This window comes from Crotalus tigris, unplaced genomic scaffold, assembly GCF_016545835.1.
Source record: "Crotalus tigris isolate CLP2741 ecotype Arizona unplaced genomic scaffold, ASM1654583v1 scf7180000024433.2000942, whole genome shotgun sequence".
In the NCBI taxonomy this organism is placed as follows: Eukaryota; Metazoa; Chordata; class Lepidosauria; order Squamata; family Viperidae; genus Crotalus; species Crotalus tigris.
Window position 1 is genome coordinate 17,693 of NW_024100601.1, and position 258,704 is coordinate 276,396.

The window sequence follows — 258,704 nt, forward strand, 5'->3', positions numbered from 1 at the left end:
AGCTGGAACATTAGGATCTGCCCTTGATTTAGCCAAGGCATCGGTCTATCCATTCTCCATAGGAATCAGTCACTCATTCTGTAATTCTTGAACTTTATTTTCATGCACAGGGTTTGTAGCCAGCCCCTCTGAGTGGCTGTGAGCAGGCGGTGCCTTCTGTGGGCTCTTCTGGGGAAAGAGGTTGAGACTCTATAGGGAGCTGAGCAGATACAGGTCCTCCCTAGTACAAAACAAGCCCCATTCGAAAGATCCCCTTTAAACAGTCCTAATCCTTGCTGTGAACCACAGGAGACGGGAGTTTCAAGCAGGGCCATTTCCTCTCCTTGGAGGGCACTGAAAATACTGGGGTCCACTTCTCTTTATTCGCTTGGCAGCCAGGGAAAGCCATCTTTGCTCTCAGAGCACACTCTGCCCGTCAGCGCAAGCCCTCTGGTCCTGGGTTAGGGAGTTCAAGTGGGCAGCCTAATTAATCAATCTTTGCCACAATCCCAGCTGAGCCTTCCTGGCTGCCACGGCCTCTGTGCTTTCTAGATGAGAGGGCTGTGACCCATAGAGGTGGGGAAAGCCATACCCCCCCCCCGTTTCTGGCCTGCAAGAGGCATAGCTGGTCCTTTTAAGGCCGAGTTGGAGTGGACACCCAGCTGCTCCCTGCAGGTCAAGAGTACTTTAGATTCCCCCAGCAAATCCTGTCCCTCATCCAGGCCTTGCTGGGGCTAGCGACTTTAAGGCGGGCAAAGGCCGAGCTGCCTGGCATACTTCAGCAGAGGGTTCGTTTTCACATTTAGCAGAAAGTGTGTACATCCATTTACTAAAGGTATTTTATAAATCAGAACCTTGCTTTTGATCCGTGGTCAATAACTCAGAAACACAACAAACAAGTACAGTCTAAAACAGCCTATTGATTTTTGAAAATTGTTCTTTTCATTATTCATACCAATTTTAATATGTCATTTTACATGCACACAGAGACAGACACACAGACATAGATGCTAAATGACCTCATCAGCAGCCTTGGTGTGCAGCAAACAAGTGCCACAAGGCTCTTTGCTGGTGGTTTCTGTTGGATTCTGCAGGTGTGAGAGCTGGATCTGTGCTGTCTATCTAGAAGTAGAAGAAAGTTGTTCCCTTTCTGGAGCTTCTGACAAAGCAAAGTTCAGTCCTTTCTTTTTCTCTATAAACAACTCCAAGGTCTGTCTTAGCTTTGAGTGGGCACGTTCAGGCAGACACAGGATGCCCCCAAATGTTGCAGGGGGGAGAAGCTGGTTCTGTAACCAAGCAAATCTTAGTGTGAGAATTAGCACCAGCTTCATGGAAAACAGAATACTTTTCCAACAAAGAATGGTTGAGGCAATTGCAATTTGAAGACATTCCCACCAGAGAAGATCCCTGGTTGTGAAATCAATGCCACTTTTGCTTTGCCTTGCATATCAAGAAGTTTTTCCTTATGTCCAACTAGTGCCTAATCTTTTTAATTAATTTAAAAGCATGACAAAGAGGAAACTTGGTAACCAAATAAAATGTGAGCAAAAGGCAGACCTTATCCTAAGCCAACAGATATCTCCTAGTTAGCAATGCTCAAAAAGCAATTGACAGGGTGAATAAAAGGCAGTGGACAGAACTCAGTGCAATGAATGTTACCATTGCACTGAGTTCTGTCCACTGCCTTTTATTCACCCTGTCAATTGCTTTTTGAGCATTGCTAACTAGGAGATATCTGTTGGCTTAGGATTTATTTGGTTACCAAGTTTCCTCTTTGTCATACTTTTCTTGTAACTGAAGTTCTTTACTGTCATGGATGACTCCAGGATCTCCCCTTCGTCTGTTAAGAATTGCTAAGAGCCACCAGAACCTGTGTAAATTACAGCCACGCAGACAGTATGTTGAAAAATCAATAAGTAATGAAATAGCACTGCAGCGGAGCAACCAAGAGAGCAATGGGTGGAAAAATCCTGAGGACTCGGTTCCATTTTGTCAAAGAGAAAAGAGGAAGTTGTAGTGCATGCTACAAAATTATCCCCATTGGTTGGGGAAGAGATTGAAAGGCAGGCAGGTCCCAGGGGAGATGGTGTTGGTTCTCCCTTCCCTTAAGATTCTCCTGCCCCCACTTAATGGGGCAGTGGCTGCTCATTTGCTTGGCCCATGAAGGAGGTAAGGAAACGGATTTCTGCCTCCAGGCCTTCAGGGATGGGTATCCCCTTCCTTCGTCCATCATTTTCCCAAAGGCTGGGAAGGAGGGCGAGAGTCCTGGCTTAGACGTCCGGGAGGTGGGCTGTCTCTTCAGGCCCCTCAGCCAGGCGCAGAGAGCTGAGCCCTCTTGAGGGTGGGCAGCGTGTGGAGGGAAACAGGCTTTGTCTGCCACTGAGAACATGGCTCTGGCCAGGGCAGGATTGATTTGCTTGCATAATAGGAAGGGTCTCCTCCATGTTCAAAGAGGACACCCAAAACATGGGTTCCACATCCGGCATTTGAAGTCACATAACCCAGGAGAAGTGCTACCCATCCACTGAGCTCGAAGTAGGTGTGTGACCGGGTTGTCTTCCTGAATCCACTTCTCTCTGCCTTTGCCTCTGGGGCCAAACCGGGTGGGTCTTGGGGAAAATTCCTGGCCTGGCCTGGTATGTGTAGAGGCCTCCAAGTCTTGGTTGAGCCTTTGAAGCAAAGCCAGACTGACCTGCTCCCCAGGAGGACAAAGGAAGCTTTGTCTGCTTGCTTTTTGCTTACCTTGAAACAAACTGCAGAAAATCCAGTTAAAGAACTTGGGTGTGCCAATTTTTCCTTTGGAACTGCCCAGTTTTGAAGAATTGCCTTCAGAGATTTTCTGAATGAGTAAATGAGTTTTTTTCCCTTTTGTTTGGCTTGCTGCCCTCCTGGGGCTCATTGGAGTAGCAGGATAACAATTAATTAGAGGCTGTTTAAAGGGGGCTTTGGAGATTGCCTCAGGCTGCTCTTATGTGGTTGTTAGAAGCATGGAGGCTTCCTCTCTCTGGGAAGAGCCCTGCCAAGCTGCAGCTGGGTTCAGCCCAGTCTCCTCGCACAGAGAGTCCTTGCTGCCATGTTGGTGGGTCCTCCCGCTCACGGCCCCAGAAATGCATCTTCTTTCATTTGGGGTGCCTCAGAACATGGCTGCCTATGTTGCTTAGAGAACGCTTATTAAATAGTTCCAAAAATAATCGTCCGTTTCCCTTTTTCTGCATTCATAAATGCTGTTTAGAGGCTTGAAAAAGGGTGGCATAGAATGGAATTGCCTTTAGAGACCCCTTCCTTCTGGAGGAAGGGGAATGGCCCATATCTGTCACTCCAAAGTATTATAGCCCTAAGAAATCTCAGATCATTCGTCTGCATGTAAAGGCTCTTTGCTGTTTGGACGGCAGAGCGCTTTGAAGAGTCGGATGATTTCAGCTCCATCCATCTGAGAACTTCAGATTGACCTGCCTAATCCAGGTCCCGTCCCACCCCTGGACCCTCTTTCCTCCTCTGAGCACCCTGGTTGCTTATTCTCTGGATCAAAAGCTCGTTTGGGGAAGGGTAAGGACTCGGGCTGCAGTTGTCCCTGTTTTCTGCTCCCAACAGCTTAAGTAAAAAATATTTCCATGCCGTGATTTCCAGGGGTCAGTTTTAAAACTGGCAGAGCTCTGGTGGGAATTGGGCAGTCGAGTGTCCAGGAATAAGAAAAACATTTGGCTCTTTTGAAGGACCAGCTTTTCTCAGTATTGCTCAGGGGCTTCCCTTGGTTGATTTTTAGGCAGGCCTGGGAGCCTCCTCCTCCCCCCTCTCCCTCCCCCTCCTCTTTCCATAATTTGTTAACATTGTGGTATGGGAGGCAGCTTGACTTAGAAATTGCAACCTTAATGAAGAATAGCTTAAATCCAATGACAGATATTTCCAAAAACAGCAAAGTGCATTCTTTGAATTCAAAGATGCTTACGTTAAATCTAACAAAGGTTAGGCTAGAGGACAACAGGAAAAAGTGACAGTCACTGTCAGTCCAGACAATAAATGTAATACTCACCCAACCTTTGAAGCTAGTACTAGGCCCCTTCCTTATTTTTTGTTTTTACTGGAGAATGTACAGCAGTATCATTAACTCCTTGTATGTCACAGACCTCAGAAAAAAGGAAAATATGCTCGTTTTGGTAGAATCCAATGGGAAGACATGTTTTGGGAATGGAGGATGATTTCCCAAAGATTGTGGGAGAGGAGGCAGAAAGGGAAACTGCAAAGAAACCCGGCTACGCAGTTGTGAGGAGATGGGAAATTGGCCACTTGGGGGGGGGGGCTGACAAGAACACCTGCCCTCTTCTCCATGAAAAGTTACCAGGCAGTCGGAATGGCAATCCTGCTTAATGTCTGGTATCGCCTACAAAGAAACCTGGCACAGATTTCTAAAGGAAAAACTATTAAATCTAACTTTAATTTGCTACAGATATTTTTTTAAGCAAGCCTCCATATCCTGGGAAAAAGCACTGCATTACATTGCAGGTGCATTATTCCATTTATTTTTTCATATTTAACTTACAAATATGAATAATTCTACAAAACCCATCCTGAATACAAGTTAGGCGTTTACAACATCTGGAATGTATTTTTTTTTTTATGATTTTGCTGTTTTGTATCTTGAAACACTGCAGGCGTCTCAGATCTCCTGTGGCTCTTTCCTATGACAGCAGCAGCATCTGCTATCTTGCGTGGCCAAACATAGAATGCAGTGACCTGCTGAGTCACTTTTGCCAGTCACACTCTGGTGTGGTCCACCTCATCAGCCAGCTCCCAATGGGCAGGCGTCCAGCGCCTGGAAGCTGGCTATTTGTGGGGCAAGAAACATGCTTCTTTGTCGGCCGGCACAGTTTCCAAAGCAGCCGGTCGGCTGCAGGGCGAACAAGGCACTGCCTGGGGGGGGGCTCTGAGGCAGGAGCGGGTGGGCTTGCAGGAAGGAAATAGGCACTGGCTGCTCGGAGCTGAGAGGGGGCCGCCGGGAGGGATGGAGGGTCTTTCTGGGGCCTGTCTGAAAACATCCCCTTAAAACTCCGGTGAGGAGAACTGGACATGGGGGGAGGGGTGTCATATTTCAATTTTTTTTTTCAAGAGGGGAGGTGGGCAGTTCCTAAACATGATAAATGAAAATATCGATCCATTTCTGTCCCCCCCACCTCCTTCCACTTGGAAGCCCAGCAGAGCCCAGGAGAGACGCTCAGACTCCCATCCAGTCCCTAAGGCTTCCTGTCTGTCGGCCCCCCTCTTATTCCAGATAGGAGCCAGCTTTGGCCAGGAGAAAAGCCCTTTTGCTCCAGAGCCAACGGTCCGAGATGCCCTCAGAGCAGGCTGGGCACAGAGGCTCCTCTGCAAAAGCAAAGGTGAAGCAGGTGGGCCCCTCTGGCCCCCTTTTCCTCCTTGGGCAGCTGTGCCAAGGCAGCGCTGAGCAGAGACCGGCTCCCCCTCCCTTGGGAAAGGCACTTTGCCGTCTGGGTCCTGCTCCCTCCTCCTCCTCCCCCCTTTCTGACTGCTGGTTTCTTCAGGCCGAGATCCTGCCTTTGGTACGGCAGGGCAGGGCAGCCCACGTAGCACCTCCCTCCCTGCTTTTCGGTGCACAGCCCCCTAGCAAGTGGCCTTCAAGACAGACTGGAGCTGCCTCTGGCAAGAGGTAGTGGGGACACCAGCTCATCCCGGTTCTCCCTCTAAGGGGGGCTTCCATGCCATCTGCTTCCTACATCTGGTCTGGCTCCCACTCGTTCTTCATGGTGGACTCTTTCCTGCTGGTGGAGAGGAGAGATGCCACAGCTTGAGAGAATTCACTAATTGCTGACAATTCTTTGCAAGAACTTGAACTGAAATCTCCTGCAGAATCTTCCAAAGAGGAGCTAACCCAAAGGCCAATGTGGTAAAAGAATCGGGCTGGATGCTGCCAGCTGTGGCTTGCCCAGGAAATGTTGCTCTGCCAAAGCACAAAAGGCCTTCAGTGTGAGGAGGTAATGAGGCATGTCTGATTAGCAAGACCTCTGTGACAGGGCCCACTTGCTCAGCCCAGTCAGAATCCAAGCCCGCCATCTGGAGAAGCACAAGGGGAACCAATTTCTGTCTCGGCTGCAAAAGAGCCAAGATTCTTGCTTGGTTCCTGTTATGTCCTGAGCCTGTGCAAGCAGGCTCGGGGCATTGCGGACAGTCCCGGGCAGGTGCAAGCTGCCTGGGACCAGACAGGCTGTCGCCAGTACATGTGCACATGCGCGGGTGCTGGCGCACCAAAAGTAACAGATTGACCCGGGAAAGGCCTATAAAAGGAGGCCGAGAGTTTTGGGCATTGCCGCCATATTCCAATGTAAGCTAAACTGAAGAATAAAGGTTTCCTGAGAACTACAACTGCTTCTCGTGTCTTACCATTTCGCGACGGACTCAACACTGGCGACGAAGGTGGGATGCCTTACATCGAAGAAGAGAAGGTGTAAGCTTACCCGAGTGAGTCCGGAGCAGCAGGAACGGCATTGACTCGGCAGCTACCCGCCAATCCAGCGTGCATTCGGGGGTAGGCTAGCTGATAGACCCTTCCTGATACGAAATGGCGAAGATTGGAAGGCTTTCGGAATTCGACGTCTCACATCCAGAGAGGTGGGAATCCTACGCAGCCAGGGTGGAAAACTACCTCAAGGTGAACCAGGTGAGGGAAGAGAGCTTGAAGGCTGCCACCCTGCTGTGCGTTTGTGGTCAAGACGCATTCGTAATCGCCGAGAACCTCGCAGCACCTGTTCCTTTAGAGTCTGTCAGCTACGCAGATCTAAAGAAGTTACTGAAGGAGCACTTCCAACCCAAGATGTCCGTCATCGCGTGGCGCCACACCTTCGAGCAGAGGGATCAACGACCCGGAGAATCGGCCAAGGAGTACATCGCCGCACTGAGGAAAGCCGCCAAACATTGCGAGTTCAAGGACCTCGAAGAACGACTGAGGGACCGATTTGTGTGCGGGCTAAGGCATCGAGAGTTGCAACAGAGACTTTTCGCCAAGGAGGACTTGTCTTTCCAAGATGCCTTGAGAGAGGTCACCGCAGAAGAAGCAGCGGGCGGCGCCATCAAGAACATGCGGCCGATCAGAAACAGTCCAGATGCTGCATCCGTGCACCAGGAAGAAGTCCAAAGGAACTCCGAGGAGGATCCGGACGAGGAAGTGGACCGTCTCCACCCCACAAAGGAAGGAAAACCAAGAGGAAGCTCTTCAGCTCTCCCCAAGTGCATCGGTTGTGGAGGTCGCCACAAGAGAGCCGACTGCAAGTTCCGCTCCGCTATCTGCCAGGCGTGCGGAAAACAAGGACACATTGCAGCTGTGTGCCTGGGCTGTCAGAAGGTACAACCTCAGGAAGAATTGCGCCTGAAAGGTACCAGGGTCCCCAGCCAGAATAGGGTGGGGTTTTGCGCTTCGCGAAGAAGCATCTACAGGACAGGCACACACAAGCCCATTAAGAAAAAGCTGTCACTTAAAGTGAAGCTACAAGGGGTTCCATTAACTATGGAACTGGACACGGGGTCTGCACTTTCGATCATTTCTATGCACACTTTTAGGAAGATCTGTTCCGGTAGTGGAACTCAGGCGAAGCCGAGGCCTTCTGATATTGTGTTAACAGACTTTCAAAACTCCAGAGTGTGTGTTAAGGGGGAGGCCACCCTTAACGTACAGCATAAGGATTTTGAAGGTCCACTAGACATATTAGTAGTAGGGGGTGAACGAACGAGTCTCATAGGACTCGATTGGTTTGAGGCCTTGGGAATACACGTCACAGGGCTCAACAGCCTACAAACACTCGACCTACAGGAAGTCTGCAAAGAATTTGCAGATGTTTTCAGCCCCCAGCTGGGCACGTTCAAAGGACCTCCTGTGTCCTTAAAGCTAGACCCCACCGTCACTCCCATTAGAATTAAAGCAAGAAGGGTCCCTTTTGCTTTAAAGAGTAAACTTGACACTGAATTGGATAAACTGATCCAACAGGGAATTCTAGAACCAGTTGACTCCAGTCCATGGGAGACCCCCATTTTCACGCCTCTTAAGGCAAATGGGGACATTCGCATCTGTGCTGATTACAAATGCACTCTAAATAAGGCATTGCAGCAACATGCCTATCCTGTTCCTGTGGTCAGTCACATCCTGGCCTCCTTCAAGGGGGGGCGCGTTTTTGCAAAGCTTGACCTAGCTCAAGCATATCAACAGCTGCCTGTTGACGGTGACGCTGCTATAGCTCAGACTATTGTGACCCACAGAGGAGCTTTCAAGGTAAAGAGACTTCAATTTGGAGTAAATGTCGCTCCTGGGATTTTCCAAAGCGTAATGGAAAACACACTACGGGGTATACCAGGGGTTTGCCCCTATTTTGATGATGTTTTAATTGCAGGAGACTCCACACACATTCTAGCTGAAAGGCTAAGGGCTGTCCTATTAAGGTTCAGGGAAACGGGACTCAAACTCAAGAAGGACAAATGTAAAATTGGGGTGCCTTCTACTGAGTTTCTGGGGTTCAAAATTGATGCTGCTGGGATTCATCCTGCTGAATCCAAACTAAAAGCCATTATGCAAGCCCCTAGGCCAAAGTCTAAGGCCGAACTACAGGCTTTTCTGGGCCTTCTGAATTTCTACAATTCCTTTCTTCCACACAAGGCTAGTGTAGCTGAGCCTCTTCACAGGCTATTAGATAAACAGGCAGTATGGCAGTGGTCACAAACTCATGAGGCCAGTTTCAATGAGGTCAAGGCCTTGCTCACTTCTAACAGTGTACTTGCTCACTTCAATGAGTCCCTTCCTGTGTGCATCGCTTGTGATACTTCCCCTTACGGGGTGGGTGCTGTACTGAGCCACCTCAGGGCTGATGGAACTCAGGTTCCTGTTGCATATTACTCCAGAACATTGTCTTCAGCTGAGTGCAATTATGCTCAAATAGACAGGGAAGCTTTAGCTGTTGTTGCTGGAATTAAAAAATTCCATGATTTTTTATATGGTAGGCATTTCACGGTCTTCACTGACCATAAGCCTTTGTTGGGACTGTTTACCACACGTAAACAAACCCCCCAAATCATCTCCCCCAGGATGCTCAGGTGGTCTATCTTCTTGTCTGCATATGATTTTTCCCTACTTCACAAGCCTGGGAAGGAAATGGGCCATGCTGATGGCCTCAGTAGATTACCCCTGCCGGTAATAGAGGCTGACCCCGCGCCAGCCATCAATACTCTCTCCATTCAAGCCTTGCCCGAGTCCCCCCTGAGTGCCAGGGATGTAGCCGCTGAATCAGGCACAGATCACACACTTTCACGTGTCCTTTCTTGGGTTTTGTCTGGATGGCCTGAGCACTGTCCTAGTCCTGAGTTTCAGAGTTTCTGGTCTAAAAGGAACGAGTTGTCCACCTCTCAGGGTTGTCTGCTTTGGGGAAGCAGAGTTGTCATTCCCACCTCAATGAGGACTAGGGTCCTAGATTCCCTCCACGAGGGTCATCCTGGCATTGTACGCATGAAGGCTCTTGCACGCAGCCACTTGTGGTGGCCAGGTGTAGACAAAGACATAGAAGCTAAGGTGCATGCTTGCCACCTTTGTCAACGCTCACGCCCTGAAATGCCCCAAGCTCCTGTGCATAGATGGGAGGAAACACAGTCTCCATGGTCTAGGGTGCACATTGACTACGCTGGGCCCTTTCAGGGTCAATTCTTCTTGGTCCTCATTGACAGCCATTCAAAATGGCTTGAGGTTGTACCTGTCTCTTCCACCACCACTGCAAAGACTATTCAAGTACTGAGGGAGATTTTTGCTGCACACGGGCTCCCAGACGTCATTGTGTCTGACAACGGCCCTCAATTCACCTCCTCCGAATTCCAAGCTTTCTTGCAGGCTAACATGATTCGTCATGCCACCTCTGCACCATTCCACCCATCCACCAATGGTATGGCTGAACGCATGGTGCGCATCACCAAGGACGCCTTCAAGAAACTCACCTACGGAGACTGGCATCACAGGTTGGCTGACTTCCTCCTTTCTTATCGCACCACACCATCCACTTCTACAGGGAGAAGCCCAGCTGAACTTCGTTGGGGACGCAAACTGACTACCAAGCTTGACCGGTTGCATCCGGACAGACTGCCTCCTTCTGTCTCACACCCCAGGGCACCTAGGCAACTTCTTGTGGGTGCCCCGGTTTGGACTCGTAATTACGGGCCCGGTCATACATGGGTCCCTGCATCTATATCGAGGGTCACAGGTCCTCTATCCTACGAGGTATCCCTGGACAACGGTCATGTCCTGCGTCGGCACATTGACCAACTTCGCCCTAGACGGGACCTTCCCGCTGAGACTCCTGAGTCTTTTCCAGGGGGGGAGGGGGAGCCCTTTGGGCAAAGGGAGGGGCATGGAATAATGCCCATTACCGATGAGGGAGCCACAAACGGCCCATCCCAAAATTCCGCAATTGCTCCCAACAGGAAGTCAGGGAGCCCAACTAGAACCCAGGCATCAATGCCTACTCCAGCCAGAGAGAATACCCGGGAGCATCCCAACAATCCATTCCCTGCAAGAGAGCTGGCACACACTCCTCCTAGTTGGCCTGACTTCAACCCTATCCCTAGAAGGGGGCAAACACATAGGGAGGTGGTCGAGGAACCAAATCCCGACTACATCACCTCTGACTACACTCAGGGGACAACTGAGTTTTGGGACAGTACTGAAACCCACACAAGCCCGGACACAGAACGGGATTCGGGATAGACAGCCTCCTGACAGGTCTTGGACGGACCTAGGAGGTTCTACAGAAATGCCCAACAGTGACAGTCACTTAGAAGGGCCAGAGAGCCTACAGCTAGGCGGGACAACCAGGTCACACACTGGAAGAAGCCCTGGCCTGACGAGCCCGGTGGGCAAGCAAGCAGGCCAGGCATTGGAGCACAGCCCTTGGGAGTCACCAAGGCATAACAAGGGGGACAGGCACACATCATCCCTCAGTCAAGGGGTACTTGGCAAGCACCCAGAGCTTAGGAGGTCACAGAGAGCGAGGAAATCTCCTAAGTACTTAGAAGATTACATAACACTATTAGCAAAAAAGAGCCAGTAACAATAGAGGCACAGAGACCGATGGTATTGGGAGCATGGCACTACACTGCAGAAATGAGTTATGTGTTATTATAATATAAGAAATAGTTTTAGCCTGGGGGGAAGGGGTGTTATGTCCTGAGCCTGTGCAAGCAGGCTCGGGGCATTGCGGACGGTCCCGGGCAGGTGCAAGCTGCCCGGGACCAGACAGGCTGTCGCCAGTACATGTGCGCATGCGCGGGTGCTGGCGCGCCAAAAGTAACAGATTGACCCGGGAAAGGCCTATAAAAGGAGGCCGAGAGTTTTGGGCATTGCCGCCATATTCCAATGTAAGCTGAACTGAAGAATAAAGGTTTCCTGAGAACTACAACTGCTTCTCGTGTCTTACCATTTCGCGACGGACTCAACAGTTCCCTTCCTCCTTCTCCTCCCAGCTGCCACAAAACAGCCCCTTGGTGAAAGCCTCCCAGCTGGGCCAGTGCTTGACATCCTCCTTGGCATCATCCAGCTACGGAGCTGGAGGAGAAGGGAAGGTTTTCAGGGAAGCCCCCTGACCAGCGACCCTGCTCTGAATCCCGCTCCCCTCCTAGACAGTCCTCCTTCCTTGCTTCTCGCTGTGCTTGGCAGCTGTCCTGCTCTCGGCCCACTGATGGCCCTGCTCCTTGGTCCCAGCCGCTTACTTCCAATGGCTTTCCCTTGGGAAAGTGGCTGTACAGCACCCCCAAGATGCAGAGCAGCCCCTGGAGAAGCCCCGTCCCACACAGGTGCAGGGCCAGTCCAGCAGAGTATCCGTGAGAGCCAAGCAAATTGACCAGGCAAACACTGAGGAGGACTCTGGCTATTTTGAGGAGCATGGCCTGGGAAAGAGACCGAATGGCGAAGGATATGGGAAGAAGGCTGGCTGCCCGGGCTGAGTCGGGGAGGGCCCTGGCCAAGTGCTGCCTGGGGGAAAGAAGCCCAAGGGAGAGTGCCACCGCCTCTGCATAAGCCCTTTTGCACTCCTCCAGTTGTTCTGCCAGGGAGGGCTTGTGACACCACAATCACAGTTCCTGGGCCCTCTGTCCCTGTCTGGGAAGGCAGCACCAGGAGGTTGACCAGCAGGCGATGAGGCCGCCCCTTCTGGTGCAGCAACATGGGCCTCCAAAGCCATTGTCTGGGCAAGGCATCTGGCTCCCTGCTTTTGGCACAGAGGCCAGAAGAAAGGGCTGCGTGCACAGGAGGCGGGGGAGGGCTTCCAGGGTGCCTTTCCAAGACAGCCCAGTCTTTGGGGGATGTAGGCTGCAATACCAGCCAAGATGGCCCCTGCAGGATCAGGAGGAGAGCCAATCAGCGCCTCCTTGGTTGTCTGGGCATAGATTTCCTTGCCTGCCTCTGCTGCACTTCTCAGGGCTGGTGGGCTGCAGGATTTCACCTGATCTTTGTAAATCTTCAGAGACGTCGCAGGTTCTTCCAAGGGTCCTTTGAATGGTGAAAAAAGAACAGGCAGCCCCCAGCCCCACAGAAGCTGAGGCTCAGAATCCTAGGGTAGACATCTAGTTCAGCCCCCTGCCCGATGAAGGAAGCCTTTTAACATCCTGGACAAATAGCTGTCAGATCTTAGAAACCTTCCAGTGATCATGCACCCACAGCTTCAGGAGTCAAGCTGTTCCATGGCTTACTAAGCCTCGGAAGCCTTTTCCCTGCCTGGGGCTGCTCCATGCTGCACGCTCACCCAGGTATGTCTGGGTGTGATAAAGCGGGGTGAATTGTCATGAGAACAAGTTGTAACTCGCTGGGCTAAGTGAGCACCTACTTCCTTCTCTTCTGCCAGCCACAGCTGGAAGGTGGAGACCAGGGGTTTCACTTCTGTTTCAGATTAACTGCCTCTTGGCCATATGTCCAAATCCAGGCAAACTGGTCAATCTTTGCAGTAGTTTCCTGAAACAAGTAAACTTCCATATTTTGTTTTGAAATGATTAGTTTCAGTAAAACATAGTTGACATTATCTCAATGAAGTGAGGGCTTCCACCTTGTATACCAAGCCAAAGGAGGAGGAACAGGAGGTGCCTGTGACCCTGCGGCTTCCTGCCTCTCATTCCTCTGGGGAAGATCCCAAACTGCTCTTCCTCCTGAATGCAACTCGTAAATCATAGAGCTGCTGGCTCTCGTACCTCGAACAACCAATCCTGCTGCTGGGATACAAGGTCCCAGATCAGGAGGCTTACACTGATGTGGTTCTGCTGAAACCCATGACCTGGAGAGCAGTTCACAGATGTGATGGGGACTCCGATGCATGTCGGCCTGATGGCTCCAAAGGCAGCAGAACCACCCCATTTCCTTCATTATAGATTTCCCATAAATATTCAGCCAAGCAGTTTCTCCTGACATGGTACATGCATTCACTTCTTCCATTCCCCTCACTAAGGATGTGAGTTGTTAGTCTATGCCAATTTTGCTGTAATCAAGTTTGACATAAGCACATGCATTAAATCTCTGGTTTGGGGCATAAATAGGCCCTCTCTTTTTTTCTCATCAGAGCCATGTGAAGACAACCAGGTAATGGATGGATTTCTGAGTTTCTTCTTCTTACTTAGTTTGTTGATGAAAGGGAAACGGCTCACCCCTTAATCTGGGAACTGCCAGGTTCCACCACCCTTTGCTCTGCTGTGATGGAGCCGGAGAAGAAACCAGCAGCCTCCATGGTTTAGCTGGGAAGCAGCCACCTCTTTTCTTGAGGCCGGGCAGTGGAGCAGGGGGCCTGAGCAAAGACAGGCTCCTTTGTGCTGGTCACTGGAAGGCAAGTCCAGGCGTGGGCTGCAGAGAGAGGGGGGGTCCCAGGTGCAGCCAGAGGGTCCTGGGTGGCAGAGGGTCTTGTCCAAAAGGCAAGGCGAGTAGAGGGTGCTTGGCTCTCTCTGCCAGGGAGATGATGAGAAAGGCCAGCACTTCAGGGAAAGTCATGGCAGAAGAGGAGGGCTCTATCGAAAGAAAGCCGGGTGTCTTCTCTCCACAAGTTGAGAGGGCTTCTGATCTCCATGGATCTTGCTCTACCTCAGAAGGGCTTAGAAGAAGCATCTGAGCATTTGCTTGGGGCAGAGTGCTCAGCTGTTGGCCACCTCTGCTTTCAATATGGTATTTCTAGATGTCTCCTTAAAAATGTTGGCCGCTCCTCTTTAGGGAATCACTGATCCCCTGAATTTCATGTACATCCTTTTCTGATGCGTGTCTCTGTTTCCCGTCATCCAGGTATCCAGAAATGAAAGACAGAAAGGGAGAGCAGGCAAGAGAAAAGCAGCTCAGGAAGACTCTGCCTTCATGAGCTCATTGCAGCGGAAACTGGGAAAGTCCTATTGTGCTTCTCAAGATTCTGTATTTACCCAAAAGAACCCCCTGAAACCTGGGCTGCCCTTGCTTCCTTGGCCTTGCCCAGTAGTGTTGAGGCCAGACATCGAGCTGGCTCAAGGGCTACAGGGCAGCCCAGACATGCTGTCCTTGGTCAAGGTTGTCCTTGCATGGCTCTGGTGCAGATCTTGTCTGAGATGTGATGGGTGCTGGCTGAAGTGATTCTGATGAAAGTAAGGGGGGGAGGAGAGACTTTTTGACCAGCAGTTTGGGGGCAGAGCTACTCAGATGTCCTAACCTTGTTTCTGGAAAAGCCTCTTTCTCTCCACCCAGATGCTGAAGACACACATGGCTCCCTGGAGGCTTTTGGAGGCCCGGCCTGACCTTCCACACCTGCTGCATTGCTTCTCCAGCCCCTCGGGCTGGGCTGAGGGGCTGGAGAAGTGGCCTTGGCAGATGACAGGTCCCTGGCTGGGAAACTGTCTCTATGCTGAGGAGGGTAGAGGCAAAACAAGGGGTGGGTGTGGGAGAGGCCCCTCTGGCTTCTAGGACCCTGAGTGGTAGGATGATAGACCCCCAGTTTGCTTTCCATGGGTTTCTGTGGGGCGGCAGCTTTTGCTTAGGAACGGGTTTTTGGTGATGGGAGCAGTTTCAGATTACTTGGGAATTTCTTTGCTTGGGGTTTCCCCACTGGAATGTCTTTGAGAAGCCCCAAGCAGAGGCTTGAAAGCTCTGCTCTCCGATGATGTTAAGGGTCTGTATGATGCAGAGATATTTCTTTTTCTTTTAAATTTTATTTATAAAACAATTAAAAAAAACATTGGATATAACATGACATTCCAGTATATACCTTCTTATCAAATTATTCCACATTTTACAATTGGTTCTTCATCTCTGAATATATATCTAAATTTTATATACAATACTTATTCTAAAATTACATATATTTCTATCTTAACATTAACCTATAATCCCAACCGTCCTCCTCGAATCTTTCCAGCAGTAAAATTTATCCCAGGTTTCAAAATAAACTGATCTACATTTGTCTTTCAATACCATTGTGACCCTGTCCATTTCCACACATTGTAATATTTTATATAGTGTCTCTTCCTCTGTGGGAATTTCTCTGCTCTTCCATTTTTGCGTGAATGCTAGCCTAGCTGCAGTCAAGACATGTAACAGCAAATAGATTGTTCTTTTATTGTATTTCTCCATGGTTATTCCCAACGGGAAAAGTTCAGGTTTTAACTCTAAGTCCAACATTAATATATCTTTCAGCCATCTTCGTATCCTATTCCAATACTCACAAGCCTTTGGGCATTCCCACCACATATGGTAATATGATCCTATTGCTGTTTTACATTTCCAGCATAAAGGTGAGATATTTGGACCCATTTTGGCTAGCCTTACGGGTGGGAAGTGCCATCTATAAAACATCTTGTAGAGATTTTCCTTGTACGAGGTAGCTAGAGTGAGTTTCCTATTTCTTTCCCACAATTCTTGCCAAATATGCAGATCGATACTGAAACCAAAATCCCTATTCCAAATTAGCATAGTCTCCTTGACCTGTTCTTCATACATTGCCTGATCTAAAAGAAAGTGATATATTTTTTTAATCATTTTATCCTCGGACCCTAATAATATTTTGTCTAGTTCTGTTGGTTCTATTTTTATACCCCACTCTTTTTTGTCTTTCCTATATCTTGCTTGTAGTTGGAGGTATGCCCACCATTCTAATTCTGTCCCTGCATTTTGAAGATTTTTCCTCGATTTTAATTCTCCTCTCTCGTCTAATATGTTTTTATAAGTTATCACATTCCCTAACTGGATAAACCTTGGGTGTATATACATTTCTAATGTTGAAATCCAATTGGGAACTTGTCTATAATTCTGTTGCCAGATTTTGGTCCATACATCTATTAACGCCCTTCTGATGTAGTGCCTCCGGAAGTACTGGTGAACTTTATGTTTTTTGTCCCATAACATAGCATGCCATCCATTCTGCATGTCATGACCTTCCAATTTTAATAATCTCCGGTTATCCAATCAAATCCAATCTTGCACCCATAGTAAGATTATAGATTGATAGTATTTTTCCAGGTCAGGGAGGCCGAGACCCTCCCTTTCCTTAGCATCCTGTAATAATTTTAATGTAATCCTTGCTTTTTTTTCCCTTGCCAAATGAATTTAAGTATGGATTGGTTGAAATTTCGAAAGAATTCCTTTTCTAATTTAATTGGTATACATTGAAATAGAAATAATATTTTGATTACAGCAATTCTACCCATAAAAGAGAGCTGAAGGTTTGTCCAGGTATCTAAGTCCGTTTTAATCTGTTCCATTAATTTATCATAATTGTCTCTTTTGATTGTCACACACCTAACTGTTAATTGTATCCCTAAGTATCTTATTTTCTTTGTGATCTGGATGCCTAATCTGTCAGCTAGTTCATTTTTCTGTGTTCTAATCATATTAGAACAGAAGCAAACATGTGTCCCAGCAGGAGTCAGAAAGCTCGGAAGACTGAACCTCTGGTCCCAGCGACTGACCCAGATTAGCGGGGGCACCTGGGATCTGCCAAGAGCAGGCAGGAGGCTGTCTCTGTCTGTGTGTCTATGTTTTTTTAACTTTTCCAACTGAGAGCAAGACACCCCAAACTTTGGACGAGACCGGGGTCATGGGGAATGGCCAGAATAGCGTCCTGTGCGCAATGGGGTCCCCCGCTGACAGGGCAATGACAGAGGGGCCGGCAGAAGAGGGAGCACAAGGCCACCTATAATGAAGTGGTCAGCATTGGATTTCTGTCATTCCCACTGAGCTGAGGGAAGAGGAGGGGCAGCAGCACAGAAGCAGGGGATCCCTGGGGCCTGGCTCCCCAATTGATGGGAACTGTACAGCATGTCCAGCTAGTCCCCACTAAGGCCTTCCCTGCCATGGTTCAAAGCTTGTGCTTGATTTTAAAATGTAACCTGCTAAAACTGACCACTAACCAGAGAGTGTTGTCTTTTTTCCTTTGTGAAAAGTTGACTTCCTTGGCCTGGAGATGGACATCAGCCGGGGCAGGCACTGGGGTCACCAGCCGTTCATCGGAGAGGAAGAAAGGTGAAGCGAGATTTCCCAGTGTTCGGAGCAAGGGGAGCCCACTGTTGAGACGGGACGAAAGGAAACGGGGTCCTCACTGAAGACTTCTGCAGGCAGATTCAGTAAGGAACTTGGTTTCCGGTTCGATCTCTGATATTTTGTGGCATGGCTTGACTTTTAAGGTGAATGGCATGAAATTAAGTACTGTATGTGCAGCTCTCTGAGAGCCCATTAAGCAAATGCAAGGATGGCCCACAAAGGATTCCTCGTTAGAAGCTCCCCTTCTCAGCTCCATCCATGAACTCCACATTGGGCCCTGCTGTCTGACGTAGTCACCGGTATGCCCACCCATGTTTCACCTGCTTACAGGCACCGAATAGATGCCACTGCCTGGAGCTGCATAACATCTGGAGTCCTGAGCGGGCCCCAGGGCCATTTTAGAGAACCCATTGGGTGAACCCAGACAGTGCTGCAGCCGACCAGGTTATGGACTCAGTTTCAATTTGTTGAAGTCTCTACATCTCTTACCTAGATCTTCTCTCAAGCCAGCTTCCCTGTTTGTGGTTGATGTGACGATTTCGCTTTTATTTTTTAAATTTGTATAGACACACCTATCTCTCACTTTCATGTTCACTTTCTGGGCAGTGAACAAAATTCAAAAAATAAAAGCAATTAAAATAATACCCAAATTATTGATTCTTAATTAAAAATAGCAGCCAAGTATAACCTGCCATCATGACTAAGTTAACCCCCAAAGGGGCCTCTGCTCAGGGCGCCTTGCCCTGGATGGCAGCGTCTGGCAGCTCCTTCTCAAGTACAGCAAAGGCTTTCAAGGGCCCCTTTTCTGACCAGCACATTTTATTCCAAGGTGTTCCTTCTCACAATATTCTTTAAAACTTTAACAAACTTCTTTTGTATATCCAATAAATGAAAGTTATCCAGGTCACTCTTTTAGTTTATTTGTATATTCCTTTTAATTATTAAAACCTCAGATGGTTTCATTTGTATACCCAGTATAGCATCTTTTTCCATATTTATTTATTTATGAGACTTATATACCGCTTTAAGTGCAAGCACTCTCTAAGCGGTGTACACCAGTAAGCAATGTATATATATATATATATATATTTACATTGCCCCCAACAATCTGGGTCATTTTACCTACCCCGGAAGGATGGAAGGCTGAGTCAACCTTGAGCCGGTGAGATTTGAACCGCTTACCTGCTGAATACAGTCAGCTAAAGTGGCCTGCAGTACTGCACTCTAACTGCTGCGCCACCTCGGCTCATATCATTCTTGTAGCCTGTCATTTTTAAATCTGGTTTCAAATCAGTCTCACTCTCATCAGTTAAAACTTGTTCCTCTTCACGAGATATTTTAAAGAATCTATCTATAATGGTAGACTTAAAATTATCTTCTGAGTCTGTTGTTCACTTAAATCAGATTGAAGTGTTCTTTTCCATTAATTGTAATTTTTAATTTCTTCTGGTTTCTTCTAATGTGCAAGCTTCAAGATCCCACCCTATCATGTTTTTTTAAGTAATCAAAACAATAGCATTTTCCCACAGGAAAGAGTCTTAATATCAAAATCTTATTTTAAATCACCCTGGAATCTTAATCTATTTGTAACTTTCTAAAGTCAATATATTTTTTTAAGGCTTTAAACTTTAAAACTGTAAAACTCATTGATCCAAAGGTTCCTAATAGCCAAAAAGTAGTTAACAACCATTTTCTGAAAGTGGTTAAAAAAAGAACTTTGTGAACCCGGTGTGCTTTTTTGAAGACATGGAGCTTGGTTTGAGCAAAGAATGGCCGCTCCCTCATCTCCTGGGGATTGCGGCCTTGCAGCTCCTCATGAGGAGCAGCTCTCTGGAGCCCTTGTGGGCCATCTCCAGTCCTTTCCATGTCCAAAGAGGGATTGTCAAAGAGCTGCTCTGCTCGCCATCTCTTCATTTCAGGCAGGTCACTGGCCGCCCTCCCAGCGGAGGAGCCCTCTTTAGGTTGCCGTTTCTGCCCCGGAGGTGCCATGTGGCATTCCCTTGAGAATGAATGTCCCAAGGGAAGGTGGGAGCCTCATAGATGGGGCCCTTCCACATTTGCATGTCCTGCTGTTCTTGGATTGTTAGTCTACTTAAGCATTTTTCTTTCAATATTATACAAGAATTGGGTTTCATTTGCTTAGTCTGCATTTTTTTTAGTTTCAAGGGTAACAGAAAAAATATCAGTGGCAGGCTGGAGAGTCACGAATTGACAGACAATGAGAGAAAAAATAAATAAAGAGGATTTCTGAAAAAAAGCCTAGAGAGCAGAGCCCAAAAGTCATTTTAAGAAGAGTAGCTTCTGAAAATACACACAGCAGAGGCAACCCTGTTGTTTTTAGGCCCCGAGGAAGGGCAGCCACAGCCCTCCATGGTCGGACTCTGAGGAGACCCGGGCATGCCTCAAGCCTTGGCCGGAGTTACCTTCCAGCCCCACCTGAGTGGGGAGAGGCCATTATGAGAACAGCCCTTGGTGGCATTGTGATTTCTATGACACCACATGCTTTGCAAAGTTCAGCCATGCTTTGTACGTCTGCCGTTTTGTGTGTGTTGCAGGCAGCTTAGAAAGTTGATCAAGCCCTGCATTCCACTTTCATCTTGGCTGACCAAATCTTTAGCCAATGTCATTTCCTTCCCTTCTTGCCTCTCCTTTGAGAAGGTCAAGTGGCTGCCCCAGGTAGGCTGACCAGCCAGGCTAACAATGTCGCTTGGGATAGTGCCAGAATTGGTTTTAAGCTTGGTTCAAGAGAGGAAATGTTTTCAACTCTACAATAATTTATTCTGCACTTTGTAACAATAAAAAGTAGCTGAAATGATGCCAGCAGGGCTGGATGGCCTTTTCTGCGAGGACTGAAATGATGGAGAAGCTGCAGTCTTGTGAAAGGACTCTTACAAATTCCAGAGGGTTTTAGCAGAGAGATTTATTGCGCAGGTTCAGAAGCAATAGCAATTAGCGACTCTGAACCCCGAGGGCGTGTTCAGACTTCAGTTTTATACTTCCCTTTTCTCAGGAACAAAGGAATACACATTGAAATACACATTGTAATACATTAAGTTCGTTTCTCACGGGTATACAATGGAGAGAGTTTGCTACATACATTGTATCCAAGTGCAATGCGCATTAGGTTAGTCACATACTACTTACACAGCATTATTCCAGTAATTATACAGACACATCATTATTCTAGTGATTGTTTATTATTCCACATTATTCCCCCCTTTGGAAGTTTTCTTACTTAAACTTCCATCATTCTATCTCCAATTCAGGATCTTTAGGGGGCAACATTTTATATTCCCATATTAAATAATTAACAGATATTATGAGCTGTAGAATCCTCATGTCTTCCACCGTGTGTAGAGAGACAGCTTCTGGAGTGTCTCAGCAAGGTCTGATGTTCACACCGTGTGTTGAGAACCCGTTGCCGGTAGGGTTCGACAGGGTGTATTTCTTGTAAATTTTAACACTAAAGGTTTGTCAGTTTTATCCACCTTGTAAGTTACTGGATCAGCAGGTGCAGCTGCTTTCAATCTACTCCAGTGGACCCAGGACTTTCCCTCCAAGGTTTTCACTGCCAAGGAGAACACATGACAGCAATATATGGTCCTTTCCATCTTGGGCTCAAGGGATCTGATTTCCAGTGTTTTACCATACTCTATCTCCTGGTCTGAACCCATGTGTTGCCGTGACCACTGGAGGGGGTTGTTGTTCCATCATATAATGGCGCAAATTTGAAACAACTAAATTATGAAGCTGTAACTGATGTAACAATTTCTGTTGGTCTATTCCCCCCTTATGAGCCAAGTCCAGCCAGCCCTGACTGTCAGGTTTAAATAGACAAGGGGGACAGCCAAACATGAGCTCATAAGGGCTAAGTTGGAATTTAGTGCGGGAGACCAGTCTGATTGCATACAAAACCATAGGCAAAACATCTGGCCAATGGAGATGAGTTTCCAAACAAAATTTGGTAATAAGGGTTTTATTCGTGCAATGAGCACGTTCCACCCTAACAGCCGATTGGGGGTGAAAAGCACAATGAAATCTCCACTTAATTCCTAATGCCTGGGCTAAAGCCTTATTAATTTGGTGTACAAACTCAGGGCCATTATCTGATGAAATCATAGAAGGGCAACCAAATCTAGGAATAATTTCTTTAAGAAAGATTCTGGCAACCTGTATAGCTTTCTTATTTACAGTTGGAAAGGCCTCAATCCACCCTGAATAGGTATCGATTATAACTAACAGGGCTACATATTTCTTAGTCCTAGGCATATCAGTAAAATCAACAATGACATAGTCCATTGGAAAATAAGTGATTGGTTGTTGACCAGGCGGTACTACCAGTCCTTGGCATGCATTGGTTTGGGCACAAATGGAACATTGAGAACATACTTGGGCCGTTAGCGAAGAAGCAAAGGGAAGATAGAAAAATTGTTCAAGCTGCTGTAATAATGCAGTTTTTCCCAAATGATGTTGCTTATGGGCCTGAAAAATAAGGGGGCGGGCAAGTGCAAGAGGAACAGTAATGCGTCCATCGGGAAGGGTGTATCAGCATTTAACCAGTTCGGCTTGTACATCCTGCTTCAACTTTTCGCTTTCCTCTTTCGTATATGTAGGATCAAGTTGTTCTAAGTAAGTGTCTAAATACATGAACCTGGTGATTGGAGGGGGGGGGGCTTCTAAAGCAGCTCTTTTGGCTTCTTTGTCTGCCTTCCTATTGCCCTGGGTAATAAGGCTTGAGTCTTTTTGATGTCCAGGACAAAAAGTTGATTGCAACTTTAGACAGTAATTGAGCTGCCTTAATATGTCTTTTAATCAAAGTTGCATATTGGATGATCTTGCCTGTGGAGTCCAAATATCCTCTTTCATGCATGTGCATGAATTGTCAAAAATGCATACTTACTGTCCATATATACATTTAAAATCATTTCTGCAGCTATTTCTAATGCTCGGGTTAGGGCATATAATTCTGCAAATTGTGCACTTGCTTGGCTAGGTAATTGTGCTGATTCTACAGTTGCAGTTTGAGAAACAATTGCGTAACCAGAGTATCTAATTCCTTGATCCATAAAGCTGGATCCATCGGTAAACCACTGAAAGTCTGGATTATGCAATGGTTGGTCTGTAAGGTCAGGTCTGCAAGAATATTGTAGTTCTATTGTTTGCATGCAGTTATGCATAGGCATAGTTGAATCTGGTATTGGCATAAGAGTGGCCGGATTGAGAGTAGAGCACTGTTGCAGTGTAACTTGTGGATTTTCTAATAAAAGGGCCTGTATCTTATGCATCCTTTGATTGCTAATCCATAAATGTCCCTTATTGTCAATAATTGTCTGCAGGGCATGACTAGTACAAACAGCCACCGGGGCAGAAAAGGTTAACTTATTTGCCTCCTGTAGTAACAGCATAACTACTGCTAGAATTTTTAAACATTGCGGCCATCCTTGCGCCACCATATCTAATTGTTTTGACAGATGAGCGACTGGACGATCCCAATTTCCCTGCTTTTGGGTAAGGACTCCTAAAGCCACATCGACATAAAGTGAAAACGACCTAGATATATCAGGTAGTCCTAGAGCCAGTGCTGTAGTAAGGGCTTGTTGAAGGTGTTTCATTGCTTGGGTCTGTTCTTGTTGCCACAAAAGAGGTTCCTTTTCTGGTCCTCTTAAAACTTGGTACAATGGTTTAGCTGTGAGAGCGAAGTTAGGAATCCAAATTCTATAGAAGCCTGTAATTCCCCAAAAGGCTCTAACTTCCTGTTTTGTTTGGGGGATGGGAATCTGTAACACAGTTTGCTTTCTCTGGGGGCCCAGAGTTCTTTGTCCTTAAGATAGTTCATAGCCTAAATACATTACAGTCATTTGAACTAATTGTGCTTTCCTTTTGGATACTCTGCAGCCACAGTCTTGTAACATTCAGAGCAGTCTGGATGTGTTTTCAAAGCAATCCTCCCTGTTTTGTCCAGTTATCAGAACATCATCCACATATTGAAGGCAACAGTCCTCTTGTCTGACTAACTTCAAATATGCAAGATCTTGGGCTAAAGCTTGACCAAAACACATAGGTGAATTCTTAAAGCCTTGTGATAGTCTAGTCCAGGTATATTGAGTCTTAACGTGTGTCTTTGGATTAGCCCATTCAAATGCAAAGATCGGCTGACAATTCTCAGCTAAAGTTATGGTGAAAAATGCATCCTTTAAGTCCACAACTGAAAACCATTTAGCGGATGTAGGTATTGTACTTAAAAGAATATATGGATTAGGAACAGTCGCGTTTAGGGTTAAGGTCAATTTATTAATGGGGCGGAGATCCTGCACTGGTATCCACTGTCCGTTGGGCTTACGAACAGGTAGAATTGCAGTATTTCAGGGTGACTGAATTTTTCTAATGATTTTTGCTATCAAGTATTTTTGGATTAATTCTTGAATGGCCATAGCAGCCTCTGAAGTACAATATCATTGAGGCACTCTAACAGGATATGCTTGTGGTTTTAGTTCTACCATAACGGGTGTGGCATATTTCGCAAATCCAGGGGGGTTATCCTTTGCCCACAGGAGTGGGACATTAAATTGTTGCCACTTAGTACCTTCTACTTCTTCTTCTGACACTATCATCCAGCACCATATTTCTTCCACTGGGTGGCGCACTTGAATTAATTGCTTCCCATTGTCAAAGGAAATAGTTGCTTTTAACTTATTTAGCATGTCTCTTCCCAATAATGAGACTGGACAGTCTGGGACATATAAAAATTGATGTTTAATGATTCCTTGTCCCACTTGGCATGTTAGGGGCTCCGGGAGTGGTCGAAATTGAGTTTCTCCGGATACTCCCTGAATTTGGATGGTCTGGTTTGATGGCTTGCCAATAGATTTATTTAGGACTGATCTGGTGGCTCCCGTGTCAACTAACATTGGGACAATCTGTCCTCCCACCCGTATTTTAACAATGGGCTCCAGGGGTGGGACCATAGAACCCGGACCTCTTCAGTTTCCCCATTCCATGTTGGCTAAGCTGATCATGTTTTCTTCTCTTTCTTCCATCTGACTGGGATAGGCTGGACGCCCTCTTCCCCTGAAGCTTCCCTTACAACGTCCTTGGAAAGTCCCTCTAAATTCTCTTCCTCATCCTCTTCCATACTGGCGAGATTGTCCCTTAGGTTGGCCATTCCTCTGGGGGCACTCCCTTTGCCAATGTCCTTCCTGTTTACAGATGGCACATTGGTTGGGTCCAATATACATTCCCCCCAAGGCCACTGCTAACATTTCAACCTTCCCTTTTTCTTTCTGATCTGACTTACGTTCTTCTTCCTTTTCATGGTTACAGAACACTTTCTGAGCTATTTCCATGATCTCTGCTATATTCTTCCCTAATGTGCGTTGTAACTTTTTCTTTATGTCTGGGGCACTTTGGGTGATAAATCTTTCAATTAGGAGTGGGCAATTTTGTGCCACCTCTATATCAAGACCTGTGTTTACTTTATAAGCTTCTATCAGTCAGCTGAGAAAAGCGGTTGGTGACTCATTTTTATCTTGCCAAATACTAGTTACTGCAGCATAATTAACTGGATGAATTGTGGCTTCTCTCAGGGCTTCTAAACACAAAAGCCAATAACTCTGCAACAAAGTTTGGTGTTGTCCATCGTTAGCACTCCAGTCTGGTCTTTCTTCTACTGCTTCGGTATCTCTGTTTGCCTGGTAATTCACTCCCCCATTGGGGTGTCGGCGGGCAAGTACTTTTAATTTTCCTAACTTATATTTCTCTCTCCCCTCCATATCCAAAGTAGAAATAAGTTGTTGCATATCATCCCACATGGGATTATGCATCTGAATAATGCTGGAGAATAGGTCTATTACTTCTTGAGGTTTTTCTGAAAATGGTCCATATTGCCAATGCCAATTGAGTAGATCAGTGGTTGTAAAGGAAACATACTGGAGCATTGGAATATTGGTGTTGTTTGGTCCAGGGACCAAAACGTCTCTTAGAGGGGCTATTCTTTCTTCTGTTTTTACCCTCGTTTTACTTCTAGTTCGACTAGAAACTGATGTTTTGCTGTCATCGCTATCCAAGTCCTGATCTTTCTTCTGAACGGTTCTATCTTTTTTTATCTTTCTTTTCACACCGGCTTCTGGTTGAAGGTGGACTTCATTTCTTTCAACCGGAGGGGGTGGAATTTGCTGATATATCCCCCCTTCTTCTCTTCTAGGAACATAGGGCGGGGGCCTGGCAACTTCCTCCCTTTCTTCCTGGCTCAAAATCATAGCTTTTATCTGACGTTTGGCTTTTTGGTTTGCCAAATATATTTTAGCACATTCTATCTGACACTTTGCTAACCATCGAGGCTTTTCTTCAATTGATCTGCCATTGGTCTACATAGGGATATTGATCCCAATGACCACTTCCACAATTTGATGAACCTGTGCCACGAGTTTGGGATTCACCGATCCCTCTTTGGACCACCCTACGCCAAAGGTGGTCCATTCAGATTCACAGAATCTTTTTAACATGGCTGGATTTGGTCATGAATCCCCATAATCCCTAGAAAAACCCTTTTTGAAATTTCCTAACACACACTGAAGCAGTGTCTGACCAACGCCCTTCTTAGTCTGGTTTCCTGCCATTTCTCCCTAACACACTACCACCGACCTGGAGTGCCGGACGTTCCAACAGTCACTCTTCAGGAAATGCGATGGTTTAACCACCCACACAGTCCTACCTATTGAAGACTTAAGGATGCCACCTTGTCTTCTAGGGGGTGATCAATCCCCTCTTCCGATCCAAACGGGATCAGATATCCCCTTTTACAATACTTGCCTGCAGGTGTTCCAGACCCTTCTGTGGATTAAAGACTCGTCTGCTACCCTCGGTGGATCCTTGACTGGAGTGCTTCGCTGGTGGGTGAGTTCCCCTCCTGTCCCATCAAAGTCTCCCTGTAGACAAAGGCCATGGAGCCGGCTTGGAGGAGTCATCATTAGGAGAGGGGCTACCCACCAGGGCAGTCCGTCTGGAAGGTCGACGGCCTCTTCCTAAGAGTCCCGGCGGAGTTGCCAGAAATCTTGTGGAAAATGAAAGGACTCTTACAAATTCCAGAGGGTTTTAGCAGAGAGATTTATTGCGCAGGTTCAGAAGCAATAGCAACTAGCAATTCTGAACCCCGAGGACGGGTTCAGACTTCAGTTTTATACTTCCCTTTTCTCAGGAACAAAGGAATACACATTGAAATACACATTGTAATACATTAAGTTCGTTTCTCACGGGTATACAATGGAGAGAATTTGCTACATACATTGTATCCAAGTGCAATGCGTATTAGGTTAGTCACATACTACTAACACAGCATTATTCCAGTAATTATGCAGACACATCATTATTCTAGTGATTGTTTATTATTCCACATTAGCAAGAATAAATCCGGGGGGCTGGGAATGAGGCGTCACATCTTTTTTCTACAAAGGATGCAGCCAGATAGAATGGGCATCCCTGGTTTTTAGATAAAAGTTTGTTTTCCATTTTTCCATCCCCTTTTTCAGCCCTGCCTCCTCCAGCTGTCACTTTCTCTGCTGCTGCTGTTGCTGCTCCTCTGTAGAAAAGCCACCTGCCTGAAGTGCCTCTGACTTTCCCAGCCCAGGGAATCAGGGCAAGGGTGAACCTTGCAAAGGCAGCAATTGTCCAAAAAGAAGAGTAGGGGCTCTTGGTGCCCCCCCCCCATGTCCCTGCAGGCTGGTTCAACCCTTTCACCCTGGCAGCCCTGAATCTTTCTGGGATGCACAGTGCATGCTGGATAGCTCACTTCTGAAACACAGGGAAAGCTCTGCCCCCCCTCATGCCTCCCCCCAAATCTGGTTAGCAGCTGTTCATGTAGATGAACTTTTGATGGGCTTCCATTTGAGTCCTCCAGCAAAAGGTGTTTCCTCTTCTCCACTTGTCAGGACCTCTCCATTCCTACTGGCAGCTTTCAGCTCAGATCAATACTAAGCCCTGCATAACAGCTCAGGTATGGCTACGTTGCTTGGCATCACTCAGATCTGTTTCCAACAGGTGGTAGGAGGCAGCCATTCCCCCGTAGATTTTCTGGGCAAGGGCAGGAGCCTGCAGGATGGTGGAGGCTGTAACAGAATTGCCCAGGTTGTGTGTGTTTATTGCTGTAAGTGGCTGGATGCTGTTCCCAAAAGGAGCTAATCAGGGTGTAATAAGATCTCCAGAGAGCAAGATCAGCTTTAACTCTCTTGCTGCTGAAGTGAAGAATAGTGGTTGCTTTGGGGCCCAACATGGAGGGGAGTTTCAGGGGAACTCCCTCTCTCACGTTTTCTGGCACTGAGTCTGATCACAGAGCCTCTAACCCGCATCTGCCTTCGGGGTGGAACTGGTCCAATGGGTGGGTTGTCACGATCCATTGAGCCTTGGAGCACATCAGAAGAAAAACCTTACTGAGCAATGGGGACCTGGGTATATCTCTGCTACCCAAATCCAGGTGACTACAAGAGGGCAGCAAAGAGATTTAAAAAGTGCGGTTGTTACCTGATTTCTTTGGCAGTTGTTGTGTAATCCCCCCCCCCTTTCCCAGAATTGAGTAGGTTGGCTCATTTTTTTCACCCGTCACACTATGTCCTTTTAGGGCAAGCAACATCCTTCAGAGTGCAGAAAAATAGGAAGACAAATTAAAAGCATCGGATAAGAGAGAAGGCTAAATACCGTTGTCTGTCTCTCTCCATATCTTTCCATCTGTTTCCATAAATTCCATACACGGAACATATAACTAATGCTGATACTCAGTCCAGGCAGCACCTGTGGGTCAGAATTGTGATGGGTGCAAAAAGATTTGGCTTCCCATCTGACCTCTCTAGGACTATAAGTAGGACAATCTGGAGCAGTTGCTCCCAGGAACTTTAGAGGGCAAAATGAGCTTCTCTCCTTAAGATGCCAGGATTTCTGTGTCTCAGTCTGAGAAAGAAGACAAACCGCTCAGCCACTCAGTTTTAGTTGGCTCTTCCCTGAGAACCTAATGCAAACCTCCTCATGAGCAGAGTCTCCTTTGCTACCATTCCAGAATGCAGGACACAGGAAAATGGTGTTGTGGGAAGCTCGATTCCATTTGGCTGGAAAAGCAGAGCGGCTGGTTCCCTAGAGTTGCCTGGAAGCAGTGAGGTGACCCGTGGCCAGGGAGGCTGCAGGTCAGAGGGTGGGGCTTGTGATAAATGGCTCTTCCAGCTCTGCAATTCTGTGAAGGAGTTCATTTTTTCTCTTCCTCTAAAAAGGGGCGAATGACCTGCCTCTCTTCTTGATCAGCCATAGCAATGCATTTCATGCTTAAAAACAAGAGAGGAATTTTAAAACAAAGCCCTTTGCTAGAGCAGAACCAGTTGAAGGCAAGGCCCTCATTCCTCTAGCTTCTGTTGACCTGAGAGTATAGAAGGGACAAGAAGCCAACACTGAAAAAGCTTGCATTACAAACAGTTGTCAGGCAGACAAGTATTTTTTCTTTGCTATGACACTTCATTCTTCATCCTTTCTATAAAGTGGCTAATTGATATCCATGGAGACTGTTCTCATAGAAATATGCCTCTGCATTTATTGTGCTTGAGAAAGCTATCCCTGCAGTTGTTTGCATGATATACCAAACACAGCTGACCACTTATTAGTGAACCATCTTGGAGAAATCCAGCCAGTATGATAAATTTACTGTTTGTGTAATGTGAAAATTCAGCTACTGAACAAACTATGGATTGGTGTGTGATATCAATTTCCTTTTTCTCTCTGTCTTGCCTTGGGAGAGCTACCAGATTTGAGCTGCAAAACTTTAGATTCCCTACTAGATGGCAGTAAAATATGCTGTTTTTAATCTCTTATCTGCCATCTAGTGGTCTTGTCACTTTTTCTAGCCCTTACTTTAGATCAGGGGTCTTTAAACTTGGCCTTTCTGTGACTTGTGGACTTCAACTCCCAGAATTTCTCAGCCAGCATGCCTGGCTGAGGAATTCTGGGAGTTGAAAGTCATAAAAGGGCCAAGTCTGAAGACCCCTGCTTTAGTTTGACAACTGCCAGTTTCTCCAAGCTAGCCTGTTTTGCGAGACTTGCATAGAATCTATTCTGATGTAAGCACCCTGAGCACTTTTTAGTGGGGAAGATTTTCTAAGTTGCCAGGTCTTTATGAATTAGAGCAATGTATAGGCTGAGATACAGATGGGCAAATGTACAAATAAATGGTATATATACATACAAATGTACATACCTAGTACCATTTGCAATGATGAGGCACATTCCAAAATTATACAATGTATGGAAATATGAACACAAGTTTTTATAATATTTATAAGTGTACATTTATTTATAAAGACTTATATTCTAATGACAATTTGAATATAAATACAATATATTTCATCCCAATTGTCACCCCTCTAGATAGATCAGATGAGAAAATAACCCCACAAAGGCTAGTACACTTTATTGGGAGAGTTGTGCTATCCCTTCCTCCCTTACCTTCTTATACTCCAATTAATCAATTAGAATAGAGCTGGAAGGAATCTTGGAGGTCTTCTAGTCCAACCTCCTGCTCAAGCAGGAGACCCTATACCATTTCAGACAAGTGACTGTCCAATCTTTTCTTAAAGGCTCCAGTGATGAAGCACCCACAACTTCTGACGGCAAGTTGTTCCACTGTTAATTGTCCACACAATAATCAACAATTAGATGTTGATTATTTATTTACCAATCAAATTTGTGTGCTGCACAACTCCTGATTACTTCAGGTAGCTCACAGCCACTAAAACAGGAGGAATGCAGTGAATAATAGTGAAACAAGTGCTGAGAGTGACAAAGCCAAGGGGCTTCCCTGTCCTGACCAAAGGCCTGGGCCAATAGCCAGCTCTGCACGGGGTATGGGGTCCTGGGAGCCATCACAAAGCACTGGAAGGGGATCAGAGGAGGAGCCTAGCTGAGCAACTGGAATGCTGAACAATGCCTTAGATTAGGATACTCTCACTGAAAGATCTGCTCCGATTCCCAGCTGTTCTCCAAACTCATTTACCAGGTGTTGGTTTTAAGCCTCCAAATGCTCCAAGCCTGTTAGGCAACCTTCCTGCATTTGGCGTTGATCTTGGCAATAGAGTCCAGAGGTACTGACGAAGGTGCTCAGCTAGCCAGAAGTGTGGAAAGGCCCCTTGTACATTGCTCCCAGGTGGGGGGTGGGTTGGCCTCTGCCACACCCTCCACTTAGAGGAAAGGAGTTAATAGCTGCCTTTCACAATCATATGTGCTCTGTCTCGAATATTCTGTTGGGAGAAAGGCATGATACAACTCAAGATAACAAATATACACAAATAAACAAATGCATGCAGCTAGAATGCCAATGGCTTGCACCTATGGTGTTGCCTTGTTTGACTGGAATGCCTCCCTTCCTTGAGGGTGAAGAAGCATTTGGGTGCCCTTACATAAGGAAAGTCTTCCTGAGCTGCCTGCCTGCATGTGGCATGGAGAGGAAGCTGAGTTTTCCCTTTTCCTTTTAGGATGAGACGCTTCCAAGAGAACACCTACATGGAGTGGAACATGAGCAGACAATAGTTGCCGGACAGTCACATGCAGAAACAGTTTCAAACTTTTACAAGAACCAAAATTTGCTTTGAAACAATCCAAGGATTTATCTGACAAAGCCCTTCAGAAATACACCAAAGAACCAATCTACAGAAAGCAAATATTCATCTCTCTCAATGCCTCTGGATCTGCTGTTCCCTTCTCTGGATCGCAAACGGGCACTAAGAGGAGGAGGAGGAGGAACTGGGTGTGGAAGTGCAGGTCTTGGGGAGCAGGAGCAGGTAGGGGTCCTCCTGGGGGCCATTTGCATGGTTTCTTGCTAAGTTGATTTTGGACTATATCCCATGTATTATGGGGGATATATTGTGATAGGGGAGCAGTTGCAATACAGGTAGTTGTTGACTTACAACCATTTGTTTAGTGACCTTTTGAAGTTACAACAGCATTGAAAAAGTGACATGACCTCTTTTCACACTTACGACCGTTGCAGCATCTCCACAGACACGTGATCAAAATTCAACTGGCTCGTATTTATGACAGTCACCGAGTCCCGGGGTCAAGTGACCCCCTTTTGTGACCTGACAAGCAAAGTCAATGGGGAAGTCTTAACAACTTAACAACTTAAGTGTTACTAACTTAATAACTGCAGCGATTCACTTAATAACTGGCAAGAAAGTTCATAAAAATGGGGCAAAATTCACTTAACAATTCTCGTGCTTAGCAACATAAATTTTGGGCTCAATGATGGCTGTATGTGGAGGACTACCTCTGCCAGCCTAAGCTTGTATCCACAGCCTGAGCTGCTGCGTGGCTGCCTAATCCTTGGCCATGTTGCAACTGGGAGACCTGTGAAAATGCCAGGATCCAGGGTCAGTCAGAGCGCCCTCCATACCCCATGGACACCCCTTTCAATGCAGCTGTTCTAGAGAAAGGAAGCCCCCCTCCCTCTGGTCAGCAGCGGCATCAGGCATCCGAAGTGAGGAGCTATCCAGAGAAGCAGCAGGAGGGGACCTCCTGCAAGGAAGAAAAGCTGGGGAGGGAGATGACCTGGCAGATCAGCCCCATTCATCTGGGGAGACAGTCTGGTCATATGAGAGCGACACTTCTCTCACATTCGCCCATAAGGTCCTTCCTCGCTCCGGCACCCCAGTCAGACAGTACCTGCATTCGGACTTGGGCGCTCCAGGGTTGCTGAGATTTTCACTTAACTCTCCTGCCAATCACTGTGCTGCACAATCCAGCTGCTTCCATCTGAATGGGACTCTGGAAGATGCTGCCCTTTTTCTGTCCCCAGCTGGTGGATTCTCTTGGGGAGGAACTGCCCACATGTGCCCTTGAGAAGCCCTCCCTGGAGCCACTCAAGGGTGGCCAAAGGCATCTGAGCCGAGCAGCGGACATCATTTCAGGCTGTCAGTGGGATACAGGGTAGCTCCCTTTTGGACTTCCATGGCCTGTCCCCCCCCCCCAGGCCAGCCAATCTCTCTTTAGTCCAACATGAGGGACTCTCCGGTGTTCTCACCAAGGCCACTGTTTCCCAAGTGCAGGTGGGCACAAGCATGAAGGGTCTCAGGATCCCCTCCCCTTTCAAAGAACAGCCCTCTCCTCAGCAGGGGAGATCAATGGGGATTCCTTCACTTCCCTTTTCCAAATGAAAAAGAAACAACTTGGAGCATCTCCCTTAAGTTGCATATTTAGATTATGGCCCGGGGAAGATCCCAAGGGCCTTGTGCCCCCTTCTTTCCCTGGGGTGGGATGGGTGGCAAAGTCCCGCAGCTTTTCTCCAAGCTTTCAGGGTGAGCTCAAGGATGGGGGAGGCGGAGGCTCCCTCTCCTTGAAAGGGCCTTGCAGTGAGGATGCAGAATTTGAGGCTTTCTTCCAGGGGGTCTCTCCTGAGCTTTTGGGCAGGCCTCTTTTCCAAGACAGGGGCTTTCCTCATTGTCAATGGAGAGGCTGCTAGTTGTGGGTAGGCAGGTTTTAAAAATGGTTTGATTACCCTACCGTTGAATGCTAATGTAGTGTAGGCACAAAGGGAGAGGCACATGGTTAGCGTTCCTTTGCAACTTGTGAAGCTGTGAGCCTCAGTCTGCAGAAGTGCTTAGGGAAGAATTCCATCTTTCCCCAAATCATTGGCATCTGAATCCCAGGACATTCCTCCTTTAAGACCCAAGCAGGGTATGATTTTTGGAAGCCCTGCGGGTTTTCCTGGGAAAGAGTTATTCTGAGGTGCTCCTTCCATGCCCACCTGCTCTGGGAGGAGGTGGAAATACAGGTTTAAGCTTCGGAAGACAGATTTCTGTTTGCACGCTAGCAAAAACTTTCCCCAAAGAGCCCTCATTTGGCGGTGGAATGACTGACCTGGATACGTGCTAGGCTTTCCACACCTACTCAGAATTAAGCCCAGTGGAATTTATTTCTAGGTCATCAGGGGTATAGGTGTCACCACCTCTACCAGTAGCTGTGGGGACATTAGTTGTCCAGCAGGTGAAGGGAAGCTTGCAGATCCTGGCAACCCAGCACAAGCACAAAGTTCAAAAGCTCCCTTGGCCTCTTTTTGGACGGTAAAGAAAAGCAGACCAGCCCGCCCCCACCCTTGTTTTGGCCCCTCCGGAGCATTTTGGTGCAGCTGTGGGAAAGGGGAAAGGATTCCTAATTGGATGGGTCCTTTGGCAGCTGAAGGCTACGTTATGGCTGCTTCCGCAGGGATCCCACAAGGTGCATATGGATCTGCTGCTTGGAAGGGCCTCCCCTCGGTTCTGCATCAAAATGACCAGCATGATCCTCTTGCTCTGATGTGTCACAGGCATGCACAAGAAAGATGCTGTGCCTGCCCGAGAGGATTGTCTGGCCTGGGAATGAGCCCAGCACCAGCAGGATTAGATTCCACCTTGCAGACCAGCTTCCTGGTGGGAAAGCCATCAAGTCCTGGATGCTGGCACTCACTTGCTGGGCAGGCTCTGCCAGGAGTAACATCTTGTGCTGAGACCATGAGTCCAGCAATGGATTCCCCTGGCCAAGGAGGGCCGGGAGGTTTCTAGGGACATCCGGTACCTGCAGCTGCTTTGTCTGCAAGAGAAGCCAACCTCCTTCCCTTCCTATCTCACCTGAGAGGAAAGGACCGCTTGTCTCTAGGGCACGTCCCGGCCAGCCCGAGTGGCCCAAACAGCTGGAGCACCAAAGTGCCATTTGCTGCCCAACAACCTGCACTTCTTCCCCATTGAAGGTAGGTACCTGCCCTGGCCCTGCCAGGTGGCTGTCTGGGCAGGGCCACTGTAGCATTCGCAGCAGACCCAGAGGGCCCCTTCTGTTGAATTGCCCAGAAAGGCCAAAAGAGCCCAGCATGAAGCTGGTTTCTGCTTGGGCCAGGAATCCAGAGCTGAGACCTTTCTAGGACAGTGGAAATACTGTAGTCAGGAGAGCAGGAGGGGGATAGGAGGGACAGAAGAAGCCAGCCTTCCCAGGTGCTCTCAAAGCAGCTCTTTAGAGTTTGCCATACTGTCCTTGAAGGCAAAGCAAGACTACACAGAAAGACAAGCCACGCTGGACAATATCTTTTCACATTGGGAACAAAAAGAGCAATCATATGGATGGCTGCAGTTCTCTTCGTACTAGGATGAAAAAACAGCTGTGTGGAGAATATGAACTCTTTCATACTTGCAAAGACAGGACTGCGTGTGGTTTACGTAGATCGTGGAGCCTCCCCCCCCTCTCAAAGACAACCACCATCTTTCTACTGACAATACTCTTTATTTTGTGAATAAAGCACACAAAGCCATGTTGGACTTGAAATGCTCCCCATATGATTTGGGACTGAAAATTCTGGATGCGGATTGGGATAATGAAGCAATGTTCAAGAACAAGTGTTTTGAACCAGGCACCAACTAAACCATGGTAAAAAACAAATACAGTAATTTGTATACATTTTGGCAAACTCCGGCTGGCTGTGGAGATGATCTACAAAATATAGAATATAGAGGATTTCCATTTTCAACTTTTACGGCAGTAGAGAAAACTAGACATTAAATTTGCAAACTGGGTGAACTTGCAATTCCCATGAGCAGTGAAAAAGTTTATGTTTTGTGACGGTTGTGATTAGTACTATAAGAATGTACAATGTAAGGATGCCATAGATATGTTAAATAACACCATTTCTTAGCATAATTCAAAGTGTCAGTGTTAAGCAAAACATACAGTACTATGAAATCAGAGCTTTCTTTCTTTCTTTCTTTTTCTTTCTTTCTTTCTTTTTCTTCCAGTGATGGATGAATGCCAAACCTGGCTGGAGGTCTAATTGTTTAGGTGAGGGTTTTCACACTCCAGTTTGTGTCCCGCTTACAGATGTATAAATGCGTTTGCAGCCTGATGCTTTTCTGTATTTCCTTCTTGATTTCTGGGAAGCCTTTTGGTGGTGCCCCCTCTCTCTCAGGGGCTGTAATAGGAACGCCAGTCCATTCTCGGTGGGCTGCAACCTCCCTGTGGTTCATTCTCTGCTCACCATGATTTCGGTGGTTGCGAAGCCCACTGAATTGTCTGCTTTCAAGCTGCCTGGATGGGCTGTTGCTCCATGAGAAATCGGCAGGAACAGCATACGGATTTTGCACAACAAAGCTTGGGCACTGCATTCTTTTCCATGGAAGAAGCCTGAAAAGTCCCTGTACTGAAAGGAACAAACAGCTGCTCAGTGCTCCCAAGGAAGGAGCAGTTCCAAACCTGAAAGTACTGGTGGCGTAGCTGGGGAGCATGCTAGGTGCCCCTGGCGGTGATGTTCTGGCTCAGGCCCTGGCATGATGAAAGCCTTCCAGGCAATACGGCAGATTCCTTCCCTTAAGGCAGGGGAAGGACTTGCTGAAAGTGCCAACAGCCAATCTGAGATCCATCCATCCATCCTTCCTTCCTTCCTTCCCTCCCTCCCTCCCATGCCAGAGCAAAGAGCTGGTTAAGGCAGGCAGGCAGGCAGAGCCTTTCAGCCAGGTCTTCCTTGCAGCTGTGGCTGAGGGGACCTCCATTCCTCCCTCCCTCCCTATCATTCTTTCCAAAGCCCTTCAAGGTAACCAGAGGCCAAGGTACACTGGAGGAAGCCACTCTCCCCAAGGCTTCTGCAGAATTATTTCCTTTGGCACCCAGAGGGCCCATTCTTTGATGGAATTGTTGGGATTTTGGAGGCCTCCTTAGCAGCCCCAATGCTTCTCCCAAGAGGCTTGCAAGCAGGGGATGAAGAGATTGCTCAAAGCCTCCCCTCCCTGCCCGTGACATTCCTCCATCGTCCTCATCTGTTCATTTGCTCTGGAGTAGATTAAACCACACACAGACACCCAGCCTTCAAGGGGCTTGTGCCAAAAGCCGGCATCAAGAGCCTGTAACTCCCTTTGGTTTCTTCCAGGAGCATCCACAGCAGTACGGGTGATGGGCGTTTAGAGCAGATCTGCTGCCCCTTCCTTTGCATAAAATGTGAGGATGAGGTGCAATTTAGCAGAACTAAAATGCACTTTATTAACTAGTAATTCGATAGTTCTAAAAAAGAAGGACTGCTTCAGCCTGTATTTCAGTTTTAGATATAGGGCTGAACTTGTGGCTTGTGGTGTTGATTTAAAAATTAACCAAAACGTTTTTGGGATCAATGACTGTATTTATTAGAATAAAATGAAGTTGACACCAATACACTGATCTAAGGCGTTTGTTCAGAATCAGCAGGAGCTGAAGCCAGAGTACCATTAAGCATTGTTGCTGAGAAATAAGTTGCAAGTCATTTATACTTGTAAATTATTAAAATTACAACAAAAATGTTAATTAAACAGTCTAATAACCACAATACTACCACAAGTGGTTTGATTGAAACTTGGAAAAGAAAGTTAAAATGCACTGGCCGACCCCCCCCCCCCCGCCGAATGACCTCCAGGCGAGCCGCGCGGATGGTTTCTCCCTCGGGCATGAAGGTCGCCTCCCTCCAGCCCTTCCAGAAGGCGGCATCTTCAGCCTTGCCTCCTCTGTGCCGTGGAGCCAGCTGGCTTTCAGAAGAACGAATTTTACCTCAAAATAAAGCTACATTTGGTGCTCACTTAGCAGCAGAGCGTCGGGCAAAGGCCCCCGCTGCTCGTGCTATTTCTTTCAGCCCTTCCGGGGCCCGAAAAGGAGCAACTGGAGGATACCGGCCTCCTCCGCCGAGATCGCGGCCCCTCTGCAACGGTCCCGGAGGCCCATTGGAAGCGCCGCGGGCCAAGCGGCGCGCCCTCCCGCCGAGCCCCTTCCCCTCGGAACCCACCCGGCAAAGGAAGCCACGTACCCGGAGGCGCTTCTCCCAGGAAGAGCCCAGCTTCTCACGGGGAAACGTCGCTCAGGCAGCCGTTCCAAGGACGCGGAGACCCGGGAGCTCTTCAGCGCCGGTCGAGACCGCAGCTCCGCCTCCAGGCAGCCGGCAGCTCGGCCAGGGACCGCGGGCTTACTACGATCCGCCAGCCCTGTCCCCTCCCGGTCGCTCCGCGACCCTTCCCGCTTTCCGCGGGCGGCGGCAGCTTGGGTCTTCGGGGCTGCCGGCCGGCCAGGCCCCAGGCTCGCGGAGGGGAATCTGGGCACTTTTCTTCGGCCGGCGGGCGGGCGGGCGCGGGCCCTTCTGCAGGACCGCCCCGCCGAGGCCCCCTCCCTCTCCTCTCGGTCCCCGGCCGACCTCCGGACGGCCCATCGCCGGGCCTTCCCGCCGTTCCTCGGCCAAATCCGAGCCAGCGCCGCGCCGGAGAGGACCCGCGGCCAACTTTCCCGGCAACTTCCCCAGCCAGCTCCAGCCGCGGCGGCGGGGAGGCGGCCAGAAAGCGGCTGGAATATGCGATGGGAGGCGAGAGTGCGCCCCTCCCTCGCCCGCTTGCTCGCTCGCCCCTCTCCGCCCGCTCCGCCCGCCCGCGCTCCCTCCCCCGCCGCCTGGGCTGACTCTTATTGATCCAGAAGGTGGCTAATTAGCCCTTCCCGTCGTGCCTGGGTAATGAGGCACATGCGCACTGCACTAATCAGCCATTTTTTGCAGGAAACTAATTAGCAGAATAAAGATCCAAAGAGTTTTTTTCCTCCCCAATCAGCAGATCTGAACCCGGGCGCTTCCTGCTCCGGCCGCCTCGCCGCCCGGCTCCCGCCCGCCCGGGCCCCACCCTCCTCGCACCGGGGCGCCGCCGCTCCCGGCGACGATGCTGCTGCTGCTGCTGCTGCTGGGCAGCGGCGGCGGCGGCGGCGGCGGGGGAAGCAGCGGCCCCGGCGGCGCAAGTGGAAGCGGCTCCCGCTCGGCTCCGGCCGCCGCGTCTGCCCCGCACCTCTCCTCTGCCTCGTCTCGCCGCCGCCGCCAGTCCGAGCTACAGCTCGGAACGCGCCGCGCCCGCAGCCTTCATGGGATCTGTCGTCCCCCCGCCGCCGCCGCCGCCGCCTCCCGGGATTAGCCGTCTCGCCGGAGCTGTCGCCGCAGGAGGGGCCGAGGAGGAAGAAGAGGAGGACGGGCGAAGGAGGAGGGAAGAAGACGCCGCCGCCGCCGCCGCGTAAGTGGCAACTTCTCTGCGCCCCGCCCGGGCTGCTTTGCATGGGGTAGCCCGGCCCCTTCTCGCTGGATCGGGGCCGCTGCTCCCCTCCCCCGGCGGAAACTTTGGGCGCCTCTCGCCGCGGGCAGGTGCTGCTGAGCGGCCCAGGCCGGGCCGGGCGCCGGTGAACCGGCGTGCGCAGAGAGCAGTTCGGAGCGGGAACGCCTCAGGGCCCGCCGATCGCGGCCACATTGATTGGTCTATCTACATAATCGATCTGGCAACCGCGGAAGCGGCCGGGCTGCGGCTGCTCTCCGTAGGCACGGGCCCGGCGCGAGCCGCCTCTCACCGCCCGCGGCTGGCTCCGGCCGAGGCTAATAGGTGCGGGCTAAGCAAGGCTTTCCGGACAGGAAGGTCCGGCCTGTGCTTGAGCGGCGGCCGTGGTTTGCCCCCAACGGCCGCCGTCCCGCATCGCGCCGGAAACCGCCAAGTTGAGCCGAGCCGCTCTTCGCAGCGCCGCGTTGCGAAGCCGCTTCGTGGCGGCGGCTCAAAGTTCGCCCAGAAGGAATCCCGTCCGCCACGGCCGGAGCCAGACCGGTTTCCCTGCCTCGGGGTCGAGCGGGTTCCCGGCGGCCGCCGCGGGCAACTCTGACCAGCCTCGGCGGATCGTTGCTAGCCACGCGTTTTCCGCCGGCCGTAACGTGCCCGAGCTGCGGTCTCAGTTACACCAGAGATTGCGGGGCTTTTCGTCCCTGACTCACTGCCTGGTAGGAGATTGCCAGTCCCCGCAGCCGCCGACAGAGGCCTCGAGCGGCCGGGCGACCAGTCTCGGCGCGGTCCGAGCTGTCCCGGGGGCCGGAGCTTCTGCGGCTCCTTCTGGGCTCCCGCCCGGGGACGCTCGTGCGCGAGGTGGTTGCTGGTCCTTAGGGAGAGCAACGTTTCGCCGCATTAAAAAGCCCCGTTCCCAGGCGTGGGGCGCACCGCCTGGTTTGCCCCGAGAGAGACTCGGAACCGGGATCTTCCCCCGCCGGTCGGGGTCTTCTCCTTCTCCAGAGGCCTCGCCCGCCCGCGGCTCGGCTCTCGTCCAGGCGTGGTCGGGATTGTTTGCGCTGGGGCTGCCGTAGGCCGAGGGATTTCTGTGTCAGCGGGGCTCGAGCAGGCCTTGCGGGCGCCTCCTCCTCCTCCTCCTCCTTCCTCTCTGGCAGCCGCCGCCGAGCGAGCCCTGGTTCGGGCGCCGGACCGACTGAGAGTCCTGCTAAATACCGGGCCCTCTGTTCAGGAAACGTCAATGCCCCTTTCCTATTGTGTCCTTTTATGCCCCGAGTCTGTAATTTTTTTTAGCGTCCCCTCTCTACTTTCTTTTTAAAGTTCTAAGAATAGTTCAATTCAGTTACAAATCCCAGGCCAGCCCTGGGGCCCCTGAGGCGAAGAGAGGGGCGCTGCCCTTCCTCCGCCCCACCATTTTCACTCCCAGTCTCTAACCGAGCCCCTCCCCTGCCCTCCCTGCATCCTTTTCTCCGTTGTGGGTCAGTTGACTTTCCTTGCCAGCAGCCCTCCTGCCTCAGCCGCTGCCCACAGCAGGCCTGGTCAGGAGGGGAAGCAGTCCCTGCTTGGGGTGGGTTTGAGAAGGACCTGGGGTGGTCGAGGCCAAAGAGCAGAGCTGAGCAATGGGAAGAATGGAGAGCCCTGGACTGGTGGGGGAGGGGGAATCAAAGGCACAGACCTTTCCTGGGCTTTGAAAAGCCGCTTTCTCCATGGCTCTCCCCGTCCCATTTCACAGGTGCCATGGGGGGGGGGGCAGGGCTCAATGGAATAAATTCTCTAAGGAATGGGAAACTACTGTACCAAAGCAAGTCCCTGCCCTGCCTTTTTCCCCTGGGAATATCTAAGGCTGGAGCTGGCTGCCTCTTGTCTTGGGTGACTGAAACACCTCACTGTGGGCCAAGACACCAAAAACATTAAGAAGCCTCTGTGCCCTTGGATGTGTGCAGATCAACTTTGATTATCACAGACAGTGTTAATTAACCGACCACCTAGGTGGAAACCTCAAATCCCATCCTTGTATCAGCCCGTGCAGTGGTGGAGGGAGGCCTTCGAGGCTGGCTCCCCTCAATCAGAGCCTGGCGGGGAGGGAGCTGAGCCTTTCCTTGCTCACCTTTGTTTTGGAATTCTTGGGTGGGGGAGGGGATGGACAGGGAAGAGAGACTGAATTCTTGACTGTCTTTTTGACCCATGGAAAAATGCAGCTTCGGCTGTCTAGATGACCTTGTTTTGAAGGCCTGACCTCATGCTTTCTGCTTTTGAAGTGTTCTTTTTTAATTTTATTTCTGCCATTACAGCCTTCATTATCATGCTGCATTTTCTGAAGCGTTTGTGTGTCATGGACTCACGGATGACTGCAGTTGTGGTCCATTTTCAGGGAAGGCTAGGCCCTAAATAGTTTTGGGGTAGACTAGATCCATTTTCAGGAAAGACCAAAAAACAAAGGAGCCAGGTGAAACGGTCCACGGCATTTAGTTGTTTGGCAGTTTTTTTAGAAATAGGTGGATAGGTAACTGCACATTTACTGTGATGGGAGAAGGACATTAGTTGACTGAAGACTCTTGTAATTATGGGTGTGTGGAGAGACCCAGCTGGTGTTGCCAAGAGAGAAGGCCATGCTTCGAAGGGGGGGGGGGTTGCTGAAGGGCCCCCTCCCAGTTAAGGAAGGACAGAGATGGATGGAGCCACAGTGGTGCCTGTTCTGGCCCTGAAGAGAGACCTCAGGGGCACTATTTCCTTTCAAGTGCCCCCCCCCCGCAGATGTCTGTGGATGAAGCGTTATCTCCACAGCAACCATAAGTTAAAAGGAGGAGGGTGATGGAGCTTCTCAGGGAATGTGGCAATATGCAGCCTGTGTATCCCTCGCCCTTGAATTGTTTTTTTCCTTCTTTCTGCTGGACCATTTCAGGGGAAGAGACAAAGGCTGGCATGGCCGGGCCTGGTCTGGTCTGGCAGTCACCGAATGACCTGCCTGCCTCTAATCGCCCTTGGGCACATGAAGGAGTTTGGGAGGTCCAAGGTGGCTCTTCAGCTAGTTTCACAATTTGTTGTTATGATGAAGAATTTCAAGCTGCATTCTCATGATGGTGGCAAAATAAGAAACATATCCTATGCTTGACTAGAAAACCAGTTTGATTAGAATCCGTATCATCTTTAATTAGGTGGGGCTGTGTTCTTGTTTCAGGAGCTTTTTCAGGTTGCTACAGGTATGGAGGGGTTTCGGTGGATGGGGTTGCTGAAGGAGCTATTTTTAACATTTCAAATAGGAGCTTTCCTTCTGAGCATTTTCTAGACCAGGCTGGCCAAGTCCTGGGGAAGTCTTCTTTATCTGATCCCATCCTGCCTGTGGAGGGGGCAATCAGTCCTCCCCTGCCCCCTCCCTCTGATTCTGTGGGCCAGGGATGGTAACTGAGCAGTTATCTCCCTTTTCTTCAGGAAGGGAAGGAAGTAACCTTGCAGGACTCCCTTTATTGTGTCTCTGCAGCAGCCCGAGGAGCAACTGGCCCAAAGCCATCCAGGGGCTCCCGTGACCCAATGCAGAGCTGGATCCAGGCATTTCCTGGCTCTAACCGAAGCCCAGGAGTAGAAGTATATGGCCGATGTGCACTGGCAGGGGCTGCCTTCCAGGAGATGCCTTGTTCCTGGCTGGCAGGTGCATGAAGAGGTCCTGTCCTCACTGCCTGCCCCTGGTTGTATCAGACAGAACTGTAGTGGCTGGCTAAGTGCACTGAAAGCACTTATGTCCAATGGGATTTTCTCACCCATCTCCTTCCCCCCCCCCAACAAATGCTGGTAAACTAGAAGTTCTAAGGAAGACCACATCTGGGGTACTGCAGATCATCCAGGAGAAGCCCCAGCAGCCCCCTCCATCTAAGCGCCCATCCTGTCAGGTTCTCCTCAACTGCAGTGAGCCTGGCTTTTTCTCTTGACTCTGGCCTGGGCTGTGTCACAGGTCTTCCTTAGGACATCCAATGTCTCTAGATGTGTTGGGCTCTTGGGGAGTATCTGGAACAGATTTCTTAGGACAAACTTTTTTTATCATAGTGCTTATGAAGAATGGCTCACATAAAACCATTCTGTCTTTCAATTTTTAATAGTCAGTTGTGGCAAGCACCCCTGTTCAGTAGACAGTATCAGGTGTTCTCTTAGTCCAGCTGCACTCAAAAGCTCGAAGGCATCTCACAGGCAGCAGTGAGGGAAGCAGAACAACCAGGATTAATTAGTAAGGCTGGAGACTTTCCCTGCTGGGCATGAAGAACTTGATGCAGGAGAGCAGCAGTTCTCCCCAAGAGTCAGTCCCTGCTTGGGGCCCAGCAGCTTCACTCCAAGGCCTTTTCCAGCTACCAGTAGCATATTCCTGCCTTGCCTGTAGCTGCCCTGAAGGGTAATGGGACCAATTAATTTGACTTAAGGCCGATTTGGTGATGGACTTGTATGAAGTTCTTGATTTTCTTTGAACTTGGAGACATTTCATTACCCAGCTAAGTAACATCCTCCACACTGATAATGTTCTCTAGTCGGCTAATGAAATGTTTGCAGGCAAGCAACTCAGCTCAGAGAGCAACAAGAACTCCCAGATCAACCCTAAACTACAGAGATTCTTTTCTGTTGGGACCTCCATCTTATTCTTGAGCAAAGTGGGATGCTTTTGCCCTCCTAGCTCCAAAATTTCCTTTGCTGCATTACCTTCAGTTGCTTGGACAACTTGCCTCAGTGGCTTGTTGCCTGCCTGGGACCCAGGTGCCCTGGAAAAGGTCTTCATGGGGTCTCTGCCATGCACAGGTGCTTGCAGTGCTCCAGAGGGAGTGTGTCTGCAGAGGCCTTCCCAGCAGTGATCACTGTGGGCTTTGGGAAGTGACGCGCTCTGAAGCAGGCGCAGCTCAGTGCCAGGGAGCTTGGCAGGACCATTAGGGCACCTGACCAAAGGTGCTCCTTGCTTGGATTGCTTGCTGCAGGGCCTGTGGGGTGGGGGCGGGGGCTGCTTGGTCCTGCTGGCACTCGCATCAGCTGCTACATTTTGAATATTTTTTCTGAAGCTGGGCTTGCCCCTGGCGTACAGCCATGACTTGCATAACCATGATTTATTGAATATAGCACAAGGTCTTGCCTTTGTAGAACGGGCTAACCCATAAACTATGGGTTTACACAATGCTGGATGCTGGAATTAAGCAGTGCACCTTCTGGCTTGGAGAGAGTGCTGCCTGCCTCTCTCTTGAGCTTGAAGCAGACATGAGGGAGAAGACATGGTAGTTTAACCCTTTGTTCCTCCTTGTGCCCCCCCCAACCTTCCAATATTGGGAGGGGAGGTCCCTAGGCAGCAGAAGCTGAGGTGGGGTAGAGAAGAACCATCAGGTCGCAGCAGAGCCTTATCTGGCCATATAGTCCACGGTTCCTAGTGATTAGAAGAGCTATGAAGAGGGAATGCTTCTCTGGAAATGCTTTTCTCCTCATGGGTCTCTGGCCAGTATGAATGAATGCCCGTGATGGGTTCCTTACAGCAGAGACCTTGGAGGTCTTCTACTCCAACCCCCTGCTCAAGCAGGGAGACCTATACCATTTCAGACAAATGGGTTGTCCAATCTCTTCTTAAAAACCTCCAGTGTTGGAGCGCCCACAACTTCTGGAGGCAAGTGGTTCCACTGATTAATTGTTCTCACTGTGAGGCAATTCCTCCTTAATTCCAGGTTGGACCTCTCTTTGTTGCTCTCCATCCCTTTCTTCTTGTCTTGCCCTCTGGTGCTTTGGAGAATGGCCTTACTGGGACAGGTTTGAGGCCAGGAAAGGTTGAGGGTTTTGCCTGTGAACCACAAAAGGTGCTGATCACTTGCCTGTCCAATGAGGGTTTGCCTCTGGCCTTTGATCCTGCAGTAAAACTGCACACCTACAAGTAGTCCTTGACTTATAACTGGCCATTTAACGACAGTTCAAAGTTACAGCACAATCAAAAAAGTTACATATGATCTGTCCTTGAAGTTGCAACTGCTGCATCGCCCCCAAGTGTTGTGATGACATTTTGGTAGCAACTTGCATTTAGAAGCTCGGTTGTAGCACCCTGTGGTCACATGATCACATTTTGTAACTTCTTCGTATTTTCTGGCAAAGAGCACTCCTTGGATAAAGTGGATTCAGACTTACACCTATCATGATTCACTTAATGCTTAGTCTGTTCGCATGATGACTCGACTTACAACTGCAATGACTTACAACTGAAATTCTGGGCTGTATAAGTTGAGGACTACCTGTACACATTTCTATTAGCTGAGGTCACTTGTTGCTCGGACTTTCCTGCTGATAAGAGTATGGTGGAAGTAAGACTGCTGGTGGCTGCTGCCCTGAGTACCGAGGCCTGGACTAAGCAGGGATTCCTGAATTCTAAGGGGTGAAGGTGCACCTCCTTTGCTCACCGTCCCTCATGCCTTCATCACCCCCCCCCCCAGTTGGATTACTGCAGTGCCCTCTAAATGGGCTGCCCTTGAAGACCATCTGGTTGCAAATCACTCCACCTGCATGAGCTGCACCAATTCCCAGTTGCTTTCTGGAGGCAATTGGAGACGCTGTTTTTAATTTTTAAAGCTCTGCATGACATAGGGCAAAGCTTTGTGGGACCTCCTTCCCCTGCCCATTAGGTCAGAAAGGGTGGGCACCCCTCCAAGTTGCCTCCCTTAAATGTTGTCATCTGATGGGACCTGGGTGGTGCCCCTTCTTTGTATCTCCCCACCCTTTTTGAGCATCCTCCCACCTGAGATTTGGAAAAACCTGCCCCCCAGGCTCTTCCCCCAAGCGATGGGTTAGGAGGGAGGTTGGGGCAGGAGGTAATCATGGGGCTGGTCTGGCATCTGGCGGGAAGGGCGATCTTGCTCTCATTCTTGTGTTTATAGGTTGTTGAGAGCTGCCTAGAATCAGTATATGAAATAGGTAACCATATAAAATCTTTAAATAAATAAAATAAATCTGGGTACCAAGGTCCAGAGTGCAGTATCGGGGAAACCAGGCTCTATTGAAATGATGATTAGTTAACATTCTTATTAAAACATGGCTGTGGGTAAAGAGGAGTCGGTTGGGGAGAGCAGAGCCCACATTTGCTTCCCTCTGTCAGTGCTGGCCCTGCTTTGGAGTCTTGCCTTCCATTTTTTCATTCGAATACAGCCTTTAACTGACCTTGAGCATAGTTTGTGTCCAAAGTTTATCACTGTTGCTGAGACTCCGAAAGCCCAAGAGATTTATTGTATTGGAGAAGGAAAGGAATGCTGCAGAAGGTTGCTGATGGTGAATGGATGTGTGATGCTGGATTGGCCACAGCGGGATTGAGGATGGAGAAGGGGATGCAGGCAGAACTTGGCTTTGCAGTCTGGAGGTGGAGTTGGACCCATCCTGGGGCTGAGGATCTGTGACTTCCACTGTTATTTTCAAAATCCAGATCTTAATAATAATAATAATAGTAATAATAATAATAATAGTAATAATAAAAAAAACCTGCAACATAACACCCCAGACTTAACAATTGTCGATAAGAAAGACAAAAAAGTCTGGATAGTGGACGTGGCAGTGCCTGGAGACAGCAGAATAGAAGAGAAAGAACTGGAGAAGATCACAAAATACAAAGACCTACAAATAGAAATAGAAAGACTGTGGCAAAAGCAAGCAAGGGTAGTACCGATAGTAATAGGCGCCTTGGGTGCAATCCCAAAACAACTGGAGCACCACTTGAACACCATTGACATTGACAAATTCGCTATTAGTCAATTGCAAAAGGAACTGCTTCCATCCTGCGACGATGTCTGTAATACCATCAAACATCCACATCTGCCTATCCCAGGTCCTGGGTAAGGACTCGATAGGTAGATAAAATGCCAAATCCAGTCTGAACATCTGGCTGACTGTGCAATGATCCATAATAATAATAATGATGATGATGATGATGTTGGAAGGTACCTTGGAGGTCATCTAGTCCAACCCCTTGCTCAGGCAGGAAACCTAGCCTCTCGCCTATTCCCAGACTGCGCATGCGCGTAGAGGAGTGAGCAGCTCGGCCCAGCAATGGCTCACATGCCACCAGAGACGGCTCCACGTGCCACCTGTGGTACGGCATGCCATAGGTTCACCACCAAGGTGCTATCATGTCACCCCTAGTCCTTCTTTTAATTAAACTAGACATACCCAATTCTAGCAACCGTTCCTTATATGTTTTAGCCTCCAGTTCGCTAATCATCTTTGTTGCTCTTCTCTGTATTTCTAGAGTCTCAACATCTTTTTTACATTGCAGTGACCAAAACTGGATGCAGTATTCCAAATGTGGCCTTGCCAAGGCATTGTAAAGTGGTATTAATACTTCACGTGATCTTGATTCTATCCCTCTGTTAATGCAGCCTAGCACTGTGTTTTGGCAGCTGCAGCATACTGCTGGCTCTTATTTAAGTAATTGTCCATTAGGTCTCCAAGATCCCTCTCACAGTTACTACTATTGATCAAGGTACCACCTATACTATACCTGTACATTTGATCTTTCTTGCCTAAATGTAGAACCTTACTTTTTTCACCGTTGAATTTCATTTTGTTAGATAGCGCCCAGTGTTCAAGTCTATCCAGATATTCCTGTATCTTAAGCCTATCTTCTGGAATGTTGGCTATTCCTCCCAGCTTGGTGTTGCCTGCAAATTTGATAAGTTCCCCATCTATCCCCTTGTCCAAATCTTTGATGAAGATGTTTAAAAGCACTAGGCCTAGAACAGAACCCTGGGGCACCCCACTACACACTTCCCTCCATGTAGATGCAGTTCCATTGAGGACCACATGCTGAGTACGGCTGGTCAGCCAGCTACGAATCCATCTTATCAAGTAATTAGTAGTAGATTGTGATCTACTTTATCAAATGCCTTACTGAAGTCCAAGTAAATTATATCCACAGCATTCCTCTGGTAAATTATATCCACAGCATTCCTCTTTTGTCACTTGGTCAAAGAATGCAATAAGATTTGTCTGGCATGATCTGTTTTTGACAAACCCATGTTGGCTTTTAGTAATGACTTTGTTTGCCTCTAGGTGTTCGCTGATTCATTGTTTGATTATCTTTTCCAGAATCTTCCAGAGGTATTGAGGTCAGGCTGATAGGTCTGTAGTTTCCTGGATCTATTTTTTTCCCTTTTTTGAAGATGGGAACTACATCAGTTCTCTTCCAGTCCTCTGGTAGTTCCCCAGTGCTCCAGGATCTTTGAAAAATATACCGTAAATGCCGGCGTATAAGACGACTTCCGCGAGCACTGAAATCGGCGCCAAAGACGGGGGTCGTCTTATACGCCGAGTCGTCTTATACGCCGGAAATACTGGTAGTTTCCGGCGTATAAGACGACGTTCTAGGAATGCGGCCCGGCTATAAAGACTGGGGTCGTCTTATACGCCGGGTCGCCTTGTACGCCGGCATTTACGGTAATTCAGTGGTTCTGAGATCACATCTGCCAGTTCCTTGAGAACCTTGGGGTGTAATCCATCTGGTCCTGGTGATTTAAACTCGTCTAGGCTGGACAGGTGCTCACTTACCATTTTCTTGCCTATCTTAATTTGTGTTTCTATTCTGTTCTTTATGGTACTGTTTTTGATAGGTTGGACTGTTTTTCCCTTTGTTTAAAGACAGATGCAAAAAAATGAGTTAAATAGTTATGCTTTCTTCCTGTTGCTTGTCACCTTCTTGCCACTTTCCCCCCTAATGGACCAATCATTTCGTTAACGTTTTTCTTGTTTTTTTACATGTTGAAAGAAGCTTTTTTTGTTATTTTTTGACTTTGATCACAAGCCTTAGTTCATTTTGAGCCTTAGCTTTCCTCATTTAATCTTTGCAGGCTCGGGCTATTTGCTGATATTCTGCCTTAGTTATGTGCCCCTCTTTCCACTTTTTATACTTGCCCTTTTTATCTTTCAATTTATCAGAGAGTTCTTTATGCAGCCATGCTGGTTTCTTTTGAGAGCTGTTATTTTTTTTCTTTGTTGGTATTGTGCAAGACTGGGCTTTTGTTATGTCACTTTTCAAAATTTCCCAAGCTTCTTGAGTTGTTTTCCCCTTAAGGATTCTCATCCATGGAATCCTTCCCAAGCTCTCTCTAAGTTTCTTGAAATTAGCTCTCGTAAAGTCCAAGACTCTAGTTTGACTGTGTTCTATTGCTTGTGCTTCCCTAATGTTGAATTCCAATATCGCATGATCACTTCCCCCCAAGGTTCCTGTGGCTTCAACACCTATCATTTCATCTCTGTTAGTGAGGATTAGATCCAATATGGCTAATCCCCTAGTTCCCTTCTCTACTTTTTGGGAGACAAAGTTGTCTGCTAGGTTTGTCAGGAATTTGTTTGATCTTCCACTTGGTACAGAGTTTGTCTTCCAGTTGATGTCAGGGTAATTACTATTGTAATGATGTCCCCCATTACTATTGTGATATGCTTCCTACATACCTTAGTTAACTGACTAGCAAAAGGTTTATCTATTTCCTCTGTTTGGTTGGGCGGCCTATAGTATACACCTATGGCAATATCATTTCCCCCCCCCCTTTTATATTGACCCAAGTGCATTCAAATGCTCATTTGGAGTCTGTGATTTCTGAATATATCTCCATCTCTTTGAAGGGCCTTCTAAAAATGGATCTTCCATTTGATATAAAGTCCTAGGATGATTTATAAATGATCAGAAATGAAAATCTTCCCAAACAAAAGCAGTGAGAGTACAGTGGACGCTAAATGTTCCCATCGTCAAAGCAAACAGGGCCTTATAATAACGATGCACTGTTGGCAGTGATGAAACTTAGAGAAAAATGGAAAGACTTTCTGGGCAATGGACTGGGGGGGAGGGGGGAGGCCGGTAGGCAAGCAGGCCTCTCTCGAACCAGTGGCCAAGAGGCCTCCATTGCAGGTGCTGCTCAGCTTGGGTGGAGTTGGGGCCCTCTTGAGCTTGGCTTCTGGGGAGCGGCACCAGCAGCACCTTGTGGCTGCCCCCTTCCTGCTCTCTTTTTGAGAGTCTGTTTAATTGTTTTTTCTGTTGCTGCTGGATCTTTTTGTTTTGCCTGAGAATTTATTGTTTTTATAATTGATTGATTGATTGGATAGTTGCTATTTATATTTTGTGAACCTGTAAACGGCTGTGATTCTCCAGACTTTTTCGTTTGTTTCCAATAGCCCTTTGCTGGATTCCCTGTCCAGACTTGCTCAGAAAAGTCTCCGGCTAGGCTTGGACCGAATAAGCCCTCCTGGACACCACTCTTTCCTCCGATCTAGTCCGAAACCTGGAAATGAACCGCAATTCAAGGGGAAGCTGAGTGTGGGCAGCCCCTCTCTTAGCAAGATGTTGTTTGCTGTGAGATTCAGACAGGTGCTATGTAGACTTTTCTTAGTTCCTTGTTCTTTTGCCTGTTTTGGGAAAATTTTACCTGCTAACAGAAAATAAAATTTGTCTTTGTGTACAGTCACCCGAACAGCAAGGGGTGTCCTTGGAGGTAGGTGAGATGGGCAATGGGAGGCTTTCGTGCAAGTCCAGGAGCTGCTTATTTCCTGCTGGCTGCTCAAATGCTGTTTGGGAACAATAGGACTTGTCTCTTTCAAGACAGTTGCCATTTCAGGAACTTTGGTACAAAACATGCAAACTTAGCCCAGTTTTTGAAGCAGGTGGAATTATTGCAGGGTAAGTGAGAAAATGCAGCATTTGAGAATGAGGCCTTTGCTCTTGGACCATCCCAAACTGAGAGATTGGCCATTCCAGATGAAGGAACACCACTGAGAAGAGCAGAGAGATTCCGTGTTTTCCCTTGCAGGTACCTTTGGTGTCTTTGAGAACCAAGTCAGACCATGATTGTAGCTTGCAGGATTTTCCAGGGAAAGAGAAACTCTCTGGAGAGTTGGTCTAGACCTTCTGAGGAACTTGTACATTTGCTGAATCCAACAGAAGACCTACCAAGCAGCGAACCAGCATGTTCACTGTCTGTTTCCAAAATGAATAAAAACTGCTATTGCTTAAGGTAAATAAAGGTCTGCAAAGAGTAGCTGCAGTGATGCTGCGTATTAAGAATATATCTTATTTGGTACAGAAACACGCTTGGTAGCATTGGCAAGTATTGTAGTCACTCTGAGCTGTTATCGCTCACCCCGTTTCCTGCATGAATAACATGAGGATGAGCTGGCATGCTTCTGCACACTTTTTCTTACACCCTTGAAGTGGACCCTAAGGCTTTACAGCTGTTGCCCTGATGAACGTCAGGCCTTCAGAACCTGGCTCTACTTGGGCACTCTCTGTTCTGATCAGGGGGCAATGTCTGCGAGCCACGGTGGAGAAACTCCCCTGGGTGTGTGGAATTCGTGCCTGGTCTTGCCTTTCCTGTTTTAGTGGAATAGCCTGGCTAGTTTGCCACTGCGGGTGGGAGGGCGAGAAGAAGGTGCTGGGGCTCAGCCGGCTCTAGTAAGTTTGTGTGGGGCTCCCCATTGCTTGGCCTGCCTGTGACTGCTGTTTGCGCAGGGGCTCTCCTTTGCCTGGGGAAATTGGCAGGTGGCCCCCTTTCTGTGACCCTTCCTGAAGCTGCTGTCCAGGGTGGATTTGCATATGTTAATTGCTTGCCTTGTCCTAGCTTGTTAGCTGTGATATGTGGCTGCATTTGTATGTAAATAGTAGCAACTTGCTGCTGAGTTAATTAGTGCTTTTCACTTTATTTCCTGCAGCTCTGAAGAAAGGCTGGTTTCCCTTTCTTCAGCTGGCTCTGCTCCCCTTCCCCCCCATTTCTGCAGTTGCTGGGAATGGAAGTGGCTAAGGAGTCATCTTATTCAGCTGGGGACGGAAGCCCGAGGGCTCTCCTCCGTGTCTCTGTCAAGTTCAGTTGACCCCTCGGCCATAGCTGTGGGAGAAATAGAAGAGGGGAGGGTAAGAAGGATGACTCCCCCAGCTGCATGATCCCTATTGTGAGGGAGGCCAGCAGGAAGGACCCTGACTTGGGGAGACCTCCTGTCTTCTTGCTCAGGATTTCGTTGCTGTCTTGCCTTCATTTTGTGTCCCGTTCTTTGGAGGGAAAATGCCTTGCTGTATCTTCGGGGAGTCTATGTGCCCCCCTTTCCCTTTGCCCAGGAGTGATGGACCTCCAGCTAGCTTTGGTCATCGGTGGGGGAGGGGGGATTGCAGAAGCTGGGCCTGGGGGGGTGCTTTTGCTTGCTTTGCAAAATCACCAGAGTGGAGGAGCTCTTCCCTCTTGCTGCTGGCGTAGCTGATCCCAGGATCGACGCCCTTCCCAGACAGCCTCGGCCCTGGAGCTGTGTACACACAGCAATGGCCGAATGAAGCCTGGTCTGCTTTATGTTGAGATACATAAATGTTGCAGGCCGGTTGCTGGACAATTGCAGACAAAGAGTTTTCTTTCTGTTTCCTCCAAGTGATTCTGAGTGGGTCCTGTTTGAAAGGTTCACTGATCAAGTCACAATGTTTGTGATGTTCCAAGAAGCACAGCTGTGTGCTTCTTCCAAATAAACATGGGCTTACTATTTCTTTTAATTGGATGCATTTTGTTTGATTTTCTAAAAATTAACCTAAGAATCATTTTATTTCTGAAAATCCGTTTCTTCATTCTTCTGGCTAGTATGCAAGAGGAATTTGCTCTTAGTTGGGTTCAGAAAACAGGGATGTAACTTTTCTTCTGGTTTATTCTTCCTTTTCATACAGAGAATAATAGTTCTAAAATATAGCAGAGTCAATTTTTGTTGCGTGACCAGGAACCTTGGGGGGACTTGGTGAGAGTGGCTGGGCCTGCTCTTCACTAGCAGGGTCAATGCGGGGTGGGGGCATCTGGGGGGGCCTCAGTGGCCCTCTCTGATCCTCATAGTTACTCGGTGGATCTCTTGTGGCTTGCAGATGGGGGGGGGTCAAGTGAAGAGGGACTATTTCTGCCTGAATTCTGGCTCCAGCCTTCTGCTGTGCCCCCATCCCATCGCTTCCACAATCAGGCCCTTTGTTTACGTGCGTTTTTCTGTGAAGCGAAGGCCGGTCTGTGGCTGCATGGCTGCGGCTGGGAGGAGGAGGGGGTTGAGCTGCTGCTCCTCCCCCTTGTGGGCTCATCAGTGATTGGAGGGGCTGCCAGCCTTCCTGCCAGCGGGCTAGAAAAGAGTCCCTGCTTCATAGGCCCTGCCTCTGCTTGGCCCTCTCTTGCTCGGAGTGTGGCCGGCTTGGATGGTAGGCAAGTTGGCCGGCTGGCCGGAGGCTGCTGGGGCTTCCTGGGGAAGTGAGCCCCCCTGCCCCTTTGCCCCCCCCCTTGTCTTTCTTGTCTGGCAGCCAAGGGGACCAGGGAGAGCTGGAAGCACAGAGCTGCCCTGCTGCATTCCTTGGCAGCTGGGCTGGCTGGCTCCATTCCAGGGGGAGGGAAGCTGGCTACCTGGCGGATGGATGGTGGTGGTGCCTGGGGCTCTGTTTCTCTTTTGGGAAGGCCCGTGGGCAGGAGTGGGACTCAGGATGCTTGGGCAGTTGCTCTGGCTTTCTCAGGGCTGCGCAGGGAGGTTCCCGTCCTCCTCCTCCTCCTCCTGAACTTGCTCTCCTGCTGGTGGCAACCACTCAGCCTTGGTCTCTCCTTCAGGGCCTTTTCGGAACGCAGCTGGCTATGTCTTGCTTTGAGGCTACCTTGGCTCTGCTGGCTTGGATGAAGGCGAGGTGACTGTCTCCCAGTCCTGCAGAAGGCTCCCCCCCCCACTCCAGTGGCGGCCCTGCTTCCATTAGGTCTGCAGGCAGGGTTCAGCTTCAGCTCCGCATAGGTCTCTCTCTCTCTCTCCCTCTCCCTCTCCCTCTCCCTCCCTCCCTCCCCACCCCCTAGAGCTGAGGGCCGTCTCACCTGCTGGCTTCCTCAGGCATCCTGAGCTGGTAGGTTTTCTGGTTGCAGACGCTGAACAGTTTACTGGAGCTGCTCTCTTCCACTTTCAAGAAAGGAAGCTGTGGGTGATAAATGGAGCATTGTTTATGGCAGCTGCCTTCCTTCTCCATCTTGGCAGTTCTTTATCTATCGCTCCAGCAGGATGGAGGCTTATTGAATCCCTCCCCCCAAGTGACTCCTGGTCTCCTGACCTTCAGGCTTTGCAAATATGAGGATGGGGGTTCCTGGCAGAATGGGAAGAGGGCCCCGTGGCTCCAGATCCCTGCTGGGACAAGGGGGCTGCAGCTGTGGCCATCCATTGGGTGAAAAGTTCAGATTCGCATTTCAAAGAAGGCAGAAGGCCATGGAGGGCTGGGGTCAAATTTTTGGGGCTGCTGCTGCCCCTTTGGTTCAGGTTTGGGGGCAGCTGGGTAACCCTGTGCATGTTTGGAGGGACTTGCCGAACCAAGACAATGCCAGGTTGGGGGCTGTGGACCTTCTTGGGAAACCTTGAGATGGGGAGAGTTGTGGGAGCCAGATTTCTGGTTTCTTCTCCAGTGGTGAGTTAGCTGCCTCTTGGTCTCCTCTGGCCTGCCAGAGGAATGAATGCAGCCATTACTAGGTCGCCCCTTGGCCTGTGGGTGGGTGGTGGGAAATTCATGCATTCTGGACTTCCATCCCCATGGCCAGGAGGCTGAGGGAAGACCCTTGTGACTCAGCCCTTGGGTTTGTACCCAGAAGACAGCCAGTTTCCCACAGTCTGGAGCCTCTGGTAGCAGCCTTGAAGAGAGCCTTTCTCCTCCCTCTTCTCACTTCTGCTACCAAAATAGCAGCCCCTTCCTACCCAGGGCTCCAAGGCTGCTTGCAGGCATTATGAGGCAGATCCCAGGCTCTCTCTGGGATTTGCATGGCTGCAATGACACTGAGATTCACAAAAGAGATCCCAGAGATATGCCCGGCCCCATTGCTCCCAACTTTGCCCTTAGTAATTTAGAGCCTGGTTCTTCAGGAACCAGAGCAACTCCAGATCCACCTCCCCTCTCTCGTGCCCCTCTTTAGGGGTCTAGAAAGGCAGCAGCCCGCCCCCCCCCCCGTCTGAATCCTGGCAAACGTCAGAGTTTATTTCTTGACCCAGTTGGCATGGCTGGCTATCCTAGCTGCTATCTCAGCAGAAATATTTGGACCAGCACATCTGCCCCCTTTTTGGTGATTCCCCTACCCCTTCCAGGAAGGGCAGAAAAAGCAACTGGCTGGTTTCTCTTGGTTGTGGGCTTTCAGACTCCCTGGTATGGGAAGGAGGGCCAAGAGACCCAGTAGGGTCCTGATCACAAAGAAAAGGGTTGTGCTGCTAAAGGGAGCAGTGGTGCTTGGGAGCTTCTTAGAGTATGGATGGGTTTGGAAGTGTGCATTGATTGTACTGCAGTCGTTTTCTTGGCTTCTGAAATACTGATTTGTCAGTGACTTTTAGAAGAACTTTTTAGAGTTCATTTGGGAACATTAATCTGGTATCTTGTTGGAGCAGGAAGTGGTGGGTTCAGACAGATGACCTCTGCTTAACCACTTGGTCAGTCTGTAGGGTGAGCACTTTACCATGGCTGCCCCGTCCTCCCAGCCACACTTTCTGTGAATGGCACTCACACTACCAGAGTGGGGAGGGGACAGGCAGCAGGTTCAGAGCCTGCTCTGCGGCCCAGCCTAGTGGCAGCATTTGGATGCAGATGCCCATCAGTCGGGGGAAGGAGAGCCAAGTGAGAGAGTTCTTGGCCAAATAGCTTTGGAAAATGCTTGCAATTTCTGTTAGAACTGGGGGGCAGAAGAGTTTTCCTATCACAGAGGTTGGAGAAGATGTTTGATCTTGGTCTCTTCCTCCTGTGACGCTTGTGGTGACTGTTGGAGGGCAGGGTGAGTGGATCCCTCAGCAAAGGCTAACTCTGGCCTTTTGTTAGGGTCTGCCATCTCTCATCAGATTGCAAAGCAGACAGGAAACGGCTTAAGGTTTTACCCCGGAAAGAGAGCTGTAGAGCTGTTTCTCCCTCCCTGGAGCTGTAGAGATGGCTCCTGGGTGCTGCAGGATGACGGCCTTAGAAGCCTTTTCCCCTGACATGGCAGGGGCCTTCTGGGCTCCTGGTACCTGCAGTCTCCCTCATGGAGCTGCCAAAGAGCTTTCTCAGGGGAATTGTGTTTCTTCGTGGGTTGGACCCTTCAGCCCAGGAAGGAGGACTAGCCCTTATCCTGAATTGGTGAAGACATATATTTCACCTTGTAGATCCTTTGTTATCTGAGAATTTGTTGGAATAGGAATGGCTTTTCTGAGCAAGTGTGCCTCAGTGATGGAAGGTCTCAATTGCTGGCTGGTACATTTACCAGCAAACACTTTGGGGTTGGTGTGGGCGGCTCCCTTCCTCCTAGGTTTTTTCTTCAAAGGAGATCTTCTGGCCTCCAGATTTCTGATAAATTGATAAGAGGAATTGTGGGAGTCAATAGAGTTGTAGACACTTTGCCAATATAACCCTAGTGCTATTGATCTGCCAGTAAATTAAAGTCTTACTTAGAAGCTGCCGATATTTCTAATCGCCTGCCTCACCAATTACAACCTCCCAGTTACCTGGGAAAGACAGAAGCCTCGCAGCGCAGGCAGGAAAAACCAGGCCTTCAAGGGGGGCGGCCCTTCCCTTTCTCCTAGGGAACCCTTGGGATCACCTTCATGCTCCTGGGAAGGGTTTTGGCCAGGGTCTCGGGGATCTCAGCAGCTGATTTCTCTTCTTGGCCAGGCGAGCCAGGGAATCCTGGCCTCTGGGTGCAGGTCAATATTGCAGAGGCATGGAAAGGGCACGGGGAATCCTGGGGGATGAGCAAGCACAGAGAGGGGAGAATGCCCCATTGAGTGGCCCCCTGCCCAGGGGTTGCTATTCTCAGCTGCCTGTATTTGCTCCAGTCCTGCCCTGGCAGAGAGGACACCCTCCCCAACCCAGTTTTGGAACTGCTTCTTTTCAGGAGTTTGGGGGGGCTTGGGAGGTATTTACTGTGGCGAAGGTCCCAGTGACAACTTTGCTGGCGGAAGGCTGCTCCCCAAGTACAGCAGTGGCTCCAACTCCAGCCCTGTCAGTGGCAGCAGAAAAAACCCCACCCTGCTCCCCCTAGGCCTCCCTGTAGGTCTTCTTCCAGCAGCCCCTCCCCCATCTGGGGCCCAGAAGAGAGGTCTTGGGGAGGGGAGGAATGTGGAAGCATGGCAAGGGTCTGGATGGCGGGGCAGCTGGAGGGACCTGCTTGTCCTGCTGCCCTTTCATTTTCCCCCACTGAAGCAACAGCCCAAAGGGAATACTGGGTAAGCCTTGTGCTGCCTGAGACCAGCTGCGTTTGAAGGCCTTCTGGTGAGCACAAATTGCGCATAGCCACCCAGGCTCTTCCTGCTCCCATCCCTGATATCTGGGCACAATCAGCTGCTCCACTTAGGCAACTTTGGCTCTCATGAGCCACTGCCCAGACTGAGCCAAAGTGATTTTGGAGCCCCCATTTACGTTCCTCTTCCAGCAGCAGCCTTTCCTGCTGACTGCTACTTGTGGCCAGTCTCTCTGGGTCTGTTGCTTGCTCTACAGAAGCTTTTCTACTTGGCCTGCTAGGTTGGACCATCTCTAGGTCGAGGTGGTTCCTTGCAAGCTCCCCACTTCCAACTTGACACCCCAGCTGCTCCTTTGGGTGAGAAGAATGAGGAATCGGCCATTGGGAGGGACAGACTATTTCTGATGGCATTGTTTCATTGGAAATGGATCAGAGGTTTGGGTGGAGGCAGAGCGATGCAGCACCGCCTGACCCCTCGTAGCTGAGCTTTGGGCCGCAGGGCAGCATCTGGTCCAGGAGAGTAGCCAACGAAGTGTGACGCTCGACCTGCGGATGGAGAACTTCTTTTACCCAACTGTGAAGCCCATCCACTTCTGTGGATTCGCCACCGGGGCTCACCGTCCCTCCTAGTTTTAGCCAAAGGCATCGAGCCCCCCAGAATCACCTGCTTTTTTCCAGGCTCACAAGAGGCCAGTAGGGTCCTTTGGGGAGCAGCGAGACTTCAGTTCAGTGGCCCTCAGGTGTGGTTCTGGGCTGGTTGCTTGGCTCCTGGAAGAGAGGGATCTCCCTGGTTTGGGGCCAAGTTCATGCAGAATTTGTCTTCCGCGGGGAAGCACCGAGGGGCCAAAATTACAGGGGAAGTTGGTATCGATAAGCTGTATTGAGTGTGAGCGAGCCTCAGCAGTGTGGGGAAAAACTCCGCTGGCCCTCCTGCTTATTGAGAAGCCAATAGCAATTTCCTGACTGACACTTGACACAGACTGCTGCCTCCTCAGGACCCAGACCCTGCGTAGCTGCACGGCTGCCTCCCAGCCCCAGTACTTGGCCTCCTGGAAGCCAGTTGGGAACCCCTCTTTTCCTGGGCTGTGGGATGCAGTCTTCCCCCAGGGGCTGCCACGTCCCTAGGACTGGGCAGGTGTTTCTCTGGACAGTCTGAGATGTGGACTAGTGCCACACACACATCACACAGACCTGTTGCAGTTTTCTTCCTTGTTGGAAGACCAGGTATTGACTTATCTTGGAATCTTGGAAATTTCCAGTTCCCAAGACATTATTTTCAATATTTTCTTTCCCTCATGTGGATGGTGAAATCTGGCCTAGAGCAATCAGGATACTTCACGTACTGATCAGCTTTGCACTGACATGGTATAGATATGCGGCAGCTATGGTGATAAATATGCACATCTTAAAGTAGAAGCTGTATTGGGGAAAATGGAAGAAACCCTAACCCTAACTGGGGTGCTACCTGGGGCCAGATTGAACCATCCAACTCTCCCCACATTTTCATTGCCAGGCTTGGCCAGCACTCAATTACATCCACACCAGCTATAAGTACCTCCAAATAACATGCTGCATTCTAGAGATTGGTTCGGACACATCTCTGGGAGATCTTCCCAAGCCCAGGAATGATTCCTGCCATGCAAGGGAAACGCTAATCTGAAGCTGTCTGGAGGCTGCCATAGGGAGGACTCTCTCCTGCCCTCCACACTGAGGAAAATGGCCCTTGCAGAGGTCTGCCCTGTCCAGGCCTGTATCTGCACAAATCTGCCCGGTGCAATTGGTTGTGGAAATAAATGCTAGACTGTTCTATGAATGATCCTTTATTGAGTCTGGTCCTTTAAAAATATGGTTTTATGTTTTTATATCTTAATTGTGCACAACACCCAGAATTGTTCTGTGAGGGATGGGAGACTTGCGGGGGGCAGAAACAGCCCTGAATGGTTCTCAACAGAGGAAGAGACAGGTCTTTCATTAGCTGTCTTCTGCTAGAAAGAGAGATGCCGAGCTTGTAGCCACGAATTAACTGGGCTTGGGGCTTTCTCAGTTGGGATATGAAGTTTTGGCTAGAATAGTATTGCTGTATGCTTTATGTGTAAATCAAGAATCTGATGCACCTGGATAACCAGCACTGTTGAGTGTGTATTTCAATCATCCAGGTCTTGATTGTCCCAAAGGTGCTTTTCAAAAGGCAAGTAGACTTTCTCAGTTGTTTCCCTTAAAGACATTTTGTTTCTCATTCAAGAAGTTTCTTCAGTGGAAGGAAAAAAACTAAGAAAGTCCAGTTGCCTTTTGAAAAGCACCTTTGGGACAGCATTGTTGAGGTTGATGGGTTGCTGCACGTGACATCTAGGGTTGCACACAACTCTAAAACGCTGACCTCTGAGCAATGCTGAATTCGCCTCCCATAGACAGATCTTCCGAAATATTCCAGATGCTGCCCAAAGATGTTGAAATCTTTGGGTACTTGAGAGGCATCACATCTCACGAAGACAACAGGTCTCTTAATTATTGACTTTGTACAGAGGTTGTCTGTAATTGCAAGTGGTCAGCCCAGGTGTTTTTTAATGGTTTGTCTTGTTCACCCCTGTCTCCCTATCTAGATTCTGGGGCCTTGTTGCAGGTGAATGATGGGCGAGCCTGCCTCCAGCCATGAATAAGCCTCAGGGCTACATTGCAATCCTGGCCATCTCTCCCTCCCGCATCAAGGTCACCACCATTTCTGTTCTGTTCCACACATAGTAGGAGAGAATGCCAGGAATTAAAATGAATCCAGTTCAATCAGTATCGTCAAAACGCTGAAAGGTTTAAATGCCTAAAATTTCTGGGACCAAGTGTTTAGAATTCTGGGTGTACGTGGTGGTTCTGCCAGATGTGCAGCTTGTTCTTGAGCCGTTTGCCTGTAGTAGGAAGGGTCCAGAAATGGTGCTTCCATCGTACAATCAGTCTGTCAAATTTTGTATGTGCTGGAAGGAAGTCCAAGCTTAGCCCAGGCTCATTTAGGGGTTGACCTGGATTCACGAAAGTGAAGCTGGCAGGATGTTCCGAACGAACTTTTTTTTTTTTTTTTTGTAAAAATTTTTATTTTCAACTTTACAGTACATAACAATCTTACAAATACTTCAGATAAAAAATAAAACAGATTGATACACGCCACATTCGGTCTTGCCCGCCCATTTCCCCCCAAACCGCATCCCACCTCAAACCAACTTACTTCTTTCCCTCTTTTTCTTCACTCACCCCCTCTCCTCCTTCACCTCAACCTCCCTACATACTTCTCACCTTCTTCTCCCTCTTGATGCGGTCCAGGGGAAATGCCCAAGCAGTTCCTCTCTCAAAATTAAAACATTAATATTATATACAATAAGACTATTTCTACTTTATCTGAACTACTTAAACTTCAACCCATCCACCCCCACCCCCCTCCCCCCACCCCCTCCCCCCCGACTTCCCAGAGCAAAATACAGGATTATGCAAACATATTAAACATAATCTATTTAAGTTTACTAATTATACAATGAACAAAATCATGAAAACCCTTAACTCTCTTCAAACTTTGACATCATAAGTTTATAAACAAAATCATTACTCATAGAATAAGTGAAACTTTGTAGTTCCATATTTCTTCTGAACATATTCTATCTATCTTCTCCATACATTAAAATATCTCTCTTGTGAATGTTCCTTTAAATAAGCAGAAATTTTAGCCATTTCTGCTAAATTAGAAACCTTAAATACCCATTCTTCTAAAGAAGGCATCCTTCTTCCAATATTGACCCACCAGTAATCTTGCTGCTTTTATTAAATTCAACATTAAGATAGTTTCTTTAACATTAAAGTCCACGAAAAATTCCCAAAAGAAACAGTTGGGGAGTAAACTTAATCTTCCTTTTAAAAACCTTTTGAATGTTCCACCAAATCATAATCCAAAAGGCTTTAATAACTTTACAGGTCCACCAAACATGAAAACAGGTTGCATCCAAGCAACCACATCTCCAACATTTAGGTTGCAGGTTCGGGTACATACAAGACAACTTTTTAGGATCCAAATGCCATCTATAAAACATTTTGTAAAAATTTTCCCTCAAATTCCCACTTTCTTATCCAAAGTCCATTTCTGCACAATTTGCAAGTATTGAAACCATGATTGTAAAATGTTTTCTTGCCTTAACACATCAGAAGACTTTAATTGCCAATCAGTACCCGACCAAATAAGTAACTCTTATGAATCAATGAACTCTTGATTCCAGTATCAGAAGGAGCTTCATGAGGTCCTCTGAAGTGCCGCGCTTGTCATCTCCTGTTAGGTTCAGCTGCTCAGTCCTCCTGTGTTGGTTGATGTGAGGTTTGCTATCCCCTCCTTGAAAGTACAACTGCCCTTTCCCAAGCTTCCTGTTGCAGACACCAACAGTCTTCTCTGCTGGAAAGACTGTTCCTCCAGTGTTTCACCGAAGGGCTTCCAGAGCTGGCCTCCCACCCTGACTAAGGGTCTGCCCCAGGGCTGTTTTGGAAGCGCTTCTTCCCACTGGACTCACCAGCCTTCTGCAAGGGATCTGGTGGGCAAATGGCAGCTTTCATCATTGTATATGAGTTGAGTTGAGTTTTGGTGGGAACCTTTTCCATCTTCCTTTGTATGCTCAAGAAGGAAACTGCCAAACTGTTCTCCCATAATCCTAACCACGAGAGCAGTATTGGGCACAGCCTTTAACTGTTTAAGAGGTGAAGAAGGAAAACTTAGAGCCATCAGTTGATGAGCCTAGGTGGCCCCAGACCATCATGGCTGCAGGTTGGAGAAGTCTTCTGCAGAGGAGAGTGGTGTGGACCAGCAAGGGCAGCTGGAGTCCTGACAAGGCATTGTCTTTTCTATTAAGTCTTCCCCACAGAGGGGCTGCTCTTGGAAGGCAGCAGTCCTTGAGGCCACACCAGCCTATTATTAACCCAAACAGGCAGTTTCTCTTTGCTATGGAAAGAAAACAGTCTTTCAAGAAAACATGAAAACTGGAGAAGCTGAAGAGTTTGGGAGGGAGCAGAGGGACCAGGCAGCCATTGGAATAAGGATGAGGGCCCAGGAGCTGCAGAAAACAGTCTAGGTCAGTGGTGGCGAACCTTTTAGAGACCGAGTGCCCAAACTGCAACCCAAAACCCACTTACTAGAGCCGGCTTCAAAAGATTGCTTCTTTTGTAAGTTGTAAGTTGTAAACAGCATTGGTTCCAAAAATCAAATTGCAACCTATGAGTATAAAAAAGTTCCTTCTAGGAATAAATCTTGGCTTCTCACAATTAGTTCTCTGGGAATCAGTCTGTGGCTAACTGCCATGTTTCTTTCAGTAAGAGATTAAACCCTCGTGGTCAAGATGGACTGCTTGTATGGTCAGCTGCAGCTGTATTGGGCCACAAAGTATCTTCAGCAACCCCATTATTCTGTATTTGCCAGCATCCTCATAGTGCAATTGGGCACGATTACCTTTCATTTTTTGGGATGGCTCTCTGTCTTTGGGCTTCCACTCGCTGCTCTGGGTGGCTTTACAAAGGGGGGGGGACTTTGAATGCCTTCAGAGTTTCCATTTTGTCAACCTCCTTTAATTAAGTGATTAGATAGTGCTAGTGTCTTGCAAAAATGTTGCTGAATATATCTTTTTGAATGCCAATAGATGTTGTGTGTGCGAACAGGTCCCCAGTAGACCCTCTAGAGAATGTTTGCTCTCTTGGTCTGGCTTTGTTAGAAGCTGCAATTAACTGCTTTGGTGCTAATTTCTCTGCCTAGCATTAGATCACTTTACATGAAAAGTTTGAAGATTGCCAGCAAAGGTCAGCCCAGGGCCCTGCTTGGCGGCCTCCACTGACAGCTCTTCCTGCTGAAAAGATGTTAGCCAAGCAGAACTAAATGGGTTCTGGGCCTGTGTTACTTTGATTTGTGGACCACACTCCTCAGGGCCACCTCTTTCGGTGTATCCAGCAGTGAGTAAGGGCTGAAGCAAAAGTAGGAGTGACACACACGGTCCTTCTCTTTATCCTGTTCATTTGTTTTCTCTTGCTCTCAATTCACAGGAGTCAGGAATGGGCCCATGACTCTTTTTGAAAGCCTGGACCCATCAGTGGCAGAAGGTTTGGGGCCTAGCCAAGAGCTGAGGTTGCCATTCCCAGAGTAGGAGAGGGACAGTGCAGTTGCGTGCGACAAATCTGGAGAGTTCTTCCAGTGAAAAGCTGGGTATCTCTTCTATTAAGGTGGGTTTGTACAGCTACAGGTAGTTCTTATTTAGCAGCTCCCTCGTTTATTGACCATTTGCAGTTACAACAGTGATAGAAAAAGTAACTTTATGACAATCTTCACATTTACGACCTTTGCAGGTCTGTAAAGTGAAGGAAGTAAGACCATAAACACAGTTTGCTTAACAACCAAGTTGTGGTCAGTAAACAAGGAGTACCTGTACTCCATAAGCATATATTGAGTCAGATCTGTTGCTGTTCATAATGGCATTGTCATAGTATCAGAAGTTGGAACGAGAACACTTAAGCCATGGAGCCCAAGCCCTGCTCAGTACAGAGTCCACATTGATAGTTGAAAGGACAGCCAAATAAAAGTTCCATGTCTGGAGTTAGTTGCACATCAGAGAAAGAACCTTGCACCATCTTCACAGCTTCACTGGGGCTTCGCCTTTATGCAGAGAATAAAGCCAGAGTGGCTCAGGATCACTGGTTCCTTGAGTGAGAATTCAGTGAGCATTCACCAAGCATGGGCCGTGCAAGCCCAATCACCTCCACTAGACTTCACTAGTCTCCCCCCATTTGAAATGGTAGAAGATGGCACAGGAGATGACCAGTAGCTGGAGAGTTGTCCCATGGATCCCAGGAGGGTCTGGTCAGAGGGAAGCTCTTGGTCTGCCTCTGCTCTGCTTGAAGGATGATGCTCAGGGAAGTTGTGGCTGCTGTGCTGAGGCTCCTCCCCCTCCCTAGCCAAGAAGCTGGCTGTTCTTAGGTAGGGCCAGCCAAATGCATCGGAGGGGCTGCTTTTTTCTTAATTACTGTCAAACAGGTTCTTGACCTAGAGGAACGTTGTAGAGCCATGCTGGATAGAAAATGAGGAATGCAGATGACCATCCCATTTCACTCCTGCTGTTTATGTAAGGTGTTAACCCAGAGAGATATGTGAAGGTGTTCAGAGCCCATCCGAGGAGGAAGAGAGTCGGGGGCAGGGCTTCTGTTGTCTTTTTGAACTTGGCTGGGAGAATGAGTGTTCACACAGGGGTTTCTATGACATTTGTTAAAGGTACAGCTGTATTTACAGATATAGCCATGATGTAGGATTCTGGTCTATTTCTGAATGCATAATTTCCCCAGCAGGATGTGATTGCTGAGATCAAGGAGACGGTTTAAGCCACTAGAGATCCCTCACTTAAGCAGGAAAGCAGGGCAGCCCTTCGCAGGGAACCCTTGGGGGCTGCTTTGAAAGACCTTTGAAGCAGGCAAGGTCATCGCAGAATCTGAACTGACTGCTCTGAGAATGAGTGCTTCGACTGAAGCAGGGGTGGGGGCTGCTTCAAAGAGGCCTCATCCAGGGTGGATCTTGCAGCACAAGTCCCCTGACAGGTCCCAGGTCCCTTTTGTCACAGGGTGCGGTGGCAGTGAGAAAGGGGAGAGCCAGCCCAGGGGCTGGTCAGAGGTCCCTTGATCCACAGAATGAGATTTCTTAGGGAGAAACAAGCGTTTCAGGAGCTGGTCTGGCTGTACTGAAGAGGCTGCTGTAATGACTTTTCTCCCCCATGGAGCCATTGTGACATATTGAGTTAACCCTGGGCGGCAGCCAGGATCCTTCCCCAAACCCAGCAGGTGGGCATTTAGCAAGTGGCGCAGCATCCCCTCTGCAGTGGCCACCCTGGGAGACTTTGGCTTCCTCTGGCCCCCTCTTCATCTGAGCCCTCAGATCCACCACCGCCAGCCTGGTGTTTTGGCCTTGTTTTGGGCTTCAGCCAGAAGCCTGGCGGCTGGTGCTAGAGGAGGAGCCAAAGAGGCTGGAAGACGGGAGCCCAGAACAGGCAGAGCTGTCCTACCAATTAAGGGAGAAGGCAGGGCTGGTTGGCAGTCTGGTACCAGTCCCCAGCAATCTGCCAGGAGCTTTAGTTACCCTTCTAATCACCCTTCTACCAGCTCCTGCCAACTCTGTTCCCAGCCCTCCCTCAGAGTGGAGGCCTTCAAGGCCTGTAGAGAAAGGTTGAGTATCTAGAGCCTGATGCCCTGGAGCCGCGGTGGGAGGAGGGCTTCTGGCTACCTCTGCTCTCAGGCCAGGTTGCCTTCTTTCTTAATTTCTTGCAAAGGGTACTCTTTCAGGCGATTTGCAATTATCTGTATAAACAGTTGTATCATCTGCTTGGCAATCAATAATGCAGCTTATGCTACTTTAATATCTTGGTCGTATTGATTGCCTTAACAGCCATGTCACTGTGGTCAGTTTCTGTTAACCCTGAGTTTCCTTCCCTGGCAGCCAAAAGAAGGCTGGAATGGGGGTCACAGCCAGGGCCAGAGGGCAACAGAAAGCCCAAATGAGCCCAAGGGAAGCCAAAAAGGGCCTGAAAGTGGGTGGTGGGTTCCCAACAGTAACCTGAGTAAGGGCAGATTTGAGACTTTGTATCCTCCAGGATCTTAACCCATTTTTGACCTGGATTTGTTGAAGGAAAGGGGCAGACCCTGCAAACTCCTCCAGGGAGGCAAGTCTCCACATCTGTCGGAGCTTGGCTGAGTCATCAAGGCCGGCTTTCTGGTTCTTTTTCTATTACTTTCTCTCCTTTATGGTCCCACCAGTTTTTGCTTGCAGGCAAGTGATATTTCTTGTGAATCTTCTAATGGACCATTGTTGCTACTTTGTCCTGCCATTGTTTGTAGTCAGTCTGGACAATCTTCTTGCAGCAGCTAACCAGGTGGTCCACTGTTTCTTCAGCTTCTTTGCAGAGGTGGCACTTACTCTCTGTTCCTATCTTCTTCTCAGTTTTGGCTTCGTATGCATTTGTCCTTAAGGCTTGCTCTTGTGCAGCCAGACTTATTCCCTCTGTCTCTTTCTTCAACTTTCCTGCTCTTAGCCATTGCCAGGTCTTGTTATTATCTGTTTTTCCTGCATTTTTTAAAATGTACTGGCCATTTAGCGCTTTGTCTTCCCATGCCTCCATTCTGTTCTTCATTTGTTCTTTCTTGTAGACCAGTTTGGTCTCTCCAATAGTGAGTAAGCCTTCCTGGTATACTGATTTCAATACATCCTCTTCACTGTCCTTCAAATATTTTTCCAAAGCCTTTTTTTCTTTTTCAACCATCTGATATATTGCAACATTCCATGCCCCCCTATTTGCCTTGGTAGATACTGTAGAATCTGCCAATGTCACTGTGAGGATGAAAGGCATGATTCATTGTCATTACTTTTCTGGTCTTCCTATCCATTGCTTTTAGTTCTGCTTGCATCCAATCCATTATTCCAGCTGTGTATCTAATGACTGGAATTTCCCAGATGTTGATTGCCTTGATGGCATTTCCTCCATTGAGTTTGGACTTTCAGATCGTCTTCACCCTCTTGAACTATTCACCTCTAATCTTTTTCTTGACTTCAGGATGCTTGATGTTGTCAGCTTGAAGGATACCCAGGTATTTGTAGTCATCATCTTCATTCAGACTCTTAATGTTATTTTCATGGGGCATCTTTTTTTTATTAAAAGTTTTAAAAAATTTATTACAATATAACCCCCCCACCCCTCACCCCTTCCCCCCCTCCCCCACTTCCCAGAGCTGATTACAGGGTAACAAATAAACAAACATAATCTAACTAACATAAACCAACTATACTATCAATCAAAACCATAACACACTTTAACTCCTTCTCAAAACAAATATTAACAAATTAAAACAAAAATAATAATATAATTAAAACTATTAATAATTATCTAAAATCTACTCAAAAGCAAGGTAATACTTTTCAGTTTCATATTTCTTTTGAATATAATCAATCCATCTTCTCCAAACCATAATGTATCTTTCTTGTGAATGGTCCTTCAAATAGGCGGAGATTTTCGCCATTTCTGCTAAATTAGACACCTTAAGTATCCATTCTTCCAAAGTAGGCAGTGAGTTTTTCTTCCAATATTGCCCCACCAATAATCTTGCAGCTGTTACAAGACTCAACATCAAATTGATTTCTTTAACATCAAAATCTACAATAATACCCAACAAAAATAATTGCGGAGTAAAAATCTTTTGAATATTCCACCAAATCTTAATCCAAAAGGCTTTAATATCTCTACAAGTCCACCAGATATGAAAATAAGTTGCATCTAAATTTCCACATCTCCAACATTTGGGCTGTAAATTCGGATACATGCGAGACAACTTTTGGGGATCCAAATGCCATCTATAAAACATTTTATAAAAATTTTCTCTTAAATTTTGCACTTGAGTAAATTTTACATTTCTAACCCAAATTGTCTCCCATGTATCCAATAAAATCGGATCTTGAATATTTTGAGCCCGTTTGACCATACAATCTTTAACTAACTCCGTTTCAGAGTCCAATTCTATTAAGGCACTATAATTTTTTTTATATGAGCTCGACTTTGATCTTTAATCTGTTTTACCAAATTCACATCCTCTAAAGTGATACCAACCTTTTGATCTATACTCCACCTCACTAACAATTGATTATAATAAAACCAAGAATATACAATATTTTCTTGCTTCAACTCGGTTAAGGGCTTTAATTGCCAATGCTGCCCAACCAAACTAAGTAATTCCTTGTAAGAAATCTTATCCAAATTTACTCCTCTAGATACTCCCTCTATCACGTGTCCAGGAATCCCCCAAATTGGGATTTTATAATTTAACCTATAATATTTCTTCCAGACACGCAATAAGGCACTTCTCAAAATATGGGTTTTAAAAATCTGATCAACTTTTTTATCATAAATTAAATACATGTGCCATCCATATAACAAATCCCATCCCTCAAGAGAAAGAATGTTTTTATTTGTTAAGTTGAGCCAATCACTAATCAGCGTTAAAGCCACCGCATCATAATACAATTTTAAATTAGGTGCCTTTAGTCCTCCTCTTTCCCGTGTATCCTGCATAATTTTGAATTTAACTCTCGGCTTTTTCCCTGCCCAAATAAATTTGTTAATCCCCTTCTGCCATTCCTCCAAATTAGCATCTTTTTTCAAAATAGGTATCATCTGAAATAAAAAAAGAAACTTTGGAAATATATTCATTTTAACTGCCAATCTTCTCCCTAACAAAGATAATTGCAATTTTTTCCAATCATTTAAGTCCTTTTGCACTTTTGCCCATAATGTCTCATAATTATTTTTATACAATTTAACATTAGAAGCTGTTATATATACTCCTAAATATTTAACCTTTCTCACTATTTTAAAACCTGTTAATTTAACCATAATATTCTTTTCCTTCATAGACATATTTTTCACTAATATTTTAGTCTTATTATTGTTTACCTTAAAACCAGAAACCTTCCCATACTGAATTAAAATTTCAACCAAATCCCTAACCGAATCTGTCGGCTGAGATAATGTCACAACCAAATCATCAGCAAAGGCTCTCAACCTATAATCATCCTTATTTATTTTTATTCCCTTTATACGAGGTGACTCCCGAATTTTAATAAGTAAAATCTCCATTGTTAAAACAAATAACAATGGGGATAAAGGACATCCCTGTCTTGTACCCTTTTCAATTTTAAATGCTTCTGTTAATCCCCCATTAACTATGATTGTTGTTGATATATAGCCTTAAGGGCAGATAAAAATTTATCCCCAAAATTCATTTCCTCTACTACTCTAAATAAAAATTGCCAATCTAATTGATCAAAAGCTTTTTCAGCATCTAAAAAAATCAAAGCCGCAGGGATTTGATTGTTCTTATCTAAATACTCAAATTAACAATTTGTCTAACATTATATTTAATATATCTTCCAGTTATAAATCCAGATTGATCACTATGAATCAACTGCTTCAAAACTCGCATTAATCTATTAGCCAATATTTTTGAAAAAAATCTTATAATCTGCATTCAGAAGCGATATAGGCCTATAATTTTTGGGCTGAGTTAAATCTTGATCCTCCTTCAGGATCAATGATATAAAAGTCCTTCTCCATGATGAAGGTACCTCTGCTCCCAATAAAATATTATTAAAAAGTTCCTTCAATGGTTCTATCATTTCTTCAGATAACATTTTATAATAAATTGCTGTTAATCCATCTGTACCTGGAGCCTTACCAACTTTTAATTGTTTAATTGCCCAAACAATCTCTTCAGAAGTAATTAAACCATTAATCTCATCTCTTTGTTCAATAGTAAGTTTAGGAAAATGTGATTCCTGTAAGTATTTTTCTATATCTGAAGCTTGTATGCTTTCACTAGCATATAACTTTGAATAAAAATCTAAATAACTTCTTTTAATCAAATTTTGTTGATAAACTTCTTTACCTTTATAATTTATTTTCTCTATAATCCTTGATTTCTGTTTCTTCCGAGTTGGTAAGCCAACCACCTACCAGGTTTGTTTGCATTGCAAAATGTATTATGTTTCATCTACCTCAAATTAGTTGTGATCTGATCAGATATTAACATATTAAATTGCTCTTTAAGCAAGATAATAGAAGCCTTTAAATTATTGTCCAATGGATTTAATGTAAGAGCTTTTTCCTTAGATTTAATCTCTACTTCCAACTCTTTACATTTCTGCATCTGTTTATGTCTATGCGCATTGTTCATATGAATCAAGACCCCTCTCATATATGCTTTACTGGCATCCCATACCATTGGCATCGAAGTACCCTTATGCATATTTAAAAGAAAAAATTCCTTTAAATAATCTCTACATCTCTGTACATTCCCCTCATATCTAAATAAGTTTTCATTCAATCTCCAAGTCCTTCTATTCTCATCTTCAGTAGATAACTCCATCCATACAGGACTATGGTCTGACAATATTCTGGGGAATATCTTAGCATTCTTCACCCTAGAAAAAAAATCATTAGTAATTAAAAAAAAGTCAATTCTGGAATACGACTGATGCCTGTCTGAAAAAAAGGTAAAGTCTCTTTCTTCCATATTCCGTTCACGCCAAATGTCTCTAAGTTCCAAATCATCCTTCAAATCAAAAAAAAAAACTTTGGGTAATTTTGCATGATTAGGAGATTTATAAGAGCCCTTCTTGTCTTTACTTGAATCCAAAACACCATTCCAATCTCCCATCATAATTACTGATTTATAGTCCAACTGGATTATTTTCTGATGTATCAACTTATAAAAATATTTTTGTTGCTGATTAGGAGCAATGACAAGACTTCTCTTGCCATTTAATAATAATTCAATAATAACATATCTTCCTTGTGGATCAGAATCAATCAACTTCGGTAATAAGTCTTTCTTCACATAAATAACTACTCCTGCTTTTTTCTGCGGAGCAGAGGCTGTATAATGTACTCCCAGCCGGGAGTTAATCAAATATTTTTCATCCTTTAAAGCAATATGAGTCTCTTGCAAACATATAACATCATTCTTATGTTGTTTCAAATAGTAAAATACTTTCTTTCTTTTCTATGGAGAATTCAGGCCATTAACATTCCATGTCAGGAACTTTGCCACCTCTAGAAGCTTGAAGCCTTTGGAACACTGCATCTAGATCTGCAGTTGATGATCTCTTCGGTCTTGTTCCTCCCACTGGCTCAGAGGTAGCCGCCTGTATTGTAATTCCAGCATCTACCGTTTGTTGTTCTTTTTCTCTGCGTTTATGGGCTGCACAAGTCACTCTCTGCTCCCTTGGATCTTCTCTTATCTCCAAACACTGTTGCATAGATTCAACCAACAACTCTTCTCCTGTTGGTGACATTGCTCCTGCAGCCAATTGTCCTTCGAACTTACTTTCATTTCTTCTAGATCTTGGAGATGATGATGCACCTGCCTTCAGAACAGAAACATAAAAATCTCTTGCTTTTAAAATTGTATTAAGTCTGTAACATGTTCCAACATAATTCACCACTATGCCAACAGGTACATCCCATCTAAATTGAATCTGTCGTTTCTTAAGCTCCTCAGCCAAAAAAGCAAAATCCTTTCTTCTTCTGAGAATTTTTGGAGGTATTTCTTTTAAAATTATGACATCTTGAGCTGCAATTTGAAATCTTTGCTTATAAAAAGCCTGTATAATTTCATTACGAAGTGATCTCCTGGAAAAATAAACAACCACATCTCTTGGTAGATTTCTCTGCTTCGCAACCCATGAATTAACTCTAAAAATTTTCTCTATATCTCTCAGCATTTCTTCAGGATCACATCCCAAAATAGAGGCTAATTCTGCTGCAATTTCTTCTTTCAAATTTTCTTGTACATTCTCCTTCAACTCTCTTATTCTCAAAGCAAACTCCATATCTCTGTATTGTGACATTATAATTTCATTCTGTACTGCATCCACATTGTTTTCAACTCTTTCAACTCTTCCTTCTAATCTTTCAACATTTCCAACCACCTCATCCACCCTATCATCCAGGCGTTCTATATGGGCCGCAAGCCCCTGAAGAGCCAGCACAATATCTTCCCTCATCTGGTGATTTTTCTGCTCCAAAAGCTCTGCTGTCTCAGCCTTAATCTTTTGCACAGTTTTCTCCATAGCATCCTGTACAACATTCTGTACAACATTCTGTATATCTTTAAGTGAAAGTACTTGAGATGGGGGAGAGGGTGGATGAGACTTAGGCTTAGGTTGCTGTATAGTCTGTGTTACTGGAGAGGAAATTGAAGCTTTAGGAAGAGAAGAAATTCCATGACGTTTAAAAAAAAAAAGAGATGAGAAAAAGGAAAAAATCACTTCTTATAACAAGATAAAATAAAGGGGTAATAAAAACAACTCCTTTCATGGGGCATCTTGATTTCTTCAGTTTTCACTATTTTTCCTTGTTTGATAGCGTGGCACATTTGTCCAATCCAAAACTCCATTGCAATATCTTGTGTTAAGCAGCGATTCTATTTCAGATGGAGTTTTTCCATACAGCTTCAGATCATCCATGTAAAGAAGGTGGGATAGTCCGGCAGATGTTTTTGATGTTTGATAGCCATGCCCTGACTTATTCAGCATTGTTTGACAGAGGAAACAGTGCAATAACAAATAGTTGTGGTGATAGTGAATTATTGTTGTTGTTATTGTTATTATTGTTATTTAAAATTCAATCTTCAATTTGCCCGATGTGGAAAAAGGAGATCCTATCTGTATCCACCACGGCTCTTTGGCTTCCTTTTTACAGTTTGGCCATCGTTAGATTTTGAAAGGGCCTGTGACTCACACACGTGCCTTTTCTGGGGCAATTATTTTGAGCTTATGCCGCCTGTATAAAAATTAAATCATTCACGTTGATATGTGTTTTAATAAGGTATGGACAAGTTTAAACATTGTTATACTTTTACCATTTTTATGTTTTCTTGTGAACTGCACAGAATCATTGGCAGTTGGGCAGTGCACAAATTACATAAAGTAAATAAATCAGTTAGATTGTTTAAATAATTCAACATTAAAGAGATTTATAAAATGAAAAAATGCCTGCCTGTTGAAGAGCCCATTAAGCAAGAGTCCATGGCTTTGTCTCCTGGTTGTGAACTCTGCCAGTTAATGACAGGGTGGGCCTCCTCATGTTGAGGGTACCAGTCTTGGATGGGAGAGAAATGGGTAGGTCAGCTCCCTGCCCATTTTGGGTCGGCCCCTGGGATTTGGCGACTCTTCCTGCCTCCTGATCTCACTGCCTGCCGAGTGGACTTTCTGATGGGATTCCCCGGCTGGGTTGATTCCATCCTGAAGCCTTGCCAGACATTCATTGATCCTTCTTTTGCCGTCATGCCTTTTTCCAGTAAAAAGTGTTTGTTTCGTCCAGCCTTTATGAGAAGGGGAGGAATTGTTTTCTCTTCAACCTGGGCCAAGTGTTGCTCAGCTGGATATTTGCTCCTGCCCTGAGAAGCAGATTTCTTCTCCTGCTTTGATCTGGTTCTTGAGGCATCCTTGCTGCTTCCTTTAGCTCAGTGTTTCTCAACCTTGACAATTTTAAGGCATGTGGACTTCAACTCCCAGAATTCCACAGCGCTTGCTTGCAGCTGGAGAATCTCTTTTGTGCAGCTCCCATCTGCTGGGCCTGGCCAGAGCTGGTTATTTGCATGGATAGTTCATCATCAGTGCAGTGCACTGAGCACCAGTGATGTTACGTAGTTGGGTAATGAAACATCTGCAAGCAAACAAATTCAGAGAGCATCAAGGACTCCTCAGTTCAATCCTGAGTTACTTTTATTCACTTCTGTTGGCGTTGAACTTTTCTTCCCTTTGCTTCCAACTTCCAGTTGACTGAAATTGTTGCTTCTTATTGAAGAAAAAGATAAATGCAACCCAATCATGAGTAGAATCCTAGAATTTGAAGGGGCCTCTTAGTCTTAGAGCATTGAATTCAATTGCCCAGCAGGAATCCAAGTTCAAGCCTTCCTGGGAGAGGGCTGTCCACCTCTCTCTACTTCTGTGGAGCGGAGTTGATTGTTGCCTTATCAAAAGAAAACTGAAGCTCATAAATTTCCTAACACTCAGTGCTAACCTGCCTTCCACTAATTTAAATCCATTGTTTTGTGCCTGGCACGTAGTATGAGAGAGACTTGAGGTCTTGATCCTCTTTCCAGTCTTCCCTCATCAAAGCTAAGCATACCCAGCTTTCTCAGTCTGGCTTTCAAAACTTTTAGTTTTCCAACTATCCTTATTGTCGTTATCTGAGTCTGGCTTTACGTTCAAGTCCAGAGGTGGACCCAGAAGTGGAAGCTGGGTCTGAAGGAATCAGAATATAGTGGAACAATTACTTCCTGTGATTTTGTGTTTTATTTATAACACAGTCTAAAATTGTATCTCCCGCTAGATCATATTTACCTCAGTCGTAAGCCTATTAAATTGATCCCATGTCCTTTTGCTAGTCATCCCAAATTCATGCTGATGGAAAATAGGCCACTGGGTTCTTGATTGGTGTCCCTGGTCACAGGAATTTGCCATAACATGTCTTTTCTTGATTCTCTTTCCCAGTTTTCCAAACAATGCAATTCTGGTTCTTTTCATTCTCCAAGCAGCATGGATCCTTCTGGTTTCTTTCTAAAAGGTGCAAAGAACCAGGGAGAATAACTGCAGCATGCAGATTCCGTAGCTGAGTCCATTGTTCCAGGTATTGACAAACTAGTGATCAGAGTGGGTGTGTTCTGCTGTTTTGAATTGGGGGCAGGGAGACACAAATGAATTAACTGCCCGGGTACCATGGCCACCTGGGTCTCCACAGAGGCTTCCCACTTGTCCACAAATATCTTATAGGTTATCTAGGCAGGTGGCTTCAAGGTCAGGGAGGGATTTACATTTCTCTGGAAGATCTCTTGGCTTATTTGCAATTTTTATTAGTTCAGATGGTAGGTATACCAATTATGAGTTACTTCATGTGTTAATAGACACACCTCCATTCGTACTGCCTCCCAAACAGCTTCCTTCTGGAACAGAACAGAACAGAACAGAACAGAATAGAGCTGGAAGGGACCATTGAGGTCTTCTAGTCCAGCCCTCTGTTCAAGCAGGAGAACCTATACCATTCTAGACAGGTGCCTGTCTAGTCTCTTCTTAAAAATCTCCAGTGATGGTGCACCCACGATTTCTGAAGGCAAGTTGTTCCACTGGTTAATTGTCCTCACTGTTTGTAAGTTTCTCCTTAATTCCAGGTTTCTTCTCTCTTTGATCAGTTTCCAACTATTGTTTCTTGTCCTGCCTTCTGGTGCTTTGGAGAATAATTTGACCTCCTCTTCTTTGTGGCAGCCCCTCAAATACTAGAATACTACTATCATGTCACCCCTATTTCTTCTTTTCTTTAGACTAGCCAAACCCAATTCCTGCAGCCGTTCTTCATATGTTTTAGTCTCCAGGCCTTTGATCATCTAAGTTGCTCTTCTCTGATTTTTTTCCAAAGTCTCAACATCTTTTTTGTAGTATGGTGACCAAAATTGGCTGCAATATTCCAGGTGTGGTCTTACTAGGGTTTTATAAAGCGGTACTAATACTTTGCGTGATCTTGATTCTGTGCCTCTGTTTACACTACCCAGGATTGTATTAGCTTTTTTGGCTGCTGCTGCACACTTCTGGCTCATAGTCAAGCGATCATCCAGTAGGATTCCAAGGTCCCTCTCACAGCTACTGTTTTTGAGCCAAGTCTCGCATAATCTGTACTTATACCTTTGATTTTTTTCCTGCCTAAATGTAAAACTTTGCTTTTCTCCACATTAAAGTTCATTTTGTTGGATAGGGTCCATTATTCAAGTTTGTCAAGTTCTTTTTGGATCCTGAGCTTGTCTTCTGGGTTATTGGCTATTTCTGCTAGTTTAGTGTCATCTGCAAATTTGATGAGTTCCCCTTCTATTCCCTCATCTGTCATTTATGAAGATATTGAAGAGTACTGGGCTTAAGACAGAGCCTTGTGGTACCCCACTGCTTACTTCTCTCCATGTGGATGTAGTACCATTGAGGACTACTTGTTGAGTACAGTTTGTCAGTAAGCTACAAATTCATCTGGTAGTGATGTTGTCTATTTCGCCTCTTTCTAGCTTGCCAAGAAGTAGGTTGTGGTCAACTTTGTCAAATGCCTTACTGAAATCTAAGAATACTATGTCAATGGCATTTTGCTGGTCTACTAGTTTAGTCACTTTATCAAAGAATGAAATAAGATGTTTGCTTCTAGTTGTTTGCAGATCTATTTTTTGATTATCTTTTCCAGGATCTTCTCAGGTATTGATGTTAGAGTGATTGATCTGTAGTTTCCTGGGTCTGTTTTTTCCCTCTTTCTTGAAGATGGGAACCACATCAACCCTTTCCCAGTCCTCAGGTACTTCCCTGGTGCTCCAAGATTTTTGAAAGATATGGTGCAATGGTTCTGAGATAACATCTGCCAGCTCCTTCAAAACTCTGGGATGAAATCTGTCGGGTCCTGGTGATTTATATCCATCAAGGTGGGATAGGTGTTCTCTTACTATTTTCTTGCTTATTTTAATTTTTGTTTCTAATTTGTCTTTTGCAGTAGTTTTTTTGGTATGTTGGACTATGATTTCTTTTTGTGTGAAGACTGATGAAAAGAATGAGTTAAGCAGCTCTGCTTTCTCTCTACTGCCTATTATTTCCTTGCCATCTTCTCTCTTTAGCGGACCTACAGTTTCCTTGACTTTTTTCTTGTTATTAATATGTTGAAAGAAACTTTTTTTATTGTCCTTGATTTCTGTTGCAAGTCTTTCTTCATTTTGAGCCTTTGCTTTCCTGACTTTATCTTTGCATGTTCTAGCTGTCTGCTGATAATCAGCCTTAGTTATTTGTCCCTCTTTCCATTTTTTGTACTTGCTCTTTTTGTCATTCAGTTTGTCAGAGAGATCTTTGTGCAGCCATGCTGGTTTCTTCTTGAATTTCTTGTTTTTCTTTTTCAGTGGTATTGTGCTGGACTGGGCTTTTATGATCACATTTTTCAGAGTTTCCCATGCTTCTTGAGTTGTTTTTCCCTTTAGGATTTTCATCCATGGAATCTTTCCTAGATTCTCTCTGAGTTTATTAACATCAGCTCTTTTGAAGTTTAAGACACTGGTTGGATTAGTTTATATTGCCTATGTTTGTATTATTTTGAATTCCAGTATGACACGGTCACTTTCACCCAAGGTTCCAGCAACTTCAACTCCCTCTATCACGTCTTCTCTATTAGTAAGAATTAGGTCCAGTTTAGCTTTACTTCTACTTCCCACCTCCACCTTTTGGATGACACAGTTGTTGGCTAGGCTGGTTAGGAATCTGTTTGTTCTCCCACTCGCTGCAGAGTTGGTCTCCCAGTTGATATCTGGATAGTTGAAATCTCCCATTACTACTGTGGTATGCTTCCTACACACATTTGTTAACCAGTTGGCAAAGAGTTCATCTATTTCTTCTGATTGGTTGGGTGGCCTGTAATATACACCTATGGCAACGTCACTTTTCCCCCTTTTATATTAACCCATATACATTCTGGAGGGATTTTATCTTTGATCACATGCATTTCTGTAGATATGTAGTGTTCTCTTACATACAACTCCCCCTCCTCTTTTTGTACATCTATTTCTTTTGAACAATTTGTATCCTTCCATGGATTCATTTAGTGTTGGCTTTGAGGATCAATTGTTCACCTTTACTTAACCAAAGAGAGAAGCATGTTGGTTTGGAAACTCTGGGAGTTCTGGGGCAGGGAAAGATAGAGCTCTGCATTCTCTTAAAACCTGGATTTGTTCGGTGCCTCTTTTTTTTTTTTTTTTTTTTTTGATGTCAAGATCAGGAGGTTGCCCACAGATGCCTCCTATAGCTGAGCCTCGGTTGTTCATGACATGATAGCAGCCAACCTGTTTTCTACCTGCCAGAGATGGGCTTTGCTGCTGTTTCAGGCTGGGTTGACTTGGGCTAATTTCTTTCCTTTGGCCTTTCAGCTGGTTCTGGACTGCAGAACCTTCCAAAGTGATTGGCTTCTTCTGTATGAGTTTGGGGCAGCAGTAGGACTCTCTTGAAGGAAGCTCCCTGACTAATTAGCTGTGAGGTGTTCCTGGCTAAAGGACTCAGGACTGTTGGCTGAGCAACCAGGGCCAGCAACTGGAGGTCTATTGGAAGGAAAGTTATTTACCCATTGCAAATATGCAGATGTTAAAAATAAAGACAAAATTGGCCTCAGTCAATTGCAAAAAAACAGCTTTAATTGGAACAACTTACATCCTGCCTCAACAATACCTTTAACACCATCAAACCATTAATCCCAGGTCGTTGGGAAGGATTCGATAGGCAGAGAAGAATGCCAAATCCAGTCTAATAATCTGTGCAATCAATCATATATATCATATGATATATAAAACAATAATTTAATTATTGTAATTACTGGTTTTAATTTTAATGTTGGTTTGGACCAAATTGATTTTTAAAACGTATGTATTAATCATATTTATGTTTTGTTCAGTTTTATACTTCATATTTTTTATTGCAATCTGCCTTGAGTTTTGGAATAAACAGAAAGGCAGGGTTTAAATTCAACAATAAAAGAGTGAATGCTTGGCATTGTTGCTGCCCTTGGTGCTGCGGATTCTCTCTTGGCTCCTGTTCTGGTCCTAGCTGGAAATGGCCCTTCAGTTCTCATCCAGGAGCCACCAGAGAACTGGATAGCCCTGAGCAAAAGGACCTTATTACAGGAGTGCCAGGGCGGGGTGGGGCAGCTTTGGGATAAGAGGGCGCTGCCAATCAGGAGCTGGGCGGAGGGCTGGGGGTTCCCAGTCTCAGTGCTCTCTAACTGAACATCATTGATTTTACGGGAAACATGTTTACAGACAGTGCACTGATCGACCTGCCTTCTTGAATAAGAGCTACCTTTCCTTAACGACTGCAGCGGGGGGGGGAGTAGCGGGGGATGCCCGGAACAATCCATGGGATCTGGAATCCAGGGCTGGGGCTTGGTCGAGATGCCAGATCCCCTTGCTGTAATCCTGGGTGCAGGTCGGGGGCGGGAAGTGTTGCTGGCAGTGAGGCTCTGGCTGGTGACTGGAGGGCTTTGCCTGGCCCTGACAGAGCAGGGAGGGCGGCCAGAGAGCCCCAATTAATTGGAAAGCATTTGCTGGCTTGACTGGCCTGGCCTGGCCTGGCCTGCAGGGAAGATCGGCCTGGCTGTCAATAAACAAGTCCCCAGTGCAGCATCAAAGCCACAGCCCTTTATCAATCCTGGCCTTCTCTTCCCGCTTGTTCCTGTAACTTACCAAGCATTTATGACATTGATTTTGCAATCAGGCGGTTAACCCCCTCCCCTGCCTTCCCCACCCTGCCAGCCAACTTGTCCAGCCTGTCAGTCAGGCCTCCATGGCTTCAGCTGTGCCGGGAAGCAGCCTTGGGCCCTTGGCTTCACATCTCAAATTGGTCAGTTGCACATAGATGAAAAGTGTGTGTGTCTACATGGCTGTGTGTGTACGCAGATATACACACAGAAGCACTATGAAGAAGTAGCAAAAATGTAAGTTAAAAGCCATTGAAGAAAAAAACCCTCAAACCATTAAGTAGCTCTCCAAGTGGGAGGGGTCATTGTTGCTATCCCACCCTCTGCCTTTGCTTCCAGCAGGACATCCATCATCCTGCTGCCCTTGGCCAGGGCTTCCCTGCTCTCTTGGTCCTAGTGGGAAATGCAAGGCAAGATGGGGCAGTGGGTAGCCCTCACTTGTCTCCCCCCTCTATTGCAGGCTTATGGCTGTTGAGCAGAGGGCCGCCTCTGGCCTCTCGCTTCTCCAGCTGGACCAGGCCCATTTGGTCCTAGCTTTGCCCCAGCTGGTCTCCTGTGAACCTAATGGAGCTTGAGAGTGTAGGACGAGGGGCAGGACTGGTCCCGGGAGGCCCTCTCTGCAGAGCTCAAATCAGGGTGTGTACCTCCTCCTTGGATCTCTGCATGGCTGAAGGTGCCTGAGAATGGACTCCACAAGCACTGTGGGCTAGTCAGGGCTGGGGATTTCAGAAGAACCTTTTAGATGCCTCCCTTAGTGTGGGAGGGAGGAAACACTCGCTGGGTAACAGAATCACTGAATGGGCGATGGTCTTTCGACCAACAGCTTAGAGCCGTTCTTGAGCCAGCTCTGGAAAGGCTCTGAAGGAGGGTTGGGGCCTTCTTGCGGTAAATGTACCCTCCCTTTCTGGCTCGGTGAACTCTTGCCAAGAGTTGCTTTTGGGGGCAAAGTGGGCTGGGCGTGTGGAGTGGCCAGGCCTGGCTGACAAGCTTTTTCTTTGTCTTTCCCCCTGCCCACTTTTAGGCCCCAGTCGTGCCAGGTGCGATGAATGCTGACTGCAGAGCTGACGATGGAAGGCTGTGATTTGCCGGTCATCCTGGGCAAGGACCTTAGAGACACTGGACCTCAGCACCAGCAGTGGACTGAGTTTGGCAGTGCTCACCATCTCCCAAGCGCACCTGATGACACGAGGTCCACTGCAGTGGGCCAGCTAGGCAACGAGCGGGCTCCCTTCTGTGAGCATTCGCCAGGAAGTTCGGCAGCCTCTGCTTGCAGCCCTGAGCCCAGCAGCAAGGAAGGCAGCTGTGACGAATGCACGGCCTCATTTGCCAGCTTACAGACCTACATGGAGCCCCCCTGTCCCAGTGCCCATCCTCTGCTCTCCCTGCAAGAGGACTGCAGGAGCGACACTGGCGAGGAGGAGGAGGGGGAAGAGGAAGAGGAGGAGGAGGAGGAGGAATTGGGGGAGGAGAGCGATATTGAGAACCTGGCTGGAGAAATCATCTACCAACCAGATGGCTCAGCATACATTGTGGAAAGCCTCAGTCAGCTGAGTCAAGGAGGTGGGGGGCTCCCGCCCCTCCTGGCGAACTCTGCTCTCCCCAACACAGGAGCCAAGCCAGGGGAGTCTGCTGTGGCTGTGCCTCAGGTCTATCCGCAGATCATCAACACTTTCCACATTGCCTCTTCCTTTGGGAAGTGGTTTGAAGGCCCGGATGAAGCCTTTCCCAGCACCTCCACCCTGGTGGGCGTCAGCCCTGTCCTGCACAGCTTCCGTGTCTTTGATGTGCGCCACAGAAGCAACAGGGATTACCTGAACAGTGACGGTTCTGCCAAAAGTTCCTGCGTATCCAAAGATGTTCCCAACAATGTGGACATGTCCAAATTTGAGAGCTTTGTACTCTACGGGAAGAGGAAGCCGATCCTGATGTGTTTCTTGTGCAAGCTCTCCTTTGGCTTTGTCCGCTCGTTTGTGACCCATGCGGTGCACGATCATCAGATAACTCTGAGCGAGGAGGAGCGGAAAATTCTTAGCAATAAGAACATCTCCGCGATCATCCAAGGGATAGGCAAAGACAAGGAGCCCCTTGTAAGCTTTCTGGAACCAAAAAACAAAAACTTTTCATACCCTTTAGTTTCCGCAACTGACCTCATAAGCCCCGGACACAGTTTCTATGGCAAATTCAGTGGGATTCGTGTGGAAGGGGAGGGGGTCTCCCAGATTGGAGTTGCCAGCACAAGCGAACAACCCCAGGCAGCAGACCTCTTAGCCCCGGGGGGCCTCTTAAACCTGGGGGGGCTGACAACCTCAGCTATGAAGACCCCAATTACCTCAGTTCCCCTGGCTGCCCCCATCTCCAGGCCCTCTGCCTCCTCTGAAAGGAAAGGCCCAGGGAGGGCCAGCAGTGATGCGCAGGACAGCTGCTTGGCGAAGGTGGAATCAGCTGGGGAGGAGGAGGAGGGGGCTGGCGGGGGTAGCAAAGGGCTATTTCCACACAGGCTGGGGGAGGACCCAGAGGAGAAACTTCCTGCCGCCTCTGAGACCAGGTCGGTGGCAAGCAGTGGCAGCAGCCCGAAGGATCTTGCTCTCTCAAACCAAAGCATATCTCCCTTAATGCCTAACGTGCTTCAGGCAGGGTCGAGTGGCTCAGCTTCTGGTTCTCCTTCTGCTTCTTCCTTTGTCTTTGATGGTGCAAATAGGAGGAGTTGTTTGAGCTTTAATAGTGAAGGTAGCCAGAGGCTGGACTTGGGAGAGGAAAATGTCAACAGAGACGATGCCCCGGAACCGAACGACAGCCTCGAGGGGGAAGACGGGCTCTGTGCTGCCCACCACCAGCACGAGGGACCCCTCTGTGAGCTGGGGGGTGGGGTGGAGTGCCCCAAGTGTGACACTGTCCTGGGGTCCTCGCGCTCCCTGGGGGGCCACATGACTATGATGCACTCGCGCAACTCCTGCAAGACCCTCAAGTGCCCCAAGTGCAACTGGCACTACAAGTACCAACAGACGCTGGAGGCCCACATGAAGGAGAAGCACCCAGAGCCGGGAGGGGCATGCGCCTTCTGCCAGTCAGGCCAGCTGCACCCTCGGCTCGCCCGGGGCGAGAGCTACACCTGTGGCTACAAGCCTTTCCGCTGCGAGGTCTGCAACTACTCGACCACAACCAAAGGCAATCTCAGCATCCACATGCAGTCAGACAAGCATCTCAACAACATGCAGAACCTGCAGAACGGCAGTGGGGAGCAAGTCTTCAGCCATGCAGCGGGGACTGTGGCTGTGGCCACGGCAGCCACTGCCAATATTGGTGGTGGCTGTGGGGCCCCCTCTCCCAGCAAACCAAAAAGTAAATCCACCTGGCGATGTGAGGTGTGTGACTACGAGACCAATGTGGCCAGGAACCTCCGCATCCACATGACTAGCGAGAAGCACATGCACAACATGGTGCTGCTCCAGCAGAACATGAGCCAGGTGCAGCCCAGACGCCACCTGGGCCTAGGCAGCCTGCCCGCTGAGGCTGAGCTCTACCAGTGCTACTTGGCTCAGAACCTGAAGATGGACAGCAGCCCAGCCTCCGAGGCCCAGTTCCTGGCAGGCAGCAATTTCCAAGTGGAGCCCACCAACACCATGACCTCCGTGGCCCCATCCCTAGGTGAGATGGCCTGCCTTGTCCCGGTATTTTTTCGTGTAATTGGAGAGGAAGGTGCTGTCTTTCCGTCCAGCCCTCCGGCAGCACCTGCTCTTAGTAGAGAGTTGCCCATGTGGGCATGGGACGGTGACAAAGCCCCTCAGCTCCTGGGTTTCCTTCTGGGCTGGGACAGCGGTTATGCTTGAAGGAGTTTCAGCTGCTGGGGCCAGGGGAGAAGGAGAGACGGGGCTTCCTCTGCATGCAGGCTCTTACCGCAAGCCAAAACCACAAGACCCTTCTAAGTCTGTGCCATTAGAGGTCTTGATGAGAGGGGTGAGGGTCTTCTGGAAATGCAGAAAGGCAGTGGACCCCCTGTGCCTAATTGCCAGCTTCATCTGGTTTCCTTTTACCTGGCTTAGAGTTGCCAGCATCCACTCGGTCACCGTCTTGGCCAGCCAAGCCTTCCCTGCTGCAGTGGTTGTGCTGGTGGCAGTAGGGTGATAGTGGTGGCAGACTTGCTTGGCCTAGACTTTTCCAGGCTGCTGGGCCCTTCAGAGTTGGGGAGAAGGGGAAACTTCTGCTGTGGCCCAAGACGGAGGCAGCAGCAGCAGCAGCAGCAGCAGCAGCTCTTTTGCAGGTTTAAGAGGGTGGGATTCTCCCGTGTATAACAGGGCCAGTTCCTTAGTAGGAACTCATGATTGGCAATTCTGTAATTCAGCGTGACAACTGGTCCAGGGAAGGCTGTTTCCAACTTGAGATGCACTTGCTTCAAGTGCTTTCAGTAGCCTTGAGTGAAAGTGTTCCCCTAATTACAGAGCTGATCAGAGTTGTTTAATTTCATGGCTAGAAAAAGATGCACATAGCGAGGAATTTTGTTGAAACTTTTTGATGAAGAGACTTCACTGCTTCAGAAGAGACCGAGTGTCCATTGAAGGATCCAGTGGTGTCATATTCCTATGCAAATTGTGTTGTGCCACAGATGGTGTTTCCTGTGGATGTGCAGTTCTGAAACCTGGTCTGCAAAGATGAAGCTTTGAAAAGAAGGTGCTTTTTTCACTGTAACTGGATTTTCTTGTTTTTCTTTGAAGAAGTTTCACCTCATCCAAGAAGCTTCTTCATCTCTGACTGGATGATGGGGAATGGAAGGATTTATACTCCTTGCAGACAGCTGGTCATTTGCATTTTTTTAGAGAGTTGTTGAGGCCACCTGGAGATTTATCTGTCAGGATCACCTGAGTAGTGCAAATAGGTGTGGAGCCTTCTTGGAACTGCTGACACAATTAAACCTTCAGGTGACCTCAAAGATTCTCTAAAAGAATGCAAATGACCAACTGTTTGCAAGAAATATAAATCCTTTCATTCCCCACCATCCAGTCAGAATTGAAGAAGCTTCTTGGATGAGAAGTAAAACATTTTCAAAGAAAAACAAGAAAGTCCACTTATCCTTTGGGATAAGCATGACCTGAAGGACTGAGAATCTCCATAGACAAAGATGAAGCTCTTCACACTGCGGGGAAAATCTCCCCACTTCCTTTCCATCCTCCTCTCTGGAGAACAGGCTGGCTGGGGTATGTGTCATCGCATTGGCCCAATTCCAGTTTCAGAAAGCGGGCTTTCATGTGGGGATAGATGACACCCCATGATCCTTCTTCATCTTGCAGCCTGCCAGAGTTGCACCGGGGATAAAGGAACTCACTTCTCCTGGGTAACAGAGCCCCTGCTCTGAAACAGGCAGGGGGCAAAGCATGGATCCTGAGGTCCGCAAGCCTTTCGTTTTCCCTTCCTGAGCTTGAAATCTCAAGATCCCTTCCTTGGAGAAGAGAGGACAGTCAGGAAGCTGCACTGCCCTTCCTTAAATAAGCTCCCTTGTCCTAGCCTCTTGGACAATTCCAGCCAATGGTCGCAACCTTTGCTAAGGTGGAGGCCAGGGCTCTCTGGAGAGGGAGAACAGAAGGATATCCTATATTCCAGAAGGCGCCTCAGGGCTGGCGAGGAGAGGAAGGGACCACCCCCCCCCCGAACTCAGGCGTTCGCTTTCCCGGTTGGAAGGGGGGGACATACATGTGCATGAGACCCCAGGAGGCCCCTGGAACCAAACACAAATGGGCGCTTCTCTTGGGAGGTTTTCTTTCAGGGCCATCCGAGGGCTGTCCAGGGAAGGAGGAGGCTGCCCCATGGAAAGGCGGGGAGGAGCCATCCTCTTCTGGGGACCTTGCCAGGGCACGGGGATTGTTGGGGCTGCTTTCTGTTTTATCCTTCACTTGGCAGCCTGCTCCTGTCTGCCCAGTGCCAAGGAAGCCCAATGCACCTGCATGGAGCCCCTTAGTTGGCACCAATTTTGCTTTGGGCTCCTCCCCTCTGTGGCCCATGGTGGCCTGGATCTGATGCCGCTTCCCCATCTCTGTGCCCCACTTCAGAGAGGCTGCCTTTTCTCCAGAGCCTGCGATAGTCGGTTCGCATCAACGCATAATTTCACTCTTTTGCTGTGGAACTCTCTGGTTCAAAGATCGCCATAGGTTTCACCTGGTGAGGCTGAGAAATGGGAAAGGTTTGGGAGAAAATTGCACGCTGTAGCCTCAGAGGACTTCAGGAGTTGCTTTCCTGCTTGAGAAACCTGATGTCTGTCTCCCATGGAGCCCTCCATCTGGAAGAGGCTGTAGGCTCAGCCCAGCCTGCTCAGCTCAGGAATCCAGATGAAAGCCTCCACAGCAGTGGTCGTTAGTAGAACTATTATTTCCTACAATTGGGGAATTGCATTTCTAATTTATGTAGTATCAAGAGGATGGATGCCTTGATGCCCGTCCAAAAAGCAATGAGGAAGAAAATGGCAAAGTGCTTCATCATGTGTTTAATCAACTATGATCTTTGTTAGATGGGAAAATAGGAATAGAATAAAAACTAAAACAGAAACTGTATAGTAAACAAATGCTATTAATTGAACTTGAAGAGATGTGGGGATGTCAGCATGATCACACAGAACAAAACAACAGGCATCCTGTACTACATGGCGTGTTTGTGTGGGCCACGTCCACAGGAGATGCTGAATAGCCCCACGGGGTGGAATGTTAACAGGCAACCCCGGGGCCAAGAGGAATGCAAGAAGAGATGGTGATACTGGTCTGAAAGTGCTACACAGCACCTTGGTATTTTTGAAATGACTCCAGCTATTCTGGTTTCACATTTATTTGTGCCCTTTGGAAACTCTTACTACACTGTCCCGATTAGTGAAGCCAGCATAGTCTCGGCTCCTGAGCCCAAGCCTTAGCCCAGCCCCCAGCCTTGTGGACTTCAGAGATCCTGCTTCCCAGCAAAGTTCTGAGGGTGGGGGACAGGCGTACGCTTCAGGAGCTCCTGGGTTACATTGTGATGGGAGAGCCGAGCATGTGGGGAGTTACCCATTCATGCTCCAGCTGGGTCAGACTCCTGCACTGGAGCTGAGAGCTGAGAGTCCACTGGAAGTGGGTATGGGAGCCTCTCTGACTTGCCTTTCTTCTCTCTCTGCACAGTGGGAGGAGAGATTCCTCTGGACCCACGGCTCGGGGGAGGGCAGCTAGTGTCCGAGGAGCTCATGAACCTGGGAGAGACCTTTGCCCAGACCAGCGACCCCTCCCTGAAGCTATTCCAGTGCTCTGTGTGCAACAAGTTCACCACCGACACCTTGGACCTTCTGGGGCTGCACCTGAAGGCTGAGCGGGGCCTGCCCGAGGAGGAATGGAAGGGGGTTGTGGGGGAGGCCTACCAATGCAAGCTGTGCCATTACAGCACACAGCTCAAGGCCAACTTCCAGCTGCACTGCAAGACCGAGAAGCACCTGCAGAAGTACCAGCTGCTGGCGCACATCAAGGAGGGTGGCAAGACCAACGAGTGGCATCTCAAGTGCGTGGCAATCGGGAATCCAGTGCACTTAAAGTGCAACGCCTGTGACTATTATACCAACAGCCTGGAGAAGCTGCGCTTTCACACCAGCAATTCCAGGCACGAGGCTAGCCTGAAGCTGTACAAGGTGAGGCGGTAGGGGGGCCACAGGATAGGTGGGCCTGCGGGTGGGCTCCAGCCAGTAGGCACCACTTCTCACCATTGCCTACTGAGGCTCTTGGCCCATGTCCTGGGTGGGCTGCTCTCCAGTCTCTGCAGACTGTTTGACAGAAGTCAGCAGCAAGTGAGTGCCGGTGGGACGGGCAGCGCAGTCCAGATCCATATTGCCATTTGCACATGTAGCACAGCAAGCCAGAGGGTAGCCCCACTTTGTATCCCACGTTGTCTGTCCTGGGCAATGCTGACAGTCTGACCTCATTTCATCCTCTGTCTCCCAGGCTGCCTCACTCAAGGCAGGGCTGCAAGGCCCTCGGGATGGGCCCTGGGGCCGTCTAGGGTACTGCTGTCCCCAAGGCCGATTAGGGCCATTGAAGGGCAACACTCTCCCTTGTCCACTGGGTCTGGCTGCAGCTCCCCCCCCCCCTCTGCCTGCCTGCAGTAAAGAGTCCTTTCCCTGGTGTGGCAGAATTGCTCCAGACGCTTGTATTGATTTTCCCTGGACTCAGAGCTTCACCTTTTTCTCTAATCATCCCGTAATGGCTTTAGTATGAACAATCGGGCACCACCTGCGATAAATCTAAGCGGCAGCCTTGCTCCCCAGACACGTCGTCTTCCGGGCTTTGGCCTCCTGCGCTCCTGGTTTCCAGCCCTTCCTTCCTACTCTCCTCCCTTCCCCTCCAGAGGCTGCCTCTGTCTCTGGAGTTCAGCCCGCCCGCCCCCAGAGGCAGTCTAGGTTTTGAAAGCCAAGCAGGCTTCTCTGAGGATGATGGGCCTGCGTGCATCTTCTGTGAGCCGGAGTGAGGGGGTCCCAGAGCCCCTCCCTTGTGTTGCCAGAGGTTTCACCTGCTGGTTCCTGCTTCTTGATGGGAGCAAGGAGGTGGTTCTGGATGCAACTGCCCCTTTTCTTTCTGTGGGGCAGCCCTGCTGGGTGCTGTCTGCCTGTGGCGTGGTGAGCAGCAGACTGGCCTGGTATGGGACCTGGCCCGGTAGGTTCCTTGGCCCCAGCCCTACTCTCCTTGGCGGAGGCCCTTGGGACATTCCTCTCCTCTGGCTAACCTCATTCCTTTTCCTGGCACTTGCCTAATTAGTTTAGAGTGCAGCTAACTGGGTGTAATCCAGCTCTTGCTTCTCGGAGGGAGAAAATCCTCCCCAGACGCTGGCCGGGTGAGAGAGCACCAGGCTTGCCAGGCCACCGTCATTCTCCTTTCTTCCTGTTGCTCCCTGGCCTCCAGGTACCACACAGATGAAATGCAATGTGTGCCATCCTGCCTTCAGTGGCTGGCAGTGCTCCAGAAATATTCAGTGTGAGGAAAACAGCCCTGGGAGCCCCTTCCCCCTGGCCCATTGTTTCTGGCACCATTCTCCCTGGCAGAAAAAGTGGGGGAGAGGCCTTTTGGGGGGGGGAGTTCCTGGCTGGAGTGGACTCTTGACTCCTTTCCCAAGAAAGCTGGGTCAGTTTGCTTTGCTTTGGCCCTGGGGCTTTTTGTAAATTAGTTTTATTACTCCCCACTAATAAGACAGAATAAAATACAGAAACAAAGTATTGTTGATGTAACTTCAGCATGAATCATCATAATGTTGAATGAAGAAAAGACAGCTATATAATTATTTTGCAGATAGACCAAATAAAAAATCCTGCCCATTTCCCACCCAATAGAAGTTGCTCAGATGCAGCCAGCTCCCCACCTGAAACAATTCTTGGTGTGGTGGAACTGCGGGGCTGGAGAGGGGCTGGAGACCAACTCACTGCTTGAGGTCAGATTTGCCCTGTTAGATTTTAAGCAATGGTGATCAACAGTGGTGATCCTTGCTCATCTCAGTGAGAGGATTCACTTTTTGCTTCCTGACAAAAGGGAGATTTCCTCCATCGAGAGGGTTCGTGTTTTGCAGCTCATGAATCCAACAGGTGTGCGTTGTCCATATCACATTATTTGGACAGCCAGCATGGATCTTGGTCTGGGGAAGAGGCTCCCTTTTCAGGCCCTCCCCTCCCCCCCCCCGTCCTCGGACAGGTGCTGAGACGGAATAAAAGTCCGTTGCCTCCTGTTTCCACAAGAAACAAGCAGATAACACTTCCAGCAGATCATGTCATGTTCTTCTCCTACAGTTGATACAGAGAAGCACCTTTCCTTGATCTCAAAGGCACCATGTTGCTAGCCAAGAACCTGGTCAGTGCCAATTGATAACTGGTGTTCAGATCGTGGCTGCCACAGTTGAAGTCATTTCAAGGAAGAGAAAGGTCCTGCTGCTTAGAACGGGGGGGGGGGCTGATGAAAGGGGCAGAGGGTTCAATTGATGGCTAGGGTCTGCCGGGGGCTGAATTTTTGGTCCACATATCTCAGCAAAGTTTAGGTTCTCATTCTGCCCAGCACCCTTTTCCTGAGAAATGCTGGGTGCTAGGTCTTTTGAGAGCTGGTAGGAAAAAGAGCTGGTAAGGGAGTGGGAATTTTACTCCTTTCAGGCCAGCTCATCCTCACTGATGTTCAGCCAAATGGGTGTTTTTAAATATCGTATGCTTGAGATACAACTATCCTTTATTTTATTTACTTTTTTATGCAATGTCACACTTCCATTCACCATGTATTCTCAAGGCTGTTTGATTACAGAACTACTATATCCTGCCACAGGCTGTTGCTGTAGGAATTTAAGGCAGTTCACGCAATTGTTTGTAATTATAACTGATAATTCTTATTTCAGGCAAAGAATTAAGCTGCATGCAACCAGCTGGTAAACCTGACAAAATAGTTGCTATATGGAGATAAGTCTCCTTGAAGGGGAATTGTCCATCTCTAAAAGAAAAGAATATAAGTAGCTTAGGGTTCAACTCTCTAGAATCCTTGGTGTTCTCTGAGCTTGGTTGTTTGCTTGCAGACATTTTACTACCCAACTAGGTAACAATATCAGTGTTAGATAATTTTAATTTCTCTATTGATGAAAAAATAAATCAGAAGCTCTCACAGTTGACTGCATTTAGCTGATTCAAAATAACTTCTTTATATTCATATAAAAATATTTACAATACCATACATTCTTCTTTACAGCAACATAGCTCAATTGAAGACTTCTTACAGAAAGATACAGAGACAGACCTGAGACTGGAAATCCAGCTCCTAACTCAATACTCTTTTGCACAGACTCAGTAGCACTTTCTTCCCACTGGCTGACTGAGTTACCACATGACTCTTCCTGCTCATGAATATTCCAACAATCAGTGTGAGTGAGTATGGGGTATGTTTACATACAGTAACTTGCCATTGCAGTTTCAGTGGAGATGTGGTTTTCTCCTTGGTGGTTCCTTGATTGGGGAATTGTTTCCTGTGTGATTGTTTATCTGATGTTCATCCCCATTTATTTGGATATTGGCTGTTGGAAAGGATGTGTTCTGATCTTTTTGTTTCTTTCTTAGTTTTTTTTTTATTGTCCCTTTTGAATGGTGTATCACTAGCAGGCAAGCTACTGTATATAAATAGGGACCAAACCCCATATTCATTCACACTGATGATGTTATCTAGTTGGGTAATGAAATGTCTACAAGCAAACAGCCAAGCTCATTGGGTCTCCTGTCGCTTGGGATGATCGATGCGGAGCTTGGCCAGGACCCTCCAGCCTGCCTCGGTTGGGCCTTCCTGCTGTCCCTGGAGAGGGTCTTTACTGCCCTCGGCATTTGCCTACAGGGCAGCCTCGTTAAGGGTTGATCTGCTTAGTTGGCCTGCTGAAGCTGGCTCTTGCCTCCCTGGGGGCTGTAGCCCCTCCTCATTAAGCTGGTTGGGGCTATTGATTGGGCATTTGTGTTTGGAAGAGTCTTACTTACTCCATGCATTATCTTGACAGATTGATCAGACCTGATTGAGAACCTCTTAAAGGAACGAACAGCTATAATGGGAAAGTTGGACTCTGTCATCCGTTAGGGTGATTCTGGAGCGAGAGGAACAAGGCTGACATCTTGGAGCAATTGTATTTACAATTAACATGGCTGAAAACGATTGCCTCTATTGATCCCTCCTTCCTGCAATTACAGCCCCATTGTTTACATTCCAGCACTTCAGTTATAAAAAGGAAATTCAATAATTATTGCATTATTTAAAGTTAAAGTGCCACAGAGTTTGCTGGCTGTGCTTGCTGCTTGATTTAACATTCAGTAAAATCTATGCTGAGCTTTCCATCTTGAGGCTGAGCAATGCAGGCTTTTAATGAGGCTTGGAAGGTGGAGCAAAATCCCACAGCCAGTTATTGGTGGGGAATGGGAGAGGGATTCAAATCCAGGTCTGATGACTGCAAGACTTGGAGCAAAACAGGGGGGGGGGGAAAGTGGCCGGTGCTGATCTGGGAGGGGTCTGGGGGGAGGGCCTCACCCATGAGTGTCTTGGCATGCTACCACCCTCCTGTTTCACTGAGAGTGAGGGAGAAGGGGGGCCTCTGCCTTGCTACTGCACCGGTTGTGTGTGGAAGAAATCTAAACTTCTGTGAAATCGATCACCGCCACCTGTAGCAAATGTGCCAGCCTGCCTGCCTGGCTTCTGTCCTCTGCCTCTCCTTTTAGGTGGCCACTTGTTTGAGAATCAGCTCTTCTGCCTCCTCTGAGCTCCAGCTGAAGCCGCCTGCTTGCAGGGTGCCCAGCCCTCCCTTTCTCTGCTCTCACCTGAGCTACCTAGACTGGCATGAGACCCTCGGATGAGGGGAAGAGCAAAGGTGTCAAAGACTGATCTGTGGCAGAAAATCCCTCTTCTGGGCAGTAAGACTGCAGCCTCTTTCATGATAACCGCTGCCCCTTTCCTCTGCCCCGTGGTAGGGATGACCCTGAGGAGAGTTGGTAGCTTCTTTGCCCCTCCTGGGGTGTCGTTGGGTGATTGCAGGTAATTGCCATTTCTGAGAATATCAGGTGCCGTGAAGAGAGGTTGCTGTCACCCTGCCCCGTGCCACAATCTCTCTTGAATGAGTGGTCTTGAGGGGGACAGGGTGGTTTGCAGAAACATCATTCAGATCAGATGGACTTTGATCTATCTGATCCAGCTCGAAAAGTGAAGGGATCCAGATTTACATTCTGTATATGAAAACCCCCCTCTTGGGAACTTCTGACTGGGAGCTTCTCCGGAGGAAGCAATACGGCCGTCCAGATTGAAGAAGGTGATCATCCTGTCCTGTTGCTTGGAGTTTCCTAATGACCCGCAGAAGGCATAATAGATTCTTGGGGGGGGGGTTCTTTTGTAACAATAAAGCTATTTTAGTGGTTTCCGGATGGAGTTCAGTCCCAAAGAGCACGGATGCTGTCTTCTAGTGGAGAATTGTTGATTTCTTTTTTACTTGCTCATTTCCTCCAAAAGTAGCCTACATAATTTTGTGTTTGGTGTGTGTATATAGACCACACAAAACAAATATTTAGTGACAAGCAACCTGCCTCTCATCCATCTTGTGTCAGTAGATGGGTGAGAGGGATGTTAACTGGAGGATGGGCTAAGGGGCCTGGCCTGGCGACACCAAGTAGAGCTTCTGAGGAGCAGCGCTTTGTGCCATCTGAAGCTGGGTGCTGTGCCAGCCAGGGTAGCAGCAAGGAAATAGGGCTTTCTCCCATCTTCTCCTTCATCGCTGCCCTGTTTCCTTCCACATCTCAAGCGTCTGATCCAGAGACGAAAGGGCTGCTTTCAAAGTGGGTGGATTGGAAACCAACCAGGTTTTTCCTTAGGAACCAGTTGCTTTATTAGATGAACAAAGTAGTTCTGGTCCAGAGACTCCTTTTTCTCAATAAGGTAGCTATTAGATAGAACAGCATTATCCTGCTGAGAACTCTCAAATGACTTCTAGTAAGTGTGAGCATGGATGTGACTTCAGGATGAGTTTGGAAGCAAGTATCTCTTGAAAGTAGAAGACTTACATCTTGCTTGTCGAAGATGGGACTGTTTTTCCCAAGATGCCGTTGCAGTGCTAAGAGGGAAAAAGGGGCACGGGGAATCTGGAAGTTGAGATCCAGATTCCAGAGGGAGCTTAGTGGTTCCTCTGCTTCTCACCTGGGGGTGGGTTTGTTTTATGCTTCTCTCTGTAGCACCTTCAGAACCACGAGAGCGGACTGGAGGGGGACGGCTGTTTCTACCACTGCGTCCTCTGCAACTACTCCACCAAGGCCAAGCTCAATCTTATTCAGCATGTACGTTCCATGAAGCACCAGCGAACCGAAAGTTTTCGAAAGTTGAAGTGCTTGCAGAAAACCCTTCCTGAGGAAGAGGAGGACCTGGGCCAAATCTTCACCATCCAGCAGTGCCCAGCTACTGACACTGGTGAGTGACCTTCCTGACCAGCAGATTGTAGTCATGCTCCCATTGCATGTGGTGGAATTCCAGTGATGTGCGTGTTTCATTTAGGCAAGAAGCTGGTGTATCTCCCTTTAACATTGCACGTGGCTGATACCGATGAGATTTCTGATCTGTCCAGAGCAATCGGATGTTTCCACCAATTCTGGAGTCTGAACCTGTCTGGTGCAGGGAGCCTGATTCTAGCAACCAGTGATTTCCAAAGGTCTCAGCTGCAGTCCGGTCGAAGGTGCTCAACACAGTCGTTTGGGCAGGGGTCCAGCTTGGTTTGTGTTGATAATGCCTTTTGCAGGCATTGTTGGCAATGATGATAAGGATGGCTCGGGCCCTTCTGCAGAAGCCGGAGTGTGTGAGAGAGAGAGGGCCCCTTGCCTCATGGCCTCCTTGGCAGCTTCTAGGAAAGCTGCATGCAGCCCAAAGGCTTCTGATTCTTTCCCCGAGAGAAATCAGATTTCTCTCAGATGAGATGCATCAAGGCGTTTGGTCAGCAAGGAGACAAAAAGAAATGGTGAATGAGAATTTGGGAATACTTTGGGAAATATTTAGTGCCTTGCCATAAAATCAAGGAGAAATGAAGAGATCTTGGTGGGGTGCTTACTTTAAGACTGCCCTCATATGGTCTCTCCTGTGCTCCCTGTCTGAGTAGGACAGGCTGCCTCCCATCAGTGGAGGATTTCAAGGAGAGTTTGGACAGACTTTTGTCCAGAATAGTATGGGGCCGTCTTGGGGACCTGCTCCGCCTGTTGCCCTTTTCCCCTCCTTTGGGTTTCCCTCCCTCCATAATTCTGTGTTTTAGCTTTGAAGTACCTTGATGCAGAGAAAACATTTGACAAATAAATTGGCTTGAATTATGAAATGTTTTGCATGAATATGGATTTGAAAGGTGATTGCTGAATGTGGTAAGAATGGTATATGATAGGAATAAAATATACTGTACATGAGAACAAATGGAATGCTTAGCAAACGGTCTAGGCAAGCGGGCAAGCAGAGGTGATAATTCCCCCTTTTCTCGTATATTAGTATAAAGAATATTTTTGGTGTTACTTTTGAATGTAGATAATGTCATGTTGGTAGTTGAAAATCCAAACATTTTGCAGCATATGTTAGGACGCCTACTATTTTCTGCTTCTTTTCTGTGATCATATAAACATGGCTTATCTCAAAAGATGGTGGGTATGTATATATGTAGTTATTTAACACTGTTCCATATTTTGAAGTGTTTTCTTTCCATTTTGAACTTGCTAAGCAGTATTTACAAAATAACAAAATAACAGAGTTGGGAGCATTCTTGGAGGTCTTCTAGTCCAACCCCCTGCTCAAGCAGGAAGCCCCTTTCATACCATTTCAGACAAATAGTTGTCCAATCTCTTCTTTAAAACCTCCAACGATGGAGCACCTACAACTTCTGGAGGGAAGCCGTTCCACTGATTGGTTGTTCTAATCAGTTGTCAGCAAGTTTCTCCTTAGTTCTAGGTTGCTTCTCTCCTTGATTAGTTTCCATCTGTTGCTTCTTGTCCTGCTTTCAGGGGCCTTGGAGGAGAAGTCGACCCCTCTTCTCTGTGGCAGCCCCTGAGATATTGGAAGACTGAGCGGTGCATTCAGGTCCTGTTGGGACTCGGTACCAGGATCCAGCAGGCCGGGTTTCCGTGCAGGACTCTCCACCCTAGGCCAGTTCTGGCCTTGCCTGCCAGGAGCAGGAGGGCTGGGCTTCCTTCCTGGACCCCCCTTGGCCTTAGCCTTGGCCTCAGCCCGGCTGTCTATGGACATTCCCCCAGGGAAGCCAGGAAAGGCATGGGGGGCTTTCCTGGACTGCAGGCCTGAAACAAGGCTGGGGAAGTGAAGGAACGTGAGTGAGTGAGCTTCCTCAATTTTTTTGACTAGTGGTTTGGATGTGGGTGCATGCACACACACACGCTAGTGTATGCCAAATTACCACCAGTAGCCAGGAGGAAATGTCTCAATCAGAGTTCCTCTCCTGTCTTTTGACTGCCTGATACAGAATTGGGCAGGGGGAGAGAAAACAAGAGGCAAGAGGGGAAGCAGGATTCCAGGCACTTCCTGTTCTCTCCTCTCTGTTTCTTCCTCCTCTGGGCCATCCCTGCTAGGCCGAGAGCCCCAGGTCCAGGTCCAGAAGTCTTGCTTCTCTAAGGCTTCCCTTGGATTGTGTTGATTGAGAGTCAGTCCCTGCGCTGGGCTGGGCAAACGTGTTGCTGGTCGTTCCCCTGGGCAGCCAGGTCACCCCCTCCACTGCAGAAGGAACAGGCTGAGCAGAGGGAGCAAGGCGAGTCTACCATGGGGCAGCCGCAGGGTCCCAGCCCCAAGGAAGGGGCTAGTGGGTCAGGGAGGAGGAGGAGGAGGCAGCAGCGGCCCTAGTTGCTCCTTCCCAGGCTTGTCCTCATCAGCTCCTGTCACCCATGAAGCAGCAAAAGAGGAAGCTGGAGCTGTTGACTTGCCCCAGAGCTGTATCTGCCACCCAGATGGAAAGCCAGCTGCCCAATTTCGGGGCTGGGAAACCTGGCAGTGAGTGGGGGTCCCTCTGCCGGCCACAGCCACACAGTTCATGGGCTGCTCTCCCTGTTGGGCTTGGGCTGAAAGGAACAGAGGAGTTGGGGAAGGACACCCAGCCCTCCTTTCAGCTCTCAGCCCTCCTTTCTGCCAAACAGTGCCCTGGGAATAACAGACATGATAGCTTGGGGATGGGGGGATAACAGTGGAGTGGGCCTCCTCCTCTATGCCACAGGATAAGAATGAAGCAGGCATCTCACCTGTTAAGGTAGGCATGATTACAGTAAGTCGCTGGGTAAATACTGCCTGCCTTTCTCAAAATGGCAGCACTGCCAGCATCTTCTGGGTAGAGCAGCTGACAGATGGACTGCAGATCATCAGAGTTTCTGAAGCAGACAATGAAACAAGGGTGGGTTCCCCAGATGCAGCTGGGGCTGCAAAAAGCTGGAGGGTGCAAGGATTATTAACTTCTCGCGGTGGGCTCCTTGAAGTAAGTCTGGTCCTTCAAAACTGGGCAGAAAAAACCAAAACCCAAAAAGTTGCCTAAAACCATGAAATGGGCGTCATACACACACACACACACATACACAAACAAACAAACAAGACATTTGGGGTGATGTAAGCCTCCTTTAATTTCTACCTACTGGGAGATCTCGGCCTCCACAGTATAGTACGCACTGCACCGAAGAAGGTTCCCTTCCACACTAATTGGGGTGGGTTGGTTGAGGTTGCAGCTGGGGAGTCTGCTTTGAAAGAAGTGGTTGGCTATGGTTTTTTGGCCCTTCCACTTTGTCTGGCTGATGATTCCTCCGCTCTCAGCTGCTGGCTGGGTTGTGGCCTTTGTGGTCAGGCAACAGTCTTAATCCCAGTGTGCTTTTGCGGAAGGCTGTGCACCTGTTTGGGTCCAGGGGTGCAGCTGGGTGGAGCCCATTTGGGTGAGAGGACTACCCCCTTGGCCACGCCTGGTCATGGAGGGAGAAGAGGAGGAGGAGATTGAGGCTTGGCCTCTAGGGTGGCTGAAATGGGGTGAGCCCCAACTGAGGCTCTTTGGAGCAGGCATGAACATCACAGGAGATGGGAAAGGGCAGCCATGCCCAACAGCCATAGCCAGTAGAGATCCTCTGGTTGGGATAGCTGGGTGGCTTGCAGAGTTTGGATAAATTTGGCTGCTCCGGCTCTGAAGGGAGCCAGAAGGGCTACATGATGGGAAAGGAGGACTCCTTCTGAAAGGGCCAGAGGATCTGCTGGGTGTTCTGGTGCACTTGAGTCCTTCTGTGGGGACAGAGGTTTCCCGTGAAAACTTCACTCGATGGTGTTTAGGAATTGCTTCAGGCTTCATTATTGGCTGCTAAAGGGGTGGGAGACCCTCTATGGTTTTCTAGGCAACACTACAGCCAGGAAGGGACTTCAAGAAAGGGATAGGGAGTATTGCTGTAATTCCATCCAAATTTGTTTCCCTAAAATTAATTAGTAAACAGTTTCATTTTTCAAGTTACTTCAGCCCCCGTCTCTTCTGTCCATCTTTGGTTGCCCTAAGAAAACAGGGCAGTCATAGCTGCTGCCTCAACTTCTCTGAGTCTCCATCTCCCCCCCCCCCCCCCGATCTGTGCACATCAAGTACCCCCACCCCCGGGGAGGTCTGTGTAGCACATTTTTGCTTCCTCTCCACATGTTGATTGTAGATGAATCCAGATTGCAAGAAGAGGGTTTGGACCTAAAAAATACCTCATGCTCGGAGGTTTGTTTCTAAATGCCTTTACGATTATAAGCTAAGTGTACCTTAATATTTGTGTTTTCTTCATCATTCCTAGTCAAATTTATTACATTAGATCAAATCAGTTTGGAATATTGAAATATTTTCAGGGAAAATGTCTGATAATTTTTTCTGAAAAATTATAACTTACATATACATTTTATCTTTCAAATGTCAGTGATGTGTTTTAGTAATCATTTCTTTCAAATTAGAGAGATCTCTATGTTCACTTTTATAAATCTAGCTGTATCATTTTTATCAGTTTACATAAAAGTATAGATCCTGATGGTGATTCTTCAGGAAGGGAAGGAAAATGGAATTGCTGTGGATAGTTCAAGAAAACATCAACCTAAGTATGGGCAAGATGACCCTCTTGAAGATTTTTCTGGCTGCAGCCCAGCCAATTGCAGATGGCCTGGTCAGTTTGACCTGAAGGAAGCCAGCTGGTTACCTTTGAGGCTGAGCCTTCTGTCAGTTTCTATTTGGGGAGGACTGCTACCTTAAGGTCAGCCCTCCCGAGAGGCAGGAATCCCCTTGGTTAGTCAGAATAAGGAGGGATTGGGACTGCCCAGGGTTGCATGCCCCTGCACATTCATGGTGACCCCTTTTTTAGCTTATGCAACCCAGCAAATTCTGCTAAGAGTTTCACTTTTAAGGTGTAGTCATGCAGACATAACTTCAGAAAGTTGCAAATCTCTGAGCAATTTTGTGAGCATTAAAAATGTCCTCTTTGCCAGAAAGGTCATTCATAACTTGGCTGCACTGCTGATGTACAGTCAGTGATATTGATTGATTAATGTATAAAAAGCACCAAAAGCATTTGCTTCTATGAAAGAGAATAAAGTGCAGGCGAGTGTCTCTTTATTTTCACCTCATCCTTTTGTTTCAAGGACATCCACACACACCCTCTTTTTTTGTGTTACCGGCTTCGTTTAAGGGGATACAAAAAGCCAGTTTCTGCCAAGTAATGCATTCACAAAAGGAACATTGATTTGCATCAGTGTCGTTTGAGTTACCCTTGCAATGAAGTGCCTCTCGTCTCAACCCTTCTGATCCTCACAGGCAAACCAAGCCACGCAAACCGCCCCAATGTGCTCAGTTTAGAAATGGCTGCGGGTGGGGCATCAATGGGGCTCCTGCCATTCCCTGTGGCAGCTGGGCTTCCCAGCAGGGAAGGAGGGGCCATTCTGTCCCACAGGGGAGATTTGTTGGCCTTGTGGGGACAGGGAGGCCTGGGCTGCTTCCTACCAGGGTGGCCTGGCTTATCTGAGTGAGGAGGCTCTGAAGTATGGCAGCCCCATCTTTTGGCCTGCATGGGCTACACTGAGTGAAGAGGAACTGTCTTGGGCCTCATATAGAATATATAATATAGTAAATGTGTATAAATAACGAACTTTCTTTATTTTTTAATATTTTTTGTGATTTTGTGGAGCCGCATGACAAGATGTCCAGGGCCACATGCAGCCTGTGGGTGGTGGGTTGGAGAAGCCTACTGTAGAGCTCATACAGGCTCATTTGGGGTCAAAAGAAACATATTGGATAATATTTATTTATATCTCAAATTTAGAAAACAGCCCATTTCTCGCACAAAATGACTCTGGACAGTGTACAAATAAAATATAAAACATAAAAACTATATCTAAATATTAGAAGACAAGGTAGATAAACTTCAAGGTTAAAAAGATGGGAGGCTGGGATGGGAGGATGGAAGGTGCTTGCATGCACTCGTGAGCCCCGAGCAAGTCGGCAGAGACAAGTCTTTAGATGTTTCCAAAAGGCCAGGTGAGTGGGAACCCACGTCACCTCTTGTGGGGTGGGAGGGGTGGGGAGTGGCAGCAGAGTGCGTTCCTTGTAGTTGTCCAGCTTGGCTCAAGGAGGCTGTGGCCCCTCCTAAGGAGCAGGAAAGAGCAGGGGTTTCTTTTTCTTCCAAAAACGGACAGGCAGCTCTGCCTTTGCAACAGAGAGTACAAGAGGAGCAAGGGGCTTGAGGGGGGGGGCCTGTCACTGCATGTGTTGGCAGATGGGTTTGCAAGGCCGGCCACTGATCTGGCCAACTATCCCTTCCATGGTCTTAAGGGTAGAAGTTCACTCCTACCAAAACAAGCTCAGAAATGACTTTGTCCAAGGATTGACAAGGGCCCAAGACTGTCCTTTTCCCATATGCTCTACAGCAGGGGTCCCCAATGCCCAGGTCGTAGCCTGGTACCGGGCTGCTTGCCTGTTGCTTGGGCAGAACCATCCCCTTTCCCTGTCCACTGCCCTTCCGCAACACCAGAAAGGTTGGGGACCGCTGCTCTACAATACTGCAGTGAAAGCGGGGGTGGGTGGTGGGGGGGATGTTGACTGCGCAAGGCCTTCCTCCCACTTCATTGCACTGAGCAAGCCGGAATGCTTATTCCTGGCAGAGTTCAAGTTTTGAAAGCAAACAGAACTCTGCCATAGTAAAGTCCCAGCAAATTCTTCTTTGCTGTTTTTTGTGGACTTTATTCTCTTGTTTTGAGATTTGTCATTCAGTTGTCATGAAGCAGTTTCTTGACAACTGAATGTACTTGCTTATTATTCCTGCTACCCCTGGTACTCTATATGTAGCTGTAGGGGCACACTCCCCCCATATCAGAGATGTGCTCCTGCCAAAGTACGCTAAGTGGTTGCATTAATCCAATTAATACTAAATTATGCAATTTTGTGCAATATTTCAGATAGTGTATATTTTGAGAATATATAATTCATGGGTTCCTGTTAGTAAGAGAAAACATTGCACTATGAAAAGGAGTCCATTAGAGAGAGAGAGAGAGAGAGAGAATGCATGAAAGGAATGCATTGCGTAGGCGCCCTTAAATGGTTTGCACTGGAACAAACACAGAATGTCAAGAAAACAGAGATTCTGTGCCCCAAATGCCCTGTTGAGATCAGTGCTCCTGACATACCTATGATGCTGGGCCTTAATTCCAAACTTCTTAAGTGAGGTTGGTTTGTTTTTTAATGAAAGGGGCAGAAGGAGAAGAAAGTTCAGCCAAGTGATGAGAAATGGAAGTGAGTGCGAAGTTACCTGCAGTGTCTGGCAGGGCCAGTGAGAGGGGTGGGACTATTAGGAGATGCAAGCAAAGCTTATTTTTTGAACTCGGGAACGTTCTGGATGCCTTTAATAGGGAAACAGCCATTCCCTGAATGTTAATGGTGGTTGTCAAATTGCAGGAGTGCCAAAGTGCAGAAGATTTGGTTGGTCTTTTAGTAGTGAATTGCCCTCCACTTTGCAGAACATTGGCATTTGTAGTAACCAAGGATCGGGGTCTCAGTCCCTCGCCCATCTGCACAGCTGTGGAGAAGAGAAGAGGCTCCATCTCTCTGTTGCTACCTTTGTGCCAGAGAAGAAATTGCTGGAAGCCATGGACATCAAATGCTTAATTGCTCTGCTGACTTCTGTTCCCTTCCAGGCTTGAACACGTGCAGGGGCTGCTGGCTGCTCACAGCCAAGCCTTTTCTGCTATTTTTAACTGCTGCTGTGCTTTGCAAAAGTCAGGCAGCCTCCCTTCCTGGATGCAGCTAGCAAGGCAGAGGAGGGAAGAGTTGGGAGTTCCTTGGGTCAATTAGGTGGGCCTCTTGGTTTGGCCAGGGATGTGCGATTGCTCGGCTGCTCCTGGCTTCTGCTGGGTCTCTTTTTCTCCACTAGCCCTTACTGTGGCCCACGTGCCTTGTCTCCCTTCCCTAACTTAGATGCGTTTCTTCCTTTCTGAGTTACCAGCATGCATCTGGAATGTGAAATCCAAGAACCAGATCTCAGAAATTTCAGAATAAAATAGAAGTAAACTCTGCTTGAAAACACTTTAGTAGGAAAGCTAGGCTAATTGTAAATCAATGAGTCTTAAAATGCAGCATTGATCTCCAGTTAGAAGTTTGAAAGGGAAAGCGGTAATTACTGTGCTCCAAAGGTAGCTTCTTCAGTCATAGGCTCTGGGCAGACAGAAGGCTCACTAGAGGTGGCATGATGATGGAATTGGGATAATTAACTTAGAAACCGCTTTTAGGATATTACAGGGACTAGAGTCTCCCCTGTTTCATGAATTATCTGCAGTCAGATGTTGCTGCCTGTCTGGGTGTTTCAGGACTCCCGCCCTACTGGAGAACGGAGTGTGAGTTTAGAGCAGGATGACTGCCAGCCTTCCCCGATCCTGTTTGCCTACAAGGCTTCTGGTTCTCTCCTCTCTGCCTGGCCCATCTGACGCCCAGCCCTGGGGTTTTGCAGATAGTGGGCCTACGAAACCAGGAACCAGCAAGGGTGGCGCTCAGGAAGGAAATCTGGCCCCTTAGCCAGACAGGATGCAGTGGGTTGCTTCCTCTCACTCTCATGAAAAAAGACCCCTTGTTTTGCAGAGAGAAAGGAGGTTGACCGAGGGATTTGTGTCAGGCATATCAGAATGAGGCTCCTTTGGAAAAGCATTGCTTAACTCTGGCTTCAACTCCTAACAAGCAGGAGAGCGAATGGCAGCTGGTGGCCAGGAATTGATTATGCTAATTGATATGCCAATAAAAGAACTTGTTACATCTGCCATTGGTTAAGCTACCTAACAAGTCTTGCTAATCAATGAAACTAATAAAGAGTTTGTCCATTAATGGGAAACATGGTAATTAACACTATTCGTAGACCAATTAACTGAACCAATTAGGCGGTGGTCCGTAGCAAAGGTTAGTGTCAGCTGCTTAGGGCTCTTGTTGTACATCCACATCAGTCCTAGAAACAAGGACTGGCAAGTTGCAGAAGACTGGAGTGGAAGGCCTGCTTGGAAGAGACGGCCCCTCTGCCCATCCAGGGAGGGTGGCTACAGCAGAAGGCCTAACAGTGCTGGGCAAAAGTTGATTTGAATTGCTCCTCCTGCCTTTTCAGAGTTAATGGAATCTTTGTCAGGATCAGGTTGGCCAAACACAATAAGAAGCAGAGGGAGCCAATGCCTGGGGGCCCAGGCTTTCCCAGTGTACAGTATACGCAGTCTCCTTAAGCCCTACCCGTTTTCCAGGTTATGCTAACATATCTAATGCCCTTAAGACCATTTGCACTCCACCTTTTGTATCCTCATGTCAAGCTCTTGGCAGCCCCTTAAAATCAAAAAAGAACTGTAGAGTCCTTGATGCTTTCTGAACTTGGCTGTTTTCTTGTAGATGATTCATTGCCCGACTGGATAACATTCCCAGTGCACTGATAATGTTACCTAGTCAGGTATTGAAATGTCTGAAAGCAAACAACCCAGCTCAGAGAGCATCAAGGATTCCACAATTCGACTCTGGACTATAAACATTTTCTTCTGTTGGAACCAAAAATAAGTTTTTCAATCACCTTTAACCAGATTTATTGAAAGGGAAAATATTTTGCCTTTAGAACATTTGGCAAGCGGCCTGTCTTGAGGACCCTGATATACACCGATCATTCTACCAAAGAATCTTAGTGACTCCATACAAGGAAGAGAAAGGCCACTTTATGGCTGTTTCCTCATTTGTGACTTAGAGCCTCTTATTACAGGGGTTCTCAACCTTTTCTTCACCATGGAAACCCCCCTTTAAATACCTTTTGTGGCCACAGACCCACAAGACTTAACTCAAGATTTAAATCACATTTCTTCAAGCCTTTGCGAACCCCTTGTGATGACATTGCGGGTCTCCAGCATCTGAGGACCATAGGTTGAGAACCACTATCTTATATTATTATCCACCTACACTGTGGTGTGGTAATTCTAATTAATTTTATAACAATACAATGATAGTTGTGTAACTTGAGAAGACACTGGGAAACCAGCTTATATTTTATAGGCATACTGATAGAATTTCATTTATAGTGAGTTTCAAAGACTTTATTGAAGCCTTAGTGCTTTACATTGTGTTCCAGTGTAAGGTGTCTGAGCTGCTTAAGCCGTTTATTCGGAAGGGATCATTATCACACACTGATTTATGCATTCCCTTGGACCAAGGAGGGCACTTCCATGAGGGCAGTTCACCGCTTCCCACCACTGGGTTTCCCGACATGGCTGTAGATAAAAAGTAAGTCTATGAATGGGTGGTGGGTGCCACTCTTAAGCTACCAACCTTCCTGCTTAAGGGGAATTTGATATCATAAGCTGATAGTTTCCATGGGGCCAATGGATCAAGATAGATAGAAAACCCTCCAATCTTCAGGTCTAGATATAGCAAATAAAACACCGCTCTGAGAATGGACAGGTGTGAGCAGAGCCATTTGTCTTTGTCAGAAATAAGAGAATGAAGGAGCTTCCGGTGGGAGGCGACGGCGATGGCGGCTAGCTTTTAGCCGTCCAGCTGGGGAAGTGTCAGAGCCGCGGAGCGCAGCGCGCATCAGCTGGCCCGCGGCTCGGAAATCCCTTCCCGGGCAAAGGGAAGGGATAGAGAACGCAAGAGTAGAGGTAGAACCCCTGAACCCCCTCTGGATTTATTTCTAGAGGGGGTGAAAGGAGTGTTCCCTCGGAGCTCTTGCTGATCTCCGCCTCCCAGCTGTTTTTGCTTCCTTGGAAGCAAAAGAAACCGCCGCTTCTATCTCCGTGTTTACAGCATTTTGGTGAGTAATTTTTAAACGGACGGAGCAGTTTAAAGGACTTTTTCTTATATTTTAGGTGTTTATTTTTTTATCTTTTGATTTTTACTATTTTTCCTCCTTTTCTTTGTTATACTAGTGAAAGGACTTAAGATGGCGTTTTGAAAGTGTCGGAGTTTTTTTTTCCTTTCTCTTTTGTTTTACTTTCCCTTTTTAAGGATTGTTTTTTGCTTTTGCTTTTGCTTTTGGCTTAGAATTTTTTTTTTTTGAATTGTTTGCTCTTTTACTACTTATTCTTGGGATTTATTCTGGACTTTTAATGATTATAGTTTGTCTCTTTTTAAAAATTCTTTTTTTCTTTTTTTCCTCCTCCCTTTTTGGCTGGAGGGGAAAGGGAAGTGACAATTGTGCTTTTTAAAATGGCTTCAAAGAGGCAGCAGCCTTCCTCAGTACCCAAGGTTATTTCTTCTCCTATAACTTCCACTGCACAGCTACAACAACAATCTAAACATGCACCACCGGCTCAGCCACCACCCTCCCCTCCTCTACCTGGACTTTCAGTGCAAGAGGTTAGAGGCATAATGGGAGAGATTGTAGTTCAAATGAGAGAGGAAATGACTCAATTTGTTTCACAGATTAAATCAGAAATTAAATCTGATCTCAAAGAAGAGATAACGGGGATAAAGTCTAAATTGCAAGAAAATAATAATGAATTACGACAAGATATACTGGCAGCTGTTTCAGGTTTGGCTACTGTGGTGGTTAAGCTCGATGCAAGGCTTGAGGAAGTGGAAGACAAAGTTGACTCTTTAGATGACAAAATTCAAGACGTGGAAAGGAAGGTGGACTCCTCACAAGAAGATATTTTGATGTTTCAATACAGACAAATGGAGTATGCTCTGAGGATTAGAGGCCTCAAGGAAGATATGAATCAAGATTTGATGGAGGTGGTTCTTAGTGATCTGGCGCTGGCTTTGGATATGGATAAAGGAGAATTACAGAGAGAAGTAGAAAAAATTTATAGACTCAACTCCTGGATTGCTAAGCAGAAGAATTTGCCCAGAGATGTGGTGATTTACTTTACAAAGAAGTCCCTGCGGAATGAGATTATACAAGCTTTTTACAACAAAAGATTTCAGATTGCCGCCCAAGATGTCATCATTCTAAAGGAAATCCCATCTAAAATTTTAAGAAGTAGGAAAGACTTTGCTTTTTTAACCAATGAGCTTAAAGCTAGATCGATGCCATTCAGATGGGAAATTCCGATGGGTATCGTTTTGAGCCATGCTGGGACACGTTACAGATTGAACACAGTTGACAAAGCTAGAGATTTCTATACTTCGGTCCTGAGTGCAGGCTCAACTTCATCTGGTCGGAAATCTTTGAGTGCTAAGGAACCTGAGCAGCAATCTGAGGCACTAGATTTGGTTTCCGCAGGGATGATAGAAGTGGCAAAGCAACGCCAAACGGAGGCTAAAGAGCAGAGGATGACTCGTGCAGCTTATAAGCGTAAAGAGAAAGAGCAACGTAAAAAAGAGCCCAAAGAGAATTCTCCTGGAAGTGCATCACCGCCGGTGGGAGGAGCAAGACCCAAGAGTTATGCAACACACGCAGCTCTGTCAGAGTTTGATGGTGTCTTCTCCAGGCTGCGTGCCAAGGGAGATGGCAAAGTTTTTGATCTTACAGGGTTTAGAGATTCCTCCTTCATGGCGTAGTGCTTTTATATCATTGATTCCAAAGGAGGATCAAGATCTTACTTTACCAAAAAACTATAGGCCTATATCTCTTTTAAACGTGGATTATAAGATATTTGTAAAAATTTTGGTAAATAGGCTTATGAGGGTGGTGCATCATCTTGTGCATAAAGATCAATCAGGGTTTATAACAGGAAGGTATATGAAAAACAATGTTAGACAAATTATTAACTTATTAGAATACTTAGATAAGAACAACCAAGTTCCTGCAGGGCTCATATTTTTAGATGCTGAAAAAGCATTTGACCAACTGAATTGGCATTTTATGCTAAGAGTAATGGAAGAAATGAATTTTGGTGAAAACATATTACAAGCCCTTAAGGTAATATATCAAAAACAAACAGCACAACTTATTGTTAATGGAGGTTTGTCGGAGGTTTTCACAATAGAGAAAGGTACTAGACAGGGGTGTCCTTTATCGCCATTGTTGTTTGTTTTAACATTGGAAATATTATTGATTAAAATTCGAGAGTCTCAGGAAATTAAAGGAATATATGTTAATAAAAAAGAATATAAGTTGAGAGCTTTTGCGGATGACTTGGTTGTTACTTTGTCGCAACCTGATTATTCTGTAGTAAACTTATTACAGTTGATTCACCATTATGGTTTGGTCTCGGGTTTTAAGATTAATGTAAATAAGACTAAAATTTTACCTAAAAATTTGTCGAGTCAGGAGAAGCAGATTTTGGTTAACTCGACGGGTTTTGAGATTGTTAATAAGGTAAAATATTTGGGGGTGATGCTGTCTGTTTCTAATGCAAAACTATTTAAAAATAATTATGAAAGGTTGTGGGTCGGGGTACAGAAAGACTTGAAGAATTGGGAAAAGCTGCAATTATCCCTCATGGGAAGAATTGCAGTGATAAAAATGAATATTCTACCCAAGTTTCTTTTTTTGTTTCAAATGTTACCAATTTTGAAAAATGAGATTAATTTAAATGAGTGGCAGAAGGGTCTCAATAAATTTATTTGGGCAGGGAAAAAACCAAGGGTTAAGTTCAAAATTATGCAAGACTTCCGTGAGAGGGGCGGACTCAAGGTACCAAATTTGAAATTATATTATGATGCGGTGGTTTTAACATTAATTAGTGACTGGGTAAATTTGACAAATTCTGAGATACTTTATCTAGAGGGATGGGATTTACTTTATGGGTGGCATGCCTATTTAATATTAATAAAAAAATAGATTGGGCTTTTAAATCTCATATTTTAAGAATTTCTTTACTTAGGATTTGGGAGAATAATATTATAAAAGTGATTTTAAAGTACCATTATGGGCTATATCCTTGGCATGCGATAGAAGGAATAAAAAGAGGGGTTAAAATGGATATGGTGTAACTTATGCCCTTAAGACCATTTGTCCACCTTTTGTATCCTCATGTCAAGCTCTTGGCAGCCCCAAAAATCAAAAAAGAACTGTAGAGTCCTTGATGCTTTCTGAACTTGGCTGTTTTCTTGTAGATGATTCATTGCCCGACTGGATAACATTCCCAGTGCACTTATAATGTTACCTATCAGGTATTGAAATGTCTGAAAGCAAACAACCCAGCTCAGAGAGCATCAAGGATTCCACAATTCGACTTGGACTATAAACATTTTCTTCTGTTGGAACCAAAAATAAGTTTTTCAATCACCTTTAACCAGATTTATTGAAAGGGAAAATATTTTGCCTTTAGAACATTTGGCAAGCGGCCTGTCTTGAGGACCCTGATATACACCGATCATTCTACCAAAGAATCTTAGTGACTCCATACAAGGAAGAGAAAGGCCACTTTATGGCTGTTTCCTCATTTGTGACTTAGAGCCTCTTATTACAGGGGTTCTCAACCTTTTCTTCACCATGGAAACCCCCCTTTAAATACCTTTTGTGGCCACAGACCCACAAGACTTAACTCAAGATTTAAATCACATTTCTTCAAGCCTTTGCGAACCCCTTGTGATGACATTGCGGGTTCCAGCATCTGAAACCATAGGTTGAGAACCACTATCTTATATTATTATCCACCTACACTGTGGTGTGGTAATTCTAATTAATTTTATAACAATACAATGATAGTTGTGTAACTTGAGAAGACACTGGGAAACCAGCTTATATTTTATAGGCATACTGATAGAATTTCATTTAAGTGAGTTTCAAAGACTTTATTGAAGCCTTAGTGCTTTAATTGTTATTCCAGTTAAGGTGTCTGAGCTGCTTAAGCCGTTTATTCGGAAGGGATCATTATCATACACTGATTATGCATTCCCTTGGATAAGGAGGGCACTTCCATTTTTTTTTTTCACCGCTTTTTACCACTGGGTTTCCCGACATGGCTGTAGATAAAAAAAAAAAAAAAAAAAAAAATAAAAAAAAAAGATAATAGAGAGATGAAGTTGTCGAAGAACAGAAATAAGAGAATGAAGTTGTCGAAGAACAATCCACCGGAGGTGAGGGAGGATGGCTGCTTCTAGGGATCCGTCCAGGAGGAAGTGGAGACCGCAAAAGAGAGCATGTCGGAAACTGTCGAAGGGCCTCCGAGCACCAACTCCGATATTTTACTCTGGTACTTCCTTTTCACTGCTAGGTATTGACCTTGGGAGACCCCTTGTGGGTTCCTAATTGAAAATTAATACTAGATCGATGCTAGGAGTGATTTGCATATTGATTATAAACAATTTTGAAGACACTGTGTGTGTGTTAGATCAATAGGACTCTCTACAGGCTGTGATGGAAATGCCTTCCGTCATCTCAGTCTGCACTCTGAAAAATGTGTACGCCCAGGAGTGGAGAACCACCTTGGCGTGAGGAACAGTGGAGATGGATGGTGTGTGGCTCAAGTTTCGGCACCTTCCAAAGGCCCTCCCTGCACGAGGAAGGCTCTGAGTTGGCTACCATCTGGCTTGAGCCCATTTAAAGAAGATGGAACGCTGATTGCATGCCAGATGGCCCTCTCTCGACACCTGCAATTTGCCCCAGTGTATCCATCAGCAGCCTCACCTTTGTGCCTCTGATTGCTTCCCTTTAGTAGTGGGGCTGCTAGAACAGATCAGCAAGAGAAGCGCAGGTTCTTCTGGAGCCTTATTGCATACACAGCATTCCAGGGAGAGGAGCCCTTGGTGGCCTCAGCACAGCCTGGCGTGCTTTAGAAGAGCTGGGCTAGAGCAAGACTAAACCAGGCTGCTGAGCCTGGGACTTTGGAATGTTTTAGCTGAAAAGCAAAAATAGGTGTGTGGCTTGCTTCGGTGTAGGTGTGAATACATTTCTTTTTCTTAAGAAAATCACCACAGCCATTGCATTAGAAATGTGCTGCAGGAACCTGTCCCCAACCGGAAACAAGGGGAGCACAATCCTTCTGGTTTCAGGGAAGCAGGATTTTCTTTCCCATGGGGTTTCTTGGGAAGCCTAAGAGCCGCTGGTCAGTAGAGAAAGGGGCTAAAGAAAGGAAGTCGCAGAAGCTGTCCAGGCACCTTCTGGTTGCCCCATTCTTTTTATGTTCCACTTCCTGATTGCCCAGGAATGCTGCAGCCCATCAGAGTGAAAATCCTGCCTACAGGATGTGGACAAAGCAAGGGAAGAGCCTGGCTGGCCTCTCTTTCCTATATAAGAGAGAGAGAGAGAAATCTTCCCCAAATGTCCCTTCTCCACCCCCCTTCCCAGGTTTGGGCTCAGTTGTTTTTCATTGGCCCAGAGTTGTTAATGTTTCCCGGCTCTGTCTCCTCTGGACAGGCTGCCATGGAATGAATGGAGGCTGTGAGTGGGTATCTTATAAATCTTTCTCTTTCATTCAGTGGAACTTCTTCTGTGCCACAGCTGTCAAACTGCTGGCCCACAGGCCGGTTGCATCATACGGAGGCTGTGCCCACCTCAGCTCTGGCAATGCAAAAAAAGTCACGATACGTCGCAACACGTCACGTGACATGGCGAGTTTGACACCTGTGTTTTATGCCAACTCAGCTAGTGTGAAAAAGGCAAATGCCAGGTGGAGAATGAGATCATTTTAACAACTGCTAATATCCTAGTGCCTAAATAGTTAATGCACTTGAATCCAGATGAACCCAAAGATGGTCTGTTTTCATGCTCCCTTGGGTATTGCTGGCTTGAAGTTTGGATCTTCCTGGTTTCATGACTCCTGCCTGCACAGCAAGTGGAGGCCTCAGCCAGGCCATTTGTGGTCTTCTGGGCAAGTGAAACCTGCTTGGTGTTATTGATGTACTGGTCACCTTGTGGCTGGACATATGTTTGTGGGACTGAAGAGTTATCTGGAAGCTTCAGTTGATGCGACAGGAGTCAGCCTAGCTTGTTTGGATCCTAGGATCCTGTAGGTTCACTCCTATAACAAATCAAGGTGCCGACTGTCTCCTTTGCAGCCTCCATGGCCCTGGGTCTTTCAGAGCGCCTGCTCCAGGCTGGGTCTGCTTGACCAGTAAGAGCTGGGAGAAAGTTTGCTAATGCCACCTCTAGGGGCCCCGTGGTGGGGCCTTCTTAGTGATATCCTCCCTCTTGGAGAGTAGCTTGTTCTTTGGTATCCAGCTTTGTTGGGCTTTTGAAGCTTTCCAGGAAAGCATTGGGGAGGGGTGTCTGTTAGGGGATGCTTGCTTCAGGTTGAAATGTTTCTGTGGGCTAATTATCAGAAGGGGCTTTGATGGCCTCTTAAAGGGTAGTTAGGCAAGGTGGTGGGTCAGGGCATTGTTCTTCCTCCCCTGATACTAGAGCCTGACATGAAAAACCCAGGAAAGTGAGGGAGAGGAGGAGAAGATGGGCGGAAGAAAACAAAGCCACAGGCTGCTGTAGATGCAGATGCCACAGACAGGAGTCCGGCCAGTTTGGAGAGGAGACGAAAGAAGAGAAGAGAGGTAGAAATAATCCCTTGCCTGAGGCCCCAGGGGAGGCTGGGGCTCGAATGCAAAATATCACATCTCCAAAAGATAAGTGGGGGGTGGGTGGGAGGAGAAGGCTCCTCCTCCTCCACGGTGCACAGTAACCAAGGATTCCTGTGCTTACCAGGGAACTGATGGCCTTTCTTAAGTCCTTGCAGAGAAGCTCCTGGCATCTTGGGAGAAAAGGGGGAAACTTGGTCATGCGGATCTCCCTTTCCTTGTGCACACTCAGGCTCTGTTTTTTTTCTCCACACCTTCTGCAGGTCCATGGGAAAGGGTGGCCATCACGGGGCTTGCCCTGCCCTGCCCTGCCCTTCAAGGTGGCCAAGAGGATTGGTGAAGGTTTGGATCCGAGTCTCCTGAGCTCGGCCAGCCAGTTTCCAGCCACTCTGCGCTGGATCTGCCCCTTCCCCTGGCCGAGGGAGGGATGGAGGGAGGGTTGTTTCTGGTGAGATGGGATGGGAGAAGGCTCTGTGTTTCGAAGAAGCAGTCTGTGCACAATTAAAACTTGTTTCTGGTAAACCTCATTCCAGGAAGATGAGCTTTTAACAAAAGGCTTTTGACAGCTGAGGGGTATTTCAATTTTTTTTAAATGCTGAAAGAAAAATCAATACATTTTTCTGGGTTATACATATTCAGAACAGGCTAGATATTTCCATTATAATGGAAAATGGTGTCTGTACCCATCTCGCCTGTCAGAGTTGCACCATTGCATTTTCCAAGCCACTGCTAAATATTTCAGACCCAGTTTGATTGTGGTTTGTGACAGCTCATGTTTCTCGGCTGTTGAATCTCCTGGAATGGGATGCAGGGGGTGTGGGGAGCCAGCGCAGCCCTCCACTTTCCTCTTCCTACTTTAACCCTCCCCCTCGCCTCCCACAGCCACATCAGCCTGACCATGTTGGTAAGGACTGTCATTTTGTTAAGCAAACATCTATGAGGCATGAATCCCAGAGAGAGACTCTGAGTGGGAGTGAGTGAGAATTGGGTTTGCTACCTAAAATCTGGATGTCTGCCAGGAGGAAGGGCAGGAGATGTAGAGCAAGTTTTCCTGCATAGAAATATGAGTCCACTCTGTGCGCTTAGGTTTACGGCCTGGAGGTGCCCTTTCTTGAGACTGTCTCCAATAATTCACTCACAGTGAAATTCCTCAGGCAGGCAGCCTGAAAGCAAAGAGTGGCTTTACTGATGCTCTGATGCCAATTTCCCCATATTTGTTGAGGCCCTGAGAGCAGCACCCTAGAATACAGTGGGCTGATTGGAATTTAGTAATCCCTAATGGATCTCTAAGCTCTGCTTCTCATTATTATTCTAATTTTGGAGGGGAAATGGATCTTCAGATCCTCAATATGGCCTTTATTTGAGCTCCTGGTGTACTGAGGTTTATGGCCAGTTTAGAAAAAGACTTCTTGGCCCCAGTTGTCTCTTTAAGATGCATTGCTCTGTTCTGCAGTTCACAAAAGCTTATGCCGTCATGAATGTGGGTGTCTAAGGTGCCACATGATTCTGCAGGCACATGGAGAACTCACCAAAGCAGGCCTTTTGCATGGCCGAATTCCTGCTATCTGCAGACTTCCCTTTCTCCTCTCCTGAAGTGCTCAGCTTTGCTGCTGCTTCCGCTGAGACCTGATGGGGCAGCCAGTCCAACAAGGGCATGGAGAAGAGAATGTGCAAAGACTATCCAGTTTATTAACTCCTCCCCTCCCCTTTTTAAATTGGCATCCACATTCATGGTTTTATGGCTTTTAAGCATCCTAATGAGCTGTTTCACTTCATCTTGTTGAGGATAAACCTCAAGACTTTGGGGCAGTTCTCCTTGATTTCCTCTGCCCCAGGCTAGCAGCTCTTTGCTCCCAGGGAAGGGGTGATGTCCATGAGGAGCTGCAGAGCCTCAGCAGCCCCCTCCAGCCGAGTCTCTCAAACCTCAGAGACGGAAAGGCTGGTCTGGGGCTGCTGTTAGTTAAGATGGAGGGGGGGAGTCTGCCAATCTAGCCCCTGCCCCTGTGCTGATGGGGCTATTGGGCAGGGGAGGGAGAGAAGTTGGCTGCTGCACTTCCTGGATTGTACTCCTTGCTGCAGAATCTGCCATGGCGATGAGAGTGGTGACCCATTTCTGATGGGTGACCCATTTCTGCAGAGCAGCAGAATCAGGATGGGGGTTGTTGTTTTCTGGAGTCTTCAGCTGCAGCCTTTCCCATGGGGCTCCTTGTACTTGTTTCTTACCAACTGGGTTGCTTGGACTGAACTGGTTCAAGATGGCTCGCTTCTGCCCTGAACATGGCCGTGGTTGTGCTTCGTTTCCTTGGGGCCTAGGGCTGCTCCCTCCCTTCTCTCCTTGGAAAAGAGGAAGCCTTGTTGGCCGTGCCGGGTTCACATTCTGTCTCACTTCACCTTCTGTTTTGGGGTTCTCACCTCCCTTTCTAACGTCCTGAAGAAAATCCCTTTTAGAGTCTTGGGTCACAGCAAACCTTGTGGCCTTTCACCCCTTCTTTTGCTTTTAATATCCTGGAAAGGCCTGTTGAGTTTCTATAGAGCCTGTGTCTGAGATTATCAGCTTTTCTGACTTCATGGTTTTGTGGCCAAGAAGTAAGTCCTATCTTCCCCCTTCCTCCCCCCACTCCACTAACTCTTGCTGATTGTGTTTCTTTACTTCTGTCTCTTAGTGCAGGGGCTTCTCCCCACTTCCCTTTCAGGAAATGTAGGTTGGTCTGTTAGCTGAAGCTGCGATTCAGGTGCCTCATCAGGGATTTAGGAGAAGGTGCAGAAGGCTGGATTTTAATCCTCAGTGGTTCTCTCTGCCCAAGAGGCCATTTCATTTCTTGAGGTCTGGGGAGCATGGGAAGCTGACTGCTGGGCCCCCAGAAGTTGAGAAAGGCTGAGGCTCCTTGGAGGACCTCCTCTGGCTCTGAGCACGGCTGGAGTGGCAACTGAGCCTGCTGCAGGAGGCCTCAGGGCGGGTCTCCCTCTCTCGTCCCTTCCAGAGGAGCTGATTGGAGATGCGGAAGGACCTGGCGAGTCTCTTGGTGCAAGGCACCCTGATGAGCCACCCAAAGAAATGGAGAGCACGGCTGACCAGGACCAGGTCAAGTGGGCAGGTGAGGAGGGTGGGCAGAGGCTTCTGCTTTGCTGGTCCTGCTGCTCCATATACGTTCGCAAGCACCCACAGGGTGTTCTCTCTCTCTCTCTCCTCTCTCTCGCTCTCTCTCGCTCTCTCCCCCCCCCCCGCCATCTTGTCTCTCATGTTTCCAAGACGAACGCAAATTCCTGTGGGGTGTCAGGTGAATTTGAATGCTGCTTTATCTGTCTATCAAACTGCTAGTATGAAGCTGAAGGGATTCTTCCTGAGGGAGAACGTATCCCTCCCTTGTGTTCTCACACACACACACACACACACACACACACACACACACACGCACGTGTTTTGCCTGCTTGGAGCCAGCAGTGATGTGGCACAAAGACGGGGTATTGTTGCATTGAGCAGGGATGAGGGAAGCACAAAGGAGAAGGCTGCAGATCAGCAGAGAGGCCTTTGCAACGTCTCCCCCTATTCGTTCCACATACGCAATTCTGGGACACAGAGACCATGACTTGGTCTGAATTGGGCTTAGAGGCGGTTTTATAAATATGCAACCCCAGGGCTGTTTGGAGCTAAAGTAAATCCCTCCTGGCCAACTTCCTGCTGCCAGTACAGAGAAAAATTCCTAGAGCAGCCCTGAAAGTCTAGGAATGCCATCTCTTTCTCCCTTTTAATTTTCAGCCCCCTCCCTACCACCAGCATGGCAGAGGCAGCAAAGGATGGGTGGTTGAGAGAAGGGGGCAGGAGGGGGCAGCCTTCCAGTGACCTGGGCACCCAGTGGGTGAGGCTGTGCCGGTTCACTGGATGGGCACAGCCTGGGTCCTTCTGTATGCAGAGGCACCACTTATGGGAGCCCGAATGGGGAAAGGTGCGCTCGGTCTGGCTTTTGGCCATAGGCAGAGGATCCTCAGGCCCAGCTGAGTGGGGAGGCTGGCAGCAGTTTCAATCCCAACTACTACTTATCATGTCACCTTGCAGGTGACAACAGACCTTTGGCTGAGGCTGAAGTGGGAGGAAGTCAGTGAAGGAGGGGTGCTTTGGACTGAGGCCACTCCAGGCTTTCCCCCCTGCCCACTGAGGCCACCAGATCCTGTATTCTTGGAGTGATGTCTTTCTCTCTTTGGCAGATCAAGGTCCAAAAGCTGAGAAGGAGCCAGCAGACCCCCCACTTCCCTCCAAGCACACTTCATTTTCAAGACACCTGGCGTCACCTGTCCCTAAATGGCCCATGCCATCTGACGAGGCGAAGCTTGAGCAGGTGAGATGCCGGGGTGGCGCTGGCACCTAAGAAGCCTCACCTTGCGCTTGCATTAAACTAGGAATGATCTGCCTTTGGGTCTCCAGGCAGCCCATCGCCAGCATGCAGAGCATGAGAGGGAGAGCGTGTCCTGAGAAAAGTTGGCCAGGTGTGACGATGGGCTGGTGGGGCACGCCATACTGCCATCTGGCCACCTTTCGACCCCTGCAAGCATCTGCTTTCTTTTGCCCCCAGATGTACCACTGCCCCTACTGTAAGTACAGCAACACAGATGTCAACCGGCTGCGGGTACATGCCATGACCCAGCACTCCATTCAGCCGATGCTCAGGTGCCCCCTCTGTCAGGACCTGCTCAGCAACAAGCTGCATCTCCAGCTGCATCTCACCCACCTGCACAGTGTGTCTCCTGACTGTGTGGAAAAACTCCTCTTGACGGTAAGTTCCTGGGGGAGGGCTTTTATACCCCTCCACAGCAGGACTGGTTCAAAGCATCCAGCCAAGCATGTTAGTGGGTCAAGAGAAGAAGGGGCTGTGGGAAGAGAGGGAAGGGCAGCCTGGGCAGCCTGAGGGCTCTGGAGGGGCCTGAAGACCCTGCCAGCCTTCTGCAGCCTGTCCCGGTGTGGAACTGGGAGACCTCCTCCAGCTGCCATGGAGGCACAGTATCTGCCATGTAGAGCCATGACCTTCTCTGCAGCCTCCTTTTGGCCTTCTTTTGCCCCCAGATTGTTTGCTCCCTGCTCAAACAATCTGCAAAGCCCTGGGCTTCTCTAACTTGTCACCTCTTGGACGTTGACCCTGATGGGGCTCTTTCCAAGGGGTGCCACTCCTGACTTGGGAGACTCTCTTCCTCACTTTCCTGAGAGGACTCTCATGCTGAGAATGGTGCCCAGGGTAGCCTCCTTGAGGTGAGAGGCATTTTGGCTGCAGCATTTGCCAGCAGTGGAGGACAGAGCTCAAGGAGAGAATGGGTGAGGTAGCCCCTTCCCATGAGAATGTCCTTGCCCCCATGCTGCTGGGGAAGGACACCTCCTCGGCTGCCAGCAATCTCAACTGCTGGATTACAAAGGCAATTTGGCACTGGACGAAGGGCTGGGGCTGACCTTGGAGGCCTGGGCTGCTGCTGCTGCTGCCCAAAAAGAGGAAGGCGCAGCTGGCTGCAGTGGGCCTGTGTCTCCACTCAGCTTGGGCTTTCCCTTCAGGTTGTGGCGGAAGGCCACCCTCCTGGCTGCTGGAAACAAGATTCCACTTAACCCAAGAAACTCTCCGTAAACAGCCTGGTGGGAAGATAGGGGGGAGCATACTGACTGAGGGTATTCAGGTCATGCGGACCAAAGGCTCCAGTGCCCCCGTTTGGCTGCAGGACTGGGGACTGGCCTTGTTTGGGTCAGGCCAGCCCTGCTTTCCTACAGCTGGGTAGCCCCCCTCCTCCACTGTGCAGGGAGCAGATGGAGGCTTGGCCAGAAGATCCTGGGGTGGGGTGCCCTCTCCTTTCTCTCCCTTGCCTCTTCCCTGCTCCCATTGTTTGCAGCTCCCGTCAGCTGTCCTGTGACTTCCCAGCCCCATTCCCCACGGTCGGTGGCTCTCCTTCCCCATTTGGAAGAAGGTAATGAAAATAATCGGCCATCATTAATTTGGAGACATGTTGGCCAATTAGGTGGCCCAAATTAGAAGCGACCTTGATGGTGTGCCTAATAAAGCTTTTTCCCTTTCTGGCCGCTGGCCGGCTGGCCCTGCCTCGGGTCTTTGTGATGGAAATTGCCTTCTTTGGCTGGCTCCCCATAGGAAAAACCCTCCCCCCACCAGGCTGCAGAATTTATTTGGGGCCAATTATATTCCAAGAGGAGGTAGGAAACTGAGAGAGTCCCCTTTTAAAGGAGGTGGTGGGTGCTCCTGGGGGGGCCTGGTTAGTTGTGGGGGTGGGAATGGATGTCTCTCTCTCTCTCTCTGTGTGTGTGTGTGTGTGTGTGTGTGTGTGTGTGTGTGTGTGAGAGAGAGAGAGAGAGAGAGAGAGAGAGAGAGAGAGAGAGAGAAGGAGGATCCCAAGAATCTTGAGTAACCCTAAGTCAGATGAGCCAGATGGGGATCTGAGAGACCTGGAATGAAGATGCCCCTGGGAGGGGGGGCTTTTTTGCCTTTGCCCCCTGCAGAAAAGAGCCAATGGGGATGAGAAGCCCAGCACAGTGCAGTGGTTGGGCTGCCAGTTAATATTTCAGGAGAAATTAATTGATGGAAAGTGGGGGCAGACAAAGAATCTCGCTTATTGCCTTTTAGAATCCTAATCAGGAATTATGGTTAAAGGCACCGCAAGACAAGGGGAGGCCGCATGAATTAGTATTTTCTCTCTTTCTTACTTGGCTTACTTCAGTCTTTCAACTGCAAAGGCCTCTCTTTCCATCGTTATTTGTAGCCACCTGCATTTCCCTAATTAACGTGCATGAAAACAATTACAGATCCACTGTGCTGGGCATCTGTCTGGCAAAAGACCAGACTTGGCTGGAAAAAGGGCTTGGAAAAGAGTTTGAGAGCACTGCTGGTGGGACCCAGCAGCCCCAGAGTTTGGTCCCCTTCCTCAGGTCATCCTTGCCTCTGGGTTCCTGGGAAAGGCCTTCTCCTGGGCTGGGGCTTGGCGGGCCAAAGGCTGCAGAGACACTTGGGCCAGCCAGCTGTCCGGGCTGCTCCTTTCCTTGCACTCTCTCGAGGAGGCGGCCTGAGAAAAGGAAGGCACCCAGGACACCTGGCCTATTTCCTAGGTTTCCAAAACGAAGCCCCAGGTGGTTGTCATTTCCCCTGGCACTGCTGCTCCTTCAGAAGCACTTCTGCCACCCATAGCAGTCAGCACAGTGCTGGAGACATTCAGCAACAGTCTCTTCACCCCATCCCCATTTCCTACTTCTGGTTGTCACGGCAGTTTTGTCCATGCACCTCAAGAGGCCCGGAGCACCCTTGGTCCGTGGCTCCTTCCCTGCCTGCCTGCGAAAGAAGTTGCTGTATATTGGGGCAGTAAGGCCACCAGCAGAATCTTGGTTCTTGAAGATATGGGCCTCTTTTGGAGCTTTTGGCAGCCATTCTAGTGGATGACCTGGAGATTCAGCTTTCCAAGAGCATCACACATCAAGTGAACTTTCTTTTTTCCAGCCTAAGAGATCCTGGGGAGGAAGATCTTCTAATCCTGAGCTTGGAGCAGCTTCTCCCCAGCCACAGTATGGGCTTGTGGCTGTGAGGGAGGAGGCCCCTTGAGTGGGTGTGTGCGCATTCAGAGTGTGCTCCAGGAAATGGGTTAGAACATGGCAATTAACTTAACAAGGTCTTCATTGGGGACGGGGCCTGAGTGGTGGGGAGAAGGGAGAGGGCAAAAGGGGGTTGTCATGGTTCCTTTTGCTTCTGAGTCCAGCCTTCTTTAGCTGGATCCCACTTTGCTCCTTCGGTTGAGCTCCTTTGGGGTTGTCACCCCCAAAACAAGGGCTCAGCCATCTTTGTTCAGGACTATGGTACTTTTTCACATCTCGCTTTAGTTAAGGACTTTTTGCATTCTCAGCCACTCAACCTCACTTCCTCACAGGCTACCCAAGAATTGTGCAAAAACACAGTTACAAATTCAGTTTGAATCATGCAAAGTGGAGAAATAACAACAATGCTTTTCTTTGAGCGGGTGCCATTCGTTACGTCTGAATGTAAATGCTTGATCGACTTGAATTTTGTCTAAAAAACAGCTGAAGAACAAAACCCCGGGGCTTTGTTGGGGCTGAAAAGCCCCCTGCCTTGCAAAAGGCTTTAAGTGTTGTCTCCTGGTTTTCTTTTGGGATTTGACAGGTGACCACGCCAGAGATGCTGCTGCCCAGCAACGTGTTCCTCTCAGCAGCAGCAGCAGCAGCGGATCAAGATGGAAATGAGGAATCCCTCAAGCAACCTGGTCAGTCACCCTTTTTCCTGGGCCTGAAAGAAAACTCTTGTCAAAGTGTCCCTGAGAGGGAGCTGGCAGGGCCCTTGACATGATCTTGGCCCCTATGAACTGTGGAAACTCAGAGTGGCCTTGGGCAATGTGGTTGGCATCCACAGCTCTGGCTTGCTCCTTCCAGAATGGGTTTGAAGGAAAAGTCACAAAGGTGGCAGGTGGTTGGGATTGGGAAGGGAAGGGAAGCACACACACAGAGAGAGAGAGAGCCTTGATAAAATCAGGGTGAGGGAGTGAGAATTGGGTTCAAAGGGGAAGACTTTAGGCTAGGAGAAAGCGAGGACCCAAGTAGGGGAATCCCGTGCCATGCCACTGACAAGTCCTTGCTCTGTTTCCACTTCCACAGAGAGCTCAGAGGAAGGTGGCAAAAGCCTGCAGTTGCTACCAGAGGCCATGGAGTTTGGCAGCAGTGGAGTAAAGCCTGCAGAATCAGAGCAGCCTAGTGTCAAAGAAGAGGCTGGATTCTTTTGCTGGAAGAAGGGCTGTGGCCAGGGCTTCAAAAGTTCCTCTGCCCTCCAGACCCATTTCAGCGAGACGCATGCCAAGCGGCCACAGCTTCCTGTTTCTGATCGCCACGTCTACAAGTACCGCTGCAACCAGTGCAGCCTGGCCTTCAAAACTATTGAAAAGCTTCAGCTGCACTCCCAGTACCATGTCATCCGGGCAGCCACCATGTGCTGCCTTTGCCAACGGAGCTTCCGCACTTTTCAGGCCCTTAAGAAGCACCTGGAGACCAACCACCTGGATCTGAGTGAAGCTGACATCCACCAGCTGTACAGTGGACTTCTGGTCAATGGAGAACTGTTCGCCTTGGATGACCCTTCATTGCCTGAGGACCACACCATGGTGATGGAGGAGGATAAAGAGGAGGAGAGCAGTGACCAGGAAGACAAGCAGAGCCCTGCAGGAAGTGACTGCGGGTCCCTACAGGAAGATTCTGGCTCAGAACCCAAACGAGCTCTTCCCTTCCGGAAGGGCCCAAACTTCACTCTAGAAAAATTCCTGGACCCAGCCCGCCCATATAAGTGCACAGTTTGCAAAGAATCCTTCACACAGAAGAACATCCTTCTAGTCCACTACAATTCTGTTTCTCACCTGCACAAGCTGAAAAGGGCCCTCCAGGAGTCTTCCGCCAGCCAGTCTGAGGCGACCAGTAGCCCTGACCACAAGCCCTTCAAGTGCAGCATCTGCAGCGTGGCCTACAGCCAAAGCTCCACACTGGAAATCCACATGCGCTCTGTGCTACATCAGACCAAGGCACGAGCAGCTAAGCTGGAGGCGGTCAGCAGCAGTGGCCACAGCAGTGCTTCCCTGGGCTCCTCCATGCCCAGCCCCTTGGGTGTCAGTACCATGAGCCTCGCCTCCTCCTCCCCCGCCGCCCAGAGCAACATAAGCACAGGTAGCACTGGCTCTGCTCCTACCCTTCTCAACCAGGCCTCTTGTGATACCACAGGGCAGCCTCCTCTGAACCTCCCCATCAGTACTGGCCACCCATCCACAGCCCCCTTGAGCCCTTCAGAATCTAAAGAAGCCAATTGTAAGAAGCCAGGAGATGCACTTGCATGCCGCCAGCCACTGCCCCCACCATCACATTCTTTGGTGCAGGCCAAGCTGCAGCAAGAGCTCCAGCAGCAGCCACTGGCACTTCTGCAGTCTCAGCTTTTCAGCCCTGCGCTCTTGCCTCACTTCCCCATGGCCCCAGAGGCCCTCCTGCAGCAGCAGCAGCAGCAGCAGCAGCAGCAGCAGCAGCAGCAGCAGCAGCAGCTATTTTTCCCCTTCTATCTCCCCAGCGCTGAGTTGCAGCTGAACACCGAGATGAGCTTGCCAATGGCCAATGGCACCCTGATGCTGGCAGGGAGTGGGCCAGGCCTGCTGGAGGATCTGAAAGCCCAGCTTCCACAGCCAAGCCACCCACAGATGCAGCAGCAGCAGCTTCCGCTGACCCAGCCTCCTTGCGTGCTCCTCCCGCCAAGCCTGCTCCCAGACAAGAAGGCCAAGTCTGTGGGGAAGGAAAAGGAGGCCCAGCGGGAGCAGGAGATGGCAGAGAAGGGCGGCAGAAACCCTGTCTGCCAAGAGCCCCCGCCTGAGGCCAGCAAGGCCCAAAAAAAGGCTGACGTAGCAGGGGCCTTGGAATCAGCTGGAAGCAGCCCTGGGGAGGCACTCTGGCTCCCTCCTCGCATTGCTGCAGATGCTCGTGGGAATGCCACCAAAGCTTTGCTGGAGAACTTTGGGTTTGAATTGGTCATTCAGTATAACGAGAACCAGCAGAAATTGGCCGGGAGAGCTGAGCAGGCTGACATCCTGGAGAGGCTGGAATGCGAGTCCTGCTGCAAGTTCTTCTCCAATGTGCTCATCCTGAAGACCCACCAGGAACACGTCCACCAGCATTATCTCCCCTTCCAGCAGCTGGAAAGGTTTGCCCAACAGTACCGAGAGCACTATGACCAACTCTACCCATTGCGGCCACCGACACCTGAGCCGGCCCCACCGCCCCCTCCTGCCCCCCCTCCTGTGCCTGCTGCCCCTCCTCAGCCACCTTCCACACCCACCCTGCAGGTCTCAGCCCCACCCATGACCTCTCCCTCCATCACACCTGCCCAGCCTTCCTTGCCCCTCACGCAGCTCCCTATGCCCATGGAGCTACCTCTCTTTTCACCACTCATAATGCCAAGCATGCCTTTACAAGCCCTGCCGGCCCAGTTACCACCCCAGCTTGCCCCTGTTGACCCTTTACCAGCAGAACTGGCCCAGCTGTACCAGCATCAACTCAACCCCGGCCTTTTGCAACAGCAGCAGCAGCAGAACAAAAGACCACGGACACGAATCACCGATGACCAGCTCCGGGTCTTAAGGCAGTATTTTGACATCAACAATTCCCCAAGTGAGGAGCAGATCAAGGAGATGGCAGAGAAATCTGGCTTGCCACAGAAGGTGATCAAACATTGGTTTCGTAATACGCTTTTCAAAGAGCGCCAGCGCAACAAGGACTCGCCATACAACTTCAGCAACCCTCCAATCACCAGCCTGGAGGACTTGAAAATGGACTCCCGGCCATCTTCTCCAGAGCCTCAGAAACAGGAGTACTGGGGAAGCAAGAGATCCTCCCGAACTCGCTTCACAGACTACCAGCTTCGGGTGCTGCAGGACTTCTTTGATGCCAACGCTTATCCAAAGGATGATGAATTTGAACAGCTTTCCAACCTGCTGAGTCTCCCAACCCGGGTGATCGTGGTATGGTTTCAGAATGCTCGCCAGAAAGCCAGAAAGAATTATGAGAATCAGGGGGAAGGCAAAGATGGGGAGCGACGGGAGCTGACAAACGACCGGTACATCCGAACGAGCAACCTGAACTACCAGTGCAAGAAGTGCAGCTTGGTCTTCCAGCGCATCTTTGACCTGATCAAACACCAAAAAAAGCTCTGCTACAAGGATGAAGATGAAGACAGGCAGGAGGACAGTCAGAATGAAGACTCCATGGATGCTATGGAGCTCCTGACCCCCAGCAGCTCCTCCTGCAGCACCCCACTGCCTTCCCATGCTTATGGCACGCCCGCCTCTTCTGCCAGTGTGGCCTTTCTGTCACAGAGTACTGCTGAGGCAGATAGTGATTGCCCTGCTGCCTACCAGTCTAAAGCAAACGCCACTGATGAGAAACCAAAGCACCCTGAGCCTTCAAGTATGCAACACAGCCCAATTTCAGAGAAGCAACAGCAACCAAAGCAAGATGGGCAGCCGCCACCGCATCACCAAGGAGAGCCAAAGCTGAGCTCAGTGCACCCAAAGGTCTCCCCACCCCTCCAGCAGCAGCTGGCCCACCCTCTGCAGGGTGGCCTGCCCCAGCCAAGCCCTGCTCCCTCCCAACTGTCCCACCTGCCCCTCAAACCACTGACCACACCGAGTGCCCAGCAACTGGCCAGCTTACCCCCTCAGCTTGTTCCGTATCAGTGTGAGCAGTGCAAGCTGGCCTTCCCTTCGTTTGAGCACTGGCAAGAACATCAGCAGCTGCATTTTTTGAGCAATCAGGGCCAATTTCTCCACCCTCAATTCCTGGACAGGACGCTTGATCTGCCCTTTATGCTCTTTGACCCCAGTAACCCGCTGCTGGCTAGCCAGCTGCTTTCTGGGACCCTCCCCCAACTGCCCCTGAGCTCGGCCGCCTCACCCTCTGCCCCAACCGCCGCCATGGGCGCCCTGAAGAGGAAGGCGGAGGAAAAAGCCAGCATCAGCCCTGCTGGGAATGACAGCAGCAGCACTGGGGGAGAGGAGCCCCAGCGGGATAAGCGCCTCCGGACCACTATCACCCCTGAGCAGCTGGGAGTGCTGTACCAGAAATACCTCCTGGACTCCAACCCCACGCGGAAGATGCTCGACCATATTGCGCATGAGGTGGGCTTGAAGAAGCGTGTGGTGCAGGTGTGGTTTCAGAACACCCGGGCCCGGGAGAGGAAAGGGCAGTTCCGAGCAGTGGGGCCTGCTCAAGCCCACCGGCGATGTCCTTTCTGCCGGGCCCTCTTCAAAGCCAAGACCGCCCTGGAAGCACATATCCGATCTCGGCACTGGCATGAAGCCAAGCGGGCAGGATACAACCTGACCTTGTCAGCTATGCTTCTGGATTGCGAAGGAGGAGGGGGGTTCATGGGGAAGGGAGACCTCTTTGACGGGGCCAGTTTTGCACAGCTGCCTGCCCCTGGCAGTAGCAGTGACAGCCAGGGAATCCCCCTCTCCCCAGGCAGGAAATCTCTAGAGCTGTCTCCTCAGACCCTGCTGAGCCCATCCTCCATCAAAGTGGAAGGCATGGAAGACTCTGAGAGCCCCTCAATGTCCTCTGTCCACCTGAGTTTTGACCAAGCCAAGCTGGACAATGATGACTGCTCTTCCGTCAACACAGCTATCACAGACACAACCACAGGTGATGAGGCCAATGCAGACAATGACAGTGCCACAGGGGTTTCCACAGAAGCCAGAGGGAGCTCGGGGCCAGGTGAGTGTCTGACCAAAGCTGCCATGTTAGCCCTGTCAGAGTATGAAGACAGACTCTCCTCAGGCCTGGTGAGTCCGGCTCCCAGCTTCCACAGCAGGGAGTACGACAATGAAGGCACTGTGGATTACAGCGAGACATCAAGCCTGGCGGACCCTTGCTCTCCCAGCCCAGGCACGAGTGGCTCAGCAGGCAAATCCGGGGATGGGGGAGATCGGCCAGGACAGAAGCGTTTCCGGACACAGATGACCAACCTCCAGCTTAAAGTCCTGAAAACCTGCTTTAGTGATTACAGGACACCCACCATGCTGGAGTGTGAGGTTCTGGGCAATGATATTGGGCTCCCCAAGAGAGTTGTTCAGGTCTGGTTCCAGAATGCCCGAGCCAAAGAGAAGAAATCCAAGCTCAACATGGCCAAACATTTTGGCATTAATCAAACTGGCTATGAGGGGCCAAAAGCAGAGTGCACTTTGTGTGGCATCAAGTACAGTGCCCGCCTGTCTGTTCGTGACCATATCTTCTCTCAGCAGCACATCTCCAAAGTGAAAGAGACAGTTGGGAGCCAGCTGGACAAAGAGAAGGAGTATTTTGACCCAGCCACCGTCCGCCAGCTTATGGCACAGCAAGAGCTGGACCGAATCAAGAAGGCCAATGAAGTGCTTGGCTTGGCCGTTCAGCAGCAAGGCATGTTTGACAGTCCCCCTCTGCAGGCTTTGAACATTCCTGCCAACTACCCAGCAGCCCTTCAAAGCATCCCTCCTGTCCTGTTGCCAGGTTTGAACAGCCCATCCCTGCCTGGCTTCACTCCTTCCAATACAGGTGAGTTGCATCCAAAATGGGAGGAGGGGAGAACGTGGATGAAGCTTGCCCCTGAGGGAGCTATGAGATGGATTACCTGAGGCAGGAGTCTTTGCTAGAGGCACTTCCTTTTCAGATTGGGGGGGTGTCTCATTCACTTGAGAGCTATGGACCTCTTGCAGCCTAAGAGGGGAGGAGAGGAGGAGAGCTTGATGACAGAGGAGAAGGATCAGCTCTCTGCCTCTGGAATGAGGTGGGATGGGGAGGTAGGCCCGCTATCAACTCTTTAGGCCAGGATGACCTCTGCTGGTATGGGAGGCTAAGTTGCCAGTCCCTCAGCCACTTCATACATCAAGGGCTACCTGATCTCACTTGCCTCTGCAGTTGTTTTGGGAGGAGGAAAGATTTTTTGTACACTCGTGCTTTCTTCAGTGTCTTCTGTCTCCCTAGTGTCCCTTCCCCCGTCTACTGGCAGTGACTTCCAGCAGTGTTTGGTATTCTGGTGTAAAAATAAAGGTTTCCCCTGCCCAGTCGTGTCCGACTCTGGGGGATGCTGCAAACTTTATTTCATAGCTGAGGGAGCCAGCATTGTCCAAAGACATTTCTGTGGTCAGGTGGCCAGCATTACTGTATGCCGAGGAGCACGGAATGCTGTTACCTTTTCTCTCCCTCCCTGACCTGTCTCTCTTCTTTCTTACAGCTTTAACGTCTCCTAAACCCGGCCGGATGGGTCTGCCGGGCACAAGTGTTCCCTCGCCTGGCCTTCCCACCTCAGGATCCCCAAATAAGACAGTCTCCCTCAGCTCCCCCCCGCCAGCACAAACATCCGTGGGCTCTGCAACCCCCCTCCCACTGCGGAAGGACAAGGAGAACGAGAAGGGGAAAGAGCGCATCCCCAAGGCCAGGGGGGAGGCCCTGCCGGGGCCCAAGAAGGACAAAGGGGAGGTGCCCAACCCCAGCTTGGCCCTCCCTACCATGGGGCCTGCCCTGGAGTATTCGGTGGAGCCCACCCAGCTGCAGGCCCTGCAGGCAGCTCTCAACATGGACCCCATGGCCTTGCTGACAAGTCCCTTCCTCCCATATTTTGTGCCCGGCTTCTCTCCGTACTACGCCCCTCAACTCCCAGGGATCCTGCAGGGTGGATACCTCCAGCCCATGTACAGCATGGAAGGGGTCTTCCCCTATGGCCCGGCCCTGTCGCAGGCCTTGCTTGGCTTGTCCCCGGGCGCCCTGTTGCAGCACTACCAGCAATATCAGCAGAGCCTCCAGGAGGCACTGCAACGGCAAGCGCAGCTGCCCCTGCCCAAAGGCAGCCAGCCCCCCATCCATGCGGAGGGCACCTCCCCTGAAAAAGGTCCTGCCAAAGAACCCCCCAAGCCAGATGAGCAGAAGAACACGCCCCGCGAGGACTCTCCCCAAGGAGAGCCCATCACCGGAAGCAGTAACACCCCAGACTCCCTCTGTGATCCCTTCATTGTCCCCCCGGTGCAGTACAGACTGGTGTGCCGGAAATGCCAGGCTGGATTTGGGAGCCAGGAGGCGGCCGACGACCACCTGAAGTCCCTCTGCTGCTTCGGCCAGTCCGTGGGGGTCCTGCCCGAGATGGCACTTCAGGTGCTTGCTGGCGGGGGTGGCTCCTACCAGTGTGTGGCGTGCGACAGCACGGTGCGTGGGGAAGAGGCCCTCCAGCAGCATCTTGAGTCTGCCCCCCACAGACATCGGACAGTCCCCCGAGCAGCAGCCAGAAACGCCAAAGAGCACCCCAGTCAATTACCTCACTCTGCCTGCCTCCCTGACCCAAGCACCGCATCTACCTCGCAGCCCCCCACTCGCCCCAAGGATGGCCCCCCATCCGCCGGTCCCCCCCACACCTCCAAAAAGCCCTGGCCTCCTCCGGCGGCCTCCCCTCCAGGGAAGCCCCCGCCTCTCTCCTCATCTTCAACAGTTACCTCAAGCTCGTGCAGCACCTCAGGGGTTCAGCCCTCTCTGATGCCAAGGAAATTCTCTTCGGAGGAATCTGACTCGGGCCGCGGCCGGGAGGCTAGGAGGCTGGTAGAGCCCAACCCGCCCCCGGGATGGCGGCTTCCCCAGCGCGGACCCCTTTCGATTGTAAGCTTTGAAGATGAACCCTTGCAAAATGAATCTAGAAATAACAAACCAGTTTCAGAAATAGACTAACTGCAATTCCAAAGCTTCTAACCAAAAAAAGAAAAACAGAGAGAGAGACGCTTGGGTGGTTTTCCCAGAGGTTGATGCTGGCAGCTCCACTTGCCTCTGGGCAGCCGAAGGGTTTGCTGTGGCTCTCTCAAAGGTGGCTGTCCCTCCCCCAGGAATCGCCCCCCCCCCCATCCGCACAACGCCCTTAAGAGTGCAGTGGAGGCCAGCATAACTGGGAAAGCAGACCACCCGGGACCATTTTAAATTTCTTGCTATCTTAGCATTCAGATACCAATGGCTTGCTTGCTAAAAGGAAAAAAGAAATGTAACGTCTTTTTATTCTCAGGTCAATTGCTCACACTTTGTTCGGTTTTCAGAATCATTGTTTTATATAAATATATATATATAATTTCTTTTTTTGGTTTTGATTTTTTCCAAGAAAAGGATTTTTTGTTGTTAATTTAAAAATGGGCAGAAAGTATTCAAGAGATAAACAATGTGAACTAAGTTAGCTTTATGGGGATTTTAGGGGTATTTTTTCTGCTGAAGCCAATTTCAAGGGGGACCATTCAGCACTCCCTTTTTCAGAAAAGAAAACACACAGAGTGTTAAGGACTTGGAGTTTTAAACAACTGACTTTCTGTATTTATGATAGATATGACCATTTTTGGTGTTGAGTAGATTGTTGCATTGGAAATGAACTGAAGCAGTATGGTAGAAATCCCCCTTTTGTGTACATTTAGCTTTTGTATATGGTCCGGCTGGCAGCTTCTCATTCAATGTTGTCTTGTCCATTCCTATCCTGGCCAGATGGAGTCCAGTCTTAATCGCTGCAACTTCTCTGTCTGTCCCGTTATCAGCTTCCACTTATCAGTCGCTGCCTTCGTTTCTCAGAGGGTGGCTGCAAAGTTATTTTATAAAATTAAAGGAAAAAACTCAAAGGGTTCAGAGGGGTCAATGGGATCCCTTTCAAAATATTTTTGTTGGGAGCTCAAAACTTTCTAAGATGTATACCTGTCAGTTGTGCACTTAACTACCCTCTTCTTTCAGCTTCCCTCCCTCCATGTGTAAAAGCTCCATTTTGGAAATGTCAGCTTTTGTTTCTCTCCCCTTTTTGGGGGGCGCCCATGTTCCTTTTGAAGGACTTTCTGAAGTAGGGTGGGCTGTTTTTCCCTTTGTTTATTTTCTTTCCCCCAGAAGAAGTTCATCCTTTAAATAAAATCCAAAGACAAACCCTTTCAGCCACTGGTGCTGAACAAGCAAAAAAGGCATCTTTTGAGGATTTCTTTCTGTTTTAGCCACAAGACCCCATTTGACAAATAAACACACAAATGAAGGAGCCTCTGCACTTCTGCCAGCATCTGGCCCTGAATGTGGACAGATAAGTGGGGTGTTTTACAGTATGCTGTGCTCAGAAGTGAGAAGAGAGCCTGGAGCTGCCACCCCACCAGAGAAGAATGTTCTTTGATCATTGTCCTGGAAAGGAGAATTGGTACTGCTGCCAGGCTGTTTGCTACCAAGTGTTTGTTTTTCGAGCCCAGTGTCTGCGTGCCACCACCACCACCACCACCACCCCATGCTCTGCCAATAAGGCCTGCCCAGTTTCATCTTCTGGCTCCAATCTCTCCCCACCCCACCCCATGGAAGCGGGCTCTGGGAGAGGCAACCTCCTCACTGCCACCACTCTTAGCTGCTTGTTGCTCGATGGAGGATCCATCCTTCCCTGGTTGCACACCTGCGGAAAACCCTGTCCTGAGTTGACTCTGCTGCAATGGCAGACTGGGGTGCCCCGTATGGTCCACTTTTTAAATCTAAAGTTGTGCGGGAAGGGTTCCTACGTTTTGAGTTTGTGTGTTACTGTTGAATGTTACTTCGTATCCTGAGGCTTTCCATTTTATTTTTGGTTCTTTACATGGTATATATCTTGCTAGTTTAACACTAGTGTTTCCTGGCCAGTTTTGTGGACTGCCTGCTTTGATATCTTAGGTCTCTTTTCTTTGTTCTGCCCTGGTTCCCTCCCTCTGTCACAGCTCTCCTCCATCTGCGTGGGGTGTCCCCAGGTCCTTCCCAGTCTTCTGGGTGCAGAAGAGAGGCCTCCATCCTGGCAGAAGTGGTATCCCCAGCAGGGCAGTGGCAAGCATTGAGCAGCTCCTGCCCTGAGCCAAGCTAAGATCTACCATGATTGCACTGCACCCTCTGGGGCACTGGAGGGGGTTCATAGACCCTCAGGAGGAGCAGGCAGCTACGGCATTCTGGCCTCCAAAGAGGGCTGTGCCAGCACTCAAGGCTGAGCATCTTTCCGCCTCTGAGCCCTTCTTGTATAGCAGTTTCTGTTTGATGGGAGAATCCAAACCAGGGAGACACCAAAAATAGTCTTGCCCAGGAATGCTGACAATGCAGGTGGATATGGCTGGGTCCAAAGTGGTGCCCAGCTGGCCAGCAGAAATGGCTTTCCTGGGCCTGCCCCTTAGTCCAGGTGGCCTTGGGGACACAATGAAATGGAACTCTTGCTGGTTGATTGGTTGTCTAGATGGATGGATGGCTCTGAAAATCCTGCCCACTGTGAAACACATAACTTTTGATTATTTTTTCATTACTTTGATTCGGGGAGGGGGACAAGTCTGGATAAAACAGAAAGTATAAATGAGGTGAAGTCTCTAAGCAGCCTTTGCAATGTACAAAAAACTAGAGCAAGTGAAACCAAAAATGACGTTCTTGGTGTTTTTCTATAATGTTGTCTTGTTAGCTTTTTTGTTACTGTAATAATGCTGATCTCAAATTGTACCAAAATACATAGAGATGGACAAAAGTAGAACCACACAGAACTCTAAAAACAAACAAATTTTGTCACAAAACACTTTGTTGTCATAGTTAAGTTGATTGTAGATGGTAATTGAATATACTCCTTTGAAAATATTTCATCAAGTATGTTTCCTGCTCATTGTGGTACATTAAAAAAATGAGCCAAAGTTCTTGTCTCTGCTGTGCCAGAGTGTGAATGCAGAGGTCTCTCTGCCCAAGGGAAGATTATTCCCCCAGGCTGAACAAGACAGGACAATGGGACAGGGCCCTGAAGGCCAACCACTTGGCAAAGGCATGAGGATGGTGGGCTTTGGGGTGGTGGGCTCTGCAGGCTGTCAAAAAGCAGGCATTGCTTCTCTGTGGTCCCAGGTCAGTTATCTGCCAGGGTTCTCAGATGCTGGTTTTAGAGGAGGAATGGGAGAGAGCACAGCCAGAAACAGCTGCCTATGTGAAGAATGGCGCTTTCCAAAAGGGAGCAAATCTGAGACCAGCATTGAGCCCAAACGCCACTGGACTTCCTTCCTGTAAACCAGACCAGGAGACAAAGGGAAGTGAAAAGGGGGAAGATAGGATGGAGGGTAATAGAGAGCCCTTTCCAATTTCCTGTGGATGCTGCACTCCAACTTCAGTGACAGAAAGTCACTTTGTGAGCTTGGGACGACTCCTCACAGAATAATGACTGGGATCCTGTGTCAAGGAAGCAGGGCTGGTGGGGGAGGGGAACTTGAGGAGGAGTGGCAGGTGTTTAGGAGTTCAGGAGTGTTCCCCAAAGAAACCTTTCCACCTGGCTGCTGGGCCCATTTCAAATTATCCCATTGTAGTCATAGTTTCTCACTGCCTACTACTTGTGTGCATGGGGGGGGGGCATTGTGGGGTGGAATAGAAAAAAATAAAAACAGAAAAATATATTTTTCTTCAAACTGAGGAAAGGGGGGCATTGTGAAAGAGACCCATTTTTGGCTAACTAAATATAAACAAATATTGTAGAAAGCTTCTCAAGTGATGTTTAATACAGAAGCTCTGGAATGGAAAAGACTCGACAGGTGTGGAATCCAGCAGCAAACAGAGATCTGCCTCCTGGGCTCACTGTCATTGTTCTATCTCTCTTGAGATAGAAATGGAGGGATCCCGTGAAAGAGGAGCCATTTATCTGCCATAATTTGTTCCATGCATAAGGACAGGCGGGAGCCTTTTTGGGGGACTCTGTTCCATCCAACAGAACAGCAAAAGCAGTGTTTTGGTATCGGGTGGATTTGTGTTGCCTCTGAAACAAAGCGATTGTTTGTGCCTGTCTTTCTACTATATGCATATTCCTCTTTAAGCAGCACTAGCAAAAGATGCAGAAATCCATGCAAAAAGTGAAAAGGCTCCACACCTGTCAAGAAACATATTGTGCTGACCTATCCAAGGTATGAGTTCCTCTGAAAATGATAGTGTTTCCTCACATCTAATTTAAAAGAAAGGAGCATGGTTGGATAAGAATAGATTTGTGTGTTTGTGTGTGAGGTTTATATATTTAGCAATCATGAGAAGTAACAGCTCATTTGCCTTCTTGACTTTTCACTTTGCCTCCCCCTCCCTAGCATCATAGGGGAACAAGAGAATGGGTGGTGCCATTGAGAAATGCCATAGATTACACTCGAGTCACATGCTAGGATGCAAATCCATAACTGTATTTGCGTGAATATATGTGTATGCTGTAATTGGCTATACACACAGCTGGTTTTGGCTCTCGGCAAATAAGCCAGAAAGTTGGCAGTAGGGTGGCCCTTCTGCATAGCCCCTTTCTCTTTCCATTCAGGGCTCCATTCAGGGCTGCCTTCGAGTAATGGGTTGGGCAGGAATCCTCCCGGTGCAGATGCAGAAGCAGCATTTTTTTCCAGGGTGGGTGTGGATTCACTATTATGGTGCAGATCGCACACAAACTAAAAGATGGAACTGCTACTTCTAAATTGGAATGAATTCAGCTAAGCAACATCCAATTAAGTAGAACTCTTGTATGAACAAACAAACTGGCATGAAAATTTGCAAAGCTGGAAGGTTAAGTGACCTCTGCCAGAAGTATGCTTTGGATTCAGATGGTAGTGATGATTTTGCTCTGCTAAGCAAGGTGAAAGGACTCCAAAAGGATTTTGGGCTTGAAAAGAAGCTGCCCTGGGAGCCAAGCGAAGGCCGTGCTGAGCAGAGGAGCCTCTGGCCATTGCAGGGAACCTTTGGAAGCTGAGCTGAACTGAGCCTGCTAACATCCCAGCAAAAGGAAAGGGAAGTTGGCCACCTGATTTCAAGAAACTGAAGTTATGAGGCTGTTTTTCAGATGAAGCAGAATCAAAAATCAAGAATTATAACCTGAAGAAAGAAAAGACCTTTGGAAAAAGCAATTTTGCTGGACCAAAACTGAGGTAAATGTATAAGAATTAGTACAGAATCCAAAGTTTCTGAGGGGTAGACGAGTGTTGAGATCAGCTATTTCTTGGATGATGGAATGCTTCTGGATTTTCCTTTACCCTACCAAGACACAGGAATGGTAAATTTGGGTCAGTTGGGCTGACATGATGCAAAATCCATTTTTCTTTGTTGAACCTTCTATATACCTTGAACCTTTTTCTGGTTTCTAGGATAAGTGGGCCCTGAAGTTTGGATCTCGTTTGCAGAGGTGCAAAGTGTCCTTAATGTTCCTCAATATGCTGCCCCAAGTGGACCCTAATCTTGCCCATTGTGGCCCTCAAGACAACAGAAACCGTGTCTCTTGTTTTAAGCAAAGGAGAAAGCACATCTTCATCCTTAATGAAACCAGTGGCAGAGTCCCCTGCTAGTCTATTCCTTAACCTTAACCATCCTTAACCAACACCAACCATGGTCAAGACTTGGACTGTGTGGCCCCTATTCTCTTTGCTTAGTTTATGGTTCAGTGCATGATGTGAGCCCAAATAATGAGTTAATTCAACAAAGAATTAATTCCTGTGAGAACATGGCTATTCATTTGGCCCTCCACCCTCCTGTTCTTGGTAGAATTGTGTTTCTGATTATCTTTCAAAAGAGAACATTGAAGCTAACATGCCAGGATAATGACAGCTTCACGTGACTGCAGAGCTAAGGGGGTTTATACAATTTTTTAAAGATGGCTTCGGTTTCTGTCCCACGCAGTTCTGTCACTGGCCTCCCAGACTGGCATAGAAGAGGCGTTAATGCTTCAGGCAGAACATTTCACTCCTATTCAGGGAAGGTACGTTCCTCGGGGCCCCATTGCAGCCTTGTCCCTTTCTAGCCCAGCATAAGAAGTATTCGTGCATTGATTTCCACAGGGAGATCAAGCATCGGCTTTTGTTTGGAGTGGAAGGAGATGGGCTTTCAGAGCAAAGAAATGGAAGAGGCTTTGTCTGGCCATGGATACTCTAAAATCCATGATGCTGCTCATGGGGAAATGGAATAAAAAGCCTTTTCCACTCGCTGGGGCGGAGCTACCTCGCTCCCCGAAGGCCCGGCCGCTCGGCGCGGAGGGTAAACCGGCGGATCCAAGCGGGCAGGATCCGCCAGGGGCGCTTCCGGGAAGAGCAGCACAGCGTGCTCCACGTGGCGGCGGGCCCCGCCTCGACGCGTCCTCCGCTGCCGGGCAACGGCGGGCTCCCTTTTCCGATTGGCTGGTGCTGGCGGCGTCGCGGCCGGGCGCCTCTGCTCTGCCCCGGTCGTTGAGCGCGCATCTCCCCGGGCGGCTCGGATTGGTTGGCTGCGGCGGGGGGTGGGGCCAGAGCCCGGGGCGCCGAAGGCCGAGGGGGAAAGGGGGCGGGGAGGCCGCCCTCGGTGGACGCGGGCGGAAACGCAGGTAGGCCTCCCGAGCTCGGCTGCCCGCTCTCCGCGCGGGCCGGAGCTCCGGCGGGGGAGGCTTTGGGGCTGCCCTTCGGTAGGAGAAGCTGAGCGCTTCCGCTCCGCTCTGTGGGAACGCCGTTCGGCTATGGGGCGGCTTGCGCGTTCCGTGCTCCTTCTCCCCCAACACGCCCAGAGCCAGCCAAGGGGCTTTTGATCTGGCGAAAGGGCGCTCCTCTTGGGCTTGATGCTGCCCGGGGTCCGCTCTCTTGCCAGCCGCACGGGGAGTCGGGCCCGTCACGGCAACAGGCGTCTGTGGACTCGGCCGTCCTGGAGAAAAGCTTCCCCTTCCCCAGCATCCCGGGACCCTTCAGGCCCTGCAGAAGCTCAGCGATGCTGTGCCGAGCCCTGCCTGGGTAAGCGGGTGCTGGGCTTCCTTTTAAACTGGGGTGGCCGAATTTCAGATCCCAGGCGGCAACAGCAGCGATAGGTGCTGGCGGCTCTTTTCAAAACTAGCGTTCCTCCTTGGCCCTCTAGGCATAAAGAAGATAACAGGGGCGGCGCAAATAATTCTTGAGAAATTGCAAATCATGAAAGCTGAAGCATGTTCCCCTCTCTCCTGAAATGAGGTAAATTTGGTCTGTAGATTTTTAGGGGAAATTTTTCTCCCTGCTGGTGGCAATAGCTGTGAGCTCTGCTTGAATGAAAGTGGCTTGGGACATGCGTGGATGAGGGAACATTTTGACTTCCTATCTTTATTATAACTGCTCACAAGGAAATAGACCTGTGTTTCAGTTCTCGTGGTTTGGGAATAAAGGCAGTTTCTTCTCTTGTAATTCGGGGAATTCTATTAAAAATTGCAGTTGTGCCTAATTGCACACACAGTTGGCTTCAGAGTCAAGATGATGCCAATCACCATGGCAGCATTTTTGTGTGGTGGCGATGAGGGGGTGGTCCTCAATATAAGGAACTCCCTTTATACTAGAGGTTGGTCATAGTTGTCTTTCTCTGTGATCCACCAGCAGCTGAAAACGTCAGATGTGCACTTGGCTATCTTACCACTTAACCTCATTCAGTTTTCATTCATATTCAGTGTTCTGGTCTTTGCTTGTTCTAAAGGCTTAATGGTTGTTTGTCTTAGATAAGTAGCTTCCCTCTTGACTGCCCCTTGCAAAGGAAATGCTTAGGGTGAGGGGCAGGCGGAGTCACCTGTGAGAGTGACAGCCCTTCTGAGCGTTCCCTGAGCATCCTGTCTGAAAACTCCTCAGTGCTGGCAGTTGGCTTCCACCACCAGCAGACCTAGAAGGCAAAGGGCTGAAAGGGCTGAGCTCACAGTGTTCTTGATGGCGCTACAGGATGTGAGCATTTTTTACATTAAAGATATAGTACTAATGTTTAGTGCTAAAAATATCGGCAGCTTTTTTCTATCTATAATAGGATCTTTGCTATCTGGTTGGCTGTCTTTTTTCTTCCAGAACCTTTGTCCTTCTACTTTCAAAGATTCTACAAATCTTACTAGATTATTAGAATAATGCTATTTTTCCAAAAAATAAAGGAAATAAGAAACAATGTATTCAGTAATCTGAAATGTGTATTTATAGGAACTGTTATTCAAATTGAGCAGTTTCTAAATATGATAAATAAAATAGATAGGAGTATTGAAGAACAAGGCTTGCAATACACACACATCCAAAATTATCCTAGTTGTTTTGTAAAAAGAACTCTGACTGACAGTTTCGGACACCACCATCCCCAGTCTCAATTCATACAAAGGCTCCTTATCCTGGCACTTAAGGAAGGTTAGGCAGTCATAGAGGAATGTTGCCATTAAAAAATAATCCCAATAACACCTCCATTTCCTTTGCCAGCCTTTTGCCCTAATAATTGGCTTTTTAAAAAACTGCATTATCATTTTATGTAGGCATTTTATTAGGTAGTATGACTGATTTAATGTCAATTATTTTGATATTTTACTGAAGATAATATTCACATTTTGTAAACAAAGATACAAGAAATCTGGGCAATGCTGGCATTGGAGACCTGGATATCTTTTTGCCCAACTCATCATGAATTTTCCAGTCTGATTAAAAGTCGGAATCGGTGGGCAAATCCTTGGGAACAAATGGACTTCTCTCAATTCTAGAAGGGTGGGGAATGGGGGGAGAGTCAATTGCCAGCTATGCTGGCTGCACCTGGAGGTCCAGTAAGAAAGGGAGGAGACCGGGCGAAGTGGGGGGAAAGAGAGGCTGCTCTAGAAATATAGTGGACAGGGTGGGGGGGCTTCTGATCTCACCTTTTTCATGCCAAGCCCAGGCCTGGGCTGAGACAGCTGAGGAGGCAAAGGCCTGGCCAGCTTAACCTTTCCCATCCAGGCTGCAGGCATTGATGACCAGCAGGTGTGATTCTCCCCTTCCTGTGATTATACAGGACGGTTCCCTTCCCTAGTTCCTGTCTTCACTGTCTCCCCTCCCCATTGCCCTGTGCTTTGGAGGTCCTTCCAAGGGTTGACATGATATCAGTAGGACCAGCTTCCCTTTCTGCTTCGGCCACTGCAAAGGGTGCTTTACCATCTGCTTTTTCTTCCTGTCCTGTATTATGGGGGTCACGGAGTGGCATTTGAGGTTTATGCTGTCTGAGGGCACCCTCTTCCCAGGCCTGGCTGGGCCCAGAAACCATGGGGGAGAGCAACCAAGGAGCAGGATGCTTGCACATCTCCCCCCCTCCCATGGGAGGGAGGTTCTGGGTCTCTGGTTGCAGAGTTGTTGCAAGACTGTGTCAGGGGAGGAGCTCTCCTCCATGTTGCAGGTGCCTGGGCCAGGCATGGCCTGCCTCACCTGTGTGGCCTCTTCCTGCTTCTGAATCTGCTAGAGAGGTGGGCTTCAGGCCTGCTTGAAGTTGAGGAACTGCTCCTCCCTCCATCAGTGAAACAGCCGACATGCCATTCGTTGGGCGGTGGATGATCCCTGTGGGTAGACAGCCAAACCTACAATTTGCCTCATTAATTCTTCTGGTAAGGAATTCAGAGTCACCAGTCTACTCAGGCAGCAACTAATATGCGCTTTTATAATCTGTAATTTATAGGAGTATGTTGCCAGGGCAACAGAAGGTAAGCACTAGGACCACCTCTTACTGATCTTAAAAGCAGAATGGATAAGGTCGCTCTGCTTTTCTTTTTCTCCCCTCCTCCCACTGGGGAATGATGGCTCCTTCTTTTCATCCGCTGGCTTGGAATCATTTAGAAAGATTTCTCTTTGTGTTTCTTCTAGGACAGCCACATGGGAAGGACCACTGGTCACTCCAGGAGTCACTTGGCTTTTCCCAGATGCAACCAGGGGATTGCATGGGGTCAGGGAGAAATCAGGAAGTCATAGTATTAATTGGAAGTGATTGGCCGGTGCATATTCTATGACTTGGAAGGGAAGGGAAGGGAAGGGAAGAGGCAAAGGAAGGTTGCAACAGATGCTGCTCTATGGCTGGAAAGGCAAGTTCACCTTTCATGTTACATCCCCAACCTTTGGGCCATTTGATTAGTTGATCTGGGAAGCTGTTGGATTTGAAAACATTAGAAATATGAGCTGCTGAAGTTCAGAGCCTCTGTATGTGTTTGATAGGAAGAGAGCTATTTTGTTCCTTTGGCTGGTTGAACCAGAGCTGTAAAGGAAATTGCTCTGGCTTGCTTTGGAAATGCTGTGCCTCTTTGCTGAAGATTTAAGACAGGTAGAATGAGTGGTTGCCCACCAATTAACAGCAATAGTGCATGTGTTTTTTCTGTAACAAGTAAAATCCAGTGAGTGGAGTTACCTGAGCAGAAAGCTGGGAAACAGAACGGCAGTGAGGCAGAGAAGCTTCTGTGTTGTAGATCTTTTGACTGGACTCCAAGGTCAAAGCAAAGATTTAAACATTGTTGCTTATACATAATTTTGTTTTCATCTAGTACTAAAATTTGATTTTATTGGCATATGAAGGAGAGGAGAGAATCCCTAGGATTGAAGATAGGGATGTTGAAGGAGTGGCTCTTGGCTGCTAGATACCATTTGGTCCACTTATATCAGAGGAAACCTCTGGATAATTAAATTTCATGTTATTTCCCCTTTTCTCCTTCCATATCGTTCTTTATGGACAAAGCTTCTCCCAAACATGGAATGAAATATCTCTGCATGCCCTGGGAGGTCTAAGTGTTCGTGGCTCCCTCGGAGTGCCAAGCAGCTCTGTTCAATCCAGTTTCTGTGCTAGAACAGGTCCCCTGGGAGAGAGTCTGCCTGGCTGGCCCTTGGCAGGCCAAGCTGTGGACTTCAGCAGTTGGACTGTGCTTGCATGAACTCCAGCTCCCTCCCATTGGGGGGTTCAGCCCAATGGAAACCTTAGGGAGGTTGGCTGTGGGTCAGGGCTGACTCCTCTAGTCTAAATCCACCTGAGAATCTGATGACAGCTCTCCCAAAGAAAAACTGTTCCCTTACCTAATAATGGTGGGAGACCTTCAGAGGCCTAACAATTTCACTCCAGATGCCAACATTTTATCTTAAATGTTACGTGGTGTTTGAATTATGGGTGGATTTTCACTTAAAAAAGAAGAGTATGCAGAACTTTTCTCCTCTATGTTGTCCTCCCTTCTTTTCTATTCCTCATCTCCATAGAGCAGGGGTCCCCAACCCCAGGTCCGTGGACCAGTACCAAGCTGTGGCATGCCAGCAAGTGGTCCACACAAACAAGGAAAGCCCCATCCACGGGAGGCAGGCAGCACACAAAACCACATACCTCTGGTCCACGGAAAATCCTCTCTCCACGGAACTGGTCCTTTGTGCCCAAAAGCTTGGGGACCTCTGCCATAGAGCACAATTTTAAATGAAAAATGTTGAAACTGGAAACCATTGAGAAAATGTAATTTGGCAAGGAGCTTTAAAAACCCCTTAATATACAATGAGTGAGTGTCCGATTTGATGTGGCACCAATGGCTGCTCTGACATGTGAGCAGAATGGAGAGGGAGGCTCTGCCACGGTGCTGCTGCCTTTTCTTCTGCTCTTGACTTATAACTGCATACCTGGGAAGGAATAGGAGACAAATATCAGCAAGTTTCCATCTCTTCTGCCTCACTAGATTCCCCCCCCTTTCTTTCAAGAGCTTTTGTATTCCAGTAAAAATGCTAAACCAGAGCTGAAGGCAGATTGTTGGGGTGTAAATTGCTGCTTGTGCTCTGACCTACCAGGGCTTGCATGGAGAGCTGTTTCTCAGTGGACAAAGGGATGGGCAAGAGGGCCCTAGGTCCATTGTCTTCAGGGACACCCCAGAAGCAACTAAGAGGGTGGCTTGGCCTGTCCAGGAATTGGGAGAGGCAAAAATGGGCTATAGGACTTGGGGCTCTTCAGACACTGCTTTCAGCCTGGGTGGCAGTTTCGGGGGCGGGGAGGGGCTGGATTTTTAAACTGAAGAAGAAACAGCTAGGTAAGACTCAACAGTTTAATACAAGTGTAAAAGAACCCATGGAAGGGAAAGTGCTCCAAGAGCCCCATCCAAGCAGGCCCCTCTGCTGGCCCTTGGGCCATGCTGGGTGTCTGGGAGCCTTTCGGCGCCAGGTTGGAGTTGTGGTTAGAGAGAGAGAGATCCAGTCTAGAACTAAGGAGAAATTTCCAGACAGGGACAACAATAAGTGGAATGGCTTGCCTCTATCACTGAAGGTTTCTAAGGGAGATAGGACAGCCATTGTCCAGAATCGTATGGGGGTTGGACTGGAAGACTTCCATGGTCCCTTTCAACTTTGCTATTCTGTTCTTCTGCTTTCTCGTGGGCCCAGAGTGCTCCACCAAGGCTGCTCTTTGATCTTTTAGTGCCTGCATGGAATCAAACTTTGTGGTACTGGGGGGGGGGGAGCAGGCAATACCATTTGATCCCCCCCCCACACACACACTGACACCTGGCCTTCCTCAGGAAAGAGCACTTGCAAAGGCCAGCAAGGAGCCCCCTGGGGGCTTTGGCTTCCACTCTCCAGGTGTCTTATGGATTGCCAGCTCTTCCCTGCCCTTTTGGGGTGAAGAAAGAGACAGGCCCACATTCCTCTCCCCTTTCCTTTCCAAAGCTGTAGTCTTTGTGCCCTGCGAAACCCTCTGGCTTTAGCAGCTGAGGAGGCTTTCAGAAGAGCAACAGCGACCTCTGGGTGGGCCTGAAAGAAGGTCAGGAGCTGCCTTTGCTCAGCTCAGCCCAGCCCTCCCTCTTTGAAGCTCTCCAGCGAGCAGGGGCTTTGTCCCCCCCTCCCCAGTTCTGCTCCTCCGAGGCACCTCTGGGATGGAGGCCCCCATGTTAGGAGCCTTAGCTGGGGCCAGGTCTTGGCCAGAGAGAAGCAAGCAAAAGAAGGGAAATGGTGTTGCGGAGCAGAGCCAAGGTTACAGTTCCTGCATGGACGTCCTTGGCACCTGCTCTGGTGTGGCTTCCCACTCTTCCTCTGGAAGGCGGAAGGTTCCCAAGTGCTGGCACAGCTACTCTTCCTCCAGGCTGGTCCTGGGTCACATCCTGCTGCAACAACAGGGCTCCATCCGGTGCTCACGAGCCGAAGGGGGGGGGGGGAAGAAGCTTGCAGCGTTGGGGGGGGGTCATTGCCTCCCTCGCTGCTGGGCTCTCCCTCCGAGAGTTGCTTGCCTTACTTAATGAGATGTAAATGAGAGGGGTGGAAAAGGCTTCACTGCAGGAGGGATAGAGATGAGCAGCCCTGCCGCACTGCAGAGCAGTGAGAGCAGCCAGGAGCCCCTTGACAGAGCGCAGGAAAGCCAGTGGCTGGTAGAAGCCCTGACAAGTGGACTGGCTGATGCTCCTTCCTCTTGCCCGTCTTTTGTAATCCTCCAGCCACATGGCAGGCAGGACAGCCTGCCCCCCCTCTTTCCAAATAGATTAGCAGACAACACAATTCCTCAGCAATGGGAAAAGCTCATTAGGGGTTCCAAAGATGCCAATGCCATTAATCCTAAGCAGTGCTGCTTGGCAATGCCACAGAGAGCACGCCCATTCTGGCTTTTTCTCTCTTTCATGTTTTCTTCAGATGGAGCAACGTCTAGCTTCTATGTTTGCACATTCCTAATATTCCCCTGGCCTGATGTTAATTTTGGAGCTTTGTCTCCAGGACTGTTCTGGGCTCAGGGCTTGACAGCATGAGCAACCCGGGTGAGCAGATGTTTTCAGAAACTTCAGCACAGAGAGGACTCTGTGGCCGTGCCTCTCCTTTCTGACATGCCCAGTGTGCCATCTAGGCATCATAAAAGGCACCTTCCATTTTGCTCGGCCTTTTTGTTGGTGCAGATTTGAACAGCTTTCTTCCTCTCCATACACAGACACCCTTCCTGGTGGATGTCGCACTGGTCTTCCCAAAGCCCCATTCATCTCCCTGGCAAGAGCGTTGCCTGGAAATAAATCTGCAGCCATGGGGGCTGTTTCAGGGTGGGTGGGGTCTTTTTAAACTCTTCCAGGCATGGATAAAAATGGGTCAAAAGCAGCAAATCCATCTATATAGGTAATTGCCTGCCTGTCTCCTGTGGAAACCCTCTCCCTTTTACAAACACATTTGGTATTAACGTTTGCACAAGAATGAACTCATGCTCCGAAAGCGAGTAGACAGGCGTGCCTGTCTTGTACATACCTCCTCCATGTGTCTTCATGCCCGTGTTCACACTGGTGCTCCTGCCAATCCCCAGCAATGTCCTTCACCCAAAGCCCTTTTTCTCCATAGAGCACAAGGCTGGAGGGCTCTTTCCTTGTGGATATGGTCTTTTTCCTGTTAGACTGTTAGCTGATCGTTGTCATTGGAGAAGCTGGCGTACCTGAGACTTACAGCATTTTCCCATCGGTGTCGGCTGCCTTGGTGCAAATTTGGGTTCTTTGTCTCTTTAGTGCCAGCTTGAAATTGACCTGCTGGGCAAAGAAGCAGTGGTTTGAGGAAGGCAGCTGCTGGCGTTCTGCCTGCTGCAACTGGGTTGGGTGCCCTGGTGCCTCAATGCTGGCTGAAAAAAAAAGGCAAACGAGCAGGGCTGTTCCTCCTCCTTTGCTGTTTCCAAGGTGCCACCCTGGGCTTAGCAGTTGCCTCTTGGCAGAGATGGTAGCCTTTGTCTTCTCTTGTGCTGGCTCCACTGCATGGGATGCTGAAGAAGTGGGGCTGATGCTGGGGGTCCTGTTGGTGCCACGGGTGGGTTCTCAAGAGCCAAGAGAAATCTGAGAGTGTCTTCGGGGGCCTTGTGCCCTGGGCTACCTGCTCTGAGTTCTGGGTAGTCTCCCTGGGCTGCTTCATTTGGGCTGGTGTGAATGCAGAATGCTGGGCTCCTCTGCCCAGCTGCTCTTGCTATCACATGCAAGTGTGGCATTGCCACTGACTGGATGGCACTGTGCCAATGAGTTTGCCATCCTGCCATCTGCCCGCCCTCTGTGCCTCGCTCCCTCCTTCCCTTGCTTCCTCCCTCCCTCTTGATCCCCCCTCCTTCTGCCAGCTTGACTTTAATTAACATGCAGATTAATTGATTTTTAAAGCTGAAAAATTACAGAAGTCTGTCTACCAACCGGTTGGCACTATCCTCCTGATAGAGAAAGACGGAGAGGACGATGCCCACACCTTGGGGCGGAGGAAGGGGACATATCTTGTTAAAAATAACCCTGCAGCCCCTTCTGGAGAGCAAGGGCTTTCGGAGTGGCACGGAGAGGAAGAGTCCTGAGCCCCCTTCTGCTGGGCTTCTTCCAGTCTCTGCAGGGAGCGAGGCGGGGGAGGGGGAAGTTCCTGTCTGGGCTCCCTTGATTGGAAAGCAGAGCTGCTGGAAAGGTCTCCACCAACTGCCGTCAGAGTGGCAGTGCCAGTAAGAGCCAACTTTTTTAGGTTTGGTGATGTTTCCTTTAAAAGGCAAAAATGGGTTTACATTTCATGCTTCCCTTTAATTTCATTTTGTATATTTAAAAAAATGCAAAGCGCCTGTCGCAGCAGTGGATCAAAACTGCCACGTCCATCAGGCAAAGGGTCTCATGAGAGGTGAGCTGCCCACACCCCCCATTTCACTGCTGAGCCGCTCTGCTGTGTGCCAAGGCTGCAGCTCGGAAGGGTCAGTCTGGAGGTTCTCAGCTGGCTGAGCTCTTTACTCTCTAGTGGCTCTTCGAGGGTCCCTCTCACAGGCCAGGAGTTCGCAACTGTCTCCCTCTGGAAATAGCTTTCAAGGGGCCGTCCCAAGTACGGCTCTGCTCCAATGTGCTGTGGGAGGCTTTCTGTCAGAAGCCCTGTCCCCCCCTCCCCCCCCTTTCCTGCTCTGCTTGGCAGATGGAAGGCAAAGCTCCCTGAGCCTTTCTTGAGGCTGGTAGCTCCATGCTACCAAGCAAAGTGAGAAATCCTTAAGAAATCTCTGATTAGGCTGCTAAACAGATTAAATCTGACTCCTTGCTTCTGGTGGAAAGAATTAATTGACTACTCCAGGGAGTGAGTGCAGCCGAGCTTGGCTGCTCTCTGGCCTTTAACAGAACAGAAAAAGGGCAGCTGGTTGGCCCCGAGAAGCCAGAGGCACAACTCCGGGGATGCATCAGCAAGCCGAAAAGGTCTTCCTGGCATTGGTTGCCTTTTGGGGACTTGTCTTGCAGCCCTTTTTCTACAAAGGCCTTTTGAGCACATTCTTTAACTGGCAGGCGACCTGCCAGTCTCTTAGACCTCTGCTATACCCTCTTGTTACCTGGAGTTTCTGGTCAGCTCCAACTGTCAGCTGTGTTCATCTCTCTGTGCGGTGTCTTTGTTTGTCTCATTCTTATCCATGCCTTGGCTCTCTGATCCTTCAGGCCTGCTGTAAAAAGCTCACACTGCTTTAATCAATGAGTATAGCTGTTCATACGTACATATCATGGTGTTCCTTTTTTGGAAAACAGAATTATGCAAAGCACCAAAAGGGAGTTAGAAGTAGCAAATGAAGTGAATTAAATGGATCAGAGAAAATAGATTTTTCTATCAAAGATCATCAATTGGGGTGATTCTGGTTATGATGGATCAGGAGAGAGAGAGGTGTGTGTGTGTGTGTGTGTGTGTGTGTGTGTGTGCGTGCGTGCACACACACACATCAGATGAGCCATTGCAAGAGAAGGGAGATCTGCAGTTTGGGACCACCACATGAACTGCTCTGGCCTTTCTGCCTGGGTCTTGCTGGCCAGTTCCTGGTGTCTGAGCCTCAAGCGGCAGAAGGCAAAAGCCGGGCCTATTTGTCAGAGGCTTTGTCCTCTAGCCTGAGTCTCTGTTCCCTCTGCTCCTTGGCTGAAAGCCCACTGCCTGACCCCAGGCCTTCATTAAAGGGAAATTATTTCAGGTTCTGCTCAGCCATTTGGATGTGTTTCTGCCTTGCAGGTTCTGAAGAATGAAACGTGAAGTCCAGAACTGTAACAGACCATTCCAAATCTCAGTGAAATCTCCTGAAAAGACCTGGAAGAGAAACACCCTCAGGAAACTCCCTTGAAGTCTGTGCAAGCAAGCGAGCGTGAGTGGACTTTGCTCACAGCTGCCCTCTCTCCATAGGAATGGGCTTTGGTTGAAAGGTAGAACAGGTCCTTCCCAGAGCTGGGCTGTCCTTGGAGAAGGGACATCGCCTTGGCTTCTTCCTGAGAGGGTGGTTGAGATGGGTGCCTATCCACATCCTCTTTGGCTAAGAAGCCCTAGAGTTTCTCTCTAGGGCAGGGGAAGAGGGAAGGAGGGAGAGCCTGGACACAGGACCTCCTGTTGGGCACTTGAAGCTCTTTGTTCCTTAGTGCAGCCAAGTCTCCTTTTCTGACTCACTCAGATCTGGGCCTCTTCTGACAGCCTGGCCGAGTCAGGGCTCAGCCAGGTGGCAGGAGCAGTTATTGAAGCAAAGACTGCACCGGACAGACTGAATGCCGTTCGCAGAGCTGCACCTGAACAATTGTTTGTGCTGCCTCTGGGAATTTGTTATCGGCTTGGGTGGGACACAGATCAAACCAGGAAGCCTAAACATACCGTGCAGTTTTTGCACATGATTGTAACCCATAATTCAGCCCCAGATCAGGGTAACAAGCTGCCCTCAGGCAGGCAAGCCCAATTCTGGCTTGTGGTCCTGGCTGTGTGATTCCTCTTTCCCTCCCTTGCGATTCCCTGAGGGTGTGACAATCCAGTTCTATAAGGCTGCTTACTGGCCTCAGAAATCAATCAGAAGAGACCTGGAAGGGACCTTAGAGTTCTTCTAGTCCAACCCCCTGTTCAAGCAGGAGATCCTATACCATTTCAGACAGGTGGCTGTCCAGTCTTTTCTTAAAAACCTCCAGTGACCAAGGCACTCACAAAGTACGAAGACAAGCCATTCCACTGGTTAATTGCTGTCACTGTTAAGAAGTTTCTCCTTAATTCCAGATTGCTTCTCTCTTTGATTGGTTTCCATCCATTGTTCTTGTCTTGCCTTCTGGCTCTTTGGAAAATAAGTTGACCCCCTCCTCTTCTTTGTGGCAACCCCTCAAATACTGGAATACTGCTATCATGTCCCCCCTAGTCTTTCTTTTCTCTAGACTGGCCATTCCTAAATCCTGCAACCATTCTTCATATGTTTTTATCTCCAGGCCCTTAGTTGCTCTTCTTTGCACTTTTTCCATCTTGTTTGTAATGTGGTGATGAAAATGGATGCAGTATTCCAGGTATGGCTTTACTAAGGTTTTATAAAGATATCCAAAGATGGCCAGCCACCTCTGCATGAGAGGCTGGGTCAGGCCACGTGATGCACTTTAAGCTTTCAAGTGGTCCACCCAGTTTTACCTGTGCTGTAAGATGGGTGCCTTTCCTTGGCATTCACCCACCCCAACCCTTCCCCACAGCATATGCACCTTTGGGCTTTCAGTGAGTCAGTAGCATGGTGGAAGGAATAAGGAGGGTGCCAGTTCAGAGGGGAAAGCCATCTGTTTAAGCTACAGTTCAAAGGCTGTACCCCACAGGCCCTGGGCAGCCTACAGCTTTCAAAGCGTAAACAGTAACAGTAAAAAGTAACCTCAAGTTCCCTTTGTTGTGGAATCCGCTTCTGTCAGGAAACACCTCTTGAAGTGAAGAACCTCAAGGGGATGAGATTTTCCAGCCACATACCAGCTTCTCAGTCTCCGTCTCTCCTTCGGACTCTGCTGCAAACACTCTGCTGCTTGGCCTGCTGAGTGGGAAGCCGACTGCTGGCCAAAGCAGAAAACGTGCAAAATGCTGGCCTGCTGAGGCAGCAACAGTGAATGTTGGTTTGGATGCCTCGCTTGGCCCTCAGATGGGGGGGTGGGGTTGTGCTTCCAAAGAGGTTGCCTTGCAGACAAGGGTAGAAAGAATCTGGGGCTTCTAGTATAACTCCTTTTCTGCCTTTCCTCAGACTGAAAAACTGGCACACGGCCAGAAAGATTGCAAGAGGAACCCAGAGATGGAGACAGGAAGTGCTCGTTCAGTGGAGCAGGAGCAAGCCAGACTGCATGGGAATTCAGTGGAAGGACAAACCGTATGGTCAGGGCTCCAAGACACTTGGCTGCAGGTAAGGCAGCTGCTCTGAGAAAGCCAGTCTTTCAAATCCTCCACTCTGTGCTCCGAAAAACATCAGAGGACCCTGTTTGGTTGTCCAATGCAGGGGAAGTTTCTCCCTCTTCCGTGACTGGAAACAGAGTCCATCTTTCCAGCACAAAGGCTACCTTGCAGACCAGGTCAACCAGCCCACCAAGGGCTAGGGCCTGCTGGGTGAAGCTGTCAGACTTCTCTGCCTTGAATAGAGAGGTGTCTTCCCTTCTTTTGTGCAGCACTAAAGGCAATTTGCAAGTAACTTTGGAGGCCAGGCTTGCTGTGAGAAAGTGGAGCCGAGATGGAGGTTGGCAATGATTCCCTGTCCTTATTTTTTGTTCTTACCGGTTCCTTACTAGGAGGACAGCAGTGAGCAAGATCAGGAAAGCGGACATGGAACTGGCTTTTCTAACCAATTTGCCTGGCCGACCACCATGCCAGGAACACCCTTTTCCCAGACACTAATCAAGGCCCATTGAAGTTTCTGGGTTTTGGCCTCCTCTCTGAAAGGAGAGGCTGCTCCCCCAGCTGGTGGGAGGGAGCAGCTGTTTGCGAAATCACATCCTCCAGGATACTCCAGAAGAAGCTTTAGCAGGAGACTCTGTGTAGGTAGGTGCCCGCCTCCAAGAGGGGGGCTTGGGCACAGAAGACAGTTGGAATGGCTGCTGGATATGCCCATCTGCCCCTTTTCAGGGCAGGACACAAGAAGAAGCAGCCTGAACAGATAGGGCCCTTGGTTGAGCAAATCTTGTTTGGATGAGAGAGGAAGACTGCTGGCCTGGGGCCACTGCTTGTGCTCTCCAGAACCTGAAGCTGGGCGTTCCAGGGGAGAGGCCTCCATCATTTTCTCTTTCTTCTGCTACTGTAAATTCCTGGACATACTGAGGTTCGATAATGTGTTTGTTTCGATTTTGGCCCTGCCCAATTCTGACCCTTCTGTTGCTCTTTCTGAGTTCCTGGCCACATTAGTTAGTGAGGTCCCGCATGACAGTGTCTCCCCAGAAGTGAGGTGACTAGAACCCCAACCCTGGAGTACTTCCCAGCTTCCTTGCCTGCGTCCACCTTTGTCACAGCACGGTCTCTGGCATAGCCTGGCTCCTTCCAGAGGGGAGAGCCTACCTGTCCCAGCCACTCTCTTGCTTACCTTGTTTTGAGCTTTTTTCAGGCTGTGGAAGACTTTATAAAGTTGACCTGTGTCATTTACAGACTTGCCATTTCACTGCTGATCTTTGTCATTAGATAAATTCTAGAACCCTCCGTTCCAGCGTAAATCCCTTGGGAGGGAGTTTCTGCAGGGGAAGAACATTTCTCTGCATCTGCTTCTTGCTTTTCAACTGTCTGAGCCAAGGAGAATGTGGCATCTGGATGACCAGCTTTGCTAAAGTTTCCTGAAAGTCAGCGGGCACCCTGACCCAGTGCAAGAGATCAGTTCAGAGGCTGATGGAAAATGTCCTTCTCTTTTGTAGCCTTGGTACTGGCAGGGAGGAAGGGGCAGGAAAGGGATGGGGGGGGGGAATGAAGTAGGAAAAAAGAAATGTCACTGCATAAATTGAAAGCGAGCCTCAAATATTTTTGTCTGAAGTCTCATTCAGGGCTTCACTCACTCCATTTGTCTCTGGCTCCCAATAGAAAGCAACAGCCAGCTGTCCACATCATGGAGGCCCCTCTGTGCTCTTAGCTACTGGCCAGCCCTTGGATTTGGAGTGAACTAATTTAGCCCTCCTGCCCTGCCCTCCCCTTTTCTGGGTTACTCCAATGCTTCAGCAATTGTGTTAGTTAAATAGGTGGTTTTGTACTTGATCCAGAGCTGGCTTTGTGTTGGATACCCATTGGATTTTATTTTCAGTGAGGAAGGAAATGCAATTGGGGATGGAAAGTGTGGTAGTAACCCCAGTCTTGGAAAGGGGAAGAAGGCTGCACCAATGAACTCTCACCCTCCACAAGGAGCTCTCGTATGACCTCTGTCCCATCAGTCCCAAAAGTTGACCAAGGCTGGGGAAAGCTGGCAGCCCCCATAGGCGCCTCCCTCCCTGCAGAGAGGCTGTCCACAAAGGGCTTCTCCCAATGCATAACCCTTTCCCTTCCAAGAGCCTCAAAGAGCAAATAATGATCGCTCTTGACAGAATAAAGGCATTTTAAGGGTTCTGAAAAAGATACTTAATGCATTTTCCTTCTGTCAGGCTGTCACTGTCCCATGAGTTGCTTCTAATGCCTGGTTATCAAGGTGCATTTTCAAAGAGTTGCTATTTGCGGATCCCTCCATGGAGCTTGCTGGGGGAAGGAGGGGGAAGGCACAGACATGGCTCCCCTTGCTGCCCTCCAGCAGAGCTGCAGTGGATGGGCTGCCCCAGCTCCAGTGGAAAAAGGCCCCTGCCAGAGTAAAGGCAGAAAGCGTGTAGAGTAGACAGTGTGAAGAAAATCACAACCCCTTGCTCATCCCTGGGAAGGGTGGGCAGATGGAGCTTAGGAATACTGAGGTGTGTGCTGGACTTCAGATACAAACAACCAAGGCTGTGGCCTTGAAAGAGAGATTTTGCCAGCCAATGTACCGCCTGTGATTGACAGGGACAGATCTTCCTTTGAAAAATTGAGCAAGCTACTTTTTCCCAATGTTCTCCTGCCTGGGGCAAAAGCCGATCAACAAATGGCATTGTGTCTCAGATGGTGCAGATTTGGCCAGGTTTCTGCTCAGAACCAAAGTTTGGAAAGGGCTTATGGAGGCCATGCAGCCAAGTCCCTTCTCAGAAGGCATCACTGGCCGGAGGTCCTTCAGCTGCCTTGCAAAGTGATCTGATAAAAAGTGGCCTCTTGAACATGACATCTCCACAGGCTTCCTCTCCTGCTCTTTCCCACCTGGAAGCAGCCATGTCCTAGGCTGCATCGATGGAGGGATAGTATCAAGCTCACATTATGTGTTAGTACTGCTTTATGCTGCTTTGGTAAGACCACATGTGGAATGCTACTGCATCCAGTTTTGGTTACCACAATACAAAGAAGATGTTGAGATTAGAAAGAGTGCAGGGAAGAGCAACCAAATGATTAGGGACCTGGAGGCTAAACTTAAGATTGAATGCTTGCAGGAACTGAGTATGTCTAGTCTAACGGAGAGAAGGACTAGGGGTGACATGATAGCATCTTCCAATATCTGAGGGGCTGTCACAGAGAAGAGGTGGTCAACCTATTCTCCAAAGCACATGAAGGCAAGACAAGAAACAATGGATGGAAACTTATCAAGGAGAGAACCAACCTAGTACTAAGGAGTAATTTCCTGATAGTGAGAACAATTAACCAGTGGGACAGAAGTTGCCTCCAGAAGTTGTAGGTGTTCCATCACTGGAGGTTTTCAAGAAGAGATTGGACAACCATTTGCCTGGCATGCTATAAGGTCTCCTGCTTCAGCAGGGGGTTGGACCAGAAAACGTCCAAGGTCCCTTCCATCTCAGTTATTCTCTATTCTGTAAGGATGCATTCTGGCACTTTTCTCCAGTCAACTTGCTGCTAGTTTTGCAGGTCACTCCTGCCAGCAGAGTGCGAAGTGAGGACAGTTTGCAAAGGGGGAGGAATTCTGCCCATTCCTTGGGATGGAGGCCCATTTTATCAGTGCCTCTGAGACAGAAACCTTGCAGGCTTTTGACATCCCACAATGTTCCTGTTCTGTCCTAAAATAGGCATTCTGACTAGTGCTCGACAGACAGCCCTAATCTAACCTTCAGGTTTGCTTTCTAATTTTCAGAGTCAAGGTAAAACAAATTGGCCCACATTAATTGTCTGCACAGCCACCCAAAGCTCTGAGCTGTGATTTATGAGCTCACAGCAAGCACCCTGCAACACATTTTTCTTCATTTATTTTTAATGAGTATCTCAATTAATTTTCCAGGAAACATCTTAATGATGTTAGAGATGAATGTTAATAAAGTCTGTGCCTGTCAGGCCCCAAAGAGCCTCAGGGGTGGAGTATTTCGGAGGGATCCCGCCTGTAGTAAAATGGCAAATGGTTCTGTCTGCCAGTGGAGACGGATTTCAGGGCCCAGCACTTTCTTCTTGAGGCTTGTTTTTGAGCAAAGCGCGGGGCTGATGTCAAGCCAGTTTTGTTTGTTTCGGAGTTTCCAGAAACCAAGGACTTATTAGATATTGAGAAAAAGTCTTCTCATCCTTCAGCAGTAGTGAAATCACTGGAAGTCATTGTCCTACGTTTCACCAGCAAGTGCTGTTTCAAGTGCGTAGCCAGGCCAGAAAACCCTCCCTCCAGAGGCTGCCTGGCGATATTTCAATTATTTATTTATTCATTTATTTGCCGCCCACCTCTGACTCTGGCAGCTTATAGCACAAAAATGGCAAGCCTCTACCGCCTGGATTAGTGCCAGGGAAGGGGAAAGCCCCTCTCAGGCCTCCAAGAAAGGGCTTAATGCCAGGAAAGGTGCCACATTCTGAAAGAAAGTGCATGGTAGAGTGACGCAATATGCATTGAAGCCAGTCTCTCTACCCCCCCCCCATTTTTGCCTCTAGCCCTTGGGTGACAGTCGGGGTCCACCACTTCAGTCCTGTTACCTCTGATTTTCAGGGCCATCTGAGCCCCAGGAACAGCACCCAAGCCCCAGCTTCAGAAGCTTGCGATTTCCAACAGGCAGAGAGTTATGCGATGGCAGCAGGTTTTATCTTCCCAGCCCCAGCCAGCGGGGCTTCTTTTCCCAGGAACGGCTGCAGGGCCTGAAGGCAGCCACAGATTGGCCCAGCAACAAGAAGCTGCGGAGGGTGCAGGTTCAGTTCCTTCACCATGGGAAAAAGGTGGTTGTAGCATTGCTGAGTTCATGGTTTCTGACCAGCATTTTTGCCGGAAAAATCCATGTGCTGGGTATTGGGTCTCAGTGCTCAATATCAAGCCTTCAGTTCCGCCAACCCAGAGGATTAATAAAGCTCCCAGGAGCTCTGAATTAAAGATCTCTCCCAGCCAGGAAAGCTGCTAGTTTCTCATCAGGCCACAGATATTTGCTTTTTCATGCATGGAAGGAGAGAGGAGGTGTCTCATTGCGTGCTGGCAAGAGGAAGACTGAAAGGGACCAGCTGACTCTCTCCTCGGGCATTTGAGTTTCTTCCTTGGCCTTCTGTGAGATGCAAGTGGCCTCCTTGCTGATCCAAAAGTGTCATACAGCCCAGCCTCGGTTAGGATGCCTCTCGTGGTTTATGTGCAGGAGGACTGGTGCTTGTTTTCTTGGGCGTCCTGGTTTCTCCTGGGCCAGGTAGGCCCTTATCGTGGAGCAGAGGATCAGCTTCAGCAGAGCAGAGGGCAGTCAGAGCAACTGCCAAATCTCAGCCAGGGGAGCAGCTTTGAAACCTGCTTTTTAGCGAGGTAAAGATGAAAGAGCTGGGTCTATAGGTGTTACTGTTTTTCAGTTTTATCTGTTTGGGTTTGTTCCATACATTTATTCAGGACTCTGTTATTGTTTGGATTGACATTATGCTGGAATTTAGGAGAGACCCCTGGTTTTCCTTGGCAGCTGTACATGCCTTGGGGAAAGGTTCCTCCTCCCTTTCTCCAAATAGCCTCTGCAGCCCTGTATGGTGGGCTTGTACCTCTGAATTAAGGTAATTTTCAGCCAGTTGGGGAGAAGATGATAGAATGGTGGGAGCCTTTCTTGTTGCACAAGGAGGAGGAACTTTGGTGGTCTCTTTCCCTCTCATCCCAGAGGCAAGAGGCTCCCCATCTTGACCTCTGGGTGATGCCATTTCCATAGAGTCCAAGCAAGGCTGCCCTCCCAGGGCAGTTGCAGGGTTGCCAGGTGGCCGTGGAGCAGCTGCAGCACAAGAAGCCCAAGAGGGATGGCCTAAGCCAGATGCAAAGCCTGGAGTGCAGGCCAGGACAGCCTCAGGCCCCGGAGATGCTGCTCCAAGATTGCCAGGCTCTCAAGGTCCAGGTGAGCTTCAGAACTCCCTTCAAGCCAGGGCAGCACCTTATTTTCTCTGCCTATGTATACTTCACAGCTCCAACAATCTAAGGCAGTGACCCAGGAGCAGGAAAGAGAGCGCTCTCTTCAAATTGAGCGGGACTGGCATATGCGGGAGCAGTTGAGGCAAGCAGAGATTTCTGTCCATGTTCTGGAAAGCAGCTTGGATCTCTATAAGAAGAAATACCAAGCTGCTCTGGGCCGAGTTGGTGAACTGGAGAGTCAGATGCAGCATCGGGAAGAAGAGGTGATCACTAGTCAAATTCTCCCCTGATGGTGCTGAGAAGCTGAGGGCAATGGACCGAACAACAGCTTTTCTGCCACCATCTTCACCCTAAACTGCTCTGCTGTAGGCCGGGAGGAAGGCTGCCAGGTGTGCAAAGAAGCTGGACAATCTTTGGAGTAGCGGCCAAGCAGAGGATGGCCTTGGACAGCTCAATGCTCGGGAGATGGGCTGGGCTTTGCAGCTCACAGGCCAGCAAGACCAGACCACTCAGGAGCTTCAAGAACAATTGGCAGTCAGCCACGACAAGGTGAGTGTGGCCACAGCCCTTTTCCTTCCACTCTATAGAAGGGAAGCTGGCGTGGAGGGGGAACTCTGGTATGCAACAGATGTTAAGCTTCAAGTCTGTGGTGAGAAAAGGGCCTAGGATTTAAATCCTGGCTCTGACACACAGAAATCTCAGTGGTGTTCCACAATAGCCTGATCTTTTATGAGTTCATGATGGCTTATTTACACCCAGCCTTGGCGTGTCTAGGAAGCTTGGGCAGGTGGCTGCTGAGTGTGTGTGTGTGGGGGGGGTTGCCGAAGGAGCCATATTGCCTTGTCTGGTGGGAAGCTGACATATGCAACATGCTGGTTGTTCCTCCCAAGAGTCGGCTCCTGAGATGGGCTCTGTCTCAGCTGCTGCAGCAAAAAGAAGCCGTGGCTAGCCTGCACCGAGAGTTTGCATCTTACAAGTTGACTCACAGCTGCTCAAATGCAAAGTACAAAAAACAGATGATCAGCCAGGCGGTACTTCATCAGGTAGGCCTTGTACCAATAGTGCTGGCCAGCTGGAGCAAGCAGTGAGGGATCTGCCACAAAAGGAGCAAAAACCTAGCTCCCTTTCTCCGTTGAACTTGCCTAGAAGCTACAGCAGGCAGAAAAGGAGGGCTTGCAGCAGCAGGCGGAGGCCTACTGGGCCCTGGTGCAAGAACTGAAGCTAGAGCTGGCACGGGAGGCTGAGCTGAACAGCAAGACCTTGAAAGGTAGAGCCCACCCCCTCCCTCTCCAGTCCCCTTAGCTGGTCCTTTCCACACTAAACTTGGCATGTGCAGCCAGGGGTCCCAGCTGACTGGGCCTTGTTTTAGATCTGGCTCGCCTGGAACTGGCTGTGCAGAGCCTGTGCCAAGAGGCAGCAACAGAGCAGAATTGGCAGCTGCGGGAGCTGGCTGTGCTGCAGCACCACGCTTGCCCAGTGCAGGCCCTGCTGGGACAGAGCCACCAGCTGTGTACACAGAAGGAATGGGTGAGTATAGCCCAGGGATACCGGTTGGGGAGGGCTTTGCCAGGGGAACATTGACACTCGCTCATGCCCCTCCTCCATGCCGTTCAGAAACCGGACAGGCTCCTTCAAAGGGCATGGACTAATTGCAGCATCTTCTGGGACCGGGCCCACGTCTTGAATGCTACCTCACAGGAGGCCAAGCAATGCCGAGCAGTCTCTTGGCCTGGTGTGACCCCAGTGCTGCAGCCAAGGAGGCCCAAGAGCCTGGAACAGTTCCAGAAGGCTGGTAAGAAGGCTGGCTTCAGGTATGTCGGATGGGGTAGATCACACGGGCCAAGAGGGCCAATTTATGGGTTGCTCCTTCCCTTCTCCCATTCTTCTCCTTTCCTGCTCACCAGCTGATAGGCAGAAATTCTATTTCATTCTCACTTAGAGACATTTATCCCATTTTTCTAATGCCTGGGCTAAGTGCTTCTGAAGCATCAACTAGGCAGGAATAAGACAAAGCTTCCAAGTTTCTGTCAGTACAAAAAAAGTATATCTGTAATTCTGGCCCAATCCAAGCATGCTGAACCATGGGAGTCCAAGGGCCCTGGGGCCCTGCACTCCCCCACCTGAGCCTTTCCTTCTACCTGCAGCAATGGAGGTGGCCCAGGAGCAGCGGTTGGAGAGCAACCTTGAGCCTCAGCGTCTTGGGAAAGTTGGCTGCCCACTGGAGGTTCTCCTTGGGGGAGGCTGCCTAGCTGAAGCAAAACTGGAGCAGAAAAGGTCTCTTCCCTTGGCTGAAGCAGGCCAGGTTGGGGAGGGGACCTGTCTCTGGGTAGCAGAAAACCAATTGCTTTCTTCTTAGCTTCTTGGGAGGAGGTGGTTCTCCTGCTGCTGCCATCTCTGGCAGAGAACTGCTAAAGGAGCTGATGGAGGAGCTGAGCAGGTCCAAGCGGCAACCTCTGCAGGCAGCATCCATGCTGGAGCTAGAGCTGTTGCGGCAGCAGGTGAGCTGCATGAGGTGGACAGGAACAAGCCCCTCCCCTGGAGAAGCAAGAGCCTGTTTCTCTGTCCCGGAGAGCACCTGCTCCAAGACATATGGCATCTGGAGAGCCACACCGCTGGGGTGGGATTGACGGCCAACTTCCCATGCAGTTACAGGAGACGGAATGGAGAGTGCAAGGCCTGAAGGCCTGTGTGATGGAGCAGAAGGCCGAGAACTATTCTCTGCAAGAGCAGCTAACCAAGCATATGGCTGTGTTGGGGCTGGTGCATGGACACTTCAGGCAGGCTCGGCTGCAGCTGCAGCACCAGGCAGAAGAGGTGAGTGAGCCCAGAGGGCTGATGTCCCGTGGCTGGGCAGCTCCTGTGTCCTGGCAGCACTACCAAACATCAGCTGATAAAAGGACCAGAGAGCTCAAAACCCTCAATAAGGGCTCCAACTTCTCCATTGCTCCTACCCTACCCAGCCTCTCTCCCAACATGAAAGGTGGGAGGTGTTCTGGAGGGGCCAAGTTTTGCCTGCCCTTGTTTGGCAGGAGCAGTTCTGGCAAATAGGCACGAGGCCACCAGCTGGCATTGCATGGAGGACGGGGGGGGGGGGGGATAGGGCGAGTGGGGTGGGCCCTGCCACCCCTCTAAGTGCTGGATGCCATAGCCAATTTAGAGACTACAAGCATCACTAGTTCCCTATTTATCTTCCTAGCACCAGCACGTCTTAGCTGCACACTCTCCACCATTCCACCGTTATTTGTAGCTCAGACTCCCCACTCTTCCTTCCATGTGCTGCCTGGCCCCGAGGGCAACCATGGACTGGGGAGAGAAATGACCTCTCGTCTGTCCTCTCCACTGGCCTGTTTCAAGGAGATCTCCAAAAGGAAATAATTCTTGCATTTCCCCCTTCCTTGCCTGCTGTCCCATGCATTCCACCCAACAGGGCAGAAGGGGGAAACAGTGATGGTCAGTCAAGGTCCTGTTACTCCCTAAAGGTGGGCAGGAATCAAACCAGAAGCTCGCTGTAGATGGAGCCCCTTCATTTCGCTCAGAGGGTGGCTGAAGGGGTGATGGCTCTAAAGAGCATACTCTGGTCTCTAACCCTTCCCTGCTCTCCTTGGCTGGTCATTTGCAGCAGATTTGGAAGGTCCTTTGAGGGAGCACTCTGGACCACAGCATGGCAACCAACCCAGATTGCTTTTTCCTTCACCCAGCAGATAGAATCTTTACAAATCTCCTTGGAGGCATCCCGTGCTGGCCACCACTGGCTACACCAGGAGAGCGAGCTGGTGCTGGCCAATGTTCGCCAGTGGGTAAAGGAGCAAAAGTGAGTGTCAAAAGTGAGCAGAGGACAACCCAAAAGAGATGGGTGCTTCTGCTGTTTGCTAGAGGTGAATTTGGGGCAAAGGGGAAGTGCCGTCTGCTTCCTCAGCATCATCCTTTCATTACAGGCAGATGAATGAGGAGCTGGGCCATAAACTCCGAATGCAGATCAAGCAAATTGCCCAGCTCACTGGCGAGAGAGAGTGAGTGAGAAAAGCTGCTCTTTGGTGCTGGGGTGGAGGTGAGGGGAGTATTTGTGGGATTCCTTCACGCACACACACACACCCCCCCTTGGTGAAATCAGACCATGTACATGCTTCGTTTAGGATGGATTGAAAACCAGCTATGGGCACCTTTAAATTCCAAGCATCTGCAGTGATTATGAAAGTTAGGATTATTTAACCCCTAGGTTCTTTGCACCCCTTCTTCCTCCCACAGCCTTCTGCATCAACTATTGGAGAGGCTGCAAGAGGACAACCAACAGCTGAAGAATGAAGTCAATGAAAAGCGCATTATATGTGAGCGCATCAAGGTGAGTGCCATGAACCACTAGAGACTGGCAAGAGAGCAGATGATGCCCAATTACAGCCCACCTCCCGATTTCCTTGATTGGTCAAGTAGCAGAGGAAGAGGGAGATTACTTACAGCAGGGGTCCCCAACCCCCGGTCCGTAGACTGGAACCAGTCTGCAACCTGTTGGGAATTGGGCCACACAAGTAGCGGGTGAGTGCATGAAACCATCCCCTCTCTCTCGTTGCCAGTCCATGGAGCTGGAAAGGTTGGGGACCGCTGGCCTAAAGGAAGCATATTTTGACCTGCTCCCACAGAACCCTCTTTATTGCAGCTGACTCTTAAACACACTGATCTGCACTGGAAATGATGAGAGATGGATGGTTTTAGAGGGGGATTGGAGTTCTTTAGGGAGAGCATCTTAACAAAAGAGGTCTTGATCTTGCTGAAACTTTATTACTTCCCAATTGGGCAGCCTACATCCAAAAAGAGGCTGCAAGGTAACAGATGGAATTGGGTCTCCAGTTCCTGATTGCAAGTAGAAGAGGAAAATGAACCAAGAGAAATAGAATGCTGGAATAGGATGGGTTGGACTAGGAAGGGTTTGGCCTGGCCTGGCCTGGCGAGCACCAGTAAATATTGGGTGTCTCTGGTTGCAGGCTCTCCATAACAATGATTTGGAGCCGCAGGCTGTACTGCGACAACTCTGGCACATACTTCTGTTGTGAACAAGCGCTTTTACTCCCATTACACTCATCCACCTTTCCAGGGGCCAAAGCTAGAGAAGGCAGATCCAGAGTGAAGGTAAGCCATGTCCAGAAAAGCTGGTCTACAGCCAGCAGTGACCCCTTCCTGCAGACCCGGTTTTGCTATCGAGACAACTTGTCTAAATGCCCCATCCGTAGCAGCTGTCATGATGTACCACTTCTACCAGAGCACCACCCTTGCTTGAAAAAAAGACCCATTCTGTTGACACCAAAACAGCCACCAAAAAAGTCCAGGAGCAACAATGTTTATATAAACAATAAAATGATATCCTGATCTCAGCAGCAGAAGGATCCGGCCAACAGAGCCAACGCAAAGCTATATATAATGCAGAGATGTCCATGGCTAGAGGCCAAAGCGCGCTGGTGTATGGCGAGGGGTGGCAAGCCGGCCTTGCTCCTTGCGCCCTGGTGTATAAATCTTTGTGGATCTGCAAAAAGGGGCACAAACAGGAGGCTGAAGAGAGCAGACTACGCCAGGCTTGGGACTTCCCCTCCCCCCCCCCGGAAGAGAAGCCCACGGGGCCATACCTGGCGCTGCCCACTGGGTTGCAGCGCTCCTGTTCTTCTCTGCGGGCCCGGAGCTGCTCTTCTGCGAGAGCCATCTCTTCTTCCATGGCAGAGGCTTCTTCCTTGGCTCGCCGCCGACTCTCCTGGAATAGAACAAGCAGCCACGCAAGACGTCATCCGTCTTCCCCAAATGCTGTTACATAGACTTGATGTTTATATCTTGATTGATGAGCAGGGGTATTTTTTAAAAAAAGTATTTCCAAGCAAGAACTGCAGTCTGCCAGAATCAGATCCAGCTGGCTTTCTTTTGGAGCAACTAGATGCTCCCTCAGCAGCTCATTCTCACCTGACGAGACTTGCCAGCATGCTTGATGCTGTAGAACATGGGCCCCAATTCAGCCAGCCATTCACCATCCACAGCTGTGACACACTGCATGTACTCCTGCAGGGTAAAGGCAGAGGTGAGGGAGCCCGTAATGGAGAAAAACAGGTCCACCCATATCTGCCAGCATCATAAGCTGCAGGCCCCTTTCTCCCAAGGCATCCCCTCACCTTGGTAGTCATCACCAGTTCATGGTAGACAATATAGTCGGGAGTGTAGCCCATCCCAAAAAGCGAGCTGGTAGGGTGCAAGTGGCAGCGCATCCCCGTGCGGATGTTGACGTATTCCCCGATGCCCTGCAGCAGAGCAGGAAGGTCAGTGTTGCCTGGCCCCAGTTCCTTTGTAGGCCTTTAACTGTTTTAGGAAATCAACCTGAACACAAAACCGGCCTGGAACAGCCAGAAGACACTAGAGAAAAGGGGGCCAAGCACTTGGGTGCAAGCGATGCGGAAAATCTGTAATTAATCTTCCATGCTGAGACAGGATCATGGGATTTTGAACATGGCATTCCAGGAGAACATTCCTTCATGGACTGGGGCTGGGTTATCCAAGGGAATGCCTGACGGAGAGGGCCACAGGGTTCATATGAGGGGCCTACATTTGAAGGGTACCAGAAGTCGGACCTTCTCTGCGATCGTGCCCCTTTATGCAACCTTTCCCCCCACCCCTAAAGTTAGCTCTATCCCTCAGGGATGTCCTCAAAACCTGGTTATGTCTTCAGGCTTGGGGTCTTAGTAAATGTGGGACCTTTTAAGGTGGCTTCCCTATTGTGGTTGCGCTCTGTGTATGTGTGTGTGTTTGTGTGGTTTGATTTTTAATAATGGGTGTTTATATTTTTATAATGAGTGTTTTGTTAACAACTGTTTTTACGTTTTGGTTTTATTATTTTCTGCTGCCAAGAGTCACTTCCAATGAGATGGGTGGCTATTGTATATCAATTTGATTAATAAATAAATAAAATGAAGCTTCCTTGGGGCTGGATCCAGACCTGACCTGCACCTTCTGAGACTCCCAAAAATGAATCTGGCTGAGGACGATGGGAGAGGAAACGAGCCCAGCAAGTGGCAAGGCCACCTTGGGAGTGGGGGATGCAACAGATGGGGCAGGTGCAGGGGAGCAGCACAGGGAGCCAAGAGCCCCTCCTCACCTTCAGTCTTGCAGCCTGGTGAAAGTAAGCAGCACAGATGCACTTGCGGACCACATCCCAGTCAGTGCCACAGGAAGCCAGGCTCATGTGTTGCTGCACCATGATATCCTTCAGCTGCGCCCGCACCTCCCGCACCTGGAAGGCAAGGGCCAGAGCAGGTTCAGCTCCCTCCAGGGTTGCTCTGCGCCCGGCTGGCGCCTCTTGGGCCTGCCCCAACGCCCACCTTGCGCATGGCCTTTGCGTGAACAAAGTGCTCGTTGCACCAGAGCGTGGAATAACTATTATTTTTCCACTGCAGATAAACATTGAGGTAAGTCAAGTGGTCGCTCTCGGGAACAGCAAACTTTTCTCGCACCTGGTCGCTTTCTTCCTCCCGACCCTGCAGAGAGACGGCAGAAAGAAAAGTGACAGATCGGGAAGACCACTCCTGAGACCAAAGACCTAAAGAGTCCCTGACCCACCTTTGGCCGGTAAAAAATGGCTGGGACCGAGAGCATGGAGACAATCAGCAGGATCTCAGAACTGCAGCCCATATCACAAGAAACAATCAGCATCTTGGAGAGGGCTGGATCAAGGGGAAACTCCACCATCAGGCGTCCAGTCGATGTCAGACTACCTGGGGGGGACAGTGATCTTCTGAGCCAAGCCCCACAGAAGAAGCACAACCCCCCCCCCCACACACACATATGGGGCAAAGGTTGTTCCACCCAACCTGTGTTATCAAGTGCCCCAAGAATCCACAGCTGGTACATTGAGTTGAGCATGTTGTCTTCTGGAGGGGGATCCATAAAGTGGAACTGCAGCAGGTCCTGCACCCCCAAAGACTTGAGAAGCAGCACCACGTTGGCCAGATTGGTACGCTGGATCTCGGGGACAGTTGTGCTCAGCAGTTCATTCTTGTATGCACTTTGGGTGTACAGTCTGCTCGGGAAAGAGAGAAACCACCTAAATGGAGCAGCCTAAGCCACAGCAGGAGAACCAGATTTGGCAGCTGCAACCAAGCATTCACTGCAGCACCCTCTCACTGCAAGGAGACCCTTTGGATACGTACAAGTCCTACCTGAAACACTGACCTGGGCCTGTCCTTCCGGCTCGGCCAGAGCGCTGATTTGCATTAGCCTGGCTGATTGGATAAATTTGCAGAGCATCCATGCCAATCCGTGGATTGAAGACCTGAGATGTAGGGTAAGCAGGGTAAGTCAGGGCTTCATCCCTAGGATTTTACATGTTCCCTAAGCACGCTTCCTTTACCTTCAGTTTGCAATATCCGGAGTCAATCACAAACATGATCCCATCAACTGTCAACGAGGTCTCTGCAATATTGGTTGCCACAATACACTTCCTGACTCCATCTGGTGCCTGCCAAGAATCCAAGTTTCAAGATGCAGCTGCCAATTCATCAGCAACTTTGAAACACTCAGCTTCCCCCAAGGAAAGGCCCTGAGGGGATGGCTTTTAACTCCAGCATCTTTGCTTTCAGAAGCTAAGTACTGCAAAGGCTTAACAATCCCTTTGATTGAAATGGCCTGTATCCTCAAAAAGCTTCTAGTTTCTACTTCCTAAGAAGAGAAAGATGTTTGACTTCTCAAGCAATGGCACAAAATCCATCTATTCCCAGGACTCTCACTTTTGCTGCAAATCAGGCTGCTTGCCAACTATTCTAATTTTGAGTTTGGCAGAAACCGTGATAGACTCTTCAAGCTTCCAGTTACCATTGCTAAGTAAATCCGAGATTGTCACTAGTGGAAAGGCAGGAGGCTGTACCTTCTGGAAGATCTTGGCCTGCAAATCTGAGGGTAGCTGAGAGTAGATTGGTAGCACGGCTAGGGCAGGAGCATTTTCCAGCTCTTCCAGATGTTCCACAATCTGCTCAGACGTGACCTGCAGGACGAAGTGAGGCGAATATATGTGCATTACGGGGCTGACTAGGATCTTAAACACGCCCACAGATGGACTTACCTCAATGTCCTCCTGGCCTGGCATGAAAATGAGGATATCTCCAGGGGCACTGGAGAGGTGGACCTGCAGGGCCTGCTTCACTGCTGCCTCCACATAGTCTTCTTGTGGAGTCTGAAAGAGCAAAAAAGAGGCTGATGCACTCATCCAGCTGTCAGCTGAACATCCGAGTCCAGGCCTCTGATTATCCCCATACCTTGCTGAAGAGAACGTCAACAGGAAAAGTGCGACCTGGAATGTGGAAGATGGGCACATTTCCAAAGAAAGACGCAAACTTCTCTGCATCCATGGTGGCTGAGGTAACGATCAGCTTGAGATCTGAGCGCCGGGCTACCACCTATGAAAGGACAAGATTGTTGCCAAAGAGCCATATGAAAATCCCAAATTTGCAGCCACTCATTTTGCATTCTTTCTTCCTTTTGCCCAATGAAAGTTTCAGAAGCAAACATTTGCTTCTCGGTTCTCAAGGGATTCACCACTTCAATTTCCTAGCAAAAGATATCATGGCTGATCATGTAATAGATTGCTTCTGATCAGCTGCCTCTTTGCAACCCCCAATATAACAAAGTATTGAAATGGGCAGCCAATGCATTTTAACCAATTGTGCTCACTTTCTTCTGACCTAGCAGCACTACACAGAGTATGGCTGAGGCTGGCCACATTAACTTTAGGAGGAGTTCCTAGTCATTTGTGGAGCAAAGATTCATTCTGAAGATTGTACTAAAAACACCCTGACAGAGAAAGACCTAAACAAGAACAAATACCTATTCGGTAGGGACTTTGTAGGTCTTCTAGTCCAACCTTCCCTCTGCTCAGGCAGGAGACCCTGTAGCATACTATATTTAAGAAGCAGCCCATGAAACTGTTGCTTTGAATAAGACCACTGATACACAGGAAAGACCTTTGGAGACAGGTGAAGAAATGCTGCCTAGGGAATGGGAAAGGAAGGAGCCTCATTTCCCCCCCCCCCAGCTGCACAGGGGGTGGAACAAGAGGCTCAGAAGGGACCCTCCCTGAGTTCATAAACTGTAAAGGTGACGGCAGGCAAAGCTGACTCTCAAGACTGTTAATATAACCTTAACAATAAAAGAATGAGCTCATTTGGTCATGTTTCCTGTCTCGTCTGCCTGGTATGGCTGACAAATCTGCTCTGAAGGGCCTATAAAGCCAGGCTGTTAGAAGCAGCATCTCTAGAGGGCTCTGGGTTGCTACCTACGGCAATGCTGCCATACTGCTGAATGGATAAAGGCTGAGCGAGGTTGGCAATTACAGCCTAAACAGGTGAGCCTAAACAGGTGAAGGACCTGAGCGGGCCCAGGGTCACTTTCACTGAAACAAAAGCAAGGAACTCTTTATCCCTCAGTCCTCTGAGCCCTCAAAATGGATGACAATGTTCTACATTAGCAGTTTTTTCAACAAGAAGCTGGCCCTCTTAGGATAAAATCAAAGAGGGCTTCAGACATACAATTGGAAAGATGCAACATCTTCCCATTCAGGCACTTCAGGATCAGGCTGTCAACACTGCTAACATTGGATGTTCCTGCTTTCACAACTGATGAAAATGCAGCCATTTTCTCTATTTCTTTAACATGCTTTTTCTTACTTTAGAAATTAGGTGCAGCAGAGAAGGGGGGGGGAGGTTGGAATGTAAGCTCAGCTAGCCATAACACAACACTGTGGTGGGAACCCAAGAACAAGCTGATAAGGTTTTGGCTGCTGTGGAGCTAAGGAGAAAGCCCATGCTTTAAGCTAATTGGGGAATGTGATTTATGACAGTTTATTGGGGGTGGGAATTGCACTTTGTTACTTTGTATTAGGGGGAAGGGAATTTAGTTTTTGGGTTCAACTATGCAGTGCCGATACTTTGTTTCCCAAATAAAAGATTCTTTAAGAAAAACAATGCCCCAAAGTTCTTTTAAAGGGTTTCATCTATCGGAACCATGACACAGGCAGTTTCTGGGCTCCAGTGAAATGCCCACAGCTCCCAAGAGAAGCTGGAGCTGCTTGCTCACAACTGCTGCTGCCACCACCACTACCACCAATTGGCCGGCCACACCCAGGATGTTTACAAGCCCCCCCCCCCCGGGCTTCCTGGGAGATTAAAAGTGGGGCTGGAAGAATATCAACTTGCCTAGGTTTGCCTACTAAGGGCCAATTTCAGCCTTGGTCCCAGCTCCACCTTATTATCTACTCTTCGATACCCAGTTGCACACACACCACTTTTAGGTGGTGTTGAACGTGAACAGACGAATGAGCCGGGGGGGGGGGCATGTTATGTTTCATCCACTACAGGAGCCCTGCCAGAAACCCCAGGCAAAACCCACCCTGCACCTACTTCTCGCAGGAGGCCAAACAGCACATCTGTGTTAAGCGAGCGTTCGTGAGCCTCATCCATGATGATGGCGCTGTAGTGATCAAGGTCAGCTTCACGTAGAGACTCCCGAAGCAAGATCCCATCCGTCATGTACTTAATCACAGTGTTCTCGGAAGTGCAGTCCTCAAAGCGGATGGCATAGCCCACCTGGCCCAGACACAAGGCCAACAGGCTGAACTCACCAAGCAGGCCAGAAAGGGCCCAGGCCCCATAGCCCTCAGCTGGCCTCTTAGTGAAGGAAGCTAACCCACGGCCTCCTCCAGATGCCCATTGGCCTGCTGCACTCACCTCCTCCCCAAGGGCCACATTCATCTCCTCACTAACACGCTTAGCCACGGACATGGCCGCCACTCGGCGTGGTTGTGTGCAGCCAATCATTCCATAGTCCGTGTAGCCATCCTTGTGTAGGTACTGTGTCAACTGCGTTGTTTTGCCACTGCCCGTCTCTCCCACCACAATCACAATGCTGTTGTCTCTGTCAGGAGGTAGCAAGCTCTGTCACTGGCTGCAACGGTGCTGCATAAACACCTTTACCCCCTCCTGGATTTTTAAATTTACAAAATGCCTTGATATTCCCTACACTGTTTAATACAGGCATTCTGCATCATTTTATTTGCCAGGACTTATACCAGAATTTACTGGATACGCGATAGTGTAGCACTGGCTTCAGTAGGACACTGCTCTCCCATCCCACTGTCTGTTCCAAGAGAAGTCTTGGTGAAGGCTGGAGGAGAAAGGGAGGGAAGTACAGACCTGACAACTGTCAAAAGCTGTTGCTGAACAGCAAAGATGGGCAAGTACTGCCTCTGCTCCACAATTGACTTTTTTTTGGCAAACTCGCTGCTTGCCTCACTTTTCTCTTTCACATGTCCAGCAAACTTCTGTTCTGTCCTGCAAGGGGAGGGTTCAGAGCTTTTCATCCCTTGTCAGGTCACTCTCCCCCCCCCCAACCAGATCTTTACAACTGACCTCCATCCTACCTGTAATCCACCGTGCCATCCTCAGCCAGGATTTGCCCTGATTCCTCCTCCTCTTCCTTCTTTATGCCCATTATGTTCCCAAGTTTCGTACCTGCCAGCTCCCAGTGCCTGTGCTGGGCCTACAAAAGCAACACCAAGCAGTTATGCCTGCCCGTGGTTCACTCCTGCAGAATCCCAAGCCTGGTAATAAGAAACTAATGGTAGGAGCCAAGCCCATGCAGTGACAGAAATCTCTTACCAAGCAAGAAATCAATTGAATATAGTTGCAGCTAATATAAACCAAAGTCAATTAAATGAGCCATTACTGGACAGACACAGGCCCCAAAATGCCCTTCTGAACAAGAGTTCTCAATGTTAAAGTCAGCCGTCCATCTCCAGCAAGAGGCACTATTAGAGAAAAATGCTCCTTTCTTGCTGCTCCTTAAATCCTCTAAGACAAGATCCCACAGCACTAATACTGGGATGAGGAAGCTGCATAGGATCAATTTGAAACAACTGGTCCCACATGTACCTGGCCTCTGAACCAGGTAGGAGCATCTTTCAAATGATATCTCAAAAGCTTCCAGTAAACAATGCTGCATTTGTGTATAGCAACTTAGGTGCTATACACAAACAGCAGCTCTTACCTGCTGCATCCCAATCACAGAAAGTAACCTTCAGGGGCTGCCGCCCCTTGGGCAACACATTACAGCACCCTCACTAGAAGGTGACAAGAACCTAGACTTCCTTCCTCAAATGAGGCTTTGGCTGGCAGCCAGTTGAAGTTGAGCAAAAATTCCTATAGCTCTGGCTTCCACCAGTAATGGAAGCCGGAGCTACAGGAGTCTTTGCTCAGCTTCAACTGGCTGCCAGCCGAAGCTCTTTGGTGAGAGTGCTACCCCACCTGGAGGATGGTACATTTCTCTCCAGATCATGGATTCCTCATCATTCAGTGCCCCCCCTCCAGCTTCCTGCTTCAGGATTTCCCTCAGCTTACACAACTAAACTTGGTCCCCTTACTTTAATATGTTCTACGAACCACTTGAGCACTGTACCTGCCTTCCCTACTAATGGTTCAGGAGAGATTGTATTATTTGTTTTGCTTATTATTTTCCTTAAATTCACCTTTATTATTCTTACAAACAGCTCAAGGCACTGAACATATCAACCACACCTTCCTCCTTTAATTAACTCCCACAACAATTCTTTAAAGTGGGATGGGCTGAGAGGCTGGCCTAAGGCTGGACTTGAACTCATGGTCTCCCGCTTTCTAGGCTATTGTCTTCACCACTAGGCCAAACCAGCTCTCCAGGAAGGAGTCGGGGACCCACCAGCACCCACACAGCAAGAGACTCAGACAGCACCTTCTTTCGCTCTTTTTGCTCCCGGTGCTTCCGCACCAGCAGGCTGCCTTTGCGGGCAATAATAGCCAAGTCAGAGGTGGCATCTTTGACAGGGATGACGGGCTCAGGCTGGAAAGAATGAAAAAAGGGATAATTTTAAGGCAACAAATGTCCATTGCTCCTCCCCCCCCCCCAGCATCACGTCACCTCACCTGCTTGGTGAAAACAATGCGCCCGTCAAGAAAAGGAGGTACCAGGTTGTGCACCAGAAGATGCACCCGGGCAGCATTATCCTCCTCAAAGTCCTCCTCCACCTCCAGCCGATGCACCACACCACTCGTCAGCATGCGGTTGGTCTCCCAGCGCTCATTATCCTGCCAAACAGAAGGTTAAATCAGGCAGCAGCTCCCAAGCAGGCCTTGTGGGGCTCACAGCAATGGTAGAGAACAAGTGGACCCTCTGCTTCTGGATCACAGCTGAGCCCCAGGCCCCCTCAACCTAGCATGCCCCTGCCTTGCCCTACCTCATTGATCTGCCTGCGCTGAGCTGAGATGCGTGTCTGCTTTTGCCTCTGCAGGTGCTGCTCACGCTTCCTCACGTACTCCTCTGAGGAGGCAGCCAGGGGGTTGTGGAACTCATCGTAGCCCTCGTCCATCATATACCAGTCCCGATCAGCTTGCTGAGTAGAGGCAAAAATGGTTATAAAGTCTCCCCAGAGAAAAAACAAGGTATCTTCTGCTGTGCTGTTCATAGCTGTCAATGCTGCTATAACATCGGATGTTAGCATCACAACAGTTCCCCCTCCCCTCAGGAAAGAAACCCTTTCCTCAACACTACAAAGAATTGCAAACTGATTTCCTGATTACACACACACACACACACAAACACACACAGCCGTTTCACCCAGAGAGGCAAAAAGAGATCTCCAAGCCCCAGGGAGAGGTCTCTTCCTAAGGGTTGATCACACCCATAGCCCGCACTTAGAAAGCGAAAAGCAGCCACAGTCACCTCAGTTTGTCAATCCAAGGTTTGCTTTGGTCTCATTCTGAAGTTTCTTGCTCCGTTTCTCTCCTTTCAGCCATTTTGCCTCAAATAGCAAGGTAACCAAGAGGTCACCCGAGGGCTTAAAGCTGCCAACTCACCCGCTGATCGTCTTCCCATTGCTGCTGTTCTTCCTCTGTTTCAAATGCAATGCTGTCTTCCCCATCCTCACATCTCCCTAGAAACAAATCTGGTGAGATGCCAATTCTACCTAGGAATAAAGCAAACCCGGGCCTCTCCCCATTCTGCAACCTTTATCTTACCCCTGCCTCTGGAGAGCCAAGGGGGCCCACCCAAATGCCTTCGGTTGTCAGCCCACTCGTTGTATTTGTAAGTAGGGGTGAGCAAAGGAGTCTCCTCAGGACACTTGCTCCTGCTGGACCTGCAAAGGGCAACCACTGCAAAGCTCACACTCACAACTCTTGCTGCCCAACCAGCCCAGCCCAGCCCCCGCTCAGGCGCAGCGCAGCGCCATTGTGAGCCATTAGCCCCCACCATACCGATCGCGGTCTCCCCGCTTCTCGTTCTCGCGAGGCTGAGGAGGGCTCCGGTGGCTCCGCTCGGCGTCCCGGCAGGAGGGAGATGGGGAAGGAGACTCCCACTGGGAGCGGCGGGATCCGCTGTAACCGCTGTCTTCCTCCTCCCAGCTCGAGTGCGATGGCGTGGCTGCATCTGAGCACCGGAAAGGAACGAGTGAGCGAGCCAGCGAGCGAGGGGCAAAGCCGTCCCCCTCCGTGTCAGGCGGGCTCCCCACACCAAGCACCTTTGGGCGGCTGCCGTGGGCTCTCCGGCTCATTGCTCGGGGCGCTCCTGCTCCTCTCCGAAGAGCCTTCCTTCTCGGCGCGGGCGCTGCGCCGGCAACAATCGCGGGTCTCTGCGGAGAAAGGCCGGTCAGCAGCGGGGGCGGAGGGCCCCGGGGGGCCGACGCCGGGCTCGGGCTCACCTTGCTCCCGCTTGCGCTCCTGCTCCCTCCGACGTTCCTTCTCCTTGGACGAAGCGAAGACGCCCTGCTCCCGCCGCTCCCGCTCCCGCTGCCGGCTGCGCTCCCAGAAGCCCTCGCTGACGCCCCCCGGGTGCGACGGCGTCTCTACCTGGGCCGAGCGATACTGCCTGCAGAGGAGGGACGGGAGATCAGCCGGCCTGCCGGGCGGCCCCGGAGCCCCGGCGAACCGCCGCCCGCCCCGCTCACCTGTCCCTGCGCCGGCGGCTGCCCCGCTCCGTCCCGTCGCCCGCCTCCTCCGGCGGCTGCCGGGGCGGCTCGCCCCCGCCCTCCTCGGCCGCCCCGCCGCGGGGCCTCTTGGCGGGCCGGTCCTCCCGCTCGCGACGCTTCTGGGCGGCCAGTAGGTCGAGGCCCAGCAGGGAGGCGCGCGGCGCCGGGATCTTGAAGACGTGCTGCTCCTCGGCGGCGCTGCGCCGTTTGACCAGCACCAGCCCCCCCACCTGCTCCTCGGGCGCTAGCCCGGCCAGCCGGTGCAGCGAGGCCTCCGCCGCCGCCGCCTCCTCGCGCTCCTCCATGGGCCCCTGCGCGACGCTTCCTCTTCCGGACGGAGCGGGGCCGGCCGTCCCAGAATGCTCCGCGGTGGCCTGTTCCTCCTTCCGCTATAGAGCCGCGGAGGGCCGTTCTAGGCGATTCCGCCGCCTTGGAATTGCCTGGCAACCGCTTCATCCGTGAAGCTTCGGTCGGCGTCGCGTGGGCTGGTTCCGGCCCGGTCCTTATGCACAGCGTGGCCAGGGCTCTCTGCTTGTTCTCGGGCACCGGAATCGGCCAGTCGGCAGGGGACCTTGGCCGTGTCCTGGGCACAAAGCTAGGCGGGTCTCCCGGGCCGAGCCGGTCCCTCCTCAAAAAATGCCACCTGAAAGACCGCGCGGCTTGTCCCTGTGCTGGGCAAGAGCCAAATCCGAGTCAAGGGTGAAAAAAGTTTCCTGCCATTCTTTAAAAGATATTAGCTCAACTGAAATTCTGGGAGCATTTGAAAACCTGGCCTTGACTCCAAGCCTGGTGTTGTCAGTAACGGCCCATTTGGTTTTGCTCGCAGAATATTTTAGTCCAGGCTGCCTGTTGATTTAATGTTTCTAGTACTTCCTGGGATTTGGGACTTTGTTACTAATACATTAATAAAGGTAATATTGTATTAGCATTTTAGGGCGCCTCCTCCTCTGGAGTGCAGGAAACCATATTTTCCCTTTGAGCCAAAACCATTCCCTTTGATGTGTGAAAATCAGCCCCTTTCATCAGTCAAATAGGACTGCTAGTGTTACAGAAACAAACCCAAGAGAAAAAAAGGGAAAAGAGGAGATGCAGTCTATTTCAATAGCATCTCTTTTCTCCCATCTTAGACATGTCTTTGGATTTGTTGCTTTCTGGTGGATCATGTATATTGAATGTATCATTCTGTACCCTAGGTAAAAACTTGACCCCATTAATAAAATGTTTTTCACTTTGCTTGATGTACTTGCAGTTTGAGAGGTTGAAAAAGCATTTTGCAAAGATATTGTTTCTCTCTCAAATTCAGGAAGTAGGCTTTTTTTCCAGCTCCATGCCATTCAGGTACCTGAGTTTGAAAGGCAGTGCTAGATGTTTTTATGTATAGTTTTGTACGCCACCCAGTACACAGGAATTGAGTAGCCAATAAATTTAGATAAATATTTTGTTACCAACCCCTTAATAGATTCATTTTTGAAGCAATTTACCTGGTATAAAGCATTCCCTTCAAAGAAGACTCAGCATCTTCTACTGCCTAGAATCCTAGATAGACTTAGAGACATAAGTTTCAAGACAAAATTAAATAACTTCCAGAGGAAACAATCTCAATAATGCTTTATTTTTGAAAAGCCAAAACTACTGTGTGCCTTCTCCAAAACTGCTGAACAACAAAACAGGTTTCCTCTACTCAATGTACAGGGCTCCCAACCTTACAGGGTGAGAGAGACTGAGATTCAACAAAGGGAACACTGATACTATGTTCCTTGCTGACTTTTTCACACATTTCTACCTTCTTGTGCTTGCCTCAGTCTCATGACATCAGGAAAGCTCTTTAGCTTTTACACTTCCCCAGGAGAGGATGTATGCCAACAAACACCCGTTTCTCTCTTGTTACATGTCTTTTTTTTAAAAAAAAGAAAGGTCCAAATCCCCCCTCCAATCATTAATGAAGGACAGAAAGTGGATCTCAGATGATACATGTCCTCTCTTTCTGCTGGGTCCAGGATGTTCACGGGATCCCTTTTGTTACACTAATCCTTGGCCAGGAATCCTCAGAGGCTATGATCCGCTCCCACAGCATCTTGAACACTCTGGAATCCTTGTTCCCTGCTCAAGGCAAACAGAATTATGTGAACTCTTCTTCTATCTCTTGGGGATAAAAAGGAAAACATTAACCCTTGGAAAAATATCTTTTCCTAAACAGTTTTTCTTTGCTTCACAAGTTCCATTTCCTTGATTAGTTAATTAATACTGCCCGCCTGCTTGGGCTGCTCTCTCAAGAACCTAATTCCTTTCAATGTATATTCCTCAATGTGTACTTCTTTACTCTAGTAATGTCTTCCTCTCCAATGACTCTAAGTACAATAATTAATTTTCCAATACCCAATTGGGTATACTGAGTGAAAACTCCAAAGGAAGGGGGAAGGGAAATTTGCATTTTTCATAGTTTCCTATGAGCTGAACTCCGGAATATGAACCTTCTCTGCCTTTAGGGCTCACCTGGCTGATTGGGGTGCTATCCTCCTGAGGTTATAAGTATTTAGGGGCAATTTTTAAATCAATTAATAAAAGATTTATTAAAATCCTGCTTTTTTCTTGTTTGATTAAGTGTTAACATGGTGATTAACAGAAACGGAGTGGACATTCTACCAAGAGAAGCAGGGATAAGGAAGAGAGCCTGCTTTTCCCTCGCAGATATGACACGTTTGATGCCAAAAGAAACTGAAGTTTTCCACTCACCTCAGAAGGGCCTCAAGTTCCTGCTTTATGGCACCAACCACAGGTGGCCCATGGTATGTGAGGGCTGTGTACATCTGGATCAAGGAGGCACCTGCCCGTATCTTCTCCAAGGCATCTTGGCCAGTGCAGACTCCACCCACTCCAATGATTGGTATGCGGCCTAAGAGAAGGAAGGAAGGAAGGAAGGAAGGAAGGGTTTATAGAAAAGGAAACTGGCGCCACTGCCTCATGCTTCTTCTTGATCTTGTTACCTTGGGTGAGAGAATACATGTCGCTGACCATCTGGGTGGAGAGCTGTCGTAAGGGAGCTCCACTCAGTCCCCCTGCTTCATTGCAAGAAGCCCCACGAAGGGTCTCAGGACGGTCCACGGTAGTGTTAGTTACCACCAGTCCATCAACGCCCAGCTGGAAAAGGAGGCCAAAGGCAGAATTAGATGGTTCCCAGTTCCTTCCAATCCTTGGAGTGAAGATGCCCCCTGACCAGCAGCATGCAGATAAAACAGAGCAGAGGCTGACAGAATCAAGAGCTAATAAAGGGAATGACAGTCTGCCCTTATCCTAGTACCTCACTCACAATCCTGGCAATGTCCTGTTTCTCTTGGCTTGTCAGGTCTGGTGCAATCTTCACCAGCACAGCCGGTTTGTGCTTACCTGGGAGAGAATCCCGCTCAGCAAGAACCTGCCAGAAACAAAGGTAATACTGAAGCTCCAGGCCTTGGCCATCTCTTCAACAGGCAGAACAGGACCCTAGCACATGGAGAGGCTCACAATAAGATGAAATGCTCTTGGGAAGGGAAGTAGTAGGAGCTGTACTCAAACAAAGCTGTTTCCAATGCTCAGGAGACCAGATGACATCAAAGATGGCCAGTCTGGGAAATAGGCATTCACTAACAATGAGTGAGCTGTTCCCTAATTGAGGCCCAATATTCTTTTGGACAGTGCTCAATGAATACGAGTAGGCAGCAGTTCAAAGTGCATGCCAATCTGCTGGACACAGAACACCCCAACAGGGAGATTTCTAAGGAAGCAAGAAGAACCTTCAGGCCCAAAGCAGGACCCTACCTTTGTAAGTAGGAGGTGCAAGTCTGCTCTGCTCTGCAGAGCCCGCAATCCTGGCGTATTTGGGCTGGAAACATTCACCACCACGTAATCAGCCAGTGGACCCAAAACGCGAACGCCTGCAACGTAGTCAGCAGCTGCATCCACAGAACACTTGTTCTTGCCCAGATTTATTCCAAGGGGCATCCCCGCTTAAAACCAAAGAAAATAAAATGCAGCAGTAGCCCTGAAGGCAGAGGCAGCCCCTCTCCCCCCTAGGCAGAGCAGCATCAAGGGAGCACAACAAGCTTCACAGGTTTTTCAAGCTGATGGGGGACAAGAGCCAAGGAGCACTCAGCAACCTCCCCTTTGGAACAGTGATCCTTCATCTGCACCCTAAGCTCTTTAAGGCTATTCTAACAGGCAGGCAGGCTTTGGCTCCCAGACAGCATAATGACAGCTTTGCAGCAGCAATGAACTTTTAATCTCAAAGCAGCAGGCCCCTCCTGTATCCAGGAGTTTATCACCTTTGGTCTTGGATGGAGTTGCACCACCCTAAACAGACCCCATGCATAACTTGGGGTCCTTCTGGATTTACAGCTCCTGCTGGAAGAGCGGGTGGCAGTTGTGGCCAGGAGGGCTTTTGCTTAACTTTATGTTGTGCGTCAGTTACACCCTTTCCTGAATAGGGAGGCTTTCTGGTCACTCATGCCCTGGTCATCTCGCAACTGGGCTATTGCAATTTGCTCTACATGGGGTTCCCTTTGAAAACTATCTGGAAGTTTCAACTGAAGCAGAATGTGGCGATGCTGTCAGCTGCAAACATTGGCAAGATTCTTTAGCCCAAATAGGATCCGAGTTGGAAAGGTAGATTAGTATTTATTTATGTATAAACAAGAAGATAGGCCTACGGACACAAGGTGAGAGACCCCTTGGAAAGATAAGAAATCACCTTATACAGGTAGTCCTCGACTTGCAACAGTTACAATGGCACTGAAAAAGTGATTTATGACCATTTCAGTATCCCCATGGTCAGGTGATCAAAATTCAGATATTTGGCAACTGACTCATATTTATGGCGGTCCCAGTGTCATGCAATCAACTTTTGTGTCCTTCTTATAAGCAAAGTCCATAGGGAAGCCAGATTCATTTGTGTTACTATCTTAATAACTGCATTGATTCACTTAACAACTGTGGCAAGAAATGTCATAAAATTAGACAAAATTAACTTAACAAATGTTTTGCTTAGCAAAAGAAATTTGGGCTCAATTGTGGTCATAAGTCGAGGACTAACTATATACATTTCAAACATATTGTGTTTCATTGGTTAGTGTCATTTAACTCGTCTATAATCTTGCGAGCATGCTCAGTAGCTTTATATGTACCATATAACATTTCATAGCATCCCATAGTACTCAGTATGATCTTTTTAATGCTCAATTTCATATTCGGGAGATGTGTTTCTCACATTATAATCAGTTCACAAGTTACTAGACTTCAAATCTTTGCACACATCTTGCCTTTAGCAAGTCTGAACTGGTTCTTATCAGAAATCACATTTTTTGCTTGTTACCTCAAACAACAAACACTAATTAAAGGCACTCCTAGATAATGAAAACATTACTCAAAGCCCTTCCCCCCTTCTGCTCCCATCAGCACAAATTCTGGATATCCAAAAACAGGGCATGTAATAATTTTGTTCCACGAGTTGCATTGGATTTGTTTTCTTCCAGGTCCAATTCAAGATGTTGGTTGTGACTTATAAAGTCCTACATGGCATGGGCCCAAGCTACTTTGTCCCATTACATCAGCCCGTCCCATCTGGTCAGCAACAAAGGTATGTTATAGACCTGTCAATTAAAGAAATCCGACTGGTGGGATCTAAGAAGAGACCCTTCTCTGCTGTTGCCCCTGCCCTGGCCTGTGGAATATCCTCCCTCTGGAGACGAGATAGACTTCCGCTCTCCTGGCCTTCCACGAAGGAAAAACATAGCTCTGTGGCCTTGCATGGAGACCTCAGAGGAGCACATACCTGTGGAGCTGGATGGTACCAAGAGCCCTCCCTTCATCTTTTAAACTAATTTCTAGAAGATTTTAACTGTCCTTGCCTCCTTTTAGTTCCAAATTTCTAACAAACTTAGGAATAAGTAGAAATTTCCTGACAGTTAGAACAATTAATCAGTAGAATGGCTTGCCTCCAGAAGTTGTGTGTTTCCCATCACTGGAGGTTTTTAGGAAGAGATTGGACAGCCCTTTGTTTGAAATGGTCTGGGCAGCAGTCTTCAGCGTTTCCAGCTCTGCAGATCTGCGGCAGCAACGTGGGGAGGGGATGGTTTGGCACATGTGCCACTTGCACAAATGCAACTTCGTGCACTCACGGACTGCTTGCGTAGGCCAGTTCTCAATGGGCTGCAGCCTGACATTGGGCTGCAGCCCAGGGGTTGGGGAACCCTGGTATAGGGTCTCGCCACTTTAGAGTTGAGGTCCCTTCAACTCTGCTATTTCGTTATTTTCTAAACTTTTAATTTCTATATTCTGCTTCTATATTTTAACGTTTTGCTGTATATCACCCAGTCCCTTTCTGAGGGAGATGAGTAGTTAAGAAATGTAAATAAATAAACAGTCAGGACAGAGGAAACCTAGCTATCCCTAGACTGCCCAAAAGGCCCGGCGGTGCTGCCGCCTCACCTTCGCTGAGTTGGCGCTGAGCGGCTTGCCGGGCTCGGAGTCTGCGCTCCACCACCGTGTGGCCCTGGCTGTTGAACCCGTACCTGCGTGGGCAGAAGAGCTTCAGGGAGGGCGGGGGGCCCTTCCCTCCGCCGGAGTAGCGGAGGTGCTCCAGCCCCCCCCCTTCTCCCCCGGAGCGCCCACCTGTTGATGACGGCCTGGTCCTCGGGCAGCCGGAAGACCCGCGGCTTGGCGTTGCCTTCCTGGGGCTCCGGCGTGACGCTCCCCACCTCCACAAAGCCGAAGCCCATCTTGAAGAGCCCGTCCACGGCCTCCCCGTGCTTGTCAAATCCAGCGGCCAGTCCCAGCGGGTTCCGAAATCGCCGCCCAAAAGCCCGGACCTCCTAAGGGGAATCCCGGGGGAGAGAAGCTCAGGCCCGGCCCGGCCGCCCACTCCCCCTCCCTCTCCCTCTCCCCCTCCCTCCGTACCAAGACCTCCGAGTCGGCCGGACCGGGCCGGGGCGCGAGGCCCCAGGCGAGCAGGCACACCGCCAGCCGGTGGGCGGTCTCGGGCCCCACCACGCGCTGCAGGCCCGGCATCAGCCACTGGCGGTAGAAGCGCTCGTCGCCCCTCGCGGCCAGGTGCGCGGCGAAGATCAGGCCGCCGCCCCCAAGCACCAGAGCGGCCTCCTTCAGGCGCTGCGGGGAGAGAAGCGGAACGTCAGGCCCGGCCCACCTCCTCCCCCCACCCGCTCGTGCCTCCTCGGCAGCCCCGGGGTCGACGGGGGCTTGCTCACCCGCAGCGCCGCAGCGGCCATGGCGGGGACTCGAGGGAGGGGACGGGAGGCTCCAACGCATGCGCGAAGGGTCCGGGGACGCCCCGGCCGTTCCGCTGTGAAGCCGCAGAGCTGCGCGGAGCTTTGGGGTTCCCAGCCGAGAGCGCGGCTGGCTTCTCTTCCCGCATTCCGGGCAAAGGTTCAGGCTCCTTCCCGGGGAAAGTAGCCCCCGAGCACGTTTCCCTTCAGAGCAAGTCACGAAGAGCTCCGAGGACGCGGCCGACGTCCACCACCGCGATGCTCCCCAGCACAGCCCGCCCTCAGCCTCACCGGAGACCCACTCCCTCCCTGCGCCTGGGCTACGGGCTACCTCCCGCTTCCAATCCAGCATTTTCGCATGTTTTCGTTTTAGCACTTTTTGCTATACGTACTCTTCCTTTAGTTTTCGGTAGGAGATTCATTTCTCAATTAGCAGAGTTATCCTCAGCCAACGCTACTATTTCGATTACCTGTTCAAAACTTGCCTACAAGTTCAATACCACTGCTGTCCAATTCTATCACCACCTTTCCTTTTTCTGAATACTATGAAAAATCTGGTAAAGATCTGCTTGGCTCTTGCCATGCAGCCATTCTGAGACACTCAGGAATTCAAATTATGGAAGTCTAGATTTGTAAATAGAAATACCTCCATAAGCTCTCTACCATCTTTGAGTTAAAACATCACATGCATCTAGGGATCTGAGAAAGCATCGTTAATGTAAATAGCATAACCAGAAAAACTAAAAAAGGGAGTCCCAAGTACCCTGACATATTCTATTTCTCCCATTTTTAAAAACAAAGTTAATTTCTGTACACATAAAGTTCGAAAATCCAACAATCCCCTGCAGACTCTTCTCACCTGGTGCAGGAAATGAGTTTGAGTTATACCAATCTGGGGAATACTTTTCCCCACCCAAACATCAGGGGGCATCATTAGCTCCATTGATTATAAAATAACATCTGGAACAAGCAACCCCTAAAGGGAATCTTAGCCATTTCAGCATCCAGTTCAATTCTCTGTAATTTCTTGCAGTCATATTCTTTCCTTAACTTACATACAAGTTATGACAATACATCTGGGCAACAATGAGGATCAACCATTTTTCTACTTGTTCCAGAGGCTGAAAGGGACCACTGGAAAACAGCATGATCTCCTCCTCTGACAGTTCTGTATCAGATTATATCCGCCAAGACAGACTCAGTGAAGATCACATTTGTTTATTCAGAACAAAGAAGGAATCAACCATCAAATTTGTCCCAGAAAAGCCATGTGAACATATTACATACAGAAGCATTAGATGAGAAAACAGGTTTCCTCTGGGCATCATAGCAGCAGATGTGATTATGTGGTGCTGCCATCTATGGCTTTGTCCCATAGGCCAAACATGGACTAGTCGGGGGCTGCAGACCTAAATGTCAAATGATGGTCCCATACCCAGCTTGCCATACCCTGCTGAGGGAGTCTTTTCTAATCTCTGAGCTAGGTCTAAAATTGGTTTGCTTCAAGGCATGTACCTGACTCTTCTGCCCCACCTCATGCACATCAGCAGGACCCTCAGGGTAGACTTGGCTTTGGCCTCCTTTCCCAGAGAAAAGCCATAACTGCATCAAGCAAGCACAGGCCTTAAAGCAGCCCTTCCCACAGAATATGCCCAGAAGGCAAGGGTGTGCCCCTGTTCCATCAGGCTGTCTAGACCCATCTTATTGCAGTGGCTGTGCTGTCTTCTGTCCAAAGGAAATGCTACTGACATCACCTCCACACCCCACTCCAGAGAAGAGATTATCTAGGGCTACTGAGGCATAGGGGAGAGGTTTCTTGCTCCCCACTGAAAGGGGTCCCAAAGGGCCCTCCAAAACAGCACAATTTGGTGTAAGTAGAGCAAGAAGAAAGGCCAAGAAGAAGACAAGTGAAGAAAGAGCACCCATTGCAGCAACAGAGTATGTAGCTCTTAGGTTTTCTTCTTCAGCTCCTCAAACCTCCGGGACAGATCATCAAAGTCAATCTCATCTGAGGCAGATGTGCTGGTGCCAGCAGAAGCAGCAGGCAGTGTATCTGGCACAGATGGCAACTCTGGCAACACAAAGCGATCACCTGAACGGGGCATGGGGACTGGTGGCTGCCCCTTGGCTTCTGGTGTTACGCGGGGACCTGCAGCAGAGGGCAGATGAAGAGACATTGCAAGCCTTGGGCAGGGAATAGCAGGAACAATGCCCAAACAATAGAAGACTAATTCTTACATGCCAGCAGCCTGCCTACTGTAGCACGCTGTATTTTCTCTTGTGTCCTTTAACAAGAGTGCTGGTGCTTTTAAGGCCTCCCAGGGCTGTGTTGCAGGGTGTGAGCTTCCACAGCTCTGGAGGAATCAAACTGCTGCCACTTCACCCCAAGCCAAGTGCAGCAGCTCAGTGTGTCTTACCAGAATGACAAGCAAGGCCTCGGCCGGTGTTCCCTGACCTTCTCTAGACTTACCAGTCACAACATGTAAGGACGGCACTTCCTTGTCAGTATTCCCATCATCTACCTGAAACAGGCACAAGTGTATTTGGCAGAAGGTCCTGGCATGCAGCACACTAAACACCTTTGTTTATTTGTATAGGCTGGGAGGATTCAGAAGCATATTTTTCTCCACCTCAAGAATCAAATCCCAAAGCTCTGCTGCTAGGTGGGACAGAAAAGCAATGGGGAGAGAGGGTGCAGGGAACCCAGTCTCTTTTTCTCTAGGAAAATATTTCATCACTGTTGGAAGGGACCAAAGCATGAAGGCAGGTAAACATAGCAAATTAAAGGGAAAGTTCTGAAAAGCAACTTTGGCACCCACAGAAAAGGCATCTCACAACTAATGCTTGACCAAAGCCTTAACCCCAATTCTCAGCAGCACACTAAGAATATACACAACTGTCTGGTGTGAGCTATTCCACGTAGGCACTGGGAAGACGGCTATGCAAAGGAAAGGGGGGGGGGGAGAAGCAATATTCTGTCTTCCTGTCTCAGATTCTAAATTTAGTTTCTGCCAAACTGCAGCCAGACCTAAACAGTTTGGTAGAATTTGTGGAACATGACTTTTTTTGGGTCAGCTGTGAAATGTGTTTTTCATTTCATGCAGTTTTAGAGGACTACATTTTTCTTGGATGACACTTACAGATTCATATGTTGGAGGAATTGCTGGAATCGGAGGAGGGTGAAGGCCAGTGAATGGTTGGTAGGTACCCACAGGTAGCCCATTGAAGCTCTCCTGCAGAAATTAGAATACTCGTTAGCCAAAGCAGATGCAGCTCATTGAGAGATTAAGTAGGCAGCATGTTCAAGAAAGAAAAGCTGCTGCAAACGCACATGCCGGCAATAAGACAAAAACAAAACTACCCGCCTCCAGAGCCCTGCATGAATCGAGATTTAGTAATTACCATCCCCTTCGGATGTGGGTAGGAGAAAGAAGGAACTGGAGATGGCATCGGCAGGGGCATGACTCCTTCAGGACCAGGTAGAGGGGCCATGAAGCCACCACTGTTACCGCCACCTTTCTTGATATCATCCACAAATCCTACATCAATCAGATCTGCTTCTACACCTGTAGGAGCCTCAGCCTGAGAAACGAGAAGACTCAATCTCACAACCAGGAAAGATACTGCTAGTGTACAATCATTTTTTTCAGATTGGTAGCTATACATATTGATTAAATGAAAAGAAATACAACTCTGTAACAATGTTTGCTTCTTTTGAGTTTTTCTGAACATTTGTATATCTTTGCGGCTGAATGTTAAGAGTTTCATGTGCCCTAGTAAAACATAAAATGACATTTTAAATGAAGTAACACTATTTTACTTGTTTCATTCGTTATCTAGATCATGCAACATGATATACTACTGCAAAATAGTAGTTGTCCACATGACTCAATAATTGGTTGCCTCACTCTTAGCTGCAGTTAGTGCACCAATACTTCCTTAATCAGTGACCAGTTTCTCACATCACTGTGTAGGAATTCTGGTTTATTTATTCCTTTATGGTGAATTGCTTCAGGTCAGTAATAGCTGAGGTTTTTTAATATGAACTGCTGATTTTAAACCTGCCACGATATTTCTATGGGGTTTGGATCTGGCTTTGACTTGGCCACACCAAAATATTATATACATTCCTTTTCATCTGTCATCTTATTGATAGGCCCCAGTTGGAAGAATAAAGTTTCCAATTGCATCCTTTTGATGGAGTAGGGGTTCCCTACAAGGCTGTGTTTTGAATCCTTACTGTTCACCTTGACCCATGACTGCTGTGCTAAGCTTGCTACGAATCATATTGTGAATGACATGGCAATGGTGGGTCTTATCTGAGCTGATAACCAAGATTCTTAAAGGGAGGAGGAGAAGGCTTTGGTGGACTGGTGCAATAAAAATAATCTGGTTTGTTAATGTTAATTAACATTTGTTAGTAAAGCAAAGGAGATCATTATTGATTTTAGAAGGAGCTGGCATAGTCATGCTCCATTAAGGCTGCAGCTGTGGAGGTGGTCAATAGGTGGGGTGCAGATAACTAACAATCTGACTTGGTTTCTTCATACATTGTCTTTAGTGAAGTGTGCAAACCAGCATTTGCATTTCTTGCATCGGATAAGCACATCTTTCTCCTTCTGCCCTGGCCATTTTTTAAAGAGGCACAATTGAGAGCATTTTAACAAACTGCATCAGTGTTTGGTTTGGTGGTAGCAGTGCCTCAGATAGAAAGTCCATTCAGAGAGTGGTAAAGACAGCTGAGAAGATTTTAGGAAACTCACTTCCCATTATTCAGGCTACTTATAAGCACTATATGCTTAAAGCTTGAAGCATTGTTAGAGACCCCACATACCCACTTCATGGTCTGTTTCTGTTGCTCCCCTCTGGGAGAAGGTTTTGAAGTATTTATAGCAGAACTACTAGCTTTTATAACAGCTTTGTTCCTTATGCCATCTGTCTTGTAAATTCACAGGATTCTTCCCCCCCCCCATGAATATGTATACGTTTGAATTATTTCTCTGTGTCATATATGCGCGTGTATGTGGGCATATACATAATGGTTTTTTTTAAGAGCGGAATACAATGAAATTTCATTTTATTGAATGCTGATTTGTGTATATTTAAAGTGAATAAAGTTTTTACTCTATTCTATCTTGTAGACTTGTTTCTGTGGATCACTTTTGCCACGGGACTTAGAAAAATGGCCTGAAATTCTTGAATGTTTTATAGAATTCTGATATGAATCAGAATTCATGCTTTCCTGATGTAAATCAGAGGTTCCCAACCTTTTGGGCACCAGGGACCAGTTCCAAGGAGAGAGGTTATTCCCTGGGCCAGAGGGTGTGTGGTTTTGTGTGCTGCTTGCATCCCACGGATGGGGTTTGCTTGTTTGTGCGAACTGGTTACTGGCATGCCGCAGCATGGTACTGGTCCACAGACCAGAGTTGGGGACCTCTGATGTAAATGATCTCAGTAGCAAACCATCACCAAATGATGACACCTAATAAGTGATTAAGATAATGTTAAGGCATAAGATTTAATTGGAGAGTTTGGATTCCACCAGATATTCTGCTTTATCTATATACAGAGAGTTTCTCCAGATTCTGGAGGTTATTGACACGCATGCAGATCCCTAAAACTGGGTGTGGCTTTTATGTTGCATACTTGGGAGGAATTTTTAAAACATAACCATTCTTACAAAAATTGTCTTCTCCAGTTCAAGGCTAGATTAGGAAACCACAAACTGCTGGAGCCCTCATACAGTACTTCAGATATTGTTTGGAACCTTTTCCCAGATTGATGTCATTTTAAGCAATTTCTTTTCAGCAGGATATGAATGTATATAGTAAAAAATTCATTGGGATTGGGCAAGCAGAGGTTTTGAGATTTCTTTAGGACAAGATTACTCCAAAGCAGTCCTGATTTTACTCACACAACTGGCTATAGCCTTCCCCTTTAGCTTGGTTGAGTGAAGGGGAGGCACAATTATTTTTCTGTTCTGACATGTTTATGAAAATAAAAGAAGCTTAAATCAAATATTGGCACTATTTGTTCTCTGAGACTCCATTTGTAGATTACTAATACTCAAATGAAGCTCCAAAATTAATATTAATGCAGGCAAAGTGAAAGTTTCACTCTTTTTCACACAACTGTGGCAGCGGACAGACCTTCCACATCACACTAGAGTGAGGAAGCCCCCTGCACTTCTACTTACCATGACCACCGAATCTGGTTCATAAGGCACATTATAGTTCTTGGCAATCTCAATCAAGTATCTCTCCACCAGGATTTTAGGAGGTGCTTCTACATTCAGTTTGTGTATTAACTAGAAGGCAGGGAGGAGGAAAAACAGTTTGTTACCTCCACAGCTAAGCAGGGCTGACAGTTTTTATCAGGAATCACCCAAAAAAGAAAAATACAAAATTGTAAGAAGATACTTGCTATTGCTTTTTTGTATGCATCATCAAAATTCCTACTCTGTAAAACTTGTTTTTGAGATACACTTTATACAGCCATCTGACCATCAATTGCATGGCTCTCCCCATTCTCACCCTGTCATTGACTGTTCCAATCTGGTTGCTTCGGCATAACTTGCCATATTCCTTGCTGTATTTGGCACATAGCTGATCAGCAACCTAGCACAGAAACAGCACAATTAAAAATTCATTGGCTATCTGTAAAGTGAAGCACAGAAACACTACTGCTCTTGGCTCTTTCCAGATCAGAAGGCCTAAGCTTAGAGGCAGAGGAACCAATTTTAAATATCAAGCAAATCAAGAAAATTCTCAAGAGGTTTGTAAAGAGTTATACTATCTTCACTTCAAAGGAAAGTGAAGAGAAAGCAGACTGTTCTGCCAAACTGTCTTGAACCTTTCAGAAAATTAGCCAATAACCCAGAGTCCGCTTTCTCTCACATAGCTAGTACTACTCACAATTTTCAGTTCAGCTACTTCTGACTGTAGTCGAGGAGCCGCCCAGATGAGGGTAGACACAGCTTCTGCCAGGCCAGGGTCCAGCTCCCTGCAGAAATAATATCAAGTTATGCACACAAAGCAGGTCTTTGTGTGAAAAGGACGCCAGAACACTGCCTTTCCTCTCCCAGAATTTTCTTTCTGCTACCTGAGTCTTACTTCATTGAATGAATGAGGCCAAAACGAGCTAAAAGCAGGTCACAATACAACTCCAAGATCTCCATGGCCTCCACTAAATAATCTTCCCGAATAATGTGCTCCACACGGATGCGAGCACGTTCATCCTTGCCAGCAGAAAGATAATCAGCAATTTCCTTCCTGGCTTTCTGGGCCAACTCAGCTGTAAAATAGGGAAGGAAGAGGAAAGTCATCGCTCAGTCTGCACTGGGATTCCTCCGGGGCGAAAGGGCCAGGCGGGAAGTACCACAGTCCCCCTCAGCACGCTTCGCCTTCGGGGCCAAGGAGCCCTTTTCCCGCCGCGCCACCCCAAGGACGTGGCAGCCGGACACCGAAGGGGCGGCGGGGGAAGCTCCTTCAGGTTCGCCTCCGCTTACTTTTCTTTTTCTCCAACAACTTCAGACGATTGATGACGAGACGGAGATTGACGCGCAAGCGCTCAGCCTTGAACCCGGAGCCCAGCATCCCGATCAGTCCCGCAACTGGAGGGCAAAGCGGAAAACGTTGGTCTGCCGCGCCCGAGATCTGCGCCGCCAGCCCGCCCGCCGCCCCGCCGTTTCCGGGAAGGACCCGAAGAGGCGATGCCGGCCGATTCCGGCCTGCTTGGGCCGAGACGCCGCCTGCAGCGAACTCCTCCGGGCCCTGGGCCGGCTCTCCTCCCCGCCGGGGACTCTCCAGAGGCCCAGAAGGGGCTTCGCGGGCGGCAGAGAGGGAAACGCCTCACCACTGAGTGGGCCGTAGCACGGAAGTACGCAAGCGGACGCCGGAAGCAACCGAAGAAACGGCGCCGGGCGCCGGCCTTGGCCGCAAAGCGCCTCCTGCAGGGGAACGGAAGCAGGAACGGGCGCTCTGCGTCACCGCCCTCAATGCCCCGGCAGCTCCCTCGGCTCCCGGTGCTGAGTTCCGGCGGCGGGGACGCCTTCACACCTGCCCCGCCTGGGGCGCTGTGTTGGGCCGGCGCCCTCCAGTAGATGCTGCGGCGGGGGCAGCTGCCGGGGGCGCTCGAGCGCCGCCGGGGAGACGCCGCGACTCCCTCCGGCTCTGCGCGGGGCACCGGCCTCCCCGCGCCCTACCCGAGCACCTGGCGACGGCTGCCCTACCACCAACCCGGAGCCGCGTCCCGCCGTCGGAGGCAGGCTCGGCGCGCGCCCGACGGACGGCCAGTCCCCGTGCACGAGCCGGGCACTCCCGCCGCCGCGCCGCCATCTTCTGCTGGCGCCCCGCCGGGCGGCTCTTTGTCCGCCGCCGCTGCTGCTGCTGCCACGCCGCGAGCCGAGCCCGGCGACGGAGGGCGGCGGTGGCCGCCAGGTGAGGGCCGAGCCGCGGCGGGCTCCCGAGCGGGGCGGGCGGCAGCCCCTCGCGGCGCGGCGTGACTCTTCTCTCCGCAGGGGCGCACCCGCGGGGGGGGGCAAGCCATGTCCCGCCGGAAACAGGCCACCCCCAATAAAGTGCGCTGTGAGTAACGGGCGGGACTGCGGGGAAGGGGCCCGGCCCAGCGCCCGCCTTCCACACCGGATCAGCGCCCGTGGCCGTGGCGGCGCTGGCGGGCGGGGACGGCCGGGCAGCCCCTCTGCGTCCGCTTCCCAGGGGCCGCGGCGCCTCCGGGCTGGTAGGGCGGCCCGGGTGATCCGCCCTGCCGCTTTTGTCCGCAGGGGAGCAGGTCCTGGCCGGCCTGGAAGAGCACAAGCGGCGGGCGGCCATGAGGAAGAGCCTCCCAGGCTTGCAGGGCGTCCAGCCCGCCGTCATGGGGCAGGAGCCGCCGCCGCCGCCGCCCCCCCCGCCGGGGAGAGCCTCCAGCAGCAGTGAGTTGCCTCCGCTGGCGGGCGGGGCGCGCCGGGTTGGCGCGGGGGGGGGGAGAGCTGTGCTCTGCCGGCCCGCCCGCCCTCCCGAGCCACGGCTTGCGTTGCAGGTGAGAGCGAGGAAGAAACCACCCAAGATGAGGCCTCTTCTCCGGCTTCTGAGGAGGATGGAACAGGGGGGGCTGCGGTGAAAAAGGAGCAGGGATCAGCGGAGCAGCCTGGGCAGCGCAATCCCGGGATGCAAGCCCAAGAGGCAAGTGCTCCTCCCCACCCGTAGCCAGGTTGTGTGGGAAGTGAAGCCAAGGGGCTTCCCCAAATACTGGCCAACCCAGACTTTTGATGGGGTAGCTTTAATATTCCTCTTGTTCATACCAGCCTAGCAAAGGGTTCATACCAGCCTTGGGTTTTCGACCTTTGGTTAGACTACGACCTTTGATTAGGCTACGAAAATAAGAAGTCTAACTTGCTAGAGCCAGGTGGAAAAACCCTTCAAATGAGGTTGGGAAAAAGGACACTCTGGCTTTCAAAGCTCGCTCAAGAATGTGCACAGGACAGACTACAGATTAAGCATCCTTTTTTCCTTCTCTTATAGATGGGATTCAGCACTAACACAGATGCCTTGATGGGACTCTCCCGCTGTCCTCTTTGTCAACTAGAATGTGGCTGCAGGGAACAGCTCGTGACTCACGTGTACCAGGTATCTATCTTGAGGCCATTCTGCCAGTTGACTGCCCTGCCCTGATGTAGTATTTGTGGGATGCCATTTCACCAGCCATCCTAGGGAATGCCTTGTGGGTATCTCTCCTTCAGTCCCAAGGAAGAGGGATTTCTTCCATGGCTTGGCTTCAGCCTACCCTTGTAGGGACAGAGCAATTGACCCTTTACCTCACAGCCCGGCCTCGTTTGCAGCACACAGCGGCTGCAGTCAGTGCCAAGAGCTACCTGTGTCCTGTCTGCAGCCGAGCACTCAGCTCCCCGGGGTCACTGGGTAGGCATCTCCTCATCCACTCTGAGGACCAGCTGTCCAACTGTGCAGTATGCGGGGCACGTTTCACCAGCCACGCCACTTTCAACAGGTGAGAAACTGCGGCAGAAGGAAGTCGGAAGTCTTATTTTGGTGGTTCTTGGCCAGTGTGACCCAAGTTGCTATAGGATATTCTAATGGAACCTTGGGGGAAGGTGGAGAAGCTTCGCCCAAGAGATCTTTTGGCTAATTACTTCCCTCAGGGATTCATGGTTAATCTCCAGAGGACACACAGGCCATGAGGCTGACTCAAGAGAGTTCTTGCCTTGCTGATTCTTTCTCTATTGTAGTGAGAAGGTGCCGGAGGTGCTGTCTGGAGATTCCTTGCCTGCTCCTCCCCCAGAGGACTCTTCTAGCACCGAAGAGAAAGCTGCTGCTCTCGGCCCTGCTGTGTATCCTGCTGGCCTCCTCCTTGTGTGCAACAGCTGTGTGGCTTACCGCAAACTTCTGGAAGCTCAAGCCCCAGGGGTGCGCAAGTGGGCCTTACGTCGGCAGAATGAACCCCTAGAAGCAAGGCTGCAGCGCCTAGAACGAGAACGTACAGCAAAGAAAAGCCGTCGAGACAATGAAACACCAGAGGAGCGAGAAGTGAGGCGTATGCGGGACAGGGAGGCTAAGCGCCTGCAACGGATGCAGGAAACAGATGAGCAACGTGCACGACGCTTGCAGAGGGATCGCGAAGCCATGCGTCTCAAACGTGCCAATGAAACCCCTGAGAAGCGGCAGGCTCGCCTCATCCGAGAGCGCGAAGCAAAGCGACTAAAGCGGCGGCTAGAAAAAATGGACATGATGCTGCGTGCTCAGTTTGGCCAGGACCCCTCGGCAATGGCAGCACTGGCTGCCGAGATGAACTTCTTCCCGCTCCCTGGAGGAGGCATGGAATTGGACAGCCAGTTGCTCAGCAAAATGTCCTTTGAGGAGCCAAGCCCCAGCACACTGCATTGAATTCTTCCCCTATGAACTCTTTGGACTAGATCTTTTTGCTATGCCAGCGGACCTGGAATGTGGCCAGCAAATTGCTTCTGCTCTCTGGGTGCTACAGGTCACAGTGGAAATGGTGGGTTGCAGGGAGGAGACAACAATAACAATAATAATAAAAATAAAAAGTTAGAGGTCATCTAGTCCAACCCCCTGCTCAGGCAGGAAACCTATACCATTTCGAACAAATGGCTGTCCTGTCTCTTCTTAAAAACTTAACAGTGTTGGAGCATTCACCGCTTCTGGAGGCAAGTTGTTCCACTGGTTAATTGTTCTAACTGTCAGGAAGTTTCTCCTTAGTTCTAGGTTGCTTCTCTCCTTGATTAGTTTCCATCTGTTGCTTCTTGTCCTGCCTTCAGGCACTTTGACTTGACTCTTCTTTGTGGCAGCCCCTGAGATATTGGAACACTGCTATCATGTCCCCTGTCCTTCTCTTCATTAAACTAGACATACCCAATTCCAGCAACCGTTCCTTATATGTTTTAGCCTCTAGTCCTCTAATAATCTTTGTTGCTCTTCTCTGTACTCTTTCTAGAGTCTCAACATCTTTTTTACATCATGGTGACCAAAACTGGATGCAGTATTCCAAGTGTGGCCACCAAGGCATTGTAAAGTGGTATTAATACTTCACGTGATCTTGATTCTATCCCTCTGTTAATGCAGCTTGTGTTGGCTTTTTTGGCAGCTGCAGCATATTGCTCGCTCATATCTAAGTGATTGTCGCTCATATCTAAGTGATCCCTCTCACAGTTGCTATTATTGAGCAAGGTACCACCGTCCTATACTATACCTGTACATTTGGTTTTTCTTGGCTAAATGTAGAACCTTACTTTTTCCACCTTTGAATTTCATTTTGTTAAATAGCGCCCAGTGTTCATGTCTGTCCAGATCCTCTTGTATTTTAAGCCTATCATTTGGAATGTTGGCTATTCCTGCCAGCTTGTGTGGTCTGTAGATTTGATGATTTCCCCATCTGTCCCCTCGTCCAAGCCCTGGGGCACCCCACTACTCACTTCCATGTAGATGCAGTTCCATTGAGGACCACATGCTGAGTACGGCCGGTCAGCCAGCTAGGAATCCATCTGGTGGTGATACTGTCTAACCCACATTTTTCTACCTTATCAATTAGTGGGTTGTGATCTACTTTATCAGATGCCTTACTGAAGTAAATTATATCCACAGCATTCCTCTGGTCCACCAATTTTGTCATTTGGTCAAAGAATACAATAAGATTTGTCTGGCATGATCTGTTTTTGACAAACCCATGTTGGTTTTTAGTAATGACTTTGTTTGCCTCTAGGTATTCGCTGATTTGTTGTTTGATTATCTTTTCCAGAATCTTCCCAGGTATTGAGGTCAGGCTGATAAGTCTGTAGTTTCCTGCATCTATTTTTTTCCCTTTTTTGAGGATGGGAACTCTTCAGCTCTTTTCCAGTCCTCTGGTAGTTCCCCAGTGCTCCAGGATCTTTTTTTTTAATTGAAAATTTTTACAGTTTTACAATAAAACAATCCCCCTCTCCCACCCATCACCCTCCCCCCTCCTTCCCAGAGCTGAATACAGGGTTAATAAAAACTAAAAAAAACCCTTACAACTTAAATAAACATCAAACAATTATAAATACATTCAAAAAACAAGATTTTAAATACTTTAACTCCAATATATAAAAACAAAACAATAGTTCTAATCGTTACCTCAAACATAAATTATTCAAAAGCTAAATAATACTTTTTAATCTCATATTTGTGCTGTATAAAATTCACCCATCTTTTCCACACCAAAAATATTTCTCTTGCGATTGATCTTTCAAATAAGCCGAAATTTTTGCCATTTCAGATAAATAAGAAACTTTAAGAAACCATTCCTCTAAAGTAGGCAAAAACTCCTTCTTCCAGTATTGTCCTATCAGCAGCCTTGCCGCTGTAATTAAATTCAACATTAAAATAATTTCTTTATCATCACAATCAACAATAATGCCTAACAAAAACAATTGTGGTGTAAATTTTATCCTTCTATTAAAAATCTTTTGAATGTTCCACCAAATCTTAATCCAAAAAGCCTTTATATTTTTACATGACCACCAAATATGATAATACATTGCATCCAAACAACCACATCTCCAACATTTAGGCTGCAGATTTGGATACATACGAGACATCTTTTGTGGATCAAGGTGCCACCTATAAAACATTTTATAAAAATTTTCTCATAAATTTTGAGCTTGTGTAAATTTAACATTCCTCACCCAAATTATCTCCCATGTATCTAATAAAATCAGCTCTTCAAAATTTTGAGCCCATTTAACCATACAATCTTTAACTAATTCTGTTTCTGAATCCAATTCCACTAAAACACCATAAATTCTTTTTATATGAGTTCGACTTTGGTCTTTAATTTGTTTCAACAAAATCACATCCTCATCAAACCCACTTTTTGATCTATCCTCCATCTTTCTAATAATTGTCTATACTGAAACCAAGAATAAATATTTTCTTGTAATAATTCATCCATAGATTTTAATTACCAATTTTTCCCATCCCAATTAAGTAATTGTTTATAAGAAATGCTATCCATCTTCACTCCTTTTCTTATTCCTTCTATTGCATGCCCTGGAATTGCCCACAATGGAATTCTGGAATCTGTTCTGTAATATTTCTTCCAAATTTGCAATAAAGAAATTCTTAAAATGTGAGACTTAAAAACCCTATCCACCTTTTTATTATATATTAAATAGGCATGCCATCCATATAATAAATCCCATCCCTCCAAAAGGAGTATATTTACATTTGTTAAATTAATCCAATCACTAATCAGTGTTAAAACCACCGCATCATAATACAGTTTCAAATTCGGTACCTTGAGTCCACCTCTCTCTCGAACATCTTGTATAATTTTAAGTTTTACTCTTGGTTTTTTCCCCGCCCAAATAAATTTATTAATACCTTTCTGCCATTCTTCTAAATTTACCTCTTTCTTTAAAATAGGTATCATTTGAAACAAAAAAATAAACTTTGGCAAAACATTCATTTTAACCGCAGCAATTCTCCCCAACAAAGATAATTGCAATTTTTTCCAATCATTCAAATCTTTCTGTATTTTAAACCACAACTTTTCATAATTATTTTTATACAATTTTACATTAGAAACAGATAAAAATACCCCCAAATATTTAACCTTTTTTACAACTTCAAAACCTGTCAACCTAACCAAAGTATCCTTATCCAAGTTAGTCATATTTTTGGGTAATATTTTGGTTTTATTATTAACTTTAAAACCGGAGACTTGTCCAAATTGATTTATCAATTGTAACAACTCCACTACGGAATGAGTTGGTTGAGACAAAGTAACAACCAAGTCATCTGCAAAAGCCCTTAATTTATAATCATTTTTATTAATCTCTATTCCCTTTATTTTGGGTGATTCACGAATTTTTATCAACAAAATTTCCAACGTTAAAACAAACAACAAAGGAGACAGTGGGCAACCCTGTCTAGTCCCCTTTTCAATTTGAAATACCTCAGATAAACCTCCATTAACTATAAGTTGTGCTGATTGTCTTTGATAAATACCTCGAAAAACCTGTAAAATTTTATCTCCAAAGTTCATTTCTTCAACCAGTCTTAACATAAATTGCCAACTTAACTGATCAAAGGCTTTCTCAGCGTCTAAAAAAATCAATCCTGTAGAAATCTGATTATTTTTGTCCAAATATTCTATTAAATTAATAATTTGTCTAACATTGTTCTTCATATATCTTCCAGTTATAAAACCTGTTTGATCCATATGTATCACTTGATTCAATACAATCATATTAGCTAAAATTTTTGAAAAAAATTTATAATCTACATTCAAAAGAGATATAGGTCTATAATTTTTGGGTAAAGTAAGATCTTGATCCTCTTTTGGAATCAAGGATATAAAAGCCCTACCCCAAGACGGGGGAGTCTCTAACCCCTGTAATATATTATTAAAAAGTTCCTTTAAAGGTTCTATCATCTCATCAATCAAAACTTTATAATAAATTGATGTCAATCCATCAGTGCCGGGTGCTTTGCCTGCTTTTAATTGTTTAATTGCTGTAATAATTTCCTCTGAGGTAATAAATCCATTAATCTCTTGTCTCTGATCATCTGTTAGCTTAGGAAAATGAGCATCTTGTAAGTATTTATATCTGAACTCTGTACCTTCTTACCCATATACAATTTTGTGTAATAATCTAAAAAAGTTTTTTTAATCAATTCTTTCTGAAAAACCACTTTGCCATTGTAATTTATTTTATCTATAATTCTCAACTTCTGTTTTTTCCTTAATTGATAAGCCAGCCATCTCCCTGGCTTATTAGCATTACAAAATGCATTATGTTTCATATAGAGTAAATTAGTTGCAGCCTGATCGGCCATTAACATATTAAACTGTGTTTTGAGCAAATTTATAGATGTCTTTACATTCCTATCTAAGGGATTCAAAATTAGAACGTTTTCTTTTAATTTAATCTCCTCTTCCAATTCCTTACGCTTTTGCATCTGTTTTTGCCTATAAACCTTATTCATTTGAATCAAAACCCCACACATATAAGCCTTGCTGGCATCCCAAACCATTGCCATTGAAGTTCCCTTATACATATTTAAAATAAAATATTCCTTTAAATACTCTTTAAGTTTCTGAACATTCATCTCTTGTCTAAATAAATTTTCATTCAACCTCCAAGATCTTCTCTCCTCTTTTTCCACGACCAACTCCATCCATACCGGACTATGATCTGTCAATGTCCTTGGGAAAATCTTTACATTTTTTACCCTAAAATATAAATCTATTGTAATAAAAAAAAGTCAATTCTTGAAAACGATTGGTGTCTATCAGAGAAAAAGGTAAAGTCTCTCTCTTCCATATTACGTTCCCGCCAAAAATCTCTCAATTCCCAGTCCTCTTTCAGATCAAAAAAAGCTTCAGGTAATTTAGCTTGTTTAAAAGAAGTAGAAGATCCTTTCTTATCTCTTTGTGTATCCAACACTCCATTCCAATCCCCCATCAATATAACAGATCTATAGTCCAATGAAATCAATTTTTGATGTAAAAACCTATAGAATTGTTCTTGTTGTTGGTTAGGAGCATACAAACCTATAAGTATTTTCTTACCATACATTCCCACTTCAATCATAACATATCTCCCTTGAGGATCAGAATCTATTAATAAAGCTGATAAATTTTGCTTAACATAAATGACCACACCCCCTTTTTTCCCAGAAGCAAAGGATACAAAATGAGAACCCAATCGAGCATTAAACAAATATTTTTGATCCTTAGAGATAATATGGGTTTCCTGCAAACAAACAATATCATTATTATGTTCCTTCAAGTAATGAAATATTTTCTGTGGAGAATTAAGGCCATTAACATTCCAGGTCAGGAGCTTTGCCATCTCCTTCATCCATTAGCCTAGAGAAGACTGCTTGGAGATCAGCCATCGAAGATTGGACCAGCGAGGATCTCTTAGGTCTTGCTCCTCCCACAGGCTCTGTCTTGTGAAATTTCTTTAATTTCCTTCTTCTGTTGCTCCTTTTCTTTGCGTTTATGTGCTGCTCGAGTCATTCTCTGTTTTTTCATCTCAGATTGCTGTAACCATTCAGCCTGTATTTTTCCAACTTTCACTGATACAACTTCTTCAGCCAACTGCTCTCCCTCCTTCCCTTCCAAAGCTTTAAACATTATAGATGGTGATGAGCGCGCTCCCAGGACCGAAATATAAAACTCTCTTGCTTTAGAAACAGTATTAAGTCTATAACGTGTCCCCGCATGACTCACCACAATTCCAATCGGAATATCCCATCTAAATGGCATCTGCCTCTTTTTAAGTTCATCTGATAGGAAAGCAAATTCCTTTCTTCTTCTTAAAATTTTAGATGGAATCTCCTTTAAAATTATCACATCCTGTGCAGCAATCTGAAATCTCTTATTGTAAAAGGCTTGTATTATTTCGTTACGCAGAGATCTTTTTCCAAAATAAATCACATCTCTTGGCAAATTTCTCTGCTTTGCAACCCAAGAATTGACTCTGAATATTTTTTCAATTTCTCCTAATATTTCATTTTTCTCTCTTCAGAATCACAGCAATGTCATTTGCCACCATCTCTCTCAAATCTTCTTGCACGTTTTCCCTCAAACCCCTGATTCTTAAGGCAAACTCCATCTCTCTATACATAACAATTTCATCTTGTGAAATTTCCACCGTTTTTTCCACCCCTTCAAATCTTTCCTCCAGTAAATCCACTTTGTCTTCTACTTCTTCAACACGAGAATCCAACTTTTCAACAAGAGAAGCAAGTCCTTTTAAAGCCAATACTATATCTTGCCTCAAGATGTTATTTCTCTCTACTAAAAGCTCCTTCACTTCTCTAATTTGGCATACAACATTTCCCATAACATCTTGGAGATCTTTTACTGTGAGTGGTGGTACAGACGGAGAAGGTGGTGGTGATCTAGATTTAGCTTGTTGCGCTGGTAATATTGCCGGAGAGGAAGCCACCTTAGGCACTGTAGAAATCACTTGACGCTTTGAAGCCATTTTAAAACGTTTTCCTCCTTCCTCTTGAGAAAAAAAAATCCAAAAGAACCCAAAAGAAATAAAAAAATGAGCAAAAAGAAAAGGGGGAATACCTCACCCAAAGTCCCCTTTAAAAGAAAAAAAAAGAAATCCAAAACCATTGTAACAAGAAAAAAGAATAAAAAAGTAATAAAGTATCAAAAGCCCATTCAATTTCCTCCCATACGCTCAGAAAAAAAAACATCTCTCATCGTCATTTTATTTTCCCTTTCAGCAAAGAGAAAAGAAAAGGGGGGAAAAAAAGAAATAGTTTTTAGAGTTAAAGTCCAAGTAAATAAAAATAAATAAAATAAAATCCACTGATCAGCTCTGTCCGCTTTTTAAACAACTCACCAGATTACTTTAATCGCGGATGTGGGAACGGCGTCTTGCTTTGTCCTGAACAACAAGGGACAAAGGCATCTGAGAAGCGGAGACACCCTGAACTCTGTGGGAGCACTCCTTACACCCCCCCAAAAAAAACACTTTGGGGGTTTCAGAGGCTCTACCACTATTCAGGGTGAAAAACTTCCCTCTTTCCTTTAGCCCAGGAAAGAGGTTTTAAACCACGGAAAAGCTGTTGTCTGCTGTCCTCAGCGGTTTTAACGCTGTCTCAGACGGACGGCTAAAAAATATAATTCAGTGGTTCTGAGATTACATCTGCCAGTTCCTTGAGAACCTTGGGGTGTGATCCATCTGGTCCTGGTGATATGAACCCATCTAGGCTGGACAGGTGCTCACTTACCATTTTCTTGCCTATCTTGTGTTTCTATTTTTTATGGTACTGTTTTTGATAGGTTGGACTGTTTTTTCCCTTTGTGTAAAGCAGTGGTTCTCAACCTTTCTAATGCCGTGACCCCATAATACAGTTCCCCGTGTTGTGGTGACCCCCAACCACTTATACATCACCGGGTGCCAGGGGCATGGCCAAAGGAAAGGGGAAAAAATGGCGGACTGCGTTGTTTGGCGACCCCCATGAAATGGTCGTTCGACCCCAAATGGGGTCCTGACCCACAGGTTGAGAACCACTGGTGTAAAGACAGATGCAAAACATGAGTTAGTTCTGCTTTCTCCCTGTTGCTTGTCACCTTCTTGCCACTTTCCCTCCACTAATGGACCAATCATTTCCTTAACTTTTTTCTTGTTTGCCTGTATGTGTTCCATGCTTCTGGTCTTGTGTGCTGGTTGCATCACAGTCTGAGGAGGGAAGCTGGAAGGCTCAAGATTACATCTCTCCTCCTCTTGGCTCCACACAACCAGTAGTCTTTGTAGTCTGCTTCTTCAAAGTCCATCTTTCACATCCATAGCATCACAGGAAAAAGACTACCTGTATAGTTTTTTTTAATCCAACCTTGTAAAACAGAAGTGCCCAACTCAATGAGCATACTTAATATTCCTCCATATTTTCCTCACAACCCTGTGGGTTGGGCCAAGTTTGACTGGCCCAAAGTCACCCAATCAGCTTTTAATTATGAGCTAGATATGACATCAGAACATTTTTTCCAAAGACTTCATTGCTGCCTATCAAGTGCTACTCTGCAGCATATTTTTTGATGCTGGTTTCTTTATTATTGACAGTCAATCCTGAAAGGCACAAGTAATCCACCATACCTCAGGATCTTCACTGGCAATTCTATGGTTGACCCCTATTCCTATTATCATTAATTTGGTGGTCTTTTTATTTAATTGTAGCCAATTAACTTTGATTACTAGAGTTTGCAGAACATTTCCTTTTTTAGTTATTGGAGTAGTCTCATTAATATAGCACAGGTGCTTGATGTTTCTTCTCCAGTTTTAAAACTCATCTTCCAATCTGGTCTCCTTCAATAAATATCCAGCACATAGGTTGAATTGGGGAAGAGTATACAGCCTTGCCTCTCCTTTGTTGTCCTGGAGCCAGTCTCCATGTTTCATCAGGAATATGGCTTCCTGACCTGTGTGTAAATTTCATGCATAGACTTAACATGTTCTGGGATTCCCATTTTCCTAAACACACTTCATAGTTTAACATGGCCAAAGGCCTCCTTTTAATCAATGAAGCACACCCTAATTTCTTGATATTGATTCCTCAATTATTCAATGTGGATAGGCAATTCTCTTGTTCCTCTGCCTTTTCTAATGTAAGCTTGAACATCTGATATTCCCCTTCATTTGGGGCTCTAATCTGTTAGATAATCCTAAGAATTATTTTGTTAAATGTGAAATTAATACTGTGCAACAGTTTGCACTACTTCCTATCTTTAGTGCTGGTTTGTGGAATGAGCTCATTCAACCTGGTGTTCACTGTGGCATTCTCCATATATGCTGTAGTTCAATTAAAATCTTTACTAATTGCTACCAACTTAAGATAGTGGTCTAATCCCTAGCAATTTAATCAGTACTTTAGCACTAGAACTTCTTGTAAACAGAGAATATCTTCTCAGATAGTAATATCTTTACTATACGGAAGTTCCTTCCACTTTTGTTCGATAGTTTTTGAATCATTACTTGTAGTTAATTGCATCTTGAAGCAAACCAATTTGAGGTTGAAACTTTTTGAGGTCAGAGATCTTACGGAAAACATTGTTTCTGCATGTCTGTTTCATCTTCAACATCTTTACAATGTGGCAATACTACTGATCTCTTCCAACAAATTTCTTAAATTCTTTCATGAACTCTCTCAGGTTCATATTCCCTTGGCAATTTCCACTGTCTATTCTGCCATTCAGTTTACTTTCTTCTGTTGTGTAATCTTTGGCAGGCTTTTTTCACATTAATCTTTTAACAATAACTTTGACTTCATTACAAGTGTTCCTCCGGCTTCTGGACAGTAAGGTCTTCAAAACAGTACTCATGTTCTCCTTGAAAAGGGTGGGTATATGAAGATTAAACATTTATTCTCTTTAAATGAGCAGATAGTCAATTTACTGTCTACCATGTTTTAGTTCACAATTTGGGATTTAAGCCTTTTAGTTTTTCTTTTGAATCCTAAATGCTTTCACATTGGCTAGTCTAAAAAAATCCAAACACATCATGAACCAACTTTTTTGACAGTTTTTTGAAACAAGTGAGCTTCTTGGCTATAAGAAAAATCCCCAAATGCATCTTACAGCAATGTCTTTATTAGGCCGTCACACAAATATGCAAACTGTTGTTTGGAGACAATCCTAAGTGCTGTCAGGCTTAACATATTACTTGCTAACAGTAAAATAAGCTTAGAGAACTGCATAGGTTTTGATGAGCTGCTTCTGCCCATTTTGACCATATCAGCACCAGTCTTCCTCTTCACACTGAGCACAGACTGTACAGAAGGCAGCAGTAACCAGTGAATGTCTTTGGCATCCATGTGTCACATTTGAAGACCAGCTGTATTACCAATATGGGGGAAGCAATGCAAAATTAGGGAAGGAGCGTTCTTCATTTGTCCCTGTGCAGCACCCCATTCTCCATTAATAAACCTACTGTGAATATTACTAACAGTCACGTTAAATTGTCAAAATGATGCTGAGTTATACTTGGCTTTCCAGGGTAGTATTCGCTCCACAAGGTAAACAACAGACAGCAAAAGAAAAAACTATTGGCATATTATTAAGTACATACATGTGTGTATATGTGTGCACATGCATATATATGTGTGTATGCCATTTATAGCCAAGTTAAATGAACACATTTGAAGAGCTTAACAATAAAAATACAGCCTGCGTTTACAGCAATATTAAATCATAAAACAGGAAAAAGGATCACACGCCAAATACAAATATACAGTACATGTGGATTTATTTAAAACAGATACAAAAAAGCACAATAAAATAGATTATCCTCCTTAGAGTAATGTAACATTAAAGATCAGGAAGGAGAAAAGCAGTTGAGGGTTTGGCTAGTCCTAAGGCATGTGCCAGTATATCACTGGCTAGAGAGTAAAAATAATGATTGGTTGTAGGGTTGCAACATGTACAACTCTGGTAGCATATGGCATTCAGTCCTCGCCAGCTAAGGTGCTATCTATGGGAGAGGTCCCAGGGAGGAAGAGGGACCTTCAGAGGAGTTTCTTGTGGGCCTGCCCTGGCTCTATCATGATTGGTAACAAAAGGCTTCCCCTTTCATGAGCCCTTCAAGGAGCTCTCCTTTAAGGCTAAGGTGTCCTTGAAGAAAGGGGCAACAGAAGCAACTCCCAAGAGAAAATGACATCTGACAGATGCCCTGTCAGAGATGAATTGTTTAGGGTTCATGGGCAACAGGACAACCAGGGAGATGTCAATCCCACAGTATTGGGTATTAGGAGGCCTCCCCTGCAATTGCTAGAATTGGGCACAACTTTCTGTAGTGTCACATGAGAGAAATAGCTTATTGCTCTAAGTAGCTGGCTCTCTCAGATGTCTGTGGGACTTACACATCTGCAACTTGTAACTGTCTTGTCCACTCGGAAACATGCCTCTGAAAACAGGATTGTTTTGTGGACCCACATAGGTGAGCTGTCCAAAACTGGGGGGTTCAGTGTCAGCAACCATAGACACTTGGCACTGCAGCCTGGAGATAACTACTCATTTTGAGAGAAAGGATTAAGCTTGTTTGCAGCCATAAAACTACTGCCCCTTTATCTGGCATCAGACGGGAGAACTCAGTACAGAAATTAATCAGGAGGCACACAAAGGAAGTTCAGGGGACCCTGAGAGGAAGTTAAGAAAGGCAGATATGTTGGACAAAAGGACAAAAGGTGGTTAGGAATAGTGCAAAGTGCCAGGGTCTTTAGGAGAACACAGCAAAGAACCTGGCAGAGAAAGCAAGGTCACCTTTCATCTAGAGAGCTAGGGATGGGCCGATGTAGAAACTCAGCACTCAGCACCTAGCAGAATTGCCAAGCAGTGGAATTGAAGCCACCCATGAGAAATAAGCCAAGGTATACATTTAGAATTATTAGAAGTGGCGGCTGTAACAGCCGTTTTGAGGGGAGATTTTGTCATCATTACACCAGACAACACAGTAAACGTCTGCCTAGAGCTAAGAGCACAGTAACAAGACAAGAAGATGCTCAGCAAGGCACCATGAAATGAGGCAATTCTGCATCATTTTCAGTGCAACAGACTTAAAACTGTTACCCACTTGCCATTTTTACTTACTCTTTGATAAAATATAAAAATCTACTGCCCCTTTTTAGTCTGTTGAAGCTGGTAATTGATAAAGGGCACTTTCCTCAACCATAGCCTTTGTATGCCTGCAAAAGCAGCAGCTATACAGTTGAACTCTAGCTCAGCAATGGATGTTTGAGAAAGTACTGGCAGCAAGGGGAGAAATGGAATGCAGCTTTCATGGAAGAACAGTATTACCTGGGCAGGAATGTTATAGCAGAATGGATGCAGAGCCAGCAAACAAAGGGGTCTGCTAATACACTTTATACTGCACAAATCCTTGTTCCGCTTCTACTTCCCCTATTAAAAAAGGTCTTAGTTCTATGTGACAACAGTTACAAAACTATGCACTGGGTAGCAGATTTGTTGAACAGGACTGCTAGATGTTTCTTCTCAATACAATAAGATGTACAAATATCTCTGTAAGGAGACGCAGAGACTCCCAAACTGGACTACTGCAGTGCCTAGACTAATTAGTCAAACTATCTTGACTAAGACCTGAGCAGAAGACTGGACAATTCTCTTGGCTCCCATACTGACTCTTTTTCTCTCGTTGAAAGCATCTTGCTACCTATGAGTAAGTGTCCGATTAAAGTGCTTGCATCTTAAGGGACCTGGTGATCCCTCTCTTCATCTCACCTTGCAGAATGCAGGAGAAGATGGGAAGAAGTTCTGCCAGTACAATTGTTTAGGCACAGCTGGAGGAGCTGGACATCTCTTGGGCGTCAAGAGAAACTGATTTAATGGCCAGAATTCACTTCCCTGCATTCGAACGACCCTCTATGGACAATTTAACTTCCTGGGGAATAAATGAAGGGCGGAGCAGGGATAAACGAGGCTCTTCCACTAATTTTTGAAAGCTGGGACCTGCCCAGCCATATACAGAAATGGGTTCTAGATAGGATTCCTGGGATAAGTCTAACACTCCTACTGTCCTCTGTAATGGAGTCTTCTCCCTCACCTGACCTTGCGGCTCCCGAAGGATTATCCCACTCTGCTCTGGCTTCTCTTGGATAGTGCCCCGAGAACTACTTTGTGGAACCAACTTCCCATTCAGGCTTTGTAAACTGATGGAAATACAAACATCTCCCACCTGAAGCTTATGACAAGGGAGAGAGAAAAGCCGAGCAGTCCTCTCTGGGCTGCAGGATGACCAGCCTTGACCATAGACAAAGAAAGGGTGCTCAGGGGGCACATCAATGCTCACTTTGCTCTGCTGCTCTCCAACTACAAAATGCAGCATCACAAAGCCCTGCCAGGGGCTTTCCTGAATGTCCACCACTGTGCTGGAATCGATCTTGAGGCCGTCACTCACCTCTGCACTACGCACAAAGTCTTGGGTTTGAAGATCCTCGACTCGCTTGAGCTCCCCAGTAGCCAACTGAATAATGGCTCCTTTCATGAAGTGGGAGGGCAGGTGGCCCTGGGAGTGGGCCAAAACTGTTTCCGGCTGCACCTCTTGGGGTGCTATGTCAGGGCTCACTCTTTCAAGGCCTTCCTGAACTGTAGGCTGAAGGGGTCCTAAGACTAGTTTGCCATTGACCAGGGTCAACCTTTTAAGCGTTTGCCTAGAGCAGAGTTGCTTCTCAGGTGACTTTGCAGACAGTCTTTGCAAATGGCTCTTCTCAGCGTTAACCTGTACTGGATTTCTCCCCGACTCCTTTTTCTGCTCTGCAGCATTACGATGGGACAGGTTAAGAGGGCTGAAGTTGTCCTTCTGCTGAGCAGAACAAATAGGATATTCTGAAAGAACTCCCACTACCCTCTGCACTTCAAGGTCTGGGGTACTTGGCTGAGATGGCACTGATACCTCCATTCTCAAGACCGGAGTACTTGTACTGTATTCTTCAGCAGTCCTTGGCCACTGCCCTTCAGTTTCGCTCTCCTTTGCCCCAACAGCAGACCTTTGTGGCCCATTCATTGTGAATCTTTTGGGATCAAGCTGGTTCTCCTGCAAAGGTTGGTCCAAATTCAGACCAACGGCAGCCTCAAATGTCGAGTAACCTGCTGGCACATGGGACATCTGGTAATAAATTGGAATCTGACCCTGCGAAACGTCCAGAAGGTGGCCTCTAGTTTGAGGCTGCAGAGGGCCTGAGGGTGAAACAGAGGCAGAAGTTTTGCCAAAAGTGTGGGTCGCCTGTGAGGGACTGAGGTCATTGGACAGGAGATTTGGTGCGTAGGGCACAAAGTGAGGAACATGAGAGGTGGCTAGGCCAGCAGAAGACGACAGCAGGTGGCTGGGGAGAAAGCCATGAGGCACAGCGTAGGGCAGTGAGTAATGCGACCCCACAAATTGCAAAGGGGTGGCAGGGAGCTGTGTGTAATGGATGGGCGGATAGGGGACTTCTGGTTGCTGCTGATGCTGGTGCAGCAGCTGTGAGGTCAGACCATAAGCAGCAGGCAGCGGGCTCACGTTCACCACCGGGGCGAAGGTGGTCGGGGGCACAGCCACCTTGTACAAGCCGCGCTGGTCCACAGTCAAGCTGGCCACAGTTTCGTTGGGGTGGTCGCCGTCGCTGGTGTCATCACCGCCGGGCTCACTGTAACGCGAAGGCGCGCGACCCGGTTTGCCCGCCGCCGCCTGAGGCCGCTCCGACGAGGCCTCCCCCACCGTCACCGAATCGCGCTCGGCCGACCTGCCCGGCTCGTCGCCGTCGCCCCCGCTGGCGGACGCCGGTAGCTCTCGCTTCTTGGGCGGGAGGCGGCCCTGGCCGCGTTCCTGGGCCGCCCGCATGGTGCTCGCTGGCGGAAGGGGGACTCACCTGCGGAGGCAAAGAAACCAGCAGCGTTAGAGGCTCGGAGGCCGGGAGGGGGCGCGGACGCCCTGCGCCGCCCTCGCTCACCTGCCGCCTGGGCGCCCGCCTGCCGCACTTCTGCAGCCGCCGCCGCCGCCGCCTCGCCCGGGCTCCATCGCGATGCCGGCCCCGCCCTCCGCCTCTCAGCGCGCCGGAAATGCTTCGGATGTGATGCCAGCGAGGCGCGAGACGGCGCACCGCGATGACGTCACTCCCCAGCCAGCGGTCGCCGTAGCAACTCCACAGGAAGCAGTTGGCGACGTGACGCCCACGCCGCCCGCTGGAATCTCGCTCGCCGGGGCCGCGTTTTGCTTCGAGTAGCTGGCGAGCAGTTCCGGTTCCCCACGGGCCTGGTCAACCCGGCTCTCGTGGCTTAGTTCCGCTCTACAGCTGAACTTTTCGTAACAGTCTAAGGTCTCTGCGAGCGCCCCGCCCCCACCCGGGCGAAGGGCAGCCCTGGACAAACTTTCCGTGCCAGCGGTAGACACAGACAGCCGCCGCCGGGCTGGAAGCGCGTTTGGACGTTTTCCCGTTTCCTCCCGGAAATGGTCCCCCGGCGCCTGGCTTGGGACGGAGGGTTCGGACCCGGGATGTCTCGCCTCTTCTCCAGCGTGCTGGTTCTCGCGGTGTGCTGCGAGGCTGCGGCTCAACGCCCGAACTTTTAACAGCAACGCCGTTGCCCCCTTCCTCCCCCAGGCGCAGAGAGACCTGCTCCGGCAAGCATTGGCCGGCGAGGCCATCCGCGGCACCTCGTCACACTAGCGCAGGTCCCATTCTTTCCGCTTAACAGGCGCCCAGGAAGAAACGTGGCCCTCGGCGGAACCTTCATACTCGTCGGCGAGTTTGAGCCGGGCAGTTATGGCCGGCGCGATAGCCGCGGTGACTCGGCAGGCGTCTGACGTCATCAGTGACTGCCGCGGAGCGGTCTTCGTGTTCCCCACCTCGGATGCCTCCGCTTGAGAAACGAGTGCTGGGGGTGGCTGCCGCAGGCGCGCGCGCAGCGAGAGTTAACGGGGCCGCGAAAGGGATTAACCCGGGGGCCGTTCGCTTAACAGTCTTAGCGAGTAACCGCCGCGTCCAGACGGAGATAAACTAGCAAGAGCCGACCGCAGAATTCCTCCGCCTGCGGTATCGGTGCTTTGGTTCCGCTGCCGCCATTTTGGATGCCAGGCTCCTGCCGCTGTCGCCGCCATTGCTGCAGGGACCCGGCCCGGTGAGTGGGCGCTCGGGGAAAGGCGGGGGACAGGGCCGGAACGCTCCCCCCCAAGCGGGCGACGCGTCGCGAGTCCCCCCTCGCGGCTGGCCGAGCTTTTCCCGGCGCGGGGCCCGGGCTCGGCTCTGCCCCAATATCGTCTCCGGCCGTCGTGAGCCGGCCCGGCCCCGAGGACGCAGCCCAGGCCCACCTTCGCTGTCCCGCTCGGGGGAACCATGAACGACCGGCGGAGCCATCGGGGAGGGTTGACGGCGTGGGCGGGCGGGCGGGCGGCTTTTCTCCGGAAAAGTCTGATAGGTATGAGGCCATCAGTGACTTTCGACCCTGGGACCGGCCCCGGGGATTGCTCTCCGAGGAGAAGCAGTTGTTCTTTTTGATGGGGTCCATCTGAGTGGCCGTTTTGCTAGTTAGCGTTCTGAGTGTTCTGGTTTTTTTCCTCTTAGCCAAAGTGGTTCAGCCTCGGTTATTCTGATTGCCTTCTTCCAGCTCATTCCTTTTTCCGAAGTGGTATATAAGAGCTGTATGTACTAACCTCAACAGAATACACTTCTAAATTTCCATGTTGTGGAAGGGAAAGTTCCTAGGAATGTATATGACATTTTTCAGGAGCAAAAAGGGAAGTTTGTCATAAGTAAACTCCTCTGATTTGAAAAATTTGCCTGTGTCTGTGAAAATTGATTTTGTAAAATACTATCTGGGTTAGTTCATCACAATACATTGCTGGTTTCTATCCATGTTTTAGTGAATGTATAGCATGCTACAACACCAAATAAACCATAGCATAACTTAGTACATTGTGTGCAGGATCCTGCTGACAGATTTTGAATCCTGTTTTTCTTTTGTGAGCTCAAGATGGTACATGTAGGAGTCTCCTTTTAATCTTTCCCCCAGGTGACCATCTTGTGATGTGGATTAGTCTAGAAGACAAAGACAATGAATATTGTTGAATGATAGAATTTTAATCTGGGTCCCCCAAATTATTAACCATTAAATTCTACTAGCTTTCAGCATGAATATTCTGGATTAATGCAATCAATCAAATCATAGCCATGGAAGCTATATTTTAGAGTGATAATAAATCCAGCCCCAATACATATTTGTACATAGGATTCCCATTACATGCTATAGAAGCATTAGTGAAGGTATATCAAGTACACTTTGGAGTACCTTCACTAATGCTGCATCTAAGTCATCTAAATCTTTAAACTTGGCCCTCTTACGCTGGCTGAGGACTTCTGGGAGTTGAAATCCATGAGCCATAAAAAGGCCAAGTTTGAAGACCCCTGATCTAAATAATGAAAATAGTTTGGAAGATAGTTAAATCAAATGTCTTTGAACAATCCTTTTTGACTTCACTTAGCAGAGCCCTGTCCATGAGCAATGGGGAATACATCTTAGATTTGTCATCTTAAATTTAAGATTTTGGAAGAGCTAGTCCTAACTCTAAATAAAACTTGCTTCTGGTAGCTGGGAGAGGGAGCGGTTGATAATTAACAAAGTTTTTGGATCTCATAGCCCTTTTCCCTCATACTGAAAAATAGTGTGATGAGTTTGCCCTGATGATGTGAAAGAGATTGCAGCATGTTGGAAAATATGAAATAAACAAGTGGAACTGAGCAATAATCATACTTGTATTGATGTACTTTTAGATTTTAGACAAGACTTTTGTAATTCTGTAGTTTGGTTGGCATTAATCTTGAGAAATTGCTAGACAAGAAATCACAGATAATTTGTAATAACCACAAAGAAATAGCATCCATTGGAATAGCCCTAAACATGTAGATTTAATTTATAGACACTGTAAACTGTACAGTAGTCAAACAATTACAGAATAACAGAGTTGGAAGGGACCTTAGAGACCTTCTAGTCCAACCCCCTGCTCAAGCAGGAAACCCTATACCATTTCAAACAAATGATTGTCTAATCTCTTCTTAAAAACTTCCAGTGTTGGAGCATTCACAACTTCTGGAGGCAAGTTGTTCCACTGATTAATTGTTCTGTCAGAAAATTTCTTCTTAGTTCTAGGTTGCTTCTCTCCTTGATGTAATTTCCATCCATTACTTCTTGTCCTGCCTTTAGGTGATTTGAGAATAGGTTGACTCCCTCTTCTTTGTGGCAACCATTACGTCACCCCTAGTCCTTCCTTTCATTAAACTAGACATACCCAATGCCAGCAATCGTTCTTTATGTTTAAGCTTCTAGTCCTGATCATCTTTATTGCTCTTCTCTGCACTCTTTCTAGAGTCTCAACATCTTTTTTACATTGTAGTAACCAAAACTGGCCTTACCAAGGCATTAATACCAAGTGGTATTAACATTTCATGTGATCTTGATTCTATCCCTTTGTTAATGCAACCTGGAACTGTATTGGCTTTTTTGGCAGCGGCCGCACACCACTGGCTCATATTTAAGTGATTGTCCACTAGGACTTCAAGATCTTTCTCACAGTTACTACTATTGAGCAAGGTACCACGTATACTGTACCTGTACATTTGGTTTTTCTTGCCTAAATGTAGAACCTTACTTTTTTCATCATTGAATTTCATTTTGTTACATAGTGCTCAATGTTCAAGTCTGTCCAGATCCTTCTGTATCTTAAGCCTATCTTCTGGAGTGTTGGCTATTCCTGCCAGCTTGGTATCATCTGCAAATTTGATGAGTTCCCCATCTATCCCCTCATCCAAATCATTGATGAAGATGTTGAAGAGTACTGGACGTAAAACAGAAGCTTGGGGTACCCCACTGCATACTTCCTTCCGTGTAGATGCCGTTCCATTGAGGACTACATGTCCATTGAGGACTACATGTTAAATGTGGTTGGTCAGCCAGTTATGAATCCATCTGGTGGTGATGCTGTCTAACCCACATTTTTTCTATCTTATCTAAGAGAAGGTTGTGGTCTACTTTATCATATGTCTTACAAGTCCAAGTAAATTATATCCATATCATTCCTCTGGTCCTCTAATTTTGTCACATTGTCAAAGAATGTGATAAGATTTGTCTGGCATGATCTGTTTTTGACAAACCCATGTTGGCTTTTGGTTATGACTCTATTCATTTAATTTGTTATTTAATTGGTATGTTCAAAGATGTACCCTGTACAGTACAGGTGTCAAACTGACAGATCTATATTTTTTATAGCTTTTCACAATATATTCTCTTCTCGATGAACTTACTTTAGAAATACAGGATGCCCATCTTGATTCCACTGGTCCTCTTGGACTAGCATTCTTTCACTTTACCCTGCATTTCACTGGTATGTTCCTAGAAATCATTCAGTTGTTCCTTCTCATCTAACTGTACAATCAATTTGACTTCTTGTGATGTTTGATAGCTGCTGGTTTTATAAAGTAGTAGAAAAAATAAACATGGTTTATGTTATGAAATACAATTTAAGAACAAATGACGTTAATTTTTCTTTCAAGACTTTCATAAAGGTGGCTCTGTAACAGCCCTTGAAGTGGGGTGTGAGGAGGACCTTATGAAATCAGTTTTGGGTACCAACTATTCCGTTGAAGGAGGACTTGCAACTAATACGGGAGGAATTGATGCTAGCTCTGAAGGTTCTTCTTTAATAAAATGAATCAATCCCACATGATACGTGGTAGAATTAATTACCTAGTAATGGATTAGCATTTCTGGCAGCTTCTTGCAGTTTTAAGCAGCATATAGTCTGACATTGCATCCATTCACAATTATGTTATTGTCAAAACTATGGCAATGTGTCTTGTATTATTAACATAATTTTGAAATCAATCTACCTGGAGCTTTTCTAGAGTTCCATTTATTTATTTATCTATTTTTTATTATTTTTTAAAAAATAGTCTTCCTCCCACCCCAGTAGCATTTATATTATTTTTCTGGGGACAACTCATCTCCCATAGGAAAATCTCTTTTACTTAAAAAGTGGCTTGTGAAGTTACATGGAGTCATTCGGGAGTACCAGTAGTACTTGGCTTACCTCTATAGGCAATTGAGATGGGAATTGCCATTGCTAAGCAGCCTGTAACCACGGGGACTTGCGATAGCAGTTACAGCAGTCCCTGGTAACTGTCATTAAACAAAGACCTCATGGGTTGTTAAGCAAGAACCTCACATGGCTTTGACTTTGGACTTCCTGATAGCTTCCTAACTGACTTTGCTTTTAGGAAGCTAGCAGGGAATATCAGAAATCAAGTGATTGTGGCTCATTGCAACGTAGTAGTTACAAGCTGGGGGCTGAGTGCCCAGATCGCAATGACACAACAGCTGGAACTCCAAACACTGATCATAACTACCAGTCATAATTTGGTATTTGAATAGTCGCTGAACAAGTGGTCATAACCTGAAGACCACCTGTATCCTTCTGGAAGAAGCATATCCATATTTTGAGCTGCTGTGAATACAGAAGAGAGCATTGCCTTTTTTTTTAAGTAGGAAATACAGATACATTCTATTTTAATTCTAGGGGGCATTCTTTGTCAGCAGTAAAGGTATTGTTATTTCCACACATCCATGGGTTGCACTCTGTAGAATAGTCTGAGACCGCTGGCTTAGGATGGCAGTCCTGAATTAACCATAAGAAATACTAGAAATGGAGACAAAATTACCCGAGAGGTTGTTACTTGGGAAATTCTGCAACTGTCATGTGTCTGCATCCATTGATTTTATCTATTTTCCGTTTATTAGAGGATGCCAGCCCCCATCAGACTCCGGGAGTTGATCCGGACCATCCGGACTGCACGCACACAGGCAGAAGAAAGAGAGATGATTCAGAAAGAATGCGCTGCTATCCGATCATCCTTTCGAGAAGAGGACAACACATACCGCTGCCGGAATGTAGCTAAATTGTTGTATATGCACATGTTGGGCTATCCTGCCCACTTTGGACAGGTGAGAGCCACCTTCTTTTGGCATGGTAAACAGGCAAGCTTACCTCTGTCCTGGAAATCTAAACCCTGGACATGAAGCATTCCTGCAGGAGAGGGATACTAGGGAGCAAGAGGTTCTCCGTTTCCATTGATGGCTAAAAAATATTTCTTCACATTATACAGCATGGATTTTGTTTCATGGCAGCCCATGTTACTTCAGAAAAATAGGAAATGGGTATTATTCAGGCAAAAGGCCCTTCCCCAGATTGGTGTCTTTCAAATAAGACTTCAGGTATTAAGCCAGCTTTGATATGACTTGGGACAAATAGATCACCCTTCCTGCCCCCAGATGTGAGATGATGCACCTTTACCTGTTCCTCATGCCATACCATTCTGCAGAATTTATCAAGCACATTCTGCAATTTGTATAATGGGGAGCAGAGGCAGCTGCAGACTCCATCCATCATTACATAACAACATGGCACAGTGTTTTCCTATTGCCTGATTGGTGTGGCTGCTCCTTTAAAACTACTCACGGAGTACATAGTGAACCTAGCTTTGCAATATTGCTGTAGCAGCAGCCCCTGCAGATAGAGAAAACCGGTATTGAGTCTGCACATTAAACATTTAAACCACATCTGTTTACTCCTATCAGCCTCAGTTATGCCAAAACTGCATTAGTATGCAATTAAGGCAACTTAAAGCTTTCTCATTTAATTTCTCCAAATCCTCTTTTGAGATGGTTCTCAAAGCGCTTTCAAAATATTTGAGGTCCTGTGAGCCCAAAGGCTGCATGATAATTCACGTTTCTGACTTAGTATTCTTGATGTGGATATAATCATTATGCTATGTGATAGGTGTTACTTTTTCTTTGCTTGACTTAACCAGTTTTCTTATATCCTGTAGGTTTTTGTTTTAGGCACGGGTGGATTTGATATTCATGTTTGGTTTTTCTTTTTTGTATTTGTGTTTTGAAAACTAATAAAAATGAGATTTTTGTAATGTTACAAGCTGTACTTGCTCTCGAATGGGGGTTGAGCTAGAAGATTACTGTTGGTTGGTCTGGCACTTGTTCTGCTTTAATTATGTTTTTATTGAATGTTGTGAGTTGCCTGGGATCTCCATGTGAGATAGGTGGCCATGTGAGTCCTATTCTGTATATACGTATTTGCATACGAATACTGTAGGAATCTACAGTCTTTTTTATTGGCTTGCCAAGGCAAGGGAGTAGCATGCTGAATTGGAGATGCCTTGGGCATTTCCATACATTTGCAGCCCATCTGACACTCACATTATCCTTTTCTAAGGGGAATATTGTTTTTTGGTCATTGCTGCCCTGTAGACATAGATTTTATTTCTCCTGCAGCAGCCGAGCCTGATCTGGGCATTGGAAACACAAGAGTACCAGGCAGCCTATGTTTTCCAAGCTTATTCACAGCCTTGAATTTTTGGGCGGGGATCACTTTGGCCATGTAAAGATCTTCCTGTAATAAAAATGCTAAAGCTTAAATGTGGCGTCCACTGTCCCCCTTGCAGCTGGAGTGCCTAAAGCTGATTGCCTCTCAGAAGTTCACAGACAAGCGCATTGGATATCTTGGAGCCATGTTACTCTTGGATGAGAGGCAGGATGTTCATCTCCTCATGACCAATTGCATCAAGAAGTAAGGCTGCTTGCTTTCCTGGGACTGAGGGTGGAAGTAAGAAATCATGATCTAATGCTTGGGACTTGATTCTGAGCAATCTGTGTTCTCCTACCTCAGACAGAAAAGAGAAGCGTCCCTGCATAGAATGTAAGAGACAGCCAGGTAGTTGAATTGAGCTGGAAGAGAGCACAAACTTCCCATTCTCAATATGTAGGCGTCTGGCGTATCATTATGTGCGAAAGGTGACTAGGGATTCTTGGCCAGAGGCTTCCAGAGACTTTAACTCTCTCTGTTGGTTGAGAAACTATTTCATTTGCAATGCACACATTGGCAGGTGAACGTTCAAGTTGAGTTTGGCTGTCCGGAGACAACATCTGATGCGCTTCCTCTCTCGTTCTTGGTTTCTTCCTGGTAGTTCCTTAACTTTTTGCTTTCTTCATCTGCAGTGACCTTAATCACAGCACGCAGTATGTGCAAGGCTTGGCACTCTGCACCTTGGGCTGCATGGGCTCTTCTGAAATGTGCCGGGACCTTGCTGGGGAGGTGGAGAAGCTTCTGAAGACTTCTAACTCCTACCTGAGGAAAAAGGTATCTCATTGAGAGACTGTGACATTTTTTCTGCCGTTAGTGGTTTTTTTCTTACATGCAGACTTTGGCTTACTTTATTTCAACTGTTAGAGGTAGGAGGCTGTACTTATGGAATCATTGCTCTAGTTGTTGCCTTTCTCTTGGCAGTGTGTATACCTCCTATTCTTGCAGGCTTCAAATGTTTCTGCCCAGTTTTGTAAATTCCAGAACTTGAATTAAATCCAAATAAAATAGCCTATTTCTCTGGGGAGCCCTGAACAGATACTTAAAGTGTGCTGATCCCTCTTGTTTATTTGCAGGCAGCCCTTTGTGCAGTTCATGTGATCAGGAAGGTGCCTGAGCTGATGGAGATGTTTCTGCCAGCCACAAAGAATCTGCTGAATGAGAAAAACCACGGTAATAATTCTTTTTAGCCACAACATCTTTCCCTAATGTTATGCTGCAGTGGCCACATAAAACATAGGTTCGTGTGCTTCTTCACACAGGTGTCCTTCACACTTCCGTTGTCCTCCTCACTGAAATGTGTGAAAGAAGCCCAGACATGCTTGCCCACTTCAGAAAGGTGAGACCATCTGAGAGTTTTGTGCAGTTGGGTCCCTGTTCTTGTCCTTTGAGTGAGAAGAATAAGCTGCTGGTCCTGATTGTGGCAAAGGAGGGTCCCTGATTGTGTACCAGGATGTATGTTTCACACCTTGTACACACCCATGATAAGCAGCACCCCTTTCTGCCTGTTAAACTTTGGCTTGTTCTGTTTTATGAACTAATGGCCTAGCAGATATAACTGAAAGTGAAGTGTGCCAAGGCAGGAGCTGCTTCTGCCGTTGCTTCCACCACTTAGCCCTGAGGCTGGAGAGGACTAGCCTTTGCCTGGCACCAGTGGATGCAAAGGAAAGAAGCCATTGTCCCATGGGGAAGAGTGTGATTGGGAGAGGAGAATCCTCAGTGTTTCGAGTCTGAGGCTAGGCTGGTGGTGGTGGTTGATGCTGCAAGCTGAGTCTTCTCTGCCCAGTACTTACTTTCATCTCTTTTGTCCCCTTTCTCTGCTTGGAATCCTGTTCTGGTGGGTTAGAATGAAAAGGTAAGAAGGTGCTTGCATTTCTTGCTGCCTTACTTCCTCCACACCCTGCAGTGCATGCTTTGCTATAGACTGATAGAGGCAAATATCCTCCTCCTGCTCTTCTCTGCTGGATTAACCCTGCTAGTCTAGACTTGGAGAGACTCGCATTGTTGTAACCATAACACTTTGCTAAGTAGAGAATACCCATTTTTCTGTGGGAAAAGAGGCAGGGAGAAGGATGGGCTGGGTCCCAAACATTTCAGTGCTGAATTCAGTTGGCTTCCATTAATAGGAGCCACCTGAGCCTGTTCAGAGATTTTTGCCATTATGATGACACCCCACTCCACCACTTTACATATTGCCACTGCAGCCTTTTTTTTTGTTTCTGTGCTGAGATATGGACTGCTGCCATCCTACAAGACTGCAATAAAAATATCCCTAAGTGTTAAATATGCTGGGAAGAAGCTAAGTAAAGAGGCTTTTCTTTGTGAGAGATTCATCAAATAGAACCATAGGTCATAGAGCCCAAAATCAAACTCCTGATATCTCTGTGTTCTTTTCAGCTTGTACCCCAGCTTGTTCGCATTCTGAAAAACCTTATTATGTCAGGCTATTCTCCGGAGCATGATGTTTCGGGTATCAGTGACCCCTTTCTGCAGGTCAGTTGTTTTGAAGACGGAGCAGAATTGGCTTGCTCTGTAAGGCATCTTCAGGAACCTGAGACAACAGATGTAATCTTTTCCAGGTTCGAATCCTGCGGTTGCTGAGAATTCTGGGCCGAAATGATGATGACTCCAGTGAAGCAATGAATGACATTCTTGCACAGGTGAGAGGATTATGGGCAGGTGGTTGGGAAGTCTTGGGCTGGAAACCAGAAAATTGTAAACCATCCTTTGTATTCCAGGTGGCCACAAACACTGAAACAAGCAAAAATGTGGGAAATGCCATTCTTTATGAAACCGTCTTAACTATCATGGACATAAAGTCTGAAAGCGGCCTGAGAGTACGTCACTTTGGCTCTGTGGGGTCCTCAAGGAACAGTGGCTGCCATATTGGAGCTTTTCCAGGCTTCCTCAGGAGCACCAGAACTTTTCAGAAGGAAAAGTCTGATTGGGGCACCAGTGGGATTTTAGTATATGCTTTAATTCCTTGGTTTACCAATCAATGTCTTGCCTTGCTATTCCCACTCTGCCCCCCCCCCTGGACATTTTCTGTTGGAGAGCGGGAAATTCTGACAGGAGGTTCTTTGTGACCTTGTGTATCTCTATCTCTCTGTAGGTGCTGGCCATTAACATTCTTGGTCGGTTTTTACTCAATAATGACAAGAATATAAGGTAAGCCTATCAATGCATGTTATGATTGGAACTGGCCTGACATCCTGGTCAGCACCAGGCATCTCTTAAGTGTGGCCAGGAATGTATTTTCTCCTCACTCTAATACAGTTGTTCAATCTAGGTTCTTTTGTCATGATAAGATGTTTTTATTACTTAGCTGACCAAAATTGATTCTGGGAGCTTTGGGTAGACTTGACTGTCCGTTTGCTCTCTGCAGGAACCTGTCAGTGTGCAGTGATGCAGAGCAGCTGCCATCATTTAAAGTATTCATTTCTTGTTTCTCAGATATGTAGCTTTGACATCCTTGTTGAAAACTGTGCAGACTGACCACAATGCTGTCCAGCGACATCGGAGCACTATTGTGGATTGCTTAAAGGATCTGGATGTCTCCATCAAACGGTGAATGAAGCTGGAAGGAAATCTGTGATTACAGATTACTCTTTAGCTGCCCTGTGTTTTTTCTGCCTTTTTTTTCTTTTTCAGCTAGTCTTTCCCAAAGAGCCAATGCAAAGTATTGTTTTTTCTGCGGTGGCTTCTGCCGCATTCTGAATGCTTTTTATGTCAAGATGTGGATCTCAGCAGCCCTGGAAATCTTTGGACTAATAAATTTCTTTGTCCTTTTCTATGGAGAAAAAAAATAATAAAGCGCCCTAAGAATAGCTTGCAGTTTTGCTTATTGTTTAAATGTTTTGTGTTGAGAACTAAGTATTCATTGAAAATCTTACCAGATTTGGAAGACAGGGTGGAGTTGTAAGAGCCAGTGGGGTAGGTGGGGCAAGGCTATAAAATATAATTTTTCAAATCTCACAGCATTTTACAGATGTTACCCATAGTTTTAAAATGCAGTCCCACAATTGAAAAAATAGAAATCTTTGCACTTTCAAGATGCGTCAGCTTAGGTCAGATTCACTGATATCTTTTTCATCCCTTCTAACATTGAGAAGATCGCTTTTGCATCAAAAAAGAGATCTGCCTCCTACAGAATTTCAGCTTTGTGGAATTTTGAGTCTTCTTGGGACAGATTTAATAAATTTACTCTTTATAGATAAGAGATTTAGGATGTCAGAAGAAGGAAGGGCTGTTTAGCAATTTGTCATGGCCTGTTGTTAATGAACATATATGTAAAAAAGAATGGATATCTTTCACAGTTTTAATGGATCTCTTAATTTTTCAGTGACTAATTAATGCAAGTTCTACTGGTTGATCATTAAGCTGTCCTAGCAAATTATTGTTGTTGAAGTATTGAAATGTCAGAGGTTGGTACTCATTACTGCCTTGGAGATGATGATTGTGCTTAGCCATTTGGGGACAGGGCGGGTTCTTTATGGCTTGGGACCTATTCAAAATTTGATAACGTCATTGGCAAGGAAACAGTCTGGCTTCTTGATTGATGCAGATGCGGGATGGCACTTGAGAATGACTTGGTAGACACAACTCACTGAGAGGCACACCCACCATTGCAGAAATACCCTCAGGGGCGCCATGGTTCTTACAGGGCCCCAGCTTCTTCCTTCTGCATCAGGTGAAATTGGGGTGTCATTTCCTGATGATACCCTGCGGCTTATGAATCCCTTTCACCTTTCCCAGGCGCGCAATGGAACTCAGCTTTGCTCTTGTGAATGGAAACAACATTCGGGGAATGATGAAAGAGTTGCTGTATTTTTTGGATTCTTGTGAGCCAGAGTTCAAGGCTGATTGTGCATCAGGAATATTTCTTGCAGCAGAAAAGTAAGTTTTCTTAAGAGTTTCCATTAATTTATTTCTGGCCAGTCTTTCCACCCATTCTAGTCCTACCACCAACATTTAGAGCATCGGTGTCCAACTTGTGGCTTGCCTGAGCCACATTGTGTGAAAAGGCATTGCCTTGGGCCTCATATAAAATATATAATATAGTTATTGTACAATAATCATATAATGTTAAAAGTTTACGATCTTGTGAGGTTGAATTACTGGCTGTTTAGAGCCACAAGTTGGACTTGCCTGATTTAGAAGCTATGTTGTAAGAAAGTCTGCTGTCTGTTGGCTTTATCTCAGAACATATAGAAGGGCTACCTTGGATTTTACTGCTGTCTGGATCAGAAGCTGTTGCCTGGAGAGATCTTTGCAGTAGGCAGAGGAAGTAATGGAGTTCTTTGCCCTTTGCAGTGAAACTCTCTTCTTGCTCTGCCACCCTACTCTTAGCTGCTGTATTGACTTGAACAGTTATGTTAAATTGCAGTACATTGGAGAAAGGGTGGTGCATTTGTGTGCTGGAATCATGTTGTTAGGCCATGCTTCTGCTTCCTGCAAGATTGGCAGATGCCATTGAGCACCAAACTAGATAAGGATGATCATCATCGCTCCTCCTGAAATCCCCCTCTACCCTAGTGCAGGGTTTAACTTCAGTTCACAAATGTCTGCAACACAATCGAGATTACTCCAGTATTGTGCTTGAATATGTGGGGAAATTAAGAAATTGTTGAGCAGATGGTGGCATATGATCCTCTCTGAACATAAGTTTGTTGATTTTCCAGATACGCTCCTTCTAAACGCTGGCACATAGATACCATCATGCGAGTCTTGACAACGGTAAGTATGTCTTCTATAGAGGCTTCACTGTGATTTCATATATGCCAGGCAACAGGCCTTCTGGTGCGTCTTCGTTCAGTGGGTGCTGAGTGGGATCTTGGTCTGCTCATCATAGTCTTGACTGGCTGCTGCTGGGCATTGAAAGAGGGCCAGGGGCTCCCCTGGCTAGAGGTGGGCAGGAAGGGCCCAGTTAGCCAAGCATGCCACAAATGGCAGGGACTGCACTGATTGGGAGGTTGCTTCTAGATGTGATTCAAGTGCTGCCTATGTAGCCCTGGATGGCCTAGGATGTTCCTTGAGGGACTGCCCGTCTCCTATAATACCTGCCAGATTGGTATGGTTGGCATGTTTCTTTCAATTAAATAGTGCCATCTATCTAAGCGCTTTCTCTGACTCAATGCCAGCCCTTGGAAATTAGATTCTCCCAAGATTTGAACAGCCCATCCTACTGGCAGTTCAAAGGGCTCTGAGAACCTTGGCTCTTCACTTGGCCTTTGACCAATGTGATTGAAAACTCCCCCTCCCCCTCCCTTTTTTTTTTGTTCCAATCTGAGGTGGTAAGCTTCTCCTGTCTCTGTTCTTTTTATTTATATTTTTTTCTTGTTTAGAATGTTTTTAACAATTAGTAAAGTGCCCAGAGTCTTTGGAAATCAGATGGCACATAAATTGAATACATTATTATAATTATTTGCAATGGCCATCTGCAAATAATGCAGATTATTGAGATCATTTTAAATAGTTCATGTTGTGTCAACCTCTTGGTAAGCCCTTTTTCCCTCTCGGAACTACAAGGCCACTTAAGAACCCCTCCGTACTTTCTCTGTTTATTCTTTCAATGTGCAGTAAAAACATCAGCACAAAATTCTTTCTGAGGATCTGCCATTGCAGCAGTCTTAGTTTGGCAACAGCAATTGGGAATGGAATTTCCATTGCTAAGTACCATAATGTGGTTGTAAAGCACCCTTTGTCCTCTGCATCCTGATTGCCATCATTAACTGAATCCCACACCTATTAGGCAAGGCAACAAAAGTCAGTAGGGAAGCCAGCAGGAAACTGCAAGGGATGCTGGATGGGGGAGGAAGGACAGGGGATGCAGGGGTGCAAGGAGGGGTGGAGGAGCATGTGTGAGGGGCATAGATCAGGGAGATGCAATGAAGGTTGGAGGGTGTGTACAGGACTGCTAGGGCAGCGCTCCCCAACCTTTCTTTTTTAAAAAAAAATTTTTTTTAGACCAACAAAACAAAACACAACAAATATTACACACATACACACGTAATATATCCTTTTTTGTTAACAGCAGTTTGTAACAGTACTCTTCTATTCTTTACATTTCCCCCTCTTCCTTCTTTGAAATATTTGTCCTTATTGCCCCATTGTTTCTTATTTACATTTTCCTTCTTTCATATTCTACTACTTACTAGGAATCCAACATTATTCATTGTAGTAGCACTCATATTTTTTATAAGACTCGACCGGAATTCCATCTAAGCATGGTGATCATACAAATATTCTCATATTATTTAGTGCATATACTATTTTTACTCTAATACTATTTCCAACATTAAAATTCACCCCTTTTCATCCAGGTATATTTATTTAATTTTATTTTTGTTTGACATATATAATTCCTCCTTTCTTGTTTTATGCTAATATTGTGTATAATGTTTCTAAATTTTACTTTCTCTAGTAATTTTCTATAATCCTATTTTATGTAAACTTCCTAAAGATACATCACATCTACATCCAATTTCTTTAAATTGTTAAACGTCTAAACTCTTTTTCTTGATATATTTAATCCATTAATATTTATAGAAAAGAGCTTAATGACGTCTCCCATTTTTAACTTGATCTATTTTTTTGTTTTTATTTTGTTTTATACTTCTTGTCTCTATAAGTCTTCCTTTTGCTTCTCTTTCTAACCTTTCTTTTTCTTGTAACTTTTGTATTTCTCGCTCTCGATCAACTTCCTCTAATAGATCTTCATCATAACTTTTACTCTCCGGCTCTTCCCTACTTTCTTGTTCTTCTCCTTGTGAAAAGTAACTCTCATAAAAGTCCTGTGCTTTCTCAAGTGTATCTATCTTGTATTTTTTCTCCTGCCAAGTTAAAAGTATGCCTTCGGGTATTAACCAACGAAACTTAACTTTATATTTAATTAATTAAGTTATTAAAAATTGGTATTCTCGTCTCTGATTTCGTATACTACGTGGTATTTGTTTTAATACAATTATTTCTTTACCCTTATACATTATTGATTTGTCTCTTGTTTTTTTATATATTTCATCCCTTATTGATCTTCTAGTAAACCTTATATGAACCTCTCTCGCCAATCTATGCCTTCGTGCATAATTTGTGTATGCTTTATATGTTTCATCCATGTCTCTTTTTACTTCCAATTTTTCTTTGCCTAAAATCACCGCCAAAATCTCTGCCATCTTTTCTCCCAAATCTTCCTCCTTTTCCTCAACAATATTTTGAAATCTTAAACAAAACGAAGCTTTGTTCATTTCCAGAAAAGCAATAGATTCAATCAACTCCCTATCTGCTTGATCAGATTTCTGTATCATCCCTTCTATTTTACTATCAACAAGCTCCATTTTTGTTTCAACTTTTTGAATTCTTTGTTCATTTTCCATCATTGTTTGTTGTATATTACCTATCTTATCATTCATATTTTTAATTTCATCTCTCAGTTTTCCAATATAATTCTTAATTTCTTTATGATGTATTTTCATTTGTTCATGATTATTTGCTATTGCCTCTTGGGTCATCATCATTGTTTCTTGAATTGTTTGTAATGTTATCTGCAAACTCTGTGGGTTCATTGCCAGTTCTACTTTTTCTTTTTCTTTCCCCAACATGATTCTTTGGCCTGAAGGAGAGGCCATTGTATTTGTGGGATTTGTAACTGCTTTTTTGCTAACTTTAGTTGTAGTTACAGTACTTGTCATTTTTATAACTTGAATAATATTTTTCCACTTTTGCATAAAGAATATATATAATACTTCTAACTATAAATCAATATATATGACTATAATATCATTGTATAACATTAACCTTAACGACTAAAATTACAAGTAAAGTTGTACCTTTCCTTATCCCATTATTTATCTTAACATCTGTTATATATATATATATTTCTACACGATACATATACGTATACTATTCTCTAAGTGTTGTCACCACTCTTAATTTCATTCACTATCACTCTTACTTGAATAGTCACCTGTTTATATTTCTCTACTATGCTATGATTACTTTTCCACTTCTATTTAGTTCAATTACTCAATTACACTTATTTCTATTTCATTAATACAATTCATCAATACAATTCATTTACTTCAATACTTTTAGGACATTTGCCTGAGTCCGCTTTTCTACTTGTAGCTTAAACACTCCTTGTATGTGAGTGAATATTGCATCAGCCTTTTTTTTTCAGTCACAATTTAATATGTCCACCAATCCACCAAATATCACCTCTTATTTCTTCTTCTCTGTATCCAATATTTCCAAAACATCCACTCATCACTTTGTCCGGATATATGTCAATTAAAGTCCAAGTTTCAATGTTATTTATTCTTCAAAAATAAGCTAAATTTCTCTGTTGTCTCCCTTCACCTTTTAGTCCTTATGTTAATTTTTCAAAGTCCTTCTTAATCACCTTTAATTGTCTCCAACCTCCTTTCTCCAGTCCTTTCTTTGATTTCATTCACACCTTCTTGCCGTTCTTAAATTCCAGTCTCTCACATTTTGTAAAACTTTACAGTGGGCTCTCAGCATTCTTCACGCTGTTGTCATTCTGCTCTATTTGCTCCCTTCTCCGCTCTGTTTCAATTCAGTTGCCGCTGTCTTTCTCTCCTTATAGCTTTACTTTTCCTGCGCCTTCTCTCAGCCAAATGATCCTCACCTCCTTCAGGGGTTTCCTCGTCTCCTGTTCCAAAGCTGTCGGTTCAATTTTCCACTCCCTCTTGGGCTGCCGCCATCGCTCCAGGCCGGTCTGAAAGACCGGTTTCATCTCCGCCAATTTTAAGAGTGCTGCTTCATTCTGCTCGGGTGTTTGCTTTCCACCCGGCTTCTCTGAAGCTTCCTGTAAGGACCCACCCCACTTTGCATCTTAAGAAGACAGAACTCTTGGAATAATTCTTCCAACAGGAATCCTTTATTAAGAGAAAATGGTTGTAGGCATGCTAGACAGGACTTGGGGTTCAAGCTCTCCCATTCAAGGTTTTAAGGGGTTCCCCAGTAGTCCCACCCAATCAACCCCCCTTCCAGTGATAGTTTCAAGTATCACAATTCCATCCCCTTTCTTCTTCCGTCTGGATGGAGACTTCAGATAACTACATGAAAGGCAATTACTCTTCTTTGATATGTTAACGCTTAGAGGCCACAATAAACACACATTCAGTCCTTTGAAGTGTGCTGAAGGAAGTGAGGGCCATAAAGCCCCTTTGCTCTCCCCCTTTTCTCCCTCTTATGGCAGAATCCAGAGAAGGCAGAATTGGGAGTTTCTATGTTTGATAATTAAAGATGAAATATAATTGGATTCTGACATCCGGCCCCTCTTAACAATAAGAGAGATCCACCTGAAAGAAAACACAAGTAAAAAATTTAGTTAGGCTTGTTAGGATACTCTGTGTGAAACTTCTTCAATAGCTTCGGGGCTCTGACGTGACGTTTATGGACCCACTCATTTTGTGAGGCAGGGAGGTGTTTCCAGGCAACTAGGTACTGAGTTGTTCCACGATATCTCCTAGAGTCAAGGATCTCTTTTATTTCGAAGTGTTGTTCCCCCTCCACCATGATTGGAGGTGGTGGGGGGGGGATTTTTGGCCGTAGAGGTGACTGATGCTCTCTTTTCAGCAAGCTGCAATGAAAAACTGGGTGTATTTGCCTGAGGTTTTTGGGTAATTCTAATTCTACTGTTACTGGATTTATGATCCTTTTAATTGGAAAAGGTCCTATATATTTTGGTCCAAGTTTTTTACAGGGCTGTAGGGACTTTAGGTATTTTGTAGATAAGTACACCATTTCTCCTATAATGAATGGTGTAGGCTCAACCCTTTTTTTATCGGCTTGTGCTTTGTATGCCCGCCTAGCTTCATCTAGTGATTTTCTGACTATTGGCCAGGTGTTTTGTAGGTTTTCCATCCATTCTTTCAGTGAAGGGATCGTTGGTTCTTTTGGGGTTAACTCTGGCATAGGGTTGAAACTTTGGCCGTTGGCTATTTGAAAAGGAGTGTAGCCTGTGCTGGAGTGGACTGCATTATTGTAGGCAACTTCTGCAAAAGGAAGTAAGTCCGTCCAATCACTCTGTTGGAAATTTAAAAAACATCTCAAATATTGCTCAAGTACCGACTGGCACCGTTCCGCTTGTCCATCTCCTTGAGGGTGGTGGCTAGATGTCAATCCCTGAGTGGTCCCTAAGAGGGATAAAAATTCCTTCCAAAATGCAGACGTAAATTGCACTCCCCTATCAGAGATGATGCGTTGGGGTGCCCCGTGCAATCTGTAAATGTGCTGGATGAAAAGTTTTGCTAAGGCCTTTGCAGTGGGAATTTTTTGGCAAGGGATAAAGTGCACCTGTTTGGAAAATAGGTCCGTGACTGTCCAGATAACAGTATTCCCATTGCTTTCAGGCAATTCCACTATAAAATCCATGGCTATTTCCCTCCAGGGGGCTGAGGGACTTGCCACTGGTTGTAACAGCCCTGGCGATTTCCCTTGCAACCTCTTTGCTGATGCACAGGTTGGGCAGCTGGCAACATAACTTTCTATGTCCTTTTTTATTGATGGCCACCAAAATTGCCGTTTAATTAAGTGTAAAGTTTTTACAAATCCAAAATGCCCTGCTGATTTTGTGTCATGGCAAAGTTGCATGAAAGTTAGTCTTTGAGTTGTTGGTATATATAACTTTTCCCCTACCCAAGGCAATCCGTCTCTCATTGTGCACACATGTTTGTTTTTCTGGAACCAATCATCTGTTTCCAAACTTTTTCTGAATTCAATCCCAGTTTGGCTGTCCAGTTGTGGTTTTATTTTGGCTTGGGTTCTTGTGGTTACTGGCGCTGCCAGTTGTGATTCTGCCATTATTGGTCTAGAGTCTGTGGTTCGTGCGCTGTTATATTGGGGCATGCGAGATAGTGCATCTGCCAGGAAGTTCTTTCTTCCTGGTAAATGTTTGAGCTTAAATTGGAATTGGTGAAAATGCTGGGACCAGTGGGCTTGTTTGGGATTGAGTTTCCTGGAAGTTTTCAGGGCTTCCAAATTTTTGTGATCAGTCCACACCTGGAAGGGGATTTTGTTGCCTTCCAGGAACTGTCGCCACGTGAGTAATGCCCAACGTATCCCATAAGCCTCCTTCTCCCATACGGGCCAGCGCTGTTCTGTTTCCGTGAGTTTCTTGGATGTATATGCACAGGGTTGCAATACTGCATCATCATTTTCTTGTAATAGCACAGCCCCCACTGCCACATCACTTGCATCTGCCTGTATTATGAAGGGCTTGTCCATGTCTGGGTGCCTTAGTACTGGTTCGGCAGAAAAAAGTCTCTTTAGTCTCTCAAACGCTGCTTGGCACTCCATTGTCCATGTTAGTGGCTGGCTAGGTTTTACTGAGGATGTTCCCTTCGTTTTTAGTAAGTTAGGTGAGGGGCAAGGCTATCTGTGCAAATGAGGGGATGAATTGGCGGTAAAAATTTGCAAAGCCCAGGAAACTTTGTAGTTGCTTTCTTGTGCGGGGTGGTGCCCATTCTAATACTGCTCTGACCTTCTCTGGGTCCATTTCAATGCCCTGTGGGGATATGCGATAGCCTAGGTAGTCTATCCTTTCCTGGTGGAATTCGCATTTTGAGAGTTTGGCATATAGGTGAGCGGCTCGCAGCTTCTTTAAAACCGCTCTGACAAGTTTGACGTGTTCTTCTTTTGTTTCGGTAAAGATAAGAATGTCGTCCAAGTAAACAAGGACCCCCTTAAACAGGTGCTCCCTTAGAACGTCATTGATTAATTGCATAAAGACTGCAGGGCCCCCTTGTAATCCAAATGGCAAGACTTTGAATTGATAGCACCCCATGGGGCAGTTAAATGCAGTCTTCCATTCGTCCCCTTCCTTGATTCTCACGCGATAGTAAGCTTCCCTTAAGTCTAGTTTAGAAAAAATTTTCCCTTTCGATAGGTGTGACAGCATGTCTTTCATGAGGGGCAGCGGGTATAGGTTGCTTTCACTGATTGTGTTCAGGGCCCTATAATCCACGCATAAACGTAAAGAGCCATCCTTCTTCTCTCTAAAAAGGACCGGGGCAGCCACTTTAGGCTTAGCTGGTTCAATGAAACCTCTCTCCAGGTTTTTTTTTATAAATCTTTCCATTTCCTCCTTCTCCTTTGGGCTCATGGAGTATAATCTGGGTTTCGGGAGTTTTGCCCCAGGCTTGAATTCAATGGTACAGTCTGTGGGTCGGTGGGGGGGAAGCTCATTCGCCCTCTCCTCACTGAAGACTTCAGCAAGGTCCCTATATTCCTCTGGTATTTCTGTTAATCTTTTTTCCTCTCCTATGGATGCTTTTTCTATTCTTGAGCCTCCCTTGGGGTTTTAAGTCCATAGGTAGCCTCTCTTGGGGTTTTAAGTCCATAGGGTCCCCCTTCGGGAATTTGATTTCTGTCGTCCTCCAATTTACCCAGGGGTTCCATTTTTTCAACCATTCCATCCCTAGAATCATTGGGCATTCCATACCTGGGGTCACCACAAACGTTAAGTCCTCTTCATGGTTGCCCAGGGAGAGGTGTATTGGCAGAGTGGCTAGGGTAGCTGGCACCCCCCCTGCTATGGATCCATCTAGCTGGCCAAATGAGATTGGTTGTTCCAGTCTCCTGGATGGGATGCCCAGATTCCCCACTAGTGTTGGGCTAATGAGGCAGCGGGTGCAGCCAGAGTCTATTAAGGCTTTCACCTTCACAGCTTCGGGCATGGGGGGGATTAATATAGTCACTGTTTTGAAGATGGGTGTGATGCGTCCACTTACCAGGGGTTCGCCTTCCGAGCTGTCATCTGAGGCATCCACCGTCCCTGTGGTGTAGGCTGGAATTCTTTCCCCTTGGTGAGCAGAGGTGGGGGTTTCTGCAATTTCCATCATTTTCATGGCTGTTTCTTTTGGCTTAGCTGAATACCCTCTGGGTTTGTTGATTGGGGATCTGTCTGGGTTGTGCTGGGGGGCCTTTGAGTGGCATTCTACAGCTTGATGCCCTTCTCTTCCGCACTTGAAACACCCCATCTGCTTCTTGGCTGTATCCGATGATTTCACCGGTTGGTGTGTCAGCTCAGGCGGGGGGCGGCTCCATTGTTTTCCTCGGCGATGCCTCTTCAATATGTCGATCTCTGCTTCCTCTGCCAAGACGTACCATTCCTCAAGTCGATGTGGGTCTCCTCGGGGCAGGCAAGCATCATATAGATCATAGTTTAGTCCGTCTTTGAAACGGCCAAGGAGGATGTCTTCTGGCCAATTCAGTTTGCTGGCAATGGCTCGGAATTCTTGTGTATACTCAGCCACTGGGCGTTTGCCCTGCCTCATCGTTGTTATTCTTTCACGGGCTTTGCGATCAGCCAGGGGGTCTTCAAATCGTCTTCTCAACGAGGACATGAAACGGTTGAAGTTACTGAGTTCTGGGGCATTGGAGTCATGCAGGTTCACCACCCAATCTGCAGCTGGTCCATCCAGGGCAGATTGCACGATCCGGATGCGGGCTTTGTCGCTGGGGATGTCCTGCCCATATTCCTCCATGTAGCTGAGGACTTGGGTTAGGAAAAACCCCAAGCGTGTTGGCTCCCCTTTGAATTTCACCTCCAACGGTGGACGTCTTGGAATGGATCGGTGCCTCCATTGTGGGTGGTAGTGTCTTCCGTCCAGATTTCCATCTTGGGTCCGGTAGGGGGTGGGAGCTCCTGGATCAGTAAATGTCCCTGGGGTTGCAGGTTCCACGTCCCCCTCGGTGTCTCTCCCTTTGTGGCTCCAGGAACTGGGGCGGGCGTAGGGCTCAGGAATCTCCTCTCCTAGGGAGCTGAGAGTTCTCTTCATCAGGTCAATAGCTTCTCTAGGATCCAGTCTGAGTACGGCATACAGCTTCCTCCCTCTTCACTTGCGTGCAGGGATTTCTCCATCTCCTGTTTCCATTCTGGTTGCTTGGTCCCTCGTCTCAGGGTCACTTTTCTTGATTCCTTTCCCCACTCGCTTTTCTTTCCAACGCCCATCGACCAGTGAGGCTTGTGGTCCTGTGTCTCCACCACTTCTTCTTCTGAGAAATCTGGCCTCTCGGATCCCAACGTCTGGCAAGGTTCCAACTGGGTCAGCGGCTCTCTTTCCAGGGAGTTTTCTCCCTCTCTTGCTTCGTTGTCTGACATGGTAAATTTTTGCAAAATCCCCCGGCAAGGGTCTACCTTCCAGGTGGATTAATTTTGCAAGTCCTGTCTAATGTAAGGACCCACCCCACTTTGCATCTTAAGAAGACAGAACTCTTGGAATAGTTCTTCCAACAGGAATCCTTTATTAAGAGAAAATGGTTGCAGGCATGCTAGACAGGACTTGGGGTCCAAGCTCTCCCATTCAAGGTTTTAAGGGGTTCCCCAGTAGTCCCACCCAATCAACCCCCCTTCCAGTGATAGTTTCAAGTATCACAATTCCACCCCGTTTCTTCTTTCTTCCGTCTGGATGGAGACTTCAGATAACTACATGAAAGGCAAATACTCTTCTTTGTTAATGCTAATGTTCTCTGGTGCTAACACTTTGAGGTTACAATAGGTTACAATAAACACACATTCAGCATTCAGCTCTTTGAAGTCTACTGAAGGAAGTGAGGGCCATAAAGCCCTTTTGTTCTCCCCCTTCTCTCCCTCTTATGGCAGAATCCAAAGAAGGCAGAATTGGGAGTTTCTATATTTGATAATTAAAGATGAAATATGATTGGATTCTGACACTTCCTCTTTAATTTACCGATCTCTCTGGGATCGGCAAAGCCCTTGCTGGGCTCTTGGCGAAGATTTTCCTGGGACTTAGGAACAGAGATCTGTTCCTTCACCCGTTCCACGATGACGTCATAGCCAGAAGTCCGCTCCCCAAACTTTCTTGCTCCACAGACTGACAGAGGCAGCAACAGTGGCGAGGAGGGGGATGGTTTCACGCATGCAGCCTAGATCCCGCACATTGCACAAATGAAGCTTCGCACACTCACCTGCCACTTGCGCAGCTTGGCTCCCAACTGACACAAACTGGTACCAGTCTGCGGAAAGGGAGTTGTGGACCCTCGTGCTAGGGGATGCATGACAGGCACTGGTTGGAGAAGATAGGGAGATTTATCCCAGCGACTTGTGGCCTTCCCTGCCGGCCTGGACGCTGGCAGGGATGATCACAAATAGCAACCATGTGCGGCAACCAGTGGTGAGCTCAAATGAGCTGCCAAGTGCCCAGATCTTGATCGTATGTATGAGAGGGTGTGGAAACGGGCAGAATTCTTGAGGACTGGTCATAACCACCATTTGCTCAGTGCCATCATAGTTTTGAACAATCACTGACTAAGCTGTTTTGAGGAGAGTTGGACACTGGAATTTTGCAACTATATTATGCTGGTATAGCATTTTATTTTATCAGTTTAATAACTTTTATCTGACCACTTTAAATCAGTCGGACTATAAGTGCTTATAGAGTAGAACTTTACGTTCTATTATATTTTTATATAACACCTCCTCCCCACTTTAAAAATGGAGGAATATAATTTGCTGGTCCAACATCTGTAGCTTCCCCAATAGAAACCTCTTTCTAAGTGCCAAACCATGACTAAGGAGTAATATCGTCACCTTTCCCCACCCACTCCAGGCAGGGAGCTATGTTCGTGATGATGCTGTGCCCAACCTTATCCAACTCATTACCAACAGCATAGAGATGCATGCCTACACTGTACAGAAACTCTACAAAGCCATTCTGGGAGATTATTCCCAAGTAAGTCCAGTGGCGGTGGGCGGAAACACTCTTTTGATTGTCTCCAGGCAGAGATCATGGCTGAACTGTCACCTTTCCTTATCCTCTGCTAGCAACCCCTGGTACAGGTGGCTTCCTGGTGCATTGGTGAATACGGAGATCTCTTGGTATCCGGTCAGTGTGAGGAGGAGGAGCCAATCCAGGTTGGTTGACTGGAGAAGGGAAGAGGATGGTTGTGGACGTGAGCTTTTGGCCAGGTGGCTGCTTTCCCAGCTTCCTTACCCCTGTCCAAACCTTTGGTTTGCCCAGGTCACAGAGGATGAAGTCCTTGATGTTCTGGAAAGTATTCTTGTCTCCAACTTGACGGCATCAGTCACACGGGGCTACGCCCTCACTGCCATCATGAAACTCTCAACACGGTTCACTTGCACAGTCAAGTGAGTTCCCTGGGTTATGGAAGAGGTTGGGCTTTGCAGTTGAGTCTCTGGAGCTCTGCTTAAAATCTTCTGAAAAGAGCCAAACTCTCCAGGAAGCTGGCATTTGGAAGAGGAGTCTCCAGCACTGTGTTCTCGCTTGAACCTCAGAAGAAAACTTGGTGACAGAGGCCAAGTTTCCATGGGCAATCCATTCGGTGCCACCAGGGCCATGGTAGTTGTGTCTCGACCCTGCTGTAGTGAAAGGCTTGGGACTGGCAGGCCTGCTAAAGTAAGCTCTTCTCTGGTGCCTTCACTGTTTCTTCCTTCCCTCTCTCCCTCCCTCCCTCCCTCTCTCTCTCTCTCTCTCTCTCTCTCTCTCTCTCTCCCTTCCCCCCCTCCACAGTCGCATTAAGAAGGTGGTCTCTATATATGGCAGCAGCATTGATGTGGAGCTCCAGCAGAGGGCAGTGGAGTACAATGCCTTATTCAAAAAGTATGACCACATGAGGTGAGTACTGAACCCCCAGGACTGGTAGTCTTGTTGCCTTTCCACATCCTTCATTGTCTGGTGGTGGCACCTTGAGATGCATGCGTCGAGACTGAACGAGTGACTCCTGCTGAAAGATAGACTTGATATCACAGCTCCTCGTGCATTATCTTGGCTCAATCAGGTACGAATAGCATCGAATAGCCCACTGCCTCATTCTTCCATAGCATATCACAAACTACTATGGCTTGTACTCCAGCAGTTGCAGAGTATGTTTGTCATCTCTTCCAGATTTGCAGGAGTCTTATTCATGGGAAGCAGTTGGTCTTTAGCTGCTCTACCTAAGCCATTAGTTTACCACTGGAATTTTTAGAATACATTGTTGATATGTATGAACAATGGTATATATATGGCTTTAGATCTGAGGCACAACTTTATCTTGGAATCACTCTGATGCCATAAATGTCCTCTCTGAACTAAGAACACAATCAAACGTATCGTTACAGAATGTAAATTAAAGGATTCTGATCAATAGGTCAGCCTAACATCTTTGCAGTCATGATGCATTTTTCAGAGCTAGTAAAAGAGCTCTTTATATTGAAATAATGAGCTGCTTTATTGAAGAGCAGATATTTCTTTGGAGGATAGTTATTGTCTTCTAATTACTTTAGAAGTCACATTTGCTGTTTGTGCAGATAGTAGTAGACAACATAAGATTGTCTGAGAAACACATCAGAAATTTAAGGATATTTATCCTGCATCTCTCAAAGTGTATAAACTGTAACTGCCCACTTCCTAAATTCTTTGCAAAACTATATCTCTGGCTGGGTTCACATAGCCTAATATACCCTAAGACCAGATAAAGTAACATTGTTCTTGTGTTTGTATAATACGTCATGCCTAACAAAAAACCGCTATTATTGATCTGTTTGCCATCTCCTAAACATATGTCACAAGTGCCTGCCACCAGCTGAATGAGCTTAGCTGATGGCTTCATGTGCCTCTGCTACAGAAAGGCATTTGGGGGGGGGGGCATTCTTGTCCCTTTATCAGAGAAATCCTCTGCAACAGGGACAGTTGCTTCTACCCCAATCCTCCTGTGAATAGAACCATAGGACATTCTGTAACGATTACCTTGCTCCCTTGCAGGTCAGCACTGCTTGAACGTATGCCAGTTCTGGAGAAATTGGCAGCTAACGGTCCTACAGATGTTACTCAGCCCAATGGGGAAGCAGAGCCAACAGTCTTGGAGACCAAGTCACCTCTGTCCAGCTTGCCACCAGCCAGCCAGGTAAGAAAAGTGAATGTTTTGTGGAATTCATGCTGTCAACAACAGTGGCTGCAAGAGTGGCTTAAACTACCACAAGATCAGTTGATGGTTTTCTTGCTATTCCTCATCAGAAATTCCCCTGCTTAGCTACTTCCCTGAGTGTTTTCTTCTGAGTTGCATGCTCTTTTGTCCAAATAAGTTAATGGGTTGTCTCCGTGTTTTTTGTTAGGCCAATGACCTACTGGATCTTTTGGGAAGCAATGACATCACTCCCGTCATATCAACGGCCCCTTCCAGCAAGGCAACTTCTGCTGGTGGGGAGTTGCTGGACCTTCTTGGGGATCTCAATCCAACAACAGGTGAAATCCTGTGTTTTCAGGTGGGAGAAAAACAGGTTGTTGGGAAGCCCAGGTTTGGAGAGCCATAGGGCTTTCTGTGTTGCTTTTGCAGGTCTTCCAGCTCCTGCCCCACAGATACCACAGGCTCCATTTCTGTTGGACGGACTTTCTTCACCACCCATCTTCAATGATATACCTTCTGGTGAGAATGTAGAACGCTCTGGACTTTAGGAGCTAGGCTGATATATGGAAAGGAATTGCTGATGTATAGAAATGTACTTCACTCCTTTCTGTTGAAGATATTTCTCAAGATGACTTGGGAGCCCCAATTAAAAACAAAAAAGAGTATTGCTGATCAAACCTATTCAAGCAAACAGGGTTGTTCTCGGGTTGTGTTGTAATATTGGTTATCATAGCCTGGTTTCCAGAGCCATTGTGGTATCATGGGGAAGGTATCAGACTAGAAACGAGAGTCTGTGATTTCTAGTTCCACCTTAGGCACAAAGCCAGCTGGGTGGCCTTGGGCCAGCCTTAGGAAGGAGGCAATGGCAAACCCCTTCCAAAAACCTTGCCAAGAAAACTGCAGGGACCAGTCCAGGCAGTTGCCAGGACACCACTCCAGAAGGAAAAGACAGGCTTTCTCCTGCAGCGTGGTTCCTCGCATCCCTGCCCGTGAGGGTGTTGGAATCTGAGCTTCTAAAAAGTAAAGAAGGTTTCAGGCAGCCCGAGGACTTGAGCAGTGCTGCTTCTCCACAGGCATTCCTCCAATCACAGCCTACAACAAGAACGGCCTGAAGATTGATTTTGCTTTTGAGCGCTCCAATACAAACCCCAGTGTCACCGTCATCACCATACAGGCATCCAATAGCACTGATTTGGACATGACAGATTTTGTTTTCCAGGCTGCGGTACCAAAGGTGGGTCAGGTCTTTCAGGTGGGGATAAGGCTAACATAAGATATGGTTTGGCCATCGGAAAACTGTTGCAAGCAGCCTTGCAGAATGTTTCTGTTAGGGCTTGCTTGCCATTGCTGAGAAATCAGCGTAGCTCCCTTATTGGTTCCCCTCTAGACATTCCAGCTGCAGCTCCTGTCTCCGAGCAGCAGCATCATCCCAGCATTTAACACAGGGACCATCACACAAGTCATCAAAGTCCTGAATCCGCAAAAGGTACACAAGTGAGGTGGCTCTCCAGCCTCCCTTCAGATGGCCTTTAACAGGGATGGGCCAGTTGAAGAGGGAGGCACAAAGGAAGCAAGAGTGCCTTGGGCAAAGGAAGATGCAACCTTTGCTTCTTCTCCTTCGCTGGACTCTTCTCTTAGTATCTTATTTAGTCAGGGCTGGACCTTGGCTCCTCTCCATCCCCTACTCATTTTCACCTCTCTGTTTTTTTGCAGCAACAGCTCCGCATGCGGATCAAGTTGACATACAACCACAAGGGCTCGGCAATGCAGGACCTGGCAGAGGTCAACTCTTTCCCTCCCCAATCCTGGCAGTGAGCTCTGCTCTCCTCACCCTACCTGGTTGGCCAAAGGAATGTTGGGCAGAGCCTGTGACTCCAGAGGCTCCCCAGCCTCCCTGTGGCTGGGGGAGCTGCTGCTGCTGCTTCGGAGGAGGAGGAGGAGGACTGATCTTGCTCATCCTGAAGCATCTCTCTTTCAAACCTTGTGCACTCTCTCTTCTCTTCCTGAACTGCTGAGCCCCATCCACCACAGACATCACGTTCCCTTGTTTGGGGAAGGGGGGCACATTGGGACATGTGCTCTCTCCCCCCCCTCCCCTGGGAAGGGGGCTGCTGCTCCTGTTGCCGCCTTGTGTCTAGCAGATGGGTGGGTGAGATGGGTTTGGGTTTGGCTTGGCTCCTTACAGGGTTACCATCTTTAGACACTTTTGTTCAAGGAAGCTGGTGCCCTTCTTCTTGGGTTCCCCTGATGTTGGGGCCCTTTTCTACACATGACTGCAACCCTGGTGAGCAGTGATTTGAGCCCTGTATGGATCTGCTATTCTGGACAGAAACACTGCTTAGAGGATTTGGCAGGACAATGGGCAGTGAAGCCAAGCCCATTTTGGGCCAGTGCCTCTTTGAAGAAGCATCATGATGGACAAGACTGACTGCTCTAGCAAGTCATTTTTCAATGTGCCCCAATCCCAAATCTTGGACCTCCTTTGTCTGTTCCTTGGCTGTCAGCTGTGGTAGGATGAGTAGAAAGGAAGAGTGTGATCCTGGGCAAACTGCTTAGAGATGGGGGGGGGGGATTAGCTGCAGAAAGACTCGTCTCAAGACTCCACTGCAAAGCTGCTTCCTGCTCCCTCCCACCCCCCCTTTCTATTCCTGAGTCTGTCAGTCCTGGGTTCCATTTGAATTTGTTCTTCTGGGACATTTGTGTTGTATCTGTAATACTGGCACTGAAATAAAGACCATCTGGTTTAATGAGATGTCCTGCTTTTAATAACTGTTTTGGAACTTCATGTCCAAAATGGGGAGTGCAGTGATCCAAAAGTTCAGCAAGATTTCACAAGAACTAGTTCTAATGCAGCAGTGAAAGACTAAGAGAAGTGTTTATAAAGGAGTCCTCTGTATTCCTATCCTGGATCCTTGCCTGCTTTGCAGAAAAAGCAGTGGATCTGCTTCTAGTAAGTATGAGGGTTCTTTGTTTTCCAAGGACTGGACATCATGACATAGCAAATCTGTACACAATATAGTTTATTTATCAACCAGGTTAATGGTATTATACTCCTTCCCCAACAGGCTACTGCTCTGAGTCAATTCCGCCCTTCTAGGGCTTATGATGTTCCCACTTAAATATTTTTACTGCTCAGCCCTTTATGCTGGAAGTCCTTTATTACTGAATTCAAGCAAAAATGAGGGGTCCTTGGTGCTCCCTGAGCTTGTTTTCTTGCAGACATTTCATTGCCCTAACTAACTAGATAATGTCATCAGTGCTAGTTTGCTGTCAGTTTATATTCTGGTATCTTGCCTGTCTGGGTGGGTGGTGGGGGCAGTCTTAGGGATTCTTTGGTTGGGCTCTGCAGTTTCTTAATTGGGGTCTTGATTGTTGGTCTGAAGTTGACCTTGGAGTTAATGTATGCTGATCTGATTACTGGTGGAGAGGTGCTGAAGTCTTTTTTTGTTTTGGGCTGGTTGATTGTCTCTTTTGCATAGTCTATAAATGTAGTTAATGTCTATGTGTTTATTAATGGCTGGTTTGTCAGAGTACCAGGGTTCTAGAAATTCCCTGGCATTTTTGGATTTGGCCTGGTCTAGGATTGTCACATTTTCCCAATTGAAACTATGGTTAAATCTGTCTATATGTTGTGAAATTAAAGAATTTTCATCGTGCCTTTTGACTGCCACTTGGTGTTCATGGATGCGTTCTGCCAGTCTTCTGTCTGTTGGTCCTACACAGTGGTTGTTGCAGTTCTTACATTGTATGTTGTAGATTACTCTTGTTTTTTCTTCTGGGGTTTCTGGGTCTTTTGGTTTGTTTAGGATGTTTTGAAGGGCTTTAGTTGGCTTGTGTGCTATGCTGATTCCATGTGGTTGTAGTAGTCTTCGGTTTCTGAGATATTCTTCAATCAAAAGTCTAAAAAAAAAAGGCTTTCCCAAAGTTCTGGTACTGGTAGTAGTTGGGATGAGCTGCTGTTTCACTGTGGTTGCTCCTTTGCTATCCAGCTTCAAGCAGGACTCCCACCAGAATACACTGCTCACACTAGCTTGTGGATACAGCTATCCCTTGACTTAGGACAGTCATTTAGCAGCCACAGTTATGATCAGAAAGGGCATTTTATGGGCCACAAAGTACTCTTCCCAGTAAAAGGTTGTCCCCACACAGTCACACAGCCACATTTCAAGTGCTTGGCAACCAGCTCATATTTATGATCAGTTGCCAAGTACCCCACAATCAAGTGATCACCATTTGCAGTGTTTTCTGCTGGCTTTCCCACAAAGTCAGTTGAGAAGCCAGTAGGGAAAGATTGCAAATGAAAGGGATAAAGGGGAGCTGAAATTTTCAGGATTTTAGCTCTGTTCCTGCAGCCCAATGAAGAATTTCCCTTCCATGCATGAGAGCAGCTGAAATCCTTTGGTGGGCTGCAGAAACTTTTAAGAGCAAAAGGGCTGCCTGCCAAGAGGATTTCAGCTCCTCTGACAGGCATCTCTTTCACTCTTGTCTGCTTAACAACTCAGAAAATTGAAAGACTACAACTGAAAGTACCAGTTGTACCTGAGCAGAGAACAAAAAAACAGTCACTGACTGCTTCACTCAACAACTGAGATGCTAGATCCAATTGTATTCAAAAGTCAAGGACCACCTGTAGCTTGTGTTCCTGGCAATTGACTAATAGTCCTCTTGCCTTGTAATAACCTGCCAATCATTTATATTGCTCATCACCCTTCTCCTACATCAGGGGTGTCAAACTGCTGGTCCACAGGCTGGATGCATCATGCCGAAACCGCGCCCACCCCATTGCCAGCAATGGAGAAAAAGTTGCAATACGTCAGTAGAAGTAGTGTATACCTTTTTTTAATGAAAATTATCAGCACTTTTGATCAGTGACGTCATCAAAGTAAACAAGCCCACGTGCTGATTACATCAACAGGTTATGGCCCTAAATGGAAGTGACGTGCTCAGCCCCCACCCTCCAGATGTGACGTGTTGGCTAATACCATCAAGATTGGTAGTCAATCCTCTGGGTACATGATTAGGTTAACCCTAGACTAATTCTATGGACATTCAAAACCAAAAAAGCTAAGTAAAGTGAATAATTAGCAGAGGCCTGTGTTTTTTGGGAAACAAGCCCTACTTTGGGGAGCTGTGAAATAAAAAAGGCTTTTTATTTCTAATCATTCTAGCCTAACGATGCTTTTAATTTTTGTGGAGTTTTAAAAATCAGTGCCTCAAAAGCTGGGGAAAAAGAAGACCCTGAAAGGTGGCCAGAGCCTGCATTTAACCAGAGCCTACATTTAACCCCTTTTTTCCTAAAAGGTATTTTTTTTTTCCTAAAAGGTATTTATTTCTAGGTGGCTTTAAAATCATTTCCTCGAATGCAGGGGAAAAAACAAACAAACCACAGCCCCTTTTAAAACCCACAGTTGGTTTTTACCTTTGTAAAAATCTAAAGACACATATTTTGCCATTTGCACCCTGAATAAAATGTATTCTGCCCCCCTATAGCAAAAGACAAGGAATTTTAGCAGGAATTAAAATGCTCACAAGAGGCAAGCAGCCAGGCGGCAAGTAGGGGTTTAAAACTTGTTCAGGCGTGTCAGGACCGCGATTCCGGGCATGCGTGTTTCTGTCTGCTAGTAAAAAAAGGGAGTTAGGCCTTGTTTGGGACATGCCCAGGCATGTCATACTCCCCGTGATCTGGGCATGGCATTGCAAGGGGCAGGGGAGTTTGTACGGGCAGGCCTGAACAGCTAGCGATTTAATCCCAGCAGTCTTTTGAAGATGGCAACCCCTGATGGTGATTTGTTTGATGTAAATTTGACCCCCAAACCTCCCACCGTGGGCGCAGAATAAGAAAAGGACCTGAGTTATACGGCTTCATTGAAGAGAACAAGCTTACAAAGCCTTGTTATTGCAGATTCTGCAAAACATCAAATGGTAAGTAAATATATATATATTGATTGGTTGAAACAGCTAGCCTAAATCTACCTTATTTCCTGCTTTAGAAACGGCGGAGTCTCAAAATGTCAGCATGCCTCAGATTCTGAAAGCGTGTATCATTAAAATATTACACCACTGCTTAATGGGATGTCTACAATCAGATGAAGACCACATAGATGGTACCAGTGAAACAACGTATTAACAGCTTATGCTTTAGACTTTCTATGCCTCATGTTCTCTGGATCATCATCAGTATTTCTGACAAAATGAATAACTTACATTTCACCCAGGATTCCCTTGATGATCTCAAGACATTCATACAGTGTATTGAAAAGAGCCGTAAACCACTGTCATTAAAGGCAAAGATTGAATCTGAATTGCCATTGTCTCTGAAGAGATTCATATGCCAAAATGTAACAAATTAATTACAACAAGCTGTTAATGCTATGAAATTTATAATAAAATGGGCTTTACAAATCACATGAAAGATGTATTATGTTTTTCTTTTGCTGACTCCTGTTTAACTTTGGCAGATGTTAAACACAATTTAATCAAAGCTCGTGGGATATTATTCAATAGTGTTTTCCTGATGAGGCGGGGCTGGCCAGTTTTGCAAAAGTTGTGAAGAACTCATCAACTCTGATGTGATTAATTTGTAACATTACGTACTATTTAAATGCAGCTTTGCAAAAGTTGTGAAGAACACACCTCCTCTGATGTGATTAATTTGTGACATCACCAGCGTATACAAAAGCAGGGTCCATACTGGTCTAGTCACATTTGCTGGTTTCTGGCATATCTGTACCTCCGGAGCCATTTGATCTGCTAAGAAGACCCTTTTCAGAATGGAAGCCACTATTGTAAGTAGTTTTATGGCTAATTTTTGAAACACTTAGATGCAAAATGGAGTTTTAGAATATTCTTGTCTGCTTGCTTGTTTGACTGATTGATTGTTTTATTTCACTAGAATGAATTGACAGACTCAGAATGTTTGAGGGCTTATGAAGGTATTTGTCTTTCATATTTTCATACATTTAGAGTCTGGTAAACATTTCTGCAACAATTCTGACCATTGGGATTTTTTTTTCCTTCAGAATGGGAGGATGACCAGTCATTTGCTGATATTGCTATTACCATAGAGAACCAATTGACAGACTTAGAATGTTTGAGGGTATATGAAGGTATTTGTCTTTCATACATTTAGATTCTTATAAACATTTCTGCAACAATTCTGACCATTGGAATTTTTCTTTTCCTTCAGAATGGGAGGATGATCAGCCATTCGTGGATCTCACAATCCCCACAGAGCACCAAGGGGCCCAGCATGACATTAGGCCTCAGCCTTCCACAAGCCACGCAACACAAATGCTGTTAGGAGGTATAATAATGTGATACAGACTCTTTTGGATATTGTTGCTAGGGACATAGGTCCAAACGATTTTGTTCAACTCTGGCTGGATGCAGAGTGGTTAAATCATCCTCTCTTTTCTCTTAGGAGGAATATGAATGATTTAAATGCCGATGATTTTCTGACCAGTATTGAAAATCTGCTTCAAAGTAAGGCAGAAATATTGGGGGGGGGGGTAATTTGCAATTAGTGGTTACCATCGTGAAGAACAAGGAGGGGGGAGGTCTTAGGAAGTTAAACACTGTGCTGCTCGCCAAGTGCTGGAGAAAAAAAGACAGCACCTAGTAGATTTCAATGTGGGAGGTGAATTTCTGTGTTTTGCTAGCTGTTTGCTCTGGCTGATTGGCGGGGATGTTAGAAATCAAGAAATTATTACCAGGGCCAGGGAACTTCACAATAGACTGGGTGTTTCCACAGAAAACAGAATTGACTTTTCTCAGATACACCTCTTTGAAGAAGATTTAAGGGTCACTATAAAGATCTTGTTTTATATGCAGGACGGTTGGCGTTTTTTTGTCACAAGTAGCCTCCAGCAAGAAAAAATTGTGGCATCAAAAATATCAAGGGCTTCCTGGGTGAATGCTATTTCTGTAAATTCTGCCACACACCCTACCACCACAAATTTAGTCATGGCTGTCAATATATCTGCAGAGCATGCCTCAACCAAGAATGCCAGCAGGTGGTGGAGGAAAAGACGCGCTGCTGTAGGTGCAAAGAGCTTTGCCGGTCTAAGGTGCAAAGAGCTTTGCCAGTCTACACACAGCTTGCTATGGAGGGAAAAGTTGACTGTAAGAATAAAGAATATTGTGAAATATGTGGGGTTTACATCATTAGCCCCCACAAAAAGTGCAAGGAAACCAAGTGTGGACAGTGCTCTGAGAAGGTTGAAAGCTTGGAAGGGCATTTATGCTTTCTAAATTCATTGGACCGGCTGCAAATTGGCGAAAGATATATCATTTATGATTTTGAATGCTGTCAAGAGACAGCATCCATATACCTAATTATGCCTGTGCCAGGAATATGTTGAAGGATGGGGATGATAAAGGTGTTGTGAGGTGGGATTGTTATGGTGTTAGATGCCTGGAGCAGTTTGTAAAGAATTTTATAAATCATAAGTTTAAAGGATGTACTTTTATCGCTCACAGCTCCAAAGGCTATGACGGGTACCTAGTACTGAGGCAGTTGATCCGTGAAAAGGTTAAGGTTCAGCTTATAAGTCAGAGGGGGAAACAGCTGTGTATCACCCTACCGGATTATAAGATCCGGTTTATTGATAGCCTCTCATTTTTGCCCCTTAAATTAAGCAAATTACCCAAAGCTATGGGGTTTCAAGGCAGCAAAGGATATTTCCCCCACTTGTTCAATACAATGGCCAATCAAGACTACGTGGGACCACTCCCTGAAACCAAGTAATACAACCCTGAAACCATGATGCCCGGGGGGAGAGAAGAATTCATGAAATGGCACTCTGCTAATACAGGTACTGTGTTTAAACTAAAGAAGGCTCTGGCTTACTATTGCAGACAAGATGTAGATATATTAAGATATATTAATACAGAGGCCTGTATTCAATTTAGGGAACAGGTGATGGAAATGACTGAGCGTGAGTGTTTCAGGGGGGTCGGGGGGGGTATTGTTGAGAAGATAGTGATTCGATGCATTGACCCCTTCATACACATTGGCATCTGTATGGCCCAGTACCGGTTCATGTATTTGAAGAGCTATACCATTGCATTAGCTCCTTTGGACAGTTATCACAAGACACAGAAAAGGTATTCAGCTCCAGCGATTCAATGGTTGTTGCATATAGAGCACACTGAGAATCTCAATATCCAGCATGCTCTGAAGGGGGTTGAAAAGCAAATAGGCAAATATTTTTTGGATGGCTTTGCTGTCATAAATGGAATTCCCACAGCTTTTGAATTTTACGGTTGTTTTTTTCATGGGTGCCCTGTCTGCTACTCTGAAAAAGACTTCAACAAATTACTTGATTCAACATATGGAGGCCTGCACAATCATACTAAAATTAAAGAAGAGTACCTCAGGGACCAGGATTATGCTGTGCGCAGCATCTGGGAACACGAATGGAGGGTCATAGTGGAGGATGACACCTCTTTGAAGCAGTTTCTAGTTGAGAATAACCTCCCAACTCCTTTGAATCCTCGAGATGCTTTTTTTGGTAGTAGAACAAATGCTACATGCCTGTACTACAAACCAAAACCTGGTGAACAAATCTTATACTATGATTTCACCAGTTTGTACCTGTTTGTGAATAACACCAAGGAGTACCCAACTGGCCATCCGCAAATCATCTACCAAAACTTTGGGGACATAAAGCAATATTTTGGTCTGGCCAAAGTCAAAGTGTATCTGCCAAGGAATCTCTATTTCCCAATCCTACCCCACAAATCAGGGGGCAAATTAATGTTTAGTTTGTGTGCAACCTGCACAGAAAAACTGCAAGCCACCCCCTGTAAACATAGTGATGAGGAAAGAGCTCTGACATGGTGTACCATTGAATTGAATGTAGCTTTAGAAAAAGGTTACAGAATTGTTGAAATCTATGAGATCTGGCATTTTGAAAGAACATCAAATGAGCTATTTTCAGGTTATATGAACACGCATCTCAGACAGAAACAGGAGGCCAGTGGTTACCGTGACTGGTGCAAAACAGAACAGGATGAAGAGCAATATATTCAGGATTATGAAAAGATGGAAGGTGTCTGCTTACGCCGTGACCACATTGAAGTAAATCTGGCTAAAAGACAGATTGCCAAACTGCTTTTAAATTCGCTGTGGGGCAAGTTTGGTCAGAACACCAATCACCTGACCACATCCGTGGTGACAAACCCTGAGAATTTATTCAAATACCTTTTTGTGCTCTATTATGATGTTTCCTCATGTGAGTTTGTGGATACGTTGTGACGTGGAAAACAGCTAAGAACCATCCCACCAAATCCACATACACTATTTCCCCAGCTTTTGAGGCACTGATTTTTAAAACTCCACAAAAATTAAAAGCATCGTTAGGCTAGAATGATTAGAAATAAAAAGCCTTTTTATTTTTTATTTCACAGCTCCCCAAAGTAGGGCTTGTTTCCCAAAAACACAGGCCTCTGCTAATTATTCACTTTACTTAGCTTTTTTGGTTTTGAATGTCCATAGAATTAGTCTAGGGTTAACCTAATCATGTACCCAGAGGATTGACTACCAATCTTGATGGGATTAGACCAACACGTCATATCCGGAGGGTGGGAGCTGAGCACGTCCCTTCTGCTTAGGGCCATAACCTGTTGACGTAATCAGCATGTGGGTTTGTTTACTTTGATGACATCACTGATCAAAAGTGCTGATAATTTTCATTAAAAAAGGTATACACTACTTCTACTTACGTCACAACATATCACATGATGTTGCAAGTTTGACACCCCTGTCCTACATCCTTCCTCACATTATCTTAGCATTTTCTCTTGTAAGCTAAGATCTGCCACAGTGTGGCTCACCTATCACAGGCAACTGCAACACTGGTTTGGTTACAAGGATATGTATGCATGCATGAGGGAAGTGGGGGTGCTAAGTGTTTCTGATTGGCTGTAAGTGCTATTTCAAAGTTCAGAGAGTAGCCCCAAGTTTGCTCCATCATAGCATAGCTATGCTATAGTATGCGCTCTTTGTGCCACAGCAAAAGATCTAAGCCTTGCCAGGTCAAAGGCACTAAAGAGCTACGCCAAGAGTCAAATAGCTGGAAGGGAAGGACACTGAGAGACTAAAACCCGTGTGAGTTGTGTACCCACTAGGTAAAAACAGTGAGTTGCAATTCAATGAATGTGCAAACCCACCATCAAGCAGTTCAGCATGTTCTGTGAGCCCAGAAAATTGTCTTAGAAGATTAAAGCTTTATGATTAATTCTGACATGTCGAGTGAATTGTACAGTGGCTGAAAACAATTCTTTGCTACCACAAGGAAAGCCATGTCCAAATGAGAAGGGTAACTTAGTCCATCTGCTTAGGTAATGAGTAAATCTGTCTGTGATGTGTCTGAATCTCCCTCACGTATAAGCCAATGTACTGCAACTGGAGTTAAGCTTTCCAATCCCTGCAATCCCTCCTGAAGAGTAACTGTACTTGATACAAGCTTGAAAGAAGTTATTTTGTCACTTAGTTTTACTTACAAGTAAAACAGAAAAGGAGAAATTGGGATCTCACATCTAAGACTTTGTCCAGCTGTTGTGCTTTACGAAGTATAAATTATAATTTATAATACATTTATAAATACAATTTATAATACAATTATAAATCAAATTCTCGGATCTTGTAATAACTTGTGCTATAAGGTCAGTTCAAGGCAACCTGGGCTGAAGGGGGGGTACCTTTTGGCCAGGGGCAGGTCCCATTTTCACATGGCCCTGCAAAGAAACTGGTAGAGCAGCAGATGCTCAGCGCTAAATGTAGCAGCCTCAGGACAATCTTTCTTGGACAACATTGACCCTGGATGATCTTTGGCAGCCTTATGTGCTGCCCTAGATTTGAGGCAGAATCGAGGGGGCAGTTGGGAAAATACAGGCACATGTTCTCCCCAGAAAGATAGAAGAGTGCAGATCTTTTGACCACCCAAGCTGGGAAAAGCTCTTCAGTCTCTGCTCAGCAACTTCCTCTTCCCAGCCTCCCAGCTCTCAACTGGAGCCTCGTTGGGATTTAAAACGTGGCTACAGCAAGATCCCAACGAATTGCTTCATAGGGATGTGCTCATGGCTGGCAGATTCTGGGCGAGGGAGAAGCAGCAAAGGGGCTCGCTGGCTTTGAAGGGGAGTTCCTGCAAAGTCCGGGACAGAAGTGCTGCGGTGGGGGAAGCGAGGGGCCTTTGGATGGCCACAGCTTTCCTTCCGGCCCGACCAGGCTCGTCCCTCCGGGTTGCTTTGGCTTGACGGTCCCGGCTGGTTCTGAAGTCAGCAATCAAAAGGGAGGCCGTGGTGGCCGCCGTGAAAAGCCCCGCAGATATTCCTGCTTCGGGTAAGCTGCAGCCGAAGCCGCCGCTGTGCCGACCATTGCGGCAGAAGAGCGTTGGCACCGAGCCGCGGGCTCCAGCCTCACTCAGGACGGCCTCCGCTTAGCCAAGCCGGGCACCGGGCGCTGGGCTTTTCCCCCGTGGGCTCCGCTGAAGCCACCGGATGCCCCTCCGGGCTGCTCGCGGTAAGTACTCCCGTGCCGAAAGGAGGAGAAGACGGATTAGGTGGGAGCAGGCTGGGCAGAGAACCCGAGGGACTGAAGACAGCCTCGGGGCGCCACCACAAATGCCGGGCCATCCCTCACTCTCCAGCCGGGAGGGCTCGGCCCCCCTCGCCTTTGCTCCCAAGACCAGCCGGAAGGCCTTTCCCGGCCGCTCCATCAGCCGCCTTTCACGTCGGGTCCAAGGGGGGGCAGCTGCTGCCCTCGCCGCCGGCTCCCCACGCAGACAGCTCCGGAGACCCAGGAGACTCGGCCGCTTCTGCCAGGCGCCGACAGCTGCCCTGCCCCGCGCAAAATCCCCTGCAGCCTCTCCCGGTGGGCGCCAGAAACCCCGCGGGAGCGGCCGTGGGCATCCTGACGGGACAAGTAACCAGGGCAACGGCGCCTCCAGAAGTTGTGGGTGTTGGCCAAACCTGAGCAGGGGTTGGACTAGAAGACCTCCAGGGCGCCTTCCAACTCGGTTATTCTGTTAATCCGGCAGCTCAGCCCGCTCCTGTGGCTCGGTTCTTAGTCCTTGCTCCGCCAGTGCAGCGCCTGGGACTGCGGAGGCTCCGGCCCGGCCCGGCCCGGCCCTTCCTCTCCTCTTCCGCACAGAGCCCTGTGGGTTCCTCCTCCGCCAAGCGGCGCTCGCCGCCCCCGTGCCGTTCTCGCCTTTCTGCCCGGAGGGAGAGCCAGGGCAATTGGGCGCTTTCAGAAGGTTCCGGGGAATCTCTCGAGTTGGAGGTCAGCCGAGAGCCCCGTCCAGCAAAGGAGGGGCAGAGGGGGCGTCGGGCCGGCCTGCCCGCCAGCGAAGCCTCTGCGGAGACAGCCGCGCCCCTGCTCGGTCGCAGCGCCTGCCCTCGAGGATGGGCCCCTCAGGATCTGGCGCTCCCTGGGGCCGTGGGGGGGGGTGGGGTTGGGCGTTGCTCTTTCATTTAGTTTTGGTTAGGTTGATGGCTACTTCTTATTATATTGCTTTTGTATTCTCAAGCAAGTTCAAATATAATGTAAACTTGGCATTAGATATAGACACATAAAATCATAGAACTGGAAGGGACATCGGAGGTCCTGTAGTCCAACCCCCTGCTTAAGGCCTTATACCATCCCAGCCAAATGGTTGTCCGATCTATTTCTGAAACTCTTCAGTGATGAGAACAGCAGGAACCCCCGGAGGCAAGCTGTTTAATTGATTAATTTCTCCTTATTTCTAGTTTGGGTCTCTCTTTAACAAGCATCCATTTATATTATTTCTTGTCCTGCCTTCCGGTGTCTTAGACAATTAGTGAATCCCCTCTTCTCTGTACTGGAAGGCAGTTATGTATCTCAGATAAAACAGTTTAACAAGTAAAATATTTAATAAGCATATCATAAGACACAAAATCCCAACATTGGTTTGTTACTAAAAGTGTTGTTTTTAAAATAGGGCAGATAACTCCCTACCATATGCATTTAGTTAGACAGAAGAGGGAGGGAAGGCTGAGGCATCTAGGAGAACTCTGAGCTGATGGCAGATGAGGAGCTCCCCAGATGTTTGCTGTTCCAAGCAGAATCAGATAAGTCAAGCTGAGCGGGGCATGGGTAAACCTTCCTTCATACGACACAAGTGCTGACAACAATTCATCAGAGCATTTTAAGAGCACTCCTGCATTTCACATAAATTTAACATTTAACATAAATTATAATGCTGTACCATTCCAAAATCCATACTGGTCAATTGTCAGCTTCTATAAAAGTCACTTTAAGTTATTGTGAGGCACTACTATGTTACATTTGGTCAAGACAGTATCATAAATCCATGAGCAAAGATGTCTCAGAATTGTTTACATGGCTCATGTCCAAGCTCAGTTCTCTTGTTTGGCCATGTTATTTTAGTTTCAAATATTAAATACATAACTATCCTTTATTTCTCTAAGTACCAGTATCTTATTTTTGTTACATTTTCTTTTATAGTTATACGTATGTCAAAGGAAAAAAGTGTCTAAAAGAGAGCAGATTTTATATATTTTCCAAAAGAGCTGAACACGTCCATCCCTGCAAGTTAGAAGAGAATCTGTCCCAGGGGAAGAATGTAGGAACAGAGAATGAAACCAAAAAGCCTGTAGGAATGACCTCACTGTTGAATAATCATAAAATAACCAGAAATCTTATTTCCAATAAATAATCCTGCTTTGCTATTTAATCCCTTTTCAATTTTCTCCTGTGCAACAGTCATCTTTCAGCATACATTATGTGCAAATTCTCAAGAATAGTTCTGCACACTACGACCTAACTGCATTTTTCAGTGCTTAGCCAATGTTTTAACTGTTGTCAGTTAAAAGAATGCCTTTGTAGAATTGGTCTCAAGACTTTTAATTCTAAGAACTTGGCCAAGGTAGGCTGAATTGAATAGGATGCTAAATTATGTCTCAATAGAATAACTGACATTTGTTCCCCAAAAGATTTATGAAGTCCACCCATGGGGAGCTTTGTTCTTTGTATCCTCCCCAGCTGAGGAAACAAAGTATTCTGTAGCAAATTTTCATTGATGCATTAACTCTAGAGAAAGTCACAGGAACAATTTCATGTCAGGTTTTCATAAAGCTTCCCCTGTGGTTATTGGCTGTTCATTGAAGGTGGAGAAGTTCTATCTTTTTTATCCAGAAAGCTGATGGAAGTAGTTAATGATCTAACTGGCTCTTAGATAGGCAGTACAGGGACACAATTCTCGATCTTTTGAAATCAGCTCACTCAGCAACCTGCCACAAGTTGACTTACAAGCCAATGCTTGTCCTGTCCAAATGTCTTCTATTACAATCAAAATGCCATGAAATTATGCACAACCTTTGAATTATCCAGAATGCAGATGTGGTTTTTGAATATTTCCCTCAAGAAATCTGATCAATATATCCATATCAACATTTGTCTCTGATCACAACCTTCAATATTCTGTGTGGCATGCAAAATAGTATTTTAATGTCCAATTATCTGATATTGAACTTTGAATGGAATTTGGAACTGTCCTATTTTCTCACCTTAAACTAAATCTTTTCTGATATATTTGCATGCTGTTTGTTATGACAGTTGTAGTTCAGTACCTTGAGGATTTATTGCACCTTGGATGTATCTGGAGTGTCTTGTCAACTTTTGCCCTACAATCCTAACAGGTGCATTTAGTTGGTTCAGAGAGATTGGTAGCCTTCTGTTCTCTCCATGGTCCTGCCTATCATATATTATGTGGGTGGTTAATTCCAGATGCTCAGGTAAGTCTATTTAATACAGTGCCAAAAAGCTCCTTTATATCATTTGACAATTTTCATTAAAATATAATCCTAAATCTCTGGGATATGATTCCTAGCTATGCCATTTCTTCTGATAGAGTTATTTGCAGGGATTTTATAATTATAAAAATAATGCTCAGAGAAGTTAATAGCAAGATGATGATAAAAATATGAAATCATACTGACAATATAGAAGCAGGTCTATAAGACCCTAGTTTAGCTGCAGGTTAAAAGGCAAAGGTCATGTTTCTCCAAATTTCTTGCTACTTTCTTTGATCATTCATTTTTATTGTGCTGACTACAAGTTCCTTTGGGAAGATTCTGCAGCAGATAAGACTGGAATAAATTGATAAACAGTGCAGTAAGGGAATGAGAATGAGAATGTCCCTGTTTCTGGAATTAAACCCTAAGCCAGGAATAATATCCTTGGTGTAGCACAGCAGTATAAATTAGTGTTTTCCACATTGATTCTAGCAAAACAGGCATAATTATAAGCAAGAGGAGTAAGCAAAATAACAAAATAATGTTTAAAAAATCTACTACGGCTTAGAGTAGCTAACTAGTCTTAAATGTTTGAAATATTGAGGGGAAAGTCCTGAAGCTGCACTTAGACTAACCATTTCCTCATTCCCCATCACTGCATGACAAATGCAGATCACTGTTTCAGTCTCCAATACATCCTTTATGTTAATTGGACTCATCTTCCAATGTAATCCCAAGTTGCCTTCACACACCCATGCAAGGTCCTGGAGGTCCACTTCATCTGATTTGTCAGATCTGGGTTTCTACTCTGTTTCTGCTGTGTCTCCCTGACGGTTTATGAGGTTATTTTCTAGCTCTAGGTGGGATTCAACTGCCCCTATTTCTTGGCATTTAAAAATACTTTATGTAGTTATCAGCTGCAGCATGGAGCTTCCGTGGGGAGAAGAGAAAGCAATGGTGGACTTAGATTTGGGGTTGGCTGCACATCTAAATAAGGAAATTCAAGTCCCACAATATTTTAGAAAAATTGTTTCGTGTAGGAGTTAAGATCCATAACTTGCCAGTGAAATCTACTAGAAAAATAGGTGAGGAAAGATTCTTTAATTCTTGAACTAAATGGTTGAAGAAGCATATTTTTGTGTTTTATAAAATAGTCTGATGTCCTGAAATAACAATTTTACTATTTTTGAACTTATTTCAGTTTTAGAAAAGAGTATACTGAAACTACAGTCACTCCAGCATTTTAACAAGAGGGATAACTGGCCCAAACCAGAAATAGCCCCCACCTCCCGTAAGGTCACATGTTTCTTGGAGGAAAATAAGTGGTTTCATAGTTTTCTGTGTGGCCAAAGGTGAACCAATTAACATCAAATTTATATGTTTCTGAAGGTATTCAATGGTCTAGTCCAGACATGTCAAACACAAGGCCCAGGGGCCGGATGCGGCCCGCAAAGTGGTTTCATGTGGCCTGCGAAGCCATCCTGGAAACAGTGAGGGAACGGCCTCTGCTGCCTTGGCCCTGGCCCAGGCCAGCTGGGAGCCAATGTACAATTTTGTGGTGGCCATCTTGGCACTTGCCCTGGTGGACCATGCCTTGGCACTTGCCCTGGTCCCACCCCCTTCTGCCAGAGACCCTGAGATCCCCAAAGGCACCCTTGACGCGAATGATGTAGAACTGGCCACGCCCACCCAGTAGGCCATACCCACTCCATCCACACCTACCCAGTAGGCTGCACCCACTCTGGCCACACCCACCCGCCCCCCCCAGGGCAACCGGAATGCTGATGCGGCCCTCAGTGAAATTGAGTTTGACACCCCTGGTCTAGTCAAGTTGAATGAATTTGAAATGTTTTTTTTGTTGTTGTTTTATAAACAGTAGAAAATGAATAAAAACTGCTCTGATTTAGACAGACAAATGTTTGAAAAGGGGGACATTTGTGTGATTCATACATATTAACTGCAATATTGTTTGTTTTGGGCTTTGGGCTTTGTGTGTTGTGCTTTGTAGGAAGAGAGCTGTGTTAAATTATGGTAGCAAAAGAATCAGGAGTTTGCATCTCACAAAAACTTACGCTTTTTAATAAAACCTGTTAGTTGGAAACCACTCGATGTTTTTCAGATCTGCACTGTCCTTTCCTGAAAATATCTTGAATATTTGTCAAGCAGGTAATAACTTCTGTTTTCTGTTCATCTTTAGCAGAAAATAGTCACCATCTATTTTTTAGCAGGTGAATTTGATGTAAACAGTTTAGAATCAAATTTACTAAGCATAAGGCAAAGAAGGCTTGCTAAAGAAGATTTAACCTGAGTTCTGCCAAAGTAAGTAACATTAATTGACTGTTTATCAGAGTATGACAAGTACTGTACGTGCATAGGGTTAATATCTAGATTTTATTGCTCTTATGTTTCCACAGTGCTTACAGCAGCACACAGATATCTTGCCAGTTGTTTTTTTTAGAGATCTGTAAGAGTTCTCACACAGGTAGGGAAAAACAAGATGATAACAAATCCAATAGTTACAAAATCAAAGTTCAGATGGAGGCAAAACAGACCAGCTAAAGTAGGGTTACTAGGGTGGGAAGAAAACTGAATAAAAGAGGCTTTGGCCATTGTTTTTATACATTAAGCTTGTTCTCAAATTACACCAGTTGCTTAAATTCTTCATTTATGGATTCCTAATATCCTTACTTACCTATAGAATAGAATCTATAGAATTCTTGAGTGCTTGTCTTAGGTAGTTCATTCCTGCCCATAGGATGATGCCAACATATCCTTATGATGAAGCTTCTGCCTTAATCTGCTGATATAAGGAAGGTACAAGGCATCTGGGGGAAAGTGTCTATCTATATTTTCAAAAACATCTGATCAAAATTAGCATTCCTATGATAAGAGAAAAAGAAACAGATCAGCTCTCACAAAGGGAATGTTCCCCAAGAATTTGTGTTGGGGCTGATGCTTTTTAATTTGTTCATAAATGATTTGGAAATAATTTACTCCCCATAACCAAAGGGACCCTAATCATAACCCTCCTGGTAGCTATAACATACTCTAGAAGATTCATTTTCAGATCATTTTCCCATCTGTTACTCCCAGAGTAACCCAGTCATTCCTGAGACAATGTAAATCCTATTATCTACTCAGGAGTGTTTGACTATCTCTAGAAGTTGCTAGGATGCACCAATGAGGACATTGGCAGGACATTGAAAAACATACATTGCCCATAATTGCTTTCTGAAAGTACAGATAGAAAAAACCTGGCCTGCTGATTCTTTTGGGCTCCTGTCAAATCTCCTGGAAGTCAAGCCAATGTATTTATTCTGTACTAGAGTACCATCAACAACTTTTCTTCAAGCTGCAGAGCCAAACCATCACAGAATGGACAGCCACCTCTTCAGCACAAGGATGGGGGCAGCTGTCTTACCTAGGAAGGGGGCACTCCCAAGTGTAGTGGCTTTAACTTGCTGTGATTGCTTCATATTCCAAGAAGTGGAAAAAGGGTGAGGTGGAGCCACAAGCACCCTGCCCTTGGTAGTGGCCTCTGTGCAGGTCATGAGATTTCAGCTATATATTTCTTATGTTTAAGAAACTCAGTCCCACATTCAGGACAAGGAAACAGTAGAAACAAGAAGAACTTGGTATTGATTGATGGACTGTTTTATGGTCAACAAGGAGAAAAAAGGCATACATATGTAAAAGTTTGGCCTACTGTAGAAATCAAGCCAAAATCAAGCTCTCTTTCTTTGCAAGATTTAAAGATTAAGCCTTTTCCTCCTGTTTTTCAGGGTCAACTGACTTTGGGCAATTCTTTCCACAGGCTCAAGACTGAACAGACTTCCTCCTTGATTTCATAACATCTCTGTCTGGCGAAATTAATGCTGATTCTCACCTTGCAAGTGTCCACTGTTATCCCAGTGCTGCTTAGGGTCTCTCACCCTTTGGCCTCTTGGGAAGCCAGCACAATCTTTCCATGAAGCAAAGCGACAGGAATGGACCAGTAGTCCTACTGGCACCTTCTCCACAGATGACCATTTCTTTTCTCACCCCTCTTCTTGGCTTCAGAGTTATGGAAATGGCCATCCTAGGAGAAAATGCCAGCAGGACCACTGAAACATTCCTGTTACTCTGCTTCATTTATTTATTTATGAGACTTATATACCGCTTTAAGTGCAAGCACTCTCTAAGTGGTGTACACCAGTAAGCAATGTATATATGTATTTACATTGCCCCCAACAATCTGGGTCCTCATTTTACCTACCCCGGAAGGATGGAAGGCTGAGTCAACCTTGAGCCGGTGAGATTTGAACCGCTGACCTGCTGAACACAGTCAGCTAAAGTGGCCTGCAGTACTGCAGTACTGCACTCTAACTGCTGCGCCACCTCGGAATCCTTGCACTGGGGGTGTTGGTCTGAGAGGGCATGTGATAATTTTGCTGATAGTACAAATAAACTCTAGGCTAGCTGGTGGCTGCTGCTGCCCCCTGTAGGACCTCCTGGCCAACATGAAACTGGAGGAATGGCAGAAGGCTCATCCCTTCTGAGAGTGCTTCAGATGCCAGCTCTTCCTCCACAAAGGTGCATTATTCTGCTGAGGAGTTGGCCTCTCAGAAAAGGCCTGTGGCTGAAGTCAACAGAGGCCTCCGGTGTCTATTTGCTTAACTCACTGGGGCTTCAAGGCCATAGAGGGGAAGAGGCCATAGAGGCTGTGCAAGTGGATAGTAATAGAAAAGCACATGTCAAATGCCAGTGATGAAATTAGTCAATATTGACTTTGGCTTCAAAGACAGATTTGGTGTAGGAGGAGACAGAGATGGAAGGGGCTTTCACCTGTCTGCACTCCCTCCTTTCCTGTGCTATGGAGAGTCTTCTGCTCTCCTGCTCCTCCTACTCAAGGCACTGGGTGGGTGGCTGTAACTGCTGATGGACACAAATAAGATTTCTATAGCTTGATGGATGGCCAAGAATGGGCATGGGGGAGGCATTAAAGCAGCTAGGGAGGAATGAAATCTACTTATTAGGAAAGCAAGGAGAAAAAATAGATAATACCTTGTTAGGTATTGGGGAAGGCTGATACTTTGTTCCTTTGCCTGACCTATGAAGTATTTCAGTTAAGTCCAGCCACTTTTGGATCTGAAATCTTCCTGGGGTCTCTTTTTCCTTGCTGATCTGGGGCTGAGAAAGAGCAGGGAGAGGGGAATCAGAATCATCTTGATTGAAGGTGGAACATGCAGGGGCTGTTCTGATGAGTGAAGACCTGACACAGAAGGATTGTCCAAAACAGGGTAGGGATGCTTCCAGAAACCCCCACATATTGAATAGAATAGAGCTGGAAGAGACCTTGGAGATCTTCTAGTCCAGCCCCCTGCTCAAGCAGGAGAACCTATACCATCTCAGACAAGTGATTGTCTAGCCTCTTCTTAAAAATCTCCAGTGATGGAGCACTCACAATTTCTGGAGGCAAGCTGTTCCACTGGTTAATTGTCATCACTGTCCTTAATTCCAGGTTGTTTCTTTGATCAGTTCCCAACCATTGTTTCTTGTCCTGCCCTCTGGTGCTTTGCAGAATGATGGGCTTTGTAATTATTTAATAAGCAGATGGTGTGGTTCAAAGGAAGGCTGAATCAGGTGGAGACAAGGATTTTGTCTGTTGCAATCTCCACTTATTTCATTCCTCCTACCCCTATCACGTTGGGCCTGTGGATACAGTACAACTATCACATCAAGGCAGTTCCTCGGTTCCTTCATCTCAAAGGTAAAGCAAAGGAGCTAGGCTTTGGGGCAACGTACATGTGTGGGATGCAGTTGAAGCAAGAGAGCAGAGGGCTATGAAGAGGTTGGAGAGCCCGTCGTCTATGTTCCTGCCACTGCTTGACACATAAATACTTGCAGAAGCAGCACCAGAAACATGTGAATAATCTCCTGTGCATGTTGGAAGAATGAGCAAAGATGACTGCATCAAAGATGACTGCCTTGCTGTCCCCTCTGTTAAGCAGATTCAAGCCTGAGCTGTTTTTTGGATGAAATTGTGGAACAATCCTGGGTTGCCCATCTGGGGGAGGAGCATGGCTGCCTGTGAGGGTTGCATGACCTTGTCTGCTGGAATCTGAAATTCTGGAGGGAGACCTCCACAAGACTTGAGAAGGACAGAGAAATAGACAACTGTCCTTGGAGGTTGGTGGAGCACTGACCAGGATCTGGCAGAGGACAGGTACTAATGGGGCAGCCCTCCACCTTTGCTTTCTTTTCTTTGTTCTTCAGTGTTGGACTGGCTGAAGTCCTGGAGACTCTGGCACATAAATATTTATCCTCAGTGTCCACCAAGATTCACAAAAGAAGGTACTTTAGAGGAAGGTAGCCAGAGTCCTACTCTTGTCTGTCAATACAGCTGCCATCTTTACAAAATGCCAGGATTCAGAGACGGATCAAACTCAGCCACTGATTTCTTGTGGTTTTCATCTGCTCCACAGAAAGCAAATTCTGGAGAAATATGAAATCTCTTTCCCCTTTAGATATTAGTGATGGTTGATAAAGTGGGTAACTGATGCTTGGAGGAGAGGGCAGATATGTTGACAGTGTGTGGTTCCTTCCCATTCCCAGCTGGTGCTTAGAGCATTTGGGATCAATTATTGTGTTTTGCAACGTGGAGCTGATGAGGTGGGCCTCATGGATTGCATCAGGCTGCCTTAAATGCCAGGCAAAGCCTTAGACCATGCCTGAAGTTAACTCTTTGGGTTTCACTCTTATTATCACATCATGTAGTCTCTTTGGTTAGATTCTGAAGGTGTCCACTCTTCCACCCATGGGAGTTCAGTTGGGCTGGTAGCTTTTCCTGACCTTGAGAGCAGATGGATCTCAGGTGCCAGGCAAGCCAAGAAGAATTCTACCCAGATTGGATGGTTGGCTCTGGAAGGGGAGCAATGTGGTTCCACCAGACAGTTTTGGCCCTTGTCTGAAAGAGTTAATGTGCAGCCTTTGTTTGTTCCAGATGTTTGGAGCCAGATGGAGTCAGAGTTGGGGGTGTCCCTGGGTGGGAAGTACAGCCCTCCACATCAGCCAATAGCTGGAGGACTCCAGGCTGACACCCTGTTCTCGATTCTAGGTGGCTGCAGGCTTGCCATGCATAAAAGGACTTGTGTTCTAGCACTCTGGCTCTGCTTTTGGTTCAACCACATTGGAAGCTTCTCAGCTCATCTTCACCATCACACTGAGCTGCAGCCACATCTTTGGGTGTTTCAGGTAAGTCACCAACATCTGGGGTTCCTGAACCAAGAAGCTCTACAAGTAACAATAGAGGAGAATCTTTGTAGCTCAGGGTTGAAATGAGGGGTCCTTACTGCTCTTTGATTTTGGTTGTTTTCTTGTAGAAGTTTCATTAGCCAAACTAGGTAACATCATCAGTGCTAGCATTGAAAAGAAACAGGTTCAAAGACACCAACAACCCCACTACAAGTAAGTTTAATCAAGGGTCATTTCAAACTTTGTGCAGCATTTGGTGCTCTCTGAACTCTTCCTAACCAGAACGCCCTCTCTGGTGAAGACTCTAGGGGATGACCTGGCCTTGTACAGGCACAGTGCCTGAGAACCCCAAAAGGAGAATAAATAAACCAGAGGACAATGCCAAGACCAGGGAACCGACCTACAGTTTCCCTTTTGACTGGCAGCTCCAAATGGAGTACAACCTGAGAATACTGGATGATTTAATAGGCCATAATTACTCTTTGGGTAATCATTTCCTCAGACAAACTTTGTTATGAATGCCAATATTCAATTCAGATGTGGCTTCTTGTAACTCATGTCCATTATTCTGTGTCTTGTCCTCTGGAACAAGAGAGAAAAGGTCTTGACCTTCTCCTGCATTCATTCTTTTGTAAATTGAGGAGGGGGGAGTTCCTATTTTGCTCCTCCCCATCTTGTCTCCAGGTTAAACATATTTAGGTCCTTTAGATCCTGTTTTTCTGTTCCCCTGGTCACTCTTTTGTCCTCAGATCTGGTTTCAATTTCTCTGAAATCTTGCATTGCAACCGGGACTGAAGGTAGGGCATGACTAACGCAACATGAAGTGGAACAATTCCTTCTGACACTTTGAAAACTATAGAATGCAACATAAAACGTTTTTGCACACAACTGATACATAAGAATATAGGAAATGTTCTGTGTTATTTATATCTGGATATTGTGCGACGTTATTCTAATAGATAGAAGAACAAATTGGTTTAGGTGCTTTATCAGATTTTTTGTAATGGGTTTTCATCTCCTGGATTTGGGAGGGGAGCAGCTGGATTTATTGCTTTCAGAATGTGAACTTGGATTATCCTGTGCACAAAGGCACAGTTTTTCACAGGCCAGAGTTCATACTCCCAGAGTGAGTGAGGAGGGGAAGGAGCAGGAGAGGTTCAAGGATAGCTCTATTGTGCTGCAACACTTTTCTCTCCCTGGTTGTGCTGTGGCTGCTAAACTGGTACAGGACATAAGAGGGAGCCTACTAGCATCACCCCAGGCAGCCGTTTACTACCCCCCCCCCCGCGCCTCTGCTGCTGGGATTGATTGCCTGGTGGGTTTCAATAGCTAATGGCAGGCAAAGGGACAGCTTTGGAGTTGGCATCAGCCTTGTTCTGTGTCCCCTGTAGGTTCTCCCCTCCCGAGATGGACTCCTGCCTGATCCAGGTGAACAGCAACACCTCCCTGCCCTCCATCCTAGATGTCCATGTCAACCTTAATGGGAAAAGCCCTTCTTTGCCCAAGGGAAAAGGCCGCAAGCCCCACTGGGCGGTCAAGGCTTCAGAAATGTCTAGAAGGACTTTCAATCCCATTCGAGCCATTGTGGATGCCATGAAAGTGGAACCCAACCCCAGAAAAGCTCTGATATCTTTGTCCATAGGTGAGTAGGTTGATTAGGCTAGTCCAGAAAGACTCTGACCCTAACCCTTTTTGATACTGTCCAGCCACTGACAACCTAGGCATCCTCACCCTCTATTTTTCTACAGGAGATCCAACTGTCTTTGGAAACCTTCCTACAGATGATGAAGTCACACAGGCCATGAAAGAAGCACTGGACTCTGGAAAATACAATGGCTATGCCCCATCTGTGGGTAAGTTTCTGGGCTCTATGGAAAAACCCAAGGTGAGGCAGTGGGAGCACTAACAGACAGTGGCCTTGAGGTCCCACAGAAATTATTTTTGACCCTGATAAGGAACTTGGTCAAAGGGGAGGGCGTCTGCTATGTGAGCTGAAAGTCCCAGATTATTTTATTAATTTGTGGGAATCCTTAGCAAAAGGATGGGGGAGGGCACTAAATAGCATCCTGTGCAGGCTTCTAAGACTATAATTCAGGAAGTTCTCATTTTAGAAGTCTTTTTAATTCAGCCATAGCACTGAACACTCAGTTCACCCCACCTCCCACCTATCACAGGTTACCTATCTTGTCGAGAGGTGGTTGCAAGCTACTACAATTATCCAGAAGCACCTCTGAAAGCCCAGGTAACAATACATAATATGTTGAGAAAGAGTAAGAACATTTTTGGGGAGAGGGGCTTGGGTTTTGGCTCCCCACCTAATTTCAAGTGTGTAATAATCATTTAAGTTTCCTATGGCTCTGATCTTTATGTGGGTCTGTTGAACTGAAAGTTATGAAATGCCCATTTGACTAACAGTGACTTTCTTCCTTCCTTCCTTCCTTCCTTCCTTCCTTCCTTCCTTCCTTCCTTCCTCCCTCCCTCCCTCCCTCCCTCCCTCCCTCCCTCCTTCCCTCCCTCCCAGGATGTAATCCTGACCAGTGGCTGCAGTCAAGCCATTGAATTAGCTTTAGCAGTCCTGGCTAACCCTGGACAGAACATCCTGGTGCCACGCCCTGGCTTCTCCCTCTACAAAACCTTGGCTCACTCTATGGGAATCGAAGTCAAGTTCTACAATCTCTTGGTAAGCTGGACCTAGGTGTGGGAACTCTTACCCTAACCTCCCAAAAATGAAACAGAATCAAGGTTCAAGGCTTGGAGAGCTGGGCTTTGATGGAGGAGTCCCAAAGAGAGCTGGAACAATTGCAATATTAATAGTCAAAACCAAAGCCACATTTAGGGTGTGCAAAAGAATAGCTAGAAACTCCTATGATAGCATATTGGGTGCACCAAATAAATTGTTGGAGAAGAGAGAGGCTTTGCAAGATTTAGAAACAAGCTCTCTCTGCTCAAATTCCTTTTTTTGCGCAATTCCCAGAGAAAGAGGCAAGTTAGGAATAACTATGATCAAGAACAACCATTACCTTACCTTAGATCAAACATTGTCTGTTCCTGGATGTGTGATCATTCTAACGTTTATAACCAATATGTTAAATTGCTTGCTTGGAAACTTTTGTCTTCTCCTCCAACATCTTGCAGCTACTGATCAACAAAACTTCATAACACTCTTCAGCTCTTGATTGTATGAGCTGTAAATTGGGACCAAGAAAGCAAGCTTTTCTTATACAGCACCACGTTTCTTTGGCTGGCCACCAGTCCCTCTTGCCCTCCCCTTTACCTACCCATCACTTCTGACCCAGGCAGGGAGCAAAGACCCCATAGCCAGAGTGAAGATGGCTATTTGATTTCAGGCTTCCCCACTCTCTCTTCATCCTCCTTTCCATTTTGCCATCAGCCAGAAAAGTCCTGGGAAATTGACCTGAAGCAAATGGAATCTCTGGTGGACAACAGAACAGCTTGCCTGATTGTGAACAACCCATCCAATCCCTGTGGTTCTGTTTTCAGTAGAAGTCACCTCCAGAAGATTCTGGCAGGTATTTCTTCTGACCAGCTTTGAAGCTGCCTCATGCATGTGTCCCTGTGCTAAACTCTATGCTGCTTGGCATGGAGAAGGAGTCACAAGAGGCTCCAGGCTATGGAGCCCATCCAGGTTATGGACACTTGGTGACCTGCTGAATGTCTCCCTTCCTTCCTTCCTTCTGTTGCTCAGTGGCCTCCAGGCAGTGTGTCCCCATTTTGGCTGATGAGATCTATGCAGAAATGGTGAGTGAGGAACAGCTTTCATCTGTGTAGAGGAATGGAAAAATGGCTGGGAGGGGAGCAGAGGGCTGGTTTTGCTGGAATAACACAAAGCTTAGAGACAATGGTAGAGGTGGCCTTTAAGAGAAGCCTGCTTTTGTGTCAGAGGCTGAGTATGGAATGCCATTTTCAGAGTTTTGAGGAGCCACTAAATGGGATTCCTCCAACTCATCCACATTCAGGTGTTTGAAGACTGCAAATACGAGTCCCTTGCAAAGCTCAGCACTAATGTCCCGATCCTGACCTGTGGAGGCCTTGCCAAGCGGTGGTTGGTGCCTGGCTGGAGGATGGGATGGATTCTGATCCATGACCGCCGGGACATCTTTGGAGAGGAGGTAGAGAAATACATACTTGGCTGCTGGGTTGCCCGGGTCTGTTCCAATTGGGAGGAGGAAGAGCTGGCCCTCTTGGTTCAATTCCAAGAGAAAAGCAAAGCCCATTCAGGTGATCTCAGACCCAACCATTCCCTGCTTTATGCCTTGCTGCCCCTCTTCATGCTGGGCAAGAGAGCCATGAAAGGCCTGGTGGATGGGAGGCTGACCTATAGGCAGGAATCTGATACTTCCCTCCCCCTCCTTTCTCTGTGTGCCTTAAAGATCAGGGAAGGCCTTCTGAGGCTGAGCCAAAGGATTTTGGGGCCCTGCACAGCTGTCCAGGGAGCCCTTGGGCATATCTTCCACCACACATCCCCTGAATTTTATCACAACACTCTCAGCTTCCTCAAGGTAGGCCTCAACTGTTTCTAAGAACGCATTGCAATAGAGTTGCTTATACCCTCAGAAAGAAGCCAAGACAGACTCAGTTCCCACTAGGCTGAATGGGTCAGTTGTGATGAGGAGGTTAATAAACTCGGTCTCAAGGGCAGTAAATTTAATCCCAAACAGGTCCAGTCAAGTGCACCCACTCATTTTTGTTGTGGGAACACATACACCTGATCAGTTGACCTGTTTTCCAGCTTTTGTTCTCCAAGAAAAGGAGCAAGACAAAGAAAAAGGAGAAGCCAAGCTCCCACATTCAGAACTTGCTGCCAATACCTGCAGCAGAGCATGCTTCTGAAACATGGGTGCAGCAATTTTTTACTTTTTTTATTGAAATAAAAAAGACAGTGAAAGCCAAGTCAGTCTCATGATCGTACAACTCCTGTCTCACTGCCCTGAACTCGGCAGTGATTCCTTTCTGCCCTGCAGGTGACCTACTATGGAAGATGAGCAGCGGTCTTCTCTCCAATGTGCTTTGCTATTTCTTTCTGTAATATTAGCTCTAAGGTTTAAAAATGGGACATTAATATATTTCTGCAAAGACACTGAAGGGAGAACATATTTTGTTTTCTTGTTCACCAGTTTGAAAGCAAACTGCTACCAAAGTGGTTTCAAGAAAAGACAATATCTACTGTTTTTATTCCTTTAATTGGGAAATCTGGATACTAGAACACTTTCTGCTACTAGAAAAGATAAGAGTCAAAAGGGGTTTCAAAAGTGAGAAGCACAGTGTCTGCAGCTCTGTGGGGACATGAAGGGCTGGGTGAAAGATGGGAAAACGGGCTGTGGAAAGAGACCAGAGGCCTTGCTTTCACTCTCCTTCACATCCTAACACAACTGAGCAGGATGTGCTTACATTACATTTGTTGCAAGCAAAGATTCTATATTTCACCTTTCTGGCAGTCCAGCTAGTTTTTGAGGTAAGGCATGTTTAATCCGTCATTGTTCTCTTTGGTGGGCCTGCCCAATTGTTTGAGTGAGGAGGACCAAGATTTCCTTGCCGGCAATTTGACTTCCTTCCTCCCGATTTGCTCTTTCTAGTCCAATGCTGCCCTGTGCTATGCTGCCCTCTCCACGGTCTGTGGACTGAAGCCGATCCGGCCTCAGGGAGCCATGTATTTGATGGTGAGCTACCTGCCTGGAGGGGGTGAAGGAAGGGCTGTTGGAGTGGGAGGCGCTTTCTTTCCTTCCCCGAAGACACCCCAGCCAGGGCTGTTCCTTGGGGGAGAAGGGAGGGTCTTTGGCTATGACCGGTTTTCTACCCCTACGGCTCTAGGTGGGGATTGAGATGGAACATTTCCCAGATTTTGAGAACGATGTGGAGTTCACAGAGAGGCTAATTGCGGAGCAGTCGGTCTTCTGTCTGCCTGCCACGGTGAGCTTGTTTCTCCATGGGAAGACACTGAATGCCGGGATAGCTAGTTCTCCTGATGGAAACTCTCAGCCTGGCTTCAGCTCTCCTCTCAGCTGTTTCTCTTTCCCCTAGTTCTTATTTTTGCTGAAAATGGGCCCAGCTCCACATTCCTGGAGGCTGGTATGAAAGGTGCTGCAATATCTTATTCTGGCTAAATAGTCGGCTGGAGACCGCCATGTTCCTTGCTGCACCATCCAAGGGATTTTCATATTAGAAATAAATGGGTTGGAATCCTTCCCTCTGCAGCTATATCTGTGGCTTGTCATCCTGATAGCCACCTTGGAGGCTATGGGAGATGAAACAGGAACAAGCTTTTCTTTAAAAACAGAAGAAAAACTGTATCTGGCCTTGAACATGGGATCAAGGGGGAATAGGTACAGTGGGATTTGTAAGAAAATAAAATAGCTGTTTCTACTGGCTACCCTCCTGTCTCAGCTTTCCATTAAAAGGCCCAGTGGTAGCAGCAACGGGACTGATTTGCATGGTATTAACCCCAGTGCTCTGCTTGGGGAACTGGGAAGACCCAAGGGAGTACACTGGCTAATGGCTCAGCTGTCTCTCCCGGCAGTGTTTTGAGTACCCTAACTTCTTCCGCGTGGTGATCACCGTGCCCGAGGAGATGATGGTGGAAGCTTGCCAGCGTATCCGCTACTTCTGTGAGAAGCACTATCAAGGGGGAGAGGGGACCCAGGATCTGGAATGTGACAAGTAGGCCTGAGCACGTGCACCTGATCTTCTACTCCGTCTGCTCGGTTAGTTCCCTGAGCAGCTGACTCAGCACCATCATTCTTGTTCTGGACTCTGAACCGCTAGGGCCTGGCTAGAAATATGCTGTCAGTGACACTCCTTCCTGCCCAGCGGGCTCAAGGAACTTCAGCAGCAGCCTTGGGCATGCTTGACAGCTTTCAGTCACCCACTGAATGATTTCTAGAGCCTACAGGAAGCTGTGAGAAAGAACCTGCATGCCCGCTGGAAGCCAGAGCAGAAAATGCCCAACTCTTCCACAGGCACAGAACATACCCCTGTGCTACACAGACCTAAAAAAACCCTCATGTCTCCCCCACCACAGAGTGCACCTGCAATCTGTTTTCTTGTACACACATTTGAAGTTCATAAGTTATTGTATTTTTTGTATGAATAAATGCATGGTAAATGTCTGACTGTGTGCAAAAACTATGCAAACTCATCTTGCAAAAGGAAAAATGTGTTACTTGGGTGTAAAGATGCTAAGGCATGACTTGAACAGAGATTTGAAGCTGCTGCAGAGCTGCATGTCATAGCTTGAGACAGCTTGAGAGTCTCTGTGTGTGTATTGGTTTTTATATACTTTTTACATACATAGGCTTTTACATTAAATGCTGACATTTTACATTCATAAGTTTAACCTTTAGATGTTGACATAAAGTTTCTTCATTGGAAAATTCCTTCACTATTTTCTAGTAACATATTACCTGTTCAGAGACCAGGTAAAAACAAATACAGGTAGATCAAAAGGAGAAAGAACTGACAAAGACAGGAAGAGATAAGGGGGAACTTAAACATATTATTTATTTAGGTAGGTAAGGTATTAAGTCAAAAGGGGGTGACCTTCTGGCTGCTTCATTAGGACAAAGGGTATCAAAAGGTTATGAGGTTTGTGGGGGGGAAAGCATGGCAGTTTGCTGCGCGTGCAGTTTTCCCCACACTTGGGCGCAGTGCTTTTTTTCTTAAAAAAAAAAAAAGGTGCCGAACTCACACATGCCATACAACCCGCCTTGCCTACCCTACAAGGTTCCATCCAAAAAAAGGTGCTGGAACTCTGTTCTGGGCGTTCTATGAGAAAAAAAGCCCTGCTTGGGCCAAGGGGAAGGTGGCACAATTCTTGCCAGTTTCACTTGATCAAAGCACTCAAGGACAGATCCATCCATTCGTGGTTCTCTCTATTGACTTATTAAACCAAAAGTCAGCTCTTGCCATTCCACTGGCAAACTCAAAAAAAGCAAAGGGCGGGGGGGGGGGGCTGGAGGGTAACTCCCAGGGACAAGAGGAAAGTGACTGTTGCTGCTTCAGTGCACAGTAACTAATTAGAGAGATGTTGGTCTGGAAGGAAATGGGGAGCTGGAAGCCACTGGGGCAAACTTGCTTGAACTGTCAGGAGCACAGCAAAGATGCGTAAATTGGGGAAGGGTGTCTTCCTGGTGAGTTGCGTGTGGATAGAGAACATCATTTTGGCCCCTTCTGGGACTGGAATTGGGTTGTGCAGATTGATCCTAAGTCACTCATCTTCATTTAGCCTGGCAATGTACCCCATTCCAATCCCGCTGATATTGGAAAAAATACCTATGTTGACTTAGAAAAAATATTTCTCCATATGCTGCAAAAGTTGCTTTGAATAGGGTCAGCAGCTTGAATTTTATAAAAGAGCCACTAAGAAGATTGCTGTAAAAATCTTCTAATATGCAAGCTAAAAATAAAAAATTATAATATGATCATAAACATTTTGAACATTCAATCATTATTCTCATCTTTCCTATCTCTGAACAATAGCAAGATGCCACTTTCTGCTATTGTTGTCAGAGTGCTGGATTGCTTATCTCTGGATAGCTACCAGATGACCTAGCCTTTCCAAGCTGCTGCCCTGTTTACTTCTCCCATCAGGATTTCCTGGAGGTTTTTTTTTCTGGAATGTTTTCCAACAGTGCATAGCTGGATCAGACCATTTTTGGCACCTCCTGCAAACCAAATTTGTCCATGTTATGATCAATTTCTGGAGAGTTAACCATGCTGATCGTCAGGCATTGGGGAACTCTTTACATTACTTGTTTCCAAATTCTGCTAGGACAAGTAAATGAAGCCAGCTGGTCCTGGTGTCAGCTTTGGGCCTTGCTGAAGTATTAAGGACTTGCAGGGAACTTTAAGAGAGAGATAGAACCAAGATTACATGAAGTGTTAGTACCACTTTATAATGCCTTGATAAAACCACACTTGGAATATTGCATACAGTTTTCGTCGCTATGTTATAAAAAGGATGCTGAAACTAAAAATGCAGAGAAGAGCAACAAAGATGATTAGAACTGGACTGGGCTAAACCATACGAAAAACATTGCAGGAATTGGGTTTGTCTAATCTAGTCAAAAGAAGGACCAGGGTGATATGATAGCAGTCTTCCATGACTTCAGGGGCTGTCACAAAGAAAAGGGAGTCAAACTATTCTCCAAGGCAGGACAAGAAGCAACAGATGGAAACTAATCAAGAATAGAACTAACCTAGAACTAAGGAGAAATTTCCTGACAATTAGAACAATTAATCAGCATAACGACTTGCTTCCAGAAGTTGTGGGTGCTCCAACACTGGAAGTTTTTAAAAAGTTTTTTTTTTTAAGTTTTTAAAAAGGTTTCCGGCTTGAGGAGGGGTTTGGACTAGAAGACCCTTCCAACTCTATTATTCGGTTAGAGCTAGGAAGAATAGAACAGAACACAACAGGACAGTGATGGTGAACCTTTTAAAGACTGAGTGCC

General features: G+C 47.3%; 9 protein-coding genes and 1 long non-coding RNA gene across 42 annotated transcripts; 5 read left to right on the top strand and 5 right to left on the bottom strand.

Annotated features, from left to right (window-relative positions):
• Positions 1 to 38,199: 38,199 nt before the first annotated feature.
• Positions 38,200 to 129,091, top strand: ZFHX3 (zinc finger homeobox 3). Of its 10 annotated transcripts, none has more exons than XM_039331076.1 (10): positions 38,200 to 38,505; positions 79,566 to 82,189; positions 85,672 to 86,168; positions 92,238 to 92,469; positions 112,885 to 112,998; positions 114,107 to 114,237; positions 114,472 to 114,672; positions 118,048 to 118,147; positions 118,536 to 123,986; positions 124,666 to 129,091. In XM_039331076.1, the coding sequence occupies exons 2-10, from the start codon at positions 79,591 to 79,593 to the stop codon at positions 126,141 to 126,143; spliced, it is 10,803 nt and encodes a 3,600-aa protein (XP_039187010.1). In that variant the 5' UTR covers positions 38,200 to 38,505; positions 79,566 to 79,590; the 3' UTR covers positions 126,144 to 129,091. The 10 variants fall into 10 exon arrangements, with proteins under 10 accessions (XP_039187010.1, XP_039187011.1, XP_039187013.1 ...); XM_039331077.1 differs by lacking the exon at positions 38,200 to 38,505 and adding an exon at positions 78,223 to 78,781; XM_039331079.1 differs by lacking the exons at positions 38,200 to 38,505; positions 79,566 to 82,189; positions 85,672 to 86,168 and adding an exon at positions 107,434 to 107,610 and having other exon boundaries at positions 92,344 to 92,469.
• A 3,574-nt stretch (positions 129,092 to 132,665) lies between these two features.
• PMFBP1 (polyamine modulated factor 1 binding protein 1) lies at positions 132,666 to 156,266 on the top strand. Of its 12 annotated transcripts, none has more exons than XM_039331056.1 (17): positions 132,708 to 133,141; positions 133,263 to 133,354; positions 143,060 to 143,189; positions 145,056 to 145,211; positions 151,211 to 151,420; positions 151,527 to 151,706; positions 152,048 to 152,200; positions 152,304 to 152,424; positions 152,527 to 152,684; positions 152,772 to 152,949; positions 153,302 to 153,431; positions 153,514 to 153,655; positions 153,804 to 153,971; positions 154,856 to 154,968; positions 155,093 to 155,167; positions 155,403 to 155,496; positions 156,134 to 156,266. In XM_039331056.1, the coding sequence occupies exons 4-17, from the start codon at positions 145,104 to 145,106 to the stop codon at positions 156,200 to 156,202; spliced, it is 1,899 nt and encodes a 632-aa protein (XP_039186990.1). In that variant the 5' UTR covers positions 132,708 to 133,141; positions 133,263 to 133,354; positions 143,060 to 143,189; positions 145,056 to 145,103; the 3' UTR covers positions 156,203 to 156,266. The 12 variants fall into 12 exon arrangements, with proteins under 12 accessions (XP_039186993.1, XP_039186990.1, XP_039186992.1 ...); XM_039331057.1 differs by having other exon boundaries at positions 132,726 to 132,744; XM_039331059.1 differs by lacking the exon at positions 133,263 to 133,354 and having other exon boundaries at positions 132,666 to 132,744.
• Positions 134,331 to 141,146, bottom strand: LOC120302529. The gene is made up of 3 exons (XR_005555155.1): positions 140,345 to 141,146; positions 137,481 to 137,764; positions 134,331 to 135,688 (listed from the first exon to the last, which is right to left on the bottom strand). It is a non-coding gene; the product is annotated as an uncharacterized LOC120302529 (long non-coding RNA).
• DHX38 (DEAH-box helicase 38) lies at positions 155,915 to 167,533 on the bottom strand. Of its 2 annotated transcripts, XM_039331052.1 has the most exons (26): positions 167,140 to 167,533; positions 166,894 to 167,060; positions 166,714 to 166,824; positions 166,451 to 166,622; positions 166,214 to 166,332; positions 166,052 to 166,128; positions 165,433 to 165,588; positions 165,122 to 165,283; positions 164,931 to 165,038; positions 163,588 to 163,706; positions 163,361 to 163,498; positions 162,896 to 163,082; positions 162,569 to 162,754; positions 160,430 to 160,570; positions 160,237 to 160,347; positions 160,042 to 160,158; positions 159,529 to 159,636; positions 159,338 to 159,450; positions 158,990 to 159,198; positions 158,739 to 158,893; positions 158,501 to 158,656; positions 158,278 to 158,412; positions 157,301 to 157,426; positions 157,095 to 157,190; positions 156,770 to 156,891; positions 156,585 to 156,669 (listed from the first exon to the last, which is right to left on the bottom strand). In XM_039331052.1, exons 1-26 carry the CDS (start codon positions 167,463 to 167,465, stop codon positions 156,585 to 156,587), a joined length of 3,702 nt encoding a protein of 1,233 aa, XP_039186986.1. In that variant the 5' UTR covers positions 167,466 to 167,533. The 2 variants fall into 2 exon arrangements, with proteins under 2 accessions (XP_039186985.1, XP_039186986.1); XM_039331051.1 differs by having other exon boundaries at positions 155,915 to 156,669; positions 166,714 to 167,060.
• A 1,218-nt stretch (positions 167,534 to 168,751) lies between these two features.
• On the bottom strand, positions 168,752 to 174,682 carry DHODH (dihydroorotate dehydrogenase (quinone)). 4 transcript variants are annotated; one of them, XM_039331069.1, is made up of 9 exons: positions 174,396 to 174,682; positions 174,088 to 174,297; positions 173,803 to 174,002; positions 173,620 to 173,702; positions 170,956 to 171,071; positions 170,545 to 170,640; positions 170,145 to 170,298; positions 169,894 to 170,053; positions 168,752 to 169,260 (listed from the first exon to the last, which is right to left on the bottom strand). In XM_039331069.1, exons 1-9 carry the CDS (start codon positions 174,414 to 174,416, stop codon positions 169,206 to 169,208), a joined length of 1,095 nt encoding a protein of 364 aa, XP_039187003.1. In that variant the 5' UTR covers positions 174,417 to 174,682; the 3' UTR covers positions 168,752 to 169,205. The 4 variants fall into 4 exon arrangements, with proteins under 4 accessions (XP_039187003.1, XP_039187001.1, XP_039187002.1 ...); XM_039331067.1 differs by having other exon boundaries at positions 170,956 to 171,143; positions 174,396 to 174,664; XM_039331068.1 differs by having other exon boundaries at positions 170,459 to 170,572; positions 174,396 to 174,621.
• A 933-nt stretch (positions 174,683 to 175,615) lies between these two features.
• On the bottom strand, positions 175,616 to 182,778 carry IST1 (IST1 factor associated with ESCRT-III). 3 transcript variants are annotated; one of them, XM_039331073.1, is made up of 10 exons: positions 182,651 to 182,778; positions 181,921 to 182,025; positions 181,526 to 181,706; positions 181,328 to 181,415; positions 180,947 to 181,030; positions 180,610 to 180,720; positions 177,816 to 177,995; positions 177,554 to 177,646; positions 176,884 to 176,935; positions 175,616 to 176,562 (listed from the first exon to the last, which is right to left on the bottom strand). In XM_039331073.1, exons 2-10 carry the CDS (start codon positions 182,006 to 182,008, stop codon positions 176,363 to 176,365), a joined length of 1,077 nt encoding a protein of 358 aa, XP_039187007.1. In that variant the 5' UTR covers positions 182,009 to 182,025; positions 182,651 to 182,778; the 3' UTR covers positions 175,616 to 176,362. The 3 variants fall into 3 exon arrangements, with proteins under 3 accessions (XP_039187007.1, XP_039187008.1, XP_039187009.1); XM_039331074.1 differs by lacking the exon at positions 182,651 to 182,778 and adding an exon at positions 182,268 to 182,408; XM_039331075.1 differs by lacking the exon at positions 182,651 to 182,778 and adding an exon at positions 182,114 to 182,261.
• ZNF821 (zinc finger protein 821) lies at positions 182,476 to 185,533 on the top strand. Of its 3 annotated transcripts, none has more exons than XM_039331070.1 (6): positions 182,476 to 182,851; positions 183,196 to 183,345; positions 183,453 to 183,595; positions 183,935 to 184,039; positions 184,252 to 184,418; positions 184,657 to 185,533. In XM_039331070.1, exons 1-6 carry the CDS (start codon positions 182,515 to 182,517, stop codon positions 185,309 to 185,311), a joined length of 1,557 nt encoding a protein of 518 aa, XP_039187004.1. In that variant the 5' UTR covers positions 182,476 to 182,514; the 3' UTR covers positions 185,312 to 185,533. The 3 variants fall into 3 exon arrangements, with proteins under 3 accessions (XP_039187004.1, XP_039187005.1, XP_039187006.1); XM_039331071.1 differs by having other exon boundaries at positions 182,822 to 182,998; XM_039331072.1 differs by lacking the exons at positions 182,476 to 182,851; positions 183,196 to 183,345 and having other exon boundaries at positions 183,461 to 183,595; positions 184,235 to 184,418.
• A 9,470-nt stretch (positions 185,534 to 195,003) lies between these two features.
• On the bottom strand, positions 195,004 to 200,613 carry ATXN1L (ataxin 1 like). Its single transcript, XM_039331040.1, has 2 exons — positions 199,874 to 200,613; positions 195,004 to 199,792 (listed from the first exon to the last, which is right to left on the bottom strand). The coding sequence occupies exon 2, from the start codon at positions 199,762 to 199,764 to the stop codon at positions 197,782 to 197,784; it is 1,983 nt and encodes a 660-aa protein (XP_039186974.1). The 5' UTR covers positions 199,765 to 199,792; positions 199,874 to 200,613; the 3' UTR covers positions 195,004 to 197,781.
• A 173-nt stretch (positions 200,614 to 200,786) lies between these two features.
• Positions 200,787 to 228,996, top strand: AP1G1 (adaptor related protein complex 1 subunit gamma 1). Of its 2 annotated transcripts, XM_039331038.1 has the most exons (24): positions 200,787 to 201,038; positions 205,707 to 205,910; positions 207,425 to 207,549; positions 207,978 to 208,119; positions 208,419 to 208,515; positions 208,605 to 208,681; positions 209,189 to 209,197; positions 209,740 to 209,835; positions 209,922 to 210,002; positions 210,081 to 210,179; positions 210,455 to 210,510; positions 210,796 to 210,909; positions 212,098 to 212,238; positions 213,024 to 213,078; positions 223,935 to 224,057; positions 224,150 to 224,239; positions 224,346 to 224,473; positions 224,856 to 224,960; positions 226,089 to 226,230; positions 226,439 to 226,568; positions 226,660 to 226,749; positions 227,304 to 227,464; positions 227,618 to 227,716; positions 227,944 to 228,996. In XM_039331038.1, exons 2-24 carry the CDS (start codon positions 205,710 to 205,712, stop codon positions 228,043 to 228,045), a joined length of 2,463 nt encoding a protein of 820 aa, XP_039186972.1. In that variant the 5' UTR covers positions 200,787 to 201,038; positions 205,707 to 205,709; the 3' UTR covers positions 228,046 to 228,996. The 2 variants fall into 2 exon arrangements, with proteins under 2 accessions (XP_039186972.1, XP_039186973.1); XM_039331039.1 differs by lacking the exon at positions 209,189 to 209,197.
• Positions 228,997 to 236,699: 7,703 nt separating this feature from the next.
• Positions 236,700 to 256,364, top strand: TAT (tyrosine aminotransferase). Of its 4 annotated transcripts, XM_039331043.1 has the most exons (14): positions 247,476 to 248,175; positions 248,263 to 248,340; positions 249,104 to 249,240; positions 250,632 to 250,882; positions 250,989 to 251,093; positions 251,415 to 251,482; positions 251,762 to 251,920; positions 252,632 to 252,770; positions 252,947 to 252,999; positions 253,218 to 253,370; positions 253,632 to 253,760; positions 254,835 to 254,918; positions 255,070 to 255,168; positions 255,776 to 256,364. In XM_039331043.1, the coding sequence occupies exons 4-14, from the start codon at positions 250,648 to 250,650 to the stop codon at positions 255,917 to 255,919; spliced, it is 1,368 nt and encodes a 455-aa protein (XP_039186977.1). In that variant the 5' UTR covers positions 247,476 to 248,175; positions 248,263 to 248,340; positions 249,104 to 249,240; positions 250,632 to 250,647; the 3' UTR covers positions 255,920 to 256,364. The 4 variants fall into 4 exon arrangements, with proteins under 4 accessions (XP_039186978.1, XP_039186977.1, XP_039186975.1 ...); XM_039331044.1 differs by lacking the exons at positions 247,476 to 248,175; positions 248,263 to 248,340 and adding an exon at positions 236,700 to 238,753; XM_039331041.1 differs by having other exon boundaries at positions 247,476 to 248,340.
• Positions 256,365 to 258,704: the final 2,340 nt, after the last annotated feature.

Bases quoted from the DNA above. Each gene is read 5' to 3' on its own strand.
- PMFBP1 (XM_039331053.1), top strand. From the start codon at position 144,328: ATGAAAATGGATGCAGTATTCCAG. The intron at 151,707-152,047 runs GTGAGTGTGGCC...GTTCCTCCCAAG, and splicing joins TGGCAGTCAGCCACGACAAG to AGTCGGCTCCTGAGATGGGC. The intron at 152,685-152,771 runs GTGAGTATAGCC...CATGCCGTTCAG, and splicing joins TGTGTACACAGAAGGAATGG to AAACCGGACAGGCTCCTTCA.
- DHODH (XM_039331066.1), bottom strand. From the start codon at position 174,416: ATGGCCGCTGCGGCGCTGCGG. The intron at 174,298-174,395 runs GTGAGCAAGCCC...CTCTCCCCGCAG, and splicing joins TGGCCGCTGCGGCGCTGCGG to CGCCTGAAGGAGGCCGCTCT. The intron at 171,144-173,619 runs GTGAGGCGGCAG...TTTGGTTTTAAG, and splicing joins TCAGCGCCAACTCAGCGAAG to CGGGGATGCCCCTTGGAATA.
- ZNF821 (XM_039331070.1), top strand. From the start codon at position 182,515: ATGCTGCGGCGGGGGCAGCTGCCGGGGGCGCTCGAGCGCCGCCGGGGA. The intron at 182,852-183,195 runs GTGAGGGCCGAG...TTTTGTCCGCAG, and splicing joins AGGGCGGCGGTGGCCGCCAG to GGGAGCAGGTCCTGGCCGGC. The intron at 184,419-184,656 runs GTGAGAAACTGC...TCTCTATTGTAG, and splicing joins AGCCACGCCACTTTCAACAG to TGAGAAGGTGCCGGAGGTGC.
- ATXN1L (XM_039331040.1), bottom strand. From the start codon at position 199,764: ATGCGGGCGGCCCAGGAACGCGGCCAGGGCCGCCTCCCGCCCAAGAAG.
- IST1 (XM_039331073.1), bottom strand. From the start codon at position 182,008: ATGCTGGGCTCCGGGTTCAAGGCTGAGCGCTTGCGCGTCAATCTCCGT. The intron at 177,647-177,815 runs GTAATTACTAAA...TAATTTCTGCAG, and splicing joins ACCCACATCCGAAGGGGATG to GAGAGCTTCAATGGGCTACC. The intron at 176,563-176,883 runs GTAAGTCTAGAG...CCTCTGCTGCAG, and splicing joins GTCCTTACATGTTGTGACTG to GTCCCCGCGTAACACCAGAA.
- TAT (XM_039331044.1), top strand. From the start codon at position 250,648: ATGGACTCCTGCCTGATCCAGGTGAACAGCAACACCTCCCTGCCCTCC. The intron at 253,761-254,834 runs GTAGGCCTCAAC...TGCTCTTTCTAG, and splicing joins ACACTCTCAGCTTCCTCAAG to TCCAATGCTGCCCTGTGCTA. The intron at 255,169-255,775 runs GTGAGCTTGTTT...CTCTCCCGGCAG, and splicing joins TCTTCTGTCTGCCTGCCACG to TGTTTTGAGTACCCTAACTT.
- DHX38 (XM_039331051.1), bottom strand. From the start codon at position 167,465: ATGGAGGAGCGCGAGGAGGCGGCGGCGGCGGAGGCCTCGCTGCACCGG. The intron at 165,284-165,432 runs GTAGGGCAAGGC...TCTGTTTGGCAG, and splicing joins AGCGCAGGCAGATCAATGAG to GATAATGAGCGCTGGGAGAC. The intron at 157,427-158,277 runs GTGAGGAGGGGC...GCTCTGCTGCAG, and splicing joins ACCAGGCTGCAAGACTGAAG to GGCATCGGGGAATACGTCAA.
- AP1G1 (XM_039331038.1), top strand. From the start codon at position 205,710: ATGCCAGCCCCCATCAGACTCCGGGAGTTGATCCGGACCATCCGGACT. The intron at 210,180-210,454 runs GTACGTCACTTT...ATCTCTCTGTAG, and splicing joins AGTCTGAAAGCGGCCTGAGA to GTGCTGGCCATTAACATTCT. The intron at 212,239-213,023 runs GTAAGTTTTCTT...TTGATTTTCCAG, and splicing joins ATATTTCTTGCAGCAGAAAA to ATACGCTCCTTCTAAACGCT.
- ZFHX3 (XM_039331076.1), top strand. From the start codon at position 79,591: ATGCTGACTGCAGAGCTGACGATGGAAGGCTGTGATTTGCCGGTCATC. The intron at 92,470-112,884 runs GTGAGTGACCTT...CGTCCCTTCCAG, and splicing joins GTGCCCAGCTACTGACACTG to AGGAGCTGATTGGAGATGCG. The intron at 112,999-114,106 runs GTGAGGAGGGTG...TCTCTTTGGCAG, and splicing joins GGACCAGGTCAAGTGGGCAG to ATCAAGGTCCAAAAGCTGAG.